A 280,928-nucleotide genomic window follows, 5' to 3' on the forward strand; every position below is an offset into this window, starting at 1 on the left:
TCCTCTGATGCTGCTTGGCCTGCTGTGTTCATCCAGCTCTACGCCTTGTAGCACAGAAACATGCCCTTTGGCCCACGATGTCTCAAATACCATGAAGCCTCTCAAAACTAATCCCATCTGCCTGCACATGGTCCATATCCTTGCCTTGTTTATGTGTTTGTCCGGATGCCTCTTAAACTATGCTGTAGCCGAGTCTTCTCTCCCTCACACGTTAGTCTGGACAGCACTTCTGGAAGCAAAAGGAAGTTTTGAAAGCGGTGTGGTCAGGGTGGAGATGTCCAAAGATGCGCTGTTTAGGTGGACGGCCATGCTATTTTGGCCCATAGTGACCAGGGATGTACAGGCGAGGTGGGTTAGCCATGAGAAATGCAGGGCTATGGAGACAGACTGGGGTTGGGTGTGGGTGGGATGCTCTTCGGAGAGTCGATGCAGACCGGATGGGCCGAATGGCCTCTTTCCGCACTGTCCGGTTTCTATGAGGCTGCCGAAAGGGTATCCCGGGCGACGGACCGAATTTTCCGAAACCGTTGCGCCATCCGAGCACGGAGCCGGTACAGTATCGGGAGACGGAAAGGGCCGAAAGTGACGTCGTGGCCCCGGCGACGGAATGTGCCGAAGGTGGCCCCGCGGCCTGGGTGACGGAAAGTACCGAGGCTTTTCGGGTTCCTTCGTTTCCTTGCTGCAGAGCAGTGACATCATCGCCGCGGACGGTAAAAAAAGGCCGGTGCGAGCCCGGAGCGAGAGAGTCTGCAGCGATCATCGAGTCGTCGACAACCTTCGGTATGTTTCATACTTATCTGGAAATGTAACGTTTTTTTTGAGGTAGAAATGAGCAGTCGGTCGTCCGTTGAAGGCCACTTCTTTCATTCAAACGGGCACACTTCTTTGCCGCGTTTCTAATTTTGTCTTTTCTCGGAAATATAAAAATGTTTAAAACGAGGAAGCTGTGAGCTAAAATATTTAAAGCATACATTTTCCTTGATGGGTAAGTTGTAAGGGTTTCAGTTAAAGTCGATTTTGTTTTCGGGCGTTGACGCCCGTCTGAGGAGAGCGAAGGAATGTTTGCTAATATATTTTTTTGATCGATAATTATACAGTATATTTCATTTTCAATGTTTTCCTTTTTCGAAGAAAACTTGGCAAATGGAAAATGTAGATTTGTTTTCCTCGTTGCGCATTTTTGTCTCGGTACGTGCATTCACAGACACCACCACAGCATGTTTAAATTCTGTTAGATATGGATTTTTCTCAGGTTTATTATTGTCTTTTCAACCACAATGGACCTTAAAATGGCTGCGGGGGAGGGTGTCCTGCGGCTGTGACCGCAACAAGGTCAGAGAAAATCATATAGATATATAAAACACAATTTGGTGGGTAATCCGTTCTGAGGTTGCTTTGGGTTAAAAAAACATTATTGGCCTTCCACGCTGCATTAGGCTTCATCCCCGGGCATGGGGGAAAATTGTTTTTTAATCTGAAATTAATCCTCCCCAGAAATGGGGACAAGGTTGGGTGAATGGGGAGTGCAGAACCTGTCAGCCATACAGTAAATAGACTTACGGAGTAGGGGCTACAGTTGGTGGCTGAAGAAAAAGTTGTACAGAAATGGCCACCGTTTGGTGAAAATATTGGCATTTTGTGGGCTATATTATGATGAAATATTTATTAATGAGAAAGTTGATGCCTGATATAATTATTGGGATGTTGTAGGTGATATCCAAAACGATTTATTGAAAGAATGCCAACTGCAGAAAGTCAAGATTCATTACGTGTAATTTATTATTGTGGTAATTGATGTTTGGAAGAGACTATTATTCTATAGTAACAGATGTAAAGGCATTTTTTTAGCAACTGTTGCAGACAGGAACATATCAAAAAGGAAAATGCTTCACCAACATAGACCCTTAAAAATTTGAGAGCAGAAAGCTGGGTGGGGCTGAGGATAATGAATTACTGTACAAATGTTCAAGAATTGTGGTAGATGAGTGCTATTTTTGGCTGTTTTTTACATACATGTTCCTTGCATTAATTACAGCTGATTTCTTCACACACCCCCCCCCCCCCGCACCGGTCTGCAAGGTATAAAGTATTATTCTGCCTCTTTTGTGGTTTCATGCTAGGTAAAATTGTTTCTGTTAAGGTTTCCTTTGTAGTAACTGATACATTTGTTTTGACTTCTTAAATTATGTAAATATTTACTTTGTTCTCCTGGCTTCTTAATTAAGCAAATTGTCATCAGTGTCCGTGTCCAACTTTGTACTTGCAGCTTAATATTCAGTAGAGAGGTCAGGCCTGAGTATTATAAATCTAGCTGTCATGATGTAATCATAAGAGACCATGAATTTCTGATGTGTGACATGATATGAAACATTGGCTCATTCTTCATGGATCATTTCATGGATGGATGGATCAATCAGCATTAGGTTTGAATGAGTTTAGCAAATGTGAATGGAATAGAAGCTAGGGAGTTCAAACTATTTTTGTGCGGTTCAGTCATCACCCAAGAAACCTTCAAAAATGTACATAAAACAAGAAATGGCAGATCTCGCAACATATGTGGGGTGGAAAATTTTCAGCTAAATGCTTCAAGCCCAGTGTCCCTATTATAAAAAGAAATCTGCATGTTCACTCATTAACCTCCATGTTCTTACTTCATAAAATGTAAATTGCTGTCTGGAGTTATGCATAATTTAAATACTATCTCAAATATGTAGGGAGGAGACTATTTTATGGTCAAGAAAACAGTTAAAAGTGTAAAATGGTGAAAAGTCCAAAGACCATTGTTAAGAATGTCATTTGGTAATTACAAAATTCAAGTTTAAGCTATGTATGCTATGTCTCAATACACGATTTAATGTTAAAATCCAAATAATTTATATATTATAATATGTGCTGTTTCAGATCTGGTACCTTTCTTAACTCAGAAGTATATTGCAGTTAGGAATCATCACCGTTCTGAACTGTTATATTTGTTTCGCTTCGCAGCTGCTACCTGATCTGCTGAGTATTTTAAGCTCTTTGTCTTCTATACTGCAGGATTTCAGCATCTGCATATGGGACAAAGTTTTTTTGGTTTTTTAAAAAAAGCTTTTTTATTTTGGATGAGGTTTTTTTAATCTATTCATTTTGTGAGATGTGGGTGTCACTGGCTGGCCAGCATTTCTTGCCCATCCCTAGATGTAATTTATTGTGAGTCCCTTTTTCTTTTGCTTCAAAGTTAGAATATCTTCCTATACTGACTGTGTGTGTGTGTGTGTATTGTTTTTGATGAATTATTTTGGAAAAAAACAATAGGGGATTAATTATCTGGAAGTTAGAAGGAAATTTTGCAGTGCAAGTGTTTAGTGTACTGCGTCACCAAAAAATTGTGCAGTGCACAAGTGTGTTCAGGGTGGGGTTTTTTTTTGTATATAGCTCTGGTGATAGGAAATATTTTGAATATCATCTTTCAGTTTATTAAAAATACACGCTATTTTGAATAAATCAATAAATCTTTTTCTTTTTGAAAAAAAAGTACTTTTACTGTAAACATTGTAATGGATAATTTCATGGGAGAAATCAGGATGGAGTTAATCTGTATTCCTAATTGAATGTGGGGTGTGGAATGAGATGTCTGTTTGAACTTCAGTTACAATATTCCAAAACGTGAGTCTGGCAGCTGTTGCATTTTAATGATGCAGCTGGTACAGACGAACTCTACAAAATTTGGCAACACAAAATTAAGACTAAACCTTACTACTGTATCTGATTTTTTTTTCTATAGCGTTTGCTGTATGTGAATTGCTTCTCAGTTGTATAATATATTTATCAAACACCACCATCCAACATGTCGTCCTTCCGCAAAATCAAACTGCAGGTATTGTGTTTATGTGAAACGTGTGCTCTGTAGCTGCCTGCATTTACTTATCAATGTGTGCCATATATTGTAACCGGACTATGACTCGGAGTGCAGTGTCCTGGGTGGTGCATGGTGGTATGCTTTATAATCTCCAATTTCTAGAGATCTAACTGAACTTTAATTTGGAAACACACTTTGATCCCTTTTGTTCTTAAACTTTCCTTTTGACTGCCTTCTTTCTTTTAACTAGTTAATGTTTGTAACTGATAAATTGTCCATTTAGAATACAGTCAGCATGAATATTAACAGCAATTTGTATATCTTTAAAAGATTGTTTTCCGTATATCAAAGTTCAAGTTTGCCCAAGATCTTAGTCATGTTTAAAACATTTGTCTATTAATGTTTTGTCTTGTCTCCAGTATTGTAGGCAGTATTATCTAAGTTTCAACTTAGAATGAAATGAGATAAGTAATGTGAAATAGAAGCACATTCATTAAATTCTGTGTATTAAAGTTGATTTGCAGTTGCATTCATTTTCCACTTTTTTAAAAAAAATTTAGCTGGCATGGGCTGAAACATTCAACAAGTAAATAATTACTCTTGCTATTTTAGTGTGCTTTAAGCTTAATCTTTTTATTCTGAAGTTTTTTTAAAAAAAAACCTTGGACAGAATGCTCTACGTATGTGAGCAATTTAGCTGAAATGTCAGTGTTGGAATATCTAGTCCACTGGGGCAGTTCCACACCCATTTGACCTTTTGCAAAGTTGCTTAATTTTAATCTCTCTTAGGTCAATTTTTGTTTTCAGTCTTCAGGATTGTATGTTTTTAAAAATTCACTCTTAATTTTTTTTTGCCTTTTTCATGAAAGACGGGTACGTTAGTTCTGTCCAAATTCTTCCTGAAGCTTTGATTTTTGGCAATACATGAAGCATGAATTTTGGTTGTCTTTCTGATTTTTGGTTTTTGATTTTTGATTTTGTCGTCTCCCCACATGAAAATTATTGCAGCCTGTGTACAGCTAACCCCGTTTATAGTTTTTTTTCCTTTTAAAAAATGCAGCACCCTCTCAATTTCCACTTGTATCTCTCATCTAGTTGAATTTTCTCCTCCAATATTTTTAAGTACGGTTAATTATGCTTGGGTATTTTAAAAAAGTTCATAACGTGGAACACATCTTTATGAAAAATCCTGTGCCTTGGTGTCTTTAAATTAAATTTTATTGAAGTGGCTCTGATCCAATGTGTTTATCAATTGAAAATGGTAGAAATTTGGAAATAACAGGATTGTTAGTGGTTTAAGAGAATAGTGCTTGCTTCAAGGGCAAAAGTGATATGTGTTTTGCAGTAGCTTCAAGTTACAACTTGATGATCTTTGGATGCAAGTGGATTTTTTTTACATCAACAAGATCCTTTTATATAACTGTAAAATAATGTGATATAAAGGGTGGCACGGTGGCTCAGTGGTTAGCACTGCTGTGTCACAGTGCCAGGGACCCAGGTTCAATTCCAGCCTCTGGCGACTGTCTGTGTGGAATTTGCACATTCTCCCCGTGTCTGCGTGGGTTTCTGCCAGGTGCTCCAGTTTCCTCCCACAGTCCAAAGATGTGCAAGCTAGGTGGATTGGCCATGCTAAATTGCCCATAGTGTTCAGGGGTGTGTGGGTTATAGGAGAATGGGTCTGAGTGGGATGCTTCAAGAGGCACTGTGGACTTGCTGGGCCAAAGGGCCTGTTTCCACACTCTGGGGAATCTAATCTATCGTAATGTGTCAACACAACTTAATTTACTTGAATTTCTAAAAGAAAATTAAACTTGGTTTTTCTATACATGTGGTGCAAGCCTATAATTATCACTCTTCTAGGGAATTCTAGTGGCATGTTGAATCTTATTGTGTCATACCTATCATTTGAATGGTGATTTAAAATATGAATGCATGGTTTTTTTTCGGCTTATTGTTTTGCCTTGTTAAATAGAGTAGTAATTTTTTAATGGAATTGAAAAGATTTGATTGGAACAAGATATTAAGATATTGGACGAACCAAATGGCATTATTATAACTAGTAAGCAAAGCCTTAAAAATAGTGCCAAACCTTTCAAGAGTGAAATTAGAAAATACTTCTATGCACAAGTGTAGAATTCTCTTCAGATGGAAATTAATGCCATGTCAAATGTTTGAGGTTGACAGATTTTTATTAATCAAGAGGATATGGAGCATAGTAGGAGATACTGCCTGATCTGTGACTTCTTATTTGGAAGATGAGACATGCTCAAGGGAGCTAATGGCCTACTTCTATTTCTATATTCCAGCATTAATTACTGTACTGCACTAATGTCATATAGACTGGTTATCTATTCATTCCATTATAAATGTGCTTGACTTTCTTGTAATAGGAAGCAGTAGTTATATTTTATGGAAATAGTTGGTATCCTCTTCTAGACTGAAATACTTTCATGCTGTAATAATGCAGGGTGGAACTTTCTGGCAAGTAGCTGGTTTTTGTTATCAGGCTGGACCAGAATGCAATGGGAATGGCTGATTGCAATTCACCCTTAGTACATGGTACGCTGCAGCTGCGAACCAGTTGGTTAGAGTACAACTGATCTGCCTCAGCAAGTGGCCTGTTTTGATGTTGAAAGCAGAAGACTGTGTGTTTTGAAATATAGCTGTATTAACCAGGACTTGAAGGATTTTTTTTGTTCTAACAGAACCCATACAATAGTTCCTTGTGTATTGTAAAATGCTTCTTTTGATACATATGAGGAAAAAAATCATTTAAACTGTTAGATGGCATGTTTTCAGTGTGTCTAGTACTAGGTATTGGGTAAAAGAAGAAAAGAAAAAGCTATGCCATAGCACTTACAGTGAATATGTTTTGTCACCTTTTTAAACTGTCCCCTTTGCTAGGTTTCAGGTATACTTTGTTTCACCTAAGATCGCAACATAATTTTGAGAATGGAATATTTGGAACAATTTATGAGCACAGAATTGATGTGCTTCGCCCATTTTAATGATCAGATTTTTTGGCTAAATCTGCCTTTTTGTGGTATGCTGATAGACATCTTTTTTGTTCAAATTATTTGTTTGGTTGAATGCAATAAAAAATACTGCTTGCATCAACTGATTAGCAGAAATGCTGACTGTGAATGTTGAAATGGAGCTGTTCAAAAAAGAAAAATGTCCCATAGATGTGTTCCAGTTTTTACTGATTGTGAAAAGAAATTTGAGTTTTATAATGCTGAATGCAGTAACTTTTTAAAAGAACACTTTCAGAGCAACTAGCAATCTTATGCTGACAAGCAAATCCTTTTGAGATGGTGGAACTTATTGTTGGGTGTATATTGTTCTGGAGAAGCAGCCATCTACAATTTTCCACCCACTGCCTAAGTTATGTGGATTTTGTTTTTTACTTAGAGGTGGAAATCGCCACAGGATCTTTGTAATTTTTGGCATATTATTACTAATGTGCTCTTGGGAGATTTTTTTAAAAAGGATAATTTTTAAAATGTGTCACATTGGATTTAAACACTTCTGTACATGTTTTCAACAAGGATTTACTGTACTGAATGAATTCAGATAAAAGATAATTATAGGCTAACTGTTTATAATGGACAAGAATTAAAACTCTTGCGGAATATGCGATCCAAAATGATATTCCATTCCTGAATTTTGCAGTGCTAACTTCCATTTCCAAAGCTGGGATAATGTGTAATACAATGGACCACTAATGTGATACTTTTAAAGCAAAAATAAATCCATAGTCCTTTGCATGCGTGTGTGTGTTGATGTTGCTTGGAAATGTACCTTGGCATCCACAAAATTACAAAATTTTCATTGTACAAGAAGTGAAATCACATTATAGCTAAAATTTTAGAGAAGTCTGGAGCTTTTTACAAAATACCTTTTTTGAAGACTCAGTTCCTCATTTGGGAATTTGCTGCAATCATAGTGCTACTGCCCCCAACCCTTTTTATAGCAAAATATTTCATTGTTGGAGATAACCAAATAAAGACAACACCCACACAAACACTCCGTATTCCTTCACCACCACCACCATGTTCTGGTATGTCTGCAAGGACCTCACTAGAAGTTGGCAAGCTTCAAAGTGCCTCGCCCTCATTTCATGTTCCAACATCAGCTTTGTTGCAGATGTGCACAAAACCTGATGGGAAAACAGCACGTAGTCCAGTGTTGAGAATTGCCAGTTATAGCTCATTCCTTGTCAATCTTTCACTTTGTTAGTTTGAATGAGAATTATTTTCTAGGCACTTGTATTGCCATCGTAGAATCCCTATAGTGTGGGAACAGTCCCTCTGGCCCAACAAGTCTACACTGACCCACTGAAGAGCATCCTATCCAGACCCATCTCCCTACCCCTTTTCCCAGTCAATTTTAAGTGGATTACACATCCTGAACACTGGACAATTTAGTATGGCTGATGCACTTAACCTCCATCTTTGGACTGTGGGTGGAAACTGGACCACTGGGCGGAAACCCATGCAGGCACAGGGAGAACGTGTGAAAACTCCATGCACAGTCGCCCGAAGTGGGAATCAAACCTAGATCCCTGCCATTGTGAGACAGCAGTGCTAACCACTGAGCCACCATGCCGCCCTCTTGGAGGAGGAAGTAGTTGAAAAATAGTGAGACAAAGTTTAAATCCATGAAAGCAGTTGAGTTGTGCTTTTCTTCAAGAATGAGATGCACAAATGAAAAAGTCTCACTTGGGAATTGAGACCCAAGTACAATAAGCAAATTTGTTACAGTGGAGTTTAGCTTATATTAACCCTAGGATCAACCTTGCAATGAGTGGCCTCTGATGTAATGCCCCATCCCAATATTGGGAGTCTCAAACTTCAACTATAAATTCCTCCACCATGGTATTGTTTTTTTTTCAGTTAGTCAGTGTGCAATGTAATTTAAAACAATAGTCTCCCTTTTGTGACCTGATTCTTCACAAAAATAATTTTCCTAATTTCCCAGTTACTAATCTGTTGTCACAATGTGCAAAACGTTTTGCTCAGGTTTCTGAATTCTGTGTGGTGGAATGCATTGCTGGGGAGGGTAGTGGAGTCAGCCTCCATTAGGGACATTTAAGCAGCTATTAGGCTCATGGATGATAGTATAAGGTAGCAGTGGAGGTTAGATAGACCTTTTAAGTTTATGCTAAAAGGGCCTGTACTGTGCTGTACCGTTCTGTGTTCCATGTTCTATTTTTAAATGGCCATGCAGTTTTGAGGTCCGGAAGAAGTTCAAGGTGAATACTCCCCAGTAACAATTGTTGTGCTTTCTGAGTCCACCCATGTTCAGATTTTGTTTTTGTGTGTGAAACTATGGAACATTTTTAATGTTCAGTTACAAATAGACATTTGATTGTGCTTACTGATTTTGCAGCGGAGTTGTTGGTAAGCTGTCTGCATTTGAGTATGTTTATTGGGACAAGTGTATACGAAATCTGGAGCCTGTCTTTCTTGTCTTGTGAAAGCTGACCCAAGATTTTTGAATTATAAAAGGCTTTTGTTTCAATGAATGCTCTTTTTCCTTCTTTCTACATGATTGACTGTTACTGGGATATAGTCAGTGTATTGGCAGTCCTCCAGTGATTTGCTCAAATGGCCATTCTCTGTATGTTGGCCTCAACGACAAGTGACAGCAGGCTGCTTAACTGAACAAGGAGTATAGAATTTGTGAAGTAGCCCTTTGCACTGAGTATTTAGTTTAATTTTGCAATCTGCCACAGTTCTGGAGAAACCCTTAGCATGCTGATGGTGCTTTCTGTTGAAAGGATATTACAAATTATTGGAAAACGTAGCACTTTTTTTGTTTTTGACCTTCTTTCTTTTAATGACTTGCTCATCTGCCTCAGTGTGGGAAGGAAGAAGACACTCTGCAATAAACTAAAATTAAAGCCATTCTATGTTGCTAATATTATAGTTGAGATTTTCAACCTGAGGGAGCAGAGTCGATGAGTCCATTAAACACTTGTTAGAATTCCATCACCCTGGACATGCTACTGTTTTCAACGTGAACAAAGGACAGAGTAGCTGAGATCTTGCTCTCGTCCAATTAACTGCCAGTTCAGCTCCTTCGGAACTTGCTAATGAGCTGGGAAGGTTGGATGTAAGTTTGGATGTCTGATTTGCAAATTTGAAGTCTAGTGTACCTTGATGACAACTGCTGTTCCTCTCAATCCAGAGGACCATCACGTTATGGTAATAAAGCTTTGTTTCGAAGCAAATGTTATCATCTTCGTTGTTCGTTTGGCCACTTCTCTGCGTTACAAGGCTATTTACCTTCTGATTTCCCACCTGCCCCTAATTTACAATTTTCTGCCCTTTTTTGAGGGTTATAATCAGCAGTCTGTTGCCATCTCCTGGTGGATCTTGCTAAATGAGCACTGAGCTCTTCTCCAACCCAATTAGGTGATCTATATTAGAGGATGGCAGCACGTCAGCAACAAAGACTGGACGCAGGGTTGGAAACTGGAAATAACTTGTGTGTCTGGCACAATGTCTTTGTCTGAAAATCATCTCCAGTATTTTTAAGGGGATTGCTCACAAACCAGAGTTTGTTTTTTTTTTGGACTGTAAACTGAGCTGCTGTAACTGAACCCTCTAGTCTCTGTCCTTTTGCCTTTTGTTTGGATTTGAAGTTTCTGTTTTAAACATTTGCAATGACAGTTAAAATAAGACAAAAGGACAGGGCAATACATGTAAACTAAAATTATATATTTCAATTAATTAGTTATTTTCAGCATGAAAGTTCTTAAAGCAGAGTACGATTCCCATTTTGAGACCAAACTAAACATTATCTGGGACTAAGAGGGCTAACTAGCCTGCAGTTCTAAAACAGATATTTTAAATTAACAGATAGCTTCACATATCCTTCTCTTTCCAAATTACTGTGTTAGAAGCTTTTGTTTTGAAATCTGAATACCCCTCCCATATTCTGAAGAATAGAGCATGCATTCACAGGGTGAACTTGTGACCAATTTTCCCGTCACCAAGATTGTAAGTGATGCACAGTGCAGAACCTGAGGAAAAAATTGAAATAGGAGCAGTATTTCATCTGAAGGTAATGTAGAGCTGTGCTTAAGCTAAAATAACCAATTAATCTCAAGATGTAAGATCCCCTTTGTATCAGTCTTACTTTCATAGTAAGACGAAACCTATTCTTTATCAATGCAAGGATGTTATATGGCTTCAGGTATCACACCTTAAGCCTGTTATATAATAATGGGCATTTCAATCAAAGTAAATTTGTCTAACAGTGAATACACTTCTTTGGGAATTTATACTCTGTTCTGACAATGAGTCACTGGACTCTGTTTAACTTTCTCTTCTCTCTAGATGATGCTACGTTTCTCTAGCCCACTGTTCATGTTTTAAGAATCATTTGATTGTTATATTGCTTTGGAAAATACTGAGATTATGAAAAATGTTCTGTGCACAACTTTATTTGTTCTGTTTTAACACTAGTAATTCACAACTAATATTAAATTCTTGGGCATTGTCTTCACTTCTGACGAGTTTTCAGCTTTACTGATTTTGCTGTCTTATTTCTGTGCTGAGATTCGGACTGTTTGCTCAGAGACTGACTTTTGATGCTTCAAGCATTGGTGTTGTAAAGTTGTAACGAAAAAGTCTTAGATGTTTTAGTAATATTCACTATTACAGAACATGTCTGCTGTGCATTAGCAACATTAAGGTCTTAAACGTTGCCGGTTAATCCTTTAATGGCATCATCTTGAATTTCAATACATTCCACTATTCAATAACTTTAATGTCATTTTAAAGACCACGTGCACTTGGCTCTCTGTGATTTAATGTCCACAGTGTTTACTGATAGCTTTAGTTATGGAGCATTAGAATTAAACTTTAGTTAATATAGATGTACCTTGTTTCTCAATTTTTTTTTTTTAAAAACAAAAAGCAAGTGGTTTACTCCCTTTAAAAAGCATCTGTTTTTTGCTTTAATGCCAACAGAAAATGGATTCCACTGGAGTGAAAGTTCTAGATTCAGCAGAAGATATCCAGGAGAGACGTCAGCAGGTGCTAGACAGGTATAAATTTGTTCTGACTTTCAGGTGGTTGCGTAGAGTTAATGACTTAAATATTATATACGAACCTATTGCCAATACAAAATAAATTGGTGTAAATTCTTTTTGACTTCTCGCTCATGTGCTTGTGCTCTTGCTCTCTTGGTCTGTGCTCCTCCATATTAAAAGATCAATTTTTGGTTTATTTCCTTTGGGTCTAGGCCCAAGACGTCAGCTTTTGTGCTCCTGGGATGCTGCTTGGCCTGCTGTGTTCATCCAGCTTCACACTTTATCTGGGATTCTCCAGCATCTGCAGTTCCCATTATCACTGATGCAATTTTTGGTTATTTCCTTTTTTCCAACAATGGCGTGAAATAAATTTGGAGGTGTGGAGAGATGGAATAAGAATGGAGTGGGGATGAAAAACTGGGTTCTAACACAAATTGAAGTAAAATGCTTATCAAGTAACATGGATTACTAAGCTAGGAAATTCTTTTTTTGTCTATACACACTAGGTACCGGCGGTTTAAGGAACTTTCTCTTCAGAGACGGCAGAAGCTAGATGATTCTTTCAGCTTTCAGTGTTTTCGTCGTGATGCGGATGAATTGGAGAAATGGATTCAAGAGAAACTGCAAATTGCATCTGATGAGAGTTACAAGGATCCCAGCAACCTGCAAGTGTGTGACATTCTAAACCTCCAGTCAATTGTCTGTTTGTTAAGGATTGCAAATTTTTAATAATGTTGGCTTTGTGCCACGTTTTCCTTTGCTTATCGTTTAATACATCTTACTTCCATTTTAGATTCGAGCAAAGTCACCTCTTTCTGAGCAAGTAGTATTTGTTGTTTTTAGTTGTAAATATCTAATTATTTACATAAAAGATAACTAATTTGCATTGCATTTTTGGTTTACACCTTTCATTCCTGCTTTTTTCCCAATTCTGTTACTTAATGTATTAGCTCTCGCTCACTACAAGCCCTAACAATGTGTCATCCTGTCCTCACCCTAATATTTACACTTAGCCCTTTCCAGGGGAGTGACTGAGGGGTGGGGAATCCTTCTAATTTCACACTCCTAATGCATGTACCAATACACACTTTGAACCTCAAATCAGTGCATGTTCTAGACCGCGTGGAGCATAGAATAATGCAGTACAAGAACAGACCCTTTGCCTCATTGTATCTCTGCTTACTATGATACTGTTCTTAATCAATCCCGTTTGCCTTCACATGGTCTATACCACTCTGTTCCCTGCCTGTTCATGTCTAAAATGCTTTTTCAATGTTGCTATCGTGTTTTTGCTTTTAACACGTCCAGGCACCTACCGCCTTATGTTGGATTTTATGTTCGTCACACCTTTTTTTTTAAACTTTCTCCTCTCACCTCAAAGCTATGTGCTTCTATCAGGTAGCCCCTTGGCCCCCGCTCTAGAAACACAATCCATGTTTGTACAACCTGCCTTTTTGTAGCTAATACATTCCAAGGATGGTGCAGGAAAACGAGGTTGAGATAGAAGATCACCTATTATCAGTTTAAATGTTGGACCAGGTGTGAAAGAAGAAAAAATGGTATTCTAGTGCATTCATATTTTTTTTAGTGGAAACTACTATATAATTTCCAATATGAAAATCAGTGTCAATAATCTTCATGGTCGATCATTTTTTCGCACATGAAGGAATGATCTCTTAGTTGACGATGTTGTTGAAGCTCATAGAATAATGCCAACAAGTGTATCTTCAAAAAAAGGCCAAAATGTTGTAAAGACTCAAACTCGATGTTTTGTTTTTATGTAGGGTAAGCTGCAGAAACACCAGGCGTTTGAAGCTGAAGTGCAAGCCAATGCTGGTGCTATAATAAAACTTGATGAATTTGGCAACAAAATGATAACAAATGGGCACTTCTCATCAGAAACTATTCGAGTAAGTAGGCTCAGTCGTTAAATGGTTTTATGTTCCAATGTCATGTCAATCAAAAATATAACCTCCATTGTTGGTTTTTAGTCCTTCACGCCATACCGGACTACACAACGACCTATTGTAACCACACTACAGATTGGTACTCACATGGAAGTAGGTTTATAATTGCTGTGCAGTGCAGTGTTTGCTTGAATTTCTCTTTTTGGAATAAGTTGAATGTGTGTTTTGCTGTTCTTTATTGACTGTTTTTCCTTTTAAACTGTTTCATAACTGAAGTTAGCATCATTCTGTGATCAGCTGGTAGGGGGCCTGATGTACAGTTGCACTGGTTTGTGTAGCTCCATTACTCAAACAAAATCCTAAAATAGTTTTGTGTGCTATATCGTTACATTATTCTCATTCATCATTTGATTTGGGTACATTCCTGCAGTTTTGAGGTTAGGGGATTATTTTCTGATCTTCTAATGAAAACCAGAGGAGTCAGTTTTAATTTGGGCTTAAATATTCTGTACATGTAGGTAGGTTTTTTGATAAGCAATGGTTTTTTTTTAAGGTCATATGATGGTGATAGCAGGAAACTTAAAGGACACTGAATATTATTGCTTGCTTTAAAGCATAGTCAATTCTGCTGGCAGAAATCATTGCGTAAATTTACACTATAACATTTGGTGTGTAGTAGTTTTATACTACAACTCTAGAGTTGTAGTATAAAAGTAACCCAAGATCCACTTCTTTCCAGTGTCCACTTAGACCCCATCCAGATTTATGCTGCAAATTACATTGCTACAAAGTATAAACCATTTCACTCTTGACTTGAAACTTGTGTTTAATAAGGAGTGAGATGGAATTCCTTCCCATTTCCTAGATGGGTGCCGTTCTGACATTATTCAAAGCTTGGCAACGTCTGAGTCAAAGCAGCTTGTTTGGTTGTCACTCCATTCTGCCATTTTAAGCGTTTACTCCTACCACTAAATGTCAGTGAGGTGGGGCGGGGAGGAGATATGATGGAGTCTGGGGCTGACCTCACATCTACACTGACCTGCAGATAGCGAATTAGTGGATAATGAGTCAGTATACCTATAAACGGTCAACTACGTTAATCTTGGTACTTGAAGCTGGTACTATAACACTAGAACACAATGGATAGATACTGCAGTGGAACAGCTGGCTCCCCTCGGGAACAGGCCTTTGTATTGTGATGTGCAGACCTTATCCCCTTGTCACTTAGCCCATTCAGCTTCTGCATTATACTAAAGTAGCTGTTTTCTCAAGGGCAGTTGGAACTAGCAGATAAATGCTGGCCTAGCTAGCGATGCCATCTCCCATGAACAAACTAATGAGAATGAAGTAATTGAAAACTAGTGGGTAGCTACGACTTCTACTTCTCTTTCTCTACAACCGTTCCCCTCCTGGCTGCTGGTGCCTCCCTCCCATACTCCCCATGTCAGTACAGTACAAATTGGAACCAGATTTGATTCCATGTGCTGCTGGACAGTGCAATTTTAAGGTGAATGTAACTCAATCTTGGGTTTTTACAGAAATGTGCACATTGTTTTCAAATTATTGAATCCCATTGTGCTAGGGATATCAAATTTCCATTGAAACATAGGCTGTCTAACCACAGTTTGGCCCCTCTGCCAGGTGATAATGACCTTGGGCAGCCAGGTTCAGTGTTACATTTTGTCAAGACATTGCCAGTACTGATGTTTTCTTTTACTGGAAACCCATTGTGGATAGAAGTGAAATCAGTAATGGATTATATAAAGTAATCAGCAGTGCTTGTCATTTCCAGCATAAATGGAAATAAATTGTATCTATAACCATGCACCCAGCATTGATCGGTTGCTTCCCATTAAATTTCTATTTCCAAGTATGAACTGTGAACTTAATGTCTTTTACTCTACCTACCAAGTGTCCATTCAATCACTCATGATTACAGATTGACTGACTAATTAGATTTCTGTCATTAACAGTACTGTAAACAGAAGATGACTTTTTGCTGACCAACAGTATAGAATACTTCTAATCCTTAAAAATAACATAATGACTGTGGGTTTTGGCTGAGTATCCGCTTCTTTAGCATTGCTAAAATAAAGAACGTATAATAGAATTTTTGTTTATTTTGCTTTTTTGCCTGTTGAATCAGATGCTTTAAAGTTCAATGTTGCAGCTTTGAGCTCATAATCTTGACTGACAGTCAGTTCACGTAGTGCCTTGGTACTGAACTATCGGGAATGATTTAGGCCATGAGGATCAGTGGTGTGTCCACCGCTTTTTGTCACTTATAAATGATTTGGAGAAGTGGTGAGTAAGTTTGCAGATGACTCTTTAAAATTGGTATAGTGGACAGCAAAGAAGGTTACCTCAGTACAATGGGATCTTGAACAGATTGGCCAATGGGCCGAGGAGTAGCAGGTGCAGTTTTAGTTAGATAAATGTGAGGCGCTGCTGTTTTTTTTGTTTTGCAAAGGCAAATCAGGGCAGGACTTGTACGGAATGGTAAGGTCCTGGGGAGTGTCGCTGAACAGGGACCCTGAAATGCAGGCTCGTAGTTCCTTGAAAGTGGAGTCGCAGGTAGATAGGATAGTGAAGAAGGTGGTTGGTACATTTTTTGCCTTTATTGATCAGTGCATTGAGTATGGGAGCTGGGAGGTCATGTAGTGGCTATACAGGACGTAAGTTTGGCCTCTTTTGGAGTGCAATCCAGGCTTCCCTGCAATACCAAGGGTGTTGTGAGGCTAGAAAGGGTTCAGAAAGATATACAAGGTTTTTGCCAGGGTCGGAGGGTTTGAGCTATAGGGAGAGGCTGAATAGGCTGGGGCTACTTTCCATGGAGTGTCAGCAGCTGAGGAGTGACCTTGTTGAAGTTTATGAAATCATGAAGGCATGGAAAGGGTGAATAGACGTGGTCCCTTCCCCACAGTGCGGGAGTCCAAAACAAGAGGGCGTAGCTTTGAGTTGAGAGGGGAGAGAATTTAGAGGGACCTAAGGGGCAACACTGTCACATAGAATAAGCTGCCAGAGGAAGTGGTGGAGGCTGGTACAATTACAACACTTAAAAGGCATGTGGATGAGTATATGAATAGGAAGGATTTAGAGGGATATGGGACTAGATTTAGATAGGATATCTGGTCAGCATGGTTGAGTTGAACCGAAGGGCCGGTTTCCTATTTCTGACCCTTAGCAAGTTGCAGCAAAAGACAGCACTATGTCTAAGTTGGCTGCTACATCAACTATTTACAAATGGTTAGATATTAGATGTGTTTCATTGGCTGTGGAAAGCTTTGAAATGTCCTGAAGTAGTGAAAGGCAATATTGATAGATAATCGTCCTTTTAATGCTGTGTTCAGTTAGTAGTTCTATAATAACCCTCATCAACTTGCTTGAATTTTATACAATTGGCCGCCTGCTAGGAGAATTTAATAATTGTTTTGCATGATCCAATCCACTATCTGCAAGTTAATTTTCTTAATATAAATGATGTGTTTGCTCAAATAGCAACTAAAATGGGAATGGAAACCACTGCAAACTATGGACTTCGTGTTTGACCGTCTTGAATATCTTTGACTTGAATACATTTTAGTACATAATTCAGAAAACAACTTCTGGTTTAAATTCCAGGAAGTTTTTATTTATATAAAGGCAATTTATCAGCACTACCAGTGATCCAAAGTTGTTTCCTTGGATTGTTCAGAACTGCCTCCTTCCTTTTCGGAAGGCTGTTTTGGTTTGTGTGTGTGTGTGTGTGTGTGAATATCTTGCTACCTCACGAAGTAATTGAGGTGAATAGTGGAGAGGAAACGGCATGGATGCAGGAGGGAAGAATGGATTGAGGATTACTTTGATTCTGGCTCAGTGAGGAAAGATGTTTGATTATTTGAGTGTAGGCTAGCAGCTGGCAAGTCTGATTTGACCCTGTAGAGTAGTTTGTGTTGTATTTTATAATTTGATCTTTGTAGAATTTCTTTACTTGAGGAAATCCTTCATAACCCATTAATGGTGAGCTAGGTGCAGAATATCTGATGATCTGGCAGTGTTGTAGAAAAATTCTGTACTAAATTACAGGATTATAATATTGCACTTTGACAACGAATTTCAAATGTTATGCTTTTTCAAATTTAAAAAAATTTTTTGTTCTTTTAAAAATTTCTTTTATTCAAGACCCGACTAGAGGAACTCCACCAACTATGGGCTCGTTTACTAGAGAAAATGAAGGAGAAGGGGATCCGACTTTTGCAGACTCAGAAACTTGTGCAATATCAACGAGAGTGTGATGATGTCATGGACTGGATCAATGATAAGGTCAGTTCTCTGTCTATGATCTAAAAATTAAGATTGTTAATATGTAGCAACGGGGCAGGTGGTAAAACTCTGCATGGAAGAAATGCAACAAAAGTTTGAAAATGACAAAGCCACAGAGCTAACAGGCCCCCTGAACACATTTTGTTTGGTTTTAGCTTATTAGGCATATAAACCTGTACATTTTTAATGTGGTGGATGTATGTCACTCTCTCTTTTTTTTTCTCTTCAGACAATTCAACTACCGTTTTATTAAACCTTCTTGTAATGAGTATTGCTGATAAGAACGGCACTCCATGTCTATCTGAATTGCCCACCAGAAAGTGGTGATGCACTGCTGCTTTGAACTAGTACATTCATTCTCCATAGTAAGATATATGTCACTATCTATCCTTCTCTTCTCAGGAGCATTAGACAGGGGAGCCACCCTATTCCAAAAACTTTTTAGTACTGCTCCAAACTTGAAAGTAAAAACTAAAACCCAAAAGTCGCCTTGACTAATGAGTGTTTTTCGTAAATGTTTGAAACTGCATTGTTTTGTGACCCAGCAATGTAAATAATCTTAACCTGTTAGAGGTGTGCCTAAATCCATTCACTCTAAATTCAGGCCTCCAAGGAGCAATACCTGCAAGTTAAATATTAACGTGAGTGTGAGTTTACACCAGTCTTCTATTTCAATGAACACTTTCGTGAATCTCTGTAGGCCCATGACAAAATATATGAACTTTTAAATTTTTTTTAAACAATCTTTGGACATACTAACACGTGTAAATGCATAGTGTAGGCAAAAATAGATGTTTGGAAACTGCTACATTGCAGAAAATATGCAAGGTGTGGTGTTTTCTGTTTTGGGTTTTGTCACAAATTGAAGGTTAGAAGAGGGACTGTGGTGTACACGTATTAGTTAGATGATCTCGTGCAATTTTTTTGAGATGCTGGATTTGTTATCTTTTTGCGAGACAAGGTAGTGCCAAGTGTCTGTGGATTGAAAGGCTGTGTGTCTGACAACAGTGTTTAGATTTTGTTGTAAGTTGCATTTTCTCATAGCCTTGAAGGCAGTTACATTCAGACCTCCAAACAACCTGCAAGTAAAGACGTCAGATAACTTAGGTTCAGGGGGAGGAAAAGAAATACTTATAACTTCAGCAAAGATCTAGGTCTGACAGAATATCCTTAATTTAGCAGTCAGTCATTTATAGAACATAGAACAATACAGCACAAAACAGGCCCTTCGGCCCTCGAATGTTGCGCCAACCTGTGAACTAATCTAAGCCTATCCCCACATGCTATCCCATCATCCATATGCTTATCCAAGGACTGTTTAAATGGATCGACAAGGTGTCATCACCAAAATCTAGAAGAACTGAGTCACCCTATTCATTTGATCTACAGAATTTGTTCCTCCTTTGCATATGTTTTCCACGTGTGATTTCTGTATGGTTGTCATCTGCCCTATTTGTGAATTAAGATGTGCATGTTAGCTTTAAAGCGGAATAGTTTAAGTTTGTGTACTAGTGTTTAGCAGTCTGTTTTGCCATATGTTAAAAGGTAAATTTGTTTTATTAATTAATAATTAAACCTGGTATGAGGTTTTTGTCCTGGATAGAAGTTGGTCAGGTCAGGTAAATTTTTAACCACCTTTTGTGATTCATTTAGCTATTTTACACTTTTTTGTGACAATTCAGGGAGAAGTGGGACCTGATTACCACTGTGTGCCATTTCCATCTGGGTTGTGACACCCACCTCTTGGTTGGAAGGACTAGGTTATGTTAACACACAGGCGCAAAACCCTTCAATGTTTTATAAATCAAATTGGTTCACCTCCTTATGAAGAGGCATTAAATATCAGAGTAGTACTAATTTAGCTGAAATTGCATTGCTTTGGAAACCTACTTAATAGTTTTTATGGTTAATATTTCTATTCGCTTTAAATTAATTTTGCACAGTTCATGCAGGCTATTAGTTCACTGAAGAGCAGGAAACTATTAATCAATATAACATTAATTTATGTTTAGTATTTATAGTCATATAGCATGGAAACAGGCCCTTTTTGGTCCAACTGGCCTGTGCTGAACATAATCCCAAACTAAACTAGTTCCACCTGCCTGCTCCTGGCCCATATCCCTCCCAAACGTCCCTATTCATATAACTATCTGAATGTCTTTAAAATGTTATAATTGTACCCGCATCCACCATTTCCTCAGGTAGGTCATTCCGTACGTGAACCGTTTTAAAAAAAAACACTGCATCTTATCTTTTTAAAATCTCTCTACTCTCCCCTTATTAATGTTGCCCCTAGTCTTAAAATTCCCCACCTTTAAAGAAAAGACTACTACCATCAATTCTGAATACACCTCTCATTATTTTATAAACTTCTATCAAGTCACCTCTCGACCTCCTAATCTCCAGTTGGCGGGGGGCGAGGTGGGGGTTGGGGGGGGTGGCGGTGGTGGTGGAGTGGAAGGAGGAGAAGGAGAAGAATAAGAAATCCCAGCCTATCCAGCCTCTGTTTATAACTCAAACCTTCCAAACCCAGCAATATCCTGTTAAATCTCTTCGGCTTCATAATATCCTTCCTGTAACAGCGTGACCAGAACTGGACACAGTATTCCAGAAGAGATCTCACCAATGTCTTGTGCAACCTCAACATGACTTTCTAACTCCTATGCTGGAAGGACTGAGCAATGAAGTCAAGAGTGCTAAATGCCTTTCAACCAGCCTGTCCATATGGGACACATACTTCAAAGAATTATGTGCCTGCACTCCTTGGTCCCTCTTCTGCAACACTGCCCAAGGCCCTACCATTAATCATATAAACCCTACCCTTGTTTGTTGTACCAAAACACACCTACCTCTCATTTATCTGATTTGAACTCCATCTGTCTTTTCTCAATCCATTGACTGATCATTGACCTGTGTAATCTTAGAAAATCTTCTTCACTGTCTACAATGCCACCAGTTTTGGTGTAATCTGCAAACTTACTAACCATGCCTTCTATATTCTCATCCAAATCGTTTATATAAATGACAAACAAAAGAGGATCCAGAACTGATCCCTGTGGAACACTGCTGGTCTCAGGCCTTCAGTCCGAAAAGCATTCCTCCACCGTTACTGTGTCTCCTGCCATTAAACCAATTATGACTCTGGTTGGCAAGCTCACCCTGAATTCCATGTGACCTAATTTTACTAAATGGTGTACCATGCTGAGCCTTGTCAAAGGCTTTACTGAAATCCACTTCGTGAAATGACTGTTAATTTTTAGCATTCTGTGCTTTAATAACACTGCCATTGCTAAACTCTAGTTTCACAAGTATGTGGTTTCATGAGAAAATTCAAATATTTATCTTGGCACCTGAGACCTTTTTCCTTTTGGTTAGCCACACCAAATGCTCTTCTAGCTGGTATGGATGTATAAAACGTACCTTTTGGCTGTATCTACTTTAGAATTGTAAATTATACTTAAACCTCAATTGGAAAGAGAGCCAGGCAAACAGCCTAGCTTGTAATTTCAAAGCTAGGATTAGTTTTATTATTAGTAGATTTGGGGTTATTTTAGTGTTCTTCTGTGTGTTGTGTATAATAATTTTATTGATGGACTCTGGGGTGGGGAATAATCTCTCACTTTTCATTTTTCATCTTTTTGGAAGCATTTTGGGTAATTTGATCCCAACCTAAAATCAAATTTTCCAATCTCTCACTATATTTAGGAAGCTATTGTGACATCAGAAGAAGTTGGCCAGGACTTGGAGCATGTGGAAGTTTTGCAGAAGAAGTTTGAAGAATTCCAAACTGACCTTGCAGCTCATGAGGAGCGTGTTAATGAAGTTAATCAACTGGCTGGAAAACTTGAACAGGTATAGGAACTTCTTAATGTTAAGAGAGCATTCATGGTACATGTATAGTGTAACTGTAGAGCTGGTGGACTGTTTTTATTAATTAAAATCCCACCTGATTCTAAAGCATGACAATTAGGGATTCTCCTTTGCTATTATGCAAATATCAAACAACATGCAATACATATTTATATTTATGTGATGTCTTTCACATGAAATGTCCCAAGCTAGTATTACCAAATAAATTGACCCACTTCAATATAGGGTCATTTCACCAAAGGCATTGATATTTGAGCTGCAAAATTTATCAGTCTTATTAGTTCAAATCTCAAATATGTTTTGAGTTTATATTTCAATCATGACGTCTTTTTAAAGGGGTAGAAATCTGTGAAGATTCATGTTTTACATTGTGCTATGTGAATTGGAGAGGTTTTTTCTTGTTTGTCTGCATGCTGATGAGGTGGAAGGAGACCGTTACGATAAGATTGACACTACGCATCTTTTGTATAGGACAATCACCCCGAGTTGACAGTTATCACCCAGCGTCAGGATGAGGTGAATGCTGCTTGGCAGCGGCTCAAGGGCCTGGTGCTGCAGCGACAAGGCAAGCTTTTTGGAGCAGCAGAAGTACAGCGTTTTAATAGGTGGGTCAGTTTACTGATGCAATCTGGCATGAAAACTTTTTTTACAGCTGAAAGTAAAAGTAGACATAAATGCATACGCATAGAAAAAGAAGTTGGTTCCTTTCCTGGGCGGGGGAGGTGGGCAGAAATAAAAGGCTTCATGCAAGATATGCACACAAAAGTAGATTTACTTTTTAAATGTAAAATAAACATGAAACCTTCAACATGGTTATGTGAATGTGATAAACGTTTCTCAGTGTCTCACAATGTTAATTCATTGTTTCAAATTAGCTATTCAGATTGTGCATAATATGAAATATGCACAAACTCTGGGTGTCTTTTTTTTGCCAGAATGTTATACAAATAATTTGTACTATATTGCCTTTAATAACGCTTTACTCGTAAAATAACTGTCTGAGTGTTCAATGGAAATGCAAAGGAAAGGTAGGTACTTCTACGTTTGGGGGAGTTGACAATGTACTGGGGCAGAGTATTAAAAACAGATGAACGTAGAACATTACAGCACAGTACAGGCCCTTTGGTCCTTGATGTTGTGCCGACCCGTCATACCAATCTCAAGCCCATGTAACCTACACTGTTCCATGTACGTCCATATGCTCATCCAATGATGCCTTAAATGTACCCAAAGTTGGCGAATCTACTATTGCAGGCAAAGCGTTCCATTCCCTTACTACTCTCTGAGTAAAGAAACTACCTCTGACGTCTGTCCTATATCTTTCACCCCTCAATTTAAAGCTATGACCCCTCGTGCTCGCCGTCACCATCCTAGGAAAAAGGCTCTCCCTATTTAACCCTCTGATTATTTTATGTTTCAATTAAGTCACCTCTCAACCTTCTACTCTCTAATGAAAACAGCCTCAAGTCCCTCAGCCTTTCCTCGTAAGACCTTCCCTCCATACCAGGCAACATCCTTGTAAATCTCCTCTGCACCCTTTCCAAAGCTTCCACATCCTCCTTATAATGAGGTGACCAGAACTGTACAAGGAGCACCTACAGTGAACAGACTCTGGTTTTAAATAGACCTGTCAAGTATTCTTCTATCAACGTTCACTGTTCTTGACAGGGATGTGGATGAAACAATCAGTTGGATTAAAGAGAAAGAGCAGCTAATGGCATCAGATGATTTTGGACGCGACCTGGCTAGCGTACAGACACTTCTTCGCAAACACGAAGGTTTGGAACGAGATCTTGCAGCTCTGGAGGACAAGGTAACGCTTTTTTTTAAACAAAAGTAGGATAATGAATTCTGATCTCCTTTCAAACATTTGCACTTTAAAAATGCCTTTTTGGTTTTTGCAAAATGGCCAACCTCTCCAGTTTTGTACCTATTTGGACGAAGTGACAAGATCATTGTCATCATCTTTCAAAAATATTGGTACAAAGATTTAGAAATTGTGGAGGGCTGCACCTTCTTTTTCTCAGAAATAATTATTTCTGAAGTTGTTGAGGACTATAGTAAATGAAATTGGACATGTTACAGCATTGGTAAATGTATAACTAGCTCATTTTGTGTTCCCTGGATAAGATATTGTTTGTGTGAAAGCTCTATAAAAGATTGTGTTTAATTAATATGTAAAACAGTAATTAATTTTGCAAATTGATGGTAAAGCATAACCATTCATTCCGGTCAGTTGCTACTTGCCAGTACATGCCATTTATTCATTCTTGAATTCAAGCTGTATTTGAATTCCTAGCTGGACCGTATTTTGTCCATTTTCTTGTGCAGGTGAAAGCACTGACTTCTGAGGCAGACCGCCTACAGCAGTCTCACCCACAGAATGCATCCCAGATTCAGGTGAAACAAGAAGAGCTCATTCAAAATTGGGAGCGAATTCGTACCTTGGCAGCACAGAGACATACACGCCTTGATGATTCTTACAGGTGAAAACGAACAACACTGAAAAAGACAACCGTTTGCAATGAAGGCTTTGCAAAGCTGTGAAATGAGAGTTTGCATCAAGAAAATAATTTGCTAATTAACACTTGGGCACTCATTACAAACCTTTTCTTGTGAGATGGTGAGAAGTAGGTATCTATTACTGACATTGGGTTTTAAAATCATGAACTCATGGAAAGGAATTTGAAGCTGTAAACTGGTGAATCATGCTTATGTTGTCTTGAGAACTTTGATCAGGTAGTAATTATAAAATAAATCAGAGAAGGTGTAGAAGTTTTCATGGACAGGATGATTTGGCACTGCTACACCTTCTGCAGTCAACAATCATCTGCATTTTTTTTTTGTTATCTTTTAGACTATGACTCCAATGTTTTCCTGGACAGCCTCCTACCTTTCATATTCTGTAAAAGTGAAAGTAGCAAAATGACACTATTGTTTTTATACGGTTATGCACCTTTTGTATTGTTCATCAGTTACACGTCAGTTCATTAACTGTGCATTGTTTCCTGGTTGATTTAGAATTCACATTCTTGTATTTTTTTTTAAAAGAATTCTATACCTTTTGACAATCTGGCGCCCCCATCTTATGCGCCCACACTTCTTTCTCCCACCCATTTAAAGACCTGTGCTTTCAGCTGTCTCAACTGTAAGTCCTGAAGTGTCCTCCTCCCTAAATCTGATTACCTTGCCCTTCTTTTTCTATACTGTGTTTAAAATCTACTCATTTGACTTGGCTTTTATCTGTCTTAATATCTCCCCCTTCATTTGATTTGGGACCTGATCTTTTGAATTGCATTTAAAAATAGCCTTGAGTCTGTTTTTGTTTGAAAAAATAAACTGGCATCCCAGATGAGATAATGCTGGGGGCCTTATTTTCTACTACATGTTCTTTAATGCTGAAAAGTGCGGCTGTGTAATGCTGCTGAGTATTAACATTGAGAACAATATCTTGTTTTCTTTTATTTTAATCTCCCTAGACTGCAGCGTTTCCTAGCAGACTTCCGTGACCTGACCAGCTGGGTCACTGAAATGAAAGCTCTCATCAGTGCCGATGAATTGGCAAATGACGTGGCTGGAGCAGAGGCATTGCTTGACAGACATCAGGAACACAAGGTGATTGTTAATCCTCTGATTTTCATTCTTCAGGGTGTAGATACACTTGTGGAGAGATTTGAACATGGAATTTGACATTTCTAAAGTAACAAAACGTTTGACTGGAAGTCTTCATGAAGAAAATAGCATGGTGCAGAATGCAGTTTGTAATTGAATTTTGGATAGGTCTTTGATTTGCACGTTTTGAGCACTTACTTGGCAGTCTGCTCATTTGGTATGTCTAGATCAGTTTTAATTTGATAGGGCTAGGGAAGAAAGTTTCTGCTGAATTACAGAAACTCTCAGACTATGAGATCCCTTCTAAAATACATTATTTAATTACTTGGCAATGTCTTCAGTTGCCTTTAAATAACCTAAGCAGTGACACATTTAAGAACTACCTTTTCACACTTGCATATCTGAATGTGATGATTTTCAGGGCGAAATCGATGCCCATGAAGACAGTTTCAAGGCGACTGATGAAGCAGGACAAGCGTTGCTCAGTGGTGGCCATTATGCATCTGATGAAGTCCGTGAAAAGGTACAGCAATTGCACTCAATGTTTCTTGTGACAAGTTTGTTTTTGTAAAATGATGGCAGGAACAATTTTTTTTTAAAAATTAACTTGGGAATTTAATGCTTGTATTTTTGGATTGGAGTTTTTCTTTTAGAAAAGACTGAATACTGTGGTCTTAATGAGCATAATTTATTCTGCTACTGAGTGAAATAGTTTGTCATCTGTAACCATAGTTTTGTTTTTTTTTAAGGGAGTAAGACAAGCTGGTCCTGTGTTTTTTTTTAATATAGGGCACTTATTACCCTGCTTGTGCTAAAGGATGTGCAGTTTCCTTATTTGTAGGTACTCTACTCCCTCCAGGACATCTAACTTTTATTATTAAGTGCATGCTTCCTCCACAGGCCACTGCTATTTTTGCTGCCTCCAAATATATTTTCACGTATTTGGCTTTGTTCATTGCCCTATAGGGAGGTGTTTAGCTTCTCTGCCTCTCTGTGAACATTTTTGTGGTTGTAGTCATAAATGAAAGGTTCAAACAAAGGAGTTTTCAAAAATCAGACTGATTCCATAAGGCTTGAGAAGCGGAATGACGTGTGATTTGTAGATGAGAACTTCTTAGGAGCTGGGATTTTCAGATGCTGAGCTACCTGGAAAATTTCGTGGATCCTCAATTTTGTCTTAAAAACTGTTCTGGATTTGCTAATGACCAGTTAATTAAAAAGCACAATTGATCCTTTTTTATATATTGCAATGTGTTGAGCAGAGCTAACTAAATCTGAATGTTTGTTAGCAAAATATAATAGTAAAATCAGAGAATAGAACATAAAACAGTACAGCACTGTGTACAGGCCCTTCGGCCCACGATGTTGTGCTGACCTATTATCCTACTAAGATTAATCTACCCTGCATACCCTATATCTTACAATCCTCCGTGTGTCTATCCAAGAGTTGTTTAAGTCTCTGAAGTATCTGACTCCACTACCACTGTTGGCAGCGCATTACACACACTGACCCCTCTGTGTGAAGACCTACCTCTGACATCTCCCCTATATCTTCCTCCAGTGACCTCTAAAATTTATGCACCCATGTAATACTCATTTCCGCCCTGGGGAAAAAGCCTCTCTCAGTCCACTCTCTATCTATGCTACTCATCTTGTAAACCTCTGTCAAGTCACCTCTCATCCTTCTTTGCTCTAAGAATCTTTGTGGCCATTGCTCACCAAATGCTACTGAACATTTGAAATTTCTGAACATGGTTAAAAATGTTCACGTTTTTGTGGTACTTTTCAATTTTTTTTTAATACGTTGATCTTTCCTTTTTCTATTTTTATTTTTGAAGCTTGGAATCCTTGCTGAGGAGAAAGTTTCTTTGCTGGATTTATGGGAGCTGCGTAGACACCAATATGAGCAGTGCATGGATCTACAACTCTTTTACCGTGACACTGAGCAGGTGGACAACTGGATGAGCAAACAGGAGGTGAGCGTCCTTTTGGACAGCTGTGGGTACATCATTCATTAATAGTAAATAGTATGTGATGGAGCATTAGAATATAACATTGATGGAATTCTGAACATAAGTGTAGTGTAGACTACCTCAATGTTCAGCAAAAAAGAGGAATTAAAAGCTTCTATCTAAACTTTTTTTTTTAAAAGTATCTGTCTGTGCATATGTGTGTGAAAAAGAATATAGGTCGTACCTTAAGGTAGTTTGGATGACAGCGTCATGATCTGAATGTTGACTGAATAGTTGAAGTGTATAGGTGCAGTAGGATTATAGCTGACTGATTTTAGACTGTGGGGTAATGAAGATAGAACTCCAAAAGTTTCATCCATTAAACATTGGTCTTGGAGAAACCTTACAATTTGCATAAGCAGCAATACTGGGCTTATTTATTTTTCTAATAAATGCATCCATTGTTTCCACCCATCTGTCATCTAAAACCATCACAAATCAAATTATTCATTGTGTTGTAGTCAAGCCAAATCCATGTTTCTTCTCTTAAAATGTCAGACATTGGATGTCCAAATGATGACAAACGTTACTAGTCCAGAGCAGTGAATGTGAGTCATTAGGGATGTAATGTCTTCTGAATATGTAAAATCATCTCCAGGGAACATTGTTCTCAAAGTAACAGCATGCAAAAGTGTACGAAATTTTTACCATTCTCAGCTGATAACAGCATTTTGTTTGAATCTTGTTGCTTAGGCTTTCTTGTTGAATGAAGACTTGGGAGATTCACTGGACAGTGTAGAAGCCCTACTGAAAAAGCATGAAGATTTTGAAAAGTCCCTTGGTGCTCAAGAAGAGAAAATTACGGTATGTCTGCCAAGGTTTTTCCAGTCCTTCATAATCACCGCTACCTTGTTTTGGTGTTTTTGTTTTTTTTTTGTTTTAACAGCTGTTTGTTTTTTCTATCAGGCTTTGGAAGAATTTGCCACCAAGCTGATTCAGAGTGACCACTATGCAAAGGAAGATGTTGCAGCACGCCGTGATGCGGTAAATTTGCAGTGCATTATATTGTCAGCTGAACAAATGCTTCTGCTGACTTTTAACAACCATATTTTTATCCGCTTCACGTTTTAACTGGTGATACAAAACGGGTGACTGTTGTGCTGAATTTTAGTTTTCAGTTTTATACTGCAACTTCTAATATTGTTTAACTTCTTCAAATGCATATGGTAGAATTGATTTTTTTTTTGGTTTTCATTTGGGTCAGAAGGCAATCTGCATCATTCTGCTTATAACTGCTGTTTGAAAGAGTTATACAATTGATTCTAATCCTTTTTTCCCAATTTTTTTTTTTGTTTTGTTTTAATCAAGACTCTCTTAGAAATTACTACTGCATCTACATTTTCCACCACCCTTACAGTCATTCCATTTCCAGGTCATTGTTGCTCTATATATTTCAAAAAAAAATTTGTCTTGTCCCTTTTTGTCTTGTAGCTGCTGAGCCGTCGGAATGCTCTCCATGAACGTGCCATGTATCGGCGAGTTGCACTAGAGAACTCTTTCAGTCTACAGCAATTTTTCCGTGATTCTGATGAGCTGAAGAGTTGGATAAATGAGAAGATGAAAACTGCCACTGATGAAGCTCACAAGGTGAGACTGTAACCATTTGACCTGGCGTGTAATTTATTGCATATCTATATACTTAAATTTTTTTGGGAATTGAGAAATTTTAGGATTCATAGATCCATTCTCTATTAATGAACTTCTGAAGTTAATGTGTAATCCTTCACTGAAACCCTTGACCTGGCCTGACTTGAAAAGCCATACAACAGTGTATTATCCTGTTTGGTAACTACCTTTTTTAAATATAATCTAAAGATAATTTGCAAAGATTAATTTTTTTGGATGTTGAAGGGTAGTTTTCTCTTACAATAATTTGAATTTGCATGGTATAACCAGTAAGTTTATGGAATCAAGCGAGCACTAGTCCAAATAACCAACTACTTGAGTTCACCCTTCAAACATGATTTACCTGTATTGGGTTAGTTTGAAATGTAAACATATTACAAATGTCTTTATAATTTCTTGACTTGGCTCAGGATCCATCAAACTTGCAAGGAAAGGTTCAAAAACACCAGGCCTTTGAAGCAGAGCTTTCGGCCAATCAGAGTCGCATTGACACACTACAGAAAGCTGGACAAGAACTGATTAATGCCAAGCACTATGCCTCCGATGAAGTAAATGCTCGAATGGATGATGTCATCACTCTATGGAAGAGGCTGCTTGAGGCCACAGAACTGAAAGGTCACAAAATAGCAGATGTTTTGTACGAATTAAATGGTTTCTTTTCAAGACCAACTCTGTAATTAACATTTTCAGTAAACTTTCTGGGAGCAGGGCCACAGGGAAAATGATTTGATGTTTTTCTTCCACTGCTCTGTTTTGAAGGCACCCACTCCCACAGAATTCTGGGAGTAGGGAGCCCTTCCTTCTACTTCCAATTTGTTGCTATTTGTGAGAGACTAGACAGTTTTTGCATTCTTTCATAAGTTAAGGCCAGTATTTGTTGTTCATCCTATTTATTTGTTTTTGAATTACTATGATCTATTTGGTTTAGGTAAGCCACAGTGCTATTGTAAAAGGAGTTACCAGGATTTTGGAGAGAGACAGATGGTACATTCTGTCTGTGTACCCACAGTGAGGAAGGGGAGGGATGATTTATGGTGGAAGAATTTTTGTTAAAAAAAACTTTTCATTTGAATCTTTTCTTTGTATTCAGGTATTAAACTACGTGAAGCCAACCAACAACAACAATTTAACCGTAATGTAGAAGACATTGAACTCTGGTTGTATGAGGTTGAAGGTCACCTTGCTTCAGATGATTATGGAAAGGATCTGACTAGTGTACAAAACCTGCAGAAGAAACATGCACTGTTGGAGGCTGATATTGCAGCACATCAGGTATGAAAATGGATTCTAGAATCATAAGAGTAGAAGTAAGCCTTTCTATCTGTTATTTGCTTGTATTCCCCCATAATCCTTAATTTTATCGGCAACCAAAAATCAGTCTAACTCGGGCTTGAATATATTTAGTGACCCAAATCCGCTACTCCCTGTGGAAGAGAATCCCAAACACCAGTAACCTTCTGAGAGAAGAGATTCCTCAGTTCAATTACAAATGATGCCCCCTTTGTTCTGTTCGTTCTAGAATTTGCACAACAGGAAATCTCCTCTTGCCACCTATCCTGTCAAATATCCTCAGTCTTCTGGAAGTACAGATTATGTAATTTAGTTTCTGCCCAGTTTTTGTTAGTCTTGAAGCTTTTGGTTTTTTTTTATAGTTATGTGGATACTGGATATTCTAGAGTTCCACAGAGGGACAGTTGCCATTGATGTGTGTCATTTGAAAACAATTTTTAGCAGCTGTTCAATGACAACGATAAATTTAAATCCTAACCACATTTGTGGTCTCTTTTCAACTTCATCCAAGTGACAGGCAAGTTAAAACACTTGTGTCCTTTTTTATGTTAATGCCTACACAGAGGAATTGCTAGTTAACTGTTAAGATTAACTTCTGTCTGATTTTTTTTTTTCATTCTCAGACCAAGATCTCATTCAGCATTTCTCTTGTTCTGGTTAAGATTCATTAATCTAACATAACCCAAACATCAAAGTGGAACTTTTTAAAAATTTTTGTTCATCTGAATGATTCCCTACTTGCATGATAACTTCACCAAACTGTTTGAGAACTTTTAGTTTGCTCTTAAATGAAGTCATTGTATGGACTCTTTGACATTGTAGTACAGTTGTTCAATTTTTTGTTTTTCTGCTTGCTTAAAATCCATTAGAACTCTTTTTTTCTGAGTGATAAACATAATGTTCTTTTGAACAATATTAGTTCACTGTTTTTGAATTGACATGTATTATATAGTTTTTCTCCTATTATATCTTTTGCAAATGGTGCTAACAGTTGTCTCAATATTTTTGCAATGGCTAATGTTACCCTTGAGTTGCTTGGAGTTCCAGTCAGTTGGGCTTCTGGAGCCATTATGTTGTATTCTTCTTGCAGAGGACTTTGGTTAAGGATATGTCATTTCTAATTCCTAGGATTCAGTACTGAGATTAATTCTGTAAAGCAGGAGAATAAATGACTCTTTGCATTTTCTTTTATGGGGAATTGTTTTATTTCCTTTTATCAGTAATACCGCACCCACAAAAGGTTTTTTTTTTGTTTTGCTTCTTGAGACTGAATAGCATCTGTGCTATAATTTGGAATGTTCTGTGGGAATAATTAACTTGGTCTAATTAAACTTTACCACTAAAGATTAACAGGTTTTAATCTGGGATCAGAATAGATAACTGCAACTTGTCTTCCTCTAACTCCTGGGCATCACTTCAGGAACATAAGAATTAGTTGAAGGATTAGATGCCTTCAAGGCAGAGATCGACAAATTCTTGATCTCACAAGGAATCAAGGGCTACGGGGAGAGTGCAGGGGAGTGGAGTTGAAATGCCCATCAGCCATGATTTAAATGGCGGAGTGGATTTGATGGTCTGAATCGCCTTACTTCCACCCCGTGTCTTATGGTTATTGCATCAAGTAGTTAGCTAATAATTATCTGACTCTCTCACTATAAATTTATAGTAGTGTAAAGATGAATACCAGAAGTGTGCAGAAAAGATCAGATTGAATCAGTCAAGTTAAAGAGCTAATGTCAAATGGTTTATGGTGTCTGTTACTTTCGCTGTGCTGTAATAGCCTATGAATATCTAGAACTTGATGCTATCATTTTATGAAACAAGTCAGATGTTGCAAGCATACAGTTGTTGGAAGATATGTTAGTCTTAGGTCACAAACTAAGCAGCATCATATTTTAGACTCTGGTAGTTATTTTGTTTTAGTTGATCGTGCATGGAGTGACATTAGTAACTGAAAGAGCCCGTTTTGTTCACCCTTAAACCCCTGTTAGTGTTTTCTGCTTGTTTTTTTTTTAACAGAAATGCTTCAGGTGCATCAGTTTGTAGGAGGTGCTTAACTTTTTTAAAAATAAAATCTGTCCTATTCTCGTAGGACCGTATTGATGGAATTAACATTCAAGCCCGGCAGTTCCAGGAAGCCGGACACTTTGATGCTGACAATATCAAGAAGAAGCAAGAAACTCTGGTTGGTCGTTATGAGGCCCTGAAAGACCCAATGGTAATTCGTAAACAGAAACTTGCTGACTCCCTGCGCCTTCAGCAGCTCTTCCGTGATATTGAGGATGAAGAAACGTGGATTCGGGAAAAGGAGCCAATTGCAGCTTCTACCAACAGAGGTCAGGGTGATTTCCAGATGTTATTGATGGTTTGTCACTTCTTTCCCCAGTAGGTTTTTTTATTTCTTTGCAGGCCCCAACCCCCACATCTTGACCTTTTGCTATTCCATTGTCTTTACATTATAAGAAGAATAGGGGGGAAGCAGGGTATCGTTTGGCCTCTGAAACCTTTTTTCTGCCTTTCAGTATGATCTTGGCTGTCTGCTCTGGGCCCTTACGCTCATCCTTTTGTTTTGACACCGTATCCTTATTTTAGTGATAGGGCTTTCCATCCATTCGTTGCCTGAAATAGGCATTTCCTGAAATGCTCAACTCTGATTTTAATCTTGTTTCTTGTCTTGGAGTCCTGCCCCCACCCCTGCTGAAACACACATGTGCACCTGCCCCATCGATGGAAAAATGTCCTTCTTTTATTTTTGTTTTGAAGTATTTTCAAAATCCAAAGCTGGCTCAAATCAATTAAATTTGCATGTTCCTGTCAAAGCCCTAGTTTACTTCATCCTTCAAAATTTTGATTTGTTTTTGTTTTGCTGGTTTTTTTTTTCCTCTCTTGTCCTTTTGTAAGATTCTGATGTATCTGTATCCTTCCCGACCTGCCAGAGCTCTTGCTCAGAAAGTCACCACTTGTGTGGGGTAGCAGAAGGTGCCTCCCAACAATGGGTCATTCTTCGGGAAGGAATCCATAGCTTGGACTATACAAGACTAAGAAACATGATATGCATGTTGGCGTGTTGTTTTGAACAAGTAAAACCTTTTTAAATTTCAGGAAAGGATTTGATTGGTGTACAGAACTTACTTAAAAAACATCAGGCACTCCAAGCAGAGATTTCTGGTCACGAACCACGTATCAAAGCTGTGGCCCAAAAAGGACAAGCAATGGTTGAAGATGGTAAGTGTGAATTAATAGATAACAATAATTGTTTTTGAATTGCTGTTATTTTCTGATTATTCAGGCTACAATGATGACTATGGTAGGTGGCAATTAATTGTGTAATATATTTACAAAACCTGAAGGGATTCCAGTTTTGACTTTGGATGAAACCAGAGCAAGGACAAGTTGGCTGTTACTTTTTTCTTGTTCTCAACCATTGTCCTAGTCAAACATTTTGTAGGGGGCAACTTGTTGGCTACCTGCTCCTCTTATGGTTTTGTTTTTAAAAACAAAGACAACCTTCCATTCTGTAGGAAGGGGAGCAAATTTTAAAAACTATTTGAGAAAATTTAAGGAAAAATGTGTTTAAAACAGAAGTGTAGGAGAGGGAACTGAATACATCAAAACAATGAAAGAGGAGAGTGAAAGAAGTGTGAAGGGTGTTTTGTTGTTTTTAAGAAAACTTGACCATTTACTCGCCTGAATTAGCTTCAGGTAAAATTTCATTGGTCCCTTCCTGAACAAACAGACCTCTCTGATGAAGGGTCTAGGCCCGAAACATCAGCTTTTGTGCTCCTGAGATGCTGCTTGGCCTGCTGTGTTCATCCAGCTTCACACTTTATTATCTTGGATTCTCCAGCATCTGCAGTTCCCATTATCTCTGATACAAAACGTGTTCTATTCAGTTTTATTTGATATTCTGTGTCAACAGTCAGAATTTCACCTACAGCCTGTGGCTTCTTGAGGCCACTGTTTCTAATCTCCTCAATCTGGTATACTTCTATCCAGTGCCCCCTCAACTATTTTAGCTGCTCTAAGGAAAATAACTCTAGCCAACTAATTGCTCAGATCCATCAGCCCAGGCACCATCTTGGTAAATCTCCTGTGCACCCTCTCTGTGCAATCACATCTTTCCTATGATGTGACCAGAACTGCGCGCACTTCTCTAGTTGTGGCTGAACCAGCATTTTATAGTTCCAACAGTTTCCCTGCTGTTTGTATTCTATGCCTTGGCCAATAAAGTCGGGTATCCCAGATGCTGCCTTATTCAACCTATCCACTCGTTGCAACCATCAGGGATCTGTGGATATGAGCATCAAGGCTCTTTCAACCTCAGTACTTTTTCCACGGTCCCGTCATTCAGTGCAGTCCCTTGCCTAAGTAGCTCTTTCAAGTACATTACCTTTCATTTTGGTCTTCTGGTTTAATTTTATTTGCCACTGTTAGATCCATCTGACTGATCAATTGATTTTCTTCTGCAGTTCACAGCTATCCTTGTCGCTGCTTATCGCCCTGTCAATTTTCATTTAAGTACAAATCCATTGTAATGTGTACCATAAACAGCATGGGCTGTGAACTCTGCAGAGCTCTACCTTTTAGCAGGCGTCCAGTAACAGAAACATGTCCCTCTCTGCTTTCCGCATCTGAACCAGTTTTGCATCTATCGTGCCATCTTATTCTTAATTCTATCAAGTGAAGAAATTTAGTTTTGAAATTTTAAAATATTAATTATCTATATAAAGTTTTTAAGCTGTACTTGTAGTCGTAATTCCGTATCCGGTCATGAGAAATACTAGATTGTTACGCTTATTCTCCAGTGGTGCCACACCTCAAGGTTTTTTCTGTGAAGCATCACCACTATTGGCGTGGCTGGTTCTGGATCCTCTGTTCTTGAGCTCCTTTTAGCTGCTTTGTTACTGCTCTTGAGCCCCTCTAAGGTCTCCTGTAGATCTGTCATCTTTCTGCGAGGGCCTTAACCTTGGCTGCACTTCTTTATTTTGTTGACAGTTCTCTTAGTGTTCTTTGTTCTTTCTCAGGCCACTTTGCCAGTGAGGAAGTGAAAGGCAAACTGAATGACCTGAATCAGAAATGGGATTCCTTGAAAGCAAAGGCTGCACAGAGACGCCAGGATTTGGAAGATTCACTGCAAGCTCAACAGTATTTTGCTGATGCTAATGAAGCAGAGTCCTGGATGAGGGAGAAGGAACCTGTTGTTGGCAGCACTGATTATGGGAAAGATGAAGACTCTGCTGAGGTGTGCATCCTTTTGTATTTCTTTAAAGTTACCTTTTGTGAAATTGCAGTTCACTTCGTTGGAATGAGATGTGCCAAAAGAATCTTGCCTGTATGAAAGCTATGTATAATGACATTATCTCAATCCGTCACTCTCTCGCTTCTCTATAATCAGCAAATTCGTTTTGGGCCTGTGGTTGTTGATCATTGCTCACTGATAACGAACCAATAAACAGATTGATCTCATTTCTAGCATCCTACTCTCTGACAGCACTTGGAACAATATTAAAGTACATCTATTGAATTTTGAGATAACGAGGTGTGGAGCTGGATGAACACAGCAGGCCAGGCAGGAAAGCTGACGTTTCGGGCCTCGACCCTTCATTGGAAATAGGCCCAAAACGTCAGCTTTTGTGCTCCTTGATGCTGCTTGGCCTGCTGTGTTCATCCAGCTCCACACCTTGTAATCTCGGATTCTCCAGCATCTGCAGTTCCTATTATCTCTATTGAATTTTGTCTTTTTATTAAAATTCTGATATATTTGCTTGTTTAAAACTTGCCTCCAAACCCTGAAGCCGCTTCCACGACTCATTTTATTAATTGTGCAGGAGTTGGGATGAAGGGATCACATCTAAAGAATTCCACATGTCACCATTTTTTGTAAATGAGGTTTTTTTTTCCTAAACCTGTCAGTTATTAACCTTTGCTCCCATCTTTTTCCTTTTCCCTTATGTTACTGGAGAAGCCTTATATAAAATTAAAGTAACTGGAAATGAAAATCACATTAAGATATAATGGATGCTGACCTAACATTACCCATCAGAATGATCCCATTATGTCCTGAGGTAGCAAAACACATTACACAAGACCCAAGTCTTATTTTGTTTCCCAAAATTAATGTATAATACTTATTTTAGACATTCTGGCTTCCAGAATCGTCACAGATAAATCTAAATTGGTCCTCACCAAATGCTGCACATGTCCCTTTGGAAGGAAGTTAGTGAATAAAATGGCCAAGTTTCTACTACTTCATCTAACTGCCCGAATCAGCAATGCCCCTACAGTTCTCCCAGAGAAGAAAAACTAACAGAATTGAATTAGACCTGAAAATCAATCCCTATTTTGTTTTAAACGAATTGCTGGACCAAATTAAAGCCATCAACGGAAGATCTTTCTCCATTACCTAACCCATTTCTGTGGATTCAAGCAATCATGATAAACATGAGGTTTGTTTTTTGTTTTAACTAGGCCCTGTTGAAGAAACATGAAGCTTTAATGTCTGATCTAATAGCATATGGAAGCAGCATTCAAGCATTAAGGGAACAAGCTCAAGCCTGCCGTGTAAGGAATTATGAACTGTTTTGTAATGTTGCCATAATGTAAAATTAAAACAAATACATTTGTTGAAATATTCTTGCAGATTTATTTTCTATGGTGTACACACTGCTGTGTATTACAACCTAATGTAGAATTTTTAATGTAGCTCAGCCAACAGATTTTATTCTGTGCTAAATGATCTCTGGGCTTGGTACTTGGAAAATGTGTCCCGTTACTGATTGGAAAACCACCTCTTCACTTGTCTGTCTTCAGCAACAAGTGGCTCCCACAGATGATGAAACTGGAAAAGAACTTGTTTTGGCATTGTATGATTATCAGGAGAAGAGCCCTCGTGAAGTTACTATGAAAAAGGGGGATATCCTTACTCTGCTAAACAGCACCAACAAGGTAAGGCATTGCAAGGGTTTGATGAGGACAGTGGAAAAATTTAGCAGTAAGATGCAGGGAGATGTTTACTTGGATTAACTTGAAAGAAGTAATATGGCTAAGTTCTTCTTGTACAATGTTGTCTTTTAAATATTAGTTTATTATAGAGTATTCCAGTGACAGCGCACATTTTTGTTTAAAACCAGGGCCAATGTACTTTTCTTGTGTGCAACTGTTGATGTCTTTACTTGACCTTGTTTGAAAGGATTGGTGGAAAGTGGAAGTAAATGATCGCCAAGGCTTTGTTCCTGCTGCCTATGTTAAGAAATTGGACCCAGCACAGTCTGCATCACGTGAGAATCTGCTGGAAGATTCGAGCAGCATTGCAATGCGCCAGGAACAGATTGACCACCAGTAAGTAACTTAATCCAAGTTCTTTATACCAGCTTTATATTTTTGCAGTGGAAAATTTCATGCCAAGCACTGGATGAAAACCAACACCTTCCACTTTTTGGCTCAGTTGGATAGGATACTTCTGATGTAGTTTTGAGAGGTTACCCAGCACAAGTGCTGGCTAATAGCATTATTTGGTAGTGATATATATATTTTTGTTTTCTTTTATAGGAAGATATTTTTGACCTTCAGTTGGTGCCATCTTATACTAGTTGAAATTGGTACTTTTTCTTGCATACCACAGCAAGGTTGGCGAGCTTATAGAATCAACAAGGAAAAGCATTCAAGGTCATGGGGGAAATCCCATGGGAGTGGGATCAGTTGGATAGCTCTTACAAAGATCTGGCACAACCAAGGCAATATGTGAAAAGCTGGTCATTTACAATACACTATATCCATATAAGCTCAGGTCTGTGCTAGAGTTGAGGGAGGGCATAAGAGACTGACTGACTGACAAAAGATTCCATGATGCAACAGTGTAGGTGTGGTTATGGTACAGTCAGAAAAATATTTGGTTGGCTAACTTGCTTTCAAAGAATAAGCAGAAGCACAGCGTGACAAAAGGCTGCTTTTTGTTTTGCTTTTGATTCTGTTACTGTTTAGTCCAAAGTCACCCGACACCAAGTTATAGTCCCAACAGGTGATTTGTAATCACATGCCTTCAGAGGGCTGCTGTTTTGTCAGGTGAAATGAAGTGAAGAGACTTGAAGCACACAGGCACAAGTAAGACGGTGCTGGAGACAAACCAAATAGCTGGAATAACATTTGGTTTGTCTTCAGCACCATATTATTTTTAACTTTCTGTGGTTATCTCTGTGTCTCAATCAAATCATTAGCACATCCCTTCACTTGCAGTGCAGCTTTTGATACTTTACTCACACCATCTGACACTTTTTTGATCACCTGCAGAGACCTGTTATTCAGCCTGTGGATGCTTCACTTGCACCGTTTTGTATGATCTTTTGATTTCTCTGCTTATAAGTTCTGTGCCTGTGTGCTTCACTTCACTTCAGCTGACAAAAGAGCAGTGCTCTGAAAGCTTTTGATTTCAAATAAACATGTGACTTCTGACCTTGTCTGCCCCAGTCTACCATCACCACCTCTGCGTCAAGTTTTAGTCCATCATACTTCTGATGTGCTTCAAATTCAAGTGACTGTGGAAAGAATAGGAAGGTCAGATAAAAGCCTTTAGGAAGGGTAGAGTGGGTGAAGAGGACATACAAAAGATTTGTAGATTATGTTAAAGATAAATAATAATAAAAGATTCTCTAAAGACTTAGAACAGTTTCATCAAAGTTTTTGTGGATTGGATAGAAATGAAAAGAGAAATTTCATGAGATGAACGATTGAGACTATCAAATGGTTACAGCACAGAAGGAGGCTGTTCAACCCCTTGGGTCGTTTGGCTTTCTGCAACTATGTCAGTATGTGAGAATGTAAGAAATGGGTGTGGGCCATTCAGCTCCTTGAATCTGTTTCACCTTCAAGATCATCACTAATCCGTCCCAGGCCCTAGCTGCTCTTCCATGCCTGTAAGGAACAGCCATCACATTGAAGGTTTTCAAAAATTTTTTTTTTAAAAATACTTTCAGAGATCTAGCCTGCACAGCTGTGGTGGAGAATTCCCAATGTTCACCACCTTCAAGGAGAATAACTTCCTTCACATTTTTTAATTTTAAATGAGTATCCCCTTATTCTGTAACTCTGTTCTTTTCTTTTTTAAAATTTGAGATTTTCCCCAGTAGCAGAAACACTTTCTCAACATCCATCTTGTCCAGTCCTCTCAGAATCTCATATGTTTCAAGAAGATCACCCTTCATTCTTCTAAATTCTAATGAATAAAGGTCTAACTTGTCCAGCCTTTATCCCAGGAATTAGCGTAGTCAATCTCGGGGGAACAGCCTCCAAAGCCATTGTATCCTTTTTTTTTTGCCCCCCACAGATACAGGGACCAAAACTTTATGCAGTACTCGGTGTAATCTTGTCATCACCCTTTTACAATTGTAACAAGACTTCCCTACTTTTAAACTCCAACCCCCCACAAGCAATAAATAGTCAAGTGTTGGGGAAATATTGCTAGACTATACCTAGATCTCTGGGTCAATGTTCCAGGGATCCGGATTCAGATCCCACTGTGGCAGATAATGAAGTTTGAATTCAATTAAAAATTTAGAATTAAGATTCTAATGATGACTGAAAGCAATATTGATAGCCAGAAAAAGCCATTCTGATTTGGTAAATGGCCTTTTTAGAGATGGCAATCTGCCATCCTTACCTGGTCTAATCCACATGCGATTCCAAACTCTCAGCAATGCGTTTGACTCTTAACTGCCCTCGGGGCAATTAGGCATGGGCAATAAATTCTAACCTATGAGTGATTTTTTTTTTTTAAAAAAAGTTCTATTAGCTCTCTTAATTACATGCAGCACCTGATTGCTAGTTTCTGTTTTTGCTTTCCATGTGCAAAAACACCCAGATCCCTCTGCACTGCACAACTTTTTTTCAATCTCTCTCCATTTTTAAATAATAGGTTGCCGTTTGTTTCTTAGTACTAAAGTGCATGATGTCCCACTTTCTTACATTTAAACTCCATCTACCACGCTCTCTGTTCTATTTATTTTTGTATCATCTAGTCTTACTTCCCCTGCACTTTCTCCAAAGCCCTGCAAGTTTTTTCTGTGCTGATATGAGAATTACTAATTGATTGATTTTCATAGAAAAACTGTTTAAAAGACCTTTTAAAAGGTAAGGAGCTCTTGGGGAGGATAAGGAATATAATTTAAAGAAAGTAGCACTGAAAGTGTTGGTGGACTAGGCACTGACTCCCTGATAGCAGCATGTATTTGCTAGGGCTGAAAGAAGTCAAGGAACAAAGTCATTGGCTAAGCTCTGTTTTTGAGCAGATGTGACTTTAGAAGTTTTCTTTTGTTAAGGAGCATAAAAGAGTTCATTGCTGTGACAACTTTTCCTCAATAAAGATTAACATTCATAGTAGGTAATTGGTAGCGTGGATTCCAGAATCCAGTCATACTGGCTTCACAGGGCATGGGTTAATTGGAAACAGTGCAGATCCATAGTAAGTAATTTAGCGCAGGAAGTCCCCAATTTATAAAAGTCAGACTGTAAAATGCTCACACTTATGAATGTGATCCCACACTTGTGTAATCTCAAAGACCTGACATGCAAATATTTCCTAATACTTATGATAGGCTGCTTTACATTGTCCTGCATTATGTTCTGACTTTGTACAAATCGATTTGCAAACAGTCCTGGGCTCCCCTCTGGAGACTAAGTTGTGCCGTTTATATTGAAGAATAAGTTTCCTTCTGTGTTGATCTATATGAATGTTCGGATGTGCATATTGGGCATGACAATAGGGAAGTAGTTAACTATGAAGTCACTTCAGGAAGATGCAAACAAGTTAGTAGCTGGCAGAGATCAATTTCCAATGAAGTTTAGCGTACACAATAGGTAAAAGATGTAAGCACTCAATGGTACAGCATTTTCTGAGTTGAGAAGTAGAGAAACTCAGGTATGCATGCAATTCAAAGAGGAAAGGATGAGTTTAATAAAGTTTATTTGATAAAAGAAAGATGCTGCGTTCTAGGCTACAGAAACCAATGGAACATCACCCCTGCTTTTACATTTTAAGTCTGTTGAAATCATTTCTTAAGCTATAATTAGAACTCTCCAGTTTGAGTAAGTATATTGACGCTGAAATTTAATACAGAAGAGAATAACTGAGGCGAAAGGTGGGATAAATGATTTTGCTGCGAATGAGAAATTGAGCTTTTAATTATATGGAAAAGCTTTCATCTGAACATTCTCTGTGATATACCAGGAAATGCTGTAGCATTTGCCATTGGATTGATAACAAGAGGACATTAAAAACACCTAAAGATAAAGTAATAAAATGTGAGGCTGGATGAACACAGCAGGCCAAGCCGCATCTCGGGAGCACAAAAGCTGACGTTTCAGGCCTAGACCCTTCATCAGAGAGGGGGATGGGGAGAGGGAACTGGAATAAATAGGGAGAGAGGGGGAGGCAGACCGAAGATGGAGAGTAAAGAAGATAGGTGGAGAGAGTGTAGGTGGGGAGGTAGGGAGGGGATAGGTCAGTCCAGGGAAGACGGACAGGTCAAGGAGGTGGGATGAGGTTAGTAGGTAGCTGGGGGTGCGGCTTGGGGTGGGAGGAAGGGATGGGTGAGAGGAAGAACCGGTTAGGGAGGCAGAGACAGGTTGGACTGGTTTTGGAGAATCCAAGATAACAACAAAGTGTGTAGCTGGATGAACACAGCAGGCCAAGCAGCATCTCAGGAGCACAGGAGTTGATGTTTCGGGCCTAGACCCTCCTTCAGAGAGGGGGATGGGGAGAGGGTCCTGAAATAAATAGGGAGAGAGGGGGGAGGCGGACTGAAGATGGAAAGGAGAGTATAGGTAGGGAGGGGATAGGTCCGTCCAGGGAGGACGGACAGGTCAAGGAGGCGGGATGAGGTTAGTAGGTAGGAAATGGAGATGCGGCTTGAGGTGGGAGGAGGGGGATAGGTGAGAAGAAGAACGGGTTAGGGAGGCGGGGACAAGCTGGGCTGGTTTTGGGATGCAGTGAGGGAAAGGGAGATTTTTGAAGCTTGTGAAGTCCACATTGAAACCATTGGGTTGCAGGGTTCCCAAGCAGAACATGAGTTGCTGTTCTTGCAACCTTTGGGTGGCATCATTTGTGGCACTGCAGGAGGCCCATGATGGACATGTTGTCTAAGGAATGGGAGGGGGAGTTAAAATGGTTCGCGACTGGAAGGTGCAGTTGTTTATTGCAAACCAAGCAAAGGTGTTCTGCAAAGTGGTCCCCAAGCCTCCACTTGGTTTCCCCAATGTAGAGAAAGCCACACTGGGTACAGTGGATACAGTATACCACATTGGCAGATGTGCAGGTGAACATCAGCTTAATATGGAAAGTCATCTTGGGGCCTGGGATGGGAGTGAGGGAGGTGGTGTGGGGGCAAGTGTAGCATTTCCTGTGGTTGCAGGGGAAGGTGCCGGGTGTGGTGTGGTTGGAGGGGAGTGGGGAGCGGACAAGGGAGTCGCGGAGAGAGTGGTCTCTCCGGAAAGCAGACAGGGGTGGGGATGGAAAAAATGTCTTGGGTGGTGGGGTCGGATTGTAGATGGCGGAAGTGTCGGAGGATGATGCGTTGTATCTGGAGGTTGGTGGGGTGGTGTGTGAGGATGAGGGCGATCCTCTTAGGGCGGTTGCTGCGGGGGCGGGGTGTGAGGGATGTGTTGTGGGAGATGCGGGAGACGCGGTCAAGGGCGTTCTCGACCACTGTGGGGGTGGAAGTTGTGGTCCTTGAAGAACATGGACATGTGGGATGTGCGGGAGTGGAATGCCTCATCCTGGGAGCAGATGTGGCAGAGGCGAAGGAATTGGGAATAGGGGTTGGAATTTTTGCAGGAGGGTGGGTGGGAGGAGGTGTATTCTAGGTAGGTAGCAGGTGCATTGGGCTGTTTTGCACTTGAACTTTTAAAATTCTGAGACTTGTACTGCCGACAATAGATTTCCACCAAGTTTAGAAGAGCAAGATATATCTTAATTGAAACATACAAGATCCTGAGAGGCCATTTAAAAGGGTGCACATGGAAGGGATGTTTCCAGTTGTGTAAGAATCTAGAGCTAGTAGGATCTCCACAATGCAGAAGATGCCTCTTCAGTTTTGCCAGATCCACTGCAGGTTGTATGTCACTATATATTCTAAGCCAGTTGAGAAATATTGAATTTGAACAACATGCTATAATGTTCAATGTAGTTGTTTAGAAGCAATCATTTTAACTGCTTGACTTCTAGCACTAGTTTGGCATGTAAGAGAGCGGGAGAGCGGGAGAAAATGAACCTTATTATATCTGAAAAATGCATGAAACTGGAAGTTGCATTTATTGGTTAAGAAATTCATTTTTATTTTAGTGGGTACCTCCAGTTGCTTGTTGCTAATCAAGCTGCACTTTTTTTTCAGCAGATGTTTGCTTGCTTTTACCTTTTCTGCTCCTGGAACTTTACTTGCTGATTCTAGCCATGTACTAATTTTCCTTTCTTTAACAGCTGCTTTAAGCCTTTTATCTACTAACGGCGCATGCTATGCTTTGCTCCCTCTGTCTGTCCAGGACTTTGCTAGCTAAGGAGGTTGGCAGCGTTGTGCTCCGCATGAAGCAGGTGGAGGAATTGTGAGTAGGTTTGGCTCTTTCTCAATGTGATGTGATCTCTGATTCCATTAATTTTCACAATGCATTTTCTCTAAAGCTTGTGGGCACTGGCTCTATTTAAATAGATTTAAATCTGATGGAGATGAAGTTTTTCCTCTACCTGACAGAAATGGTGTGAAAACTGGCATTGCTTTATTATTTTAGGTACATTTTTGCTTTTTTTTTTAAACTCTTCAGTTTCTGCCTTCTCCCATTGATGTGGGTAGCATACAAAAAACATGCAAGTGAAGTTTACATTTAAACATCGCTTATAAAGTGACTGAAAGGCAGAGCTTTTCGTGTGGCGCTCATCCAGACTAATCCTCAAGAAACCAAACTTTGAAAGGGAATATCAATTTATACAGCATAAGAGGGCACTGATTTAGTTGGCAATGAGAAACTGCAGACTGTCAATCTTAGCTGATCAAGCTTGGACCAGAAAGGCCTTGAAGACTCTAATCCAGGTGTCCCTTGTGAGATACTTTGGAGACTGCCCATCTTTGTTGCATTCTGCAGGGCAGCCAGTTGGAGTTCACCTGCCAAATCAGTGTTTTTAATCCATTTAACTAAGCTGGACAGTCAGTAGTTCTTGCTGCTATCAGTGGTTGGCATGAACATTTCTTTCCTCATTAAATTGAATTTCCCTTATCAACCTCAATTGCAAGACCAAACATTTCAGCCTCGTGTCTTGTTTTGATCGTACTCAAGTTTTGTATAAACAAGTAAATAAAACTTAAATTTCTGAAACCTTAAAAAGTCATTTTCAAAACTGTAGGGTGCAGTTGGCTTTGAGATGTGGTGAAAGTGTTGTATGTCGAGGTGAGTCATATTTTGTAAGCTTTCAACATCTTCAAATACAAACATACAAATTAGGAGCAGGCATAGGCCGCTCAGCCCTTTTTGAGCCTGCATCGCCATTCACTAAGATAATGATTGATCTTTTTACTCCACATTCCCACATACTCCTGATTTTAACCTTTTCACTCCCTTGCTTATCAAGAACTTATTTTCCATTTACCTTAAAAATTCAAGGACTCAATTCCTCAAAAGCTGGTGGAATCACCGTTCCAAGATTCATGTCCCTGATTTCTCCTCACCCCTGTCTTAAATGAGGAGCCCCTGTTTATTTTTAAACAAAACACCCCACCACCACTACCGCCCAATTCTTCTGGATTTTTTTTTCCCCACAAGAGGAAACCTCCTTTTCCACATGTGTGCTTTTTCGAAACCGCCCCCCGCAAATACAGGATTTTAAATGTTTCAGTCAAGTTGCCCCTTGCTGTTCTAAACTGCATAAGACCATCTTTCCATTACAGCAATTAGTCTCGCAAGCCATTTCGGAACTGATTCCAAAGCATTTACGTCCATCCTTTACATAAGGAGACCAGTACTGCACACAAGAATCTATCCCTGACAAGTGCCCACTGTATATAATTGAGCATGTTGTATATGATGGGAATTTTGAGCAGCAGAATTTTGAATTGTTATTTACTAAAATTTTGAATTTTCCTCTTGGTACATGTGTTATACTCGTTTCTAAGTTGGTTGATTTTAGAGTTAAGTGTATATTGTTTGTCTGCAGTCATACAAAATTAAAACATTGACTTGAATGTCCTAACAATCATGAACTGCTGAAATAAATCTTTGTTGATCACATCCAGTGACCATACTAGTCTGATCATCTTTTTAAGGTAAAACCTTTTAAGTTTTATGTGATTTAGCTGCAAAATATAAAAGCTAGAATGTAATAATTAAGAACTGTGATATAAAAATATCTGTGCAATATATTAGAATTGGATATGTGATGTATTTCAACTTTTTTTTTAAAGTGGGAATGGATGTACTAAATTCTTAAACTGATGTTCACACAAGCTAAACATGTTGGTGGAATATTACTGATCTATGTTAAAGTATTTCTTCATGGCTTAAAAGAGCATGCAATTTACTGATTTTATAGATTTGCCATTGTGTATACAGTTGAAATCCACGCAATGTATACTTGGAATATCTGATGTCACTTTCTGTTTTGAATCAACTTCACTTTGTTGTCTGAGCATTATTAAAGAAAGCTTTCATACTTTTAAGCTATTTTGCAATACAAAGCTTAGAAAGCACAGTAGATTTGATTCATAAGGTTGAAGGGTATAAGATTCACAAGCTAAGGAGGTAGAGTGAAGTGATGTTATCAGAATTTGTATTGTGGCTTGTAATTTATGGAAGCTAAGTGTTGGTTTTGTAAGAATATGCCCCATCCCTTGTTACATAAGCCTAGTGTTGCTTCAATGCTGATTTGAGTCTCTTCTTCCAAACCATTGAGTAGTAATTGTCAGTTTTTTTTGTTCTTTGGTATATTTTCATTGTTAGATATACTACTCTCCATTGATTTTGCTGTTCATCTTCATAAGCATTTTGGCATTTAAACTATTTGTTTAATTGCTTGTAATTAGTAGTTGGTGTAGAATGACTTTGTTGGGTGTGTTTCTTTTTTTTTAGATACCAGTCAATTCTGGAACTGGGCAAAAAACGTAAGGATATGCTGGAAAAGAGTTGCAAGAAGTTCATGCTTTTCCGAGAGGCAAATGAGTTGCAGCAGTGGATCCATGAGAAGGAGATGGCATTGACGAGTGAAGAAGTGGGGACTGACCTGGAACAAGTGGAAGGACTGCAGAAAAAGTTTGATGACTTCCAGAAAGTAAGTAGTATTTTTAACTTGGAATTGTTTTGAAAGAAGAGAAATGGAAACCTCAGTTATGTAAACTAGATCTGAATACTAGCAGTTTCATCTTCGGTGACCTGATGTATTGACTTAGGGTTGCAGTTTTCTTCCAGTTCACTCATCATGAAAGCTACAGTTGTTAGCTGATTCTGGATGAGGTAGATAAGTGTAACATGCAAATTTAGAAACTTGTTTTGTGTTTTAAATCGTAGAATCATACAGTACAGAAGAGGCCCTTTGGCCCATTTGAGTCTGTGCTGCCATAAAATACACTACTATCCCATACTGGCCCCACTTTCCCGCACTAGGCCCGTAGCCTTGAATGTTATGACACTTTAAGAACTCACCCAGTTGTTTTTTTTTTGAGAAGTTGAGGTTACCAGCCTCAAACACCCTTCCAGACCCCCGCTACACTCTGTGAAAAGTCTTTTCCTCATTTCCCCTCTAAACCTCCTACCTCTCTTTTTAAAAGCATGTTGCCTTGTTCTTGATCTTTCGACTAAGAGGAGCAGCTGCTTTCTATCTACCCTGTCAATGTCGCTCATAATCTTATATCCTGTTATCGGGTCCCCACTCAACCTACACTGCTCCAAGAAAACAGTCCAAGCTTCTCCAGCCCCCCTCAATAGCAAAAAAAGTGCTTCACCCCAGACAACATCTTGGTGAATCCCCTCTGCCCTCTGACTCAGTGCAGCCAACTCCTTCCTGTAATGTGTTGAGCAGAACTGTTCACAGTATTCAGCTGTGGCCTAACAAAGCTCTGTAGCAGCATCATTATCTCCCTTCTCTTTATACTTCACTCAGAAAGGTAAATGTTCCGTATGCTTTCTTAACAACTCTGTTAACTTGTCCAGGCACACCTTTTTATTTTAAGGGATTTATGGACAAGCGCCTCAAGATCCCTCTGGTTCTGTGAACTTGCTTGTGTCCTAGTGGAGCTAAATAGATTGATACCACCTCCGCAAAGTTGTGTATTTATCCAGTTTTGAATTTTCTGTGTGCCAGATTGCCCTACCCTCTACAAATTGCGTCCAGGCATGGTCATATAGTCATCCTCCACAAGCCTGGCCAACTACTAATTCTTTCCCTGCCACTGTGTCTGAGTAGGCAACAGCTGGCTGAGGAGGTATCACGGCCAAACTTTTAAGACTGCAGTTGCCAGCATTTGAGATTTTTTTTCTTTTTCCAGATCACTAGCTGTTGATTAGGAGCAGGGTGCCCTGAATGACTGGCCGACTACCTCGTAATACCCTACTCTGCTACCTTGCCACAGATTAGAGGTTTACTTGGGATCTACATAGTCTCTGGGCCTTGACTATCTTTTGAATTAGTCAGATGATTATTGGGGATGACCTAAGAAAATGGATTGAAAAGAAGATTAGTATCCAAAGTTCTCGAAATTCAGGAATTTCAGTGTTTTTCTGAAATGATAGTTTACTATTTTGAGTCATTTCTAGCTCATTGTTGTGGTGGGATTACTTGAAATATCTGGTTGCTATATTTCTGCAACTAGTTTTAGCTTTAGCAAGCTTCGCCCACTGTCTGACATACTAATGGACTTGCCATGTAGAGGTGATGGTCCTATAAAAGTGAGTATGGTGATGTTCAACAAAATAACTCATTAGTTTCATCTTCAGAAAAGTTACGGAGAATTTTATATTTGTTCAGAAATTTATTTTTGTGCAGTTCTTGTATCTTAGTTACCATAATGTATGTGCTGTTTCTTTACTAAACCTAATACTGTCATTTCTCCTTTGTAAGCTTGAACCTTCCTCTGCTTCAGTTATTTTCCTTGCAAGTTGCAGTTATTTCTACCTCAGCTGCTCCCTTTGATTAAAATTGTACTCGGGATACACAAAAACGTTCTTCAAGTTAAGACTTCCAATTCAACATTTTTCAGGACTTGAAAGCCAATGAGTCTCGCTTGCGAGATATTAACAAGGTGGCAAACGATCTCGAGTCAGAGGGGCTGATGGCTGAAGAGGTTCAAGTAGCTCAGGTACAGTATCACTGCATTTAATTTTCAACCCAACTCTATATTTCCAAAATGAGTTTACTGTTCATTTATGAATCAAGCACATTTCAAAAAAATAAATTCTATAAAGGAATAACAGAGTAAAAGGATTAGTATGTTAAATGCAGCTGAAGTTTTGTCACCATCTTAATGCAAAATAAAAGCTAAACTTTTAAAACTTTTTGCTGTTTGAATTGAAAATTGTGCAGGCAGCACAGCAATTGTGGAAAATCTCCAATTTAGTGTTCTCAAAGCAGACCTCTTTGTGATTCTCTGTGGGGAGAATTGATTCTTCCCACCCAATACTGACATGAGTGTTAGAATGTGGAGGATTTCAAGAAGTTGCCCTTCCAAATCGCACAATTCTGAACATTTGTGATACTCTTTAAGTTGCAACACTGATAATTCACATGCAAGGTTCTGGCTTCCAGCTGCATTCAAGATTTGAGCATGTAATCTGGCTGGACTGTTGAGAGCAGTACTAATGTAAAGACTTACTGTCTGCCTGTTATTAAAAGTTGCATAGCACTTCTTGAGGAACAATATAGGAGCTGTTTGGGGAGTTCTGGTTTTTCCAGTAAATATCATCCGTAAGCTAAAAGCACAAGAAAATGATTTAAGCTAGACATTGATCTTGTTTGCAATTAGTGGCATATTCTGCTAACTTGGCACTGCATGTCCTTTATTTTGAAAATAACTGGCTGCAAAATTACTTTGAGCCATTCCTGGGGGAAAATGTGTCAGGTGCATGTAAGTTGCCTTCACTCTGCACTATTGACTTCAGTCGTGATGGTTCATATAGTATTGTTGTTTAGAAACTTGGGATCTAACTTAAGAGAATGACTTATAGTTTAAGTTTGATTTGTAATTCCGTATTGTGTATTTAGTTTGAAGACATCAATTCCTAAATTTCAATTTAGATTCCTCTTTTTTTTTTTGAGTGGTGATAGGTTATCTGGAGTCTTTTTTTAAACCTGCATTTAAATAAGTTCTTTAAGCTCCTTGAGGCGAATTGTTTCGTGCATTGGGGGAGGGGGGGACAAAGTGTAGACAAGAGGGGCAAAACTAAACTGCTGATGCCTAATGACGGGAATCCAGTAGCACAAAGCTCCATGATTTGCTACAAAAGGTGTCTTAGGTTTATATTTCCTAACTTTATTATACTCTCAATCTAGCCACCTTGTACTTGCCCATATTAAATTTAATATGTGCCATCATCAGCTAACTTCCAACCTGCCCAGGTCTTTCTGCATGTGATAAGCTAAGTCTGCAGATGTGCAGGCAGTTCAATGCGTTAGCCATGGTAAATGTAGAGTTAAGCGATGAGGTCAGGGGTGGGCCTGGGAAGGATACTCTGAGGGCTGGGGTGGACTTGAAGGGATGCATAGCCTCCTTCACTGTAGAGATTCTATGATTTTTGCTGTGTAGTCTCAATTATTTGGTAAGATGTTTATATGATCTTCACAGTTTTTGTTATTTATAAAATAGTTCTGACACTAATCTGAAGTCTGTACCAGTTACCTTCCTTTCTGGTCTGTGTATGGTTGTTATCACTAACTGTAAAGCAGTTAGTTAGAGACATTTCAGCTTTGTTTTGCTGAACAATTTTTAATGTTATCATTCCTTTTTTCATTTTAGGAGCAACCAGTCTTGGGATCTGCTCCAGGAACTGCCAAGGTATGAGAATTTTGAATAAATAATGAATATGAAATTGAAATGTGAGCAACATTATGAGCAGACCTTCAATCTACGTAGCACCAAATGTTGAATACCAGAGGTTAACTGCTACCGCGTGTGTGTGTGTGTGTGCTCGCTTATTGCCACCACCACCACCCCGCCCTGCTGCCCACACTATTCCTTTATTAACAGACTCATTACCTGTTCTCTAGTTTCATTTTACATATTTGGGTCCAGCTTATTTTCTGCCCTGCTCTGGTGATGAGCATTGTTTTTTAAAATGACCCCTGCATGTATACATTAAAAACGATGAGGGCAATTTGGAAGGAATAGGTAAAGCACTTGAAAGACAGACCAATTTAAGGCTTAGTAGGAATTGCCAATGCTGGAGAATTTGAGATAACATGATGTGAAGCAGAACACAGCAGGCCAGGCAGCATCGGAGGAGCAGGAAAGTTTGACGTTTTGGGTTGAGACCCTTCTTCAGAAATGGGGGAGGGGAAGGGGTCACTGAAATAAATAGGGAGACAGGGGAGGCAGATAGAAGATGGATTTTATGTGTTATCTCCAATTTAAGGCATGTTGGACCTAATACGGACTATATGCAATGTGAACGAATGCTATGAATTAACTGGTCAGCACCAAGTTTCTCAAATTTTTAGTTTATTTTTGTATGTTTTTTCTGTAGGATGAATCTGACTCTAAAACCACATCACCATGGAAGGTATGTGTTTTCTTTTCGTGAGCCCCATGCTATTGATTTTTGAAGCCAACTGATTTGAGCATTCCTATTTACTACAGTTGTCATAGTTGTTCTCATCTACGCATTGATGTTTGATACAGAAATTATCACCAAGACAGCGGAGCAAATCCCTTTTTTTTAACAAACAAAAGTACCTAAATAACATGCAGTGTAACATATCCCTTTTTAAAAAACAGTACAAGTATTTAGCATTGTTTCAGTCTTGATCACAAGCTGCTACTCAATATATTTTTTTATAAGATTGCTCCAAAAAGTTGGTTCATTCCATCCACAGTGCTGTTGTAACAACCCAGATCAGGAAGTAGCAATTCATTGTTATGTGCATTCTTCATTCCTTAACACCACATCGTTCAACTCTGGATGTAAATATGTGAGCTGCACTACAATTTTGGAAATCCTATTTTAAAAGCAACAGGTCGTGCAGTTGTGATAACTAACTTGGATGCTTCAAGGAAAGCCAGACAAAAATTTGGAAGAGAAAGATATGCTGATGGAGGAGATTGTGGAGCTTTGACCACTTTGTCCAGGAAGCCTGCTTTTGTTCTTCCCATTCATGTGTGATTAAATGAACTCTTTTCTCAGCCATCAGGCAAAGCTTCTTTTGCTAATGTGTTTCTTCAAACTATGAAGTGTGCAGCTAAAATAACTAATTGAAATTGGCTTGAGAATGCTCCTCTTTTCAAATTGGATCACCTTAAAGATGAGTAAACTAGTTTTTCTTCTCTGGGTCAGGAATAGACGGGGTGGTGGGAGAAATTTAGACTGATTCCTTTCCAGATTACCATATAGGTTTCTTTGGTAAATCTATATCTCAATGTCTAGTGAAGCTGGATTAATTTTCCTCAGTGGTTACTGCTATGGCTACTTGAATTTGTGTTTGTGGAGTTACTTGCCAGTGTAAGTGAGTGCATATGGAGAGAACATAGAACATTACAGCACAGTACAGGCCCTTCAGCCCTCGATGTTGTTGTTGTGCCAACCTGTCATACCGATCTGAAGCCCATCTAACCTACACTATTCCGTGTACGTCCATATGCTCATCCAATGACGACTTAAATGGACGTAAAGTTGGCGAATCTACTACTGTTGCAGGCAAAGTGTTCCATTCCCTTACTACTCTCTGAGTAAAGAAACTACCTCTGACAACTGTCCTATATCTTTCACCCCTCAATTTAAAGCTATCCCCCCTCGTGCTCAACGTCACCATCCGAGGAAAAAGGCTCTCCCTATCCACCCTATTTAACCCTCTGATTATTTTATATGTTTCAATTAAGTCACCTCTCAACCTTCTACTCTCTAATGAAAACAGCCTCAAGTCCCTCAGCCTTTCCTCGTAAGACCTTCCCTCCATACCAGGCAACATCCTAGTAAATCTCCTCTGCACCCTTTCCAAAGCTTCCACATCCTTCTTATAATGCGGTGACCAGAACTGTACGCAATACTCCCAAGTGTGGCCGCACCAGAGTTTTGTACAGCTGCAGCATAACCTCTTGGTTCCAGAACTCGATCCCTCTATTAATAAAAGCTAAAACACTGTATGCCTTCTTAACAGCCCTGTCAACCTGGGTGGCAACTTTCAATGATCTGTGTACATGGACACTGAGATCTCTCTGCTCATCTACACTACTAAGAATCTTACCATTAGCCATGTACTTTGCCTTCTGGTTACTCCTACCAAACTGCATCACCTCACACTTGTCTGCATTAAGCTCCATTTGCCACCTCTCTGCCCAGCTCTGCAGCTTATCTGTCTCTCTGCAACCTACAGCATCCTTTGTCACTATCCACAACTCCACTGACCTTAGTGTCGTCTGCAAATTTACTAACCCATCCTTCTACGCCCTCATCCAGGTCATTTTATAAAAATGACAAACAGCAGTGGACCCAACACCGACCCTTGCGGTACACCACTAATAATTGGTCTCCAGGATGAACATTTCCCATCAACTACCACCCTCTGTCGTCTTTTAGCAAGCCAATTTCTGATCCAAACTGCTATACCTCCCACAATTCCATTCCTCTGCATTTTGTACAGTAGCATACTGTGGGTACCCTTTATCGAACGCCTTGCTGAAATCCATATATACCATATCAACCGGTTTACTCTAATCTACCTGTTTGGTCACCTTCTCAAAGAACTCAATAAGGTTTGTGAGGCACGACTTTCCCTTCACAAAACCATGCTGACTATCCCTAGTCAATTTATTCTTTTCTAGATGATTATAAATCCTATCCCTCATAACCTTTTCCAACACTTTTTTTACCAACAACTGAGGTAAGGCTCACTGGTCTATAATTACCAAGGTTGTCTCTACTCCCCTCCTTGACCAGGGGAACCACATTTGCTATCCTCCAGTCATCTGACACTATTCCTGTAGACCATGACGAGTTAAAGATCAATGCCAAAGGCTCGGCAATCTCCTCCCTGGCTTCCCAGAGGATCCTAGGATACATCTCATCCGGCCCAGGGGACTTATCTATCTTCACCCTCTGTAGGATTTCTAATACCTCTTGTGAACGTCAATCCCACCTAATCTAGTAGCCTGTATCTCAGTATTCTCCTCGACAACATTGTCGTTTTTAGAGTGAAGACTGTTGAAAAATATTCCTTTAGTGCTTCCCCTATCTCATCTGACTCCACACACAACTTCCCACTACTATCCTTGATTGGGCCTAATCTTACTTTCGTCATTCTTTTATTCCTTAAATACCTATAGAAAGCCTTAGGGTTTACCCTGATCCTATCCACCAACAACTTCTCATGTCTCCTCCTGGCTCTTCTGAGCTCTCTCTTTAGGTCTTTCCTGGCTACCTTGTAGCCCTCAAGTGCCCTAACTGAGCCTTCACATCTCATCCTAACATAAGCCGCCTTCTTCCTCTTGACCAGAGATTCCACCTCCTTCATAAACCACAGCTCCCGCGCTCTACAGCTTCCTCCCTGCCTGACAGGTACATACTTCTCTAGGACACACAGGAGCTTTTCCTTGAATAAGCTCCACATTTCTAATGTGCCCATCCCCTGCAGTTTCCTTCCCCATCCTATGCACCCTAAATCTTGCCTAATCTCATCGTAATTGCCTTTGCCTTTGCCTTTCCCCCAGCTATAACTCTTGCCCAGTGGCATACACCTATCCCTTTCCTTCACTAAAGTAAACATAACAGAATTGTGATCTCTAGCACCAAAGTGCTCACCTACTTCCAAATCTAACACCTGGCTGGGCTCATTACCCAGTACCAAATCTACTGTGGCTTTGCCCCTTGTTGGCCTATCTACATACTGTCAGGAAGCCCTGCTGCACACACTTGTCAAAAACTGACCCATCTATAGTACTCTAACTATAGTGTTCCCAGTCAATATTTGGAAAGTAGGGAAGAAGCTGAGGAGTTCTTGCTGTGAGCAAGCACTGCACAACTTGGGTGGCATTTTAAATGTTCAATACTTGATTTGTGATTTTTTTTAATCTCCAAATCAAATCTGAGCAGTGCAGATATCAGTCTGTAACTTGTTGATGTTATCTGAGCACAAAGGTTAAAGTGCTTTTTGTAGAGGAGCTCACATGCTTCATTCTCTCTGTTTCTCAAATTATTAAAATGACCTATGTATTCTGTTTAACCTGGCAGTCTTTGATTTCCCCTTCATTCTGTCTGTCGTCTCTGAAGGCTTTCTTAACTGTCAGTAATGTATTAATGGTAAAGGGTGTGGCCTGTCTTTCTCATTCTACACTTAATCTGGCTATCAAAAGGGAATTATAAATTTAGTTAACAATTTTCTGTTGATGGTGAACTCTCGCATGCCATGTTCTGTTAGTTCTGAGTGGGCATATTCCTAATTTTCATGTTTCTCTTCACTAACTGATGGATCGTGACTGGTTTGGTTTCCCACTGCTGTGATTCATGGTTGCGGTTTAGACTGTGCGGCAGGCAACATATGCAGTGGCTAGCTTTAATGCCATCAAGGTAAGAACGACTGGATCTGCTCCTGGCACAGCCTTTCTTGCTCCTGTCTCAAATACGTGATGAGCTTCTCATTGTTTTGCGCTACCTTCACTCACTTAGGACAAGGGGCAGAGCACTGTAACACTATTATGGTTAGTTTCGCCAGTGACCCAGCTAGAGTACAGTCCTTCCTTCCTTGCACTTCGTGCTTCTGTTGCAAAGTAAACATGTTGTGTTCATAAATGCTGCTTGCTATATGCCATTGGCAACTGAGCTAACTGAATACTTATTGTAAAATCACATCTTGGCAACGTAAGTTAACCCTTAAAAACAAAAAGCATATTTAATCAGTATTTGAAATATGTGAAATTTATGAAGAAAACCCAAAATAATTTTGTAATCTAGATAATATGAAGCATATGAGAAAATATCAAGCGTTTTGCTCGCAGAAGAGCTAAGTACAATTCGAATCATTGAAAGTATGTGACAGTTGGACTCCATGATGGTCCATAATCTTGTTGATTTGGGGCAGTTTTAAAAATGGCAATGATGGTGAGGTAGAGGAAAAGGAACAAGTGACACAAAAGATAAGGATGGGTTAATTGAAAATTCTGTGAATGCTGATGATATGGGGACAATATGGAACAAAAATAATGTAACTTGGAATATGGCAACAAAGTAGCAAGTGGGAAGAGGATTATGTAGAAGAAGGACAATATAGTGGAGGGGAGGGGAAGAGGAAGATGAAAACAAATGTAATGGAGGTAGTAATTTACTCAAAGAGAAAAGGTAACACCAAGAGCAGTATAGATTTAAATGAGAAACAAAAAATAGGCACAAGTGGACCATTCAACCTTTGAGCCTGCTTTGCTGTTCACTATAATCATGGCTAATTATCCAACTCAATAGTCAGTTCCTGCTTTTTTTTTCCATATCCTTTCGTCCCATTTATCCCCATTTTGCTATATCCAGTGCTGCCTTGAAATCATGAGTTTTTGGCTTCAACTACTTCTTGTGATGGGGATTTCCACAGGCTTGTCACTCCTCCTCTCTCTGGATGAAGAAACTTCTCTGCCCTAAATGGTTTATCCCATATCCTTTAGAATGTGACCCATGGTTTTGGACTCTGCCGTCATTGGGAGCATCCTTCCTACATTTACCTCACCTAATGCTGTTAGAATCTTTGTAGGCCTTGAAGATCTTTACGAGGATGTTACTGAGACTGGCAGATTTCCCCTCAGCATCCTGTGCCCCAGGCAAAGCTTTCGTAGAGGCTTATAAAATCATGAGGGACAGAGAGTGAAGATCTTTTCCCCAGAGTAGGGGAGTCCAAAACTAGAGAGCATAGGTTTAAGGTCAGAGGGGCCATATCTCTTCTGTTACTTAGATGCATATCATTTTGTAACTGAGAAATTTTTAACTAGAATTTTGGATAATCCTGGATCCTGTTACCTACTTGCTGATATGTTGATAGCATGCAGCTATGATGGATTTTTAAAACTTCATCATTTATTTCACAAAAATATACATGTTACAGGTAATACATTAATGGAAAACAGATGGTTTTTTGAATGTGAAATTACATTACAGACACCAAACTGAATGTTTCCAGGCTAGCTATGCCTGAAGTATCTGGTTAAAACCCAATAGTTTTTTGAGTAAAAATATTTAAAACTGCAGTATTATCGGAGTTGAAATGGGTTAATGCTTTCATTTCCCCCCCCCCCACATTTCTCAGGAACTGAATGAGCGCTGGAAATCACTGCAACAACTGGCTGAGGAACGCAGCCAGGTCTTGGGAAGTGCACATGAAGTGCAGAGATTCCACAGGTGAGTAGCTGTGAAAGATTGGAATAACAAAGATCTATCTGTTGATGCACAGAGCCAGAAGTAGGGATGTGTGAAGCTGAGAAAGGAGATTACTTGGTGCTGTCTTTTGTTAGATGCTTAATTGCGAATGTGGATATTTAGAAAATAATTTATTAGGATTGATTTGTTTGGAATTTTGTATAGGAAACTATTTTAATAATATATAGATATCTTTAAGGTTGCTGTTTGATTTTGTGTAGAGATGCTGATGAAACGAAAGAATGGATTGAAGAGAAAAATCAGGCTCTCAACACTGATAATTATGGACATGACCTTGCAAGTGTCCAGGCTCTGCAACGCAAGCATGAGGGATTTGAACGGGATCTTGCTGCTCTGGGAGATAAAGTGAGCTATATTTGTAAACACAGAATTGCAAACTTCTTCTGTAACAAGTGTGCCATAATAAAAGCATTTTGGCCCGTCATGTCTGTACTGGCTGTCCAAAATAAGCAAAGTGACTTTCTGCCGTTTCTCCTGCCTTCCCCCAATCTCTTTTTTTTTTAAAAATCATCAATATTACTTAAATAATGGCATTTTGAATGCTTTGGTTGAACCTGTCTCTGCCATACTTTTAGATGATGCAGTCCAGGCCCAAGCCACTCGCTAAGTGAACAAAGCTTTTGTTTCTAGCATCTCATTCACTGCTTTTGCGAATTATTTTACTTTAAACCTCTGTCTATTCATATTTTACCCATTATCGAGCAAGAACACTTTTTTTCCCTCATTGACCCCCTCCACACACCTCCCAAGATTTGATTGAAATTTCCAAAATCATCTCTTGGTCTTCTCTCCAACTGAAGCAACTTCTTCAATTTGTCTTCATAATTGACATTTCTCATCCCTGGAGCCATTCCTGTAACCTGCTCTGCACACACTTTCCAATGCATTCACACCCTTCCTAACACATGCTGCTCAGAACTGCACACTACTCCAACTGAGCACTAACCAGTGTCCTAAGCAAATTCAGTATAATTTCCCTGTGTGTGCAGTCTACCAAAATGTATTAATTCGCACTTCCACACATTGAACCTCATCTACTGCCTGTAGTAAACTGTTTTTTTAACTTTTTGACTTAGAAATCAAAACTATTCCTCACCCACCCTCCCAACCAAGTTCCCCAGAATGTTCCTGCGGCTACCTCAGACTCCTGAGACCATGTTGGGTATCCATTTTAAAGCAAAAGTGCGATTTGTTATTTTACAATATTTGTTGCAATGTAAATGTAAGTCAGACAATAAGAGTGGCAGTTCCTCAAGACACTGTGCTGAGGGCACAGGAGAAAACCTGTTTCAAATAGGCCGCAATCAGATGGAGAACCCTATGTGTAACAGCAGTGGGGTGAAAATAAATGGTAAATGCAGATAACGCCACAGGTTGTAGATTAAGAAGCATAGAATAGAAATAGAGTACGTTATCCTAACTATTCTTTTATGAATGATTTTATTTATTGTCACTTGCATTTTGCAGTGAATAATGCAGTAAAATACAGCAAAATGCTTCAACACTCTCCAGTGCCGTTTTGAATAGATTTAAGGATTAAAAAGGATAAAAAATGTGAGAGTCCTGAGCCCTAAGCTGGCTCACCAATGTCGCCTGCATTGCCACCACCTCCTCTGCTGCCTGCACTGTACCCACCAACAAGGAGTTACCACTCCTTGGGTGCCATCTCTTCATTGCTGGGCCCCAGGCTGAACCATCACTCTACCCACCACCTTGATGATGATTGGGGTCCTGACTCCAGGTATACCATGCTGCTACTGTTGCAGTTGTTATCTTGCCAAACCCAGGAGTCCCTGGCTCAGCTGCCAGACCAAGCCACTGCTATAGTCTCGCCAACCATCCTGCTGCAGCCACTGTTCACGATGCTGCCACTGGCCTCGAGCATTGGCAAGTCAGTGCTGCCACTACTGCTTCCACTTGCCATGAGGAGCAGTATTCGCTGGGCTTGGGCCTGCACGCAGCCTTGCTACTCTGCCACTATCTTGAATGGGAGTGCTTGAATATGAACCCCAGAATTAAATTTTATTGTGGTTTTTTAAAAAATATAGACATTAGTCCAAAAGGATTGCTTCATTCATTAGACATAGAGGAATTTAGTCTGAGCTAATGCATGCAGGAGCAGAAAATATATTCTGATGTATTGCAAGCCAGTCCTAAATCTGCCGATGTATTTATTGCTATGGCATGTATTACATGATCTGAGTTTTAATTATTGAATGCAGGTGAACTCTCTGGGTGAGACTGCAAATCGACTGATTCAGTCTCATCCTGAATCAGTTGAGGATGTCCAAGAAAAATGCACAGAATTGAATCAGGCTTGGGATAGTCTGGGGAAGCGTGCTGACCAGCGTAAAGGAAAACTGAATGACTCTCATGACCTACAGCGTTTCCTAAGTGACTTCAGGTAAATTTTAAGCACTGCTCCTTCCTCGGTAATGAGGATAAAGTAAAACAAAAGACTATGGATGCTGGAAATCTGAAACAAAACCGGAAATTGCTGGAGCAACTCGGGCCTGGCAGCATCTTGGGAGAGAGAGCATAGTTAACTTTTCATGTCCATTTGAGCCTCCTTCAGATCTGTTTTAATAGATTATATTGCTTTACATCTTTAGTAAGCAAACATCTGAGTAAACTGGTGCAAATGCAGTAGCCAAATTGCAGAAATCTGAAACAAAAACAGAAATTGCTGGTAAAGCTAAGCAGTTTTGGCAGCATCTGTGGAGAGATATTAGTTAATGTTTCGCATCTAGTGACCTCAGAACTCCGAACAGTCCTCAGAGCTTCCTCAGAAAAGAGTTCTAGGAAGGGTCACTGGATGTGAAACATTAACTCAGATTTCTCTCCACGGATGCTGCCAGACCTGCTGAGCTTTATCAGCAATTTCTGTTTTTTTTTCTGATTTCCAACATCCGCAGGTCTTTTGGCTTTTATGCAGAAATCTAGAGGCTAGTCAATTTGAGATTACTTGCCAAACCAGTCCAAAACTCCATAACTCTTGTCATAAACAACAGTATCAGAATAGGATTTGGTTAATTCCATTCTTCATCTGTGTTAGAATAATGGGGAAATCCAAATGCTGAATGAATCTCTGAAACCACAAAATTTCACACTTCTCTTTTATATATAGAAGTGGATTGGGAGATCAGAAAAGTCTGTTCTCCTTGCCTTCAATCTTTTCCCATTTTAATCACCATAGATCAAAGGTCCCGTAATAATACTTGAGTATGCCCCATGTTGAAAGTTATCATTGTTGATTTTCTTTTGTGGGGAAATAAATTTCCCTCCTGGTTTTAAGATATTTTTGTACTATCAGAACTTTGCAAGACAGCGGTTTTTGTTGGTGTTCTGGTGCAATTCCATTCTTGGGTTTTTTTCCTGTATATCTGTGGAGGGGCATGTATCCATACACCTGATTTCATACTGCTGATAAGCAAAGTTCTGTCTCATCACTGCTGAGTTTGAGAACCTATCCTTGCCAGATCTACTACTTAGAATTTCTTAAAATAACAATGTGTTTGATGGCACCCTGACCCTCTAGGTGGGCAAGAAATAGAGGGGTTGTGGAAAACTGAAATTAAAATTTGTGTGAATGCAAAGCGTAAGTGTTAGGAATCAGCACCTAACTATTAGCTGACCTTTTTTGAAATGGTGTATCTTCTGGCGTTTTCCATCTTTTATTGAAAGAGCAGTGGAGGCTGCAATTAATATTACCCACAGTTATAGTGATATAATTAAAATCTTCCGGTCACTGTCCAACAGGTAATCATTGTTCCATAGACAGAACGTTCTGTTAGTTTATTACCTTCTATTTTATGCCATGCAAAGTGAATCATCTGAAACACCATATGTTGGTCTATTACAATCAAAAAAGGATTAAAGTAATTGGATGTCTTTTCATCGTTCAGTCAGATGTCGTAACATGTCTCCTGGCAAAGCTGAAAAGCTAATCATTAGGGTGTATTTTGTGTAGCTATTATGGAGTGGAAATTCTTTCCTAGTCTGTAGAGATACATAGCTCAACTTCTCCAAGCCCAGAAATCACCTGTACAATCAGTCGTCAAGTCTGGCTCATGCTATTTAGGTTGCCATAGCCGATTGCTGTTTAAAGTTCCTGCTGTTTATAAGTAGCTCACTCTCAAAGTTTCACATGTTTGTGTGAGAAAAGTTATTGAAAGCAAGTAACCCAGCTGATCTGCCCTCGTTATTTTCACAGGGATCTCATGTCCTGGATAAATGGAATCCGAGGATTGGTGTCTTCAGATGAACTGGCCAAGGATGTGACTGGAGCAGAGGCGTTGTTAGAAAGACACCAGGTAATAAACAATTGAAATAATCCTGCCCAAAGTTGAGGTTGAAGATTATTAAGTGTTTTTTTTTCTTTTAAAGGAGAAACTTCTGTTTAAGTGGTGGTTAATGCATTGTAGGTTTTTAATCAAGCTTTTGGATATGACCATTCGCTCTGATCCATTGATATGGATTAAAATCCATTCTAGCTGTAGAGCTGACCATGGTCTTGTTTATTTATATCATGTCCGAGTTCTTTTTAAAATAAGCATGCTAGAATGAACTGAGCTGTTACTGTTTTGACAAGGTGTTACGTTTGTGGCCTGCCATGCCAGCTTTATTTGACAACATAAGAAACTTACCTCCAACCTTCAGGGCTCACTTTTAATGATGGCAGAAGGGAATTTTACCCTTATCGTCCATGTGTCTGTTACTGAACATTGTGTCTGTGACTTCTGCAGTCCATTCCATTCTTACAGCATTCAGTAATTTTAAAATTTCCAGTTTATGTTTTTATTTCTTTTTAGCATCTAAGGGGTGATGCTTCACTTTACTGTTCGTGTTGGATGCTGGGAGCACATGTGCCTGTTTTTTTTTTTGGTGCATTTTAATAGTTGTGAAATCAGTGGCTACAATTTTGTGGTTCCATAATTCATGCCTTCGATATGCTGTAGGAATTCTGAATTGGAAAAGCTCTGCCTTTAACATTATACAAATTTATAAAATTAATTTTTTGTTTAACCTTTTGCTTGTTTCCTTTTTTGTGATGTTGAATTTGCTGTTTTTTTTTGCAGGAGCATCGTACTGAAATTGATGCCAGGGCTGGCACTTTCCAAGCATTTGAACAGTTTGGGCACCAGCTGCTTTCTCGTGGGCACTATGCTTGCCCAGAAATCAGGGAGAAGTTGGACATCTTGGAGCATGAACGTGCAGATCTGGAGAAAGCCTGGATTCAACGCAGAATGATGTTAGATCAATGTCTGGAGCTGCAGGTAATGAGACCGCGCATTGTTCTGTGCAAAATGTCAACTAAAAACAAAAATTACTGGAAATCTTCAGAATGTATGAAGAAAGAGGCAATATGTTTGATCGCATTCATGAAACATTTAACGGTCTTTCTGCACTGATTTTGTTTCTAGCATTTTTAGTATTTTATAGCAGCTCATCTTATTGTGTAGTAAGTCTAGCTGATGCCCCAGTTGGAACTTATTCGAGTTCTATTAGGTCCTGCTGGAGAAGTGAACAGTTTCCTGCCCTAGTTTAATTCTGCAGATCACTGGATTTCAAACATTTCTTGAAAGAAACGTCCTGAAAATACGGATAGTTCTAGGGAACACTTCTCCTAAGTATTAAAAGATGGTTTCAAACACTCAAATGATAATCTTGTTAGAGGGAACATTTGGGTAGAAATGCATTTGTGGACAGTAATGCTAAAGGGTTTTAACATAGGCCAAAAAGACAAAAGCCAGCCTTTTGCATCAGAAGTGACAAATATTTGAGTATTTCACAGCAGTTGGAATAGATACTGCAATGTTAGTGAGTTGCAACATGTTAATCTTTATCAGCAACCTTCTTTGAAAACGTTATTGGCTTGTTTTAAGAAGTAATGCAGCAAGGCAGTTGTTAATCATCAAAATGAAAACTTATCTAGGGCTTAGATGTTTAACTGAGGAACTGGGCAGGTTTTGGAGACTGGTTAACCAGTCTGTGTGGAAACCTGCTGACCCTTACCATCTCTCTTTATATAGCATTATTCCTGTTTGCCTTAACTCCCCTTCCCCGAATTTCCCCATTTGAGAGACTGCTGTGTTGATTGGGCTTCTGTTCTGCTCTATGCTCAGTCCTTCTGATTTCTCATTATCAAATAACTTATCTAATTTTTTTATTTGAATGAAGCTTCTTCCACCTACCTTTCTCAGTTTTTGAAGTTTAGTTCACCGTAAATTTGTCTACTTGTTACTGTACTTTGTGCTGTACGCCTTTAAGTTAGACCTTCAGAGTTTCTGATTACACAGCTAAACTTTGCCACCAATGTACAGCTATCTATTATCACTGTCACTAAATTACACCAGTTTCCAAATGCTGTCAGAGTATATTCATTAAAAAATAGATAGTATATTATAGGAAATAGGTCCATAGTGTACTTGGAAGGTGCTTCTAACTTGCATCTTTGCAGCAATCAGTTTTTGTCTGTTGTATTATGTGATCTAAGATGATTAAGACTTTCTATTCTGGTAAGAACTTGAGAGAAGTCATTGTGATTTATATCTCATGTCACATCTTGAAAATTTTATTCCTTGGGTAAATTTAGCAGTCTTGCATTCTAATTTAAAAATGGAGCGTTGTTCAAGCAATTGGTGCCGATATGTTGTCGTTGTATGTAATGAGTCCTCGCTTTCCAGTGAAATGGGAATTTAGGAATGGATGCATTTGTACTTTTGCAGATCAATTCTGGCATAACATTTTGATTCTTTTGTTTTTGTAGCTGTTTAACCGCGACTGCGAACAGGCTGAGAACTGGATGGCAGCACGTGAAGCATTTCTGGCCAGTGATGATAAAGGTGATTCCCTGGACAGTGTGGAGGCCCTCATCAAGAAACATGAAGATTTTGATAAAGCCATCACTGTTCAGGTATCATGGGCAAAGAGAAACCTATTGTAGAAATGGTAATGTATCTAATTAGCCTGCTCAAGTGTAATTCTTTAGGCTCTATTACCTTTCAAATAAATCACAGGTAATTTAAGCAGAAACATGATGGCTGGGTGTAGTAACTTTTCAGAATGGAAAAGTAAGGAAAAACAGCATTTTTGGTATTCGGTCATAATCTAATCTATTTGAGTACATATATAATTTGCACACTTGTGGATTCTTATTTACTTAATGATTTGAGGAAAATGACTAATCACTGAACTTCGTGTGATCTGGAAGTAGTAAACATCCCAAACTATTACTGTAATAGAGCAGTGTGCATTCATAAGCATGAAATTTTTTCTCTGACATTGGAAAAAATAGAGGTGGGTGATGCAGCCAGATTTAACAGGAATTTGGCAGCAGCTTTAGTCTTCGCAGATCTTAGATTTTTACAGATTTTGCATTGTGAAATGTAGAAGTTGACTGCAGGGTACCGCTGGTGTCTGCCAGAGCTAATCCCACTGCCCCACGTTTATTCTGGTGGCTGACAAATATACCGCTACACTGACATCGTCTTGATGGTGGGAATGCTCAGCCAGAGAGGAAGAAATTGTAGAGAGTGAGAGAAAAATAGAGTTAATGCTTGAGGTTTTTACCTTTTGCAGACAATATGCCAGTAGAAAGGCTCAATTCTTTAATATGTGGGATGTCTTTAGATGTTTCACTGAGGGGAATACCTATTGCAAATGAATTAAGATAGGAGACAAACAGTGTTTGTTTGAAACTGAAGGGACCTGAAGCGAGGAAGATATTTGACAATCCGTGTGTAGTAGCATGATTAAGGAAGATGAGTAATTGTATAAATAGGTTAGAACCTATTGTGACCTTGCAGTACATTTATCTGTAATGACCAGTTTCGACCACTTGAAGTGCAGAAGCATGCCTTCAGCATAGCAGTGCCACTCAGTGCTTGAAGATAGATATTACAATTCTTTAAGCTACTGTCTTTGGGACTGTTTTAGGCATATGCAGTGGAGTTCAGTGAGCTGTATGTAAAATCTCAAGTCAAATTTATTATTAATTTAGTTACTTCAAGCTGAAAATACCAATCGATCTAGCTATTAGTGATGCACGATTTATCTAATGGTAACACACTTTTCACGTCTTCAAACCTTCAGTACTCAAATACAATATGTCATTAAATTAGAAGTGTAAGTATAAATTTAGTCATGATGCCTGAACCAGGTTTTCAGAGCTGCACTGGCTTCAGGTTGGCAAAGAATTAAAAAAAAAATTCTATTGATTTACCAGAAAATATAAATTACAACCCAAATTCTATTTGAAAAATGTTAATGCTGCGAGTGACTTGCACGGAATTCAAGGAAAGAAACCGTTGCATGGTAACCCTATGTATCCCAGTCCATCACAAATGGTCACAAAGTGTTTGTTATGTAATTTTATGTCAATGAAGAGAATCTTTGAGTGAAAAGCTTCATCAGAAATTTATTTTGTTTTATTTTGATTTTTATTATAACAGGAAGAGAAGATTGCAGCATTGCAAGCCTTTGCTGATCAGCTGATTAGCTCTGACCATTATGCAAAGGATGATATTTCAAATCGTCGCAATGAGGTGTTGGACAGGTCAGTGGCTCGAAGTTTAAGTGATTTGTTGAAAGCAAATGGACTGTTTTGATCAAGTCATTGGGCTTTTATTGTACAACTGAATTTTAAGGTTTAAACAAAAAAACTGAATACTGTCAGCAAAGATATGATCTGCAACCAAAAAATATTTGTAGCAGGAGAAATAGAATTAATATTTTTAAGTCCAGTCTGACTGACTATTTTTATTTGAATCTGGAGGCCTATTGGTCTGAACTTTTTAGGAGATCCAAAGAACTGTTATAATGGACTTGAAGCATTTAACACCTGTTTCTGTCTCCACTGATGCTACTAGACTTGCTGAGTTTCTCCAACAATTTGTTTTTATTTGAAGCATATAATATTGTATTATTGATCTTTAGTCATCCTTTTTCCTCGTCCAGCACTGTCAATCTTGTATGTCTACCCCTGTGACGTTGCAGCTTGGCTGTGCTACAATGGCCTATAATTCTTTTCCCATTTCTCTCCCAAGCTTCTCAGTTAATAAATGTACTTGGAATTTCTATCATTTGACATTCTCTTTACTGTTCATCTTTGTATAGTTGTCAATTTCCACTGCTCTGAAGTTACTCTTGACTTCAAGAAAATAGGAGCGTGAGTAGACTATTGGAGCCTTTAGGATTACACTAACAGTCATAATAATCATGGCTAATCGTCCAACTTGGTATCCTGCCCCGACTGTTTCCCTATACCCTTTGATCCCTTCTATCTCTGAGAACTATGTCTGTCTCCTCCTTCGAAGGCATTCAACATTTTGGCCTCCACAGTTTTGTGTGGCAGAGGATTCCACATACTTATTGTTCCCAGGGTGAAGAAATTTCTCTTCATCTCTGTCCTAAATGGCATCTGCGTTCTTAACTCTGACTTCTGGTTCCGGACTGTCTGGCCATTCAGAATATACACCTGCATTTGAATGCAAATTTCTGAGGCATTCCAGTTGAGAAGCAAGGTTCTACTGGGCTCGACATTAACTTGTTCCTCTTTCTCCACTTGTGCTGCCAGGCCTGTTGAGCTGCTGCAGCATACTTTGTTTTTTCCTGTGTTTATCCTGTCTAATCTTGTTAGAATTTTATAGGCTCCCATGAGATCCCCTCTCATTTTTCTAAAATCCAATGAATATAGAGTCCTACCTGATTCAGTCTCACTTTATACAGAAGACCTACCATCCCAGAAATCAATTTGATTGATCTTTGCACTCCCTCTTTGGCCAGAACATCTGTCGTCTCATTGGGATACCAAAACGACGCAAAATCTGAGTGTGGTTTCACCAAGACCCTGTACTCGAATCCTCTGCCTGCTTCATAGCTGTACCTGTGTGCTTTCTCTCAGGGACAATCAAGTCACCCTGATTTTTGGCTGTTGTACCTTTTTTCCCATTCCCAAAATATCAACATTCCGCTGTCTGCCTTCCTGTTTTGCTACCAAAGTGGATAACCTCACAATTATTGATATGCTATACATTTTGCCCACCCACTCAATTTGTGCTCGACTCCTGTAACTGATCAGCCAGTGCCAAGCCTGAATAAGCAGGACATTCCTTCAAGTTAAATTTGACAAGCCTGAAACTTCCCTCTCCAACCACTTACGTAATCTATGCACCTTACCCTCACCTTCATACCCCATAAAGCACACCTTCAGCATTTTGTCTGAAGATTGCAAATTCTAAGTACGACTGCAAAGTAATTTTCATTTCCTCCCTCCATTCCTATTTCTGCCTCAGGTCTACTAAGTCCTTTTGTACACTGTGCTTGCCAACCTTAGCTTGTTCCCAAATCCCAATTCATTGAATTTAAATTATTGACCTCAAATACACGTCGTACCATGACCTCACTCCCCCCCCCCCCCCCCACTCTAAATTTGCATAACTTTTTAAGATCCTGCCTGTGTGTTTGTTCTCTGGTTCTGCCCCCTTTCCCCTCCAACATTCAGCAACAGAGCTGTCAACATTCCTACTCTTTTTATATATTGGAAAATCTTCCTAAAATCTATTCCCCCATGTTATCCCATTCCTTTCCTCCAAAAATTTCCCCTGTGCCTACCATTTTGATTATTCCTTAATTTGTTATTCTTAGCTCACTTCCCGAAATGGTTTTCTTATTACCAGAACGGTCTCGTGGAAATGCTGTGTGCGCATCCAACTGAACCTTTTTAAGAAGTTTGAATCTCACTCTTAAAATGCTTTGGTAGGTGGCGCCGCTTGAAAACTCAGATGATCGAGAAGAGATCTAAACTTGGAGAATCACAAACCCTGCAACAGTTTAGCCGGGATGTAGATGAAATTGAGGCCTGGATCAGTGAAAAGCTTCAGACTGCTACTGATGAATCTTATAAAGATCCGACAAATATTCAGGTACTTATGCATAGTGTACGTTTCTTTCCGTAAACTTGAGTCTTGCAGTTCGTTTGCCTGTGCTTAAAATGGGCTACCTACTCTAAGGCTTTTAAAAGCTGTGCAAGAACTCCTTGCAGTGTCTTTCACTTTTTTGCCCCATGTTTTGCTTTTCGGGGGGGGGGGAAAAAAGTCACCTGCTACGCTGTGGGAATATGTCTGGCCTCTGCCTGATGCATTCTCTTGTCACTGCAGTTAAGTCTGGAACTGTGTGCTCTGAACATGGATTGCTTATTCCCCCTGAGGTAAATTTCTTAAACAGAAACCATATTTAAGGCTCATGTGTAGTATGAAAAGAAATTTAAATCAAGCCTAATACTTTGGCAATTTAAATATTGATGTACTTAATCTTTTCTCTTGATCTATTTTTAGCTATCCAAACTGCTGGTAAGTTTTTAGTGATTTTTTATGTAACCTGAGTCATCTTTGTAGAAAGTTACATTTTATGGGATTGGTTAAACATTGTTTTATAAATATAACCTTTTTTGTCTTCAGTTCTTATGACTGTCTTGAGTTTTAAAGTTAACAACTTAGTGCTGCTTTTAGTACTGATATACTTTTATGTTTGTGGTATATCGGGTGATTCTCCTGATCTTTTAAACCACATTGTCTTTTGTGTTAATTTTAAAACGAATGCATTCATTCAGTTGACCCTGTCCTTGTCTCTGGGTGCTTTTGTTGTCTGATCACTACTGGTGTGTGGTGTTGTCAATATTAACCTCTAATACTATCGTAACTGATTTATTTTTCTTCTGAGGCCCTGTGACTGTTTCAGTGTAAAGTCAAGCAGGTATTCCAGGTAGAATTCATGCTCTGGACCTGGCAACGGCATCCTCAGCAATTGATCTAACATGATTGAAATTATTTGACTGTGACAAATTGTAATATAACTCTGAATTACTTTTACATATGATCTGCGTTGTAATTACAAAATGGGAGGACTGCACAGTTGCAAAAAAAATTTTAGTTCTGATACTCATTGCGATCAAATGGCACCAGTTTAAAAATTACTCTGAAGCTGTATGGTCTGGCACACTTAATTACTGACATGTCATAGGCCTTGGAGAGACTCTTCTGAATGTTGACTTTTCTTCTGTATGCTGACTGTTATTTTACTCTTCTGCAGAGCAAACATCAGAAGCATCAGGCATTCGAAGCAGAGCTACATGCCAATGCTGACCGAATCCGTGGGGTGATTGACATGGGGAAATCACTGATTGATCGAGGGGCATGTGCTGGTAGTGAAGATGCTGTCCAGGTGACCAAACAAATTTATCTAGATGAAAGTGGATAAACCAATTTGAAAATCTGTGATTTAAAGGCAATTTTTTTTTTGTACCTTTGCAATGTTTATGCTGTTCCATAATAATAGTTAACTACTACACAGTAATTTAACTGCTCCATTTGTCTGGAGATTGAGGGGATAGATAGGAGATCACCATAATGGACCATATTAAGAATACAAATGGTATTATGCAATGGAGTGTTTGGCAGCCCACCTATGATTCACCATAATTTATATGGCACAAGATAGAACAGCAAAGAGTCTATATTAATAGTCTGGGATTATTTCACGCCCTCCCGCTTTTCCCAAGTCTGCATAGTAGAAAACAGACTTTTAAATTTAGATGGAGTAATCCTGATTTTTTTTTTTTTTTCCGATTTGGTGACCAGTTTGTCTTAGCTGTGAAACCCTAAACCAACCTTCAAGGGCGACAACACCCCTCCCCCTCTGCAGTGGTCAAGACTGCCCTCGACTGTGTCTCCCGCATTTTCCACAACTCATCCCTCACAGCCCGCCTGCAATAACCACCAAAAGAGAATCCCCCTCGTTATCACGTACCACCCCACCAACCTCCAGTTCCGACCCCGCCACCAAAGCCATTTTTCCCTCCCCACCCTTGTCTGCTTTCCGGAGGGGCCACTTTCTCTCCGGGACTCCCTTGACCGCTCCACGCTCTCCTCCAGCCCCACCACACACGGCACTTTCCCCTGCAACCACAGGAAGTGCTACACCTGCCCCCACACCACCTCCTTAACCCCCATCCCAGGCCCCAAGAACTTTCCACATCAAGCAGATGTTCACCTGCACATCTGCCGATGTGGTATACTGCATCTGCTGTACCCGTCGTGGCCTCCTGTACATTGGGGAAACCAAGCGGAGGCTTGGGGGCCGCTTTTGCAGAACACCTACGCTCGGTTAGCAATAAACAGCTGCACCTCCCAGTCACGAACCATTTCAACTCCCCAGCTTTCTCCCCCCCCCCCCCCCCCCCCCCCCCCCCACCAATGCCTCAGACGACATGTTCATCCTGGGCCTCCTGCAGTGCCACAACGATGCCACCCGAAGGTTGCACGAACAGCAACTTCTGTTCCGCTTGGGAATCCTGCAGCCCGATGGTATCAATGTGGATTTCATAAGCTTCAAAATCTCCCCTCCCTCTATTGCATCCCAAAACCAGACCAGCTTGTCCCCGCCTCCCTAACCTGTTCTTCTTCTCACCTATCCCATCCTCCCACCTCAAGCCACACCCCCATTTCCTTCCCACTAACCTCATCCCACCTCCTTAACCTGTCCGTCCTCCCTGGACTGACCTATTCCCTCCCTACCTCCCCACCTACAATCACCCCTACAGGCTCCATCCCCGTATCTTTAACCTGTCTGTCTCCTCTCCACCTATCTTCTCCTCTATCCATCTTCGATCCGCCTCCTCCTTTCTCCCTATTTATTTCAGAACCCTCTCCCTCTCCCCCTTTTTCTGATGAAGGGTCTAGCCCCAAAACATCAGCTTTTGTGCTTCTAAGATGCTGCTGTGTTCATCCAGCTGTACACCTTGTTATCTTGTAAGGTAGTGAGCTTTTTAAAATTCATTCTTGGGTGTATAGGAAATAAATATAGCTTTGCTAATCCCTCGTTACCCTGAGAAAATGGTGATAGATTGAGTCAGTTGTTAGGTCACTTCAGAAGGCACTTGTGAGTCAGTCACATTGGTTTCAGACTGGAGTTACAAATAGCCCTTTGTAAAACAGGTCGGGTCTTAAAACAGTTTGTTTTATTCACTTTTTTTAAGATAATGAATTCAAATTCTCAGGCTGTCATGTTTAAAATTTGAAGTCCAATTCTCTGGATTATTAATCCAAGCTGAAGTTCTAGTTAAGATCTTCACATGCTCACTTAGACAACAATCATGAAGGTACTGTGCAGCCCACTGTCTCATATATAATGTGTGCTTGGCACTACGATTTTAAAAAGCAAAACGCACACTGTATTGATAGAGGTTGTGCAAATCAAAAAATATTAAAGGCAGCATTCTTTCAGCTTACTAGTTCATATTACAATTCATGTTACTAATTCAGCAACATAACTATGTTACTGCATTCCTCCAGTAAGGGAAAATTTCTTTGTTTTCCATTTCTGGTCACATCAAATAATCTGCTTGATGAGATATTCTGTTTAAACAAAGCATTTTACTGCATAGCAGCCAGATTATAAGGGCTAATTTTCACTTTTGGTGGGGCTTAAAACACTTCCATTTTCATTCTCATTTGTAAAATGGAAAATGCGACAATTACATACAAGAAATAACGTCCGGGTCTGCCAGTTACCTGTGCATGCCCACAGCGAAGTCACCCCTGACTTTGGTAATTTTTGCAGCAGATTGGAGAAATATTTATCTTTGTACCTTTTTTTCAGCTATTTATCGTAGTCTTGGTGAGCTAACAGAGCATGTAGACAACTCACAGCTTTCTCCTTGTGGCTTTAATGCACACTTCTTCAATTTTCATTTAACTAGCTTGATTTCCTTCTTACTAACTTAGTGGATTTACTGTCATTGATAGACTCGCTTAGGAACACTAGCTGACCAGTGGGAATATTTAGTGAAGAAATCAGCAGAAAAGAGTCAAAAGCTGAAAGAGGCGAATAAACAGCAAAATTTCAACACTGGTATCAAAGATTTTGACTTCTGGTTGTCGGAGGTAGGTAACTTTTACCATATTATTCTTTTTTTTAAAAGGAGCTGGATATTTCCTCATGGAACCTTTTTCCTTTGGGAATTGCCATCTTGTTATTATAATTGTCAATAGCTGAATTATGCTTGCAAAGTATATTTGTATATGAATAAGATTGCAGATCTTCCCAGGAATGGGCAAGTCAAGGCAAAAAATAACTTGCAGTAATATTCAGTTGATCAATTTTACTAATTGTCCCAGTATTTGAAGAGGTCAGTAATTCACAACTTCAACACATCTTGCTTTAAACCTGTGATGCCAGAGCATCTGCCTACTGCCCACAGTAACACATCATGAGTAAAACATGAGTCACTTTAACAACTTAAGATACATGTGTCCATTTAAAAGAGAGAGAATGGAGTATTATAGGCTTCAGCTGTAATTTCTCCTTTGCCTTAAGTGTATTTCAAAAAATACATAACTGCATTCATAATACATAATTATTAAAAGTCTTCTCGCCAGGCTAATAATTTTGCCACATATACGCTGTACTGTGGAAAGTTTCTAAATTTTGTATGGCAAGGTTATGTAAAGTTCTTTTTTTTTGTTAGCTAGTCTTGGGAGCAGTAGAATGCAGAAGAAGAAAAAACCTGCACCTGAGTTTGAGAGTTGTGGTTACATTTAAAATTGCCTGCAATTCTTGTTTGGCATTGAGTTGGAATCTGCTTTGAAAGTGTAACCTCACTGAACGTGTCATTCCATTTTTCCTATTTCAAGGGACTGCTTTGTGAACATAGAATTAGGATAATTTTAATTCTGTTTACATGTTCTTAGTTGTTTGACTTGGCAATGTTTTTGAAAGCATCACTTCTTCTGGAACTTGTTTCAGTAAAGGCATTGTACCAGACATTTTGAGATTTTGTTTTGGTTTTTGATCACTCTTAGCACTAAATCAAATTGATTTATTTGCAAGGTGGAAGCTCTCCTGGCCTCTGAGGACTACGGGAAGGACCTTGCATCCGTGAATAATTTGCTGAAGAAGCACCAGCTCCTTGAAGCAGATATTAATGCTCATGAGGTAATGGGAAAGAGTTTGTTGTGAATGTGTAATCATAGGTGAGAGAAACTGGTGGTTGCTTCGTGGGCTGGCCTTGAGAGCGGGGGCACAGTGATTAAACCTCTTTAGTTGAGCACCACTTCTTTTTGGCCCTCTGTTATTATGGCAGCATACCATTTTTGTGCCCTGGTGGTGCATCATACCTTGTGATGGATGGAAAAGCTGTCATCATTGTCATTAAATTATCATCCATAAAGTTGAAGCAAAGTTTAAAAAATAATCCAGTCATTGGTTAAGCCATTCAGCACGTTTTTGTGTTTGTTTGTGCTAGCTCTTTAAAAGAGCTATTCATTCAACCCTATTCTGTTGGTTTTAACTATAGCCCTGTAATCTCAGAAGATGTGCCTTTCAGACTTATTCAGTGGGTTATATTGCTTATTACTATTCTCCCAACACAAGGTGGAAAGAATGGATAAAAGCTTCAAACCTTTGAAATTTTATGAGCTCTGTTAGACTTCTCAGTAAGCTTGTAAGATACTGGGAAAATCTCCTCACTTGCATTCACAGAATGCTTCTCAGCTTGATGCTTGGTCATGTGCTATTCCTAAAAGATATGTGTGAAAACCTATGTTTAACAGAATGGAGAGGATTATTTAAATGATATCAAAAGGTGTAAAAGCAGAAATAGGTCATTGAGCCATCATTTCCTCCGCAGATTCTTGGCTCATCTTGTAATCTTTAACTCCCTTTTTTTTATAGTGAGTTTTGAGAAGGTTTTTTTTTAAAATTTCCTGTCTCTTCCCCCGTAACTCTTGATTCCCTTCCTGATTTTAATCTGTCCAGTTCTACCTTTAAATATTCTTAATGGTGTAGCTTTTAATCTTTTAGCCTTAATCTTGTAAATTGAATCTTAATTTTATCTGTAATCTTTTAATCACAAATACTGCAGTTGAACCATCCCTATACTGTGTACAGAAGACCTTCTGTACCCAAATCTGTTCAAGCCTAGCCTGTAGAACCTGACCTTGTACCTTAACAATTTTAACTTCTAACATTATGGTGAATCTGTATCCCCTCTGAGGCCAATACAACATTCCCAATAGGTTATAACTAGAAAGCCCTTTTGTGATAGTAGTGTCCCTATCCCTGGACTGGAATACCAGTCGCTTGCTTCAGAGCTGTTTAATAACATCGCTGAACAAGTTGATTAGGAAAAATAGGTTATAATTAGAGCTTTCTATCTACCATCCTGTGTTCCAGCACCCACTGTGGAATACAGCATTGGTCATTAGTATAGTTCATGCACTTGCATTTTCTACTTTAAGTTTTTAAGTTCACGAGAGTGTGCTTTATAGATGTTTGTGTTGGCCAAGATAACCCACACATACACAAAGTTCTGAAAGAGGATCACTGGATTTGAAATGTTAATTCTGCTTTCTCTCGAAGTACTGCCAGATCAGCCGAGTTTCTCCAGCAATTTCTGCATTGTTTAAAGACTTAGTTGAGTCAAGAAGTGTAGCCCTCGTTCTGATCTGCTTTCTGTATTGGAGAAATGCTTCATTGTGGTTTTTCTAAATTGGTTCACTAATTGACTATTCCAGGACCGTCTGAAAGACTTGAATGGCCAGGCTGATAGTCTGATGTCCAGTGACGCCTTTGATACCACCCAGGTGAAGGATAAACGTAATGCAGTGAACAGCCGATTTCAGAAAATTAAAGACATGGCGACTACTCGCCGTGCTAAGCTGAATGATTCACATAGGCTTCACCAGTTCTTCCGTGATTTGGATGATGAGGAATCCTGGATAAAGTGAGTTGGGATAACATACAATTGTTTAGAAAAGTCTGTCTGTAAAATTTGTGAAATTGTGCAAAGCTGACATTAATGGAACAGATAAAAATCTGGGACCCTAAGCTGCGATCCAGTGATGTCCAATTTTGTCTGAAACTGATGTAGGAACAACGTATTTTCTATTTGAATAGAGAGAAAAAATTGCTCGTGAGTTCTGAAGATTATGGTCGGGATTTGACTGGAGTACAGAACTTGAGGAAGAAGCACAAGCGCCTGGAAGCAGAGCTGGCTGCACATGACCCAGCTATCCAGGTTTGAGATCCCTGATATTCTTGCATGTATTTTTAAAACTCTTGATCCTGGTTTCATGATGTGGTAGAAAATAGTATAAGTACTAGGCCACAGATTGGGGAATGGATTCAGATCACAAATGACCATCTATCCAGTTCCTCACTTAGTCTGAGTAAACAATAGGGTATGCTTACGTTTCTTAACATAACATAAGGAGTAATTTTGGCCATTATCATTCAGACCACTGGCTGCCTGCCAGGAATAGAATGTGGGAATCTAGGACCACTCCGCTGTCTGATTTTGATTTCAGCAAAGCTTATGAGTGGTGATGAACCTCTTGATATGGCAAATTTTAAAAAGTTTGATTCTCCTTTGAAATGGTAAAACTGAGAATAGAAGTTAAAGTAGTTTCTTAAAAGATGCAAGCAGATGTGTCACGTTTATGTGGCAAACAGGCAAAGTGCACAGTCTCAGGATATATGTGGTGCATTTGGATTTTCAGAAGGCTTTTGATAAAGTCCCCCGTAAGAGCTTAGTGGGCAAAATTTAAAGTACATTGGAAAGGGAGTAAATATATTGGCATGGATGAGAAATTGATTGGCAGAAAAGAAAGTGGGAGAATAAATGGGTACTGACTTGTAGAGCAGTGCAAGGATCAGTGCTTGGGCCCTAGCCATTCATGGTTATATGTAAATTACCAGGATGAAGAAACCAATGCAACATTTCCGAGTTTGCTGCTGATATAAAGCTGGATGAGATTGAGAGTTATGAGGAAGATGCAAGGAGGCTTCAAGGTGATTAGACAAGTTGAGGGAATGAGCAGACAATCTGCAGATGCAGTGCAATGTGGCTAAATATGAAGTTATAATTGGTAATATTAATATGACAGTGTGGACGTACAAAGGAATCTAGGTGACCTTGTATAACAGTCGATAAATGTCAACTACAGATACAACAAGCAATTGTGAAAGCAAATGGTATATTAGCCTTCATTGTGTGAGAATGAAAGTTCAGAAGCAGGATGTGTTACTGCAGTTATACAAGCCTTGGTGAGATCACATCTGGAATATTGTGTACAGTTTTTGTCTCCCCACTTAAAGGTTATACTTGCCATTTGAGAGTACAATGGTTGTCCAGTAGACTGACACTGGGGAAAGTGAGATTTGGTCTGACTGGAGCTGTATTCACTTGTGTTTAAAACAATGAGAAAGGACTGATTTGAAATAATAAAATCTGAAAATGGCTGAATAGATTAAATGCAAGGAGAATGTTTTCCCTGGTTGGGCAATCCAGGACCAGAGAACACAGTCTCGGGCTATGGAGTAGACCATTTTAGGACTGACATGAGAAAAACAGTCTTCATTTTAAAGGCTAGTGAGCTTGTAGAATTCTCTAGTAGAAGCCAGTGGAAGCTAAATTACTGATTATATTCAAGAAGGATAAATTTTAGATTTAAAGACTTCAAGGAGTAGGAGGAGAAAGTGGAAATAAGGCACTGCAAAAGAAGATCAACCATGATCATGTTGAATTAAGGAGCAATCTCAAAGGGTTGAATGGCCTAGTCCTGTTCCTAGTTGGCATGTTTCTATATCAAAGCAGGCAACATGGCAAAGAAAACGTTTAAAGAATATTCTTTAAAAATATTTAATATTTTGTAATGTTGAACTTGTATCATGTTTTTGTCTAACATTTCCTTGACAGAACATTCCTTCAACCCACATAACTTGATGCTGTAGTCCATACCTAGTCTTTAAGATTAGCAACAGTTTTTGTTTTGTTTGTTTGTTCCTTTTTGAGCAAGTCATTGCAGGGGGAATCCATTTTAATTAATATTTTGTTCTTTGGGTGTAACTGTGAGTGAGTTGTGTCTCAAGTAGCCAATTAAAATTTGAATGCCCAGGCAGTCTAAACATTACAATTTATCTCCTAGTTCGAGTTAATTTCTCGCTAGTTTAAAGGAGATGCTCATGATTTGATGATTCTTTTATGACAGTCTGTATTGGAGACCGGAAAGAAGCTGTCCGATGATAATACCATCGGCAAAGAAGAAATTCAGCTGCGATTGTCTCAGTTTGTGGCACATTGGAAGGAACTGAAGGAACTTGCTGCTTCTCGGTAAATCCAGTTTATCTAGTAGTTTTAACAAATTCTAATGTTGGGTAAGAAAAATAATTTCTGCAAGCACAGGTCAGTCAGCAACTGTGGGTGGAGCTGATGGTTCATTGTTTCAGGCAAAGCCCTTCATCAGAAAAAGAAGGAAGTTTCATTTATAGAGATAACAAGGTGGAGATGGATTAACACAACAGGCCAAGCAGCATCAGAGGACCAGGAAAGCTGGATGTTTTGGGCCTAGACCCAGACATTTTTCTGAAGGGTTTAGGCCTGAAACATCAGCTTGCCTGCTGAGTTCATCCAACTCTACACCTTGTTATCTCAGATTCTCTAGCATCTGCAGTTCCTACTATCTCAATTACACTTAGAGTCCCTTTTAACAACCTCAAATGCCCCAAAGTGCTTTGCAGCCAACTGGCTAATGCAATCATTTGTTACAAAATAGGAAATTGGAACGAAGAATGAGCACACACTTTACTAGGATTAGTAGAAAAAATAGCCAGTTAGATAGTCCATACTCGGGTAAATTGAATTACTTCTAACTTTTTTTAGAAAAAAGTGGGAAATTATTAGATGTATAAGATTACTGGGGCCATAAGAAGAAACATAGAAGCAAAACAAGCCTCTACAAAACTAGAGGTAATGGGAACTGCAGATGCTGGAGCATCCGAGATAACGAAGTGTGGAGTTGGATGAACACAGCAGGCCAAGGAGCATCTTAGGACCACAAAAGCTGATGAAGGGTCTAGGCCGAAATGTCAGCTTTTGTGCTCCTAAGATGCTGCTTGGCCTGCTGTGTTCATCCAGCTCCACTCTTTGTTATCTCTACAAAATTAGCTTCTCTTGACGGCTGATTTAGGACTGATGTGCACTGTGCACGTTTCATATGTTTCCTTTGACAAACATAGGACCTTTTTGTGTACGTAGTTAAGCAGCCTCCACCACAGGCAGCCATAAAGTCACTGCAAAGTGTTTGGGGTTGACCAGGCAAATAGTTGTAAAAGGGCCACACTCGTTCACCCACATCATGCACCTCAACCCCTGATTTTTAACTGGGGTAGTTAGATCCACCTCAAGGTCTGCAGTAATTGTTCAATCACAATAACCTCATGCACAGCTTTCTTCTGAAAGATTGATGGGACTTGGATTTCTATAGCACCCTTTGCAAACTTGGGGCATCCCAAGTGGTTTACAAACAGTGAAGTTGCAAAGCTGGAAACATAGTGCTTTGCACGCCACAAACTCCCTTTTAAAGCAAAAAGATTATGACTCGATCAATTGTTTGATGTTGGTTCAGAGCATTGAGTGTTCATGGTTGGTTAGCATGTGGGTGCCCTTGGCAAGGATAGCATATGTTGCCCATCCCTAATTGCCCTGAACTGTTTGGCTATCTAGGCCGATTCAGAGGGCAGTTAAGAGCTAACTACAACGCAGTGGGCCTGAAATCGGCCAGGTCGGGTAGGAATGGTAGATTTCATTTCCCAAATGATGTTCATGAACCAGGTTGTTTTTAGTTACATAGTTGCTGTTAGACCAGCTGACTATTGTTCTGCCTCCTAATAGCAATCACTAGATATGTTAATTTGTCCTACATTGCAGAGGACAACGTTTGGAAGAATCCTTGGAATATCAGCAGTTTGTGGCAAATGTTGAAGAAGAGGAAGCCTGGATCAATGAAAAACTGAATTTGGTGGCAAGTGAGGATTATGGAGACACGCTTGCTGCAGTGCAGGTCAGTGTCATTAGGTTTGTAAATTACACTGATGGGAAATATGGCAAACAGCATATCAACTTCCTCAGCCACTGAGCATGTAATTTAAATGTAAAGCTTTTGTTTCAGGGAGGCAGTCTTGATGCTGAATCTAGCAAATTTACTTGCTGCTGGCTACACGAAACCTGTTCTGGCAGCACTGGAGTAGTCCAATGTCATAGTCATCAGTTAACTAGTTAATGTAACTAATATGATGGTGATGCATGTACATCTTGGGGATTCCCAGGAAGGTACTATTACACTTTTTAGGTCACTTCACTTTGTTAAGGACTAGCAGATGATGCATTCTAAAACCTGTATGTCCTTGGCTTCCTTTTTACAGTTTTTCATCTGCAATATTATAAATTTTTTTTAAAAAGTGCCTATCTGTCTCTCCTCTCCTCTTCTGTCTCATTGTCTCTTTGCCTGCATTCTCTGACTGTCTGTCTATTAAATGGGAATAGGTAGAATTTAATCATGTTGTGTCTCCAGGTTTAATTTGACTCTGAGATGGTGTGAATAATTGGTGTTATTGGATCGGTAGCCCATCGTACACATTTTATTTTACATTGAAATCAAAACTACCCACCTCTGTTTATCCGGTTGAATAAGTTTTAGACTGTGGCTTATGATTTAGTCTTTTAAGAAGATAATTAACAATGTATACGAAAGTATGTGAAGTAAAGCCTGTGTTTGTCGTAAGAGTCACACAGCTGTACAGCGTGGAAACGTGCCCTTTGCTCCAACTCATCCATGCTGACCAGATATCCTAAATAAATCTAGTCCTATTTGCCAGCACTTGGCCCATATCCCTCTAAACCCTTCTTATTCATACACCCATCTAGATGACTTTTTAAATGTAAGCATATCAGCCTCCACTACTTCCTCTGCCAACTCATTCTATGTACGCACTACCCTCTGTTTGGGGAAAAAGTTGTCCCTTAAGTCCCTGTTGCCCCTCTTGCCTTTTAAAAGTATGCTCTCTTTTTTTTTGGACTCCTTTTCTCCACTGCCACCCCCCCACCAAACAAAATACACATGCGTGCACGCACACACGTGTTCGCTCACTCAGACGCATCCTGGCCCACCTCTGCATGATTTTACAAATCTTTATAAGTTCACCCCTCAACTTCCAACGTTCTGGTGGGGGGGGAGGGTAGGTCCCAGCTGATTCAGCCTCTCCCTATGGCATAACCCCTCTTCTATCCTGGCAACATCCTCGTAAATCTTTTCTGAACCCCTTCGAGTTTCACATCATCCTTCCTTTAGCAGGGAGACCAGAATTTCACACAGTGGTTAAGCCAGTTTTGGAATAATGTCCTGTACAACTGCAACATGACCTCCGAACTCTATACTTAATGCGTTGACCAATAAAGGCAGGTCTGTCTTTGAAATGTGCTGAAGTAGGTCTCATTTTACTTTCTGCAGGGATTGTTGAAAAAGCATGAAGCATTCGAAACTGATTTCACAGTTCACCGCGATCGCGTGCATGATGTTTGTGCTAATGGAGAGGAATTGATAAAGAAGGTGAGGATCATTTAACATATTTGTTTCTATGTTCATGACATTATTTTTAGTGGTCTCCCAACGTGCTATAATGCAACAATTAATGTTTTTGAGTTTCTAACTATTTCTCCCTGAGGATTTTCCTCCTTTTTTTAACCTGGTTAAAGGTTAGCTGAAACCTAATTTTCTGCATTGAAAGCAAGTTGAGCCCACAACCTTCTTAATTACATAAAACACTTTTTTTTTCTACTTGTTCAAGATGATAATATTGCAGCTGAGTCTTGAGCTGACTAGACTGTTGAATATGATTTGACTAAATTGCATTACCACTAGTGTCCTGGCCTTATACTTAAACACAATGTGAAATGTATAACCTAGCAACGACAGCACACTCTCTTCTGTTATAAATGTTCAAAACATCCTAATAATACTGAGAATGTAATGGTGGGCACTAGACTCTGTCATTACTGTGTAGAACTTGTTTTTCACTACTAATAAAATTCCAGTTTACAAACTTTAATCTTATAGTGTGTTTCCCCAGTTATTTACTGAGCTTTCCAATAAAGAACTGAACAACAAGATCAAGAATGTCTTGGGTTTGATTTCAGCCTCTGCAGAATTTCTGATTTTTAGGCAGAGTAGCAGTAACAAACTTGCCTATACAGCAGTTGTTGAAGCCATAATAACAGCAGTAATTCAAAAAGAAAACCTTCTGCCATTTTCAGGAAATAACTCTGGTCTCGCTGGTACCATCCACAGGTCATTATGACATTTTAAAAGCACATTTTCTTTCCTCCCTCCCCCACTGTGACTCAACATCAAGACTCCTCAGCGAAACTATAGGGCAACAGCAACCGACTTGATGTTGGGAGATGGGGAGCCAGAAATGTGTGTGGACACTGGTCTAAGATCAGGTCAGCTGTGCAGCCCTCCATCCTTAAATAGATATTGTGACCCTCCTGTTTTCTAGTTCTAACACATGATTTCTTCAGTGGGCTAGCAGAAAGCAAGTGTTATGTGTGGAATTGTGTACCAACAAGCTGTTGGTAGCAGAGAGAGGGGAGGAGCCTGGCAGGAAGAAAATGTTGTTATAAACTTTTAAGTGGGTGCCAGTCACACTCTGCTAAAATTCCACTACAATACCCGAGTTTTATAAGCCTTAACTGGGTGTATTGGCAGGTGACAGTAATAAAGACAGTGGAGCCAAATTGTCTTTGCACAGCATGAGGTCAAGGTGTACTGGAGTGGAATAGCAGTTAGGAGTGGGAATCCTGTACACCTTGACCCCATGATACTTCAAATGCATGAGAATAATTGTAGTCAGAATGAACCTGGGATTAACTGAACTACTTAATAATTACTTCCAGTGCAAGCATTCTTTGTCATTTTCTAATTCTGTCTTCTCCTCCTCCCTCCCCAATGTTGCTTTACATACCTGTCAATCCAGGACTGATTTGGATTCTCTGCAAACTGTGATCATGGTTCCAAATGCTTCCCTTCTCTCTTTCAATAAATGTTAACAAGCCATTAATTAGTGAATTTTTGCCAATAAGTTAGAATTGTCACCACTTCACTTCTGAAATTGCTTACAGTTGTTGACCAGGTTTTACAAGCTATAATATTATGTACTAAAAAAACAGTGAACTGTTTGATTATCACTTGCAGGATAATCACTACGTGGAAAGTATTGTAGCAAAGATGAAGGGATTGCAAGCGAAAGTGACAGAATTGGAGAAGGCGGCTGCACAGAGGAAGGCAAAGTTGGATGAGAACTCTGCATTCTTGCAGTTTAATTGGAAGGCCGATGTAGTTGAGTCATGGATTGGTATGTTTCTGTGTGTTAATGAGCAGACAGTCAGAGTCAGCTATTATGGTTGAGATATTTTGATAAAATCACCCAAAAGACGTATGAAAAATAAGTATAACTTTAATTCTGTCAGTAAATTGCTGGGAACTGCACTGACTCAGACAATGCTTAACTATTCGTGCTGTATAGTTTTGTTTTTGGATTGTTTTAAACTGTGCTAAAGACGTTTATGTAAATGCAAGTCTTGTTATTCGTACCATGAAATTACAAGTAAAGCCTCTAAATATTCTCTCATCCTCTATAAATGTAGTTAATTTCAAGAGGATTAACTTGCATCTGTATAATTTATTTGACATTCTCAGTCATCCCAAATTTTTTTTCTTTTGTTTTTATTCATTCATGGGATGAGGATATTACTGACCAGACAGCATTGATTGCCCATCCCTAACTGCCCAGAGGGCAGTTTAGAGTCAGCCGCATTGCTGTGGGTCTGGAATCACATGTAGGCCAGACCAAGTAAGATGACCATTTCCTTCCCTAAGGGAGATTAGTGAACCAGATGGGTTTATGCGACAATCGACAATGGATTCACAGTCATCATTAGATTCTCAATTCCAGATATTTTATTGAATTCAAATTTCACCATCAGTCTTGATGGGTGCCGGATATATTATCTGGGTCTCTGGATTCACAGTCCAGCGATAATGCCATTGCCTCCCTATGCCTTGTCGTTGTTATACAGGCAAATGTGATAGCCAGTGCTTTATGAAAGACTGCATAAGTGATCAGATAATCTACTATTTTTGTAGCTGAATGAGAGAGATGTTTTATCCAGCTCCTTAGCAATTTTCAACAGTAAGAGAACAATTTTTTTACGTCAAATTAATGCTTGTAGTTTGTGGTTAGGCAAAGATGCCACTTTATAGAACCAAGATGGATAAATAGGTAGAAGCCATGATCTTATTGACTGTTGGGAAAGGGCCAACTGCCTGATGTGGGCCTTCAACCCACAATTTTGACTCACAAGTGATTGTTCCACAAACTGGACCACATTGACACAAAAACGTAAAATCCTTGTTGTTAAACTTGAAGGCACAGAAAAGATTGACAAGGATGAGAGAGTGCTTGTGCAGCAAAGAATGTTGCTGGGACTGGAGTGTTAAGCTATATGGAGAAGCAGAATAGGCTAGGCATTTTTCCATGGGGCATCAGAAGTTTATAAAATCATGAGGGGCATGGATAGGGTGAGTAGCAGCCAAGTAGTAGGATGAAGGAGTCCAAAACTAGAGGGCATAGGTTTAAGGTTCCTTTTTAAATGTTCCCTTCTCACCCAAGGGGTAAGATTTTCATGCCAAGGGTGGTGCGTGTGTGGAATGAGCTGTGAGAGGAAGTGGTAAAAGCTGGTACAATTGCAACATTTAAAAGGCATCTAATGGGTATGTCAATAGGAAGAGGAATATGTGGCAAATGAGACTTAGATAGGATTTGGGCTGTCCAGTTAACATGGACAAGTTGGACTGAACAGTCTCTCTCCATGCTGTGTGACTCTTTGAATTTCTCCATTTACTCTTCTGAGAAAGCATCTAACCACTGGGTAGGCTCTCCACCCAGCAGCTTACATCAGAAACTTGAGTGCGATGAATTAGGTATGCTCTCCTACTATTTTCCCTGCAATTAAAATAAACACTTTATCATTGACATTTGTGATGCTGATCTCTTATTTACAACAGTTGATAAAATAGTGATTAGTATTTGTAATTTTAATGATTTTAATTGAAAACTTTATGGTATCTACTCAGACAAACTGGTTTTTGTGCTACCTCAGTGGGCAAATTTTCCCAATGCAACCTGAAGCCAGTGATCAAAGGTCTACTATGATCACTGTAATTTGTGTAGAATCCGAAGCTTTAATTTGGGGGTGCAAAACACCATTTGGAATCAGGTTAAAATTGCAGCAAAGATTATATGAACATGAACCCATAAACATGACAGGGATTCTATGACTACAACAAAACTGTCTCTTTTAACAAATTATAGTTCCAAAGAGCAGAATGAGGCTATTTGGCCCTTTTCTGAGCCTGCACCGACCCTCTGAAGAGCAACCCACCCGGATCCATGCCCTATAACCTGCAATTGTCATGACTACTCCACCTAGCCTGCACATCCTTCAATATGATAGGGCAATATAACATAGTCTACCTAACGTACACATCTTTGGGCTGTGGATGGAAACCTGAGCACCCAGAGAAAACTCATGCCGACATGTATTCCTCTTGGGGTTTGTTTATTTAACTATTTATCTATTGCTGGTGTTTGGCCTCTTTTTTTTGCTAGAATATGTTTTCTTTTAATAGTCATTTCCAAAATACTCAAGTTGTCACTTCTCATATTGAAGACTGGAAAGACCGTAAAAGTTGTGGGAGCGTTTTGCTCTGTCCTATTTTTGCCCTACATTCAGAATTCCAACAGGATGGTGGTGATGAGGGAGTTGCATCCCTTAAATATTTTTCCTTCCCCATGCTGTGACAGGTGGTTCTCCTTCATCCTCTAAGAAATGAACCTGTGACTTGGTTAACAGTGTGGCTCACTGGGCAGGTGAGTTTTAAGAATAAAGATTAGGAGTCTTGGGGAGAGAATTCCAGAATTTTGGGCTAAAACAGCCAAAGTCATAGCCACTAGTGTTGGGGTAACAAAAAGTTGGAATACTGAGAGTATTCTGGATGATTGGAAATGAATTACAGGTCTTCAGTCTTGAATGTGTTTCTCTGTCCTTTCAGGTGAGAAAGAGAACAGTTTGAAGACAGATGATTATGGACGTGATCTCTCCTCTGTACAAACATTGCTGACAAAACAGGTAATCAGTTCTTGTGCTGAAGTTATTTTCATTAAGATTGAACAGACAACTTGATCAAACCAAAGTTCTCCTTATCTCTGTCTTAAAATTGAGAGTTTGATTCTTTAAAACTCTCCCCTCTCCCGGCTGTAGTGATTCCCACCAGAGGGGGGCATCCTTTCAGCACCCAACCTATCAAGTCCCTTCAGGATCTTGTATGTTTCAGTAAGATCGTCTTAACGTATGCAAATTGGCATAGGTTGTATTAAATTGGAGAAATGAATGCATGGCCTGAAAACCTAGTGTGGTAGAACTGGGTTCCAGTTTCTGGACCTCTGGCAGCATCACTGGGGAAAATGGGATTTGTACTATTGAGAGAGTCTCCTGTTGAACCAGGCTCAAGCTGGTTTTCTTGTAAACTGAATTAGGCAGGGTTTTGAACTAAATGGGGACAAACGATCAAATTTGGGAATGTGTGAAAAATCAGTAGATATGAGGCAAAAGTGATGGATGAAATGAGAAACAGACCATGACAGAAGTAGATAAATTCAGTAGGTGGATCTTGTCAGAACAGCACAGCAATAATTATGGAAGATTTTAATCCACATAGCGACTGGAGAAATCAGATTGGCAAACGGTTTAGAAAAGGAGTATGTCAAAATTTTTTTTTGGAACAACAAGTCTGGAAACCAGAAAACAGGCTACACTAGACCTGGATAATAAAATGTGAGGCTGGATGAACACAGCAGGCCAAGCAGCATCTCGGGAGCACAAAAGCTGACGTTTCGGGCCTAGACCCTGCATCAGAGCTCTCTGATGCAGGGTCTAGGCCCGAAACGTCAGCTTTTGTGCTCCTGAGATGCTGCTTGGCCTGCTGTGTTCATCCAGCCTCACATTTTATTATCTTGGAATTCTCCAGCATCTGCAGTTCCCATTATCTCTCTTACACTAGACCTGGTACTGCTCAACATGATAGGATCAATTTGTTCCCTCATGGTTAAGGTGTATATAAATTGTAGCATGAGGGAGAGTGGAGTGGGTCAGAGACTTTAAATAAGGGCATGAAAGCAGAGTTACCTAGCTTGTATTGGAAATTAGCTTCAAGGAAAGGTCAATAAGATGCAGTGGCAGACAGTCCAGGATTTATTTTCAGAATGCACATAATAGATTCAGTTCTGGAAAGCCCAGAGCAGGACTGTGGCAATGGAAAGGACAGTTGGACTCTCTCTAGTGGTTTTTTTTTTCTTATCTTTATTCTAAGTCGGTGCAAATGGCATCATGTATGACAGAGAATGTACACACTTTTCACTCTTTTTACACTGAACTCATGTGACAATAAGTGATTCAGTTCCGAGCAAGAAATCACCAAACAATTAATAGAAGGATCAATTACTGTATCAGAAGATAGTCATAAATGTAAAAGCACATTGTGAATTTCTGTAAATATTTTATGAATGAACATTTAACAAAGTGAGTGTTGACCTATAGAAAGTAGGCCAAGAGGATTATAAATGAGAAATACAGGTCGCAGATCAATTGAACAGGTATTTTGTATCAGTTTTCACGACCGAAGGTACAAGAAGCTTCCCAGAAGTGGTAATTTAATCAGGAAATGAAAACTTGGGAAGAAAGAGTGGTGTCAAAACTGTTCCTCAGGCTGGCAGCTGGTGACAAGTGGTGTTCCACAAGCATCAGTATCAGGACCGCAACTCGTCACTCTATCCATTTAATGATCTAGATCAAGGAACTGTGGGCGTTCTGGCTAAGTTTTCAGACGATACAAAGATAGGTGGAGGGACAGGTAGTATTGAGGAGGTGGGGAGGCTGCAGAAGGACTTGGACGGGCGAGCGGGCAAATGTGGGAAAGTGTGAGGTCTTGCACTTCGTTAAGAAGCACAAACTATTTTCTAAATGGGGAGAAAATTCGGAAGTCTGAAGTGCAAAGAGACTTGGGAGTTCTAGTCCAGGATTCTCTCAAGGTAAACATACAGGTTGAGTCAGTAGTTAGGAATGCAAATGCAACTTTGGCATTTATTTTGAGAGGACTTGAATATAAAAGCAGGGATGTACTTCTGAGGCTCTATAAGGCTCTGGTCAGGCCACATTTGGAATAGTCTGTGCAATTTTGGGCCCCATACCTCAGGAACCCCTGGAGTGGGATCAGAGGATGCTCATGAGAATGGTACCAGGAATGAAAAGCTTAACGTATGAGGAACGTTTGAGCACTCTGGGCTTATACTCGATGGAGTTTAGGAAGGATGAGGGAGGGTCTAATTGAAATTTACAATACTGAATGACCTGAGAGAGTGGGTGTTGGGAAGATGTTTGCATTGGCAGGAAAGACTAAGACCTGAGGGCACAGCCTTAGAGTAAAGGGAAGACCTTTTAGAACAGAGATAAGGAGAAACTTTACAGGGTGGTGAATCTATGAAATTCACTGCCCCAGAAGCCTGTAAAGGCCAGGTCATTGAGTATATTTAAGACTGAGATAGGTTCTTGATTGTTATGGGGATGAAGGGTTACAGGGAGAATGGGGTTGAGAAACTAAACAGTTGTGATTTGGGTCCGCTCTGCCATTCAGTGGGCTGAATGGCCTAATCTCTGCTCCTGTGTCTTATGGCCTTAACTTGGAAAATCACAACCATTAGCGTATTAGTACTCAGTAAATTCTTTCAGCGGTAAACTGGCAGATGGCTAGGAATTGATCGATTTTAGTCTAGGGTGTTAAAAGAAGTGGTATGTAATATATTGATGCATTGGATTTTTTTTCCCTTCAAAATCCCTAGATTTAGGGAAGCTTCCATTTGGACAGGAGGATAGCAAATAAATTAGCTTTGTCACAGACCAAATGAGTACAGTGAAAAGTTTATACTGCACTTTTGTTTCTAGAAGGCATTTTATAAAGTGCTACATCAGACGTTATTGTAGAAACGGATAGCTTATGGTATTGGAGGTAGCATTTTTTGCATACGTAGAAAATTGGCTGGCAAACAGGAAGCAAAGTGGACATAAATGGCCTCTCTCATGCTGGCAAGTGATCGGAGTGGTGTGCCGAGACTGCAACTGTTCAGATTGTGTAAATGACTTTGACTTAGGTGAAGGGGCAGAAGGTATGGCTGCCAAATTTGCTGATGACACAAAGATGGGTAGGTATTAAGTTCTGAAAAGGATATGAGACTATGAAAGATATAAATGGAAAAAATCTGGCTTGTTGGATAGGAATATGAAATTTTCTATTTTGGCAAGAAGTTGAAAAATAAAGCTTATCTAAAAGGTGACAAAGTGTGCAGGTCTGAGATGGAGGGGGACCCATTTGCTGCCCTTGTCCTTCTCGATGGAAGTGGTCCTAGGTTTGGAAGGTGCTGTTTCAGGATCTCTAGTGAAATTGAGTGCATCTTGTAGATGGTAAAGCAGCGTGTACTGACCGTCAGTGGTGGAGGGAATGGATGTTTGTGGATGTGGTGCCAGTCGAGTGGCCTGCTTTGTCCTGGATGGTGACAAATGTCATGTGGTGTTGGGGCTGCTTTCATCCAGGCAAGTGGGGAGTATTCCATCACACTCGTGACTTGTGCCGTGTAGATGGTGGACAGGCTTTGAGGAGTCAGGAGCTGAGTTACTGCAGTATTCCCAGCTTCTGACCTGCTCTTGTAGCCGCTCTTAATGTTGAATTTCTGATCAGTGATATCTCCCAGTGAGCGATTCAGTGATGGTAACCCAGAAGCTTATCAAGCAGAGGTGGCTAGCTTGTCTCTTTATTGGAGATTATTATTGCCTGGCACTTGTCTGGTGCAAATTTCACTTGCCATTTGTCAGCCCAAGCCTGGATATTGTCCAGATCTTGTTGCATTTGGGCACAGACTGCTTCAGTGTCTGAACAGTTGCAAATGGTGCTGAACACTGTGTGCAATCGTTGGGGAACATCCCCACTTTTGACCATTTTTATAATGGAGGGAAGGTCATTGATGAAGCTGCTGAAGACGGTTGGGCCTAGGACACTACCCTGGGGAACTCCTGCAGAGATGTCCGAGAGCTGAGATGACTGACCTCCAACAAACCTGACACATAGGAAGATGGTCATGGATGACTCTAACCACTGGAGCATTTGCCCTCTGATACCCATTTATTCCAGATTTGCTAGGGCCCTTGATGCCACACTCTGGTCAAGTGCAGCCTTATGTCAGGGGCCATCATTCTTGCCTCACCGCTGGCATTCCGCTCTTTTGTCCATGTTTGAACCAAGGCTGTAATGAGGTCAGCTGTTGAGTGGCCCTGGCAGAACCCAAACTGGGCATCACTGAGCAGGTTAGTGCTTGATAGCACTGTTACTGACCCTTCCATTCGATTGCTGATAACCGACAGTAGACTGATGGGATGGTAAGTGCCTGGGTTGGATTTGTTCTACTTTTTACATACAGGATAGACCAGAGCAATTTTCCACATTGTCAGGTAGATGCAAATGTTGTAACTGTACTGGAAACAGCATGGCTAGGAGAGCAGTAAGTTCTGGAGCACAAGTCTTCTGTACCATTGCTGGAATGTTGTCGGGGCCAAAAGGCTTTGCAGTTAGCAAGTTTTGAGAAGATTTGTAGCTCGGGTTGAGGTTCTGGATGTGAGTTTGCTCGCTGAGCTGGAAGGTTAGTTTTCAGACATTATATTTTTCAAATTAAAAAAAAAGTGACACTTTATTCATAAGATGTACAAAAAATAAAACACTTATACACCTACCCAGTCATGCAAGCCGCTCCGGGTTACCCAGGGGGTACGTACACCAACTAAAAGGGGAAAAAAAAACAAAGAAGAAAAAAAAACAAAGCAAAGAAAATACCCCAGCAGTCGTCACCCCACACAGTCCCAGTTGGCCCCCTGACCAGTTGGGGAAGGCGCCAGCTGGGTCCAGTTACCAGATAGGGCCCTTTTTTCTATTCTGGATGACGGGTTTCATACCGTGGTCTTTCCCCACCATGCCTTGGCGGTGGCTGCCCCAAGCTTTAGCACGTTCCTCAGCACGTGATCCTGGACCTTGGAGTGCGTCAGTCTGCAACACTCGGTCGGGGTCAGTTCTTTCAGCTGGCAGACCAAAGAGCGTCTTTCACCGCATTGATAGTCCTCCAGGCACAGCTGATGTTGGTCTCGGTGAGCGTCCCGGGAAACAGCCTGTAGAGCACAGAGTCCTGCGTCACGGAGCTGCTCGGGACGAACCTCGACAAATACCACTGCATCCCCCTCCAGACCTCCAGCGCATAGGCAGACTCCAGAAGGAGGTGATCGAGGGCAACGTGCGGTGGCACAGAGATTCCGGGCATGCATAAAGGATCTCACTGGCAGAGCCCCTCTCCCCGCCATCCAAGCAGCAATGTCTTTGTCCTTGTTTGAAAGCTCTGGCGGTGAGGCATTCTGCCAAACAACTTTGGCAGTCTGCTTGGGGAACCACACAAAGGGATCTACGCTCCCCTTTTCCCAAAGGGTCTCGAGGATACTGCGTGCTGATCACTGCCTGACGGCCTTGTGATCAAAGGTGTTTCCCTTCAAAAATTTCTCCACGAAGGACAGGGTGGTACGGGACGGTCCAACGTTTCGGAGCGTTCCGCGGCAACGAGGCCAGTCCCATCCTTCGCAACACCGGATACAGGTAGAACCTCAGTAAGTAGTGACACTTGGTGTTTGCGTACTGAGGATCTAAGCACAGCTTGATGCAGCCGCACACAAAGGTAGCCGTCAGGGCGAGCGTGGCGTTCGGTACGCCCTTTCCCCCATTTTCCAGGTCTTTGTACATGGTCTCCTTGCGGACCCGGTCCATCCTCAACCCCCAAGTGAAGTGGAAGATGGCCCGGGTGACCGCAGCGGCGCAGGTCCAGGGAATAGGCCAGGCCTGCGCCACATACAACAGTACCGGAAGCCCCTCGCACCTGACAACCAGGTTCTTACCCGCGATGGAGAGGGACCAGAGTGTCCACCTGCCCAGCTTCTGCTTCAGTTTGGTGATACACTCCTCCCAAGTCTTAGTGCACGCCCCAGCTCCACCGAACCAAACACCCAGCACCTTCAGGTAGTCTGTCCTGATGGTGAAGGGGATGAAGGAGCGGTCGTCCCAGTTCCCAAAGAACACGACCTCGCTCTTACCCCTATTGACTTTGGCACCCAAGGCCAGTTCAAACTGGCCGCAGATGTCCAACAGCCTACTCACCGATCGACGATCGGTGCAGAAGACGGCGACGTCGTCCATGTACAGGGAGGTCTTGACCTGAAGGCCTCCGCTGCCTGGGATAGTCACTCCCTTCCGGCTCACGTCCTTCCTGATGGATGCGGCGAAGGGCTCCACACAGCACACGACCAAGGCAGGAGAGAGCGGGCAGCCCTGCCTGACTCCAGATCTGACGGGAAAACTGCCCGATTCCCACCCGTTGATTGAGACTGTGCTAACGATGTTTGTGTAGAGCAGCCGGATCCATTTGCGGATGCCCTCCCCAAACCCCAATTTGGAGAGGACGTCCCTCATGTAAGCATGAGACCCTGTTGAAGGCCTTCTCCTGGTCCAGGCTGACGAGGCAGGTGTCCACCTGCCTGTCCTGCACGTAGGCGATCGTATCCCTGACGAGCACGAGGCTCTCAGCGATCTTCCTGCCTGGCGCAGCACAGGTTTGGTCAGGGTGAATCACCGACTCCAGGACAGACCTGACCCAGTTGGCTATGACCTTGGCCAGGATTTTGTAGTCCACGTTCAATAGTGAAATTGGACGCCAATTCTTAATTTCTTCCCTCTCCCCCTTCCTCATGGACTTGCACAATTCCCCTGCCTGAAGCGCACTATTGTACACCTCCAGCAGGTCCTGGCCGACCAGGTCCCACAGAGCGACCGGTAAGTCGTCGCTCCCGGGAGTCTTATTCCTCTCAAAGGACTTGAGGGCTCTGGTCAGCTCGTCCAGGAATATTGGCCGGTCCAGCCACTCCCTCGTGCCGTCGTCTAAGACCTCCGTGATAGACGACAGGAACGACTCGGAGGCCGTGCTGTCTGTGGGCTTTGTGTCGTACAGTCCGGCATAGAAGGATCTGCTGATCCTCGATGTCGGGCCGAGACGATGTCACCAAGCCGTCGTCCTCCTTCAGCCGGCTAAGCACCGAGCTCTCTTTGTGCACCTTCTGAAAGAAGAAACGCGAGCACGTCTCGTCCCGCTCCACAGAGCGGACCCTGGACCGGAAGATTATCCTGGAAGCCTCCGTAGCGAAGAGCGAAGCTTGCTAGCCCCTCACCTCGCAGAGGTCCTCAGTGACATCGACCCCCATCAACTGCAGAAGGAGCAGGTTCTGCACCCTTTTCTGGAGTGGCAACAGCTTTCCCCACCTCTCTCTCTTGCCTTCCGAACACCTTTTGACGACAAAGAACCTCTTGATGTTCTCCTTCACCGTCTCCCACCAGTCGCCCGGAGACTCAGAGGGGTTTCACGGTTCTCCAACCGGCGTACTCCCTCTTAAGCTCCTCTATGTTCTCTGGGGTCAACAGTCGTGTTGAGCTTCCACGTCCCCTTGCCAGCCGGTCGTCCTGTAAGTGACAGTCGGCCAGCAGGAGGCAGTGGTCAGAGAAGAACACCAGCTCGACGCCGGTGGACCTGACCAAGAACGCCCGTGACACAAACAGGAAGTCTATCCTTGAGCGAATAGACCCGTCTGGCCGTGACCAGGTGTACCTCCGCTGCGCTCCGTCTGCAGGGATGCTGAGACGTCGAGCAGCTTGGCGTCCTTCACCGTGCCCATCAGGAATCTGGATGTGACGTCCAGTTGACTCGCTCTCTTCACCCCCCTCTCGCAACCACCACCACCACCACCACCCCCCCCCCCCCAGACTGAAGGCCCACCGGTCCAGGCACCGGACCATTTCCCATACCTGCTGAGGTGCAGTATCCCGCACTCCTGTGGAAACAGGAGGTCTGCCCTGACTGTGGTCAGGTAGGCCAACATGGACACACATCTTGTGGTGGACTTGACACTGTGCACATTAATGCTCTCAACTCATACCCCCATTGTGGGCAGTGACCACAGTCCCCTCCAAGTCCAAGGTCCAGCCCCTCCATGCCCATTGCCCGGGCTAACTGCTGGATGCTCTCCGGGCTCAGGAAACAGGCTTCCATCAACAAACACATTGATTTGGAGCCCATCTACCACCCTCTGACAAATAGAACAGGAAATGACATCACCAACCCAAGGAAACCTAACCAGATAAATAGAAAGCGGGACATAACACCAGCGCTTCATCGGAGGCTCACTGATGATGTTACCCAGAATGGTGACGAAACGTCTGAAAACTAACCTTCCAGCTCGGTGAGCAAACTCGCATCCATAAGATTGTATTTATTCATATTTGTGTCCTTTTGATTTTTGCCTAGTTAAAAAATCTCTTTTGTGGATTTTTTTTAAGTAAATACCAGGGTTTTTGTATATTACAAAACTCAGAACTTTACTGGACTCCGCTGAGATGATGACAAGATGTTAAACTTTTAACAGTAATGGATGGGCTGACATGCTTCTCCCAAAAATTTTCACTTTATTTCCACAGGTCCTGCCTTAAATTTATTCATACGGTAGAAAACAAACCTTTTTATTTTGTCTTAACAGGAAACATTTGATGCTGGACTGCAGGCTTTCCAGCAGGAAGGAATCACTAATATTACAGCACTAAAGGACCAGTTACTGGCAGCAAAACACATTCAGTCCAAAGCTATTGAAGCTCGTCATGCTTCACTAATGAAAAGGTGGAATCAGCTTTTGGCCAATTCTGGTGAAAGGAAGAAGAAATTGCTTGAAGCGCAGGAACATTTCAGAAAAGTAAGTAAAGAGGCAGATTGTGTGTGTGTGTGTGTGTGTGTATACCTGTGTGCCGCCTCTGCACAATGCACGGGAGCAACAGGTCAACGTTTCTTTGGCACGTCCTCCCCAAAGCCATGACCATGAGCAGCAGGCAAACTCAGCCACCTGAAAGCTCTCCTCCAAGGCACATGTTATCCTGACTTGGATGTATACTACCATTTATTTATGGCCACTGGGTCAAAATTCTGGCACCTCTTCTCTAATAATGCTATGTGCCTTCACTCATGTACTGCAACAATTCTCAAAAGTGGCTCAGCACCACCTCTTCAAAGTCAATAAATGCTGACCTTGCCTATGTGCCCATGTCTCATGGTTTATTTACTGCTATTATTGAACTGGTGTGTCCTTTCCTACAGCTTGAAGATCTCTTCTTGACCTTTGCAAAGAAAGCTTCAGCGTTTAACAGCTGGTTCGAGAATGCAGAGGAAGACCTTACAGATCCTGTGCGTTGCAACTCTCTGGAGGAGATCAGGGCTCTGCGCGAGGCTCATGAGGCTTTCCGTTCATCCTTGAGCTCAGCTCAGACTGACTTTAACCAGTTGGCTGAGCTTGATCACCAGATCAAGAGCTATCGCATGTTCTCTAACCCCTACACCTGGTTTACTATGGAAGCCCTGGAGGAGACTTGGAGGAACTTGCAGAAAATCATAAAGGTGAGAACTGTGTACTAAAAGTACAAGTAAGTGAGCAGATTATACTGCAAGTCACTGATTTTTCCCTCACTTGCTCTCTCTTGCAAACTCTCCACATTTCTTAGCTAAGATGACAATCTCTGACTTCCTTTTAGCCTTCTGCAGATTCTGTGGCAATCAACTGCTAGAAGGTTAGCAAGTGAGACTTGGCAGTGACTGACTTGACACGTAACTGCATTTGGGATGGTTTCAAGACTGTTTCGCTGCCTCAAAACGGTGGAATGATGGTCGACAAGTGCATGTGTAGGAGATATTTGCAGAGTATCATTCCCCAGATTACTAAGTATTGGACTATCCATTCAAAAATGGGCTTCCAGACATTAAAATTCCCATTACTTTTAGACGTAACTCACTTTTCCAGAATGCCATAAGAAACAGTTCTATAGTAAAATTTACTATGGTAAGGATATTTATAATGCATTTTAGGCTCGACTTGACGGTTCTAATGGTTTAATTGAAATTACTGTGAAGAACCTTTTTTCTTAAACTCAACCAATGGGTATAAGTTCATAGCTCCTTGAAAAGTGGAGTCGCAGGTAGACAGGGTAATGGAAGAAGGTGTTTGGTACTCTCGCCTTTGTTGGTCAGTACATTGAACCTAGGAATTGGGGATAGCATGTTGCAGCTCTACAGGTTGTTAGGTAGGCCACTTTTGGAATACTGTTCAATTCTGGTCTCCCTGTTGTAGGAAAGATGTTGTTAAACTTGAAAGGGTTCAGAAAAGAATTACAAGGTCGTTACCAGGTTTGGGGTATGTGGAGAGGGTGAATAAATTGGGGCTATCCTCCCTTGAGCATTGGAGGCTGAGGGATGAACTTTTTTGTAGAGGTATATAAAATCCACGAGGGATGTGGATAGAATGAATAGCCGAGGTCTTTTCCCCAGGGTAGGGGAGCCCAAAACTAGAGGGCATAGCTTTAAGGTGAGCGGGGAAGGATTTAAAAGGGACCTGAGGAATAACCTTTTAACTCAGAAGGTGGCAAATGGGACTAGATTAATATATCTGTTCAGCATGGATGAGTTGGACTGAAGGGTTCGCTTCCATGCTGTACAAGTCTGACTCTATCCTCTTCTTAGATTACTTCCTGTAATTCAGATTAAATGTCAACTGTTTCTTCTTAATCTTTTCACACTTTTTAATTAGCCTTCAAATTAAAACAGTCCTGATTTGGATTCACCAGTCTGTACCATGGCAGTTTATTCAATTTCAGGTTCACCCTTTCTTTGGTGTGTGAACAGTCTTAGAGCTGATTTATCGCTGAGCTAGGGGATGATGTGGCGTGACCTCACAGCTTTGTATTAGTTAGAATTTTTGGTAAACCCGAGAATCATGGACACAGCTTAGTTACTCTCTGCTGTAGCACTAAAATGCTTAATCGGTTATTTGACAGGAACGAGAACTGGAATTGCAGAAGGAACAGAGACGCCAGGAAGAGAATGATAAATTACGTCAGGAATTTGCACAACATGCAAATGCCTTCCATCAGTGGCTACAAGAAACCAGGTGAAGCATCCCTAAAGTATAGTGCACAGAGTTCTGAGCAGTGATTGCATTGTGAAGATTTAGGCTTGTAGTATTTCACATGTCAAAGAAACTATTTTCTCTGGCGGGAGCAAGGGGCTATCAGATCATTACAATTAGAGTTTACCCATTCAGGAGCAATGTCGAGAAATATCAATAAAAAGGGTGGTGGAAATCTGAAGCTCTCCCTCTTTTTTTTACCCCAAAAATGCTGCTGAGACTGGGTATCTTTTACAAATTTCACAACTGGCTGATACGATGTTCTTGAGTAAACATTATACATGTTGTGAAACCAAGGTGGATAGATGAACTTGATACAGAGTAGCCATTAATTAATTGAATGACAGTAACAGATTATTTGGATGAATGGCTACTTCCTGTTCCTACGTATAGAATCAGCAGTCATTGTGTAAGTTTACAAATGAAGAAAAGTCAGTAACTGCTGATAAGCTTCTTGACAGCATGGTACAAGCATGGGGTCTGATCCAGCCCTTGACTGCTGGCAGCACTGCACTTTTAAAGCAGGTAGTATTGGCTGGAATTCCCTCAATCTTTTCCCTTGACCCAGCCAATTGTAGGAACTCATCGTTACCTTGGATGAGTCCTTTTGGGTCATCCTCAGGGATAAAACAGTAGTTCTTTTTACCCCAGCACTTTATAAACATTTTGTTCTTAAACATTTCTGTTTAAAAATAATTGTAGGATTTATTTTGATCCTGGTGAACCAGAAATTTCATTTAGAAAGAGGCACCATGGCGCCATGTCCCTGTGAAGTGCCAGTGTCTGTTAATTCCACATGGAACAGTGTACTCTTGCCTTATTTCCCTGCTCTTTACCCTCAGCATTTCTTTCATACCTGCTTTACTGTTGTGGTTGACTCTGCTTCACCAGCAGTAATAATGCATTCTATATTCAAATAGACTTTCTGGCATGGAAAAAGTCCTTTCTAGCTTCTAAAATGCTAGTAACTTTATTTTATTAAATGTCTTTGTTCAGTCATGTAACTGACGTCTTTGAAGTGATGGTTACTGATGTTTGTTGCATTTTGATGAAATTACTTTGATGCTGATTAATGAATTTTGTTGTTCTCTCCTCTCTTTGTGCCATTTGGAATTTCTTCTCTCCTGCTGCCTGATGCTTGGATGCTCTCAACAGGACATACCTACTGGATGGGTTAATATTGCCTTTTGTTTTGTACTTTGCTGTGATCACATCTGCCTCTTTCTTGCTGCAGTCTTTTATTTGTTTACTCTCACTTGAATTTCGGTTTGATGGGTGATAGGTTTATGATTCCAGCAGAAGTGTGCTGGAAATCAAACTCCCTTACTCCATAAGCTGTACCAAAGTTTAAATGTCACTTTCAATGAGCATGTTCAATGTTCTTTCAAACAAAAAGGACTTTTTTAACCAGGCTTATTAAAAACCATGTGGTGAGTTTCAAATAAATTTATTTTTAAGTGATAGTTTGGGAAACAAAGATGCTAATTTCCTCTTGAGAATCTTTAAATTTAATGATTGTTAATGACCACATACTCACTAGGAGAATGAATATTGATACAAAATCTGCATACTGTGTACACTGGAAATGTGGAATAAATGTTTTTTTTTAAATGCTAGAAACACTAACAGGCAGTGTCAGTGGAGGAGAAACAGTTAATATTTCTTGTTGATGGCCTTTCATCAGGACTGATTATCAATCCTGAAATGTTCCTTTTTTTTTGTTTTTTTAGCCCTCTATGGTTACTGCCTGACCAGAGTTATTTCCAGCATCTTCTTTGTCAGGGAGAACGAACATGGGAACTGAGTGGGCTAAAAGTTGCAAGATGTTAGTTATGTCCCGTTTTCTGAACTGCTGGGTTAAAATGGGAGATCATAGAAATTTTAGTGCTGAATGGTTGAGACTATACGTTGATTTATGTTTCCTTAATACTTCCACAATCCTGGCAATCCTTGGAAACTTGACTCGTTTATGGCTTTTCCCTGAAAATTCCCAATGCTTATTGTAAATTTATGTACAATGTGCAAGAGCTTGAACTAGGAGTTTGGGAATCCAGGGAGTTGGGAGTATTGCCCAATAAATACAGGGTGATGAGTGAATGGTACTTAAACCGGGACAGATTGAAGATGAACATTTAAAGCATTATGATTGTGTGTAGACTCTGCAAACTTTTATGGTGTGATTTTTTTTTGAGTCAAAGACTCATGTTTTTACAGCAATAGCAAGCAAAAGTTGTGTTTTAACATTGTCTTTGGTTCAGAGATTATTTTTATATTTTACTTTTCAACCTCATCTTCTTTTTCCTGTTAGTATAGCATATCGTCGTGTCATTCATGTCTATCAGTATGAAGTTGGGGATGATCTGGCTGGAAGGTTCTTCTTTCTTTCCTACTGGTTTTTCTGTCTTCTTTGTAATGTACATTCAATTGGAATGAGCTTGACTACAGTACTAACATCACTGCCATTGGCTCACAGCTTCCATAGTAAATCATTCAAGGGCCAGGCTTGTTGTATGAAAGAAATAGTACGCTTTGCTAGGTATAATTGCATGTGGTAACAATGGGTCATAGTTGTCTTGCTGGAGTGAGAAATGAGGGATGATTGAACTTGGGTTGTGTCTCATGGAGGCTTGATGTGGGTGTTCAAGTCTTTTTTTCTCTCCCCACCCCCCCTTCTCTCCTGAAGGCATTGACTCCTTCCTGGAGATCCCTCCACCTTGCAAGTGGTTAATATGATTATCTGCGTGTTCCTTAGCTACTGATTTGCATTGTATTTCAAGAACTAATTTGTGCTGCCAAGAATACATGAACATGCAGTTCAATCAGCAGTAGTTCTGTCGCTAAGAATTGGGAACAAAATTGATGTTGAGGCCAGTTTGGAAAGCACCTAATACCACTTGGCTGAAGTTGAGTCAATCAGAGATTGAATCTGGTATCCTGCTCATGCAGTTCACTATACCCAGATTCAAGGGTGATAATAGTTATGTTTCTTGTTAATGGCTTATAGCTTCCAGAACCCAGGTGGCACTTGAACAGCTATCTTCCCTGAAATGTGCCCCATGAGACTTAATTTGTTTCAAGGTTTGTTCATCCCATATTGTTTGTTTTCACACTGCTAGAGACTGAGGGCAGATTTGTACATGTCTCGCTGGAGATTCAAAACTAAATCAGCATTCTGCACTCTTGATTTCCTTCTGTGCCTCTTTGATGCAAAGCTTCATTTGTACCATTGTGTTCTAAACCTGGAATGGTGATACTTCTCTTTGCACTTTGAGCTTCAAGATGTTTAGTACAGATGATAGCTCTGTTACTTTAAAGATTTGAATTAACTTCAATAAACCTTTTTATAAAGATAATACTCAATGTTAAAACATTCACAGTCTAAACTAGAATCCCTGTGTAAGCAGACTTGTGCTTTGATGGATCAAAAGCCCTGTAAATCCAATGTAATCGGGCAGATTCTTGGATCTATGAGTGATTCCTTTGCCGTAACTGAATTCTTGGAAAGACAGGGCCTTTTGGATAGCCAGAAAGCCACTAGACCAAACAATTAAAGTTGTTGCTTCTGAATGATGACTGGTTTATAGTTTAGGTTTTGTTTAGTGAAGAGATGTGATGGTTGTGTTGCCATATCGGTTGTTTATGAATCTGGTAATTGCTGTAAAGTTGTATTTCAACACAGTGTCCATGATCACTGAGGAGCTACTTGTTAAACTAGTTCCCAAAGCAGTCAGTAACCTAGCTTCAACTTCACAGGAAGTGTTCGTGTTCTAACTTTAGTTAATAATGTATTAAAGAATTTTTACTGAACTGTCACAACCTCCTTTTTAAAGACAAATAACTTTTGGAAAACAAAATGTGTCATCATTAAGACATTGACTTTAACAAAATATTAAAATCACTGACTAAATCTGTCTGTCGTAGGAAACAGCTACTTTAACCATGGAATTAAATGTCATCCCTATTTTTAACACATTTGACAAATGCAGCTCATGTATATGTTGCAGTCCTAAAACATAAACCTCATCATTATAAATGAACTTTAAAAGTAATTGTCTAGAATGCGGAGGGATTCTGTTAAAATAACACAGCTGAATTTACACGAGTTGGGATATACACCATTTGAAACATTTTAAAATCAATCTATGTTCTGTTTCCTTTTTTAATTGGAGACTGCTTTTGAGTTGTAAAGCAGTGTGTTTATTTTTACAGAACTGTTGATGCTGAATAGGTTTGTGTGAGTCTTGTTGCCAGAATGTAATATTTTATCTAGCTTGCATTTAAATTTAACACAGAAGCAACTGTTGCAACTGGTAGCCCAACAAAGCGAAATTTGTAGACTTGAGATTAACTCCAGACGTCAGACAAGTAAGAATTCTTAAATGTTCACATACTTTTTTTAAGAAAAAAAATCAGCATTTTTTTTCTGCCTCTCCCACATGATTTTTTTTCTTCATCTTCTATGCTTTGGACACCAAGTAATTTGCAGTTGCTTTACACGGTGTCCTAGTAATTGACTACCATTCGCTTATTGTTATAACATGGCTGAGGTTAGAAACTGGATAAAATGGAGGAATTTTGTTTCCATTCAAGTGTTTTAAAGGAATCAACATGTTCTGTCACATGTGACACAACTTTATGCAGAAGACCATTCGTCCCAAGTTGGTAGCATTAATTCTGCATCTGATCATTGAATGAATATAAGATTAACTCTTAATATTACATCCTCCCTCTACTTGCCTGCAGCCATATTCCTAAGAATACTAATTTAACAGCTGTCAAATATGTTTACAATTGTTGGTTCCTGAATTGTTCCGTTAAGCTGTTGTCTATTGCTGAAGATCTTTTGATGTGCACAGAAACATTTAAAACAATACGGTTCTCATAACTGAAGAACAAGAAAGGAGGAACAGAGACAGAAGTTGCTGGAAAAGCTCAGCAATTCAGGCAGCGTCTGTGGGGGGGAGGAAAAAAAAATCAGTTAACATTTTGGGTCTAGTGACCTTTCCTCAACTGATGGTAGCTAGGAAAATGTCAGTTTATATGAAGAAGATAGCGTGGGAGGAGCAAAGACCTGAGTGTCCCCACCCACCACCACCCCGCTGTTTGGCTGAGCATGTTCTTGCCCTCAACAGCTTCTCTTTTTTAATTCCTCTCATTTTCTTCAGGTCAGAACAGTAGCACTGGGTACCCGCGTGGGCCCCAGTTATACCTGTCTCTTTCATGGGGGATGCGAAACATTCCTTGTTCCAGTCCTAATCCCACAACTCTTTCTCTGACTGCATCAATTGATACCATTGGTGCTGCTTCCCCCTCTTGTCTGGAATTGGAAAAGTTCATTGATTTTTTTGCCTCCAGTTTCCACGCTGCCTTCACTTTTGCCAGATCTATTTCTCTGTTTCTGATTCTGGGCACAAAAAGCCTGCTGACTCCCACAGCTACGTGGACTATACATTGTTGCACCCTGCTTCCAGTAAAGACCTCATTCCATTCTCCTGTTCCTCCATCTCTGCATTTGTTTCAATTGAGGCCAAATTTGACAAGGCAGCCTCTGAAATGTTTACTTTCTTCCTCAACCAAGGATTCCCCAGCACCATTGAGAACTGGGTCCCAACCATCTCCTGCACTTCTCTTCCCTCCTGCAACAGCAGTATGGTTCTCCTTGTCCTCCCCTACCATCACACCTCCCCTCCCTTGCCTGCCTTCTGCAGGGACCATTCCCTGTGGGACACCCTGATCTGCTCTTTCTTCAGTCCCATGGCACCTACCCCGCAACCACTGACGGTGTAACACCCTACCCATTTACCACCTCCTTGGTATCCAAGGGCCCAAACATACTTGCCAGGTGAAGCAACATTTCACCTGCGCTTCCACAATCTAGTCTATTGTATCCGCTGCTCACGATATGGTCTCCTCTGCACGTGGGAAGCAAAACATAGACTGGGTAACTGCTTCATAGAACATTTATGGTCTACCCACAAAAAAGACCCTGACTTCCAGTTGCCTTCCCCTTTAACACAGCATCCTGTTCCCTGGTCAACATCTGTCTCAGGCTTGCTGTAGTGTTCCAGTGAAGTTCAGCACAAGATGGAAGAACAACACCTTTTTCCGGTTGGGGACTCTGCAGCCCTCTGGGCTCAGTATAGAGTTCAATAATTATAGGGCCTAAATTTGCATGCCTACCCCATACACCAGGCTATTACACACTAAAGGTCCCCATTTAACAGCTATTCACCCTCCCCAGTCAGATTGTTATCCACTCCTTCATCTGTCCAACTGCTCTGCTGTCTCTCGGGCTCTATCCCCACTATCATGTACTCCTGTTGCCCCCACCCCAAACCCTATCTTCTACATATAAACCAGCATTTTCGTAGCTACTGTCAGTTCTGAAGAAGGGTCACTGGACCTGAAATATTAACTCTGATCTCCCCTCCGCCCACCACCATAGGTGCCACCAGACCTACTGAGCTTTTCCAGCAACTTCTGTTTTTGTTCCTGATTTATAGCCTCTGCAGTTCTTTCAGAATTTTAACAAGAAAGAAAGGCTTGAAAGCAGAAGCAAAGTGGTACCTCAGTCCATGTACAGTACGCTCTGCATCAAGATGTGACAAGGGGCTCAAGAGATTTTTGTCTTTTTTTTCAGAGCTCCCTCTTTTATTAGAGAAGATAATTTATGCCCCAGATTGCAACATTGTGGAGGATGTTAAACTTAACTGTTGCTTTCTGGGTCCAAATTGATTTAATAATTCTCAGCTATAATGACTGACAGTCCTGAATGCTAAACTGAGGATCATGTTGACATTGAGCTGATTAGTCACTGTCACTTCAGATAACCTGCATCTAATTTTAACCTGCATAGGTTGAAAGCCTATTAAATATCTATTTCACAGGGGTGCAAGGAACTTGTACCTGTTGCTACAGTTTGTTTAATTCTGTTAATAATCAGACATTTCTGATTTTTAACTGAGTAACCAAACTGTAATCTGCCCTTGGGTTCTGTTAGCAGTTCACACTTCTGTGAGCATGAAATCTTCACCAGGACCTTTTTTTTAAATAAAACTCTACCCAAAAGATCTAACTACAGCAAATTGTTCCTTGTGATTATTTTTTAATTGTATTCAATCTGATTCAGGTCTTGCATGGTGGAGGAGTCTGGAACACTTGAATCACAGCTTGAGGCAACCAAGGTAATTCACCATTCTTGCTTATTCATATAAAGCATTGAAAGGTAAGATTCCCATTACTAGCGAGGAGGGAATGCCTGAATTTAAATTTGGAAAGACTACATTCTAACTGAAGTTCTTTTAAATGAGAAGTTTTTGAGTACAAATAGTGAAAGGTTACTTGGTGAATTACTGACATGACAAAAATTGCAGAGCATTACTAGAGGAAAGACAGAAAAAGCACAGAGGGTTGTTTTAAAATATTTTAATTTCATAAGTACTTAATGATGATTATACGGAATGTAGGGATTGGGAAAAGAAAATGGGATTAAAGTAGATAATGCCACTCGCAGGAAATATGTTCCTCCTATACTTAGTTTCATTACATCGTACAAGTTTATTTTGCTGCTAAAATGATCACTGACTACTCAAAATTTGAGTATAATGTGTTTCAATTTAAACCATATTCAATTAAAATCCAACACACGGAAACCATGTGATACATTCACTTCAATATCAAGCAGCTGAAACACGTTTTAGAGAAACTGAACACCAGTTTGATTCTTGTGTTAGAATTATTGATTCAGGAAAGAAAGTGGAGAAAATGTTTGATATTGTATTGTAATGATTTTTGCTAACTTTTTAAAAGATTTGACTGCAATATCTATTTGATCACAGAGAAAGCATCAGGAGATTCGGGCAATGAGAAGTCAGCTGAAAAAGATTGAAGATCTTGGGGCCGCTATGGAGGAAGCCTTGATCTTAGACAACAAATACACAGAGCACAGCACTGTAGGACTGGCACAGCAATGGGACCAACTGGATCAACTTGGAATGAGAATGCAACATAACTTGGAGCAGCAGATACAGGCCAGGTATCACCAGTAGTTGAAACTGCACTACTGGAATATACATCATTTGGGCTTGAGTGATTTAAAATCAGATATCTTAGTGGCTCAGCCCATTAATGTTCTGCGTCCTCTGGTCATCTTTGTTCCTTTTTTTGTTTTTGGTTTGCAATTTCTATAGGGTAGAATCATAGGCTTCCTTCTATTCTATGACCAGTCTAAAATCTTGTTTTTATTGGCTCTTATCAACCTGCCCTTCAACCTTCAAAACTTATACCCTTGCCCTCCTAACCCTGCAGCCCCTATAGAATTTATTGTTTTGGTAGAGGATCAGTAAGGCATCCATTTGAACTCCAACTACCCTAATTTTCCACTCGCATCAGCTGTATATTTGGGAAATCTATCTGTTTGTGAAATCCTGTTGATGCATTTGTTTACTTTATAGGAACACAACTGGTGTAACTGAAGAAGCCCTGAAAGAATTTAGTATGATGTTCAAGTAAGTGAGTTCATATTTGATGAACGTTTTTGTGTAAGAGGTTGCCAATGTAGAATAACATTGTGTTTTCCTTTCCCCAAGACACTTTGACAAAGACAAGTCTGGACGTCTGAACCATCAGGAATTCAAATCATGCTTGCGCTCATTGGGTTATGACTTACCGATGGTAGAGGAAGGAGAACCAGACCCTGAATTTGAGGCTATTCTGGATGCTGTTGACCCCAACCGGTGAGACGAACATGCCCTAAAATAAATCCTAGTATAAAGAGATGTCCACAACAGTGTGTGATGGCTCAGATAAAGACATTATCAGCTTGAATCTGCCCAAGTTTTCTGGTTCTGGTCACTGTAACAGTAAGAATGTCAGTCTGTATTTTGGGAGGGAAAGTTGGCTAAGGTTTTCTGTACTCCTGATCTGCTTATCTGCAATGTATCTAATTCGATGATGCATCTCACTGTGGAATAGCTTGTTAACACACTGCCTTGGCTCTCCTGTAATTAATGGGTTTGGGAAAGAGGTTTACTTTTGAAGCTTGTATACAAGCCGCACATCTTGATATGCTCTGGGATGACTATATGAAGCATTTAATTATTGAACTTAAATCTCTGAACAATGTTTAACTATTTTGGGTATCAAGAGTGATGAATGTTCCTCCTCAGTTTAACTTGCTGAAAATATAGTAGCTAAGTCAAATGGTTTTTGATTTTATAAAACAGAATGTTACCTCACTTTTTCTGTTTGCTTCATTTGGATTGCAGAGATGGATATGTGTCACTACAGGAATACATGGCTTTCATGATCAGCAGAGAAACAGAAAATGTTAAGTCTAGTGAGGAGATTGAGAGTGCTTTCCGTGCCCTCAGCTCAGAAGGAAAACCGTTTGTCACACGTGAAGAACTCTATCAGGTAATCAGATATCAGATTTTCTGGTTGAGCAGCAGCACGAGTGGGAGCTTGGAGCAGGACCCTGTCGGCAAGCCGGTGAGTCGCTGTTTTTGAATCTTTAAAAAGCTTACCTCGTGAATAGGCGGAGGTACGCTGAGCAGGAGCGGATACCAGACTGGTGAGTGAGTGAGGTAATTTATTTGTGGTTGCGTTACCCGAAACACTACCTGGGCAGTGTCTCCCACCCATCCTCCTCCTCTAACCAAAACAAAAGGTTCTGTGTGCCTGATTGGTAAGGTAACAAGTTTATTTTTTATTCTTTTATTTTTTAAGTCTTGGGAATGTAGAATAATGGGAATGGAGGTCAGGGCAGTTGAATGTTCCTCCTGCAGAATGTGGGAGGTAAGGGTCACCACTAGTGTCCCTGCTGACTACATCTGTGGGAAATGCACCCAACTCCAGCTCCTTGAAAACCGCGTTAGGGAACTGGAACTGGAGCTGGAGCTGGATGAACTTCGGATCATTCAGGAGGCAGAGGGGGTTATTGAGAGGAGTTACAGGGAGGTATTCACTCCTCGGGTACAGGAAAAAGGCAGAGGGGTTACAGTCAGGGGACAGAAAGGGAACCGGCGGCAGTGCAGGGATCCCCTGTGGCCATTCCCCTCAACAATAAGTATACTGTTGGGGAGGGGGTGGACTTAGCAGGGGAAAGCAGTGGGGCACAGGTCTCTGGCACAGAGTCTGTCCCTGCTGCTCAGAAGGGAAGGGGGAAGAGGAGCAGAGCATTAGTCATTGGGGACTCCATAGTTAGGGGGACAGATGGGAGGTTCTGTGGGGACGAGAGAGACTCACGGTTGGTGTGTTGCCTCCCGGGTGCCAGGGTGCATGATGTCTCTGATCGTGTTTTTGGGATCCTTAGGGGGAGGGGGAGCAGCCCCAAGTCGTGGTCCACATTGGCACCAATGACATAGGTAGGAAGAGATGGGGATTTAAGGCAGAAATTCAGGGAGCTAGGATGGAAGCTGAGAGCTAGGACGAACGGAGTTATTGTCTCTGGTTTGTTGTCTGTGCCACGTGCTAGTGAGGCGAGGAATAGGGAGAGAGAGGAGTTGAACACGTGGCTACAGGGATGGTGCAGGAGGGAGGGTTTTGGATTATTGGATAATTGGGGCTCTTTCTGGGGTATGTGGGACCTCTACAAGCAAGATGGTCTTCACCTGAACCAGAGGGGTGCCAATATCCTGGGGGAAAATTTGCTAAGGTTATTCGGGTGGGTTAAACTAATTCAGCAGGGGGTTGGGTTGAATTATAGTTCGAGTACAGAAAAGGTTGAGAGTAGGGTGGTCCGAAATAAAGTTTCAGGGATGCAAGATGGCACCGGCAAGCAAGAAGTTGGTTTGAAGTGTGTCTACTTCAATGCCAGGAGCGTCCGGAATAAGGTGGGTGAACTTGCAGCATGGGTTAGTACCTGGGACTTCGATGTTGTGGCCATTTCGGAGACATGGATAGAGCAGGGACAGGAATGGTTGTTCCGGGATTTAGATGTTTCAGTAAGAACAGAGAAGATGGTAAAAGAGGGGGAGGTGTGGCATTGTTGGTCAAGGACAGTATTACAGTTGCAGAAAGGATGTTTGGGGACTTGTAAATTGAGGTAGTATGGGCTGAGGTTAGAAACAGGAAAGGAGAGGTCACCCTGTTGGGAGTTTTCTATAGGCCTCCGAATAGTTCCAGAGATGTAGAGGAAAGGATAGCAAAGATGATTCTCGATAGGAGTGAGAGAGACAGGGTAGTTGTCATGGGGGACTCCAACTTTCCAAATATTGACTGGGAACACTGTAGTTCGAGTACGATACATGGGTCAGTTTTTGTCCAGTGTGTGCAGGAGGGCTTCCTGACACAGTATGTAGATAGGCCAACAAGGGGCGAAGCCACATTAGACTTGGTACTGGGTAATGAGCCTGGCCAGGTGTTAGATTTGGAAGTAGGTGAGCACTTTGGTGATCGCGATCACAATTCTGTTATGTTTACTTTAGTGATGGAAAGGGATAGGTGTATACCACTGGGCAAGAGTTATAGCTGGGGGAAAGGCAATTACGATGAGATTAGGCAAGATTTAGGGAGCATAGGATGGGGAAGGAAACTGCAGGGGATGGGCACATTAGAAATGTGGAGCTTATTCAAGGAAAAGCTACTGTGTTCTAGATAGGCATGTACCTGTCAGGCAGGGAGGAAGCTGTAGAGCGCAGGAGCTGTGGTTTACAAAGGAGATGGAATCTCTGGTCAAGAGGAAGAAGGCGGGCTTATGTTAGGATGAGATGTGAAGGCTTGGGGTGCTTGAGGGCTACCAGGTAGCCAGGAAAGACCTAAAGAGACAGCTCAGAAGAGCCAGGAGGAGACATGAGAAGTTGTTGGCGGATAGGATCAGGGTAAACCCTAAGGCTTTCTATAGGTATTTAAGGAATAAAAGAATGACGAAAGTAAGATTAGGCCCAATCAAGGATAGTAGTGGTAAGTTGTGTGTGGAGTCAGATGAGATAGGGGAAGCACTAAAGGAATATTTTTCAACAGTATTCACTCTAGAAAATGACAACGTTGTCAAGGAGAATACTGAGATACAGGCTACTAGATTAGGTGGGATTGACGTTCACAAGAGGTATTAGAAATCCTACAGAGGGTGAAGATAGATAAGTCCCCTGGGCCGGATGAGATTTATCCTAGGATCCTCTGGGAAGCCAGGGAGGAGATTGCCGAGCCTTTGGCATTGATCTTTAACTCGTCATTGTCTACAGGAATAGTGCCAGATGACTGGAGGATAGCAAATGTGGTTCCCCTGTTCAAGAAGGGGAGTAGAGACAACCCTGGTAATTATAGACCAGTGAGCCTTACCCCAGTTGTTGGTAGAGTGTTGTAAAAGGTTATAAGGGATAGGATTTATAATCATCTAGAAAAGAATAAATTGACTAGGGATAGTCAGCAGGGAAGGGAAGGTCGTGCCTCACAAACTTTATTGAGTTCTTTGAGAAGGTGACCAAACAGGTAGATGAGAGTAAACCGGATGATGTGGTGTATATGGATTTCAGCAAGGTGTTCGATAAGGCTCCCCACATTAGGCTATTGTACAAAATGCGGAGGAACGGAATTGTGGGTGATATAGCAATTTGGATCGGAAATTGGCTTGCTGAAAGAAGACAGAGGGTGGTAGTTGATGAGAAATGTTCATCCTGGAGACCAGTTACTAGTGGTGTACCGCAAAAGTCGGTGTTAGGTCCACTGCTGTTGTTCATTTTTATAAATGACCTGGATGAGGGTGTAGAAGGTTGGGTTAGTAAATTTGCAGACGACACTAAGGTCTGTGGAGTTGTGGATAGTGACGAAGGATGGGGTAGGTTGCTGAGAGATGGCGAATGGAGTTTAATGCAGACAAGTGTGAGATGATGCACTTTTAGTAGGAGTAACCGGAAGGCAGAGTACAGGGCTAATGGTAAGATTCTTAGTAGTGTAGATGAGCAGAGAGATCTAGGTGTCCATGTACACAGATCCTTGAAAGTTGCCACCCAGGTTGACAGGGCTATTAGGAAGGCGTACAGTGTTTTAGCTTTTATTAATAGAGGGATCAAGTTCTGGAACCAAGAGGTTATGTTGAAGCTGTACAAAACTCTGGTGCGGCTGCACTTGGAGTATTGCGTACAGTTCTGGTCACTGCATTATAAGAAGGATGTGGAAGCTTTGGAACGGGTGCAGAGGAGATTTACAAGGATGTTGCCTGGTATGGAGGGAAGTTCTTACAAGGAAAGCTGAGGGACTTGAGGCTGTTTTCATTAGAGAAGAAGGTTGAGAGGTGACTTAATTGAGACACATTAAAATAATCAGAGGGTTAAATAGGTTGGATAGGGAGAGCCTTTTTCCTAGGATGGTGACGGCGAGCACGAGGGGGCATAGCTTTAAATTGAGGGGTGAAAGATATAGGACAGATGTCAGAGGTAGTTTCTTTACTCAGTAGTAAGGGAATGGAACGCTTTGCCTGCAACGGTAGTAGATTTGCCAACTTTAGGTACACTTAAGTCGTCATTGGACACGCATGTGGATGTACATGGAATAGTGTAGGTTAGATGGGCTTGAGATTGGGGTGACCGGTCGGCACAACGTCGAGGGCCGAAGGGCCTGTGCTGTAATGTTCTATGCTCTATGTAATGCAGCAACTGTTTAAAGGTTATTTTTATGGTCATTGGTTGTAGTAAGGAAATGAGTGGAGGGTTACTGAGGAATAAAATGTTGCATCTTGCAATTCACAGGCTATATAGTGATGACTTTAGTCCAACAACTGATGTCACATTTACATGACGTGGAAGCTCATGGCCTTATGGTATTATTGCTGTGCTGTTAATCCAGAAACCCCAGATAATGTTCAGGGGACCTGGGTTTGAGTCCCACCATGGCAGATGGTGGAATTTGAATTCAATAAATATCTGGAATTAAGAGTCTAATGATGACCATGAATTGGAAAAACCCAACTAGTTCACTAATCCCCTTTTTAAGGAAGGAAACTGCTGTCCTGAATTCATCTGGCCTTCGTGACTCCAGACCTACAGCAATGTGGTTGACTCTGAACTGCCCTCTGGGTAATTACGGATGGGTAATAAACAGTGCCTGGCTAGCAATACCCTCATCTCATGAATGAATAAAGAAAAATCACAGCCAGTGTGTTTTGTAAATTAGCAGTAACACCACTTGGTGTACATAACCAATGTATTCCAATTGTTTTGTTTCTAGAACCTGTCAAGGGAGCAAGCTGATTACTGCCTCTCGCACATGAAGCCATACACAGATGGCAAAGGCAGAGAGATTCCTTCAGCCTTCGACTATGTGGAATTCACACGATCATTGTTTGTGAACTAGAAGCTACCAAATCAGCCTATTATCTGCTAATGTTAGCTCTGCATGTCTATCTTTGTGCAACTATAAATAGTCAGACATCAGTAAAATGGCTTGCTTTTGTGCTTTGCTTGGAAAATTTTTATTCCTCTAATTGTTGATGCAGTGTGCTCAATAAACACTAATTCAAACTGGCCTATGATTTACAGTTGTTCATAGTGATTTGATTCTGCTGTCATTCTCTATTTATCTATCCCCTGCTCACCAAAATAGGAACTAAATTACTTTAACTAATTATCCAGATTTTTTTAAAGCTGAAATTTTTCAGGAATGAAGTCTTGCTCCTGTACTTCTAATTGGAATTCACTTTAACAGAAATGCTGTTGGCTCTTTGAATTCCATATGCTGCATGTGCAAAGCAGCATTCATTGGACATGTGCTCAAGGTCAGCAGCTGGCTACTGCAAAAGCAGTCACAGCAGTAATGCTGATCTGGGAAGTGAAAGGCTATTCCAGACTAAAACTATGGTGCTGCAGTGCAAATACGTGTATGTTTATAAAGTGAGAAATGAATCCCTGCCCATGCAGCTACTCCCAAGGTACACAGTGTTCCTTCGAAGATCACTAGTTAGCTACACCACAAATGTAATGTTGCACATGTTTGTGGTTAATCTCAGTTTGTTATTAGTTGCTATTGAGGCTTGCTTAGCTTATTTGATCAATTTGCTTTTACTGCACCTGAAAAGGAAAGTGAGCATGTATCTGCAATCCTGCCAGATATTTCATGGACCAGGGAAGGTTTTTTTTAGTTCAATTTACAAGTCATGCATTAAACAAACGTATTTCTCATTCCTTCTGGTGTTAAACTTTTTATTTCGCAATCTTTTAAAGCATTTTTTTGTATACCCTGAATCAACCTATATTTATAAAAACTAAACACCAAGAAGATTAAGCAGAAAATTCCTCTAGCTCCTCCTTTAGAAATTCTCCAGCCAAACCATTTTCTGTCAATCTACTGCTTCGTTGGCAAACTGTTCAAGTAGAGAAATTTCCCTTGATCCTTCCTTGGTCAGTTCAGCACTCAACTGCCAGATTTTCACACTTCCTTCTGCATTACCAGCTGCAAGTAGCTCAGGTCGCTTGGGGTTAAATGCCAAACAGTACACTGGTTTCCTTTCTGTATTCTGCTCAATAGAGACTGTTGGACGGAGAGAGCTGTGCCCAAGGTCAAAAATCAACACAGTTCCTAGGGGGGTGGGGGGGGGGGGAGGGGAGAAGGAGGAGAGGAGAAAGTTGTCACTCGAAGTTTAAAAAACCCTCCTCCCAACAATTTTCCCACTATCCATTTCAGATAATAGATCAGTGCTTCACACTTATTGAAGTCATTAAAGACTAAACATATTTCAAAGCAGAATCTCTGTTTCCACTGACACTGGCCCAGATTTATGACAATTGTTCCATGAATGTTTATTTCAGCTTGTTTATATTTATGCAAGCCATGGCATAAAGTATGTATTAAAACCGCACCAGTGAGTCAAAGCTAATTTAACATGAAGCAGCTCCCAGGATAAATCATTATAAGCTGCTCCATAAGTGACATTTTAATGATTGGAATTCTACCTCCCTCTCACTAGATAGAGTTTAGAGTCAAGGCAGCTGAAGACACACCTAAGAATGATGCAGTGGTGAACATCACAAATGTAGAAAAGGGCAGAAATGAAAGACACCAGAGATCCTAGGTGGTATTAGAACTGCAGAAGGTCAACAGGAACAAGGGCATAGTAGAGTTTGAAAACAAAGCTGAGAATTTAATAAAGCACAGCGAGCTCAGTACGGGAGGCAAATGGTGAACTGACTTTGGTGTAAAAAAAAAATGCACTGGTCTGGTCCATTGAGAGATACTGGCATTAATCCAGAGATTGCTAAACTGCAAATTCTTAATCTGGAGCTCTGCCCCTTAAAATACGATCAAAACAAAACCCAGTACTTCATGTTCGATCCAGCTTACCTTCTCCCGTGGCCGCAGCAAAGACGAGAGGTCGAACAAAGGACCAGTTAACACTGAAGAGGTAACTCTGACATAACTGAAGAGATAAAATTGGTTCAGCCTGCAGCATGGAATAAAGATGTACGTGCCCATCAGTGCCAGCAGTGAGGAAGAGGTTCCTGTGAAGAGATGAGTTACATTGTCAACTTAGAGTGTAAAATATCAAAACTTACTGGACTGTCCAAATACTCGCATTGCTATTGTGCCTTTCACAATCTCATGTCCCACAGTGCTTTACAGCTAATTAAGTATTTTAATACCGATTAAAGGGGAAAGCAATGGTCTAGTGGTATTATTGCTAGACTAGTCACAGACACGTTCTGGGGAGCCAGGTTCAAACCTGCAGCATGACGGTTATACTGAATTTCAAAAAAAACCCGCAAATAATGATCTAAGGTCCAATGAAATTATTGTAATTGGAAAAAACCCACGTTGGCCTGCATACAACTCCAGACCACCAATGTGGTAGACTCAACTGCCCAATTAGGAATAGGCAATAAATGCCCACGACACTGAATTTTTTTAATCCAGTCAGGCAAAAGGGAGCCAGTGGTATCACAGTGATGTTATTCGTGAGCCAGAGGCTCAGCCTAATGTTCTAGAGACATGCTGACAAATCCCATCATGGCAGCTCAGGGAATTAAAATGGGTTTGAAAGTTACTCAATAATAACATTAACATCATCGTCAGATTGCCTTAGACCCATCAGGTTCACTAATGCCCTTTAGGGATGAACTCTGTGACCTGGCCTGTGCAGCTCCAGACCTACAGCAATATGGTTTACTTGCAATTGCCTTTTGAAATAGCTGGGCAAGCTATTTAGTTGAAGGGCAATTCAGCACAGGCAACAAACACTGGCCTGGCTACACCCATATTTTTTTGTTCATTAAAAAGTTAAGTAGCAAAAGTTAGTTTGTACACATCAAGGTTCTACCTCTACAAACTGAATTACTTAATTGCAATGTAGATTGAAGAATAGGATACTAGGAAGAAGTCCCCACCTCTTCAAAATAATATTATTCAATCTTTGAATCTAACAGAGAGGGCAACAGTTTAATCCAAATGTCAGCACATAAAACAGAATGGCACTGCGTCAGCACTGCAGTGGAGTTTTCCCATCCTGATAAAAAGGGCTGCAGAATTTCTACAAAACAAAACTCTGGAGAGCAAATGCAAAAAGTGCAAGTAGACCACCATTTTAATAGGAAGTTAAGAAGGGCCAGGGTCACAACCGAGTTATACAAAACTAGATAAAAGTTAGAATGCAATGGCGGTTGTTTCTCTGTTTTGCCATTCTAAGAAAGTAGTGGACCTCTAGAACAGGTCATCAGCTTATACACTGGATAAAAAAGTTGAGTACTGTGAAGAATTCCATTTCATCATGTGAGGGGCACCTCTGATGAATTTCGCATTCCTTCTACCCTAGTTTTTTAACCTGTCATTATTCATATACTGACCTATGAAATGGTGAGCAATCAACAGCATGGACTGGACCACAGTGTGGAGAAAAGGTGAACTGAGCTGGGGCCTTCAATGGAACAGAGCCAGAGCTCAATGCTGCATGAGTCAGAACTTCTGTTGAGCACTTCAACACATAGCCGCCTTCCACACCAGCAATGAACACAGTTTTATCCAGACGAGAGAAAGAGAGAGACGTCACACCAAACAAACTGTCTTCACTAACCTGTGGATGATTTAACATTAAAAAATGACAAAGAAAGCATGAAAGAAAACTATATCTTGTGCATTTGACAAGTTCTAGTCATACAAGATGTAGCGGGAACAGGAGTCTATTCAAGCACTCTGAATCTGCTAAGCCACCATTCAATGATATCACACCAATTCACAATCTAATTCTATTTGCCTGCTTTAACACCAACGGGATCTTTCAGCATCTACACTATCAAGATTCTTCAGAATCTTTTATATCTTAATGTGATCACTTACCATCCTTCTCAGTTCCAGAAAATAAAAGTCCAGTTTACTCAGTCTCGCATCATATGATAAACCACTCATCCTAAGAACTAAATTAGTCAACCTTCACTATACTGCCTCAACTGTAAGTATACCCTTTTGTGAGTGATATAACTCAGCAGGTCTGGCAGCATCCACGGAGAAAGAAACAAGAATTCATGTTGAGTTCAATGTATTTCTTAGGAAAAGATTCTGAAGAAAGCAAACACAGCTCTCCAAAATCTGCAGTACTTTGCTTTTATCATAGTCTGCATATGCAGTTTCACCAAAATCCTGTACAATTTTAGCAAGATTTTTCTTTATCATTTTACTCTTCAATCCCTATTGCAACGAAGGCAAGCATCCTAGTTGTCTTGTTAATAGCTTGCTGGCCCATGTGTCTGAGGCAAGGAGAAGAGAGAGGATTACTGATATCCAGTAAACTATGACCTTTGACTCAGTTTGAGACATTTGCTCCCAAAAAAAACTCTTCGGTTAGCTACAGGCTAAGCTGGCACATTGTAGGCAATGATGAATTTTATCATCTGTGTCTTTCTTCACTAAGAGGAAGCTTTCAGCTGTGGAAAATGATCCACATTTTCCGGGATCTCACCACTGATCTTAAATCAATGTGGGAGATTGTGGGAATAAGAAGAAAGGAGGAAATGTGCTGACAGTGCTGGTTGGAACACCTTAGGTTTCTGGGTGTTAAGTGAGAGGCCTGTTTTCTTTTATGCTTTGGACGAGAAGTTGATAATGACCTCAAGGTTCAATTTCTGAATGAGTACACGTAATCTGCATACCAAACCGAGGTTAGAATGACCGGTTTTGGATTGGAAGTGATGCAGTTTCCCCATTTGCTCTGTAAATATTCTTCACTGCCACAATCCTGCTTACAGTGCAACTGAAATCAAGCCAGCTATTCCACAAATCTTCACAAGAGCGAAATATGACCAATCTAATCTCTAGCACAAGAATGCCTAACAATGATCAATGTTCTCTCTAGGATCGGAAAAAATATAAATTATTAATATGCAAACTTAAAATTCAACCTTTTCATGTGCAATATACATATACATTCATTCGCACATCAAACATATTGACAGATGAGACAAAAAATTTTTTTGGATAATCACTGGTGAAAAACTAACAGGCAAAAATGGCAGTTTGTGGATAAAATTTCAATCCAGAAGGGGAATAGCAGACATTTTTGTTTTCTTAAAATTTGACTTTTGACGATGAAATGCTGTTGTCCATTAAGCAATCCTCAGTTCTGTAGCCAGTCAGAAGGACATAGGTCTTGGTTTGAATTGTTTCTTTTTTCAAGAAGTGTTTTAGTTTAGTTTAGTTTAGACGAGTGACAGTGATTTCCCTTGCTGATTCGCTTGAAGGTCTGAGTCCCAAGTGGTCTCTTTCCTGTTAGAATCAATCCAAATCCTGTTGCAAATAATTACTTTCCTTTTTTAAAAAAGGCAAATGGTGCGAATCCTAAAGTATCAAAACACAGCTTCCAGTAAAGTCAAAGTGTGGAGCTGCAGGAACACAGCAGGCCAGGCAGCATCACAGGAACAGGAAAGCTGATATTTTGGGTCCACATTTTGTTATCTCTGACTCTAACATCTGCAGTTCTTGTTATTCTGGTAAAGTCATATACTTGTGTTAACCATTAAGCAACCTCTTAGTTCCTTTTTTCCTTCAAGTTGTTAAAAAAACCTAAATCAAATATCTACCTTCCACTTTATCATTCCAAATAAAATGCTTAGTCCTCACATCACATCTATGGGTAGCCTGCTGGAGATACAAGGAAGATGGAAAAAGAGGGCTGATACAATCACACAGCCTCATCTGACTTCACTTGGATTCCAATAGCTCTGGTTTCAAAGCAGCAAAAGTTGAAGACGACAGTTTGAATTCAACCAGCAAAAGCCATGCAGCCTCACAAGAACTCACCACCAGTGCTGGCTTTTATGGTTATGTGTAACTAAACGGGTGACATCTGTCTGTGACAAATTGGCATTTCTTTGGCTCGCTAATGAGCCGAGATGACTGGTTCATCATCAATCGCATATCCTTGATTACTGCATACTGACTTAGATCAGATCACCCGGTTTATCGGAGAGGATGACTTCTTGCTTGACAAACATCATCATAGGAATGCTACAATCTCTCTTGAACTCCCTCTCTCTCCCCTAGGAAAGCAACCATGCAACTGATAAGCATGATTTTGAATGTGCTCAATAACTAACAAATACTAACAGTTTGTCTTGAACAGCATAAATATGCAAGAACATTGTATTGATTAGATAACAGAGTTATTTCATACCCCACTGTGGTAGATATAATGGAATCAGTTTTCTTGGATATGCAAAAACATTCTCTCTAATTGACGACTCGTAGGAGTTATAAAGTCTTAGTCATACAGCACGATTTACTTGCATTAAACTTTGTCTGCCACTCCTCGGCCCAGTTGATCAAGATCCCGTCGTACCCTTAGATAACCTTCTTCACTGTCCACTATATCACCAATTTTGGCAAACGGCAAACTTACCAACAATGTATGCTATATTTTCATCCAAATCATTTACATAAACGATGAAGAACAGTGGACCCAACACCAATTCTCGCAGGACTCACTGGCCACAGGCCTCCAGTCCAAACAACAACCCTCTATCATCACCCTCCGTCTCCCATCGTTTGGCCACTTTTGTATCCAATTAGCTACCTTGCTGGATCCCATGTGATCTAACCTTACTAACCAGCATACCAGAGAGAACCCTGGCAAAATTTTTGCTGAAGTCCACATAGACAAAGTCTACCTTTCTTCATTATTTATTTTAGTCATCTCTTCAAAAAAACTGAATTTGAGAGACGTGATTTCGACACACATTATGCTGTCTCAACTCTCATTAGTTATATACAAAATATTTATCGTGCTTTATGTCAGAATCAGCTTTCACTTACTGAGGCTATAGACCTTCTACCTTCATTATGGAGGGTGCTTAAGTTTATGCAGCTGCAGTATTTCCGACATCTCATCAACGTGATTTCGTTAAACTGCTTTACCAGACAAAGTCTGATTCTACATTAGACAAGCCCGATTCACTTTACAAAGCCTGTTCACCTTGTGGAGTTTGACATTGCGTGGCATCTGCTGAACAATCAGGGCAAAACCATCCTGCAGTACCAGCCGGCCTCTCCCATCCATTTGCCAGATCAGAATCTTCCCATCAGTGCTCGCACTCAGAACATTAATTCTGTTACTGCGGCTTAAACTTTGGATCCAGTGCACCTGTTTTGGAAAAAGAAACACTGTTTTGCTTTAAAATTCAAATATTTGAAGAAAACAAATAAATCTAACTCATTCCTTTTTTTCCCTCCTGACTGTTCTTCTGTCCCAACTTTCATCCCCTTCCTCAAAATCTAAACACTGCGTAGTGAGTGTTGATCCCTTCCCCGACTTGTGTTGGCCTTAAAATACTGCATCCCAGGATCAATCACCCATAAAAACTAATTGAAGATGCCTAACATGTTGTAAATTCATCGACTTAGTCTTCCCCCCATTTCTTAGACATCAAAAACGACACCTTCTTCAAGGTAACACACAGATTATCCCCATATGAGAAGGTGCACTTTAGGTGATCATTTAAATAAAGGAAAAGAAAAGAGAGGAACTGAGGATAAATTGTTCGAGCACATCAGGATAGACAGGGTTAGGAGGAGTTGCGGAGATAGAAAGGGTGAGCGAATGGGGAAAAGAAAGAGGGTGAGGAAGAAGAGGCAATGCATTCATGTTACTGGCTGTGCTGGGTGGAGGACAGAATACTCACAATGTATTAAAAATAAAAACTGAAAATTGTTGGAACAGAGAAACTTTTGATGAAAAGGTCATAAACCTGTATTGTCAACTGCACAGATGTCTCTCCACAGACGTTACCTGGTCTGCCAGGATTATTTTTCAACAAGAGTTTTTATTCCACATTTCCAGCACCTATAGCATTTAGCTTTTCTTTTCAAATGGTCACTGATTACCTTCATGGTCAGGCCATCCCCAAGCATCCCATCAAGTAGCCTCTCAAACTTGAACGCACAATCCACAGCTCAACTCATAAGTCCTGTTTAACTATCACCCCCATGCCCACTGACCTACACTGGATCATGAAACAATAATACTTCAATTTGAAAATCCTGATCTCATTTTCAAATCCATCCAGTCTCAACATTCACCATTGCAACAACTTTCTCAGACCCGTAACTCTCTCAGGTCCCTGCAGTTCTCAGGCTCTGGATTCTTCAGCATCCCCCACTCTTTTGTAGCTCCTTAAACGGTGCCCATGCTTTAGTTGCCTAATGTGATGCCCTCTGTAAACTTCAATCTCTCTTTCTCCTCCTTACTGGGAAAGCTAAGCTGTCCCAATATCTCTCAACAATATTTTGTTATTAAGGAAGTGCATTTGTGTGTGTCTATGTGGAAGAGGGGAAGGAGAAAAGGAATAATCAGCAAAAGGTGTGCCCACAATGTCGGAATGCATGATTGATGAGGGGAAGGATTAATAAAAGCTTAATTCCAAGATCACCACTTTAGTGAAGTGGCAATAGTGTGCCCACAAAAGCCCTCTGGTTTGGACCACAGGCTGAGATTCCCAGACTTCAAAGTTGTCTCCTATTAAAATGAATGACCTCAGAACTTAACAAAAGCAAAATACTGCAGATGTTGGAAATCTTGAAGACAGAAAATTCTGGAAAACACTCAGCAGTTCAGGCTGTACCTGTGGGTGACAACTGGTTAATGCTTCAAGTTAATAAGCTATTTCCAGATCTGGAAGCAGTGAGACATCCAACAAGGCTCAAAAAACAGAGCCAGGGAAAAGGAGGGAGGGTATGGGAAAGATCAGAGGCAAAAACCCGTGATATAGGATAAGAATGTTGCCAGGGTTGGAGGGTATGAGCTATAGGAAGAGGCTGAATAGGCCGGGGCTATTTTCCCTGGAGAGGCAGAAGCTGAGGGGTGACATAACAGAGGTTTATAAAAATCATGGGGGGCATGGAGAGGGTAAACAGACAAGATTTTTTCTTCGGAGTGGGATTAGATTAGATGATTAGGTTCCCTACAGTTTGGAAACGGGCTCTTCAGCCCAACAAGTCCACATCCCTCCCTTGAAGCATCCCACCCAGACCCATCCCCCTATAACCCACACACCCCTGAACACTACGGGCCATTTTCCCACGGCCAATCCACCTAGCCTGTACATCTTTGGACTGTGGGAGGAAACCGGAGCACCCGGAGGAAACCCACGCAGACACGGGGAGAATGTGCAAACTCCACACAGACAGTCACCCAAGCTGCAATCAAACCCGGGTCCCTGGCGCTGTGAGGCTTCAGTGCTAACCAATGAGCTGCCATGCCACCTTAAGTCCAAAACTACAGGTTTAAGGTAACAGGGGAAAGATATAACAGGGACCTAAGGAGCAACTTTTTCAATGCAGTGGGTGGGATGTCTATGGAATCACCTGCCGGAGGAAATGGTGGAGGCTGGAACAATTACAACATTTAAAAGGCATCTGGATGGGTATATGAATAGGAAGGGTTGGGGGGGATATGGGCCAAATGCTGGCAAATAGGACTAGATTAATTTAGGATTATCTGGTCATAATGGACAAGTTGGACCAAAGGGTCTGTTTCCATGCTGTACATCTCTATGACTCTAATGAGATGAAAGGTGTCTCCAGAGAAACCAACAATGATTCTGCTCTGCTGTTATCATCGCCAGCAACCGCTGTTCAAAAACATGGGGCATAGCTGAGAATCTGAAATTGTTTAACCCTTTATACTGATCTCAGAAAATACAAAAATACTCATCAAAACTCAAGGTGCTGTTCCTTGAACTTCCATTGGACTTCATTTAAGGTGGTCGACGATGTTAATTGTCAGAGTGACAGCGGCATGTAGAATTAAATAGACAAGTCAGAAATTCCCAATTAATGTGTTCAAAGCAGGGAGCAATTCTAGCACCCAGTGCAATTCTCAAATACCAGGAAAGACACTGGCTACAATAATGGAACGAGAAGTGCAGAATATTTTCTATGAAATAGGTTAAATAAAAATCTGAAAATCCCATTCAACTCTTTCAACTCAGATCAACATATCATCTCAAAAGTAGGATGATCGGAAAAGGAGATCATTCTGCCACTCAATTGGATCAGTAGCCAATCTTCATCTTAATTCCATCCAACTGCAAATTCTGTCTGAACAAGTCTCCCACAAACCTGCAGTCTTGGGTCAGGCCGTATCTGCTGTTGACATCTGTCCAGTTCACAATTAGACAATCTGAGTAGCGTGTAAATTTTAAAAAGCTACTTTCATATGGTTTTAGTTATTAAAACAGTGTGCAGTCATGTTTTTCCTCACTGACGCAGTTACTGCTGGATGTAAATTAGATCCAACATTCCAGCTAGCCATTGTTATGCTGGAAACTTGCTATAAAAATTTTCCTCTGTTCACACTTGCTACACATTAATGATACAGAATCTTAAGACAAGTGAATGGCATCCCTATGCAACACAGTGAATAGCAACACATTAAGACCCTTCGGAACAGCCTTCCAATGGCAGCACACAAATTATGACAACACAAATGGTAATTTGAAGGGGATTGGGGTCGAAGAACAACAGATACATAGATGTTTCATCAGCGATCATTTTATGGATTTCAAAAGGTGAAAATTATTTTAAACCAGACAAGGAAAGAACAGAAAGATCAGAATAATCTAAACTAAGGCTTTACCTGATAAACAGGCTCACGGTGGGTGTCCTCAGACATTCCTGATCTAGCAATTAAAGGGTCATCCGTCTTACTGTTGTTCCACACTAAAACTTCTCCACTGTAAAGACCACCTACAGAGCACAGCACATGGTAGAAATCCAATCTTTATACAGCCATTCGGAAGTAATGATTTGAAGAGAGACATGCTGCCATGTCATTCACTCCTCAGGAGAGATGCACGAAAGCCAGATTTTAAAAGGCACAATCATTTATGCTGCACATTAAATGGGTAATGAATGGTTGACAGTCATTTTCACTGGAAGTGCCTTATCTACCTTAACTTAACCTGGATTTTTTTTATTCATTCAAAAGGAATTTATTGCCCAATCCTACCATTGCCCATTCCAGACGGCAGTTAAGAGTCAACTTGCTGTGGGTCAGGAGACATATGTAGACCAAACCAGGCAAGGATGGCGATGCTCTTCCCTGAAAGGAAAATTACAAACCTTTGGGTTTTTGCTGACAATTGGTAATGATTTTGTGGTGAAGTAACTCCACAGAGGCAAACATCCTGTCACTAAGTCACCCTTTAACTTACACGTGGAAGTCCTTGACACTGGTGTGACTCCCTTAGAGACAACTCAGTGTCAGAATTTCTGACACTCCTCTTTTCATCTGTCAGTTTGGACCAGATTAACAAACCCAACAAGGAGCTCATATTCTATGGAGGTCCACCTGGCTGACCCTCTTACACTACGTCTCTCTCTGACTCAGAGTCTGACAGCGCCTCCTGGGGCATTTTTACACTGGGTCAATTTCCTCTGGCACTGCATCAGATACGGGCAACATGTAACTCAAGAAGCGAACTGCTTCGCACCTGGAGGATCTCAGGAGAAATTCACTCTCTTCTTCTGGCAGCAAAAGGCATCAATGTGGCAAGATCTGCCATGCATATCTCAGATTGATACGTCTCCTCAACACCTGGAGAGGGAGAAGCCATGGGTTCCAACAGCCTTTCCACCTGTTCAGAGGAGCAGGATATACTTTGCTCAAAACCCGTTTGCGACTTTCACACGGCCCATGTGTTTGTTTAGGTCCATCACTCACTCCTACCTGAATTTTATAGGTCACTGGTCCTGATCTTGATCTTGCATCAGCTATGCCTCTTACCCTTGCAGGGGCACTTCTCTGGTTTCTACAGCAAACTTTGTCCCCTGTAGAAAAACATTGCTCTCACTTAGCCGAGTCTGGAGTCCAGTATTGCTGTTTCTGATGCCATTTCAACCTCCTCCCAGGTGCGGGAATATCAGATTTAACCGGGTGCAGAGTCATCTCATTAGCAACTCCTTTGGTGCTGCCCCTGCAATTGCATGAGGGGTGGTCCTATAATCAAACAGGAACTGGGACAGTTTGGAATCTAGCGACACTGCAGACTGTTTCTTCAAGCCCATCTTCAAAGTTTGGGCTACTCTTTCTTCCAGGCCATTGCACAATGGATGGTATGGAGCTGTCCTTGTATGTCAAATCCCATTCAACTGCAGGGCATACTGAAAGTCCCTGCTGGTAAATGATGGCCTGTAATCTATGACCAACACTTCCTGGAGTCCATGTATTGCAAAAGATGAGCACAGTTTTTCTGTTGTTGTTCCCGCATTTGACAAATGAGCTCTATGTACATCCAACCACTTTGAATGGACATCTACAATGACTAAGAACATTGAGCTCATAAAAAGGATCTGCCAGGTTGATGTACAACCAAATCCAGGGCAGACCTGGCTATTCCCACTGATGTGGGAGAGCTATTGGTGGTAATTTCTGTCCTTGTTGGCTCTCTAGGCACTGCCCCACCAAGGTGGTTATGTCAGTGTCCACAACTGGCCCCTAGACATAACATCTTCATTTTGAAGACCTCTGGATGACTCTGGTAGAATTCAGCCAGTATCTGGCAGCAGACGTTGCTCAGAGCAATCAACTTTGCACCCCCTAATAACATGCCATCCTCTATTGTCATCTGGTCTCTCCGGGTCTAAAGCTGGTTATGACAGCCGTTTGGTTCCGCCCATCACCACCAGCTGTTTCAGTTCTGCCAGGGCTGATCTTTATACAAGTATAAGACTTCAGATGTACAGTTAACAGTATGTCCAGAAAGTTTTGAACCATTACGGACTTATCCAGTGTCAGTACTGCCAGCAGCGTGTCAGATAGTGGAAGTCAACTCAGTGCATCCAAATTTGCTACTTGGCCTTCCAGATGGTGTTCAAACTTGGAATTGTACACAGTTTGGGTATATACCCATTGTTGAATTCGGCCTGAAGCTTTAGGCAGCACTGCCTTGTCCTCCTTAAGTCGCTAGTCAGGACTTGTGGTCCGTTATTATTACAAATGTATGCCTATAAAAGGTATCGATGGAATTTACTGGCACCAAAATGGACCGCCAAATCTTCCTTCTTTGTCTGAGCATATTTACATGTTAGGACGGATGCAGAATGTGTGTGAATTTTCTGTAATAATTCACCAGCACTGCATGGGTAAGAGACAAGGTTTCGCGGCATCCCATTAAGGGTTAAACCAAAGTCATATCCCTCTGCCAACTGTCTTAACCTAGCCAAAAATCCCAAAATGGATTCCTCCGGTTCTCAAATTGCCGACTATAAACAATAGCATCTCAGATTTACAGGAGGCCTGGGGTTGTAATATTCCTAAACTAAATCCACGAACACTTGAAAGGTTTTAGCATCTGGTTCCTCATGAAAAGTTAGGCTCCTAATAACCAAAAAAGCTACAGGTACACAAGCTGTCATGAGAATTATTTATTATTTATTATTTTTCATCTGCACCAATGCCTTTTGCCCAGAAAAATAATGCATTCAGTCTTTGGCAGCAGGGTCAAATGAGTCAAGCTTCCCAAATAACAGCATGATGCCAAAAATGCTTACCCCAACTTAAAGGCCACTGTTGTGAGCAAGTTTCTTCAGAAATATATCTCACTCTTGTCACCATTGAAATAACTCCATTGAGGTTGGCATCCCATCACCAAGATACCATCCATTTACACATGGAAAAATCCTTGACACTGTTCCAGCTCCCTCAGAAACAGCTCTGTGTCAGAACATCTGATACTGCTCTTTTTGTTCCCCCAAATTACTGCTCCATAGCAGTACTGCTGTGTGCACGCACGTGCCATGTATAATTGCAGGTACTCAGGGAAGACATCATTGTGCAAATTGTATTCAATACATCCACCGCCAGGAAAAAAAAACACATGGCAAAGGAACCAGTAACAAACAAAGCTTTTCCCTGACTAGTATGGCCATGGACAACAATCGGTATCAGCCATTAGACTACTGGTCCTAATTTTTACTGAATTCAAATTTCATCATCAGCCCTGATTTGAACCCATATCCTCAGAACGTTAGAATGGGGACACTCGTCTTTTTTAGCTGAAAGCCAGAAGTCCCTGATTGGGGTTGTTAATCTGGTCTAATCAGGGAACTCATTCTGACGTCCATTTGGCTGATGTCACTACAATCACCATACATGGTTATCATTAAACTCTTAAATTCCAGGTTATTATTGAATTCAAATTTAACCATCTGCCACAACAGGATTCAAACTCATGTCCCCAGAACATTACCTGGGTCTCTTGATTAACAGTCCAGTGATAATACCACTAGGCCATTGTATACCCATATTATTGTCCTTGAACAACAGGTGATTAACCTGGAGGAGTTAGACACATGAAAAATGTGAACAATGGGTAAAGTTAGCAGTTTTAAATTGTTATTATGCAAAATGGATGCTGCCATTAAGCCAGAAATGTCTAGCATATCATATCATAGGGAGATGGTGGCAGAATGATAACTAGACTAATAACTCAGAACCCCAGGCTGCTGTCCTGGAAACATGGGTTAAAATCCCACCAAAAATCAGAATTTAACAAATCAAAGACTGGAATTAAATGCTGGCTCAATGATGACCATCTAATCACTGCTGATTGATGTAAAAACCCATCTGGTTCACTAACGTCCTTTAGGGAAGGAAATCTGCCATCCTTACATAGTCTAGCCTATACGTGGCTTCTGGACACAAAACAATACGGTTGACTCTTAGCTGCCTGCTGAGATGACCTAGCAAGCTACTCAGCTCAAGGGAAAATTAGGAATGGGTAACCAATGCTGGCTCAGCCAGCAATGCCTACATCCCATGAATTACCCAAAAGACAAAAGACATGGTATATGAATGTCAGTGCTGGTGTGATGCCAGGTATGTTGGCCACAGATTTAAGGGCATAAGAGGCAATTTTTTTTTACAGAGTGCTTTGTGCGTGGAATGAACTTCCAGAGGGAATGTTAGATGCAGACACAGTGTTTAAAAGACATTTGGGTAAGTACACACATAAGAAATGTTTGGAGGGATATGGGCCAAGCACAGGCAAGTGGGACCGGTTTGGTTTGGGAACATGGTCAGCATGGACTGGTTGGACTGAAAGGTCTGTTTCTGTGCTGTATGACTCTATTCCTTTCTATAACCTAACAACTGGTGAATTGTATCAAAGGATTGTGTACAGTAATTACACTATCAGCTTGTATTTGCAAAACACTCAACATGACAGCTAATGTTAGCTGTGATTCTGCAATTGTTGAAAATTACATTAAGAACCAATTTGATATTGTAAGTCAGGTTTGCAATATAGCTAGACATTACATATTCTGATACACAGCAAGTAGGGAAACATGTCCAAGCATTGTGCTCTTCCTGAATTTAGCAGAATTTTGTACGAGGATCCTTCATTCCTTGATGCACTCTCCATGGCAATGCCTCCGAGTCTGCTTGCCAACCAACCAGCACCCTTTTCTCAAGCAGCATAAATTATTATTCCCTTTGAAATTTGGCCCTCTTGCATCTGTCCTGATGAAAACAAGATGTAGAGCTTCAACACACATACCTATTTACAGCATTATTACAGGTTCTAAAATGAATGAATGAAGGGATTATGGCTATGATTTTCCAAAATTCCCTAGATTCTGAAATATTCCACAGATTCAAAATTCATAAACATGACATTATTAAATAAACAGTGACACAGAAAATGGGAGAAGTAAGCCATTCAACCCTTTGAACTTGCTCTACCATTCAATATGATTATGGGTGATAGTCCAACTCAGTATCATCTTCCTCCTTTCTTACCATCCCTTTGACCCTTTCAGCACCAACAATTATATCTAACTCCTTCATGAAAACATTCAATGTTTTAGCCTCAAACACTTTCTGTGACAAAGAATTCCATAGATTCACAACTCTCTAGGTGAAGATATTTCTCCCCATCCAGTCCTAAATGGCCTACCCCGCATCCTCGGACTGCGAACCCTGGTGCTAGACTCTCCAGTCATCGGGAACTACCTTTCTGCATTCACCCAGTCTAGTCCTGTCAGAATTTTAGACGTTTCTATGAAACCCCCTCCTCATTTTTCTAAACTCCAGAGACTATTGTCCTAGTCAATCCAGTCTCCCTCCACACATTGATTCTTGAGGTGGCAGGTCTAGTCTCGCAAATCTTCATGTGATACAAAAAAAACAGAAAACAGGGAATGATAGGCCAGTTAGCCTAACGTTAGTCATTGGAAAACTACTAGTGTCAATTAATGAAGTTTCAAAAAATTTTTGAAAAACACATTATGACCAGCTAAAATCAGCATGGTTTAATGAAAGTGTTTTTTGAGGATCTAACTAATGAGGCAGATAAAAGGAAATCAATATTTCCAAAAGACATTCAATATACAGCAAGCAAAAATAATTTAAAAGGTTAAAGAAGCAAAATAGGTAAGGACTCATGAAGCTGCGAGCAGTATACTATGATTAGAAGATTGGTTAAGGAAGGAAAAGGAAAGGGCTTCTCTGGAAGTGTTCAGTTTCACAGATGCTAGTCATCAAGCAACCTATCAATTTCACATGATGTCATGAAACAGTTACATCAAAAACAATGCAAAGGCTGTGAATCCGAATAACATTTCATCCACAATACCGAAGACACATGGTCCAGAATTAGCTGAGCCCCTAATCAAGCTATTCCAGTACAGTTGTAACATAGGCATCTACACAGCACCTTGAAAAATGCCCAGGTATGTCCTATCCTCAAATAGCGGGGCAAAACCAAATCAGACTCCTTATCAGAGACAATAGAAACTGCAGATGCTGGAGAATCCGAGATTATTGCCCCATTTGTTAACTCTCGATCATCAGTAAAGGAACTGAAGGCATCATCAAAAGTGCTGTCAAGTGGCGCTTGTTCAGCAATAACCAGCTCACTGATGCTCAGTTTGGGTTCCACCAGGACCACTCAGCTCCTGGCTTTATTCCAGCCCTGGTCCAAACATGGATAAAACTGCAGAACTCCAGTGATGAGGCAAGAATAACTTCCCTTGACAACAAGATGGTATTTGTCTGGCTACGTAACTAATGAGCCCTAGCAAAACCAAATTCAATGGGATCAGGGAGAAAATTCTCCACTGGACTTAGGCCTCACACAAAAGAAAACAGTCGTAGTTGTTGGAGGTCAATCATCTCATTCCCAGACATAACTGCAGAATTTCTTCAGGATAGAGATCTAGGCCCAAACATCTTTATATAACTTTTCCTCCATTACAGAGTCTAAAGTGGGGATGGTTCCTGTTGTTTGTACAATGTTCAGCAGCATTCACAACTCCTCAGATATTGAAGCAGGCTGCATCTATATCCAGTAAGAGATGAACGACCACCAGGCTTGTGCCAAGTGGCACATATGATGCACTCTAGTTCTAGGCAGTAATCATCTCCAACAAGAAAAAAAACTAACCACCTGACATTCAATGGTTTTACCATAGCTGAATCCCTTACTATTAACATCCTGGGCACTACGGTTGATCAGCCATATGAGGACTGTGTCTAGAAGTGCAGGTCAGATGTGGAAAGTTCTGTGGTAACTACTTCACCTCCTGGCTCCTCAGGACCTGTGCGCCATCTACAATGCACACATCAGAAGTATGTTGGAATGCTCTCTACTTGCTTGGCACTCCATCCACCACCTTTAACATTCATGCTGTCCACCAATAACAGACAGTGGAAACTGTGTGCATCATTGACAATGGCAGCATTTTACCATGCCTCCACTAATAGCATGTTCCACCACGTAGAAGGAGAAGGACATTAATTGCATGTTAGCACCACCATTTGCAAGACATTCAGCTCACCAACATTTAACTATAATCACTGGGCCAAAGTCCTGGAATGCCCTCCCTCATAACACTACAGGTACATGGAGGAGCAAGAGTGACAGGCCATATGGTCTACTCTTGCTCTTAGTTCGGATTCTTGTATAATCCTGATTTACGAAGGACCTGCAAACTTTTTATCAACTCTATTGTGGGAGGGGAATTAAGGAATGATTTCCAGCAGAGTCTCTTTCATCGAAAGACTGATAACTCAGCAAACTGGACAAATCTGGAGAACTTTTTTTTTTAAAATCACACTCTATGTGGGCATGGTGGTAAAATTGAAAAAGCAGACATAAGTTGCTTTCTTGAACTGCTTCAATACAGTAGTCAAGGTAAGCCCACAGAAGTTTTGATGGTAGCATAACAGTTGTGTTCCTGGGCTAATCAGAAAGACCTGGACAAAAGTGCCTTACTTTTGATCACATCACCTATTAACCATCTAAATTTCAGGCAGTGCTACTTCTGACGTGTTGAATCTCTGTTTGTAATTTAACTTACTGAGCTCAGGTATCATTCTGATAGATCATTCTTAGGTCTATATAACCTTCCTAAAGTATGGTCTCAGCAGGATGTTGAGTCATTGCAGTGTGACTTCCATTTCCTCATATTCTAGTCCTCCAGTATAAAAGTCAGCATTCCTTCAGCTTTTTCAATTATTTTTGACAGCTATCCATGGATCTGACTACCTGTCATCAGCAAACTTGAACATGTAGCATTTTATCCCACCATCTGTGTTGTAATTAAATAGTGAACTGAAGCCCCAATATAGATCCTCATAGGACACAACTAGTTACATCTTTCCAACTGGAGTACATACTCATTACCCCTATTCCATGACCTGCTCTCTGCCTATTTCCTATCCTTTCAATTCTGAGAGTTTTAACTTTAGTTAACAGTCTGTTATGACGGAATTTGTCAAATGCCTTTGAAGACAATTTAAATAACATCCACAGACATGAACCTGTTCATTACTTCAGTGACAACCTCAAAATGTTTTTTAATTCATTTCTGTGGAAGGTGGGCGTCTCTGGCTGGCCAGCATTCATTGACTGTCCCTAGTTGCTCTTGAAGGTGGTGGAGAGCTGCATCCTTGAACTGCTACAGTCCACTTGCACTGGGTTTATGTACAATGCCATTAGGGAGGGAATTCCAGGATTTTGACCCAGCAACAGTGAAGAAATGGTGATATACTTCCAAGTCAGGATGGTGAGTAGCTTGGAAGGGAACTTATAGGGGGTGGTGTTCCTATGTATGTGCTACCCTTGTCCTTCTAGATGGAAGTGGTCACGCGTTTGGAAGGTGCTGTCTGAGGATTTTTGGTGAATTTCTGCAGTGCATCTTGTAGATAGTACACACTGCCACTACTGAGCTTTGGTGGTAGAGAGAGTGGATGCTTGTGGATACAGTGCCAATCAAGTAAGCTGCTTTGTCCTGAATGGTGTCAAGCTTCTTGAATGTTGTTGAGGTTGCACCCATCCAGGCAAAGTGGGGAGTATTTCAACACACTCCTAACGTTCAGTCAGGTTCAATCATGATCTACCCTTTAAAAATCTGTGCTTATTTTCTCAGAATAGCTGCAAGTTATCAGTAACTCTGCCCTTATAAGTTCTATTAATGCCCTGATAACCAATACTAGGCCAACTGGTCAGACAAATCAGCTGCCGTACTTTCTACTAATCACTAGATTTGTGACTCCTTGAGGTAATGAAAGATCCTATAAATGCATGTTTGTTTACTGCTCCACCCACAAATAGTGCATTAATCTTTGAGGTACACAGTAAAGATTCAATATTTTCACCCATTCCTTCAGACTGCATCCACTCAAAGTATTTCATTTTCCAATGATGCATGATAAAGTATCATTACCGACATAGATTGTTAGAACTCCAAGTCCTCTCCATCCCTTAAAAAATGGCACAAACTGCTAGGATAACTGGATAAAACCTTTTTCATTGTTAACATGGAATCAGAGGTTGCAGACGAGAAGAGAAGGCTTTAAGAGATTTATATAGAGACCAAGTGAATTCTGTGACTGCTGTAAATAAATCTGTGACAAAACAGGAACACATTGGAAATGCACGGGCTCAAAAGGGTAGAGTGACATCCTACTAATTCCTAATGTTCAAATTTTCTTTCTTCATTACCACGGTGGCACTTTTTCATCTGGTTGTTCCCCCTAAACTTCAAAGCAGAAAGCAACTTGCTTTTTTTAAAAAAACCCTTTCATCCTTAATGTATTAAAGGAAGACTGCATTGATTTCAATTCTCATACGTATTCTAAAGTAAAAAAGGAACTCTTCAGTTTCTTCTAGTCTTTCTTTTTTTTTAAATTAGGAGATTAATTTATTGGTTATTTTTTAGCTGTAATAACATCTTGCCCAGGATTTTATTTGGAAATTCCAAATGTATTAATCAGTTGACACAAAACACTTTGATCTTTTATCTCACAAATCATGAAATTTTTTAACACTAGTATCCTCTAGTGGTAACAATGATGTATCGCAAGGACTTTTTAGAGCTTGAAAGCCTTGCCTGGAGGTGTGGTAAAGGCAGACTGAATTGTTGCATTCAAGGGGACATTATTTTTAATTTAATGATCTAGTGTGCAGGGATACAGGAAAAAGGAAGGAGATTTGCACAAATTCAAAATGCTCAGAAAGCTAGTGTTGACATGATGGACCATACAACCTCCTTCTTCCACCTTACTGATTCTGTGATTTTGTGTAATTTTGCGAACTCAAGTCACATACCGTGAACAAGTATAAAGAAACCTTCACCATGGGTCTTTACCACTTCCAAATCAAAATATATCATACAGATACCTGATCAGTTTCTTCAATTTGCTACTATTTGAGTAAGTGGAGACTTCAATGGTTTTTTTCCACTGACAGAATGGCAAGGCAGCATTTATTTCCCAGGGGGCAGTTAAGAGTCAAGCACATTGCTGTGGTTCTGCAGTCACATGTAAGCCAGACCAGGATGGCAGTTTCCTTCCCTAAAAGGAAGGTGAGCCAGATGGGTTTTTCCAACAATTCACAATGGATTCACAGTCATCATTAGACTCTTAATTCCAGTTATTTATTGAATTCAAATTCCACCATCTGCCGAGGTGGAATTCAATTCAGGTCCCAGAACGTATCTGGGTATCTAGATTAACAGTCCAATGATAATAATGCCAGGCCATCACTTCCCTCTGGGGAGGGAGGCAAGCAATGGCCTAGCAGTATTACACAGTGACAACATTAAAATGGATACTTCATGGCTGAGGTTCTGAAAGGAAGTATATTTATCTTCTAATTTAGTGAGGAGCTAATGGAATTGAAAATCAATTTAACTTTCATTAATTTACTATCCTAACATATCTTTAAATACTCCCCTGATTAAATGTGGTCTAATAGCACATCTTTGTTTTAGAATCAGAACCCCTACAGTGTGGAAACAGGCCCTTTGGCCTCAAGTCCACACGACCCTTGGTGCATCCCACCCAGGCCCATCCCCTTCAAGCCACCTAATCTACAGACCCCCTGAACACTACGGGTAATTTAGCTTAGCCATTCCACCTAACCTGCACATCTTTGGACTGTGGGAGGAAACCAGAGTTCCCAGAGGATACCCATGCAGACGGGGAGAAATGTGCAAACTCCACACAGACAGTCGCCTGAGGGTGGAATTGAACCCAGATCCCTGGCGCTGTGAGGCAGCAGTGCTAACCACTGAGCCATAGCACAGTTAATAAATTCGGGAATATACACAAATAGTGCTACCCCCATTTTTGTTTTACCTCAGTTACTGCAGTTGCACCAAGGTTGACACTGTAACTCAGCATGCTTGATTGTTCTTTCAAATCAATTTTGTATCCTAAATGGTTCCCTTCACTCTGCACCTCGCTCCCTTCCTCTCTTGTATGAGTAAGGACTCAGGAGAGGGGCAGAGGGCAGTGACAGTGTGAGAGACAGTTGGGAGGAGGCAAGAGGCCAGCAACATCTAAGTTACCATGCAACTAAAATTAAACAACTATGCACACCAGAGGAAAAAATAAAAAGACAGACTTGCTTTGAAATATGACTTACGCTGCATGGTCGAGTCAACAAGGCTTCATCAAGGGGACATCACATTTGAAAAATCTGTTGGAATTCTTTGGGGAGGCAATGAGCAAGACAGACAAACAAGAACATGATCTATTAGGATTCCTAGTAAGCTTTTGACGAAGTGCCACAAAGGAAGATATTAAATAAGAGTCCACGTGTTAGGGGGCAAGGTCCTGGATTAGATAAACCATAATGAACACCAACTGGCTACAAAAATACATGACCAATACTCACTCATCTCAATCCACATGGACAAGGAGAACCACGACTTCGACTGGGGCAACACCAAGATCCTGGGGCAGGCTAGGCATACACAAGCACGAGAATTCCTAGGCATAGACAAGCACGAGAATTCCTAGAAGCATGGCATTCCACAAAGCATGCTTTTATTAAACACATTGAACTTGACCTCATTTACACTCCACTATGAAGGAAAACCGGAAGTGAGGCAATCCATCTCAACGGACCCCAGAGTTTAAAAACCAAGCAGAAAAACACACTGACGCTTCACAGGAGGCAGCACTGAGGATGTTACCAAGGACGGTAATGAAACATCAGCAAAACAACAAACCAGCTCAGCGAGCCAATCAACCTCATCACTGCAGCTTATTTCAACACAACACAATGATGGGGAGACAATGGCCCGGTGGTATTATCGCTGAACTGTTAATCCAGAGACCCAGATAACATTCTGGGGACCCGGGTTTGAATCCCACCATGGCAAATGGTGGAATTTGAAATCGACAAAATATCTGGATTTAAGAATCTAATGATGACCATGAATCCATTGTAAATTGTTGGAAAAACCCATCTTGTTCACTAATGTCCTTTAGGGAAGGAAACTGCCATCTTACCTGGTCTGGCCTACATGTGACTCCAGACCCACAGAAATGTGGTTGGTTCTGAACTGTCCTCTGGGTAATTAGGGATCGGCAACAAATGCTGCCTCGTCAGCAACGCCATTATCCCGTTAATGAATAAAGAATGAAGAGAATAAACACAGACATTTTACTTAACAATTCTAAATTGGTGAATAAAAATCCATTTAAATAAAAGTTCCCTCAATGTTAACATCCCTGTACAGACAATCATTACAGCACTTTACTGAATCATTTACTGCTGGTAATATGTGCTGTCTATGACCTGCATCTCTTCTGTCTTTTGGATAAAATGTTAAACTAAGACACCACTTGCAGATAAAGATTCCAGGGCAGTCTCCCAGTTTCCTGGCCAATATTTATACTTCAATCAACATTACCAAAATGGATTAACTGACTAGTATATCACTGCTGTGTATGGGAACTTACAGCAGGAAAAATAGCTGCTATAATTACCATGTTATAGAAGTGATTACACTTCAAAAGTACTTCATTGGCTGCAAACAACTTGACTGTCACGCAATTGTGAAGTGCACTATAAATGCGAGTCGGATTTTCATCCACTGCTTCAGGACACCCAAGATGTTGGAAAAGAGCTCAATGATTTCAGTAGTTCAACTCATTTCTCCATTGCCCTAAAATGTGATGAGCAGATCCAGGTTTTAAAAATGAAAGCCTCAATTCATACCAGCAATCAAAGAAGGCTCTACTGGGTGGAATGCCAGACACATAACAGCACTAGAAACATCAATCACTGTATTTGGTCGCTCTGGGTTCAACCCTCTCCGATCTAGATTCCAGGAGCACACATAGGACTTCTCTGTACTCCAATCACCATCCTCCAACCTGAAAACAATGTGATAGGAATTATTACTAATCATCATGGACGCAATCATACAAACTTTCACATTGAAAAGTAAAGCACAAAGCTGTTAACAGTCAACTGTTACTCAGAATAATTTATAGGATGATTTAATGGCAAACAGTGACTCAGAGAAAGATTGCGATTTAAATAAGAAAAAATGATCATTTAAATTGTGCATATTATATGAAGGAAACATTTTTGTCCACTATCACCTCTTGTTACTTTGCTTCATGTTAGTAGTCTGTTGGTCAAAGGCAATCTGGAAACACGCAGGTATGCACTTGCAGAGGGTGTTTTTAACATTACAAATTTTTAAACTATAACACTGTGAACATGATGGAGCCAGAAATCACTGCTGTCAGTCAAATTATCAACACCAGGAGAAAATCCACCAGTATATGCATCCACTTCAGTCCAGCTGTTCCAAAGCTGAAAGCAAGGTGACAAAAGATGCATGGTCCACAAACAGTGGATATTATTATTATCACTGACTGACTATATAATGACGCTTAAATGTCATAGAATCCCTACAGTGTGGAAGCAGGCCATTCAGCCCATCGAGTCCACAATGACTCTCTGAAGAGAACCACACTCAGACCCACCCTCTTACCCTATCTCTGTAACCCTCCATATCCCATGGCTAATCCACCTAGTAGATTAAATAATATGACTAATGATGACTAGCACTATTAATGGTGTAACGTATGCTATGCTTTCATTTCTTGTTGTTTAGAACTGATACAATCTTTCTTTTAAAACCTAAAAATACATAGAAAAAAGTACCTTACCCTCTTAAGCATTTTTGATCCCCTGTCAATTTGCAATGAGCACTGAATGAAACAAACACTCAACCATATAGAAACTTTTAAAAATATCTTCAGAATTCCAGAAGTGTGCCACTGTCAACAAATTATTCCAAGTGTAGTCTCTATTATAATGGAAACAAAAGGAGCAGCGAATTTTCACCCAAAAGCAAATGTCCAGCTAAACTTTTGATGATGTTGGTTGAAGTGTATGCATCAGCCAGAGCACCTGGAATACTCCACTTCTCTTCTCCATATATTGCTACAAGATCTTTTACACCAAACTGAACAGCAGACAGTTTAATGTTTCTTCTAAGAAAGTTTCTCTGACAGTGCTGCATTCTCTCAGGTCTGCACACGTGTGTCATCTTGGATTACATTCTCAGACTCTGTGGGGTATCTTAAAGCTGCAATCAAAGGTTCAAAGTTGATCACAGGAACTGATCAGATCATAGAGCGAGAAAGCAGTGTGCACTGCAGTTCTATCCTCAATGATGCTCAGTAACAAGTAGCAAATCCTGGATAACAATTGTTACAAGTAAGATGGAAGGAGTGCACAATCTTTCTTTAATCTCATTATACTATCGTTGACAATAAAAATTCATTATTTTTACACAGCTCCTGATATAGCAAGTCTTTTTTTCCCCCTATATCAGACTTAGAATAAAAAGATCCATCAACCAAGTATCTTCAATAAAGACAAAATCATTTTTGATTACAAAACAAAAAAAAAACTTATTCCATAAAGATTCACACTTTTGGCTAGTAATGCGAGTCTGATTTTCATCAAAGGAATGAGGTATAATGTTCAGTCGGCTGTTGATCTGACACACAATGACAGGGCACCAGACAAGGCAATTGTCTCTGGGATGTTGACACATGCAGCTTGCTCAAGAGACTTTATCAAGAAAGCTTCCAGTAACTTTTCAAGTGAACAATCAAGTTCCATACTGGAGTCATTTCAAAAACAGGATAACTGAGCTGAGAAGTCTGTACTTTAGCAGACTTCCTTGAACCAAAACAAACTCCAACTGCCTGCAAAAAGCCGTTCAAACAATACATAAAATCCAGTCAGACGATGACCAACAAACAAATCCAACAATTAGCCGGCATCATGCAGCTTCCAAGAAATGCCTTGTTTTAAAAAAGTTCCACTATGTCTTTTCATTGGTCTCTCTTTTTAAAAACAAAATCCAGGTATCCACACAGAACATGAAATAAATCTTATTTTTAAACACAATCCATGAAAACTCACCTTTGAGAAGTATTAAGTAAATATGAAACTGGCATAATATTTTACACTGCAAGGAACAAAATGAGCTGGAAAAAGAATCCTTCCGATACAACTTCAAGAGTAAGGTGTTACTCCAATATCAATTTCTCAATCAAAACCGAAAGAAATAAAAAAACTGGGTTTTCATATCATAATTATTTGTAGATACAAATTGGTTGTTGTGTTTCCTCACAAAAATGTAACTACATTTCAAAGGCAATCCGCTAGAATCATCGAATTTTACAATATAGAAGGAGGCCATTCAACATGCATGTGTCCTGGCTTCCTGGTGCAATAGAAATGTACAAAGGCCAAAATAAAGGTACAATAGAAGTGTAAACCTACCTTTCACCAATGAATATACATAAAACTGGATCTATTGTGTTTTTAGGTTATAGTTTCAGAACAAGAAATAAACTGAAAATTCTTCAAATTATTTGTTAAAGTTTAAAGTTAACTAATGTACATATGACGACGAAATGGCTTTATCACAATCGCATGCAACGACTTCTTTTGGTAAGGAAGTGGCTCAAACAGTATACATTGCTTTGAAAGTACTCAGAAGGTATTAAGTGGCCATCTATATTAGGTAAAGTATTTCATTTGTTATAAAGTACTGTGGGGTTTCCTGAGATCATGAAAGGCTCTATATAAAAAAAAAGTCTTGCCTAATTATTAAACTTTGTTTAAAATCCAAAAAGACCTTCAACTAAGTTGCTGATAGCTGAAGAGATGTTTACAACAACACATTTCAGGTAATACAAATCTCTGATAAAAGTCAAACTTATTAAATAATTTTCAAATAAATGTCATGATCGTGACAAAAGGGGTCAATAATCCTGTGAAGATTTAAGAGGCCCTGGCAGTGAACTGCAGTGTATCTGAAATATACAAACAGCCAGCTCATTTAAATGACTTTCAGTATCCAAAGTGCATGACATGCTTAGTGAATACAGAGGTCATGCTATCTCAAACCCAAAAGGCTACAAACTTCAAAGCAGAACAGGGTATGAATTTAAAAGTGACAGTAGCATGTACAGAAACCAAATATCATTGCGCCAAGGTGCAACTTGGAAGTTCAAAGAGGAGGAGGTACTACAGAAAAGGGGTGGATCTATTTTGAATGGGTTATAAAGAAGGATTCCCGCTACAAACTATCAAAGGATATGATGCTCTTCACACTAAAATAAATAGCATAGTACTAGACAGGCGAATGGAGGCGAAAACTCATCAACCATCTAAGAGACAAATAGATGATGCAAGTGTAGCCTTCCTTGTTCAGTAATTCTCCTGTGATAATCTGTCACAATGCCGTGTATAAATTGGCTATAACAAGTGACTATCTTTTAAAATAATTATTAAAATCACAAAAGTGCTGCTAAGGTAAATGTATTTATTTAGAATAATTTTAATGCATCCTATATTCTAATTATTCTGTGAGTTCAAATCATTTTTGTAGGTTTAGATCATACAGATTTTTTTTTCAATTCATTGCTGGCTGACCAGCATTTCTTGCCCATCCCCAATTGCCCTTGAGAAGGTGGTGAGCTGCCTTCTTGAACCACTGCATTCTTCCTTCTGTGGGTTGTCCCACAATGCTTTTACGGACGGAATTCCAGGATTTTGACCCAGTAACAGTGAAGGAACGCCAATATATTTCCAAGTCAGGATGATGAGTGACTTGGAGGGGAACTTGCAGGGAGTGGCGTTCCCATATATCTGCTGCCCTTACCCTTCTAGATGGAGGTGGTCATGGGTTTGGAAGGTGCTGTCTGAGGGTCTCTAGTAAATTTCTGCAGTGCATCTTGTAGATAGTAGACACTGCTGCTGAGCGTCGGTGGTAGAGGGAGTGAATGCTTGTGGATGTAGCGCAAATCAAGCAGACTGCTTTGTCCTGGATGGTGTTAAGCTTCTTAAGTGTTATTGATGATGACAGAAATAAAAGCCATTCCAACTGAATAACTCAGAGGCATTTGGGTCAGTACATCACCGATTAAAAGAGAGGTCTTGGTAGTACTTTGGTAGCATCCCTACTACTGGGCCAGAACGTCTCGGTTCAAGCCTCACCTGCCCTGAGTCAGAGTATGAGTGAAATAGCTATAACTAATTCAAACAAATTGATCCTCCTAAATCACCATTCTTTTTCATAACATGGACAGGACTTCCCCATGGGTTTTCAGATTCTAACCTCAAATGGGGGTCAGAAGCTGACACTGCATGACAAATAATCAGTAAGTTGCAATTCTTCAACTTTTCCCCTGGAGTGTCAGAAGCTGAGGGGCGACCTTACAGAGGTTTATAAAATTATGAGGGGCATGGATAGGGTGAATAGTCAAGGTCTTTTTTTCCTAGTGTAGGGGAGTCCAAAACTACAGAGCATAGGTTTAAGGTGGGAGGGGAAATATTTAAAAGGGACCTGAAGGGCAACATTTTCATGCAAAGGACATGCGTATAGGGAACAAGCTGCCAGAGGACGTAGTGGAGGAGGATACAATTACATTTAAAAGGCATCTGGATGGGTGCATTAATCGGAAGGGTTTAAGGCGGCTAGGGGCCAAATGTTGGCAAATGAGACTAGATCAGTTTAGGATGTCTGGTCAGTGTGAAGAAGTCGGACCAAAGGATCTTTTTCAGTGCTGTATAACTCGATGACTCTATGGCCCGAAGCTAGTCTCACTATTCAATTAAATATGATGAGCAGGTGCTCAAAGCTGGAAAGCCAACAGAAGGAAACAAGTTGTTTTCTGAAATTGTTAAGTTGAGGGTCTTCTCTCCAAAGTTCTTAAACTTTAAAATAAAGGGTGCCATTAATAAGTATGGGGAAATGCCTCCACAGGACTGTTTCTGCTGCAGCTGCAGACTATCAGTTGGATAGCTTCCCCTTCAGAGAAGTGTCAATACAGTTTTACGGTTAGAAGCAGGAGATTCAGAGGGAATTTGAGGAGTTCTTCCCCCTCGCCTCCAAGACGGTGGCGGGTATCTGAAACTCAATGCTTAAAAGAGTGATAAAGGCAGGAACCTTCAAAAATTAAGGAGTATTTAGAATAACATTTGAAACTTAGCACACAAAGCTACATGTCAAGCATTAGAAATGCACTTAGTGTAGATATATATACTTGATAACTGGTGCAGACACAATGGGCTAAAAGGACTTTTTCCTGTGATGTAAATATAACTCTATATATACACAGCAATAGATTTCAAATAAGTAAAATCTGTTATCTTTAGCTGGTTTGGCATACAATTGACTGCAGATCCACATTTAATGTATTTGACTCTTAACTGACCTCTAAAATGGCCTAGAAAGCAAATTAGTTCAAAAGGCGATTAGGAATAGGCAACAAATGTTTGCCTTACCACACACATCCACATCCCACAAAAGAAAAAATGTTGTCAAAGCCATTGTTATGAGTTTATTCTTCATTAGTAATTGTCTAAACCCAACATGAATGGATCTGTGATCCATCCCCAAAGCAGTATTATTGGAATTGGAAGTGTAGCCACAATGGAATTAAAATTTAAAACCAGTGATCAGCAGAAGAACTTGAGTCTTCTTCCCTTTTCTGAAAGACTCAAACGCAACATCACGAAAGACAAGTATCCATTTTAATTGAGCATGTGACTACCAATAATGAATACAGACCCAATGTTGGTTATTTGTAGCTATCATACCTGCCATATGCACAAGCAATGACAGAGCCTGTCACATTCCAAGACACACCAGTAACGTGCAGTTTTCGCTTCTGTGCTTCTGGATAATGCAGAGTATGTAAACATGAAACCTACAGCAGGATTTAAACAAAGAAACTCATTAAGCAATTACAAAAGGAGCCAGTTACATTATTAAAATTAATTTACTGACTGAAATAAGAATCAAAGTTTGTAGAATCATGTGGTTTGCAATTATAGGTTGCGAAATAATGGATTTCAACCACAGGAGATTATATTTAATCACTAATCACTAAATTTAATTGGCACAAAGACAAAAAATGCACAGCACACCTCAACGTAGAACATTCTTGTCTGTCAATCAACTCTACTGTTTTGTTTTTTGTTATCCCATCCAATTGCTTTTCCACGAAGTCTCTTGCGATACGTCATATTCAATATCTTCGGAAAATCCGTACAAGCTACATCTATATATATTTTTCAAGAACCACTAAAATCAATCAAGCTTTGTCTGTAAATAAAATGTTAGTAAAAGCCAAAAGTAATGTAGTTAATATAATGGCCACACCTGCAGCAATGCAGATATATTAAATCACTTGCCATATGCCATTTACAATAGAAGCATATTGTGGTAGGATTCTGGATTTTAATTTGCCTCAAAGAACAGGGGGAAATTATGGATTTATACTTTACTTCTAGTTAACTAAGGACCATGCTTCTCATTAAGTTTTTTTTCTGATATGCCCTCAGAATTTCTAAGTCAGAATAGTGTTTCACTGTGTCAAAGGTACGAAGGAAATTTTTGAAGAGTTCCCTTGAATTGGTGATTTATCTGCCAAATCCAGGTAATATTTATATAGCACCAGAAATAGTCCTTTTAAAAAACCTCAATTTCAAACACCTCTATCAAATGTCCTTTTAAACCTTCTCTGCTTTAAGTAAAATAATTCCAGCCCCTCTGGTTTCCTCACACCACTGAACTGGCTTATCTGTAGTGCTAATTTTGGTAAAATCTCCTCTACACCATCCTCAAGCCTCAACGTCCTTTCTGTGTAGTGAATAAAACTGGATACAACACTCCCTCAGAGGCCTAACCAAATGGCTTATAAAGCTTAAATTCCTAATGGAAACAATTTGTACCTTCTACTCTTTAAACACGCACTTCCCTTTGCATAGAAAGGGCAAACTACCTCAATTTTAACTCGCATATACTGAACATTGCTGACCAAAGAATCCCATACCCTCCCTAAGACACACTGTCATGAACATGGATTTTATTTGTGGTCTAAATTAAATCCTAGGATCTAGCGTACAGGGGGAACAAAACTTGCATAAATATTGGAGAAGTCAACTTACCATTGCATTCTCCTCAATGTCCAAATAAGCATTATCAATAAGCATTGAAAAACCTGGATGATCTAGTAATTACAATATTGCTGGTTTTGGGATTTTGCTGTGTAAACACTAACTGCCGACTTCCTGCAAAGAAACAATGACTACAATTCAAAACTAACTCACTGGTCACAGAACGCTTCGAGACATCCCAAAGTTGGTAAAAGGCACTATTTAAATATAAATATTTTAAAAATCAACTCAATAGAAACATCAACAGGAACACAAACAATCAGAATTTGTTTTGTTATAAACAAACCAAGCCAGAATAAACATAATGGTGCTTCAGGGACAAATGAATAAAGCACTGAAACGTTATGATCAAAATCATGGAAATCTTGACTTCATTAAATCCGAAGTCAATTTAAATGGCAAGCATAACAAAACGAAATTTGCACAATTTTACACAAACTACTATAGGTCAAGACTACAAGATGATAGAGTGATGCCTCTGTCAAATAGTTGGCAGGTGTTCTTTGGAACTGCTCTGGTCTTTCTTTACGACTGCCAAAAATCAAAACAGCTCATGGAAATAAACTACAAAACTAAATGTATGGTATTTCTGAAGAAGGGTCCCAACCCGAAACATCAAGTTTTCCTGCTCGGTCTGCTGTGTTCATCCAGCTCCACACCTTGTTATCTCAGATTCTCCAGCATCGGCAGTTCCTACAATACCCACATGGGCATATCTGTTTTGATAGATTTGGCAGAGGCCACTGCATGTGCACTTGATACCTTGGAAACATACCAATATGGAAGAATACGCAAATATTGGTCTCGTTAGGTTGCTATTTAATATATCCAAGGAACACAATTATTCACAAATTGTTTTTATAAAATTAATTATGGGAAGAGTAGAAGCTATATTATAGTCCAATATTATCTCTGCATAGCTGCACCATCAGGCAAGAATTAAAAGTATTTTACTTTAGTATAAGCAGACCTTGTGTGGAATTGCTCACTGTTAATCATAGTGTACAGTGAAGTATGCAAGAGGAAAGTGACTCGAATCAAGATAGTATACAATTACATCCAGAAGTTTTCAGAATTAAATAACCTTTTTATAAATGCAAGTAAATTAAACAATCAATCTTCAAACAGTTAGACTCTACAAGCAACAACAGAGAAAAATTTCCAGCTGTAGGGCAAACAGCCAAGTACGACATTGGGTATAGAGGGTATAAAGATTTGGCAATAATACAAAGGAGGAACTGGAACATGTCAGAGTTGGGGTAAGAATGTGTGATTTGGTTCACAACTAGATTTGTAGTGTCTGCCAGTAATAGTAACAAGGAAACAGGTCTGATTACATTTAGTGTGAAAAATATAAGGCCTGGAAGTATTCATTTACCAGTTTCCAAGCCATTTTTAAGCAACATATTGAGATATTTCTCCTTTTGCTTCCGTGAAACACAAAGGAATTCTTCCCATGCAAAGATGTTCCATAAATGCAAATACAAAGCTATCATTGCAAGAGATATTTTAAAAATTATTATAGAATTACAGAATCCCTACAGTGTGGAAACAGACTCTTCCGCCCAATAAGTCCACGCCAACCCTAAGAACACTCACTCAAATCCATCCCCCTAATCCACACATCCCTGAACACTATGAGCAATTTAGCATTGCCAAACCACCTAGCCTGCACATCTTTGGACTGTGGGAGGAAACCCACGCAGACACGGGAAGAACATGCAAACTCCACACACAATCTCCCGAGGATGGAATTGCACCTGGATCCCTGGTGCTATGAGGCAGCAGTGCTAGCCACTGTGCCACCCCAACTGCAAACTATTTCCTGCAAAACTAGTGACTCAGTGGATAGCACTGTTGCCTTACAGCACCAGGGACTCAAGTTCAATTCCACCCTCAGGCGACTGTGTGGTGTTTTCACATTCTTGCCCCATCTGCATTTGTTTCCTCCAGGTACTCCAGTTTCCTCTCTCAGTCCAAAGATGTGCAGGTTTGGTGGATTAGCAATGCTAAAATTGCCTATATACTGTACAAGCATGTGAAGGTTAGGTGAATTAGCCATGGGGAATACAGGGGCACAGGGATAGGGTAAGAGGTGGGTCTGGGTGGCATGCATCTCAGAGGGTTGATGTGGATTTTTTGGGCAAAATAGCATGCTTCCCCACTTTAGGGATTCTATGATTTCAATGCTTTCCCCGTGGGATTCGTACTCAAAACTGCCAAATGGATGATCCATCTTGGCCTCCTCCTAAAATTCCCAGTTATTTCAGCTAAATCAGTCCACTCTGCGGGATATCATGATATGCCCGAACACATCACTGGCCTTTCACATAGCCCCTGACATCTCTGCCACAATAGTACTGAAGACTTGTGCTCCAAAACCTAACCAAGTAGTTCCAGGAGAATTACATGACTGGCATCAACCTCACAATTTGGCAAATTAGCCAGATATGTCCATAAAAAGCAGGGCCAGGGCCTCAGAAGAGATTTACCAGGATGTTGCCACATATGGAAGGTTTGAGTTATAAGGAAAGGCTGGATAGGCTGGGACTTTTTCCACTGGAGCATAGGAGGTTGAGAGATGATCATACAGAGTTTTAAAAATTCATGAGAGATATAGATAGGGTTAATAGTAAGTGTCTTTTCCCTAGGATGGGGGATTTTAAGACAAGAGGACATATTTTTAGGGTCAGAAGAGAGAGATTTTTAAAAAAAAAGAGGGAATTTTTTGTTTTTACACGCAGAATACGGTTTTATGCAAAATGAACTTCCTGAGGAAGTGATGGATGCAATGTTTAGGACACTTACACAAGTACATGAATAGGAAAGATTAGAGGGATATTGGCCAGGAGCAGACAGGTGAGACTAGTTTCATTTGAGAATATGTTAGGCATGGACAGGTTGGACTGTCTGTTGAAGGATCTGTTTCCATGCTGTATGGCTATGGCCGTAACCAATCCAATCCCTCAAATACTGCTCCACCAGACTACTCTCAATCGGCGGCCAGTGTAACAGCATTGTTAAGTAGCAGTTATTCAATAATACTCTGCATATTGATGCTCAATCTGGATTCTACGAGGGCTGAACTACTGACCTCATAACTCCCTTATTCTAAACATGGGGAGAAGAGCCAAACTCAACAGGAACTGCCCTTGACACTATAGTAACATTTCACAGAGCACGGCACAAGAAAAAGAGCTCCAGCAAAACTGCCCTTGATTAGAATCAGTGGGAAAATCCTCCACTGGTTTGAGGCATGCCAACACAAGGAAAATGGGCATAGTTGTTGGAGACCAATCATTTCAATCCCAGGACATCACCAAAGGTATTCTTTAGGGTACATACATTTTAATTAACCAATCAGATAATGCTATGACAAGATGGACTTGAAAGCAGGTCTCTTGATCTTCAGGAAGGGACACATTACAACAGCACTACAAAAGCCCTCTCTTCCTTAGGGTAGATATTTGCTAATCAACCTGTTCAGGGATGTTATTATACACCTCTGGGGCAGGCAGTACTTGAACACAGAGCTCGTGGCTCAGAGGTAAGGGCACTACAACAGCCATGTCCTACGCCCAATCATCTATAGCTGCTTCATCAATGACTTTCCCTCATCATAAAGTCACATATGGAGACATGTGCTGATGACTGCACCATATTCAATGTTCAGCGCCATTTGCAAATCCTCAGATACTGAAGCAAGATGTCTAACATAGCCTAGACAACATTCAGGCTTGGCTGAAGAACAGCAAAATGACATCCATGCATCGCAAGTGCCAGATAAAAGACCATCTTCAGCAAAAGAAAATTTAAGAAACTCCCTCTAATATTTAAATGGCATACACTCTCTAAATTCTGCACTGTGAACATCCTAACCAGAAACTGAACTGGACCAGCCATGTAAATATTGTGGATACAACAGCAGGTCACAGCTGGGAATTCTGTGGCTATCAATTTATCTCCTGACTTGCCAAAGTCAGGTTATCATCAACAAGGCACAAGTCAAGAGTGTGACTTGCCTCTTTCCTAAATGAGTGCAGCTTACCAACACTAAACAGGCTTGACAATGTCCAGGACAAAACAGCCTGCATGATTAGTTCTTATGCCATTGGTGGCATGACAAAGTTGGGAGTGCACAAGAGACAGGACATCTCAAAGTTGTGGGTTGAAGGGGATTTCACAAAGCAAAAAGGGATTTGAAAATAAGCATGGGAGTTTTAAAATCAAGATGCTGCCTGACCAGAAGGCCACAAATCACAGGAATGAACAGGAATAGATTTGCAAAGTTATAGAGGGCAGAATGTGAGAGAACCGCCAGGAATATCGAAATAGGCTAAGGATAACTGGGTGAGAGTTTCAGCAGCTGCAGACATTCTGAAAATGGGGCAAATTCAAGCAGTGTAATGGAAGTGGGAATGGTCTTGGTGAATGCAGAAATAAGATCTAAAGTTCATCTTAGAGTTGAACGCGACACCAAAGTATACAGAGAAGCTACTGCAAGTGATTCTGCGATCAGATAGATAAGAACGGAATAAGATGAGTAGTCCTATTCAGCCAGATGACAGTGCAGAGGTGTTGGAGAAGGATGGTGTGATCAACTATATCGACAATAGGTTGAGAAGGAAGAACAGAGGAAGTTTACCTTTGTCATGGTCACAGAGAATACCAGTTGTGATTTTCACAGAGGGAGGTGATGGTCTAATGGTATTATCTCTGGACTGTTAATCCAGATTCGCAGGAAATGGGAGACAGATAGTGGAATTGTATTCAATTTTTTAAAAAATGGAATTAAGAGTCTAATGATCATAAAACCAGCATCGATGTCAGAAAAACCCATCTAGTTCACTAATGTCCTTTAGGGAAGGAAAGTGCCATTCTAACCTGGTCTGGCCTACATGTGACTCCGGACCCACAGAAACATGATTGGCTCTGAACTGCCTTCTGGCTATTTAGTGATGGACAATAAATGCAACATATTCATCCCATTAATGAATAAAGAAAGAAAAAAAGTGCTTCAGTACGACAGCAAGGGTATAAACCCAATTAGAAAGGGTTCCAATTCACATTAGGAATTCAGGAAAGACGGAACCAGATTTGGGAGGTTACAACATCTCAAAGACAAGGGAAATGGAAGCTGGAGATGGGATGGTAGTTTGCAAGGACAGAAAAGCAAAGATTGTCTTTAAAGAAATGGGGATATGGCAATAAATTTGATGGAAAAGGAGACAAAACCTAAAGATAACCATTTTGTTATCATTTAACATGGGGGCTAGAAATGGACTGTCTCTATTTTCAGCATTTCAGCTGAATTGGACAGAGGAAAAGGGAGGTGCGATAGGGTTAGGGTTAGGGTTCTCATGGACTGAAGAGCTCAGAGAGGACAATGATAGGAGATGAAAAAAAATCTAGAGAATGAGGAGAATTCAGGACAAGGGCAGGGAAGCACATCAAAGGAACCTTAGCCAGGTGAGCTGGTGAAGGGAGCAAAACAGCAGAAACTGTTGATCAGATTATTTCAATTTATGTAACAAAGAGGTCTGTGAACTGCTCATACTTTCTGACGATGAGGGAGGAGGGAAGTGTGCAAGAACTGAAGATGACTGTTTCCAGTTAAGAAAAGAAGTTCATTCCAAGATGATCCTAATGTAGTGACGAGCTATAAATGTAAGCCTTTTTCAGATTATAAATTCAATGGCAAAAGAACAAGAACCTTGTAATATTTATCTACATTATAAATGTAGTAATAATTATTGCCATTTAACATGTTAAGATCACATTTTTAAAAATCACACCTTCCAGAATTTTCCATTCAATAGAAAATGTTTGCAGTTACACAATCTACTCCTATTGCATAATCTTATATACCTAACAAGACTAATTTAATCATGAAGAATGGATTAATTAAAATTAATGAACAAATTACCATCATATTTGAACCACGATTATTGAAGAACATCTTGTAGTCTCAGAACACTTTACATGATCACAAAATGTTTTAAAAGCTTTACAACCACTGAAGTGCTTTTGAAGTGGAGTACAGCCCTCCACTGTACTCCCTGTACACCCATGACTGTGTTGTCAAATTCCGAACAAATGCCATCTACAAGTTTGCTGATGACTCCATGGTAGGATGGATATCAAACGACAAGTCAGAATACAGAAAGAAGACAGAGGGCTTGGTGACCTGGTGCAATAAGAACAACGTCTCGCTCAACCATCAAACTTCCCACCTAAATGGCTAGCACGAGGGGTCATAGTTTTAAGCTGGTTGGTGGAAAGTATAGAGGGGATGTCAGAGGCAGGTTCTTTACGCAGAGAGTTGTGAGAGCATGGAATGCGTTGCCAGCAGCAGTTGTGGAAGCAAGGTCATTGGGGTCATTTAAGAGACTGCTGGACATGTATATGGTCACAGAAATTTGAGGGTGCATACATGAGGATCAATGGTCGGCACAACATTGTGGGCTGAAGGGCCTGTTCTGTGCTGTACTGTTCTATGTTCTATGTTCTATAGATGCAACAGTCAAGATGACACATCAATGCCTCTTCTTCTTCAGACAGCTCAGAAAATTTGGCGTGTCCACAAGGTTCCTCATCAACTTTTAGAAATGCACCACTGAAAGCATACTGTCCAGATGCATAAGGGCCTGGTAATGGCAACTGCTCTGCCCAGAACCGTAAGAAACTACAGAAGGTCTGGACTGTGCACAAAACCATCATGGAAGACAACCCTCCATCAATGGACTCCTTCCACCTGGCCCATAGCCATGGAAAGGCTGCTAACATCAAAGACTCCACTACACCCGAACAATGCTCTCCTACAACATCTTCCCTCAGGCAGAAGATACAGAAGTTTGAACACACACATCAGCAGGCTCAAGAACAGCTTCTTGCTGTTGTTAGACTGATGCATGGATTCTCTAACTTCAAGTAATGCTGATCTCGCTAACGAAACCTCTGTGCAGCCTAACCTGCATGCCTCTGGCTAGTTTTTTTTCCCCCCACCCTATGATCTGTATGTCCTTACTTACTATGATCTGGCTGCACTGCTTATAAACAAAGCTTTTCACTGTGCTTACATACAGGTGGCCTTAAATCAAGTTTTAAAAACTCAGCACCTATTTGCACATAGCAAGTTCCCAAGACAGCAATGTAACAGATGACCCAGACGTTTTTTTAGTGATTTTGTTTAAGGGACAAATATCAGTTTGGGGCACCAGCACTCCTGCCTTTCTTCAAAATCATGCCATGGGATCTTTTCTACTCACATTACAAAACAGATCCTTAGATTAACATTTCATCCAAAATATGGATATTAATTTTGCCTATCAACCAACTGAGAAACCGGAGTAGTGGTGAACCATGTATTACACACAAAAAAAAATTGCCAAATGTAGGGACAACATGAGAACGCATCTGACTACTTTCAAGAGGAATAGAATACAAGAGTTATACAGAGAGGCTGAACAGGCTGGAGATATTTTCCCTTCAGCAAAGGATGACGGGTGACCTTATTGAAGTTTATAAAATCATGAGGGGCATAGATACGGTGAATAGTCAAGATCTTTTCCTCAGGTTAGCAGAGTCCAAAACTACGTGCATATGTTCGGGTGAGAGGGGAAAGACCTAAAGGAACAACATTTTCATGCAAAGGACAGTACCTGTATGGAATGAGCTGCCAGAGGGAGTGGTGGAAGCTGGTACAATCACAAAATTTAAAAGGCACCTAGACAGGTATATGAATAAGAAGAGTCTAGAGGGATACTGGCAAATGGGACTACATTAATTTATGATGTCCGGTTGGAATAGATGAGTCGGCATGAAGGATCTGTGTCCACGCTGTACAGCTCTATGACTCCATGAAGAGCAGAAATATACTGAAGGTGTAGAAGGCTCTGGTCAGACCACAGTGGAATATCAACGGCAGTTTTAGGCTTCATATCTAAGGAAAGATGCACTGGTGTTGGGGGATGAAGGGCTTGTCATATGAGGAGCAGTTGAGGACTCTGGGTCTGTACTCAATGGGGTTTACAAGAATGAGAGGGGAATCTGTTTGAAACCTACAGAACACCGAGAGGCCTAGATAGCATGGATGTGGAAAATATATTTCCACTTGGAGACACTAGGACCCAGAGAGCATAACTTCAGAGCAAAGGAACTGAGATAAGGAGTAATTTCTTCAGCCAGAGCGTAGTTATTCTATGAAATTCATTGCCTCAGAGGGTTGATTAGTAAGGGAATCAAGAGTTATGGGAAGAAGGCATGAGAATGGAGCCGAGAAAAATATCAGTCATGATCACATGGCAGAGCAACTGGATGAGCCAAATGGCTTAATTCAGCTCTTATCTCTAATGGTTTTATGGACCACGCAAACTATATGAACCAGAAGCAGGCAATTATTCTCAGCATTTTATTTTCTGTAGCACTTTCTAAAAGAACATGGTAAGGAATCAATTTCAATTCTGTAAAGACATACATTAGAAACCTCTTGTGGCTAAAAGCTAGTGTCCATACCCCAAGCAGGTAGTGTACTCCCAGCTTCAAAACAGAAGCAAGCCCACGTGGACACAGGAAGTGCTTCAGTGATACCCTAAAGGCCTTACTGGCAAAGTGCAACACTCCAACATACACCTGGAATCTCTGGCCCAAGACCATCCAAAATGGAAGAATAGCATCTGAGAAGGCATTGAGCACCTCAAGACATGCCACCAGGAAAAACTGGAAGCCCAACAAAAACAGCAAAGGGAGCACATTGCCACAATGCCACACCAGTGCACCACCCACCCCTTCCCACTACCTGCCCCAAGTGTAACAGAGCCTGTGGTAGCCATATCGGTTTGTACAGCCATCTACGAACTCACCCGGAGAGTCGAAGACAGCCACGTTCGTCTGCGAGGGACCACCAATGATGCGACCTGGGCCAAAAGGCCCAGGTTCAAATTCCCTGCCCCAGGCATGTACTATAATGAACAGGTTGACTAAAAGTATCTGGAATTAGAGGAATGTGCATATTCATGATGTCCTGAGATCACAAAAAATGCAATATTACATGAGTTTCTTAATCTGTCTACAAGTTATCCACATTGACTAAATATTGAAAACAGACACTCCTATACTAAGTTTAAAAAGTGATATTAAAGTTAGTATAAATTAAACTAAATATTAAAACACTGGCATGCAGCAAATTTAAGCATGGACGCATTTCAAGTAAAATATATATCTATAACATTGCCGAGCCAACTCTCATTGTTTGCAATATAAACAGAAAACAACGCTGAGCGGGTGAGTGCAGCACCTCGCCACGGAAAAACAAAATTAATATGTCTCAGCCACAATCCCTATTCTGAGCAAGTCAATTTATTGTCGAGTGGTGGTGGCTCGGCACACAGCAAACCCAGTACTTAAACCATCTTTTTCAACAAGTGCTGCCCAACACAACACTTCCACAATCTTTTGACTTTAACCATTATTTGATGTACTTGACTATGCAAAATGTAGTCGCTTCCTATTGTTTGATGGTTGCTTTTCTATCTACCACATCATAATTATACGACAGCATAGTCGATAATGTAACTATCGCCTGCTTCTCTCTTGGGCCATGCATAAGGTCTGCAAAAGGGTTACTGGACTCGAAACATTAACTCTGCTATTCCTCCACGGAAGCTGCCACAGCTGCCGACTTTCATCAGCAATTCCGTTTTTGTTGCATTAAAAAGAGTGTTTAGCCAACAACGACAATGCTGAACCACGATGACAATAATCGAGATTATATTGTCTAAATTACCAGAAAAGTTCGTTTCGCAAACTGCCGTGTGGAATTCCAACTTCAATGAGGAACGCACTTTTGCAAAAAACACGACAAAAATCGCACACGATTTGAAACGCACTCGAACGTCCAACTTTTGTCACTGGCAAACTCACAGTGTTGGGGTGGTCTATCCAGTTGACTTCAAACCCATCGAAGGCGTGGCTCTTGATGTTCTTCATTAACTCCTTGCTCACCATGGGCTCCACCTGCCGGAGAAAGCGGGCCAGGCGCGGGGAATCGATCGACGGCTCCACACTCCCATCGAAGGCCGGCAGGTCTCGGCACTCGACCGGATCGGTCTGCGTGCCGCTTCTCGCGTTGCGTCGAATTTGCACCGAAGCTTCGGTGCGCCGAACTACCGCCGTTTGACAAACTGCGTCACGCAGCTCGGGAACCTTCCTCCAGCGCGAATCAATCGACACGGCCTCCCGGACCTCGTCCGTGAACATAGTGCGGATTCGCTAAGGCGTTGCTGGAGGAACCCCAGCACCAAAATGTCTTCCTCCTCCTCACGAAGCTAAGAGTAGCTTATTTATATATTAAAGAATACGTTGGAGTGTCTAGAACTCATTCACCTCCCACACGCAGTAAAAACTTTCTCTTTCTCCCCTCACACTCCAACACACAGCATAAGTTCAAGAGTGGACGCGGACCCAATGGGGACGACCTGGTCGCCATGACGACCCGCGCCGCCTGACGTCACGGCCGGCTTCGCGCCGCGCGGCCGCGGCCAATGGGAGACAACGCCGGGGCGGGTGTCCGGCGCGAGGGCGGCGCGTCGCGCATGCGTACTTGGGGAAGTTGTTGATGTGGGGGTGGGCCGCTCGCGCGCGTGCGTGCTGGAGAGGCCGAGCGCGAGCGTTTTTTTTTCCATTCCCCTCCTGTGGTAGAGGCGCGAGACCCGCTGAGCCATCGAGGGGGAAGGAGAGAGAGAGAGAGAGTGAGAGTGTGTGTGAGGGGAGTGCAGGAGGAAAAAGTAAAATATACACAGAGAGAGGAAGATTCGTGAAAGAAAGCGCGGATCAGGGCTTTTTTCCAATCATTTTTTTCTCCTTTTTTTTATTTCCCCCTTTTTTTTCCTTCTTCCAAGATGTCGGTCCCAGCGACAAAGATGAGTAAAAAGGAGGTGAACTCGAACCATGATGGAGCAGATGAGACCTCAGGTAATTTCTTTTCTTTTTGTGCACGGTTGGTTTTATTTTCGCCTGGTGGACAAATATGTTTTCGTGCTTGCGTTCGTGAAGGCCTCTCTGTTGAGTGTGTTCTGTATGTCTGTGTATGTATATTGTGTATGTGTTGTGTATGTGCGCGGAATGGCGGCCCCACGCTCCCCCTCTCGGTCGGGCTGGAGAGGAGCTGAAAGGCAGCGCGGGAGGGTAACTCCATTCACTCCGGCGCCATGTTTATGAAGCCACATAGCGAGAGTGTGTGTGAGTGAGAGCGGGGATAAAAAGAGAAAGAACAGAATCTCAGTACCACCTCCTCCTCCCTCATTGTGTAAGGCGGCCGCCATGATACCAGGAAAGAGGAATGGAGCCGCCGTGGCCTGCTCGTCGGCCCGAGGTGAGATGCCCTATTTCTTCTAACCTCCACCCCCACCCCCAGGCGTGTGTATACACAGACATTCTCTCTTTTCTGTCTCTCTTCCCCACCCCACCCCCAATCCTAGAACGGGTGAGGATAATATGCAAGGAGACAGGTCTGAACATGGGCTTCACGCGAGCAGCAACATCACTCGGTGGGTTAGAGTCGTCCGACTTGGGGAGAAGAGGCCTAACCACGCGGCCTGGAGTTAAAGGGGTTATAGACAGCTTTCTACTTTCCTCTTTAAATCCTCGGGCCAGGCAATACTAGCTAAAAACCCGTTCTGTGCACGCGATTTTTACGTGAGCCCATGTTTGGTTTTGAGCCTTTTTGATTAAATGCCTTCCCTTTTGAGAATCAGAATGACGTGACCGAGACTTTTTAAATAAACTGCTAAATCTGGAGCGGAAAAGTTAAATGCGCTTTCAGAGTTTAATTGGTGTGAAGGGAGAGGGAAAACTGAATGGAAAATAATTGCATGAGCTAAAATTGTGAAATCATCTTAAAATGAAAGATGTGCAACCAGCTTTCATTAATGCTGAATTTTGAAAAAGTTTGTTTTCGGTGCAATTCATTTCCAAGTGAAATGTCGGCATTGAAAGTAACGACTTCCTTCGTGGAGGAACCACGCGGCTCATAATTTAGCAGGGGTTCATTCAACACAAAGGGAAGCAGTACTGAAACGTGGGTTGCTAGCGAATTATTGACATCTCCTACCATTAGATTCGCAATGTGATACGACGACACTTACAATTCTGAATAAATCTGGACGTGTTTGCAGATGATATTGTCTGTCTCCATTTTCATAGTGCAACTAATAGGTGAGCGGAAGGTGTTTTTTTTCTCCCCCTTGGATGGTTTAATGACAGATTTCGTTACATCTACTTTTGAGATGTGATTGTAGATTTTCCGCAGAATATTACTGAACAGTATGGTTAACTTGCAGAATGTAATTAGGAGCTCTTCCAAGCTTACCCGTTGCCTTTTTGAATATTTAATGAAATGTTTCGTCCTAAGGCCATCAAATCAATGCTAAAATCAAGAGTTCACAACTTTCTGTGTGCATCTTTTATATTTTGCCGGTTTGAGAGTAAGTAGGCATAGTTGCCTGTAAATTTCAGAAAACCCAAATTGGATCTGTCAGTTAATAATTTCAAATTAGAGTATTTGCTTGAGGGAGATGTATTTGAGTTGAAGGTCATGCTGCAGTTGTCATTCTTTAAAAGTGTTAGAAATAGTGTACATGCTGAGCACATCGTAAATTGTGATTTTTTTTGGTCAATTTTTTTACAGAAAAAGAGCAACAGGAAGCCATTGAACACATTGATGAAGTACAGAATGAAATAGACAGGTAATGTGAAGGAAACAATGACTTTTGCATTTTAACCCCTGGGTGGTTGAGTTTTTCTACAAAACTCGTTTTATCTGAAACATTTTAAAATGAAGTTCAGCAATAATTTTGTTGCATTAGGCGGAAGTGGCCTTTAGTTTGAACGTTTCCACTGTTTCACATGTTATGAGCCATAGTCTAATGTCCTGAAACTTGGCATACTGTACTTGATACTCAAAAGAAATTGAAGGTAAATTATGGTTTCGCAGAACAGAACGTTTATTAAGTGGGTTTTTTTGATAGTGCTGACATCCACAGATTAAAGCACTGCTTTACAATTGGTTGAGAATGTATATACATGTTAGTATTCAGAGATAGTAGGAACTGCCGATGCTGGAGAATCTGAGATAACAAGGTGTAGTGCTGGATGAAGACTGCATGCCAAGCAGCATTAGAGGATCAGGAAAGCTGATGTTTCAGGTCTGGATCCTTCTTTTCTACCAAAATCTTTTTTGGCAAGCTTTATCTCTTCGTAGATTCTACCTGGCTGTCTTCTCGGTGTTTAAATTTTAAGATCGAAGATAAAGTTTGGAGGATCACCCAAGTTATTTGAACTTACACGATGACTCGAAAAGCCAAAATTGTGCTGTCTTTTCTGCCAGGGAGGTATTTATAGTGCTCAAGTGGAGTTCAACAGGTGATGCATCACTGCTGCCCTTGGCTGCTATCTGTCCTGCACGTTCTCTTCTCTGACTGTTAATTTAGGTATATTCTTGTGATTTGTCGTTTGGATCGCTAGTGATATTTGAGTGTGTCTTGCTACGTTCCTACCAAGTCCAATAGGAGATGTGCCCGCAATAATACTCTGATGTGGTCTAACCAGGATTTTGCATAGTTGTAGCAGAGTTTCCTCCCCTTTTATTTATTTCTAGAAAAAAACTTCTCAATGTTTCTCACATATCTTTGGTTGAAGGATCGAAAGCAACCTAACTTCCTGCTGATATTAAGCCTTCACTTGAAATGGAATTATTTGATTTCCAAAAATCTCAATTGTATTGCATTTGAAAACTGGTTTGTTCTGACATTGGCATTCTAGGAAGGAAAAAAATCACTGGTCCCAGCCCGCTGGTCAAGTGCTGTCCTTTGTGGCCAGAGTCTTAAAGTACAGTTGTAACCTCAAGTATATCTACTGGGGTTTGCAGAAATATTTTGAACCAATTAAGTTCTAATGGATAAAATGCTCTGCCTTTTCTATTTCTATCTTCCCTGCCCCTTGTATGCAGGAATGCTGTTGTCTTATTTAATCTTTTGTTTTATAGTGCAAAATTGAACTTTTTGTGTCAAACTTCTAACTTTTTTTGTTAAACCCTGTTTTACAAGGCTGCGAATATTTTTTGTGATTTAATATTTTTAATGCATTTCCATTTAGACTGAATGAACAGGCAAGTGAGGAAATTTTGAAAGTAGAGCAAAAATACAACAAGCTACGCCAGCCATACTTCCAGAAGCGGTCAGAACTCATTGCCAAAATCCCCAACTTTTGGGTGACTACGTTTGTCAACCACCCACAAGGTAAGCAGCAAAATGCAATAGTTGTTCGATTGGAAGTATACTTTGTTGATAGTGACTCAGTGGATATTCAGTTAAATAAAATGGGAGAACAAGTTTAGGATTAAGTGAAATTTTCACGTGGAGCTGTCAGTTGAGAAAACATTACAGATGTGTGATTGTGTAAGAATTTTATGGAAAGGGATCTTGATCTTTGCTTTCAAGAGAATCTAGCGATGTGGACCGTGATCAGCTTCCAAGAAATTGAAGTGATTGTGTCTTAAATTTTAGATTATCTTTGGCATGGCTTTATTGCCACAATATACTAGTTAAGTTTTGTGAACTTTCCTGAAATTGTAATGAGTACTAGTTGCATCTCCATTGATAATGCCCCCTAGAGGCACGTGATGTTCACTGCAGTGCTGCTCAAAAGACATTACAACAAGTCGCAGCCTTGACAGTTTTGAAAGAATCAGTGTGTTTTTGTTTTTGAAATGTGTGCGGTGTTGGTCTCCCTGGATTCTTCTCTTTGTGGCCACAATTGTTAGTTTTCGCTGTAAATGGTTTTTGTGCTCCTAGAACCACCGCTGTTTTTTTTCCTTTGAAATGGCTGTAACCCTTTTGGCTTATATACAGTAGGAATTACAAATATGGTCATTTGTGTTCTGCTGTAAATACTTGATTATATCCTGTTTTTACACATCAGATGGAATTTTAAATTCCTGTCTGTTAATAGCATAAGTTTCAACAAATGCTTTTACCCCCAAACTTTGTCATATGGGAAATGACTGAACAGAAATCCTGTAGAGAAACCCACCTTGCTTGCAAACGTATACATTATTTCCTTTTTTGATTCGCACTTGCTAGGTTCTTTCATCGGGTTATATTCCGGAGACTCCAAATGTGTTTTTTTTGGGGGGGGTTGGGAGTGGTGTGGGATTTGCTGCTGCATTTAATCCTTCTATGCAACATTAACCTGGCATTCCAGAGCGGGACTGATTTTTTTTCCATTGGCCTTGATGTGTAGACCCTAGTTGTTATCCACCATACCTTGATTTTGAAATTGTAAACAGTAGGTTGCACTCTTGCCTAGAAAGAGTGGAGAATGTTTTTGTTTTTGTTTTTGTTTTTGTTTGCTGTGTTCTAAATGGGCTTTTGCAACTTAACTCTGTAAGTAGTGTAAGACAGTTTTATAGTAATTAAATGATGTAGTTTGAATGTTAATGAGTAGCATTTGCAAAAGTGTGAATGAAATAAGTAACTTGTGGCACCTTTTCAGTGAAGTGTGATTTAGCTCTATTGTAACGTTGGGAGATGCCAGCCAATTAGCATGTAGCATGGTTCAACAAACAGCAGTGAAATAACCGAAAACATTGGTCCACCTAGTAAGACTTGTAATTATAACATGCAGCAGTGGTCATTGTATGTGTTTACATATTATTTTAGCAAATATTTCCAATGATGATCTCGTCAGCCTATTCACATGTTATTACACACCCCTGGAGCAGGTTGGAGTTGAACCCAGTTCGCTTGGCTCAGAGTAGGGATGCGAACCATCAACCTTCATTTCCATTATATCTTTAATTTTTTCAGCATGCCATTTGAATTTGGAGTCTCAGAAGTATATCACCTGATGAAAGAACTTAGCAAGTGGCTTCTTGTGTCTTTGTCTTTTAATGTTGTTCCTTTCCTTTCACATCCAACAATTATGGACAGCCCTAACATTTATTTGTGTACATTGCCTTACATGTCGTCCCTTCTTGATCAATACTGTCTGTGGACCTAATGCTGCAAAAGGGAGTTCATGCAGTACAACAGTTAGTCAAAAAATATGATGCATCTACATTTGTATGTTCCAGTATCTGCGCTTCTGGGAGAGGAAGATGAAGAGGCACTGCATTATCTGACGAGAGTGGAGGTGACAGAATTTGAAGATATCAAATCAGGCTATAGAATAGATTTTGTAAGTATGATGATCTTGGGCAGACGAGTTGAAACAGGTATTTAAAACCAAATTTGTTCAACAGTGCTGAAGTACTGATAAAAGACGAACAACTTATTTCATACCATCAAGCCTCTAATGTCTTAATTCACTGGAGTGATTTCCTCTTTTTTAGGCATAGTGTTTTAAGAAGGCTTTCAAGATTGTTTTCAGAAGTAACGTGCGGGTAGTTTAAAAACTGCCAACCTGTCTGAAGTTTAATAAACTGTATACTGATATGCAAAGTACAAAGCAAAGACACAGGTTGTTTTTACAAGTTTGGTATCTGTCAATTTCCTAAATTCTCATGCAAAACTAATACACAAAGGCATTTAAAGTGGCATTTCTAATTTCCCACAATTTTTTTTTCCATCAGTAACTGATAGGGGGGATTGTTTTGCAGGCTTGTGGCCTTGTTTTAATTAGCCTCAAACAGCTACTGTAGAGCAACATTACTCCCGTTTATACTCAGTTGGATTAAACCCATGGTTTTTTGGTGGGAGGGGAACACTGACTGTTGAATCACTGAGTGACATGTTTTCTCTTCATGCAACATGTGAATAAAATTCTAAGAAACTTCTTTAAAAGTTCCTCCATTCACCACGGTGATATTTAAGAACTATCAAAATTCAATATTGGCCTATTTCATGTTGACCCAGAGTATCCAATTGTTCGCCCAAAGGAAATTTTTAAAATGTAGTGACTGCTCAAAAGTTGGAAAATATGCGAACCAACTTCCATTTGAGTTCAAGAATCCCCATTCCTCGGCAACATCCTGAAACCGGCAAATGGATATGCAAACAGCTGCCCCACAGGTAGCAGAGAAAAATAACTGGTTTGGTGTGTTTTGATTCTTGTAAAAGGATAACTGTTGAACAAGCTATTGGAAGAACTTCTTTGCTATTTACAGGCTGACGGGCCCCATTGTTAACTGATTTATTCACGGAATGGTACCTGAAAGTGTAACACACTCCAAGTCAGCCTGCATTAGGTGCCAAACTCTAGTGTTGCATTACTCGTGAATAATGTATCTGGTCTGTTTGTTGTTTTTTCTTCAGTTCTCCAGTGTTTAGCAAATAATAGTCATGGAGCAATTTTGTTTCTGTCAGCATGTATAAATCAATATTGTTCAAGTAAAATGAAATAGGTGCCATTTGGTGAATGCTCCACTTTTTTTACTACACCATCCTCCTGTTACAACTCTAATATTAAATGCTATGCAACCACTTCTAACTAATTGGAGTATCATGAATGGGTGTGGACAGACATGATTTTGTCAAATGCTTTGATTTCGCGGTAATTAAATATATCAAACGGCATTTCTTTTTCAGAAACATTTCATTGTCTTGATCATTAGCGTAAACAAAAACTAATGTGTGATTTTTGTTTTCAGTATTTTGATGAGAACCCATACTTTGATAATAAAGTTCTGTCCAAAGAATTTCACCTGAATGAAAATGGAGACCCATCTTCAAAATCAACAGAGATCAAATGGAAGCCAGGAAAGGTAGGATCAATAGCTGAAAATGAACTACCAGACTCTTTATAATCTCAAGGATGATTCTCTAAATTATTTTAAAGATACGTGATCTTGTAGATACGCTGAAAGAGAACTAGTTCTACATGGGTTAGAGCTGATGTCAAGCAACAGTTTCCACTAGGGGCAAGGGAAAACTGGAATTTTATTGTAAAAATGGGTCTGCAAATTATTTGAACATGTAACTCAGATTTTTGATGGAGAAGGATAATTTTTAAGGAACCAGGCTGTCAGTCATTAATTGATGGAACAGGCTTCAAGGACTAAATGACATGCACTCAATTGGACTTGTGATTTGGTATTTCATTATTTCCTAACCTAGGTCAGAGAAGTGTGGCTGCATCCTGTGTTTGTTACAGTTCTTTTTAGAGCCTTGCTGTAAGGAGATGAGAGCAGTACAGTGTGACTTTGAGCAGTTATTCCAAAACTTTTAAAATTGAACTAGATCTTACTTGGTAGGTGTATTTTAAGTGTTGACCAGCCTTGACTGCTTCTGTGTGGAATTTGAATTTGTCCAAATTTGAAGGCTTTTTTTTAAAATTTACCCGTTGGTCAATTCATGAATGAATTTGGAGTCTCAACTGGCAAATTTTCTGATCAAGTGTCCAGACCCGAAAACGTTAACTTTCCTGCTCCTAAGATGTTGCTTAGCCTGCTGTGTTCATCCAGCTCTACACTTTATCTCGTTGCTCAGTTAACACGTTGGTGTGTGGGAAAGATTTGAATTTATATCTTACTGATGTTCATTACAGTGTTGGTTTTTTGCCCTAATGTTTATTGCACTGTGCACTATTTTAGTTGCCAAATAATTTTGTGTTCCTTAGATTTAAACAGAAATCTTCCACTTCTTTGAATCTGCCAGGTACTGAACAATGCATCTCAGATATTTCGGTCCCTTATCTGTTGAGTTCAGTTGGCTTTGCTGAGGCAATAATGGGGGGGGTCTACATTCAGTCCTGGGCTATAGAAGGGAATTACCTTTTAAAGTACTCCCCATGGTGAAGATTGTTTTTGGCTTAGCTACAGTCCTCGTTTTTGTTTTTTTTCTTTCTTTCAATTTTACTGTTTTTGGGGAAAGCCTAATATAAGGATATCTTGCCAAATTTTTCTTTGCAAAAATTGATTGAGCATATAGGTCGAATTAGTTAGTTTGATTTAACGTTAGAATTCTTCAAACTTTTCTCAACACTTGAATTCTGTGATGTAATGTTTGGTTGCATCTTTGTCTCCTTTGAAGGGAATTTTAATTTTCAAAATTGAACTTGATGCTGTAATGTAGATGCTTATGTACCTAAACATTTTGTTGAGCGCTTACAATTACTTGGCATTTGTATTATTTCAAGGACCTGACAAAGCGCTCCAGCCAGTCGCAGACTAAAGCAGGCAGGAAGCGACAGCATGAAGAACCAGAAAGTTTCTTCACCTGGTTTACTGATCACTCGGATGCAGGTGCTGATGAGCTGGGAGAGGTTATCAAAGATGACATCTGGCCGAACCCACTGCAATACTATTTGGTGAGTGTTCTTGAGTCCTTCTATGCAAACATACGACTTTACATCTGATTTGGCAAAAGGGGGTATGGGCATTCAGCTTCACCAGTGATCTCTTTTTGTGGGAAACACAATATTTCTTTGCACACAAAGGAGTGGATATGTGGGTATTATAAATGGCTCCAAGCTGTTGAGCAGACAGGCTGAAATCCCAGAAGTGGGTGAATTAATTATTTTCCCTTTTTTTTGGGGAGGTTTTATCGCATTATAATTATGGTGGCTGGAGTGATACATTAATTTTAAGACCAAATTTCTTGATGTACTGTAATGATTTTATATACATCAGATTTGCTGGATCTTCACTAGTTTGGCATTCTGCAGCGGTTTTGGAGGATTCTTAATCTCCCGTGTGCAGCAGCCTGTTGCTTTATACTCTAATAATTCCTTGTCATTTTAAATAATTCATGTTGTCCCTGGTGTTTGAAAAACCATGTGACTGTTACACACAAGTTCAAGCATAACGTTGAATTTTAACGTAAATGCACTCCTCAACTAAAAGCGTTGTTATTGTGTTGCCTTGTCAGGTTCCTGATATGGAAGATGAAGAAGGTGATGGCGAGGAGGAGGATGAAGATGAGGAGGAAGAAGAAGGATTGGAGGATATTGATGAAGAAGGAGATGAGGATGAAGAGGGAGAAGAGGAGGATGAGGAAGAGGAGGAGGAAGGTGAAGAAGCTGAGGCAAGTGCTTTCATTTTTAAACTCCCAATCTAGACATTTATACAGAAACATTAAAATGCTTTGGCCACACTTTGTCTTTATTCCCCAAATGGGGAATTCCTGATCTCTGTGCGTAAATAAGAGTAATTACTGTGATCCCATTGAATGGTGGAGCAGATTTGATGGGCTGACATCCTTCTGTGTCTTGTTGACAGTTGCCTCAAATGTTGAATCTGTTCAAATATCTTGTTGTTATTCTTTGCTTTGCAAGTCTGACTTTTCCAAAACGAGATTTGGCCACCAGAGTAACTTTTTGTAGGATAGAGGAGCTGTCTTGCATAGCCATGAAAGGGGAAGATCATCATTTTGCTTAAATGTAAAATAGGAAGGTGCTTTAAGATTCTCTCAATATGCTTTGTTTTCATTAAATTTCAAAATGTGCAGAAGAAACCAGAAATTTAACTCTTCAAAGCAAAAGCTTTTGCACCCGTATTACACATAGCTGTTAATAGTTACAGAGGAGAGTCTAATAATTCTGATTTCTATTATTTTATTTACATGTAGCTATCTTGTACTAACCTTTGTTTTCCTGTATTGTTTGTAGGAGGAGGAAGGCGAAGATGACTGATCTGGTTGCTGTTGATATTCGCCTCTAATTTTTTTTTCTTTAGTCCCTGGGAGCAAGTTGCTGTCTTTTTGTGCTCAGTTTCCTTGCTCTCCTGAGGTCCTTAAACCATTATACACAATTGGGATGAGTTACATGCGCAAACAACAGTGGCAATCTCTCTCTGCCATTTCCGTGAACTGATATGAATTCTCCTAGCACCAGCTGATCAGCACATCATCTTCTGTAGTAATGTGATTGTATTTTTTTTACTTTTTATTTTAAGCCCCACCCCACCCTCCCACTTCCACCCACCCCTCTGCTGGAAGCCCAGAACTACTTTCTGCCTTTGTGGTGTGACTATAGATCATTTTGAATAGGCTTTTTTCTTACCTGTTCTGGCCCAGAGATTACACTGTGTTTCCATGTGATGTGGACAATTAGCAGTTACCATCAAGTCCTTGTTTTCTTCTCTCTTGTAACAAATGGGTGTCACTGAGGCACCTAGGGTAGTTGCAGACGGTTGGGTTCTAATGGGTGGGTTTGTTGGGTATTTTGAGGCCTGGCTGTACTTAGCATGTCGATGCATTGTATATTGATACAACATCCGTGCAACCAAACTTTTAAATATTAATCGATTTGAACCCCACAGCAGATGGAGGAGTAACAACCTGTAGAATCTTATTGGAATCTACACTCTCTAATGTAATTTTTTGTTTCACTGGAAAGGAAATTTGCTCCGTTTTAAACGTTAGAGTGTACAAGTTGCTTTGTTACAATAAAACTAAATGTGTACACAAAAAGTGTGTGGTGAGTTTGCTTTTAATCTGGGATGTTTTGCCGACTTAATTGCAATCAATCTAGAATGGTTATTTTTGGTAAATGCTTGGTGGGGAGGGTGGAAATTGTACAGACCTGAGGTAAATGCTTCAGTGTCAAAATTGATTTCAAACTGCTTGCTCCAAATTAAATCCCTGTTATTATCTTCTTAAAAGACCAAATTGTAACAACTTTAATATGTACACAAATGAATCTGCTACAAGTATCAAGGAACAAATCGTTGGAGTTGTCTGCGATGTTCTAGAAACTTCTGAGTTTGTAATAATTAGAGATCCATTCTGTATTTATTGGAAATGAGATTGTAATTAGAAAGGGCAGATTGCAACCCTGAGAACTTGGTGTTCTCCTTCAATAATTTGGGTCTGGGTCCATTGTCGCATTGTAAGTGCTTGTTTAAATTTGAATACCACAAATTTTGTGGACTGTTTGTAGGCTTGCTTTTAACTACCAAAATTGCACTTGATTTATTTTGCCTCTTAGTTCCTAAATTCTATAAGTTGGTATATAATGTATATATTGTCCTGGCAGTAGTTGCAAAACATCCTTTGAACTGATGACTTTTTCTTTGCAACTGGAGTCTGCCGTAATTGCTACACATTTAGCACCAAAAATGTAGTGATGTGTGTATATAATCAACTTTTTAAAAGCCTGCCACAAAGTTTGCAGAAAGTTAGACTCTTGTGTAATTATTACATTTTATAATTATTGGTGTGCAATGGATTTGGCACAATTCTTGCAAATTCATCATATTTCTGGTAGTTCAAAAGAATTTGTTGTGCTGTTTTATTCTATTCTGGCTCCACTTGATTAGGAATGAGGTTGTGGCATAACTAGCTTATCACTACTAGTTTTTGAGAATATGGGATCTTTTGTCTCTCTTTTTTTGACAGGTTGTGTGTGGGTATCCCATTCAATGCTGCCTGTAGTATTTAATGTACACTTTTGTTCCTGTTTCATGTTTAATTAGTCAATTTTTCTGATCTTTCCAGAATTTGTACTGATTATACTAAACTGTGACCTGGTTTGAATTGCTATTGTATAATGAAAGAAGTTGACCTGATTACAACTGTGTTTCTTGATTTATGAGCTTCTCCTGTTTTCATTAACTCTTACTTGATAACTGTTTAAGAATTTGAGTTGGATTTCTTTTTGTAATATTTTGCTTTTTAATCCTTTCCAACTTGAAACATTTTCAATAACTTTTAGGGGTTTTGCAGTTGCTGTAGGAGGGTAATGGTGCCATCTTATTACAGTGATGAGTAGGCATTGTGATATTGCTCAACATGTTACCTCTCGATCCTGAGCCTTGCCAGAATGGTGTATAAATTGATTTAATATACTTGTCCTAGTTAATGCTGGTAGTTGATTGCTGCCAACTTCAGAGATTTTCATATCTAAATCTTCTCCAGTATTTCTTTAGATTTCAGTATAACCTGAGCAGCTCATGAATACAGTTGTTTCACAAATGCAGTTCTTCAGTTTCTCCTGGTGTTTGAAGATTGTGTCTTCGTGAGAGGGAATTGTACATTTGCATGTTTTTCACTTTGGAGAAATACATTCTCCTGAACAAGTCCTTTGTTTGTTGATGCATTCTTGCCACTCCAGTAGAGACCAAGAAACTTAGTTGAGTAGTGGGTGGGAAACCCTCTTTGGGATGCAAAAGATAGCTGACTGGTACCAACCATGCCATTTTTTTTCTTTTGGCAGACTGATGGATTGACTAATAATTCTACCACCAGCAATGCAAGCATAAGGCAAGGCATGTGATTCCTTAAACTAGTAATAATGGACCTGAACACTTCCGTCTAAAAAGAATGATGGTATACAAGAAGCCTAATGAGTATAACCAGAGCTGTAGTTAGTTTTTTTTTTATTTTGCTTACGTAATTGTCCTGATAATAGGATCTAGCTAAGCCATTGCTTTGCTTAGCAATGTTCTGGAGAGCATGATGTCTATAAACCACATTTGAGAATGTTCCACTGGATTTATAGACACTTGATCTTTAAATGTATTGGGTTTTGTTTGACATGGCAGCCTAAAGGTGTCCTGACTTCATCTTGAACTTTGTTTTTTTTAAATTAAATTGGTTCTCATCAATCTGTCTTTACTGTTATCTACAATAAAGTTTGTATACATGTTTTGCCATAGTGCTGTGTATTGTCTTTAATCTCATGCAACAAAAATGAAGCAATTAGCACAAATAGGCCTTTGGATATTTCTACAAATATAGCACAACACTATTATGGGATGTGATAATGTGCCACAGAAATTTGAGGGTGCATACATGAGGATCAATGGTCAGCACAACATCGTGGGCTGAAGGGCCTGTTCTATTATAAATTGCCATTAGCACAGGAATGCTTAGTGGTGCTCTATGGTATTGACCATCTGTAGTTGTCATTTGACTACTTGATTGATCTCTCAATTTGAGATGAGTTAACTACTCAGACCAGTGAAAAAAGAGCTTTTAAGAAATTGGGCCATTTTGGAACAGCTGTTCCTCTGGCAAAATGTGATGTGTGAGCAGCTCAACATTTACACACAATTCCTGGTACGCTGACAGTTGCTCTAACCCCTTTGTTCCTGGGCACAAATTTTCAGATGAGGGATTTTTTTTTTTTAATTTAAATTTAGTTTTGAATGAGATTTTAAACTGAAACATTCTGAAGGGTCCAGACCAGAAACGTCAGCCTTCCTACTCGTCTGATGCTCCTTGGCCTGCTGTGTTCATCCAGCTCTACACCTTGTAATCTTAGTTTAATTAATAGTTGTTCTCTGAACCACTCATGGTGGTAGACAAAGTTTTTCCATTCACAGTTTGATACCCTTGCTAATCTGTGCTTCTTTCAAGTAGTGACCATGGAAAAGTATTGATTCAGCAGCTGAGAAGGTAGTAAGTGATATTTAGCAAAATGATTCCCATGTTTGAAGTGACAGCATGAAATCAGGAGTTAGAATTGATTTGAGTCCACTCCCTCTGAACTGTGCATCACAACCCCTGTGGGGAAAGCAAGAGGAAGAGTCTGGGATGTTAGCTGGAGGATAAGCTCCTGTGAATATAAACAGGTGCTATCTTTATCAGCACTCCTAGTTTTGGCATACATACCCACATGTTCATGAAGGCTGGTAGAAGACAACCACCATGGTGTAGATCTGGGTTCATGTGTAGACCAAACAAATATATAGTTTCCTTACCCAAATGTTAGCATATCTGGTTTATGGCAGTCTAATGGTTCATTGTCATGAGTACAGCACCATTTGATTTAGTTAAATGCATCTAACTCATTGCTATGATAGGACCTGAACATATTTCTTGATTATTTCACACTTGTATTACCATGGTAGGGAGAGTAAAATGCATATAAATTGAGTAAATTTCATCAAGGCATAAAATATAAGTATTAGTTATAAATATTTATTTCTCTACAAAAAAATAAAAAGTTTGATTTCAACTCCGGTAGGACTTGGGTACCATGAGAAGTGTTGCAGCAAAATTCTCCTGGAGGAGTCTGTCTACAATCAGTGCAACAAATGTCTCCTCTGATTCCTCAAACTCTTCATCTGTAAGATGCTGAGGCCAGATGCTGGGCTGAAATGACCAACCTGTTGGAAAAAGTTCACAAACTTAACACTAGATAACTAAGCTAGCAACATCACATGTAACCTATTATGAAACATTTGTGCCAAGTTGCTTTATAGGTGTGTAATCAATAAAAGTGAGCTAAAAGGAAGAACTATTAAAGTTTGCCAACAGCCCAATCAAATAGTTTTGAGCAGTATTAAAGTGTTTAGGAAATGAAGTTCCTGAGCTTAGGCTTAGAACACTGAGTCAGAAATCACATGATACCAGGTTACAATCCAACAGGTTTATTTGAAAACGCAAGCTTTCAAAGCCTTGCTCCTCCTCCAGGTGTTAGTGAAGTGGTATCAGACAGAATTTAAGTAAAAGATCCAAGGGTCACATCACTGATGCAAATGTATTAAACAAACCTGAAGATTTGTATGTAAATCTCAAAATTCTTTTCAAGTCGCTGCCCTGAGAGAACTAAATGTTTTATCAATGTAAAGATAAGGTGACATTTTAGGTCAGACAATGCTTGTTAGATTCTAAACAAAGCCTCATACCTATGTTTGGTCTGGAGTCAGGCTGCTTTTATTGCTAAATTAGGAATTTATAAAAAAAACACATGGACTGACCGACTGTCTATAAATTGTGTGCTTTTTGAACAAAATAGAATCTTTCTGCAAATACAAATTCACCCCATAGATTTTCATGTGTGCTTGCACAGGGGCGGGAGAGGGCACATGCATATGAAAGTGCAGGTATGAGAGAACGAACAAACGTGCCTGCATGCATGAGGGCAAGAGAGTGTAAGTACTGTATAGTGTGGTGGGGTCACCTGTAGTGCAACATGAACCCAAGATCCCAGTTGAGGCAATTCTCATGGGAACCAAACTTGGCTAATAGCCTCTGCTCGGCAACTCTGCGTTGTTGTGTATCCTCAAGTCCACCTTAGAGGACATTTACCCAAGATCCAAGGCTGTATATCCTTGACCACTGAAGCATTCCCCCAGGGGGTGGGGGGAAAACATCCCTGACTGGCAATTGTTACGCAATGTCATTCGTCTGCCGTATTCATAGCATCTGCATGGTTTCACCAATATATAATGCCTTGAGATAGACAATGTTGGCCAAGTCACATGAGTATCAGCCATGCACATGGTGGGTGTTGTTCCCACATGCGATGGTACAGTTCATGTTGAAGATCTGATGTGTCTTGCAGAGGGTGCCATTACAGGGTTGTATAGTGTTGTGGTTAATGTTGTCTTGAAGACTGGGTGGTTTGCTGTGAACAGTGGCCTCTTTAAGGTTTGGTGGTTGTTTGAGAGTGAGAAGTGGAGGCATACAGAAGATCTTGGGGAGGTGCTCATCGTCACTGATAATGTGTCAAAGTCTGCAAAGAACATAGCATAGATTCTCCGCTCCCAGGAAATACTGGACAAGCACTGAAGTTGCAGCTGCCAAAAGTGGGAGGGAATACTTAGATCTGAAAGTTGAAGCAGGTTACAGAAATAGGCTGGAGGTATTTGAACAGGAGAATGCAAATTTTAAGAAAGGAGACACTGATAGCCTGAAAACCAAGGCCATAAGTCCAATAAGGTATATAGGAGAACATTGTGGACAAGTGTGATGTGGTGTCAGGTGTAGGCAATAGAATTTTGGATGAGCTCAAGTTCAGATCATCAAAGTTTGAGGTCTGCCAGCAGAGTATTGGAATAATAAAAATCTAGAAGAAAAAGTTATGCATTTGGCAGACAGAAGTAGACATTTGACGTAGAAGTCGACAGTCTTGCCAACGGAAAGGATACAGGATCAGTACTCAGCTCAAAATCAAATGAAGCAAAGAGATTGCCTCACAGGATACTGGTCCGGAAAGGGATAGAATAGGAAACGGCTTGTGATGGGAACTTGACGCAGGAACTCTGTAGTATATTCTAAAAGTTCAACGCTGAGATACAGCTCACCTCCCTGATTTCCTGTTAACCAAAAATCTGTTTTGGACTTTTCACATAGATGCGATGGTCGAGACGGCACAACAATGCTTCCTCTTCCTCAGGCAACTTAGAAAATTTGGCATGTCCATAAGGACTCTCACCAACTTCTACAAAGGCACCCGAGAAAGCATACCATCCAGGTGCACAATAGCCTGGTACGGCAACTGCTCTGCCCGGGATTGTTAGGAACTACAGAAGGTTGTGTGTACAGCCCAGACCCGCGGGAAGCCAACCTTCTGTCCATGGACTTCATTTACACCTTTTGTTGCACAGCAAGTCTGCCAACATTAAAGACCCCTCCCACTTCAGTAAACCTCTCCTACAACCTTTTCTGCCAGACAGAAGTTGCAGAAGCTTGAACACATGCACTAGCAGGTTCAAGAACAGCTTCTTCTTTGCCATTACTAGACTGATGAATGGACTCTAACTTAAAATAACGTTTACCTTGTTACTGTTGATCTTGCTTCACGCACCTCCCGTGCAGAGTAATCTGTATAGCTCACTCTGTCTAAGCACCCTATGATCTGTCTGTACTGCTCATATACAAAGCTTTTCACTATACATAGAAACATGTGACTACAATAAATCAATTTCTTTCTTTAAAATCAAAAAAAACTTTAAAATGCAGCTTTGAAATTTTCAAAAACAACATTGTTATAAGATAGTACTCTAGATTTCATAAGATTACACTAATTTTAAAAGGTGTGCCTTCTCATTCTTGGCTGTTCCCCACCCACCAGAGTTATTTCACCAGCCACCCTTTTAGAACTTCTAATCATCTTTTAAATAACCAGAAGCTTAGCTGGACCAGCCACAAATACTTCAGTTACAAAGAGGGAATTCTGTATGAAGTGACTCACCCAACCTTTTCATCACCTGAAAAGCACAAATAAGAAATCTGTTGTAATGTCATAAAATATAGGAGCAAAATCAGACCATTCAGCCCATCGAGACTACACCACTATTTTATCATAGCTGATATTTTCCTCAACCCCATCCTCCTGCCTTCTCCCTATAACCCTTGATCCCCTTACTAATCAAGAATCCATCTATCTGCTTTAAATACACACAATGACTTGGCCTCCACAGCTTTCTGCAGCAGTGATTTTCACAGATTGACCACCCTCTGAACAAATCCCTCCTCCTCTCACTTCTAAAGAGTCATCCTTTCACCCTGAAGCTGTGTCCCCAGGTCTTCGACTCTACTTCTAGAAGGAACATCTTCTCCACGTCCACCCTATCCAGGTCTCATTTTCTGTAAGTTTCGATCAGGTCCCCCCTTCATCCTTTTAAACTCCAACCAGTACAGTCAGAGTTGTCAACTATTAACAAAGACATAGAAACAAAGAAACCTACAGCACAGGAACAGGCCCTTCGGCCCTCTAAGCCTGCGCCGATCAAGATCCTCTGTCTAACCTGTCATCTATTTTCTAACAGTCTGTGTCCATTTGCTTCCTGCGCATCCATGTACCTGTCCAAATATATCTTAAAAGACGCTAACGTGTCTGCGTCTACCACCTCCGCTGGCAACGCGTTCCGGGCACCCACCACCCTCTGTGTAAAGAACTTTCCATGCATATCTCCCTTAAACTTTCCTCTTCTCACTTTGAACTCATGACCCCTAGGAATTGAGTCCCCCACTCTGGGAAAAAGCTTCTTGCTATCCACCCTATCTATACTCCTCATGATTTTGTAGACCTCAATCAGGTTCTCCCCTCAATCTCCATCTTTCTAATGAAAATAATCCTAATCTATTCGACCTCTCTTCATAGCTAGCACCCTCCATACCAGGCAACATCCTGGTGAAACCTCCTCTGCACCCTCTCCAAAGCATCCACATCCTTTTGGTAATGTGGCGACCAGAACTGTACACAGTACTCCAAATGTGGCCGAACCAAAGTCCTATACAACTGCAACATGGCCTGCCAACTCTTGTACTCAATACTCCACCCAATGAAGGAAAGCATGCCATATGCCTTCTTGACCACCCTATTGACCTGCGTTGTCACCTTCAGGGAACAATGGACCTGAACACCCAGATCTCTCTGTTCATCAATTTTCCCTAGGACTTTTTCATTTACTGTATAGTTCGCCCTTGAATTTGATCTTCCAAAATGCATCACCTCACATTTGCCCGAATTGAACTCCATCTGCCATTTATCTGCCCAACTCTCCAGTCTATCCATATTCTGCTGTAATTTCTGACAGTCCCCTTCACTATCAGCTACTCCACCAATTTTAGTGTCATCAGCAAACTTGCTGATCAGACCACCTACACCTTCCTCCAGATCATTTACATATATCACAAACAACAGTGGTCCCAGCACAGATCCCTGTAGAACACCACTGGTGACAGGTCTCCAATTTGAGAAACTCCCTTCTACTACTACCCTCTGTCTCCTGTTGCCCAGCCAGTTTTTTATCCACCTAGCTAGCATACCCTGGACCCCATGTGACTTCACTTTCTCCATCAGCCTGCCATGGGAAACCTTATCAAACACCTTACTGAAGTCCATGTATATGACATCTACAGCCTTTCCCTCATCAATCAACTTTGTCACGTCCTCAAAGAATTCTATGAAGTTGGTAAGACATGACCTTCCCTGTACAAAACCATGTTGCCTATCACTGATAAGCCCATTTTCTGCCAAATGGGAATAGATCCTATCCCTCAGTATCTTCTCCAGTAGCTTCCCTACCACTGACGTCAGGCTCACTGGTCGATAATTACCTGGATTATCCTTGCTGCCCTTCTTAAACAAGGGGACAACATTAGCAAGTCTCCAGTCCTCTGGGACCTTACCCGTGTCTAAGGACACTGCAAAGATATCTGTTAGGGCCCCGGCTGTTTCCTCTCTCGCTTCCCTCAGTAACCCGGGATAGATCCCATCCGAACCTGGGGACTTGTCCACCTTAATATCTTTTAGGATACCTAACACTTCCTCCTTCCTTATGTCAACTTGACCTAGATTAAGCAAACATCTATCCCTAACCTCAACATCCGTCATGTCCCTCTCCTTGGTGAATACCGATGCAAAGTACTCGTTAAGAATGTCACCCATTTTCTCTGACTCAGCGCATAACTTTCCTTCTTTGTCCTTAAGCGGGCCAATCCTTTCTCTGGTTACCCTCTTGCTCTTTATATATGAATAAAAGGCTTTGGGATTTTCCTTAACCATGTTTGCCAGCAATATCTCTCATGATGAGCTCTTAAATCAGTTTTTTTTGTGAACCTCCTCTGGAACCCTTCTAATTCCTTCCAAAGTTCAGTCTAAAGCTGCACACAGTATTCCAAATGTGGCATGACCAGAGCCTTATAGAGCCTCAGCAGTACGTCTGTAGGCGTCTTGAAATGAGTGCTAACATTACACTTACCTTCCTAACTGCCAACTGAACCTGGAGGTTAACCTGAAAGGTATCCCAAATTAGGGCTCCTAAGTTCCTTAGTGCTTCAAATTTCCAAACCCTCTCCCTATTTAGAAAATAGTCTACACTTCTTTTTCTACCAAAGTGTATAACTTCACTTTCTGACATTGTATTCCATCTGCCACTTCTTTGCCCACGCTCCTAGCCTGTCCAACTACTTCTGCAGCCACCCTGCTTCTTCAACATTACCTGTCCCTCTACCTAACTTTGTCATCTGTAAACTTAGCTTACCCTCATTGATAACAAAGGAGCTGGATGAACACAGCAGGCCAAGCAGCATCTTAGGAGCACAAAAGCTGACGGTTCGGGCCTAGACCCTTCATCAGAAAAGGGGGATGGGGAGAGGATTCTGAAATAAATAAGGGGGGAGGCGGATCGAAGATGGATAGAGAAGAAGATAGGTGGAGAGGGGACAGACAAGTTAAAGGGGCAGGGATGGAGCCTGTAGAGATGAGTATAGGTGGAGAGGTAGGGAGGGGATAAGTCAGTCAGGGGAGGACGGACAGGTCAAGGGGCCTGGGTGAGGTTAGTAGGCAGGAAATGGAGGCCCGAAACGTCAGCTTTTGATGCTGCTTGGCCTGCTGTGTTCGTCCAGCTCCACACCTTGTTATCTCGGATTCTCCAGCATCTGCAGTTCCCATTATTTCTTAGTTTACCCTCAATTCTTTTGTCCAGATCATTAATGTATCATGTAAATAGCTGTGGTCCCAACACTGATCTCTGCAAAACTCTGCTAATTACAGACTGCCATCCTGAAAAAGACCCCTTTATGCCCACTCACTGCCTTCTACCAGTCAATCCTCTATCCTAACCTTGTCTCTAACACCATGGGCTCTTATTTTATTTAGCTATCTCCTTCAGAATTCTGGAGTTACTCCATCTGGTCTGGGTGATTTATCCACTTTCAAAACTTCCAGCATCCCCATCACCATCTCCTTAGTGATGGCCACTACACTCACCTGACACTCGAAGTTCCGGTATGCTGCTGACGTCTTCCAGTGTGAAGAGTGACGCAAACTACCTATTCAGTTCCTCCATCATTTCTTAGTTCCCCATTACTACCTCGTCAGCCTCAATTTCCAATAATGCAATGCCCACTCTTGCATCTTTATAAATGTTCTTGAGAATAATGGAAGCATGGTTAGTAATTTTGCGGATGACACCAAAATTGGTGGTATAGTGGACATGAGGAAGGTTATCTAAGAGTACAACAAGATCTTGATCAACTGGGCCAACAGGCCAAGAAGAGGCAGACTGAGTTCAGATAAATGTGAGGTAGCACATTTTGGTAAGACAGACATGGGCAGAACTTGCAGACTTGGGAAGCATTGTTGAATAGAGAGACCTACAGGTTCGGGTACATACTTTTTTGAAAGTGGCATTACAGGTAGACAGGGTAGCAAGAAAGAAATGTGGCATGCTTGCCTTCAATGGTTAGAGCATTGAGTATATGAGCTGGGATGTTGTGTTGCAGTTGTACAGAGTATTGGTGAGGCCACTTTGGGAGTACTGTGTACTGGTCACCTGCAATAGGAAGTATATTATTGAAATGAAAGAGTGCAGAAAAGACTTACAAGGATGTTATGGGGTCTAGAGATTTCAGTTATAAAGAGAGGCTGGGACTTCTTTCTTTGGAGCATAGGAGTTTGAGGGTTGACTAAGTTGAGGCGTACAAAATGAGGGGCACAGATAAAGTAAATTACAAAGGTGTTTTTCCCTAGTTCAAAACTCGAGGTCACAATTTTCAGGTGAGAGGAGAACAGGACCAGAGAGGCAACTTTTTTCACACACAAGGTGGTTCATATGTGGAATGAACTGCCAGAAGAAGTGACAGATGCAAGTACAGTTACAACATTTGAAAGACATTTGGACAGGTACACGAATAGGAAAAGTTTAGAGGGATGGGGGCCAAATGCAAGCAGGTGCGACTAATTTAGTTTAGGAAATCTGGTCAGCACGGACAAGTTGGACCAAAGGATCTGTTTCTGTGCTGTATGATTCAATAAATGTTTTCTTACCTTTTACAGATTAAAAAAACTTGCAATCTTCTTTTATATTACTAGCTAGTTTAACCTCAGACTTCATCTCCCACTATTGCTTTTCCAGTTTCGTCTGCCAGCTTTTTTAATCTTCTGGCTTCCCATTAGCCTTTACAACTTTTTCTTTTGTGCTATCCCTGATTTCCCCAAGCTTGTACCCTCCACTTGTACAAACCGAACGAAGAGCCCCATTCACTCCCTCCACCACTGATGTACAGTGGCAATGTACACCATTTGCAAGATGCACTGCAGCTCTTCCCAAACTCCTGATCCTCACAACATGGAAGGAATGGCAGTGGACATATAGGAACACCACACCCCCTGCAAGTTCCCTTCAAAGATTCGGAACAATATTGTCCTTCGTTAACCATTACTGAAGGAACATTCTCCAACTCCCTGCTTAACTGTGGAGGTTTGCACATGGTAGAAGAGGCTGTCAAGGACAATTATGCCAGTCTCGCCAGATACATGCACACCTTAATAAATTAAGAATAATTACCGTATAGGCAAAGCACACTGTGGAGGCAATTCGGCCCTTCGTGTCAGCACTAGCCCTCTAAAAAGCAATTCTTCCCCTCTCACTCCCCTAGTTCTTCCTCACAATCTTTAAACTTGCAAATCAAAATAGATCAGAACTTAGTTTTATCCAAACGATGCTCACAACTGATCGATTATTTGGAGGTTCGAAAGGATCACCAAAAAGCGGTAAGATGTCGCTAATGAAACGAACATTGACAAACCTAAGTGGTTGTGGCACCTGGGACACGTTGCCACTGTCCAAGAGTGTCCAGGGAACCAGGAAAACTGCTCCTCCGGCGGCCAGTGCCTGTGGACAGCGGCTTTCTTGAAAGTGAGTACCTGGAAGCGAAGTCCCTGGGGGTTCTGGAAAAGTTGCACCGGGACCCTGCGCTCGCCGATCACCGTGTCGTTACGCTGGGCTAAAGCCAGGGCGCTGGCCACGAACTTGAGGTCCCGACTGGCGGCCACCTCGAAGCCGCACGACCTGCACAGCAAGAGCTCATCTCGGGAACTTGCCTCCTCCTGGCCGGCATTGTAGCCGCTCACGGCAGGCAGCCACACCAAGAGCAGAGTCCCCAGTATCCGCCACATTCTCCAGGCCGCTTCTCTCAACGCCTTAAAATAAAACTTCTCCTTTACAATTTTCTTTTGCTCCCCCAGCTCCCCAAACAGTGATTTAAAAATAATTGCGTAAAACCATTCGGCTACTGAGAGTTTGGCCTGAAGATTCCCCAACGTTATTGCACAGAACTTTGTATCAAAAATGTATCTGTTTTGTTCCTCCCCATTTAACTGTAGCCTTCCCACGGCTGATATTTAAATGAACTGCACACGGGAGAGGAAAGATGGATCTCGCTGTATGTAAACATTCTTCAGACTATTTTCACCCCCCTGCTGGCTGGAGGATTCCAATTCACTTCATGGGGCTGGGGGAGGACGGATGAAAAGGCGCAAGGAGGCTGTTCGACCAGTCCTTCCTCTGCTGGTTCATTTGACAGAGCCATCCATTCAGCCTCACTCAACAACCCCCAGCACCACTTGCCCCCACACCTCCTCCTTCACCCTCATCCCAGGCTCCAAGATGACTTTCCACATCATGTAGATGTTCACCTGCACATCTGCCAATGTGGTATACTGCATCCGCTGTATGCGTTGTGGCTTCCTCTACATTGGGGAAACCAAGCGGAGGCTTGGGGACGGCTTTGCAGAACACCTCCGCTCAGTTCACAAATAACGACTGCACTTCTCTGTGGCAAACCATTTCAACTCCCCCTCCCATTCCTTAGACAACATGTCCATCCTGGGGCTCCTGCAGTGCCATAATGATGCCACCCACGGGTTGCAGGAACAGCAACTCATATTCCACTTGGGAACCCTGCAGCCCAATGGTATCAATGTGGATTTCACCAGCTTCAAAATCTCCCCCTCCCCCACTGCATCCCAAAAGCAGCCCAGCTTGTCCCCACCTCCGTACCTGTTCTTCCCACCTCCTCCCACCTCAAGCTGCACCTCCATTTCCTACCTACTAACCTCATCCCGCCCCCTTGACCTGTCCATCCTCCCCGGACTGACCTGTCCCCTCCGTACCTCCCCACCTATACTCTCCTCTCCACCTATCTTCTCCTCTATCCATCTTCGATCCACCTCCCCCCACTCTCCCTATTTACTTCAGAATCCTCTCCCCATCCCCCTTTTCTGATGAAGGGTCTAGGCCCAAAACGTCAGCTTTTGTGCTCCTCAGATGCTGCTTGGCCTGCTGTGTTCATCCAGCTCCACGCTTTTGTTATCTCGGATTCTCCAGCATCTGCAGTTCCCATTACCTCCTCCAAAGCTCTCCCTTGTTTCCTAGGATCAAGGACAAATCTCTTTGGGGAGCAGAAAAGCAATAGCTTATGCTTCTAAGGCATCTTTCCCTGAGGGTTGATGAAATAACTGCACAGAGGCCAGTATCCCATCACCAAGTCACCCTTTATTTACTTGTGCACAGTACACTGGCTGTGACCAGCCAGCTCACAGTCAGTTCCCTGAACTAGCAGGGGTTTGTGATCTGTTACTACGACAAATTCCCATCCATAAACATACTGGTGGAACCTTCTCACACCAAAGATGACCAGCAAACCTTCCTTCTCTATATGTGCATATTTGGGTTTGGCATTAGACAAAGACTGGGAAGCATATACTATCGGGCATTCCTCTCCATTAGGCCACGGGTGAGCCAACGCTATTCCAGCTCCGTTCGTGGAGGCATTGCAAGTCAACACTACTCTCGCTTCGGATCATAATGGGCCAACACGTTAGATGCTGATAGCTGCTTTTCACTTCACTAAACACTACTTCTTGGCTACATGGCCAATCCCATGGCTGACCATTTTTTAATAGCAGGTGTAAGGCTGTCAAGACGGGGGCCAGCTTACATATAAATTTTCTGTCATAATTCACCAACCTGAGGAAAGACCTAAGTTCCAGTAGAAATGCGGGAGCTGGGGCCTCTTTGATCACCCTCACTTTATCCTCCAATCAGTGTAACCTGGTTTTGTGGAGTCTGTAACCCAAATAGGTCATCTGGGGTGCCTGAAACACATTTTTCCCTTCTAAGGTGCATACCTGCCTGGGAGAAATGCTTAAACACTACATCAAATTACCCTCCTCCCTCCGGACCAACCTCAGGGAATCTCTCTCCAACTGCAACTCTCTTGTAATACCTATCTTGTTTTCTCTCCATCTTCGGACCGCCTCCCCCACTCTCCCTATTTATTCCGGTTCCCTCTCCCAATCCCCCTCTCTGATGAAGGGTCTAGGCCCGAAAAGTCAGCTTTTGTGCTTCTGAGATGCTGCTTGGCCTGCTGTGTTCATCCAGCTCCACACTTTGTTATCTTGGATTCTCCAGCATCTGCAGTTCCCATTATCACTGATGCAATTTTAACCCCACTGCGAAGCCTCTTCCAGGGATGCCTAACCTGAAGAAGTTACCCTCCTCCCTCCGGACCAACCTCAGGGAATCTCTCTCCCACTGCAACTCTCTTGTAATACCTATCTTGTTCTCGCTCCATCTTCAGTCTGCCTCCCCTTTTCTCCCTATTTATTCCGGTTCCCTCTCCCCATCCCCATCTCTGATGAAGGGTCTAGGCCCGAAACGTCAGCTTTTGTGCTTCTGAGATGCTGCTTGGCCTGCTGTGTTCATCCAGCTCCACACTTTGTTATCTATCAAATTCTCCAAGTGCTGTTTATTGGTCTTTTCTGTTATGCATACATCATCCAGATAAATGGCAACCTGGGTAGTTATTGTAAAATGTTCTCCACAGTCCTTTGGAAAAGGGCACAGCCTGATCGAATCCCAAATGACATTCTTGTATATTGACATAAACTGATATGGGTGTTAATTATAGCGTATCTCTGGTACTCCTCAGACAGTCACAATTGCATGTAGGCCTGACTCATGTCCAGCTTCGTAAAGAACAGTACACCCCCCGACCCCCACCTATTTTATGTACAAGTCCTCTATGCCAGGAATTGGGTACTTATGTAGCTGTGAGAATGGTTTACTGTGTGCTTAAAATCCCCACAAAGGTGAAATGAACAACTGGTACTGCCCATTCTGCAAACTGCATTGGTTTGATGATTCCTTCACTGTCCAGCCTCCTGATTCCTACCTCTACTTTTGCCCGCAAGACAAATGGCACTGAGCAGAGCTTGCAAAATCTCAGAATTGCTTCCTAGTCAACATGTAAAGTAGCTTTGGCCTCTTTGATAGTCACCAGACCTTCCTGAAAAACCCCTTGGGCAACTGTTTGTGTGGCGTTTACACATTCTCCTCGTGTCTGCATGGGTTTCCTCTGGGTGCTCCAGTTTCTTCCCACTGTCCAAAGATGTCCAGGATACATGGTGTGGCCATGCTAAATTGCCCATAGTGCCCAGGGATGTTTAGGTTAGGTGGGTTAGACGTGGGAGATTAGGGGAATGAGTCTGGGTGAGATGGTCTTCAGAGGGGTGGTGTGGACTTGTTGGGCGGAATGGCCTGTTTCCACATGTAGGGATTCTATGGTTTTATGATTCTAGAATTTCACTAGGACTTCACTGAGACAGCCATTCTCTAATCAAAAAATGTTCAACCATTCTAAGTGAATCTTTCTCAACCAGTTCCACCCCAATAGGTTTGGGCCTGAGCCTTTTACACATCAGTGGTAATTGCATCAACTGTTTTTCAGAGGACACCAGAACCCAAGTCATACCCTTAATCTGCACCAGCTCCCCAGTGTATGTTCTCAGTTTGGCTGAGCACTTGCACAAACTTAAAGGTTGGAGTCCTGAGTGAAACTTGGTTCTGCAAATACAGATACAGCTGCACTGCTATTGACCTCCATGGGAACTGGGTGACCATTTAACCAAACATTAATTTTAATCAACAACATTTACCAACACCTTCCACCCCAACCTCAAATTCACCTGGGCCATCTCCAACATATCCCTCACCTTCCTGGACCTCTCAGTCTCCATCTCAGGTAACCAGCTAGAAACTGATGTCCATTTCAAGCCCACTGACTCCCACAGCTACCTAGAATACACCTCCTCCCACCCACCGCCCTGCAAAAATTCCATCCCCTATTCCCAATTCCTCCACTTCCACCACATCTGCTCCCAGGATGAGGCATTCCACTCCCGCACATCTCAGATGTCCATGTTCTTCCAGGACCGCAACTTTCCCCCCGCAGTGGTCGAGAACGCCCTTGAACACGTCTCCCGCAACACATCCCTCACACCCCGCCCCCGCCACAACCACCCCAGAGGATACCCCTCGTCCTCACATACCACCCCACCAACCTCCAGATACAACGTACCATCCTCCGACACTTCTGCCACCTACAATCCAACACCACCACCCAAGCCAGTTTTCCATCCCCACCCTTGTCTGCCTTCCAGAGAGACCACTCTCTCCGCGACTCCCTTGTCCGCTCCACACTCACCACCACACCCGGCACCTTCCCCTGTGACCGCAGGAAGTGCTACACTTGCCCCCACACCTCCTCTGTCACCCCCATCCCAGGCCCCAGGACGACCCTCCACATCAAACAGATGTTCACCTGTACATCTGCCAATGTGGTATACTGTATCCATTGTACCCGGTGTGGCTTCCTCTACATTGGGGAAACCAAGTGGAGGCTTGGGGACCGCTTTGCAGAACACCTCCGCTTGGTTCGCAACAAACAACTGCACCTCCCAATCGTGAACCATTTCAACTCCCCCTCCCATTCCTCAGATGACATGCAGTGCCACAATGATGCCACCCGAAGGTTGCAGGAACAGCAACTCATATTCCGCTTGGGAACCCTGCAGCCCAATGGTATCAATGTGGACTTCACAAGCTTCAAAATCTTCCCTTCCACTGCATCCCAAAACCAGCCCAGTTCTTCCCCTCCGCCCACTGCATCACAAAACCAGCCCAGCTCGTACCCTCCCCCTACTGCATCACAAAACCAGCCCAACCTGTCTCTGCCTCCCTAACCTGTTCTTCCTCTCACCCATCCCTTCCTCCCACTTCAAGCCGCACCTCCATTTCCTACCTACCACCTCATCCCGCCTCCTTGACCTGTCCATCTTCCCTGGACTGACCTATCCCCTCCCTACCTCCCCACCTATACTCTCCTCTCTACCTATCTTGTTCTCTCTCCATCTTTGGTCTGCTTCCTCCTCTCCCTATTTATTCCAGTTCCCTCTCCCCATCCCCCTCTCCGATGAAGGGTCTAGGCCCAAAACGTCAGCTTTTGTGCTCCTGAGATGCTGCTTGGCCTGCTGTGTTCATCCAGCTCCACACTTTGTTATCTTGGATTCTCCAGCATCTGCAGTTCCCATTATCACTGATTAATTCTAATCAGTTCTTATTTGGACGTCGCTAAGCAATTTAATTGTTCCCACCCACATGTAGGGGGAATTTCCAGGATGTGTACTCTCCAGAATATCAGCCTATGAGTTTTCCCAATGAAGTCAGTCCTTGTAGGAAGCCTTTGTTTTCTCGAGTCCACATACTTGGCCTTTTAGTCTAGATCCTGAAGAACTTTTTAGTGACTTGTTGTGAGATTCTGCTGTAGGCTGGCCTATGGTGCCTGTGCTCAGGATATGCCCTACCTGAAGCTCTGCAATTGCCTACACTCAAGTGGTGTTCCCCAAGCTCCGTCAGAGAGATCAGGTGGTCCACTTGTATCAGGATGCTCTGTAGATCACGTGCTCCACTTGCCACATATTTTAATGACAAAGCCAATTGTATTGCCTGTTTGAAGTCCAGTTGGGCTTCAGCTAGTAGATGGTTCTGCACGGTTATGTCATTAATCCCACATACCAAACAGTCTCTCAGCATCTCATTCAGGGTTAACTCAAAACCACATGCCTTTTCTAGTGTCTGAACCTTGCCAAACATCCTGATATGATTCCACTAGTTCTCTAACAGCCAAATAAAACCAGTTGGATCTCAGAATTAGAGGATGTTTGCAATAATAACATTCCTTAACCAACTCTGTTAACTCTTGAAAGGTTTTGGTGTCTGGTACCTCTAGGAATGTTAAGCCCCTTATAACCAAAAATGCTGTAGGCCCACGAGTAGTCAGAAAGATTACTCATTGCTTTTCATCTGCCCCAATGTCATTTGCCTTGAAAAGAAAATGCATTCTTTCCACATACCAGGTCTAGTCTTTGACAGCAGGATCAGGTTTCCCAAATAAAGGCATGGTGCCAGAAATACCTACCCCAACTCCGAGATAACTGTTGCAAGCGAATGTTCTTCAGGCATGTACCATTTTCTCCCGTTGCCACTGAAATAACTGCACAGAGGCTGGTATCTTGTCACCAAGTCACTCTTTAGTTACTTGTGAACTGTACGCTGGCTGTGGACTGCCAACTCAGAGTTAGTCCCCTGAACAGAGGAGATTCTAAATCTCCTGTTAATATTGGGCAGCCAGGGCTTTCCTGATCAGCCCAGGTTAGTAACCCCAATCAAGCACCTCATAGTCAATGAGGTCCACCTGGTTCCAGTTATTACAGTTATCATCACTGTTTGGACATAGTCCTAGAGATTACACTGCATGAGCACCTGCCATCACCCCACACCCACACTCATTTTCTTGATATGTCCATCTGCACTGGGCTTGTTTTACACTTAGTTTGAAAAAAGCTTGAAGGGTTTTAATTGAAATTTACAACACCCTGAATGGTCTTGACAAGGTGGAAAAGATTAATCTTGTGAGGAAAATCCAGGGAAAAGGGTACATGGTTTTAAAATTAGGATTACTCTTTTAGGACAGAAATTAGGAAGCGTTTTCTCAGAGGGATGGGCAGCATTGGAACTCTTCCCAAAAGCTGGGAGTTGTTCAATATCTTCAAGGCACTTTGATTCTTACCAAAAACTGAAAGAACTGCAGATGTTGGAAATCAGAAACAAAAACTGAAATTGCTGGGAAAAGTTAGCAGATCTGGCAGCATCTGCAGGGAGAAATCAGAGTTAACATTTCTCTGCTTTAATGAAATGTTAACTCTGAGTACTGTTCTGAGGAAGGCTCATTGGACCCGAAACAGTACTCTGATTTCTCTCCCCAGATGTCCTGGACCTGCTGAGCTTTTCCATGATCTAATTGAATGGTGGGACAGGCTTGAAAGTTGAATGGCCTATTTCTGAGATAACAAGGTGTAGAGCTGGATGAACACAGCAGGCCAACCAGCATCAGATGAGCAGGAAAGCTAACGTTTCGGGCCTAGACTCTTCTTCATTTCCGAAAAGTCAGCCTTCCTGCTCCTCTGACACTGCTCGGCCTGCTGTGCTCATCCAGCTCTACACCTTGTTATGTCAGATTCTCCAGCATCTGCAGTTCCTACTATCTCTGGCCTATTTCTGTGCCTAATTCATACATTTGCAGCACTCTTGCAAAAATATGAACAAGATTCTTAATTGTTTGTTTTGTACACTATTTTCTCATCTTCAATATTTTTAGAACTAGTAAACAAATTAAATTAACAGCTTTAAAACAAATAAACAGCTTTATTATTTTTTGGGTATCTTATAATTTTTTGGAGATAGATCATTAATTTGCATTTAATTTGCTCAGTCTTTGAATATGTTCAATGTAAAGATTGATAGATTTCTGATTACTGGTAACAGATGGGAATGAATGGAAACGGCATTGAAATCACCAATCAGCATGGTTGTATTGAATAGTGAGGCATGTTCAACAGGTTGAGGACCTCCTCCTGTTCTCATGTTGCTATATTCCTCTGTACTCTGTATATCCCTCTGTATTCTATCAATCCTTTCCTGATATTTAGGCACACATGTTTCTAGCAATATCCTTATAAATCCTCTCTACACCTTCTTTGGTGCTTCTTTTCTTCATAATATATATATTGCAACATATCTCTCTGCACCTTGAAAAACCTCTGTGAAATCTGAATCTATAGCTTCACTGCAGGTAGGGATTGACAGTTACACTGTGGTAATAGCACTGGAAAAGTAATCCTTTGCTCTGAGGATGTGTTCAATCTCACAATGGCACCTGTCGTAATCTATCATTCAATTAATACATTTGATTTAATAGCCAGCCTCAGTAATGGTGACCATAAAAATACCGTCGAATCTGGTTCATTAATGTCTTTGAGGAAAGGAAATTCGCCCTCTTTACCTTCTCTGGCCTAATATGACACTGCAGAGTAGTTGAATCGTACAGTCATAGACCTGTACAGTGTGGAAACAGACCCTTTGGTCCAACTCATCCATGCTGACCAGATATCCTAAATTAATGTAATCCCAGTTGCCACCATTTGGCCCATATCCCTCTAAACCTTTCCTATTCATGTACCCACCCAAATGCCTTTTAAATGTTATAATTGTACCAGACTCCATCACTTCTCCGGGCAGTTTATTCCATACACACACCACCCGCTGTGTGAAAATGTCCCCCCTCAGATCCCTTTTAAATCTTCCCCCTTTCACCTTAAGCTTATGCTTTCTAGTTTTGGACTCCATTATCCGTGGGAAAATACCTTGGCTGTTCACCTTATCTATGCCCCTCATGATTTTATAATCCTCTATAAGGTCACTCTCAGCCTCTGACACTCCAGGGACTACAGCCCCAGGCTATTCAGCCTCTCCTTATAGCTCAAACCTTCCAATCCTGGCACCATCCTTGTAAATTTTTTTTGAACCTTTTCAAGTTTCACAACATCCTTCTTATAGCAGGGAGGCCAGAATTAAATGCAGTATTCCAAAAGCTGCTTAACCAATGTCCTATATAGCCACAACATGACTTCCCAACTTCTTCACTCAATGCACTAACCAATAAAGGCAAGCATTCCAAATGCCTTTCCCATTATCCTATCAACCTATGACTCTACTTTCAAGGAACCATGAACCTACACTACAAGGACTCAGGTCAGCAATGCTCACCAGTGCCTTACCATTAAGTGTACAAGTCCTGCCCTGATTTGCCTTTCCAAAATGCATTTATCTAAGTTAAACTCCATCTGCAACTCCTCAGCCCACCTGCCCATCTGATCAAGGTCCCGCTGTACCATGAGGTAACCTTCATGGCTCGCCACTACAACACTAATTTTGGTGTCATCTGCAAATTTACTAAGCTTAATACCTCTCTGGAATGATATAATAAGCCATTCACTTCAAGGGCAATTAATGATTGTTAACAAATACAGGGATTGTCAGTGACCTCTATACTCCATGAAAGGATATAGAAAACAGTACTTCCATTTTTGACAAACCTCTAGTTGTGAAATACCCACCAATACCTCTCAAGACTACAGAGGTTTCAAAATTGTTCAGTGGGTCCATATTTTGAATGCTTGTTCTGAAGAAAGAAGGACAGTGTGTCCCAGCTTAAGATTTCTGAGACCATTGCGCAGTTCAGGAATTGAGGATATGTCGAATGCTGCTCACAATTTTATTACTTAATCTTCAATTTCAGTTGATTTTCAATGTAGCTCTTAATTAACTGTCCCTCACTAAAGAGGGGGTATTTTTGTCAGGCATTTTGATTCATGATAGTGGAACACTCAGTTTGTGTTTAAGAGATAACAAGATGTAGAGCTGGATGAACACAGCAGGCCAAGCAGCATCAAAGGACCAGGAAGGCTGACGTTTCAGGCCTAGACCCTTCTTCAGAAAGTTTGTGATAACACGGTGTGAAGCTGGATGAACACAGAGGCCAAGCAGCATCAGAGGAGCAGGAAAGCTTGATGTTTCGGGTCGGGGCTGTTCTTCAGAAATTAATTCAGAAAGTTTGTGTTTATTTTGGAGAAGTCATTTTGGACTCAGTGTTAAGTCTGATTCTCTCTTCACATATACTGCCAAACCTGCTGAGTTTCTCCAACAATTTCTGTTCTTATTGCCTAAAGAAAAATACTATTAGAACATAGAACAACACAGCGCAGAACAGGCCCTTCGGCCCTCGATGTTGTGCTGACCTGTGAACTAATCTAAGCCCATCCCCCTACACTATCCCATCATCATCATCCATATGCTTATCCAAGAACTGTTTAAATGCCCCTAATGTATTGATCAAGGAAATCTGAGATAAAGACAATACGTTCTAGAAAAACAGAGAATTACAGAAAATCTAATATGACCAGAACTTCAATTGTGCAAATTGTTCTTATTAACGCAAGACAAAAAGCCTAAACAAATGTATCATGTTTCACAAATATTCAACATGATTATTTATTTTTACTCTTATTAGCACAGCATCTCTCATGCTTTCCGTAAGAAAGGATACTTTTGCTGCTGGAGTGGGTAGCCAGGTGACGCCAAATATAAGGCAGTGATAATGGGAACTGCAGATGTTGGAGAATCCAAGATAACAAAGTGTGAAGCTGGATGAACACAGCAGGCCAAGCAGCATCTCAGGAGCACAAAAGCTGACGTTTCGGGCCTAGACCCTTCATCAGAGATGGGGTTGCGGAGAGGGAACTGGAATAAATAGGGCGAGAGGGGGAGGCGGACCGAAGATGGAGAGAAAACAAGATAGGTGGAGAGGAGAGTATAAGTGGGGAGGGGATAGGTCAGTCCAGGGAAGATGGACAGGTCAAGGAGGTGGGATGAGGTTAGTAGGTAGGAGATGGAGGTGCGGCTTGGTGTGGGAGGAAGGGATGGGTGAGAGGAAGAACAGGTTAGGGAGGCAGAGACAGGTTGGACTGGTTTTGTGATGCAGTGGGGGGGAGGGGAAGAACTGGGCTGGGTTGGGGAGCCACCTGAAGGTTGCAGGAACAGCAACTCATATTCCGCTTGGGAACCCTGCAGCCAATGGTATCAAGATAACAAAGTGTGGAGCTGGATGAACACAGCAGGCCAAGCAGCATCTCAGGAGCACAAAAGCTGACGTTTCGGGCCTAGACCCTTCATCAGAGAGGCCTTCATCAGAGAAACAACCTCAGCCAATGGTATCAATGTGGATTTCACAAGCTTCAAAATCTCGCCTTCCCCACTGCATCCCATCTGCGGTCCGCCTCCCCCCCTATTTATTCCAGTTCCCTCTCCCCATCCCCAACTTTGATGAGGGGTCTAGGCCCGAAACGTCAGCTTTTGTGCTCCTGAGATGCTGCTTGGCCTGCTGTGTTCATCCAGCCTCATAACTTTGTTATCTCAAATATAAAGCAGGTTTGCAACGACATCACGTACGCGAAGGTCCGCCCACAACCTTCTATTAGTTGGAAATGAGTGATTGACAGGTCGCATGTGGCAGCAGTTGTCCAATTAGCGAGTGGGGCGTGCTGCACCGAGGCGGGAGCGCGCGGGGTTTAAAAACATTTCAAGCGGCGTGTCCGTTAACGGCTCAACTGACTGAGGGGAAATAAATGGAGTAGGAATGACCAGACAGCATCATCCTTTCCGTGGAAAAAAATAAAGTTGCTGAGGCACGATGGCGGGGACTTGCAAACAGGTCAGGAAAAGTTACAAAACAAAATTGCTAGTGAAGCTCAACGAGTCAAAAAAAATCGCGAATCCGGTCCCGATGTTCCCTCACTCCATAAGAGGGAATCTCCCGGACAGAGTCCTATTCAAGGGCAGTATTTTTTTAAAAATACGCAGCATTCAAATTTCAGTATCAGTCGGTCGTGAGTTTGAGTCTTCATTCGAGACACATGGTACAACTTTCTAAAACGACGGCCTCTGGCGGAGGGTCAGCGCCGAGGGTGTGGGCACTGTCGAAGCGTGAGGGCTGAGGGATCGCTGCTCTGTTGGAGGGCCAGCGTTTCTAATACTTCACACCAAAGGTCTGACTGTGGTCATGTGTAAAAGAAATAGCTGTTTGTGCAGAGCAGAATTTTGGTTTGGTAGAATAGTGACTATGTTATTGAACTATGTTGGTGAGTCATCTTGAGGCCTGAGTTAATGATATACAGACAAGTGTTCAGAGTGCACTGTAATAATTTGTGTCTTGGCTAGTGGAAAAAAAATACTGGTAATGTTGACTATGAAGTTACTGGTTGGTATAGAAGATTGATTGTTGATATTGTGTTGGGAAGGATTCTTGCCATTGCCACTCATCTGTTGTGTATGTGACTCCAGACGCAGGACACAGTAAATATCCTCTTAAACTAGCCAAGCAAGCTGCTTAGTTGTTTGGGACTGACAAGAAGTGCTGACCTTTAGGTTATGTGTATGACCAGTAAACGCTTTTACTTAACGAATTGTGTGTTTCCTTGTGTGCAGCTAAATATCTATCCCTAAACCAATCTTTTCTTTCCAGAAAAATTATTTTGGCATTACCCACATCTCTGCAACTGTTGATAGGATCTTTCAGTTTTCATGCCAGTTTTCTTTGTTATAACAGTGACTGCAATTCAAACGCAATCTACTGGTTGTTGAATGCTTTCTATCATAAGATAGTGGAAATGGTGATAGAAATACAAGTACCAAACTATTTGAAATACCACTATAGAATTGGCAGCACCTGTGAAGAGAGGAACAGAATTAATGTTTCGGATCCATTGACCTTTCTTTAGAAGGAATGCATATATTTATTTTACTCACCTGATGCCTTACTAGGCCTGAGGAAATTAAAACTTTCCAAAATGTTTAATAGACCATGGTTGAGATGTTGTGACTGTTTAGGCTAAATGTTCAGGGAAGCAAGTGGCTTAAGCCACTTGTTTGTTCCTGTTTTTTTTCTCTGGGGAAAATAGCTCAGATTTTTGTTCTAATTTGAAAGTTAGTCAGAATAATCAAATGGGGCAATGCAGAAAGCCAGCAAAAACTGAGCAGTTCCTGAAAGAGATGACTCAAATTATACAGCACTTAATGCAGGCTAATTTTTGGGAACAGTTTGTTTTTAATAAAACTTTTGAAGGGAATGTGGTAAGTGTAACCATACCACAACTGAATGATGTAATGAATTGGAATTATCACTAGTAACTTTAGTGACATAAAACACAGGAAATGGGAATAGGAACATTTTAATATCTTGGCTTGTTCTAACTGAAATAATTTGACCAAGATAACAACTTAAAATCAATTCAGTTTAGCTATTAAAAGTTAGCTATCAAGCTTGGAGTCTTTTTAAGGCATTTGATCTACAGTAGATTATTGATCCATTTGTTGCCAACTTTGGCTCACTAGCAAAAACAAGAATTGCTGGACAAACTTCTGTATGGCTCTGAAGAAGGGTCACAGGATGTAAAACATTGACTCTGTATTCTCTCCATAGATGCTGCCAGGCTTGCTGAGTTTATCTAGCAATTTCTGTTTTAATTCATTTCATATCTCCTGCATTTGTAGTTCTTTGTTTTCCTTGATAATACCCAGTCTATGTTGAAAGGACTTAGTGAAAGAACAAACCAGGATATGACCATGTAATCTAGCTAGTCTTTGAAGCAGGGCTAATGTTGTTTAGTTGCATTTTCAGAAGCTTTGTCTTTCTGACCAGATGCCATATTAAACCAAGCCTTTTTAGTCAAAAGCTAATAGAATATTTCAAAGTTCAACTGCTATTGTTGTTGTTACAAGTGCTGCAGTAAATCACTAAATGTTGCAATTTTATCTGCTGTCATAATGAAAATAAGTAACCATTCATCTAATTTATCTAGAGCAATTCCTACCAGCTGTTGATCAACCAGAGGCTGGACCTGGAAGAGGGAGCTGATCTCTTGGATCCAGATATGCAACAAAAACTTGATGAAGTAAAAGATCTGATTCGCCGCGAAATACAAAAGGAGCTAAAAATCAAAGAGGGAACGGAGAACTTGCGCAAAGTGACAACGGATAAGAAAAATCTGGCACATGTGGAAAGCATTTTGAAAACCTCAAATCGCAAATTGAAACGTCTGCATTGGGAACTTCAGGAGCTGAATGCACGAATTATGATCACAGACAGGGACAGTCAGGGAGGTGAGTGCAACTTGCAGCTGAATGTTGGATAAGAAGACCTAAGCCTTTATGTGGAGCTAAAACATTAGGTATATGACTCTACAAAAACTGATTTTTTTAAAAAAATTAGAATGTAGCTTAGTATTGAAATGTTCATTTTTCAAGCTCCTTTCCACAGTCTTAGTGATAATTTCTTGATTCACCTGTTGATCTTTCTGGGGCTAGGGAAATAAATTTTACTCTTTCACTAGTTCACAGGCTAGATTCATCACCCAGTTTGCTACATATATGTGGTAAGTACTTTGAGCTTGGCCAATGAAGATGCCACAGTAAGTGTCTCAGATCCTGAACCAGAAGCAAAATAAAATTATCAAGAATTCCTGCTCCTGATCACTTTTTGAACCTCTTGCTGAAAAGTGCACACGCAAGCAGGTTTAACTATTTAAGTCCCAAGTTTGTTTCTCCATGTTAAAAACTGCTGACTTTAGGATCTCACAGCTCACTTGAATAATTGACGGAAGTACCTACAGTATATGAAAATTATACGCAGCAATGTTGCGAGAGGAAATTTTAAAAAGGACACGGTAAATGAACCAACCGTATCTAATTGTGAAGAAGAACCCAATGACCAGATAGACTTATTGGAGATTAGGTAACTGTGATGGTAGAAGAATTGCTTTTGTTGAATTGAGAAATGTTTGCAAACACTTATCTTGTATATGGTTCTTTAAGGTGATTTCATGAAATTGTAGAATCCCTACAGTGTGGAAAGAGGCCATTCAGCCCATTGAGTTTGTACCAAACCTCCAAAAAGCATCCCACCTGGCTTTAGTACCTGAGGAGATGCTATGGCGCTGAATGTTTTGCGATCATCAGTAAACATCCTCACTTCTGATGGAAGGTGGTTGTGCCTACAACACTGCCCTGAAGAACTCCTGCTGAGAAGTCCTGAGATGACTGAGCTCCAACAGCTATAACTATATATTTTCCTATGTGGCATGTATGATTCCAACCAGAAGAGAGTCTGCCCACCAATACCCATTAGTTCAAGTATTGCTAGGGCTCTTGATGCCTCATTCGGTCAAATGTGGCTTTGATATCAAGGGTTGTTGCACTCACTGTTACCTCTGGAATTCAGCTTTTTTGTCCTTGTTTGAACCCAGGCTGTAATGTGGTCAGGAGCTGAGTGGCCCTGGGGGAACACAAACTGAGTACTAACGAGCAGGCGCTGCTTGACAGTAATGTGTTTGATCACTTTTTACAGATGATTGATAGACTGAGAGAACGGTAATTGGCTGGGTTTAATATGTCCTGTACAGAAAAAAACAGGACAAACCTGGGCAATTTTCCACATTGTCGGGTAGGTACAATGTTGTAACTGTACTGGAACAGCTTGGCTGGAGGAGCAACAAGTTCTGGAGCTCAAACTTTCAGTACTACTGCTGAAATATTGTTAGGGACCATAAACTGTGCAGAATTAAATGCCTCTAACAGTTTCTTGACTTTATTTATTTCTTTTCAAAATTCATCTGACGAATGAAGGTGTCACTGGCTGAGCCAGCATTTACAGTCCATCCCTAATTGCCCAGAGGGAAGTTAAGAGTAAACCGCAGTGTGGTCTGGACTCACAGGTAGGCCAGATCAGTTAAGGCTGGGAGTTTCCTTCTCTGAAAGATATTAGTGAGCCAGATGGATTTTTCCTGGACAAAAGATTCTTGGTCATCATTAGACTCTTGATTCCAGACATTTATTGAATTCTAATTTCACTATCTACTGTGGGAGGGGGGATTTGAACACAGGTCCCCAAGATGTTACCATTATCTGGATCTATCTCGATTAACAGTCCAGCAATAATATCACTAGGCCATCATCTTCCCCTATCACAAGGACTGAATCAAATTGCCTGAAGTCTGGCATTTGTCTTTTGGAGGAGGATCATCCACTTGGCAATCTTCAGCCAGAAGTGCCATGAATGTTTGAGCTTTATCTGTTGCACTGATGTGTTGAGCTCTTCTTTCTTCAAGGACAGTGATACTTGTGGAGCCACCTTCTCCAATGAGTTGTTTAATTGTCCAACACCATTCATGACTGGATATGGCAGGGCTGCAGAGCTTAGATCTGATCCATTGGTTTTGGGATCACTTGCTGTTTGGCATGCAAGTAGCTCTGTTTGGTAGCTTCACCAGGTTGACACCTCATTTTTTAGGTATACATAATGCTATTCCTGGCATGTTCTCCTGCATTGCCCATCGGACAAGGGTCGATCCCCTGGTGTGGTGGTTTTGGTTGAGTGGGGGATATGTCAAGCCATTAGTGTGAAGATTATGCTGCAGAAAAATTCTGCTGCTGTAATGGCCCACAGTGTTTCATGGATGCCCAGTCTTGAGTTGCTAGATCTGTTTGATGTTTATCCCATTTTGGCACAGTGATAATGCCATGCAGCATTTTTGGAGGCTATTCACAATGTGAGGGCTTCATCTCCACAAAAGCACTGTATGGTGGTCACTCTCACTGTCATGATCTGATGCATTGGCAGCGATGAAGTCAAATATGTTTTTCCCTCCCTTGTTGATTCTCTCACCACCTGCTGCAGACCAAACCTAGCAGCTTTGCCATTTAGGACCTGACCTGCTTGTTCAGTAGTGCTGGTACCAAGTCACTCTTGGTGGTGGACATTGAAATCCCCCACCCAGAGTGCACTTGTGCCCTTTCCATCCTCAGTGCTTCCTCCAAGTGTTTAACATGGAGGGATTCTGATTCATCAGCCAAGGGAGGATGGAACATGGTAATCAGAAGGTTTCCTTGCCCACGTTTAACCTAAAACCTTGAGACTTCATTCAGTCTGGAGCTACCTCTGCTAGGTCTGTCTTGCCGGGAAGACAGAACTGATCCAGTGATGGTGGTATCTGAGATTTTTCTGTATGATTCCATGAATATGACTATGTCAGGCTGTTGCTTGACAGCTTCCCCAGTTCTGCCACCATCATCCAGATGTTAGTAAGGAGGATTTTGCAGAGTCAACAGGGCTGTTTCTGCTGTTGTCTTTCTCAGTGTCTTGATTGATGCCGGGCAACTGTCCAGTTGCATTCTTTGTTGAGATTTTGTAACAAAGACTTATGCTGGAAGATATGAAGAACATTAGTGAGCCAGATGGTTTTTTTCTAACAGTTGACATTGGTTTCATGGTCACTGATAGATTCTTGATTTTCAGAATTTTAAAAACGGAATTAAGATTCCACCATCTGGCGTGGCAGGACTTGAACCTGGGCCCCCAGAGCATTAGCTGAGTTTCTGGATTAATAATCTAGGGATAATACCACTTTACTATTGCCTTTCGTTAGCATTGTTTGAGGATTGGTTAACTCACAGAAGACAAGAGTTGGGAAGACAACTAGTGGACCTAGCACCTCAACAGTTTATTATTCATGCTGATGATTTAAGGATGGGGTAGGAGCGTAATATATTTAAATTTGCTGACAATACAAAAATCATCTTGAGGGCATGTTGCAATAATAGCATAAGAAGCAAAATAAGAGAATATAGGTCGAGAGAGCGTTAAAAACTCAGCAGATGGAGTTTAATGGAGCAAGGTGAGAGATCATGCACTTTTCCAATTGTAAAGAAGAATCAAAAGGCAGACAACTATTTTAAGTAGAAATTTGAGATGCAGTGAAGGGAATCTAGGTGTTCTTGTACACAAAACACACTGAATTGGCATACAGGTGTACCAAGTGATTCAGGCAAATGAAATTTTGCCATTTCTATAGAACATTACAGCACAGTACTGGCCCTTCGGCCCTTGATGTTGTGCCGACCTGTCATACCTGTTGCCAGGTCTTTGAGTTTTAAAAATAGGGAAGTGTTGTTACAGCTGTATAGGGCAGAAGTGAGGCCACACCTGGAGTTCAGTCTGCAGTTTTGGGACCTGTATTTAATTTAGGATGCCCTGGCAATGTAGACAGCTCCAAAGAGTATTGCCAGACTGATTACTGTGGATCAGGATAGATGTGGAGATACTGGTGTTGGACTGGGGTGGACACCATCTGAAGTTACACGAGACTAGGTTATAGCCCAGCAGGTTTACTTGAAATCTCCAGCTTTTGGATTGTAGTGCCTTTTGTCAGGTGAAATGAGGGAGAGCACATAGACACAGAATTTTATAGGCAGAGAGGTCAAAACGCCATACAAATGATGTGAGTAGAGTGTCGCATTGTAAGTCTCGGCAGGTGATCAAAATTGTCAGATGGTGTAACAGCTGAATAACAAGTGAAGGAATGAGCTAAATCCAATTTAAATGAGGCAGATTTTTTTAACAAAATAAAAATAAGGTGGTGTTGGAGACAAACCGAATGACTAGAATAACATGATAGGTAGAAGAGTCATATGCTGAGGGTCTAACTATAAGAATGGGATACAATGCTCAACTCGTCGATCACCAGTTCCAACATTCAACAGTGGCAAAACTGCAGTGACCTCCTCGGAGGATAGACACAGGATACGACCAACAGAGTACCCTTCGTCCAGTACTTCCCCAGAGTAGAGAAGCTACACCATGCTCTTCGCAGCCTTCAGCATGTCATTGATGAAAAGCATCTTGTGAAGATCTTCCCCACACTTTCACTTCTTGCCTTCAAACAAGCACTAAACCTTAAACAGACCATCTTTTGCAGCACACTACCCAAACTTCAGGACAACATCAACCATGCAACCCTGCCTTGGCAGCCTCTGCAAGACATGTCAGATCATTTTGTTATGGATACTACCATCACACATGGGAACACCACCCACCATGTGCACAGCAGATGTTTATGTGACTTGGTCAAAGTTGTCTATCTCAAATGCTGCCAGCAAGGATACCCTGAGGCATGGTATATTAGGAAAACTATGGCAATGGATGAATGGACCCTGCGTAACATGAATGTTCCCTTCCAGTCAGGGAACATTTCAGCCATCAAAGATGTTCAGCCTCTAATCTTCAGGTAAGCGTCTTCCAAGGCGGTCTTCAAGATGCACAACAATGCAGAATCACCAAGCAGAAACTGATAGCTAAGTTCCGTACCCATGAAGACATCCTCAGCTACGAACTTGGGTTCCTGTTGAGCTTTATGTAACCTCGTCGTGCTGCTCTGTATTTGTAAAATCTTCCTTGCTGTCCTGATATGACTCCCCCACCTTGATTAAATTATGATCTCTCTATCTTAAGTAATTCAAGACTGTACAAACTAATTATTACTTTGGTTAGACCCTCAGCATGTGACTGTTGTACCTATCATCATGTTATTCCAGCCACTGGTTTGTCTCCAGTACCACCTTATTCTTAATTTTTGTAATTATCTCCCGACCTCATTTAATCAGATTATACGTCATTCCTTCACTTGTTATTCAGCTGTTGACACTACTCATACTGTCTGATGGTCTTGATCACCTGCAGAGATTTATTTGACAGTCCAGCCACACCATTTGTGTGATCTTTTGATCTCTCTGCCTATAAATTCTGTGCCTGCCTGCTTCTCTCTCTCTACACCAAAGAGCTATGCTTCAAAAGCTTGTGATTTCAAATAAACCTGGTGTTGTGTGACTTCTGACATTGTCCTGACTTAAGAAATGCTAAACAGATTAGGCTTTCATTCATTTAGAGTTTAGAAGAATGCGGGTCATTGGGTCAAAATCCTAGAATTCCTTGAGCTGTAATGTGGGCCTACCCACATCATATGGGTGACAGGTGTTTGAGGAGGCAGGTAACCATCACCTTTTTCAAGGGCAACCTGGAGCAGGCAATAAATGGTCAGCCAGTGTCATCCACGTCACAGGAGTGAATATTTTGTTATTATGATATAAAATGTTATTAAAATACACAAATTTCTGAGAGGGGCTTGATTGGAAAAATGCTTCCACTAGTGAAGGGATTTCAACCTGGGAGCCATAGTGAAGGAATAAAGGGACATTCTCATTTAAGACCAAAAGTGAAAGAATTTCTTGTCTCAGAGGGTATTGAATGTCTTGAAGGGACCCCAGGCACTAGTAGAGGCTAGAACACTGAAAGCATTTGAAGAGGAAGTAGGTAGTTTGTGTTTTTAATTTTAGGGAGTCAAAGGCTTCAATGAGGAGTTGAAGCTTGGGGGAGATCAGCCATGATCTTGTTGAATAGTTTGCTCCTTTTTTTTTTTAAATGTTCTTTAACCCCTGTTACTCTTTATACAATCTATGCAGCAGTTCTTCTGTGTGTTTTTTTAAAAAACACACTAGATACACACTTTACTCAATAAAATTTGTAACGGTATTGATAATATTTTTCAGACCTTGGTCCAAAAAGGCAAAACAAAATCACCCAATTTTACTACTGCTACCAGTGATATGAGTGATGATTACCAATAGTGATTTGTGAGTAACAATGAGGGTACTGCATGCCATTCTAAAGCTTATTCACTATTTCATTTTGTTTTATGCTATGACAGTTTGTGATCTATCTGCGGTAAGCTCAATATGACTGCAATAAGAGTAATGAGTAAGAGTTTACTTGGTTCCTAAAATGCTGCAAAAATGTGTTTTGGAAACGTTAATCAAAACAATTATTGGTCCATTGTTCTGCTTAGCTTAGGTTTATAAATGTTACATGGTCCTCCTGTCGAATTGAGTTGTGCTATTATGCTGAAACATTCTGCCAATCATAAAAGAATGATGGTTGGTGAAGCATAAGGGGACGTTCTACATGAAAAATCTACTGTTGGGTTATCTCAAATGAGCAGTAATGAAAGGATGACTAATACAGTGGGGAACTAAGAACTATCTAAACTCTTTTATGTGGAAAATGTATGCACTTTTTCATTTGAAAGCAAACTTGCTTTGCACCCTCAACTTCTCTAAACATTTCCCATACAATGTTTTACTCTGATGTACGATGAAGTGGAATAAATAGGGAAAAACAGACTAATTTATCGGTTTTGTCATGTAGGTTGAACACAATACCGGGCAAGCTCCCACAAGAATTCCTTGCTCTTTTTTTTAAATGAGATCCTATCCATCTGAATGCCTATAATGAACATACATTGTAGTTTAGTCAATGACTGTAACAATGCAACACCTGCTAAAACATAATTTTGAAAGTTGGATACCGTGCAATTGAATTTATAGAAATATGAATTAAACAAGGTGACTGGCTCAGTGGAGGCCAGTAAGTTCTTTGACCTCCTTTTATTTTCGAATCGAGATTAATAGTCAACAAGTTTAGAGAACCCAGAGTTTCTGTTCTTTAATATCCCCAGATTTTGGAATGTCTCCAGACCCCCGTTGCTGGGAGCAGTGTCTAACTCCGCTCAGCAGTCGAATCACTGCTCTGAAGAGACAGCTAAATATTGAAATGAAGGTTAAGCAGGGGGCTGAAAACATGATCCAGATGTATTCAAATAGACCATCCAAGGTAAGATCTCGATGTTCCACCTTTGCCAGACATGAGGATTTTAGGGCAGATATATACTGTGTTAGAAAGAGCATTGCAGAAATTGCATACACTTCGATCTAAGGTTTTAGAGTAGGTTTGTAGCTCGATACTCTTTGTTCTTACGCACGTCCACTGAGGTTCCTACTTAGCTTTGTCTCTTTTAGTAGCTCTAAAGTTTGGGATTTGATGGAAAGATTTTGTTGAATAGTGCAGGATTTGACTTAAGCACAAAAATGGATTTAGTTAGACAACTTACAATAAAACAGCAATAATCTGGAAGCAGTCTGATGTCTAAGGCTTAGAAGGAAGGAAGCTACTGGAAGCAAAAGTCAAATCTGAAATTAGTTCAATATAATTGTGGTCATCTAATTTCTGATTTTATTCGCTTGGAGTGTGAAAAGATTTGTTTCAAAGTGATCACGTTTAATTTTGTATGAACTTTTGAAAAATTAGCATCAAAATAATTAAAGTTGCATAGCTACTAAATCATATATAATAGAGTAATTGACAATAAAAAAAGATGTGATATAATGCACTTAAAGATTAAAGGTCTTTTGTAGTCACTCTCAATGTCTTAGATCGGCCAAATGTTAATGTTTACCTTCTATGAGGACGCACCTGGCCTTTGTACTGTTTTCTGACAGTGATTCAGCACTATGGAAAAAAGTTCAGTGTGCCAAGCTACCAGATATCAGCACTGTAACACTTCTTTTGTGACTATACTTGTTGCTCTTTCCTCATGCCAGAGTCTGATCTACTAAAGTGATGTTATGACATGGGGACAGTCGAGCCGTATCAGCCTTTCTACTGATATATTCGCAACACAGTAAGCTATTTAAGATGCCCAGTAATTATTTCGATGATTCCTAATCAGACATTTTAATAACCAATCCCAGACTTCTTGAATAATTCATAGTTACATTAAGAAACATTAATGGATAATTTGTATCTGAACAAAAACCTTAATGATTTACTAAATATATGACTTTTCCAGGAAAAATTAAACAAGATCACTTAATTAACGTGTTTACTTTTAAACCCAATTCTTCTCAATCAGGCAGACAAAGAAAACGGTAAATTTAAGTGGTAAATAAAAGAAATAACAAAACTGGCCGGATTGCTTAAATGGTTTTCACGATGTCTTGTCTCACAGGTATAGATGTGGACTGAGAGATAGTAGGAACTGCAGATGCTGGAGGATCTGAGATAACAAGATGTGGGAAATTAGGCAGAAGCTTTCACATCTTCATGCTGTGTCGGCATCAGTCAGAAGCTGCTTTACAGAAAACATTGGTTTTTAACCAATGGAAAAACATTGGAACTATGTCAACTCTGGTCCTGCCTGAATCTGAATGTCTTTTCCCAAGGTCTCCATTACCATTCAATATCTGCCATCTGAATATAGGGTCTCTTCCAGACTTGGTGGGATCATTTCTCAGGTATTGACCTCGTAAATGGCCAGCCTCTGCTATCTGGTTAAACACAATGTTTCTCCAAAAGTTGCTGTATCTGTAAGAACTCTTAATCAAGAACCGGCCTGCAATTAATCTCCAGGCCTGGCTTCAGCTGTCTTAAAGCCCACAAGTCATTTTCAGTTCATAATTCCTAGTTCACAGCTCTAAATCACAATTGATAAATGAATAAACGTAAGGAAAAAATCAGCATTGGTTCTAATAGTGAGCAGATTTAGTGATTGAGAGCAGTAATGATTTTAACCACATTAATGCATCTGCCCATTTCACCATGTGGTCTTGGGATTAAACTTAAACTGCTTTCCCTATTTCTAAATGTGAAAATGCCTGCAACAATGATCAGGAGCTTCATTGTTTAGGGCCATTGAGCAAAGGCTTTTCACTTCTCTCTTGGGCATTGGACGTCGTGTAGAGAAGTTCACTCGGCCCATACCGGGTATGGACGGATTTGTCTTACGAGGAGAGGTTCAGTAGGTTGGGCCTTTCCTAATCTGAATTTAGAAGATTGATAGGCAATAGTGTTGAAACATGAGATTCTTGAGGAACTTAACAGGATAGATGTGGAAGGGTTCTTTTCCAGAGTGGGAGAGTCAAGGATGAGAGGGCACAATCTTCAGAAGAAGTCACATGTTTATGATAAATGAGGAAGACTTTCTCCTCGGTGAGTAATGAATCTGTGAAGTTCTTAGTAAAGGGCTGTCAAGCTGGGTCCTGAAGTATGTTCCAGGTTGAGAAGGACTGTGGTTTTTAGTCAAAAGTTAGAGGAGAAGACAGGAATGTGGAGTTGAGGATGATCAGTTCAGCCGCGATCTCGTTGAATAGTGGAACTGACTTGATGGGCTAAATTTTGCTCCTACATCTTATTCTAGTTTAACTCCACTATAAACAGATGTCCAGTCACAGAAATAGCCCTGTATCATCACCATCGTCTTCTTGCCTCTCCGTCAGGTTTTGATCCAACATGCCATTTTGTTTTAGGTCTCTCAGGTTCTTAAGATTCCTCATGGCAGATCACTTATCAAAATCCTTTGTTCTGGTAGACCACATCAAATGTTTTGCACTCATCAACATTCCTGATTGTCTCCTCAAATTTATCAAATGACCTTCCCTGTTCCAGATTCATCCTGACTATTCCTGATTGATCTGTTGTCTGGCAGATATATTCTATCCCTCAGAAGTCTTTCTAATAACTTCACTATAGTGGTTAAATTGACTAGAATTCCCTTGTCTACTCCCGCCCCTTATTTAAATAACAAGGTTAGCAGTCCTTTTTACTAACCCCACTACATTTTTCCAATCTAGCTACATGTTTCTTCTGTTTTCCAGACTTGTATATGCACATTTTAACTTCAAATTCCATCTGCTTCTTTTCTCTCTGTACTTGCCAGGATCCTACTCCCCTACTAATCCTAGCTTAAATTCATCCCAACAGCATAAGCAGACCAAGAGGATATTGATCACATCCCTGTTCAGACATAAACTGATCGACTTGTACTGTCCCCACTTCCCCCTTCCCCTGCCTTCAGAATCTAAAGCCCTCTCTCCTACATCATTTCTGCAGCCATCTCTCCAGCTATAATATTCTATTCCTATACTCATTACTGTGTGGTAGAGGAGAAATCTGGAGATTACTAGCTTATGAAGTCCTGTTTTTCAGTTTCCTTAACTCCTTCAGTCTGTTTGCAGGACCTAACTTCGCTAGTCTCTGTCATCCAAACATGGGCCACAATCTCTGGCCGTTGATCCCCTCCCTACGGAAAGCCCCACAGCTGCTCTGTTACATCCTTGACTCGGGCAGCCATACTTGAGTCATGTCTAGGACCACAGGATCATCTATTCACTCACTAACACATTCCCTACCATTATTGGCCCTGTACAATCACTCACTCACTTCCTCCTTCACAGCTGGGCCACCCAAAATGCCATGCCCTTGCTTCTGACTAATGTCCAAAGGAATCATCACACTGGCCACTTTTCAAGGTTGACAAATAACCTGCAAATGAGGTGCTGTCTAGGGGTTCCCTTACTACCTGCCTGGTCCCATTCTTCCTCAGCCTGCACACTTTAATCGGCAGGGCGACCACATCCTGAAATCTCTCAAGCTCCAGAATGCACTGGGACAGCTCCTACTCGAGCTCCAGTTGCTCCAGCCAGTGGCACCTCCTGCATATACGGTCACCCAGATTACCAGGAACATCTAGGATTTCCCACATTGTGCAGGATGTGCCTGAGCTCCCAACCACATCTCAACTAAATAGAACATGAACCTTTGTCTTATCCTATTCCCACTTTAGTATAGACTAGTAAAATCTTATTCTTGTTTAGTCCCACTCAGATCTGCCTTTGATCTTTCTGCTCTTCTGTGAGGTTCCTCACCTGACTTGCTCCTCTGCTGACTATTGTCCTCTTGAACATTCTTTCCTGTTTCTGCTAAAGAAAATGATCCAAGAAAAATGACTTATTTTATGTCAAATTGAAATGGTTTTCCTTAGTGGAAATTGCTTCCCCTTCTTTGAATAAATTGCCTAAAAATAAACTGGACTGATTGCTTCCAGGATCGTAAAATGCTAGCAGCGGCACAACAGATGTTACAAGCCAGCAAAATAAAGATTGATATAATCCGAATGCAGATCCTAAAAATGAATCGCACCATCGGAGCATTTGAGGATAGCAAAGACAGCATAGGTGGGTGCCAGAAACAGGAAACGTGCTGAAAATGTACCTATTTCACGGTTACTCTTTACCTTTTACTTGCGAATGATTCTTGAGAGAGTGCAGTCAGAGTACTCTGTTCTTGGCTGTTAAATCACCTCAATGAATGGCTCCTTGCCAAGGAAATTTTTGCTCGTGCTGCTCTGAACCAATAGTTAAAGTACTGTGCTGTAGCAGCCCAGAACATCCTTCTGTAAGCCTGTAACTGATTATGTAGTGTCTTCTCATAGCATGAAGGAGGCTGTTGGCTCTGAGGCACAAGAGATAAAACTGCTTTTTCTCTGCATCAGGGCTACAGCTGCACTGCACCAGCGAGCAAGCACTGATCAAATGGCACTTTGACCATTACCAACAGAGAGAATTGAAAAGTAACTTTCTTGCAGTGTCTGAATATCATTAGCCTTTAATAATAGATATTTTTCCATCCAATTTTTCTTGTACCCTGTGGGGATGTGTCTGACGTGCAAACTCACGCATATGCGTACACATGCAAACCATTTGGTTAAGATTGTAGAATCCCTATAGAGTGGAAACATGCCTTTTTGGTCCAACAAGTCACACTCGCCCTCAGACCGTCCCACCCAGACCTATTGCCCTATACCCCACCTAATGTACACCTCCCTGAACACCATGGGCAATTTAGCATGTCTAATCCACCTAGCCTGCACATCTTTGGACTGTGGAAGGAAACCAGAGCACCCGGAGGAAACCCACGCTGACATGGAGAGAATGTGCAGGCTCCACACAGACTGTTGATTGAGGGCGGAATTGAACCCAGCTCCCCGGCATTGTGATGCAGCAGTGCTAACCACGGTTAACTTGTGTTTATGTTGTATTAGCTATGCAGTGTAACTTTTGGCTCTCATCCAAAGCCAATATCTTTTGATAAGTGGATTATTTAAAAAATATGTTTTGGCCGCCCCAAGAAATCATATTTTGCCACTAAGAATTTTGATCTCAATTTCTACTTGTATGGGCTGCAACAAAGGAATAATTACTCCTGAGGAGGTGCGAGTTGAAGAACTGAGACATCATCTCTGGGTTGAGTCTGCAGTAGCAGAAGGTGCAAAAAATGCAGTGAAAGTGCTGGAAGGAAGGAGAGTCCAAGACAAGAAAGTTCTTGTCGAGGTATGATGAAGTTATTATGGGATACTTGTACAATTCAAGCTAAATGAGTTTGACAGAGGGAACCTACCAAAAATGATTTCTAGATAGCAAAGTGTGGAGCTGGATGACCACAGCAGGCCAAACAGCATCTTAGGAGCACAAAAGCTGACGTTTCGGGTCTAGACCCTTGTTCACCCTTTTCTGAATCAGAAAAGGGTGAAGAAGGGTCTAGGCCCGAAACGTCAGCTTTTGTGCTCCTAAGATGCTGTTTGGCCTGCTGTGGTCATCCAGCTCCACACTTTGCAGATGCTGGAGAATCCAAGATAACAATTCCTGTTATCTCTGATACAAAAATGATTTCTAATTGTTATGGAAAAACTGATGTGATAGATTTACATTTGGTAAAATACTACAGATGCTGGTAAGACTGAAAAAGCTTTTTAAAAATCAGAATCACGAAAGATTTTTCAGCAAAGTCAGGCAGTATCTTTGGAGAAAGAGAAAGGAATAAAATAACTGTTAATCTTTCAGCTTGACCTTTTTCTTCAGAGCTGGACAAGTTTAAAGACAAAAGCTTTTAAGCACATGTAGACTCTGAGGAAAAAGGGTTGGGAGGGGAAGTAAAAGCAAAGAAGGAAGATGTTTAATGGGACAGAAAGCAGGATTCAGTAAATGACAGAGGTTGATCGTGTAAAACCGAAAGATGGTAATGTGACATGTAAAGGTAAAGAAAGTTGACTCTAGACAAGATGAATAACAGACCAAGTTCAGGGTGAGAAAATGGAGATAGTGCTTCGGACCTGAAGTTGTTCAATTGAATGTTGAATTTTGAAGGATTTAAAGTACTTCATTGAAAGACTCAATGCAACTTCTCAAATTTCCAATGAATTTCAGTGAAATAGTGTAGAAGACTGGAGACCAGAGTGGGAATGGGATGGCAATTTAGGAGAGAGGGAGCCTTGTGGTAATGGCAATAAACTAAAATTCAGAGCAAGTTCTGGGGACACAGGTTTGGATCTTACCACAGCAGATGGTGAAATTTGAATTCCATATATTTCAATATATTCAAAGGCCTGAGCAATGAAGGAGCATGCCAAATGCCTCCACAGGAATCAGTTCAGGATCCTCTTTTGTTTATCATTTTATACAAATGATTTGGATGAGAATATTGAAGGCATGGTTAATAAGTTTGCAGACAACACCAAAGTTGGGGACATAGTAGACAGTGAAGAAGGTTTTCTGAGAGTACAGAGGGCTCTCAATCCAAATGGGTCAATGGGCTGAGAAATGGCAGATTGGGAGTTCAATTTGGACAAGTGTGAAGTATTATATTTTAGTATGATAGACAAGGGTAGGGTTTATATAATTAATGGTAGGGCCTTGTTTGCTATGCTTCAGTATGCAGAATGAATGATTCTTGGGCAACGCACCAGAGAACTATTGGGTTTATGGAATTTTCTCAGCGTGAATTTGTGCCTTCAGGAAGAAAAATGTTTATCCACATGCCTCAACTTAATGTTTCAAAAATAACCTGTTCTTACTTTGTACAAGAATATTTTTTCAGAAGTAAAATTTGGTTTGCATTTGATACTAGGCACAGTCGCAGCTGCAGGAGTCAGTCCAGAAAATAGATCTGCTTCGTATGTCACTAGAGAACCGTATGAGTGAGCTCCCTCATGGTCACCCAAAACATGAAGTTATCAAAGAAGATCTGAAAATGGTGACTTCTCCCTCAGCAGCGCTAACTCATGTCGGTGCATCATACCTCTCTGCGGCCTTTATCAAATCAGCAGCACTAACAGGTAGAAGTTTCAGTTTCTTTTTAAAATTTAATTTAGGCAAAGATGTTAAATGATACATTAATATAGTAGCATTACAAACCTCTACCCGTGAGGCAAACCTGATTGGGTTGTTTTTTTCGTTTGAGGAGGTAACCAAGAAGATTGAAGGAAGAGCAGTAGACCTTGTTTACTTGGACTTTACTAAAGCCTTTGGTCTGCACGGTAGACTATCTAGTAAGATTAGATCCTATGGGATTCAGGGTGAGCTTGCCAATTAGATACAAAATTGGCTTATCAGCAGGAGACAGTGATTAGAACATAGAACAGTACAGCACAGAACAGGCCCTTCAGCCCACGATGTTATGCCGACCATTGATCCTCATGTATGCACCCTCAAATTTCTGTGACCATATGCATGCCCAGCAGTCTCTTAAATGACCCCAATGGCCTTGCTTCCACAACTGCTGCTGGCAATGCATTCCATGCTCTCTCATCTCTCTGTGTAAAGAACCCGCCTCTGACATCCCCTCTATACTTTCCTCCAACCAGCTTAAAACTATGACCCCTCGTGTTAGCCATTTCTGCCCTGGGAAATAGTCTCTGGCTATCAATTCTATCTATGCCTCTCATTATCTTGTATACCTCAATTAGGTCCCCTCTCCTCCTCCTCTTCTCCAATGCTCCAAGCTCAGTCAACCTCTCTTCGTAAGATGAACCCTCCAGTCCAGGCAGCATCCTGGTAAACCTCCCCTGAACCCTCTCCAAAGCATCCACATCTTTCCTATAATAGGGCGACCAGAACTGGACGCAGTATTCCAAGTGCGGTCTAACCAAAGTTTTATAGAGCTGCAACAAGATCTCACGACTCTAAAACTCAATCCCCCTGCTAATGAAAGCCAAAACACCATATGCTTTCTTAACAACCCTGTCCACTTGGGTGGCCATTTTGAGGGATCTACGTGTCTGCACACCAAGATCCCTCTGTTCCTCCACACTGCCAAGAATCCTATCCTTAATCCTGTACTCAGCTTTCAAATTCGACCTTTCAAAATGCATCACCTCGCATTTATCCAGGTTGAACTCCATCTGCCACCCCTCAGCCCATCTCTGCATCCTGTCAATGTCCTGCTGCAGCCTACAACAGCCCTCTATACTGTCAACGACACCTCCAACCTTTGTGTCATCTGCAAACTTGCTGATTGTGGAGGGTTGTTTTATAGACTGGGAGCCTTTGACCAGCAGCATTCCACGGGGATCAATGCTGGATCCTTTTTTTGTTTGTCACTTATATAAATGATTTAGATAAGAATATAGAGTGCACGGTTAGTAAGTTTGCAGATGATGCCAAGATTGATGGTATAGTGGACAGTGAAGAAGGTTATGAGGTCTTGATCACTTGGGCTGAATGGGGCAGATGAAGTTTAATTTGAATAAATGGGAGTTAATGCATTTTGGTAAAACCAGCACTTTTATAAGCACTTAAAAGTAGGGCCTTGGGGAGTGTTGTAGAACAGGGAGACCTAGGGGTTCAGGTACATAATTCTTTGAAAGTTGCATCACAGGGTGGTTAAGAAGGCATTTAGTATACCTGCCTTCATTGCTGAGATCTGAGTGTAATAGTTGGAACATTTATGTTGAGATTGTACTGTACATTGATGAGGCCTCTTTTGTTTGCTCTGTTATAGGAAGGGTATTTATTAAGCTGGAGAGCTGGGTGCAGAAGTGATTTACCAGGATGTTGCCAGGGTTAGAGGGTTTCAGTTATAAGGAGAGGCTGGGACTTTTTTTTCTCCACTGGAGCCTGGAAGGTTGAGAGGCCTTATAAGCCTTATAGCGGTTTATAAAATTGAGGGTTATTGAGAAGGTGAATGGAGTGATAACAAATGGAATGTTCGGCAGGAATCAATAAGGATCGGTTTGAACTCATTAGTCATTTTTGTTTTGAATTCTTAAACTCCAGGTTCTGTCTATTTACTGCATTTTTCTTTTTATCTGCTTGTGGAACATGCGTATTGTTGGCTGAACCAGCATTTATTGCCTGTTCCTAGTTGCCCTTGAGAGAGTGCGGGTGAACTGCCTCCTTGAAACGCTGCAGGTAGTGCTGTAGGCAGACCTACAATATAGATGGGGAGGGAATTTGAGGATTTTGACCCAGCAACAATGTGCCCAAGCAAGGATGTCTCCCTTTCTGTCCCCCTCCTGGGAGAAAAAGGCTGGGATGGCCAGTGACTTTTTGAAGGTAACTTGCTGTGGATCTTTAAGATCTTGTGGAACTGTGGGTGGCGAACAGCCTCCCCACTCCTGTTTGACGGTGTCTGGAGTGGACAGTTCTCTGTGTAGCCAGACCATACCTGACGGAGTAGGGCTGAGCTAAGTAGAGCTTGTACCAGGTGTCTGCAGTGATGACGGTGGCCCTCCCAACCTGTTTTGATTAGTTCAGCAATGGTTATGGTTTTGCAGTCAGAGACAGATTGCACAGCTATATTCTGAAGGATCTTCTTGGCTTTTTGACCTCTGTGGACAAAGACATTGGTATCCAGCCCAGTATGTGTAATGTCTGTGCTTCAGCTTTATGCAAATCTTCCCTTGTTTCTTAATTTGGCAGGTACATTGGAAGTAAAGTTAATAGGATGCCAGAACCTTCTTGAAAATGTCCCAGGTCGCTCATGGATAACGATTACTTCTCCCAGTCCAGGAACCCCTTTATCATCTGTTAAACCACGAGCAGGGATGAATATACATCGGCGAAATACAGCATGCCGTTACTTAAAATCAGAGGAATTAAGTAGTGAGTATTGAATTATTGTCACATGTTGGGAGGCTAAGATCTTTTTGCGGTTGGGGTGAAATTTATATTTCTATCTTGGGCCTGTGTCTTTTAGCCAAATCCAGGTAGGTGTCCTGTTCCCATACATCTGCCAGCCCTTCCTTTGCCTGGCTGATGTGGGAGCTGCTAAGTCTTTTATTTCAATAACCTTTTCTAGATTTGTAACAATAGGAAATGGCATCATTTTCAGGTTGTGAAAGATAGCTGGTGCTTGAGGTGACTGTTAATTTTGCTTTTGCAGCTGAAGCAAGTGCTGTTTTGAAACTTGACAATCGAGTTGTGGGACAAACGCATTGGCGTTCAGTGAAGAATCAAACGTGGGATCAGACCTTCAGCATTGAACTTGACAGGGTATACTAATGACACAAACCATGACCTGCCTTATTGGTCAGAATGGTTTAAATTCTGAATTTATAGTTCTTGATTTTGTAAATGAATAGAATCCAAAAATAGATGTAATAGTAAAACTGATACAAATCATTTTAATTATGCTGCACTTTGACAATGTAGGCTGTTTTGGGCACTATATTTAGGAAAGAGGTCAAGGTCAAAAAGAATATTCAGAAAAGATTCACTCAGGTGACATCAATAATAAGAACCTTTAGTAATGTGATCTGACTAAAGGATCTGAAGCTTATTTAACTAGAGCAGAGAAAGTTGACGTGAAATCTGATTGGAGTGATTTGGAGGTGCCAGTGTTAGTCTGGGGTGGACAAAGGCAACAATTGCACAACACTAGGTTATAGTCCAACAGGTTTATTTGAAATGGTAAGCTTTCAGAGTGCTGCATCCTTGTCAGGTGGGGAACAATGGGAACTGTTCAGTGGAAAGAATTTGAAGTAAGAAAGGATAAACTACGACTGATGTCAAGAGTCAACAACTAGAGTGCAGAAATATAACATCGTTACTAAAATGATAAGGAGAGTTTTGTTTTAAGCTGTTTGTTGGATGTGAAGTGCTCTAACCTAGTGCTGAACGCAGGATCCGAGTAGCTTTTCTTTTAAATAGGAAAATGTTAAATGAAAAATGAAAACCAGCAAGTCTGACTAAATGGATACTCATTTCAGATAACCAAAACTCTCATGATAGGAACAATAATGCATTAACATTAAAAACTAAAAGAAGCACGGTGGAATGTACATGTGCAATTTTGACATCATTGCTTCCAACAGCAAATCTGATCCATCAAATCTTGCTATTGACATCAAAAGGTTACTGGTTCTTTCATTGAACTTATAATGCCTTTATAGAATATCATACAGAGGTTACACTGTGACATAAATAATCTAGCCATTGATACATAAAAGGGTGCTTGAATTCTGTTTTAAAGTTGTAAAATCACTATAAGATAACTTGTTTATATTACATGGCTCTCAGATATCCTGATTATTTCAGATTGAATATGTGCACTGACAGTTGAATGTGGCAACCACTTTGCTTGCAGGCAAGTCCCACAAATGGCAGAGAGATGAAAGGTCATCTTGATTAAGGGAAGAGTGTGAACAATGAAATATCCATAACATCTTTGAATAGAGTTATTAGACCTTTTGTAGCATTCATTTGTACAGTCGTGCACTGAAGTGTCAACCTGGGTTTGGTGCTAAATTCCTGAAGTGGAGCTTGAGGTAACACTGTATTCTGATTTTGAAGGAAGAAATGCTCCAACCTCAGCCACCCTGACTTAAATCATAAGTAATAAACCTCTCCTTGAAGTTCAACATTACTTTGTTTAAATTACACTTGGTCACCAACCCATGATTTGAAAAATAGTGTAACTTCACTACCATCTGTCATGGTCTTGATGAGTAATCATGTTATTTACTGTGTTATGCATTTTAAAAATAATTTGCCGGTGGCTACTGGGTTAAAATTACCAGCATCTGCAACACTGATAAAGTTTAGGCATGAAGACAAATGTGTGGTGTAAACTCACAATCAATCCATGCAGGCAATTTAAAAAATTTCAGTTTAGAAAGGAGATATTGACTTGCAATAGAAATGAAGTTGGAACATACAATCATGTTCCTTGGTATCTACATGTAATTTTCTGTTTCTTTTTGTTTTCTCCCATTGCTACTTTATAAAAAAAAAAGTGGATCCAAAACTCTGTCGGCCTGCATCCACTAGGTCACTTCAAGCCTTTCAGCATGTAGATTGTACATGTTTGTTGCAGTTCCTGTGATCAAACATTTGTTTTGTCTTCACTATCCATACCAATTAAATCCATTTGAAGAAACGGTGAAAGAGACCAGTAAACCTTATCCCGATGTTTTGAGTTTCCAACATATGTAACATCACCATGGCAATCTGTAGATAATGTACATGTTAGGACACACCCTTTACACTACATGGCATTTTGTTTAATTAGGTACACTTTGAGAAATTGCCACTTTCCATTATTTCAGATACTGCAACCAAAAGCTAACCAACTTACTGACTATTAATTAGACACGCATTCAAATAGTTGGTGTAAAAATGAGGCTATCTCATTGAAATTACAAAATACTTTGAGTAGATGCCGGGAGGGTGTTTATGTTCTGGAATTTGGAGCCATTGTCTTGGTGTGATGGGTTGCCCATTTGGGAATGAGATGAGAAAGTTCTTCATTCAAAAACGTTGTGAATCTCTGAAATTCTCTACTTCAGACAGCTGTGGATGTTCAGTTCTTGAGTATTCAAAGCTATGATCAATAGTTTTTTGTACATATCCATGGTAGTAATTCTTTGAGCATAATTGTTTAACTGGAATTTTTATTGACTTGGCTTGGCTTGCTTAGAGGTGTGCACATGCTAATTAGTAGTCACAGTTCACTCTGCTGTAACACAGAGACTTATTCTGCAGGTTTTGGTTTTCCTTCTGTAGTCTCGTGAGTTGGAAATTGCTGTTTACTGGCGGGACTGGCGGGAGCTATGTGCAGTAAAATTTCTGAGACTTGAAGATTTCCTGGACAACCAGTGCCATGTGATGACCCTATGCTTGGAGCCTCAGGGGATAATTTCTGCAGAGGTTTGTCCATTGTTTCTCCTCTTCATGATTGTGCAGCATGTCTTGCGATCAGCCTTCCCTATGGAGAAAGCAGCTGACCCATTCAAGCCAAATAATTTCTACTGTATAGCCTTTCTCTGGGGGATGTTTGTGTGGGCAGTTTGGGATAACCAATTAACTTTCTCCCCTTCTATCTGATAAATTATCTTGTGCTCCACTTGAATTCGACATATGGCTAAATATAGGAATTATGGAGTTCAGTGCTGTGATTGAAACTGCCCTACTAATGGAGGAGTATTTTTTAGAAGTACAATTATTTTTTTGTATGCAACAGTTTGTCACATTATTGACGATGTTGTTTTAATCATATTCTTCTGACTCTATGCTGTGAAAATGAAAAGTTTCTGAAGCTTCAACAATAATGTGAATTGCTACAGGTGATCTTCTATAATCCTGCTATTGACCAATGCCCAAAACTGCGACGACAGAATCGAATTTTCCCGAAAGAGAAAGGTGAGTTTTATCAAATCGACTGCACAGCAAAATATAACAAAACTATCAAGGATAGCAGAGATTTGTTCTAATATAAGTAATTGTGATTGCTTTTTGTTTAAAATCCAATAGTGCAGCTTTCTTTTTTTTAAATGATTCAAACCTAAAGTAATTAATGGATCTTTTTTACATCAAAGGTTTAAAAGAAGTTGATTGAGAGTTTGGGAGGATGGAGATGTATTAGTCATGTGAAGACGGGGGGGAAATAATGGCATTGTTTCTGGCCTAGTAATCCAGAGACACACGTAATGTTCTGGGGACCCAAGTTCAAATCCCGCCACAGCAGATAGTAGAATTTGAATTCAGTGAACCTAAAACAAAAACTGGAACTGAAAGTCTAATGACGAAAATATTGTCAAATATCATTAAAAAATCTTATTCACCCAAAAAAAATTTTAGGAAAGGAAGCTGCGATCCTTGCAATGTGGCGGTGTGGTTGATCCTTAACTGCTGCTGATGACCCACAGCACCTCCATGAATAGCTAGTGTTGACTTGCTATCACTGTCACTTGGGACTTCAGTGTCCACCACTGAGTGGTCAGCAGCACCATTACAGAACAAACTGGCTGAATCCTAAATGACGTAGCTGCTAGACTGGGCCTGCAGCAGACACATTAGTGAAGATGAGGTCAAGTATGCTTTTTCCCTTTCCATTCCCTCACTGCCTGCCACAGTGCCAATCTACCGATCTTTCCCAAGTAAGACCTGATGCCAGATTTGATGTGCTCCAATATGATTTTCAATTTCATAGCCTGGCATAACCACCACTGTACACTTACCATCCAACCAGGGGAGCAGCCATAGTTCAGTGAAAACTGCAAACGGACATGCCAGGACCAGCACCAGGTATAATCAAAATAAGATGTTGACCTGTTGACATTGAGGACCACTTGCTTGCTAAAAAGCATAAGCAGCAAGTGATACTCAAGGTTAAACAATCCCATGGCTAACCTGATCAGACCTAAGCGTCGCAGTGCTACCACATCTAGTCATGAATGGTGGTGGACAATTATACAACGCACTAGAGGAGGCCCAATAATGGGGGAACCTGGCATATCATTGCGAAAGATAAGGTTGAAGGCTTCACAGTAATCTGCAGCCAGTAGTGTGAGTGGATGATTGAAATCAGCCTCCTGCAGCAGACTCCACCATCACAGATGCTGGCCTTCAACCAATTTTCTTCACTGCATGTGATGCTAAGAAATGGTTGGAGGCACTTGATGCAGATATGTCGTGGGTTCTGACAATATTCTGATAATAAGACTGAAGACCTGCACTCCAGAATGTGTTGTGTCTCTAGCAAAGCAGTTCAGTACAGCTACAACACTGACATCTACACAAAAAATGGAAAATTTTAGAGTTATGACCCCTAAATATATAACAAGATAAGTCCAACCCAGGCAGTCTACTCTTGATCATCGGCAAAGTGATGGAAGGTGTCATCAATAGTGTTTCCTTTCTGCTCACTGGCGCTCTGTTTGGGTTCCAGCAGGGCCAATCAGCTCCTGACCTCATAACTGTCTTGCTGAAAATGTTGACAAATGAGCTGAATTCCAGAAACTCGTCAAGAGTGACTGCTTTTAACATCCGTGTCGCATCAAGGAACTCTAACAAAACTAGAGGCAGTAGGAACCAGAAGGAAAGCTTTGCTGCTTGGAGATACCTGGTACAAAGGAAAATGGTCGTGGTTAGCCATCTCAAATCCAGGGCAGTCCTGCATGAGCTACTCAGGGTAGAGTCCTTGACCCAACCACCTCCAAAACTTGCTTTGCCAGTGATCGTCCCTTAGAAGTGAAGGTGCTCAGGCAATGACGCTCTCCAGCAGAGAATCTAAAAGTCACCCCTTGATGTTAAATAGCAATACTACCACTGAATTTGCACTACCAATATCTTGGGGATTACCAATGACCAGAAATTGACTGTACTGGTCATCTACATTCTGTGGCTACATCTGCAGGTGGGAAGCTTGGAATCCTGCTGAAGGTAGCTCACCAACTGAGTCCCCACAGCCTGTCCACCATCTAAAAGGAACAAGTCAGAATAGAATGCATACTCCCCACTTACCTGGATGAGTGCAGCTCCAACTATACTCCAGCTTGACACCATTCAGGACAATGCAGCCCATTTGATTTGACACCATGTCCAGAAGCCCATCACTGATGCTCACTAACAGCAGTTGTACTTATCTACAAGATGCACTACTGAAATTCACCAAGGCTCCTGAGACAGCAGTTTCCAAATACACAACCACTACCATCTAGAAAGATAAAGGCAGCAGATAAATGGAAATATCACTACCTACAAATTCCCTTCCAAGCCCCCCTCCATCCAGACTTTGGAAAAATGTTGCTGGTCCCTTAGTGTTGCTGGGTCAAAATCTTGGAACTCCCTTTCTATTGGCACTGTGGGTTTGTCTACACCAAGTGGACTGCAGCAGTGCAAGAAGGCAACTCGCCACCATCTTTTCATGGACAATTAAGGATGTGGAATAAATGTTGGCCCAGCCAGTGACATCCCATGAGTGAATAAATAAACCAAAAAAAACCTTGTGTAATTAGCCTGCACATGAGCATGAGAGTTGGTCACTGCAAGTTTTGTACTGAACAACTTTATTTCCCAGGGAGAAACTTTTTGAGAGCATCACAGATGAATATTAATATTGCCACCTGGGGACGTCTAATGATGAGCCTGCTACCTCCTTGTAGCAACATGACCACAATGAGTCCACCATTACCTCCAGCTGAGTCCAGTTTCACATCTTCTGGAGCACCATGCACTTTCAGCACCTTATCCCCAGAATCCAGGTAAATCGTGACTTAAAATTTTGCTGTTCCTGTGCTTTTTAAAAATTGAAGACTTTTGTGTGAGCTGTTTAGTTCAAATGGGCTGCTTGGATTCCTGACCAGGCAGCAATAAGTTTAACATTTAGATTTGTAAGCCTACTTACTTGACTTTCGCGAGACTAAACATTTTTTGGGTGACTGTAGAGAGTGAGAGGTCAGCAGAGTTAATAATCTGAAAAGTATTACATCAGATTGACTGGCTGAGCTAAGTTTTTTTTTCAGTCCTTCTGATGTTTAATGAATTAGGTAGTTCTGTACTACTGATTTTGCTCTAAATGCTTTCAGGCCTGGGGAATTATTTGTCAGGTGACAGTAAAGACTACATGCTGAGTTACTTCTCTGAGATGCAGTGCATTAGTTCCTCCTGATCTTTGTCTAGTGGAGTGATTATGAAGTGAGAGTGGCTAGTTAGTTGTCTGTGTACTTGTGCTTCTGACCTGCTTGATCTTTACACACACAGCTGCTAATGTATTGAAAAACAAAATAAAACAATGCTGGCTCATTCATGAAATAACAAAGCTGCAAAATACTTTGAACAAGCTTTCAAAACTATACAAGCCTTTTTTGTTTTGCTCCAAATCAATAAATTCTAAACCCTTTGCAGAACAGCAATATCAAACATGAAGATTACAGTTCAGTACACTCAGAATCGCAGAATAGTTAGATTGCAGAAAGAGTCCGTTTGGCCCATTGTGTCTGCGCTGACTGTAGTATTTTTTTAATCTCATGTCAATTTCCTGCCTTCCTTTTCCCCATAACCCTGCACATTGTTTCAATCTAAACAATCTAGTACCTTCTTGAAAGCCTCAATTGAGCCTTCCTCTGCCACACTTCCAGGCTGTGCGTTTCATAGACTAAATATCAGCTGTATGACAATGTTTGTTTGTTTTTCTCCATTCTTGCATTTGCTACTTTTGTACCATTTTTAATACTGCCCTCCTTAATCCATTTGAGTGTAAACAGTTTCTCCCTATCCAGACACCTCATGATTTTGGAAACTTGTATCAGATCTCTTTTCAGCCACACAACAAGGAAAACTGTCCAACCTCTGCAGTATTGCCACATTCGGTACCGCATCCACATCATTGAACAGGTTATGAACAGCTGGGACTAAAGAAAATTCTTGTTACCCCACTGCTCACAGTCCGGCAATCTGAGAATGGCCCATTTATTCCCACACTCTGTATATATGACTGAACCAAATTTTTAGTGGTACTTCTCTCTACTTCTGTAGACTGAGAAGTGCATTAGTAGCATAAAGGAGAGGGGGAGACATTTTCTAAGGTGTATTTAGAAGCTGTTTCTTATTGGCTCGTTTCCTGAAATAATAATGGGTCTGCTTTGTGGAATGAAGTGGATAAAAGGTTAGTAGGGGATAACTCGGGGAGCAGTGATTTCGTTTTAATTCATGAGATGAGGGTGTCACTGGCTAGGCCAGCATTTATGGTTCATCTCTAAATGCCCAGAGTGCAGTTAAGAGTCAACCCTACGTAGGTGTTTAAGAAGGCATTTAGCATGTTTGCCTTTATTGCTCAGACCTTTTGAATATAGGAGTTGGGACATTATGCTGAGGTTGTACAAGACATTGGTGAGGCCCTTTCTGGAGTACTGAGTCCAGTTCTGGTCTCACTGTTATGGGAAGGATATTATTAAGCTGGAGAGGGTTCAGAAGAGATTTACTAGGATGTTGCCAGGAATAGAGGGTTTGAATTCTCAGCAGAGGCTGGATAGGCTGGGACTTTTTTCACTGGCGCCTCGGAGGTTGAGAGGTGACTTTAGAGGTTTATAAAATAATGAGGGAGTATAGAAAAGGTACCTAGGCAGATGTCTCCTCTCTAGTGTGGAGGATTTCAAGACTAGGGGCAATAAATCTAAGGTGCGCAGAGAAAGATTAAAATAAAAGACTTGAGGGGCAGTTTTTTGACAATGGTTCATGTGTGGAATGAACCTTCTCAGGAAATGGGGAATGTGGCTATGATTACAACATTTAAAAGACAGATGATTACATGAATAGGAAATATTTGGAGGGATACAGGCCAAGGACAGGCAGGTGGATCAATTTTAGTTTGGGGTTTTTTAGCAGGAGCAGTGAGAGCGAGGACTAGGGGGGCTGACTGGAGGTAAGTGCTTCATTTCAGCAGCGGAGCTGAATGGGAGTGGTCCAATTGCGCTCTGGGAAAGAGTGAATTGATATATTTGGGCTGTGGCTCCTCTAGAGTCTAGGCCTGAAACATCAGCTTTCCTGCTCCTTTGCTGCTTGGCCTCCTGTATTCATTCAGCCCTGGACCTCTGAGGTCTTAATCTCAGGATCGCTTCCAGTGCCACATGCTAGTCAGAGTAGAAATGAAAGAATTGGCAGGATAAATGAGTGGCTTGAGATGGTACAGGATGGAGGCGTTCAGATTTTTGGGACATTGGGACCGGTTCTGGGGGAGGTGTGTCTAGTATGACTCAGACAGTCTACACCTGGGCAGGACTGGAACCAATTTCCTAGGGGGTGCTTTTTCTAATGCTTTTGAGGAGGGTTTAGCTAATGTGGCAAGGGGACGGGAACTGAATGAGGTGGTTAGTGGACAGTAAGGAGGTGGTAACTAAAGCTTGTAAGAAACTAGATAATGAAGCCAGTGTGACTAAGGGGAAGGGCAGGCAGAGAGCAGATGATGAACACAAAGGGACAGGTGGTCTGAGGCACATTTGTTTAAATGTGAGAAGTGTAATAGGTAAGGCAGATGAACTTGGGGCTTAGATTAGTATCTGGGAGTATGATGTTATTGCTATTACTGAGATTTGGTTGAAGGAAGGGCAAGATTGGCAACTAAATATCCCAGGATAAAAATGCTTCAGGCGGGATAGAGAGGGAGGTAAGCGGGATGGAGGAGTTGCATTACTGGCCAAAGAGGATATCCCAGCTGTGTTGAAGGAGGGCACTGTGGAGGACTTGAGCAGTGAGGCAATATGGGCAGAGCCCAAAAATAGGAAGGGTGCGGTAACGATGATGGGGCTGTACTACAGGCCTCCCAACAGCGAGCATGAGATAGAGCTACAAATATGTAGACAGATTATGGAAATATGGTAGGACCAACAGGGTGGTAGTGATGGGATTTTCACAACATTGACTGGGATTCACTTAGTGTTAGGGGTTTAGATAGCAGAATTTGTAAGGAGCATCCAGGAGGGTTTTCTAGAGCTATATGTAAATAGTCCAACCAGGGAAGGGCCCATACTGGACCTGGTGGTGGGGAATGAGCCTGGCAGGATGGTTGAAGTTTCAGTAGGGGATTACTTTGGGAACAGTGATCACAATTCTGTAAGGTTTAGAATACTCATGGACAAAGATGAGTGGTTCTAAAGGAAGTGTGCTGAATTGGGGGAAAAGGCCAATTATAGCAAAATTCAGCAGGAACTGGGGAATGTGGATTGGGAGCTGCTGTTTGACAGTAAATCCACACTTTGATATGTGGGAGACTTTTAAAAACAGGTTGATTAGAGTGCAGAACAGACATGTCCCTGTGAAAATGAGGGATAGAAAGGGCAAGATTAGGGAACCATGGGTAACAGGTAAAATTATGAGACTAACAAGGAGGTAAAAGGAAGCATACATAAGGTCTAGGCGACTGAAAACAGATGAAGCGTTGGAAGAATATGGGGAAGGTAGAACCAATCTGAAACGAGAAATTAAGAGTGCTAAAAGGGGAACGTGAGATATCTGTAACAAACAAGGTTAAGGAAAATCCCAAAGCCTTTTATTTGTACATTAAGGAGCAAGAGGCTAACTAGAGAAAGAGTTGGTTCACTCAAAGACAATGGAGGGAAGTTATGCATGGAGTGAGAAAATGAGTGAGATTCTAAATGGGTACTTTGTGTTGGTATGCACTTGGGAGAGGGACAGGACGGATTTTGAGGTTACGGATAGATGTTTGATTACTGTAGGTCAAGTTGTCATAAGGAGGGGAGAAGTGTTTGGGTATTCTAAAAGGCATTACGGTGGACAAGTCCCCAGGTCCAGATGGGATCTATCCCAGGTTACTGAGGGACGCAAGAGAGGAAATAGCTGGGGCCTTACCAGATATCTTTGCAGCATCCTAGACCACGAGTGAGGTCCCGGAGGACTGGAGAATTGCTAATGTTGTCCCCTTGTTTAAGAAGAGTAGCAAGGATAATCCAGGTAATTATAGACCAGTAAGCCTGACGTCAGTGGTGGGGAAGCTGCTGGAGAAGATACTGAAGGATAGGATCTATTTACATTTGGAAGAAAATGGGCTTATTAGTGATAGACAACATGGTTTTGTGCAGGGAAGGTCATGACCTATCAAGTTGATAGAATTCTTTTGAGGTGGTGACAAGACTGATAGATGAGGGAAGGGCTGTGGATGTCAGTAAGGCGTTTGATCAAGTGCCCCATGGTAGGCTGATGGAGAAAGTGAAGTCTCATGGGGTCTAGGGTGCACTAGCTAGATGAGTAGAACTGGCTGGGCAACAGGACACAGTTGTAGTGGAAGAGTTTCTCAAAATGGAGAACTGTGACCAGTGGTGTACCACAGGGATCCATGTCGGGACCACTGTTTGTGATATACATAAATGCCCTGGAGGGAGGTATAAATGGTCTGATTAATAAGTTTGCTGATGACACTAAGATTGGTGGAGTTGCAGATAGTGGTGGGGACTGTCTGAGAATCCAGCAAATATAGATAGATTGGAGAGTTGGGCGGAGAAATGACAGTGTTCAATCCAGGCAAATGTGAGGTGAAGCATTTTAGAAGATCCAATTCGAGAGCGAACTGTACAGTAAATGGAAGTGCCCTACAGAAAATTGATGCACAGAGATCTGGGTGTTCAGGTCCATTGTACCCTGAAGGTGGCAACGTAGGCGTATAGAGTGGTCAAGAAGGGATACCGCATGCTTTCATTCGTCGGACAGAGCATTGAGTACAAGAGTTGGCAGGTCATGTTACACTCGTATAGGACTTTGGTTCGGCTGCATTTGGAATACTGTGTACAATTCTTGTGGTCACATTACCAAAAGGATGTGGATGCTTTGGAGAAGGTGCAGAGGAGTTTCACCCAGGATGTTGCCTGGTGTGGATGGTGCTAGCTATGAAGAGAGGTTGAGTAGATTAGGATTATTTATATTAGAATGACGGAGGTTGAGGGGGGACTTGATTGAGGTCTACAAAATCGTGAGAGGTATAGATAGGGTGGATAGCAAGAAGCTTTTTCCCAGAGTGGGTTATTCAATTACTAGGGGTCATGAGTTCAAGGTGAGAGGGGAAAAGCTTTAGGGAGATATGCGTGAAAAGTTCTTCATGCAGAGGGTAGTGGGTACCTGGAATGTGTTGCCAGTGGAGGTGGTAGAGTTGGGTACGATAGTGTCATTTAAGATCTATCTAGACAGATGAATGGGAGGGACCAGAGGCATACAGATCCTTGGAAAATAGGTGACCGGTTTAGATAGAGGATCAGGATTGGTGCAGGCTTGGAGGGCCAAAGGGCTTGTTCCTATGCTATAATTTTCTTTGTTCTTTGTTATGATTGGCAGGGACTGATATTAGTCTGAGTCGTCTCCTTCTTCAGAGCTGTATAATTCTGACTAAGTGATCAGTAGTCTTCTGCCTTAAATGAAATACTGTGTGTGTTTGTCATTGACACTGAATATGAACTGAAGGATCTGTTCAATTTAAGGAAAGTTGAAACCACCGAAGATTGACCCAATTCTACATCCCTCACTCCTAACTTGTCCCTTGTATACATGGATGGGGTTTGGGACAATTGCCTGCCTGAGAATACCCAGCCTCTGACCTGTTTCAGCTACAGTATTTATATGGCTGTTCCAGTTGAATTTCTGGTCAAAAGGTAACCCACCCATTGCTCTCTGATGAAGGGTCTAGGCCCGAAACGTCAGCTTTTGTGCTCCTGAGATGCTGCTTGGCCTGCTGTGTTCATCCAGCCTCACATTTTATTACCACCCATTGCTGCATTATAATTAGAAACTTCGGAGTGCTTAGGTGCTGAGGGATCTGGGTGTTGTCATGCATGAATTGGAGAAAACTGGTATGTAGGTACAGCAAGAAATAGAGGCCAAATGGAAATTTGACATTTATTGCTAAAGGAATAGCATATACATGTAGGGAAGAGTTCCTGCAACTGTGCGAAGGTGTAAGTAAGACTGCGTCCACCGAATTGGAGGCAGGTCAGAGGACATTCACTTAAGTTGATTCCAGATGTAAGGGGTTAGTTTTATGAAGAGAATTTAAGCAGTTTCGTAGAATGAGAGAAGATAGAATTGAGGTTTACAAGATATTAAAGAGGATTGACAAAATAGATATAGAGCAGAAGATTCCTCTTGTGGGGCAATCTAGAATGATAGGGCATGCTTTAAGGATAAGGAGTAGCATATCTAATAAAAATGAGGCGGCTTTATTTCTGTGTTGTGAATCTGTGGAATTGGCTACCCCAGAGTGCAGTGGGATGCCGGGACACTTTGTAAATTTGAGAAGGAGATTAGATGGACAACTTTTTAATTAGTGATGAGTTGAACTCCCAGCAAAATTGGAGTTCTGGCTGAGATGAGATTAGTCATGACCATGTTGAATAGCAGAGAAGGCTCAAGGAGCTTAATTGCCTACTCCTGTCCCTAGTTCTAATTTTATTATGAAATGCAGATGCCTGGCCTAGTGATCTAGAGACATGAGTCCAAATCACACCGCAGCAGTTGGAGAATATAAATTTGAAAAACTGAATAAATCTGGAGTAAAAAGCTAATAACAGTAATGATAAATAATAATCCTGAAATTTTAAAATTTAAAACACCATCTGGTTCACAAATGTTTCCTTGAGTAGGAAATTTCCATTCTTATCTGTTTAGTTTATATGATTCCAAATCTGCAGCAATGTGGTTGACCCTTCTTTGCCTTCTGAATTGCCTTAACGAGCCACTAGGCTTTACTCAAGAAGTGCACAATTTTCTGGATGGGAAATAAATACTAAAGTATTGCTGGTTAAGATGAAAAGTGCTAAAACAAAATAACGGAGTAGTAGAGATAATGGGAACTGCAATTGCTGGAGAATCCAAGATAACAAAGTGTGAAGCTGGATGAACACAGCAGGCCAAGCAGCATCTTAGGAGCACAGAAGCTGACGTTTGGGCCTAGACCCTTCATCAGAGAGGGGGATGGGGACAGGGTTCTGAATAAATAGGGAGAGGGGGAGGCAGACCGAAGTTGGATAGAGGAGAAGATAGGTGGAAAGGAGAGTATAGGGTCTTACCTTTGTCTCCCTCCACCCACATCAACGAATACCAGTCACGTTTTGGACTTAGCAGTTTTTCCGCCACCTTTGCCTCCACACTTACTACTTTTAACCAGGAGCCTAACCCTCCCTCCACTGACCCCTTCACCCGCCTCCAACACAAGGCCTCCTCCTGGACAGCCCCCACAGGCCTCCGACCCTCCCTTGACCTCTTCATCTCCAACTGCCATCGAGACATTAACCGCATCAACCTCTCCACCCCACTCCAACCTCTTCCCCCGCAGAATGGGCAGCCCTCCACTCCCTCTGCTCCAACTCAACCTCCCCATCAAACCCACAGACCAGGGAGGTGCAGTGGTAGTATGGCACACCGAGGCCAAAAGCCAACTCTCCGACATGTCCTCCTACTGCTCCCTTGATCATGACCCCACCCCTGAGCACCAAACCATCATATCCAATACCATCTATGACCTCATCACCTCAGGTGACTTCCCACCCACAGCCTCCAACCTCATTGTTCCCCAACCCCGCCGCCCGCTTCTATCTCCTTCCCAAAATCCACTAACCCGCCTGCCCTGGCTGACCTATTGTCTCTGCCTGCTCCTGCCCCACCAAACTCATCCTGACCTATCTGGACTTCATTTTCTCTCCCTTAGCCCAGGAACTCCCCACCTACGTCCATGACACCACCCACGACCTCCAGCTCTTCCAGAACTTCCAATTGCCTGGCCCCCAACACCTCATTTTCACCATGGAAGTCCAGTCCCTATACACCTGCATTCCTCATGCAGATGGCCTTGAGGCCCTCTGCTTCTTTCTGTGCTGCAGGCCCGACCAGTCCCTGTTCACTGACCCCCTCATCCGCCTAGCCGAACTCGTCCTCACCCTCAACAACTTCTCTTTTGATTCCTCCCACTTCCTACTGACAAAGGGGATGGCCACAGGTACCCGCATGGGCCCAAGCTATGCCTGCCTCTTTGTAGGCTACATGGAACAGTCCCTCTTCCGCACCTACACCGGCCCTAAACCCCACCTCTTCCTCCGTTACATTGATGACAGTATTGGTGCTGCCTCTTGCTCCCAAAAGGAGCTTGAGCAGTTCATCCACTTCAACAATACCTTCCACCCCAACCTGAAGTTCACCTGGGCCATCTCCAACACATCCCTCGCCTTCCTGGACACCTCAGTCTCCACCTCCAGGTAACCAGCTAGAAACTGATGTCCATTTCAAGTCCATCGACTCCCACAGCTACCTAGAATACACCTCCTCCCTCCCACCCAACCCCCTGCAAAAATTCCATCCCCCTATTCCCAATTCCTTTGCCTCCGCCACATCTGCTCCCAGGATGAGGCATTCCACTCCTGCACATCCCAGATGGCCGCGTTCTTCCAGGACCGCAACATTCCCCTGCAGTGGTCAAGAACTCCCTTGACCGTGTCGCCTGCATTTCCTGCAACACATGCCTCACACCCCGCCCCTGCAATAATCGCCCTAAGAGGATCTGCCTCGCTCTCTCTCATCACCACAACAACCTCCAGATACAACGCATCATCCTCCAACACTTCCGCCATCTACAATCCGACCCCACCACCCAAGACATTTTTCCATCCCCACCCTTGTCTGCCTTCCAGAGAGACCACTCTCTCTGTGACTCCCTTGTCCACTCCACATTCCCCTCAGACCCCACCACACCCGGCACCTTCCCCTGCAACCACAAGAAGTGCTACACTTGCCCCCTCACCCCCATCCCAGGCCCCAAGATGACTTTCCATATTAAGCAGATGGTCACCTGCCATTTTGCCATTGTAGTATGCTGTATCCACTGTGGCTTCCTCTACATTGGGGAAACCAAGCGGAGGCTTGGGGACCACTTTGCAGAACACCTCTGCTCGGTTCGCAATAAACAACTGCACCTTCCAGTCACGAACCATTTCAACTCCCCCTCCCATTCCTTAGACGACATGTCCAACATGGGCCTCCTGCAGTGCCACAATGATGCCACCTGAAGGTTGCAGGAACAGCAACTTATATATTCCGCTTGGGAACCCTGCAGCCCAATGGTATCAATGTGGACTCACTAGCTTCAAAATCTCCCCTTCCCCCCACTGCATCCCAAAACCAGCCCAGCTCGTCCCTGCCTCCCTAACCTGTTCTTCCTCTCACCTATCCCCTCCTCCCACCTCGAGCCGCACCTCAATTTCCCACCTACTGACTTCATCCCACCTCCTTGACCTGTCCGTCCTCCCCGGACTGACCTATCCCCTCCCCACCTATACTCTCCTCTCCGCCTATCTTCTCTTCTATCCAGCTTTGGTCCACCTCCCCCTCTCTCCCTATTTATTTCAGAACCCTCTCCTCATCCCCCTCTCTAATGAAGGGTCTAGGCCCGAAACGTCAGCTTCTGTGCTCCTGAGATGCTGCTTGGCCTGCTGTGTTCATCCAGCTTCACACTTTGTTAACTAGGGGTAGTAATTTATATTTACATTTACATAAAAATGCACCTTTTTAAACTCAAATCTGCTAAGAAATTGTAAATGTGCAGTCTTCTACTTAGGATCTTGTTTGTCTTTTTTTTGTTAGTCTTCATGATTTAATTGTGTTTGTCTCTGCGTGTGTGCATATGTATAGGGCCTTTACACCTATCAACTTAAACTTCAGCCCAGAGCCGCCTCCCAAGCCACCTCGGCTTTTTATAAATTCCGCCTCCGAGGAAAGGATACTTCCGCTTGCTGGCAGCCAGGTAAATTATGGTAGTTATTAAAATGAAATACTGTGGATGGCACTTGTTTAATTGATGCCAAACTAAAAATTTGGCTTTTAGCTTCTCTTGTAAAAGTAGGGGAGAAAGTGCCTGCTCATGATGGAATTGCTGTGATATGCATTGAAATAATTTAAAGTGGAAGATGTCAGTTGTGTCCACGCACTAACTTGCTACAATCTAGATGTATGTTGACTAGGATATCAGGAAAACTTCCTGCCCAGTATTGCTTAGGCAACTGATCACTCTTAAAAGTAACCAGTCAATTTCATCTTGTTAGCCATAAATCCACTATTGTGATGGTCTTCCTAAGTGACTCAACTTCCAAGTATTTTGTTATTTGTAAGTACTTTTTTGGATGTTTACTTGAGTAAGACCATATCTTGTTAACTTCCTTCTCTACAACAATTTTTGTTCTTCAGATTTAATTATTTTGTGTTGGTTTTATTCTAATAGAGTGTAATTGGAAGCAGTGCAGAGGTAAATCCACAGGCTAACCAAGCCCCAAAGATCCTAAACTTAACTGAGGTTACACCCAGGTAAGGACTGACTATTAGCAATGTTTGCTTGACTGAGCAAGTAGACCACTTTAAGTAGGCCAATTTACAAGATGATGAAGTTTATTTTAGCACTGTTTCTGAGATTTCATTCGTTTGGATTTTGTTCCTATTTCCTCCTACGATGAATCTTCAATTTTAAATGCTGAGTTTTTCTTGGGTAGATGCAGAATTGCTCCCCCATACTTTACTACCTCTGGGGCTCTAAATTCAAATTCCAGCCTCTCTCTGCCAATATTTGATTTTTGTTTGGCTTTAGTTTTCATGACAGCTCTTACATGTATTGAGGTATGATTCCACAACTGTCTACTCTGCTTTGCTACATTTGTCCAAGTGATCGTTCTTAGTATCGTGGCCAAACCATTAGTACTTTCAGGCTGTTTCACTTTACTGGTGGAGGAAACATAGGTGATGTTATCAATAAAATTCTTCATGAGAAGTAAATGCAATATTAACCTCCTGCTTTTCTGCTCATGTTAATTGGCTTCTTGAGTGTTTCTTAGCAATTTGTTAACATTAGTTGGCTATTGTTGCAATAATTATTAGAATTAATATCCCATTATCTCCATGCAGAAAGCAGACTCTGCATCTCGAAGACTTCAATTGTGTTGCTTTGCTGGGACGAGGTCACTTTGGAAAGGTATGTTAGGTGATTGGGAGCTTTCATGGTGTTTCATTTCTCAGTTTTTTTGTCTTCCTACTTGGCATCTGCTGTATAAACTTTATTACAGTATAGTTGCTTCTGTAAGTAGCAGATAGTGTATGCTAGTATTCAAAACAACTTTTCAAATAATAATAATGCGAATGGGATTAACATATTTGTACTTGTGCTCGAGGCAGCTATAGCTTTACTCTATGGTATAAAAATTGCTTTAATTTGATGTCTGTTAATTGTAGGATCCTAAGTACTATTGTGATACCATTCCTTGTAAATGGCTGGACAAGTTTTTCAGGCTTTGAGATTTAATGCGTTTTCCTTTGCTAGCAAATATTTTTAGTATTTGACATTTGTAATTTATCTCTTTTGAAAGTATCTGACAAAACTGAGATGGGCAATTTTTTTTTTGATTCTGGACTAATTAAGAATGTTATCTGGCTATATTTCTGAGATGGCCAACAGGAATCTGTATTTGTCCTATTGTCTGTTTTATAGGTTTGTCCAGTGTTAATACTACTTTGCATTCATGGACTGAGCATCTTACTTTAATGGGAGATAATCCAGTGCCCTGTATTTACTTGTGTGGTAGCAAAGCCCATAAAATATGCACTGCGTCTTTATCATTTTGTCCATGTGGTTCCCAAATTAAACCACCTTTTGGAAATATTTAACACTAACTGTGTAGCTTATTCTAAATTAACTAGTTTCATTCCTCAGCACATTGAACACTGGTTTATTATGCATCTTAAACGTACTATGTTGAATATTCTGTTAGAGATGAGTTGTATGTGATTTTTCTGGCAAGGGTTGCCTTGCTTGACTTGGACAAACTCTCTTCTGTACTTTTCCTTGGCTGATAACAACAAGAATTATTGTCTGTTTACTCTCCCAAACGTCTGTCCTTTTAACCATCTTCTTATTGCAGTTATTTTCTTGACAATTTTTGTCTTGTATTCCATTTTAAAAGCCCCTCTTTAACAAATAACATGCCCTTGTTCTGCTCTCCTGCTTCGCATACCACACTGCACTATGGTAAGAATGACTTACTGAAAGCCGGGCAAGATAGCTAATTTCTTAATGTTCAGACTCTGGGATTAACAGTTCATATTTGGTATTTTCTAACCACTTTTCCAAACTCATTAGAATCCATAGCCGAGATAATGGGAACTGCAGATGCTGGAGAATCTGAGATAACAGATCTTGGTTTCAAGTTTATCTGTTTAAGCATCTGAACCAGATGGTCCCGGTTTCTTGCTTGGCTTGTGCTGTGTCTGAATCAGGGTGGATTCTGGTCACTTAGAAACGGTATAGCTGAGCGCTTGTCCATAGATTCAAGAGAAGCATATTCATAGCTCCCATGCATCTTAATTAAAAATGTCTATATGTGTAAAACTGTGATTTAAGACAAGTTGGCACTCTAATATCCACTTGTATATCTCAGATATTTGGAACTCCCTTTCAATTCCTGTACTTTTAACTGACTTTCTCTATCCTAGGTGTTGCTTGCTCAACATAAATTGGCAAAGAAAATGTTTGCTATTAAAGCCTTGAAGAAAGGAAATGTAGTGTCTCGTGATGAAATAGACAGGTGGGTGTCTGATACCTGTAAAACAGACGTTTTTTTTCCTCTCCTCTTGATTTCCTCTATCGTCACCCTAGGCAGTGATTTTGTGGAAGGGGACGGTGCCAGCAGCATTAGTTGCCCAATTAACCTGAGTAAATTCATGAGTATTGGCTACCATTCTTACAGCTTGACTCGTGTGTGATTTGCTGCTGAACTGTCAACATTAACAAGTGTTGGATTCAGACTTGATTTTGAAAGCATTTGACTCCCACAGCATCAAAAAGTTGACATTATTACATGTAGGTTTCAGCTTTGTGTTTAAATAAATAAATAAATAAATAAATAAATAACTAGAAACACCCTGCTTGAAAAAAGCGTCTAGGATTTTAAAGCCCATGCAGTTGAATAGCTGGCCAAAATCAAGCCCAACTCCCACTAATGTGGGCAATTTTGGCTGTTGATTATTAGTTTTTAATACTCTGAACCTGAGATCAATTAAGCCAACAAGAATGGGAATGGAATCTGGATCTTCTGTTATGTGCCTGATAAATCAGTGATCTACTGGTAGAGTGAGTAGGTAATACAGAAAATTAGTTACATTGTGACTATAAACTGTGCCAATATGGGACAAGTTAATCGTTCCTGGATCTTGATGTTTATCCCCTTCTCCCTCGTGGCATATCTTTTGGGAAGTTCAAACTAAAAATAATTCCTACAATTGTTTTGGTGTAGGACAGTCATAATTGGTCATGTATCCAAACTGTAACCCTAAGACAACCCTTGAAACTGTTTAATTCATAGCTGATACTGATTCACGTGTTCTAAACTTTGCAATGATTGCTCACTTGAGAGTTCTCTGCCGTACCATTGTAGGAAAGCTATGGAGTAGTGTAAAATTATCCCCATGGGAAGGGAGGTGTGAATAAAAAGGGAATATCTGAGCACATTGATCACCTCTGTGTCTAGCTGTAATTAATTTTTGAAGCTCAATTAAAAATTTGTTTTCTCTGGCCTTTGGATTCTAGAGCTGCTTAACTTGACACAATATCATAATGAGTGAGGCCAGGCAGATGGACTGCCTAATTTTCATGCTTCAGCTAACGTGTTCAATATTGAGCCGTTCATGATGAATTGATTTCTCCTATTGAGGATAGGGTTGGTGCTTCTGGCTTGTAGTGGTCTCATTTGCTGTAGCTGCAAGAATAGTTATTCATGACATTTAAACATTGTTGGGAAGGCCAGCATTTCTTGCCCATTCGTAATTGGCCTTGAAGGTGGTTGCTCACCTCCACCTTTGAACTTCTATTAATTATAGTGAAAGTATGCCCACAGTACAAATGGGGAAGGTTTTTGAGGATTTTGACCCAGCAAAGGTGAAGGAACTGCATTATATTGTTACAAGTCAGATGGTGTGGGTCCTGCGGGGAAGATTTTTCAGATGGTGGTATTTGCATGCGTCTATTGCCCTTGGTGGTAAAGGTCATTAGTTTAGAAGGTGAGGTTGAAGGAGCCTTGTTACAATGCACCTTGTGGATAGTACACACTGGTTGCCACTATTTGACTGTGTTTTGGAGGCTGCTCAATTTTTGGGTTACTTTTTGATCTGGATTGAGCTCCTTGTGTTGGTGGAGCTGCACTCATGCAATTGGAAAACATTCCATTACATTTCTTGAATCATGCCTTTTTTAAAATAGTAAAAAGACTTTAAGAAGTTGAGAGATGAATTACTTGCTGCATAATTCCCAGCCTTTGTCATGATCTTGTTGCTTCAGTTTTTGTATGGTTAGTCCAGATAATTTTTCTGGTCAATAATAATCTCTCTGGGTGTAGGTGTTGACTTAGTAGTGGTACTGTTACTGAATATCATTTGAAACAGTTACATTTTCTTGTTGGCGATAGTCATTGGCTGTTACTTAAATGGCAAATAATAGTCACACCATATATTTGCCCAAGCTTGCAGGGTTCTTGTGCTAAAGGGTGTTGCTCCCACCTTTAGACTGATAGGCACAGTCATGTTTAGAACATCTTTAAACAGGTTGATTTAGAAAATATCTATCAGCCCAATCCTGAATATTGTCCAGGTTTTTGGTGAATGCAGACACGTGGCTGCTTAAGAATCTGAAGAATTGAAAATGGTACTGAACAATTCAACATCAATCAGCAGTGAACCTCTGACCTAGGTTGGACCTGGAAACTACCTTCAAAAGCTCCTGCAGTGATGTCCTGGGTCAGAGATAACTGATGTCTGCTAACCACAACTACTTCCTTTTGTGATGGGTATGACTCCAACAGTGGAGATTTACCTCCCAAATCCCATTGACTAAAATTTGTACTGCTTGAAGCATACTTACTCATGCTGCTTTGATGTTGAGGGTAGTGTCACCCCGGTAAGGTTTGTCTGCATTTGGACCAAAGCCTTTATCATCTGGACCTGAGCTACTCTGGCATAATATAGCAACAAACAAATCACTTTGGGTTAAGTGTTACTTCATAGCACTTCCAACAAGATCTTCCATTACTCTGCAAATTGAATTTATTGGGTTGGTTTTATCCTGCTTTTTTGTGGACAGGATACATGTGGACAATTCCCACACTAACAGGTAGATGTCAGTGTTGTAGCTGTACTCTCATAACTACAAAGAGGGTGATAAAAACTCTTATGAAAAATAATCACAAACTAGACATGAAAGGTGTGAGAAATGCTTTAACAATTTTAAAGGTGAATGTTTCACAGTATATTTTGTGTATGGAAATAAATTCACTCAAGTTCAGTGAACTCTTAATCTAATCATCAAATGATAATTATATCAAATTAAATTGCTATTTGATTTTCTAAAATGTGTACATAAGTGAAGATTACTGAACTGAAAAATTCAACCTTGGTAAAAATGCTTTCTATTTTATAGCCTAATGTGTGAGAAGCGCATCTTTGAAACAGTTAGCTCTGTGCAGCATCCTTTCCTTGTGAACCTCTTTGCCTGCTTTCAAACTACAAATCACGTTTGTTTTGTGATGGAGTATGCACCTGGAGGAGACCTAATGATGCATATTCGTTCCAATGTCTTCTCTGAACCCCAAGCTAGGTAAGTGCTCCATGAGAATGAAATTCAATCCCATGTAATGCACTTGTGATATGGACTATCCATCATTCAGGTAAAAGGGGATACTGTAGGGTTGCAGTTGCAGTTACATTACTGGACTCTGTAAATCAGAGCTTGCTGCAGTGTTCCAGGGAAGTTCAATGCAAGCTGGAAGAACACCACCTCATTTTCCACTTGGGGACCCTGCAGCCCTCCAGACTCCATATCGAGTTCAATAATTTTAGGGTTTAAACTCTCCCATGCCCCAGCCCCCTACCCCACACACCAGGCCTTGTTACCACATAGCCTGCCATTACACACCACCTGCTGTTAGTCTGTAATAGTGCCCACCAACAACTATTCACCCTCCCAGCCTGATTTGTTATCAACTCTGTCTGTCCAACTGCTCTTCTCTCTCTTTAGGCTCTATCCTATCGTTTACACCCTATCCCCCTCCCTTTTTTCTGCATATAAACTGACGTTTTCCCAGCCACCACCAGTTCTGAGGGAGGGTCATTGGACCTAAAACGTTAACTCTGTTTTTTCCCTTAGAGACTTGGACTAATAATCTTAAAAACTTACCAATAAAATTGAAGCTTTCAGATTGTGATTAAGACCCAACTGATTCTCAAATGTTTTTGCTTCGAAGAAAAGAAAATCTGCCTGTACTTGTCTATCTGATGTGATTTTTTTTGAGTACTTACTTTTGAGTTACTTACTCAAAAAAACGTCAAAAATCTAGAGAATTAAACAAGAGAGACTTACAAAAAATGAAACCAGATGGATCCAACACACCACGCTTCTATGGACTACCAAAAATTCACAAACCAGGAGCCCCCCTCAGACCCATAGTCTTGCTACCTGGAATACCAACATACAGATTAGCCAAGGAACTACACCAAAAGACTAAAACACCTAGTAGAAGACTCGCGCCACTCCATTCACTCCACCCAAGAATTCCTGAACACCAAAGACACCAAGATAGAAGATGAAATAATGGTCTCCTTTGACGTAACAGCCCTGTTCACATCCATCAACATCAACCTGGCCAAAGAAACACTGACTACACTATTAAAAGAACAGAAGACACATACACCAGACACCATCAACCTCATCAGCAAGGACAACATCAAGCTAGTGGACCTATGCCTTACCACCCATTTCACTTTCAATAACAAAACCTACGGACAAACCAACGGAACACCCATGGGATCTCTGATATCACGGTTCTTAGCAGAGGCAGTAATGAAGAGACTCGAACAAACAGCTCTGCCAATCATCCAACCCAAACTTTGGGTTGGAAATGTGGAATGACACCTTTGTCATCACTAAACAAAACAAATTAGAGGAAACCTTCAAGACCATCAATAATACCCTTACTGGCATAACATTCACAAAAGAGGAGGAAACCAACAACAAACTGCCATTCCTAGATGTCACAGTAGAGCGAACAGTCAATGGGGAACTTCAAACCAGCGTCTACAGGAAAACAACACATACGGACCAAATACTGAACTACAGGAGCAACCATCCCAACACCCACAAACGAAACTGCATTAGAACATTATTCCAACGAGCCACCACACACTGCAGCACAGAGGAACTGCGAAGAGCAGAAGAAAATCACCTATACAGCGTATTCAAAAAGAACGGGTACCCAATGAACACAGTCTGCCGTTTTTTTTTTTTTCCTCCCTCTCAGCAGCAAACAAACAGACAAAACGGGCTCAGAAACCACAACCACTCTCCCCTACATCAAAGACATTTCAGAAATGACTGCCAGACTACTCGGACCTAACCCACCAACACACTAAAACAGCAGCTAATGAACGTAAAAGACCCTATACAGACAACAAGCAAAATGAACGTCATCTACAAAATACCCTGCAAGAACTTGTGACAAACACTACATTGGACAAACGGGCAGAAAACTAGCCACCAGGATACATGAACATCAACTAGCCACAAAAAGACATGACCCACTATCACTGGTATCCTTACATACAGATGAGGAAGGACACCACTTTGATAGGGACAACATATCCATCCTAGGACAAGCCAAACAGACACGCATGAGAATTCCTAGAGGCAAGGCATTCCAACCGGAATTCCATCATCAAACACATTGATATGGAACCCATCTACCGCCCTCTGAGAAAAGAACAGGAAATGACATCACCAACCCAAGGAAACCTAAACAGATAAATAGAAAGCGGGACATAACACCAGCGCTTCGTCGGAGGCTCACTGATGATGTTACCTAGAATGGTGACGAAATGTGTGAAAACTAACCTTCCAGCTCAGCAAGCAAACTCACATCCAGAAACTCAACCTGAGCTACAAATCCTCTCAAAACTCACTGCTGTAGTTATCTTTTAGGTGCACTTTGGGCATTTGAGGTTGGGCGATTAAATGATGGCCTAACCAACAATGCTTATATCTCTAACAAATTTTAAAACACAAATCAGAATTAAAATGATGCATTGAAAGCATATTAAATGGCAGAATGGAATTTTTAGACTGAATTTGACTTTCTTGTGAATAATTTCCAGAACAATGCTGCCTTAATTGCAGATAGGTTTGATAAGAATTTGTCAACTGTGTCCATTTACCAATGTAGTCAAATTCACTTTAATTAGTTAGGTGATATTTTGTGTCTTTGCAGATTTTATGCCGCTTGTGTTATCCTTGGATTGCAATTTCTACACCAGAAAGATATAGTTTACAGGTAACTGCTTTAAGTTCACCATTGGTCTTGTTTAACTCTTCAATCATTTTAAGAAAAATTTGTGTATATAAAGTTGAACTTTTAAAAATGCTTCATTAAAAACACCTGGACTCTCTACAGGATTGGAAGTTCACATACTAATCAGGGCTGCTATTTGCAGTTTTTGAGAAACTTGGCAATTTCCATCCTAGCCACTAGATGGAGGTCTCTGCTGGGCTGGAAGTTTGGCTTGACAGCAAGGGCAGTGGGGGGAACAGTTACACTCCTGCAGTTTCACAAAGATATATGGATCTTAAGTGTGGGAATAATTCTGTGGCAATTAATTCTTTTTGCTGAAGTTGAGCTTGAGGGAAATTTCTGATAAAAAGAGAAGGCTGATGGATTGCAAGTGTGAATCTGCATCCTACGTCCACTGACCATTGTAGTATGCTGTGCCGACACTTTATCAGATCGTCAGTGTTTTAGTTTTTAAAAATTCATTAGTGTTGGCATTTTAGACAACTTCAAAATTCTGTATTGCTGGAAGTGTCTTCTGAGGAAATGACTGATGACTTGTCAGAATGTATGTAATTTATGTAACTTTCATTTTAACTGCAATAAACATAACTAGATCTGAAACTGCCTAGGTATTCACCTCTTGTCTTTCACAGGGATCTGAAATTGGACAATTTATTGATGGATGCCGAAGGTTATATTAAAATTGGTGACTTTGGGCTCTGTAAAGAAGGTAAAATGCTTTGTTTCCTATTAAGTAAGCAAACTGTTTCATCATGCATTGTTTATCATGAAGCTCTTATCAAAGGTATGAAGCCCAAAAAGTGTTCTTTCCTCACATACTGATCAGCTATGAATTCCTCTTTTTGTTTTCTTTCTTTCTTTTTAATTCTGAATAATGGTCCATTAGTTTCCCTCATTGTGGAGCGGATAGAGGACTTCCCAGTATAAGTATTACATCATGCTAACTGAAAATGTTCTATTAATTGATACCCACTTCCAGCATTTGAAAGGGTTGAGTAGAAAGCAGTCAATGGCCCATTTCTGGTCAGTGAGTCCTGCTGGGTAGGCATTGGTATACTGATTGTTGAATGAAAGAACGTTGTGCCTCCATAGTTGAATAGCCAGGCGTTACTCACCTGTCTATGCTCTATAAAACAACGAATATGTACGAGTAAGTTATCAGTCTATTGCAGAATCACACCCCCCGGTCAGAGTCAAATCTATAAAGAGTAAAAGGGAATCCTCTGAGAAGGAAAAGTGTCTCTTTCTTACAAGAAGGTATTGGATCAAGAAAGTCGACTGCAAAAAGAGATTAGGTTGATGTGGACTTAAGCCAAAGGCTGACTTTTTGAATTTTTACTGTTATGAGTTAAACCAAAAATGACTTCTTTACCTAAGGAGGGCTGTTAGAGAACAGCGCAGATGATACGTGGAAGCTTTTGTAAGATACTCAGCAGGTTGCAACTGTGGTTCATATTGTCCTATTCACTGACTGATAGGACCGAATCAAAGAGTGGCTCTAACAAAAATTGTCTTAGCATAGAAACTTAGAAAATTGGAGCACACACAGGCCCTTCAAGCCTGACTCTATGATCCTTCCACTGATTTCTATGTGCTCTGCTATTAAATCGTTTATTATGGATTCTAGCAACTTTCCCCACTAACAACATCGCATTGACTGACGGGTCTCTAAGTCCCTGTTTCCTCTCTACCTTGTTTTTTTTAAATGGAGGGGTTATGTTAGCCACCCTCTATTCTATAGGAACTGTTCCAGAGCCTTGGAAAATGACCACTAGTGCATTCATTCTAGGGCCACTTCTGTGAGTATTGTGGGATGCAGATTATCAGGCTTTGGGGATTCATCAACATTCAGTCCTGTTTAATTTCCCCAACGCAGTTTCTCTACAAATGCCAATTTCCTTCAATTCCTGTCTGTTGCTAAAACAGCATTTGTAGTTTTTTTTTTGTGTTCTCCTTTGTAATCAGTGACAAGTATATATTTAGTTGGTCAGCTTTTTCTTTGTTCCCCATTATAAATACCCTGGTCCCTGACTGTGACGGACTTAACATTTGACATTACCAACCTTTTTCTCTTTGCATACCTATAGGAACTTATACAATCAGTTTTATTTTGTTTCCCATTTTGCTTTTGCACCAGACAGGAATGAACAATTGTTGCAGTTCACCCTTGCGCTCTGAATGGTTGCCATTACTTTTCCACTGTCATCCATTAAGCAAAATTTCCCAAACTATCATATCCAATTTGCACCTCCTACTTTGAGTCTGAACCATAGTCTCGGAATCAACAACAACTGTCTCTCCCAACTTGAAGAATTCTTCTTATCGTCACTCACCCCAAAGGGTGTAACAACTAGATTGCCTGTTCTTTGGTTAGCTTCTCCAAAGCACTGGTCCAGAAAACCAGCCCGTGAACACTCCTAGAACTTCTCCTTGGTAATTTGATTTGTCCAATATACATGCAGATTAAAGTCACCCATAATCACTGATGTACCTTTTTATTGTAAACTTCTCTAATTTCCTGTTTAATGTCATTTCCAACACCAGCCCCACAGTTTGGTCTATATACAACCCCATTAATTTCTTTTTTTGCCCCATGGTGTTTCTCAGCTCTACCCACATAGATTCCACATCAAAATGATCGTAGTTCTTCACTATAATTTCTTCTCTAACCAGTAATATAACTCTACCATCTCTTTTTTTACCTTTTTTTGTTGTCTGTCCTTCCTAAACACTGAATACCACCTGGATGTTCAGTTCCCATCCCTGGTCACCCTGCTTGTGTCTATTATCCTGACTGTATATCTGTTTTCATCTATTTGTACTTTGAATTCATCTAATTTATTGCAAACGTTCCACAAAGCTGTAAGGCTTGTCTTTGTAACATTATTTGACCTGTTCACTTTTTTTTCCACCATGTCCCTTTTTTTAATACTAACTCTTGATTTCTTCTGTATTATTTTTCTTCATCCCCTGTCTGTCTTTTGCTCTTATTCTTGATCCACCTTCCTCTGACACCTTGCATAGGTTCCCATCTCCCTGCCATTTGGTTTAAAGCCTCCTCAACCACCTGAGCAAATACTAACTCTAGGATGTTCGTCCAGGCCCTGCCAGGTATCAGAAGACACCAGGTTTTAGTCTAACAAGTTTATTTGAAATCACAAGTTTTCGGAGTGTTGCTCCCTTCTTCGGGTGAAATGAGAGAGAAGCACTCGGGCGAAGAGATCAAAAAATCGTATAAAGTGGAATGTTGACAGGCTGAATAAAAGGTCAATGCAGATGATCAAGAGTGTCAAATGGTGTGAGTAAAGTGTCGACAGCTGAATAACGAGTGAAGGGATGACCTATAATCTGATTAAATGAGGTAGAGAGATGATTACAAAAAATTAAAAATAAAATGTGGAGCTGGAGACAAACTAAATGACTGGAATAATATGACACATATACGAGTCTCATTCCAAGGGTCTAACCAAAGTAATGAGTAATCCAAAACAGTACAAACTAATTGAGGTAGATCATAAGTATCTATCAAGTGATGGTGTCAAAACAAAACAGTAAGGAAGATTTTACAGATAACAGAACAGTGCAGTGGGACATGTAGCTCAGCAGGAACCCAAGATCACGGTTGAGGCCATGTTCATGCTTACGGACCTTGGCCGTCAGTTTCTGCTTGGCAACTCTGCATTGTTGTGTATCTCTGAGGATGCTTACCCAAAAATCGGAGGCTGAATATCCTTGACTGCTGAAGTGTTCCCCAATTGGGAGGGCACATTCTGTCTGGCGATTTGCATGGTGTTCATTTGTCTATTGTGATAGAGTCTGCCTATTCTTGCCAATGTACCATGTCTTGCTTGCAGCGTATGAGGTAGGTGACATTTGGCCAAGTTACCCCAGTCCACACCAGCACCTCCACATCATGGCTACCCAGGTGTAATCTGTCTAATTTGTACTGGTCCCACGTTCTCCAGAACTGGTTCCAATGCCCCAGAAATCTGAAATACAGCCCCAACCTTTTGATCACTGATACTACTGAAGGTGAAAGAACTAAATGTTTTCAAGGACACACTCCTAGGCTGTTGTTTTCTATATGTGTGACTTAGTTTCTTTCTAATACACTTAATTGAAGTGCATCTGTTTGCAGGAATGGGTTCTGGCGATTGCACAAACACATTTTGTGGAACTCCTGAGTTCTTGGCTCCAGAGGTGCTGACTGAGACCTCATACACGCGAGCCGTTGACTGGTGGGGTCTGGGCGTCCTTATTTATGAAATGCTGGTGGGAGAGGTAAGATCTTTGTTTCTCAAAGCAGTGTGTTGCACAGGTTAATACCTGCAATGGACCACTAGATGGGAAAGTGCATTTCAATGACGTAAGAAATTTACAAATGTATATGGGTAGGTTAGGTGAATGGGCCAAAATTTGGTAGATGAAGTTTAATTGGGGATAAGTGCAGGGTTATCTGTTTTGGTTGGAGGAATATAAAGGCAACCCAGTATCTTAAATGGAGAGAGACTTCAGAGAGCTCTGGTGCAGAGGGTATCCTTATGCATGAATCACAAAATTATTATGCATGTAGCTAATAAAGAAGGCAAATGGAATATTGCCATTTATTTTGAAGAAATAAAGGAGAAAAGCAGGAAAGTGTTGCTGCAACTGTACAAGACAAAAGTGAGACCGTATGTGGAGTATTGCTTACAATCTGATCCCCTTACTCAAGGAGAGGTGTAGTAGTCTTGTAGGAGGTTCAGTGGACTGATTCCAGAGATAAGGAGTTTGTCTTATGAAGAGAGATTAAGTAGTTTAGGCCTATACTCTCCAGTGTCCAGAGGAATGAGGGGGGATCTAATTTGATGTATATAAGATGCTAAAGGAAATTGACGAGGTTGTCATAAAGAGGATGCTCCTCATATGGGGCAATCTAGAATGAGAGATTATAATTTTAGGATTAGGGATAGCAGAAAAATAAATGAGAAATTATTTCGCTCGAAGGTTGTAAATCTGTGGAATTTACTACCCCACAGTACTCCTGGATACTGGGGCATTGAGGAGAGACTTTTAATGAGAAATGGGCTGAAGGTTATGGAGAATAGGCAGGGAAGTAGAGTTGAGGCAGAGATGAGATCTGCCATAATAGTATCAAATGGGGGAGCAGGCTCAAAGGGCTGATTTGCCTATTCCTGCTAATTCTTATACTCTTATTTTCCTATGATATATGGTTTTGAATTTCAGCTATGGCAAGGAGCTGACACTATAGGGAAAATGGTGAGGGGTGTGTGTGTGTGTCTTGTCCTTGCAGGTTGTTTGCCAAGTGAACAGTTGGGAGAATGTTAATCAAAATTTGGTCAATATTGCATACAATCACAGAATGTTTATATCACTGGACTAATAATCTAGAGATGATAGTTCCATTATAACAGCTGGGGAATGTAAATTCAGTGAAATAAAAATACATTTCAATTTAAAAGTTAGTACCAGAACTTACTGGACTATTGTAAAAGTCAGAGATAATGGGAACTGCAGATGCTGGAGAATCCAAGATAATAAAGTGTGAAGCTGGATGAACACAGCAGGCCAAGCAGCATCCCAGGAGCACAAAAGCTGATGTTTCGGGTCTAGAAGGGTCTAGGCCCGAAACGTCAGCTTTTGCGCTCCTGGGATGCTGCTTGGCCTGCTGTGTTCATCCAGCTTCACACTTTATTATATTGTAAAGGTCAATTTGGTTCAGCAGTTGGGGAATGAAACCTGCTGCCTTTGTGTAATCTATCTGATATGTAACTCCAGACTTTCAGCATTGCTAGTCATTCTCTGAACTTGATAGCTGTTTCTGATTGAACTACTTCAGCAAGCTATGTTAGATTGCAGTGGCTCAAGGAGATGCTCGCCATCAGCTTGAGGGAAATTGGGGATGAGCAGAAAATGCTGACCTTGTGTGTCCCTACATCACATGATTTTCTATTTAAAAGACTTTAACAATATTTAAGAAGGCAGGTAGATCTACTGTAGCTTTCTAATGTGATTCTTGAGCCCTTTTATTATGTGATTAACTTGAATTTTAAAATAAATTTTTATTCTTTGGTATAACTTTATGAATTAAACTCATCAGCAGTTAAACTTGTAGTAATAAAAGTGGAAGCATTATTACGTTTACACATTTATTTCATTAATTAGCTCCTACCATTGCGTTTTGTCTATCCACCCTGTTCGCTAGATTACAGAAAGTGATTGTGTGCTGTTGGTTACTTACAGTGTCCTTTTCCAGGAGATGATGATGATGAGATTTTTGACAGCATTGTCAATGATGAAGTCTGCTACCCACAATTCCTTTCTACAGAGGCTATTTCAATGATGAGAAAGGTCAGTCTGACAGAGCTGCAACACTGTCTGTGTAGAGGTTATCAGAAGAGGTTAGTTTATGTGAAAAGTAAGTTTTTAAGGAGTTCCATGTCACTTTTATCCCCCTCATTGTTCAGCTTCTGAGAAAGAATCCAGAATGTCGCTTGGGGGCTGGTGATCAGGATGCGGAAGATGTGAAAAAGGAGCTGTTTTTCAAGGTTAGTGAAAAATACACATTTGATGTACATTTGAGTATAATTTGGTGCTCTTGCTTGCTGTCCTGCATAGTTTTCATTTGTCGATTATTTTTTTTAAACTCTTTGCCTGTACATACTAATTCATTTATAACTTTGTTCCGCAGGAAATGGATTGGGAAGCCCTGTTAGCTCGAAGAGCAATACCGCCATTTATTCCAAAAATAAGGAGCCCATTTGATGTCCAGAACTTTGATGATGAGTTCACATCCCAGAGACCAATCCTTTCTCCATTTTCTGATTTCCAGCCACTAACTTCACAGGAACAGGCACTGTTTGAAGGGTTTGACTCTGTAGTTGATCCTTAACAAGGAGACTGACCTGTACGATTTGAATGCACTATCATGACATAGCTTAAGAATGCTGACTATTTACTGTAAGTTGAATTGAAGCTCTTGTGGCTACAAAGTTTTTGAGAAATTTGGTGCTTCACTGATGGTAGCCTGAACACTTTATTCAAAATGTAATTTCCAAGGTGACCAGAACACTGGACTTGAGTTTCATTTTGTGAATGCATTTTATTTTCTTATGCTATAATCAACGTGTGAACTTTAATCATTACACCAAAATAATAAGGTTGTTCAGCATTTTGGCAATTAATAATGCACAATAGTGTTGGGAAGGTATGTCTCCTGAGGTAACTGAGGCACTTGTATTGTGATAAATGAGCCAAATCAATGTTAAATTCATATGTTTGCTAGATCAAAGTTTTTTTTTAAACTTAAACATTCAAAATTGTTGATGTCTGAAAAAAGTAATCCCAACACTGGCCTCCTGTTTTAAAGAAATTCCATTGTAAGTGGAGATTTCTGCTACAGGCACTTTTCCACAGTTTTGAATCTATCTGGGAAATATTTGTAGTAATAAGTTGTATGTACCTTTTTGTCCCCACCGCCTCAACATTCCTGCCTCATTCAACCATTGATCTTCAACATCTGCCATTGTCTTTGTTCTGCAATCCGAAATACAGGGCTTAACTTACTGCAGCAAGACCTGGCTACATTCATTTTTCCCTTGCTATTAATAGTGCTTTACAATGAGGACTGGGCCTTACCAATTATTTTGGGCAAATTTGGATGTGAATTGAAAGAATTTGAACTTTTTATAATGTTGTTGTCACACTAAAACTTCACCAGATCAGTTATAAAATATGCTATTTGTCCAGGTGGACATTAAATATTTATAAGAGCTTTGTTCACATCCTCCCTCCACTTCCCACTTATAGACTTGGAAGTATATTTTTCTGCTTTTTCTTAAAAAAAACTTTTTTTTCCACTCTGGGACCTCTCTGAATATATTCAAGTGGTCTTCTTTTTGCTTACATTTTGGGATGACAATTTTGGTTTACTTGTCTTTTCTTCCTGAGCAGATAATACAGGTTGGAGACGATTGCACCGATTTCTATGGATGATATAAAGAGAGTCTGGTGGGTGCCCAGGTTTGCTCTGACTTTCTTTTTCCTGACCTGGGGGAAGAGGTTAACTCCATATCTGGAGAAATGCAGTTGATTCTAGGAATTGCTTATTTATTTGTTTAAGCTTCAGTTTGTTACCTTTTGTATGCCTTACTCTTGCGGAGTATGTTCATATACCTTGGATTTATGGGGGATACAGCTCCTTTTTAAAATACTGCACTTAACTTTAAACGTCCATTTCTAATATCTTCCTCTAAGTTATTTCACTTCGGTTCATAACTTCTGAGCATTCAATTAAACACATTTATAAAATTAGTAGGGGTATTGATATTAAATGACCCTGAATGAAAGAAAGATGTGATCTAAAGCTTACCCCATATTGGCTTTTCTGATCTTGATCTCCTGCCTGTGGAAAGCTAGATATTACAAAGGAAGTGAAGAAAAATGTCTGGAGCAAATTCGTTTTGGGTCAGTGCTAAATATTCTGAGCAATGCTTTGGAAGCAGACAGGTAGCCTCACTTCTATTCCAAGGAATGAGCTAGGAGGAACTATTTAATTCTTCAGATCGCAAAAAAAATTCCAAAAATCAGAAGTATTGCTTTATGAAGAAAAACTCAAATATTTGCATAAATATCTATTTAATCTAAAGTACATTATTTAAGACTAGTTTTATATGGAAAGACTATGGAATTTTTAAGCACAATGCCGTTCATATTTATTGTAACTTATGTCTTGTATTATATGAATGATTCACTGCAGTAAAATAAAGGGAATTAACCGTCCATTCCTGAGTATCAATTAATCCATAGATTTCAAGCAACTCCTCTATTGTTTCTTTATAGAAACACCAATGGCAACAGAGGGAAAAATATGTTGAACAATGTATCTTTGGTTTTGGTTTCAATTTTTTTTGAGAAAGTCAAATAGAACTCTATAAAGATTATTCTGTACCATGTGATCTTTACACAATTTCAAGAACTTGTCCAATTCCCTCTTGAAGTTAGCATCCACCATGTGGGCTAGCTACAAATTTGAGACTTGTTGCTTTCCTCAAGAAAACAGCAACCCAAAATATAGATTGAACTTGTGACTCCCATCTCCATTCTGTTAATATGAAATAATTTTAATCAGCCCCACTTGTGGTTACTATCAATTCCCAGCAACAGGAGATGCAATCAGAGTGCAAACATCATACTTCATATTTTAAGTTATCATCCTCAACAACTCTGACCTCCCACCATTTTCCATATGTTCCTCTACAGTTCATTATGGGTATTGGACACTCCTAGTTCCACAAGCTTTGGTTTGCTGCCAACAACTTCTCACATGCATCTTCAGTGTGTATCAATGGTTCATCCTTGACTTCTTCCTGTTTGTACCACATGGTATCTCTTCCAGCTGTCCAAACTCTGCTCCTACATAAATTGGCTCAAAATGCATTTATGTTAAAATTATATTTCCTCAAACTTCTTGTTAATATTGAGAGCTGTGCTAGCTACAATAAGTTGTATTTATAAATTAAAAATGATAAGAAAATAAATCAAACTACTACAATGAAAAATTGATTTTTAATCAATACTTTTCCAGAATATTAGTTGACAGCACAAAGCTACAATAAAGATTCCAGTCCAAAAATAAATGTGCAATATTTCAATAAGAATACAACTAATTAGTTCAGGAAATTTAATCATACTTTAAGACTATTATAAAAATATCATTCTGAAAATATCCACTGCTCTGTACTGCTACAAGGTTTTATTTACATTTCTATAAAGTTCCCTCTTTCCTGTTCTATCTTTAAATTCAATAGGCTAATTTAGCTTTCAATTCTGATTTACTGTATTTTTTTGCCATACCTTAATAGAAGGATTGATTGCCGTACATCTCCTCTACCAAAGTTGTCCCTTTTGTGGACTGAATTTTATTGTTAATTACATAATTATGTTGTGTGTTTTGTCATTATTCTATTTTCCTTTGTTTTGGAAGAGGTCTTTAGAGATGACTGATATCTTGGAATTTTTAAAAATTTGTTTAAAATATAGGGGGGCATTTTAAAAGACTTCACATTTTGGGCCATACTGTTCAACCTGGAATAAAATGTTTGCATGTTTCCAAATCGCCTAAAATTTCAAGTGTATACATTACTCCAGAGGCAGAGATGAAATGGTTGAAATGAACTACCTTTCAGCCACTAATCAAAAGCCACATTCATCTGTACCCTAGACTGTCTTCTCTAAGTCAGATCTGCTGGTTTAAAGTGAATCACATTTGCCATTTTTAATTTTAAGTAAAACTGTTTGCATGGGAAAGCAGTAACTATCACCCTCGGGTTTGAATCAATAATAAATCTGAACAATTTGGTGGGTGACTTTTCACGGTGTATATTGTAGACACAACTGTTACTTTGAGGTTTGGATGTGGAGGTATTTTTTTTTTAAAAGGCTCATTCATGCTTCAATTTCTCATTGGACAGGTTCATGCTTGAATTTCAACAAAGACTTACCAGTAAAGCATTGCTTAACTAATAGGATTGAAATTAAGGGGTGATCTCAGTGCTTTCGCATTAATGGGTGAAATGCACTGAATAATTTTCTCTAATCTTACGCCTTTCAGATTTAAAAGAACATGGGAGCCACTCTACTTGATTGCAATGCACTATTCTGAATTTCAATGCAGACATTCTCAACTATGTCAAACCATTAATTTGCATAGCAGATTGAATGCAGCATTTCTCTACAAATATATTAATTTTAAGCAGTTCATGACTCAAGAACAAACACTTCTGAAAGGCAAAATTAGGGACAACACAAAAGGATCTTTGGTGTTTTGTGTGGTACAATAACATGCATTCATACAATGCTTTAAAGATTTAAAAACTCCCCAAGGTAGTGGTTGGAGCATAATCAGACACAATTTGACTGGACCACGGAGATATTAATACAGGTTTGAATTAGGTCTTTAAAATGCTCCATTTTGAAAGGAAATGAGGTTACAGACAGAGGTTCAGGGAGTCTGAGCTTTAGGTTATTGTCATCCTGAGCATTACGTACCTCCTATGTAGAAGAATTTTCACTGGGAGTCCTTCTCTTTCTTTCTTTGCCTCATGTGCTCTTGCTCTCGTGCTCTCTCTCGTTTCCCCCTCTCTCTCTCTCTCGCGCGCTTCTCTCTCTCTCTCTCTCTCTCTCGCTCCCCCCCTCGCTCTGTTGGGAATCATATTTTCTCAGATAACCGCTTCTGGTACATTGTACGTTTTACCTGTTAGTAGTGCTAGGCAAGGGCTGTGTGAATGATTCACTGCCTGCTATCCTCTTGTCCCCAAGAAAGATAAGCTTGTGCTTAGTGGTAGAGGATACACCCCCATAAAGAACCTTCAGAAGAGGCACTAATCTAAGATTGCAATAAACAATAAGTACAACTACATTTGGTTAGATATAATTACTAGGACTTTTTTGGGAGGTATCTGCTCCCTCCAAAAGATACAGTGGAACTTCATTTCAACCCACAAACTAAAGTGCAATTAGAATGGGTGGAGCTAATGTAACATGAACACTGACTGCAACACTCCCCAAACCCCCAGAATCATTCTTTTACAACAGCAACAGTAAGATTTTAAAACTAACTTACATTAAAGTAGCGCCTATGGCAATCTCCAAATGTTTATTGAACACTTTGGAACAAAGACCTACCTTTGAAATGCAGTTACTGTTGTAATATAGGTAATGTGGCAACCAGTTTGGGTGCAGTACAGCTCCACAATCAGTCCCATTATATTGACCAGATAATCTGTATGATCTCAGTTAAGGAATAAATAGTGGCTGAGAACACCAGCATGAGCTCACCAACTGTTTGAAACAGTGCCATGGTATCAATCTTTTACACCCACCTGAGAGAGCTGATATCCTCTCTGAAAGATAGGTCCACTCGGAGCATCATTCTCTCAGCCTAGATTTATTACATTACTGGAGTAATATTGAAACCTGCAACTTTCTGGCTCAGGACAGTACTCCCTAGAACTACAGCTGACGTCCCGGTTTCTGACTTCTGCAGCAGTTCAAATATAATTTCTAGCCTTTACAACTGAACATAAACATTCACCTGTGTGAAGTGATCTGATAGATCTTGATACAACTAGATTAAAAATAGAATGGAATTGTACAGAAAATGTAAACTTTAAGACCTGGTTAATAGAAATGGAAATAATTTTAAAGTTTGGTGATCAATGGTGTTCATTAAATTTTAAGTACTTTAAGGTAACAACAGTGTTCTTGAAGGAAAATTTGATTCAAAACAGCTTAAGTCAACATTTCTGGCAATTGAACAACATGATTCATTAACTTGTTACCAACCAGTGTTAAATGTTTCAGAACATAGGATTTTTCATTTCTATTTTTATTAAGGTATCAAAAATGACTGCCTTTTTTTTTAAGATAAAGAAGCAATCAGTGCATTTTTAATCTTTGGAGAGGCTGCCAGTATATAAGTAAAGGGTGATTTCACAATCTCAATGCTTTCTCTCAGAACCCCTTAAGGATCACACTCCTTCTTCTCCTCTTCCCTTGGAAGCCAGTGGCAGTAATTCTGGTCTTTATTTTTGTGTGCCCCCCCCCCATCCCAACTTCCTCTGGGAACTAAGTTGGTCTCAAAGCTGTTGGACTATCAACAGAAAAACAGGGTGTGAAAAAGTTAGTGGAGGAAGAGGAGGGGAACAACCTATGTTCCCCTTCAGAGATAGCAAGAACCGCAGATGGAAGTCTGCAATCAGAGACAACACAGTGTGGATCTGGAGGTGCACAACAGGCCAGGCAGCATCAAAGGATCAGTAAAGTTGATGTTTCGGGTCAGGAGAAGGGTTGAAACTTCCCTGCTCCTCTGATGCTGCCTTGGCTGCTGTGCTCACTGTGTTGTGTACGATTCCACTTTCCCTTTTGATGTTGTGTAATACTCACATTCTACAGAAAAAGTATTCACCTAGCTCTGAGCCCTTGCCTTCAATTATCTCACGCCATCTCTGAGCCTGACATATTGGAGAAAACGTCAATGTTATGACATTGCCCACAATAAATAATACAGTCCCAGTAAGTCAGAAACACAAAATAGAAATTACAGAAAAGTCTATTTAAGTGTGCCACTCATTACACCAGCTCATCTTCATCCTGAAAATAAATTCTTTCCCAGACGACTGTTCTGCACACGCAGAAAACTGTCCACAAATTCCCGAGGATGCCCTGGTCGAATGGGTTCTCCTCTGAGCCACAATGTTTCAGGTAGGAGATGCGATGGCGAGACATGAACTCCCACGTTGTGGTGTTGTTAGATATCAAGTACAAATGTGACACCAGTAGCAGCATCACCACCACAGTGAAAATGATAATGACTATGAATGCCAACAGGAGAAGCAGATTGACTTGGAGCCAGTCTTTCCATGCAGTCTCAGTATGGAATCCTGACCTAAAAATACAACAACATTGAATAATTGTACAGGTGTAAACCATGTCTGTGATTACCACCCTTTCCTCCAAGTTAAGTAGTTGTGAGTTCAAGCCCTACTCAGAACTCTGCAATCTCTCACCATATAGATATCATGCTGCTGCTGCTTTATTCTTCATGTCAAAACAATCAATTTCCCAAAAATACTCCATTTGCTGCATCTTTCCCACTCAATGTATCGATATCTTTCTGTAATGTCCTTTGTATTCTCTTCACAATTTATGTTCCTACCTGTCTTTGCATCATCAGCAAATTTTTCCCTTCAAGTCATTTTTATCGAGTTGAGGCCCCAGTACAGAGCCCCTGTGATACAAGCTGTTAGATACCGCCAACTTGAAAAGATTCATTTACACCTACTTTCCGCTCCCGGATAGCCAGCCAATTGTCTATCATGCCAATGTTATCCCTACACTGAGCTTTTATTTTCTGCAATAATCTTTGTAGCACTTTATCAAATGCTTCTAAAGATCTCAGTTCCTCTTAAACCACAGCACATTACCCCCAAAAGATCGGTCAAAATGATTTCCTTGTCAAAGCCATGTTGATTCTGCTTGATTTCATTGAACCAGGTGTAACAGTGCCCTGTTGTATGTTTAAAAATAGCTTCTAGCATTGACAGATGTTAAGCTAAATGCTTGTGATTACCTGCTTTCTATCTCCCTCTCTTTTGGATAAAGGCATTAATGTTATCTTCCAATTTAATCTTCCAATCCTAAAATCTAGGGAATTTTAGAAAATTAAAACCAATGCATCAACTATTTCTCTATCACTTTTAAAACCATTAGGTACTTGCCAGCCTGTAGCTCCAATAATTTACTCAGTACTCTGGTGAAGGTGATTTTTCCCAAGTTCCTCCCTCCTTTCCATTTCCTTATTTACTATTTTTTTGGAATATTATTTGCATTCTCTGTACTGAAGATAGATGTAAAATACCATTTCCATATTTTTCATTCTGAATTCTTCAGTCTCACATTATATTGGACCAACATTTCTTTCTCCTTTTTTGGCCATGTTTAATATTTTATACAGTCTTTTGACCTGCCAATTTTCTTTACACGATTATGTTGGTTTCTTCAAGTTTAATACTAACTTTAACATTTCTTGCTAACCACATTGTGGTTATCAAGGTTTCAGTGGGGGATCATTAATTTTGTCAGTTGTTGTATACTTATCGATAAGGACAAGACTGGACCACAGATTATGGTATTAAACGGGGGTGGGGGGGGGGGGGGGGGGGGGAGGCCAACTATAATTGAATTAGGCAAGAATTGGAGAATCTGGATTGGGAGTGACTGAGGGTAAATCCACATTTGATGTGGAAGTCTTTTAAAGATCAGTTGATTACAGTGCAGCACAGGCAAGTTCCTGTGAAAATGAAAGACAAGAATGGCAGGATTCAGGAACTTTGGAATGACGGGGGAAATTATCAGTTTAGTCAAACAAAAAAGGAAGCATACCTAAGATCTAGGCAACTAAAAGCAGACAAATTTCTTGAAGAATATAGAGAAAGTAGGAAGGAGCTCAAATGGGGAGTTTGGAGGACTAAAAGGAGCTATGAAATTGTCATTGGCCAGCAGAGTTAAGGAGAATCCCAAGGCATTTTATACATATATTAAGAGCAAGGGGGTAGCTAGGGATAGGTAGACCCAAAGATGAAACAGGGAGGTCATGTGTGGAGCCAGAGGAAATGGGCGAGATTCTTAATGAATACTTTACATTCATATTCAGTAAAGAGAGGGACATGAAGCATGTTGAGGTTAGGGAAAGTTGTGTGAATACTCTTGGTTAGGTCAATATAATAAAGGAGGAAGTGTTGGGTGACTTGAAATGCATTAGGTAGACAAGTCTCCAGGCCAGATGGATATCTATTGCAGAATACTGTGAGAGACAAGGGAGGAAATAGCTGGGATCTTAATAGATACCTTTGCATCCTATTTAGCCTCAGGTGAGGTTCCAGAGGACAGGTGAATGGCCAACATTATTCTTTGTTTAAGAAGGGAAACAGAGATAAATCAGGTAATTATAGGCAGGTGAGCTTGATGTCAGTGGTGGGGAAGCTGTTGGAGAAGACACTGACAGGATTTATTCATATTTGGAAGCGAATGGACTTGTGATTGGCAGTGTGAGTTTGTTCAGAGAGGGTCAAGTCTTATCAACTTGATTGAGTTTTTTTGAGGTGACGAGTAATTGATGAGGAAAAGGCAGTGGATGTTGTCTACATAGACTTTAGTAAGACTTTTGATAAGGTAACTTCATGGCTGGGTGCTACAAAAGAGAGTCTTATGCTGGCTAGATGGATATAGTCATAGTTTGGTCATAGAAGACAGACAGTAGTTGCAGAAGGGTGTTTTTTTTTGGAATGGAGATCAGTACTTTAGAATCATAGAATCCCTACAGTGTAGAAGCAGGCCATTCAGCTCAGCAAGTCCACACTGATCTTCCAAAGAGTATAAACACCCAAATTTATCTCCACTGATATTATCACTGTAACCCTGCATTTCCAATAACTTGTCCATCTAGTCTGCACATCCCTGGACACTTATGGGCTATTTAGCATGGTCAATCCAACTAACCTGCACATCTTTGGACTGTTGGAGAAAGTTGGAGCACCAGAGGAAACCCAGGCAGACATGGGGAGAATGCGCAAACTCTTCACAGGCAGTCATCCAACACTGGAATCAAACCCAGAATCCTTGATGATGTGATGTAGCAGTGCTAACTACTGAGCCACTGTGCAGTAACTAGCAGTAGTCCACTGGAATCAGTGCTGGGGACCTTTGTTTATTGTAATACATATAATTGATCTTGAGGAAAATTGTAGATGGTCTGATTAGCAAGTCTGTGGATGACACCAAATTGGGGGAGTTGCAGATTGTGATGATTCTCAAACTACACAGTGGGGTATAGATATGGCAGGTTGAGTTTAATCTGGACAAATGCGAGGTGATACATTTTGGAAGATCAAATTCAGGTGCGAATTATACAATCATTAGCAGAACCCTTGGGAGCATTGACGTAGAGGTATCTGGATATACAGGTTATAGCTGTATAAAACTTTAGTGAGGCCACATTTGAAATATTATGTGCAGTTCTGGTCATCACATGACTAGAAAGATGTGGATGCTTTGGAGAAGTTGCAGAGAAGGCTTACCAGGATGTTGGAGCCATAACTGTGTGTAGTTGGAGGAACACAGCATGCCAGGCAGCATCAGAGGAGCAGGAGAGTCAACGTTTCGGGCCTGGATCCTTCATCAGGACGAAGGGTCCAGGCCCGAAATGTCAACTGTCCTCCAGCTCTACACTGTGTTGATTCTGACTCCAGCATCTGCAGTGCCTGCAATCTCTCATTTACCAGGATGTTGCCTAGTCTGGAAGTTTTAGGTATGAGGAGAGGGGGGGATAAACTTGGATTGTTTTCATTGGAAAGAAGAAGGCTGAAAGATGACCTGAAAGAGGTCTACAAAATTATGAGAGGCATAGAAAGGGTGTATAATCAGGCTTTTTCCCAGAGTGGAAAGATCAACTAGAAGAGGACACAGGTTCAAGGTGAGAGGAGGAAAATTTAGGAGACAAGAGCCGGAAACAGTTTTTAGACAGAGGGTAGTGGGTGCCTGAAACACACTGCAAGTGCAGGTGGTCGAAGCAGTAATGTTATCAATGTTTAATGTTTGTGTCTATCAAGATACACTCAAACAGGAGGTGAACAGAAGGATAGAAACAGTGTATGGGCAGTAAGTAGCAGGTCCAAACAGAATTAGGAATCAGCACAGCCTTGGTGGGCTGAAGAGCCTCTTCCTGTGCTGTATTATTGTTTGTTTGTTCTTTGTATATGGTCACTTCTACGTATAAATACTTTCAGAACAAGATCATTCATTAATCCTATCTCATTGCACAATACAAGATCTCATAGAGCCTGCACTATGGTTACTGTTGTAAGAAACTATCCCAAAAACATTCTCTGAATTTTCATAAAGGGCACCTTTGCCTATCTACGATTTTGTCAATATGTAGATTAAAATCTCCCACCATTATCACTGTGCCTTTCCGACAAGCTGTCCTTATTTCTTCCTTTTATGCCCATCTTAGCATGTGCTTACTGCTGGGCTGCCTGTACACCATTCCCATAAATGACTGCTTGCTTTTCTCATTCTCTCTTCTACTCAAACTCCTCATCTTGATTTCCTGAATGTGGATCATCCCTCTCTATTATGTGTGTTTCGATCATTAATGAACAGGACCAACCCCTCTACCTTTTCCTACTTTCATGTCAATCCTAAGTGTCTTTACCTTTCAAGGTTCAGGTCCCAATCTATATCATTCTGCACTCTCATTCATCTGTTTTATTTTGAATGCTTTGTGTATTAAGAAACAGAGCCTTTAGTTTATTCCTTTTACCATCTTTATAAATTCTAGTCTTATCTATTGGTTGCCTTTTAGATTCATATCTCTGCCCCTACTTGTCATGGGCTGTTTCTCATTTCTCACATTAATACTTTTCTCTTTAGTGTTGACTCTACTCTTGTGAGTTACTACATCTTCCCAAAAATCAATTCTTTGCCCTAACTACTCAGTTTAAAATTCTCTCCATTTCCCTACTTGTGTCTGGCAAGAACACTGGCCCCCAGGACGGTTCAAGTAGAAACCATCTCATCGATACAGTCCTGGTATTGGTACCTCACAAACTAGAACCCACTTCTCCCAAACCAGTCTTTGAATCTCACATTCATCACTCTAATCTGATTTGCCTCATGCCAATTTGCATGTGGGTCAGGTAATAGTGCAGAGATTATGACCTTTTGAGTTCTGCTTTTTAATTTGGCACTTAGCTCCTCACACTGACGATGCAGAATTATTAAAGTTGAGTGGGTCAAATGGGAAGATTGCCAGTGATATCTCAGCTTCTCTCTCACCCATTTTACTGAGCCCACATTGTATAAGCTTGCAAAGACTCACCACGCAATGTGGAAGGCCCACAGCAGAACAGCAAGTTGCAGCATTAGGTACAGCACAAAGAAGCGATGGTTCCTTTCCCCCACGCAGTTTTCAATCCAAGGACAGTGATGGTCATATCGACGCACACAGTGCTGGCATGACTGGCAGTGTTTGGAACGCATGGGCTGCTGCTGGAACAAAGGAAGCTTGTGACACACTGTTTTGTAATACTTCAATTTTTTTTTGTCCCCAAGTAACTGCACACTTTGCCACCGCCTTCTTCCCCATACCGTCCAAAATCTCTGTTACCATCCCTAAAACCAACTGAGATCATTGATCTCCTCCAATTCTGACCTCTTCAACATTCCACAATTATGGTGATTTCACCACTGGTGACCAGGCTTTCAGCTTCGACGATTTCATGCCGTGGAATTCCTTCCTTAACCCTCTTTGACTCTCTCTGTCACATTTTTGTCTGATTTATGTTCCGTGAATCACCTTCAGATGTTTTATTACAGGAAAGGTACTACAGGCAGTCCCTGGGTTGCAAACAGGTTCCATTCTGGAGTCAGTTACAGGTGAATTTGTACGCAAATTGAAATACAATGTAGGACAATATAAAGCAACTGTTTATAAGTCAGATCTTCAAAAATATACCCCTGTATGACATCATGTCCATAAGTACTAGAACTTGTAAGTCGGACTCCTGTAATTTGGAGACACCCTATACATAAATGTGAATTGTTGCAACTGACTACTCTGCAGCAAATGACAAAGCTTGCCTAATGTGTTCCAATGATTCACATTTTTCTACCTGATTCTGGTAAACCCAAGGTGAAGGATCAAATCTCACCATGCCACCTTAAACTTTTATTATATATTCCTCTTTGGTTGTAAATTTTGAGTGGGTATTCTTTGTTATCTTGTGAAGCCGTGATTATTTCCCCAAGGTCATAACGACAAGCTGATGTTTTGCAATTGCCCCCTTACAGTGCTGTCTGTTTTCCAATGCCCTTTCACAAGGTTATCTGTTTATACCCTTCATTATGTGCGATTTGGTCCTTGGTGTTTAAAACATTCATCCTTCAATTCCCCCTCCCTGCTGTTGGGAGCCCCTCTGTACTACCCACAGCCATTTGCCTAAATGAACTCAAGAAAATTCCTTAACGTTTATTTGTTAATTATTTGCAGTTATAATTTCAGTATATCTCCATGTATAACATGTAATGGGAATTACTTTAAAAGCCTTTGATTATGGTTGGATCAGACTTTCCCATCTACACGATACTCAATAACACGTTTTCTCTTTCCTGCTAAGCTTTCTACGAGGCACTTCTTCATCTTAGCTGGTTGCCGTAAGTATAAAGGCCAGGATTCTGACTGTGGAAACTGCTGCCTCAACTAACAATTCTATTCATCCAAGGCCAACACCAACAGAGATTCTCAGCAAGTTAGGTTTCCTGTGAAGAAACTGCAGGTTATTGACTGTTCAGTGATAAATTAAGACTTACTTATTCATATTAATCAGAACACAATTTCCTTTGTCATGGCTGAACGTTGCAGTTTTGGATAGCTAACGCTAAGAAAAACAGAACAGTACATTTCACCCCTAAGCGCTGCTATTATTATCAATTAAAAACTAATCCTGTTAATACTGCTCTCTGAACCAGAATGTCTGATTTCAAGTCTCCCGCTAATGCTGGATGGCCAAGAAAGGTGCGTTCATAATGTAACCAAGCAGTTTAACTTATGAGTCCTTCCAGCACACACCAGTGGCACGTGGTCAGACCAGGTCAGTCATGTGGTGAAAGAATATGGGAGTCTCACAACCTCTATCCATATCTCCAACACTACAACTTGCATTCTTTAGGTGACACCATATACATCCATGGTCTCCACTCCCAAGAAGGGCAAAGGCTGTAGATATGTGAGAACGTTATAAAAGACCACTTTTTTTTTGGTCTTTGGACTAAAAATGTGAAAAGGAACTGCTTTAAAGCAAGCAAACTGTAAGAAGGAGTTTGCTGTTTAACGAAGTTACTGGAACACATTTAGAGCTGTGTAAATAATGCATATTTTACTGCATCTGTACAAGGTACTGGTGGAACCATATCTGGAGTACTGTCAGCAGTTTTCAGTCCCCTTATTTAAGAAAAGATATTATTTCAATAGCAGCAGTTCAAAGAAGATTAACTAGGATAGTTTCTGGTGACAGAGATTGTCTTATGAGCAAAGGTTAAATAGGTTAGGACTCTATTCATTGGATTTTAGAAGAATGAAAGGCGATTTTATTAAAACACATACAATTCTTAAGTGGCTTGTCAGGGTAAATGCTGAGAGATGTTTCCCCTCATGGAAGAGTCTGGGACCAAACCGCACAGTCTCAGAATTAGGGGGGCTGATTTAAATGGGGATTTTCTTCTCCAGGTTGTTAAGTCTTTGGAACTCCTCGTCACAGATAGCTGTGGAGGCAGAGTCCTTGTGTACGGTTAAGGCTGAAATAAATTCCTGATCAGTAAGGTATGATGAGTGTCAGATCAGCCACCATCCTACGGAATAGCAGAGCAGGCTTGACAGATCAAACAACAGTGTTGCTCAGGCACTGGTGTTTCAATCAGGACCAACAGTCAGGAGAGATCAGCATGGTAATAATTCCTAAATCCTAAAATGATTCCTGAACAGGTTACTACAGTCTTGTGTTGGAGAATGCAAGCTAGGGAGAGAATAGGACCCCTTTTAAGATCAGCAAGACTGCCTCCCTGTGGAACCGCAGGAGATGGAGGGGATTCTATTTTGCATCAGTGTTTGCTGCGGAGAAAGATATGGAAGATATAGGAGGTGGTGAAATAAACAGCAACATCTCGAGAAATGCCCAGATCACGAGGTGGTGGTGCTGGATGTCTTAAAATGCATAAAGGTGGATAAATCCCCGGGACTGGATCAAATGTACCCTAGAACTCTGTGGGAAGTGAGGGAAGAGATTGCTAGGTCCCTTGCTGAGATATTTGTATCACCAATAGCCAAAGGTGAGGTGCCGGAAGACTGGAGGTTGGCTCATGTGGTGCTGCTATTTAAGAAAGTTGGTAAGGAAAAGCCAGGGAACTATAGACTGGTGAGCCTGACGTCAGTGGTTGGCAAGATGTTGGATGGGATCCTGCGGGATAGGATTTACATGTTTTTGCAAAGGCAAGGACTGATTAAGGACAGTCAACATGGCTCTGTGCACAGGAAATTGTGTCTCACTAACTTGACTGAATTTTTTTTGTAAGAGTAATGAAGAGGGTTGGTGAGTGCAGAGCGGTGGACATGATCTATATGGACTTCAGTAAGGTGTTCAACAAGTTTCCTTGCAGTAGACTGGTTAGCATGGCTAGACCACACAGAATGGAGAGAGGACTAGCCATTTGGATACAAAACTGGCTCAAAGGTAGAAGACAGAGGGGGTGATGGTGGGTTGCTTTTCAGACTGGAGGCCTGTGACCAGTGGTGTGCCACAAGGATCAACGCTGGGTCCGAGATAACAAAGTGTGGAGCTGGATGAACATAGCAGGCCAAGCAGCATCTCAGGAGCACAAAAGCTGACGTTTCGGGCCTGGACCCTTCATCAGAGAGGGGGGTGGGGAGAGGGAACTGGAATAAATAGGGAGAGAGGGGGAGGCAGACCGAAGATGGATAGAGGAGAGGATAGGTGGAGAGGAGTGTTTTGTCATTTATATAAATGATCTGGATGGTGAACATAGGAGGTATGGTTGGTAAGTCTGCAGATGACACTAAAATTGGTGGAGCAGTGGACAGCAATGAAGGTTAAAGAGTACAATGGGATCTTGAACAGAAGGGCCAATGGACCAAGGAGTGGCAGATAGAGTTTAAATTAGATAAACGTGAGGTGCTGCATTTTGGAAAGGCAACTCAGAGCAGGACTTATACACTTAATAGTAAAGTCCTGGAGAGGGTTGCTGAACAAAGAGACCTTGAAATGCAAGATCAGAGTTCCTTGAAAGTGGAGCTGCAGGTAGACAGGATAGTGAAGAAGGTGTTTAGTATGCTTGCCTTTATTAGGCAGTGCACTGAGTGTAGGAATTGGGAGGTCATGTAGTGGCAATCCAGACATTGGTTTGGCCGTTTTTGGAGTATTCCATGCAATTCTGGTCTTCCTCCTGTAGGAAGGATGTTGTGAAACTAGAAATGGTTCTGAAAAGATGCTGGATGTTGCCAGGGTTGGAGGGTTTGAGCTATTAGGAGAGACTGAACAGACTGGGGCTATTTTCCCTGGAGCATCGGAGGCTGAGGGGTGACCTTATAGAGGTTTATAAAATTATGAAGGGCATTGATAGGATAAATAGGCAAGGTCTTTTCCCTGAGGTGGGAAGTCCAAAACTAGAGGGCATAGGTTTACGATGAGAGGGGAAAGATATAAAAGGGACCTAACGAGCAATATTTTCTATACAGAGGGTGATGCATGTATGGAATGAGCTACCAGAGGTGGAGACTGGTACGATGATAACATTTAAAAGACATCAGGATGAGTATATGAATACGAAGAGTTAAGAGGGATATGAGCTAAATGCTGACAAATGGGACTAGATTAATACTGGATACCTGGTCAGCATGGATGAGTTGGACCAAAGGGTCTGTTTCCATGCTGTACATCTCTGATTTGATGATTGTCAAGACAAAGCACCTAAATCTCTCTTTCACTCCTAACAGGAAATTTCCTAGTAGCTGTCCTCACTCACCATTTCCCTGTAAATTGGTCTTTCTGCAAATTCCCTTGATAAAAGGATAAAGGTAATAAAACTTCTGCAGAGGCACTGTGAGGGCAAATTCTCAACCAGTGAGCGGAAGACTGAGAATTGGTGCATCCACAGCCTGGAGTCAAAAGAAAACTGAAAATCCAGACTGGTGCCAGAACTTTGCTTCACTGTCTTCTTTCACCCTATTCCAAAGACATCCTTTTTCTTCTCTTTGTGTGTCTGATTGTATATGCACATACATTATGACAGGAATATTGTTTGAGTTATAAGCTAGCAATTCCTGTTTTTTTTGTCATTGCTTTAAGAACATTTTTGATTATGATGTATTTTCCCATTAATGGAAAACATGGTTTGCATATTTTGTTATAACCTATCTGTATAATTCATGTTTCTTGGGATTGAAATTTTCACATTTGTAGTAACTTCAGAAATACTGGGGCTTGACTTCCACTGCAGCACCCCATCAAGTCATGACAACAGCAAGTGCCCCTCCAAGCCTCATGCTACCCTGACTTGCAGTGATATCACTTGCTGACCCTGGACCAAAATTCTGGAAGTCCCTCTCTAAAGGCATGGTGAGTGTACCCACACCCCAGAAATTCAAGGCGGCAACTCACCACCATCTGCTCGAGAGGTATTTGGGGATGGTTGCTAGCCAGCAATGCCTATATCCCTTGAGTGAATTTTTAAAAATAAAAGTGCACATTGCCGATGTTGTTCCGTAACTCGTCACCAGTCTCACATTATTGTGGGCAGAATTTGCAGCACACACGTTCGTTATTTCCTTCCCTGTACAGGGAGTGCCCAGGTTGAAAACAGGTTCTGTTCTGGAGTCTATTTGCAAGTTGATTTGTATGTGAGTCTAAACACAATGCAGGACAATATTAAAGCAACCAGTTATAACTACAGCAAATGGTTTGTATGTCAGGTCTTTAAGATTATAGAATCACGTTAGTTGGGAAGAGCGTTTGTAAGTCAGAAACCCCTCCCCGTATTACCATAATGACTCCAATTCTCTAGCCTTCTGGCATTTTGGAACACCCTAAGGTTTTATTTTCTCCCCCTAGATAACGAGTTCTCATTTGCTCAAGCAGAATGTTGTTATATAAGTAAAGGTGTTCCCAAAAAACAAACTGACCTGGACCATGCAGAATCCACACCGCCTCAGTCTGTGTGCTTTCTGTACCACAGGAATCATCTGCTCTTTCTCATCCCCAGCACCCCGATTTGATTGAGAAATCCGGCCCTGGGAGTAGCCAGCAAGAAAATCAAGAAATGGAAAAGTCAAACTCTTCAAAACAGAACGTTCAGTCCACTTTGCACCAATTTTTAAAAATAGAATTATCACATTGAACACATAAGGAACATTAGCAAACTTTCTTCCACAGTGAGTGATTGAGACCTAAGTGATAGATGCATCTAAGGGAAAGCTAGGTAAGTACATGAGGAAGAAGAGAAGACAAGGAGGTGCTGGGATGAAATGGAGTGGAGGGCAGAAGACTTCTATGCTGACCAGTTTGTTCACAAGACATGTTTCTAAGCTATAACTTCTTGCGTAAATCTTTTTCCAGAGAAAACAACTCTCTTTAGCTGCTCTGAGGAGTAATACAGCCTTGCTCACTCCTCGCAGTTCATGTTGGACAGTGATTGATTTACCTTTAGTTCATCATCAAATGTGACATATCCTGGGTCCATGAGGGAGGTGATGAAGTACAGTAACATTGAGCAGAAAACCAGTAGCACAAAGGAAACTGGCTGGAGGAACTCACCACGCTTCTCACTCCGTCTCAGATCTGCAACCATCAAAAAGAGAGATATATAAAACTTTATGCAGCGAGTTTCAAGATCTCAGGAGACAAAGTGGTTAACGTATTAACAGGACGGTGAAGCAATCACGGCTGACACAGGAAATCATGGACTGCAAAAAAGCGAAAGCATACAATGTGATGAAGATTTAAGGGGAACAAAGAAACTGCAGAGGAACTGAATAGGTAATTTGCATCAATTTTCACAGTGAAAGACACAAGAACCATACCAAAACTCCAAATGAGTCAGGGGGCAGAGGTGAGTGTAGAGGCTATCACTAAGGAGAAGGTGCTGGGGAAGCTGGAATATCTGAAACTGAATAAATCATCCAGACCAGATGGTCTACACCCCAGGGTTCTGAAGGAAATGGGTGAAAAGATTGTGCAGGCATTGTGGTGATCTTTCAGGAATTACTGGAGTCAGGGAGGGTCCCAGGATGTAACAGCCCTGTTTAATAAGTGAGGGAGACTAAAGGCTGGTTAGCCTGGCCTCAGTCACTGGTAACATTTTAGAGACCACTATGAAGGATAAGACTGCAGAGTATTTGAAAGTGCATGGTAAAATATGACTGAATCAGCATGGTTTGATCAAGTGGAGGTCATACTTGACAAAGCTGTTAGAATTCTTTGAGGTAATGACCAAATTAGACAAAGGAGAGCTATTTGGATTCCCAGAAAGGCCTTTGACAAGGTGCTACCCAGTAGGCTACCAAAAAAGATAACAGCTCATGGTGTTAATGCTTAGAATTGTTTGAGGAAGTAACACACAATTTAGAGAAGGGAGAGCCAGTGGACGTGATCTGTTTAGATATGGATTTCCAGAAGACCTTTGACAAGATGCCATGAAGGAGCCTGATAAATAAGAGCCCATGGCATTAGAGGCAAGTTACTGGAATGGACAGAGCGCTGGCTGACTTTCAGAAGGCAGAGAATGGAGATAAAGAAGCCTTTTTCAGGACAGCAGCCGGTAACAATTGGAGTTCTATAAGGATCCATGTTGGAACCACAACTATTCACATTATTCACTGATGATCTGGAAGAAGGAAACGAGGGCATTGTTGCTAAGTTTGCAGAAGACACAAAGATAGATGGAGGGGCAGGTAGTGTTGGCGAACTGGGGAGGCTGCAGATAGAGTTGGATAGGCCGGTAAAGTGGGCAAAGAAGTGACAGATGAAATATAATGTGAGGTTATGGTTGAAAGAACAGGAGGGTACACACTACTTTCTAAACGAGGAAAGGCTTTGGAAATCTGAAGCACAAGGGAGTCCTAGTTCAAGATTCTCTTATGGTTAACATGGACGTTCAGTTGACAGTTAGGAATACAAATGCAATGTTAGCAATCATTTCTAGAGGGCTAGTGTACAACAGCAAGCATGTATAAGGCTCTGCTCTGACAATTGGAATAATGTAAGCAGTTATGGGCCCGTATCTGAGGAAGAATATGCTGGCCTTGGAGTGAATCCAGAGCAAGTTTACAAGAATACCCTGGGGATGAAGGGCTTGTCATATGTGGGGTGGTTGACAACCATGGGTCTGTACTCAGATTTTAGATAGGTAAGGTTTGGATCTGATTGAAACTTCATATATACTGACAGGTCTGGATAGAATCTATGTTTCCACTAGTGGGAGATGCTATGACCCAAGTGCACAAACTCTCAGTGACGGGAGGACACTTGTGAACTGAGATGAGGAGGAATTTCTTCAGCCAAAGAGTGGTGACTCTGTGGAACTCAATGCCACAGAGGGCTGTGGAGGCCAAGTCATTGACTGTCTTTAAGAGAGATGGATAGGTCCTTGATTGGGAAGGAACTCAAAGGTTATAGGGAGAAGATAGGAGGATGGAGTTGAGAAACATATCAGCCATGATCGAATAGCAGAGCAGATTCAATGATCTGAATGGCCTAATGCTGCTCCTATTTTTATGGCGTTTAGAACAAATGAAGTACTTTTAATGCAGTCACCATGGACGTACATACACCATATGGCCTACAGCAGTTCAAGGTGGCATCTTACTATTATCTACAAAAGACTAATTAGGAACAGGTACACATCCTATGAGAAAAGGTTTTAAAAGTGCTATATATAACTTGAGCACACAAAACTACTACAAACACTAAATGCCACAACAATCAAACCTTTTCTTCAGTCCCGTTGGCTGAGTGTTCTAAACTGTCCTAAAAACTCGGAAGACAACTTCCTTGCTAGTTATTTAAAATTGTGTGATTAAATCTTTTACATTTATCGGACGTTAGGAAAGCCACAAAAGAAAGTCTTTTAGTTAGAAAAACATGACAGGAACTTTAAATTATGAGTTTGTTTTTAAATCAGAAATTTCATACTACAACTATTCTGCATCTTTTGCTTTTCTGTGAATTGAGATAAATGAATAGAAATGTTTCTGGCTTAGACGCATTCCAAACCTGGGAGCCAGAAATACAAGAGAGCCACTAATTAATCCAACAATGATTGCAGGAGAATTTTTTTTAAAACTAGAGTGGTAAGAATGTGGAACTCTTTTAAAAATTCATTTCTGGGATGTGGGCATTAGTGGTTTGCCCATCGTTTATTCCCAATCCCAAATTTCCGTATAGAAGGTGCTAGGAAGCTACCTTCTTGAACCACTGCAATCCACCGAGGATAAGTACACCCACTGCATTGTTGAGGATGCTTTTCCAGGGTTTTCACTCAATTGCGGTGAAGGAACAACGACATAAACTCCAAATCAGGATGCTGAGTAGCACAGAAGACATCTTGGCTGATTGATTGATTTACTGTCACGTACCAAAATACAGTGAAAAGTTTTGTTTACAAGTGGTACAGGCAGATCATAAAAAGCAAAGGATGTACAGATCAAAAAAGGCTTGGAGGCATACAGGTTTATTGCACAGGGTGTGCACTAGATGAGATCAACATTAGCAAGATCAGAGTTATTTCAGAGTAGACAGTACATCTTGCAGGTGTTATTATTTAATATGGTCTGAAAGAATGTCTGAGACATAACGGAATGAGGGAACAGACAATGGATATATTTGCTGAGAGTTAAAAGGGTTAGATTTAATTGTATAAATGTGGGAAGCTAGTAATCAGTGGGGTGTGAGTTTTACAATGTGGGGTTAACTGAAATAAAGCTCTCACTGAAAATGTAGACTTGGAATTGTTAAGTACAGTTAATATATCACATTGGTAGCCGAGAATGGTTGAGTCAAGATGTCAAGTTTTGGGGTGGCCAAACCTGCTTTCTGAGAGTGAAATTTATGACCAGTGGATGAATAAATTATCATGTGGTCCCGAGTTATTTCTTTACCAAAGAGGACATAAGGTGGTACGGTCTTGTGCACTTTTGTTGCCATATGGGAACAGTTAAGAAAAAGGTTTTTTATGGGCACTGGAACCTTGTGATTTGAGCACAGATATGGGTAGGATTGGATAGATTGTTAACTTTCATCAATCAAAAGATGTTTTAAAGAGCTATGGATGCTGGAAATCTGAAGCAAAAACAGAAATTACAGGTTTGGGAGCAACTCTGGAGAGAGAAGCAAGAGTTAGTCACTGGACTTGATATTATAAACTCGTTTCTCTTTCCACAGATGCTGCCAGACAAGATTTATTGACTGAGACAGTAGGAACTGCAGATGCTGGAGAATCTGAGATAACAAGGTGTGGAGCTGGATGAACACAGCAGGACAAGCAGCATCAGAGGAGCAGGAAAGGCTGATGTTTCAGGTCGGGACGTATAGGGCTTTTTGTGAGGCACAGTCACATTTTAGTGGGATTGAGGAGGGCACCACGGAAATTAGGAGAGGTTACACACAACTGCAGAAACTTCATTTAGAAATGCTCCAATCTGTCCTGGCACAAACAGGCCGTTCGGCCCAACAGCTCCGTGCTGGTAAACAGACTCCACAACAACAACCGCTTCGCATCTCGCTTCATCTCCCCTTTCATCAGCGTTTTTTTTTTAATTTCAGTTTTCCCTAATGGCTTACGGTTTTCGAGTAATTGCTGCCGGGCATTTAGTGCGTTTATTAGGCGAGCTTTCAATGAAATAAGTTGTTTTGTTGTTGTTGTACGTCATAGGATCTACCATTCTTTTTAAAAAGGGAGAGCATAAAATCATATAGAAAAAATAGAAGTAACCCTTCAAAGGCTAACCACAGGCGATGCTAAAAATAGCCTAAATATTGAACTCTAGGCAGCAATCGTGTTCAATAACTATGACTACTTTAATTAAATACTCCATTCTATGCTCTGCCCTCCACCACCACCCCGTGGAGGAGATGGTACAGTCCGAGTGTCCCCTCACCCGTCTCGAACAGGAAGAGCACCAACGTCACCGCCCACGTCAGCGCAGCGTGCAGGGCCCGGATCAAGGAGCCGGTCGAGAGAAGGTTCTTGAACATTCCGGGGTCTTCCCAGGACCGAGAGCCGGTCTCTGAGACTGAGGGAAACGGCAACGGGAGCGGTACCCGCGAGGCTCACCGCCACCAGCGGCGCCCGCCCCCATCTCCTGGGGCGTGACAGTAACCCGCGCCTTGATTGGTCAGGAGCTCGGGGGCCGGTCGGAGGTAAAACCTGGAGCGGATCGTATGGCTCCCGGGATCCGGAGCTGGAGGCAATCATCTCCCCTCACTTCACATGGAGAGCGTGGAGTAGGCCATTCAGCCCCTCCAGTGTGCTCCAAATGATCACAGCTTCACCTTCACTCTCTCAGCTTCTGATGAAGCAGGGTCACTGAACTCTTCAAGTGTTTCTTGCGCGCTGTGCAATGTAAACTGTATGCCTCGAAGTGTTTGGGATCTGTACTTTCTTTGCTTACTAAGCGTAAACAGTTTTTCACTGTACATTGATGCACATCAAAATAAATCAATCTCTTTCCACAGATGTTGCCAGACCTGCTGAGTTTCTCCAGTAATCTCTGTTTTTGCCTCCACGCCCGCCTTCCTGCCCCTCCTCCAAAACCCTTCAACTCATTTTTCATTTAAATCTGTCCATCTCCTTTTTCAACATTTACTCAGTGTCTGCCACACTCTAGGGCGGTGAATCCCACAGATTCGTGACCTTTATTGGGAGTAAGAAGAATGGGGAATCTGTGTTCTGTAGAGTGTTATTAGCAGGGAAAGGGGTCTTCTCAGCCCACCATGTCCCTGCCTGTCCATCTATTCAAATCACATTGTTCACATTTCGCCTTGTATGCATTGGATAGAAAATGCTCATCTAAGTACTACTCAAAGGTTATGAAGGCTTCTGACTCTACCAGCCTTTTCAGGTAGAGTAAGTTCCAGACTCCCACCAGATCAGCCATGATACTATTGAATGGTGGAGCAGGTTGAAGGGGCTGGAGAGCTTATTCCTGTCCCAACTTCAGATAGTCACTCTTTGATTTTGAAAAAGCTCCTCTCATCCCATTGCTTAAAACTGATACCCACTCCCTCTAGGTGCACCTCCTGGCCTATGGGGTAAGGTTTCTCCCTACATACAGCCCTCACAGCTTTGTACCTCTCATTCGGGGTTCCCCTCAGCCTTCCCTGCTCTCTGTATCTAATCTGTCTTTATTGCTGAATTGCTCCATCCTCAGCAAAATCCTGAGGGGTCTTTACTGCTGAGGCTGCATATGGTTCTGATCATACCACATTTTGAATATTGTGAGCAATTTTTGACTCTGTATCCAAAGAAGGATGTGCTAGCATTGGAGGGGGTCTAGAGGAGGTTTATAGAATGGTCCCAAGGATGAACAGTGTGTGATGTGAGGAGTGTTTGAGAACTCTGGGTCTGTACTCAATAGAGTTTACAAGGATGAGGGGGTATCTAATTGAAACTTACAGAACACTGGGAGTCATGGATGGAGTGGACATGGAGAAGATGTTTCCACTAGTAGGCAACAGTAGGATGTAGGGGCACAGCCTCAAAGTGAAGGAATGATTCTTTAGAACTGAGATGACGAAGAATTCCTTCTGCCAGGCGGTGATGACTCTATGGAACTCTGTCAAAGAGGGCTGTGGAGGCCAAGTCATTGAGTGTGCTTAAGACAGAGATAGACAGGTTTTTTGAAACAAAAACAGAAATTGTTGGAAAAGCTCAGCAGGTCTGGCAACATCTGTGAAGAAAACATCAGAGTTAACATTTTGGGTCTGTGACAGGTTTTTTTAATTGGTAAGGGATCGAGAAGGCAGGAGAATGGAGTTGAGAAACATGCTCAAACAATAGAGCAGACTTAATGGACCAAATGGCCTAATTCTGCTCCTGTATCTGACTGTCTTATAGTGCAGTGACCAGAACTTCACACAATACGCTACTTGTGGTTTAACTAGGCAATGGCCTAGTGGCATTATCACTAGTCTATTAATTCAGAAACTCAGCTAATGTTCTGGGGAAATAACAAGGTGTAGAGCTGGATGAACACAGCAGGCCAAGCTGCATCTTAGGAGCAGGAAGGCTGACATTTCGGGCCTAGACCCTTCATCAGAAAGATCTGGGGACCAGGTTTCAAATCCCGCCATGGCAGATGGTAGAATTTGAATCAATAAAAAATATCTACCGATGACCATGAAATTGTTGATGATTGTCGGAAAACCCATCCTGGTTCACTAATGCCCCACAGGCAAGAAAATTGTTGTTCTTATCTGGTGTGGCCTAAATGAGACTCCACACCCATAGCAATGTGGTTGACCCCCCCCCCCCCCCCCCCCCCCCCCCACCCAGCAAGACATTCAGTTGCTCCAATTGCTACAAAGTCTCAAAGAAATTAAACCAGACAGATAACCGGCATCAACCAAGGCACTGGAAAAGACAATGGCAGAGTGTTCCTGAGATGCTGCTGGGCCTGATTCTCCAGCATCTGCCGTTCCCATTATCTCTGGCAGAAACAGCCCTGTTGGCTGTGCAAAGTCCTCTAGGGGCTAGTGCCAAAGTTACAAGAGCTGTCTGTCTGACTTGTCAAGCAGCAGCCTGACATAGCCATACAAGATACATTGCAGAATCTCACCAAAGATCCTCAGACCGCACCTTCCAAACCCACGACCCCTTCCATCTAGAAGGACAAGGGAAGCAGACATAAAGGAACGCCACCACATCTTCTCCAAGCCGCTCACTATCCTGACTTGGTAATAGATCATTGTTCCTTCACTGTTGCTGGGTCAAAATACTAGACTTCCCTCCCTGACGGCATTGTGGGCTGACCCATAACAGGTGGGCTGCAGCAGTTTAAGAAGACAGCTCACCACCACCTTCTCAAGGGCAACTAGAGATGAGCAATAAATGCTGGCCAGCTTGCATAGCCCACATCTCACAAATGAATAAATTTTTTAAAAATATGGAGCACCGTCATAATGTCATTGCTCTCGTACTCAGTGTCTTGACTAATACAAGTAGCAGTCCTTTATGCTGCCTCAATCATGTTATCTACCTGTCCTGCAGCCATCGAGGATCTACAAACACAATGCACCAAGGTCTTTTTGATCCTATGTATTGCGTAGGTTCCAACCCTTGAATATGTACTCCTCCCCGAAAGCTTCACCTCTCACTTGTCAGGATTAATTCCATTTTCCACTGTTCAGCCCATCTGACCAGCCTGTTTCCATTCATTAATGGGAAGTTTGCTAAATGGATCAATGAATTCTTCAACCAAGTAAGTCATTACTTAGAAAGTAAATTTTATTACAGGGGTTTAAAAATAAATCTTATTGCACAGGATAGTTTGCCATCATATTGAAATTTGAGTATACCTGAAAAACAGTACATTTTGCTAAAGCTTTTAGTCTTGCCATCATCAGGACAATTTGCAAGGACCTCATTGTTTGTTATCTGCCGACTTGCTATCTGCAGATCCACACACTCATGAGATTGACCCCTTGTTTTTTCCTTCCCACGTTGTCTCATAGAATCCCTCCAGTACAGATAGAGGCCATTCACTCCATCAACACTGTACCAACCCTCTGAAGAGCAGCCACCCTATCCCTTTGTCCAGTTTGTCTTGGTAAATCAATCGTGGTCCTTCATAGTACATAGGAGTGGTGTATACATTTTTTGTTATCTGCAGGAAGTTTGTGCCCCTGTCCCTTGCAGACAATGAGGACTTAGTACACGGGGAAAATCTTACTGAATCTTCAAATGCTGGGATGTTCTACACCTGACTCAGGAATGGGCTATGAGCCCTTCCAGCTTGCTCCACTACTCGGTAACATGATGTCTGATCTAATGACCTCACATTGCTGCCTACTCCCAATAATCTGTCACCTCACTGAAAGTTAGATTCTCATAGGATGTTTCCCCTCAGGGGGAATGTCCTAGGGGGACACTGCTTTTTAAAACAAGGGATCTCACATTTAAGACAGGATTGTTTGAGTCTTGGGGATTGTCTTCCCTTAATACGCCATCCACACACACAGAACCCACAGCAGTAGAGGCTAAGTAATAGTATACATTGGCATTGAGCGTGGCATGTTTTTGATTAAGTGTTACGGGGGCTGACAGGAAAGTACAAACAGACACATTAGGAGGACACTATTCAATCCCTTGAACTAATTTATTCCATTTAGTAAAGTTATGTAGCATCAACTCCACTTTCCTGTCTACGTCCTTAAGCTTTCACTCTTTGCCATAGAAACAAGAGATTCTCTCAACAAAGAAGCAGACCTGGAACATTAACTCTGTTTCCCTTCATGATGCTGCCTGACACACTGAGTATTTCTAGCAGTTTTCTCTTTCTATCTGAGAATTCCATAATCCATTGTACTTCGCTTCAATGTTATATTTTTAAAATTAAGGCCAGTATTTGTTACTCATCCTTAATTGCTTGACCTTTCTGTAGTGGTCTTGTACAACTGATTGTCTTGCTAGGCCACTTCAGAGGGCTGTTGAGTGTCAACTACATTGTCACATGTATTCCAGACCAGGTAAGGATGGCAGATTTCCTTTTCTTTCAAAGGATTTTGAGTACCAGATAGATGTATATGACAGTCCATGATCGTTTCATGGTTGACATCACTGAAACTAGTTTTCAATTTAATCAAACTGATAATTGGTATAATATTGTTACCTAGAATTTAACTTCTAACATTAGCTGCAAACTCATGTTTCCAGAGTAATAGCTTGGGCCTCTGAATTACTAGGTCTTGTGACATTACCAAAATGTCACCATCTCTGCCATTTTGGCTGTCGTAGACACTTTTGCCTTGTAGTAACTGGAGACCACTCAGCTCATCAAATCTGTTCCGATGACTAATTGGATCATGGCTAACCTTCACTTTAATTACACAAAAACAAATGCAGTGGATACTGTAAATCAAAACAGAAAGAAACAGGAAAAACTCGGCAGATCTGGCAGCATCCGTAGAGAGAGAGAGTGTGTGTGGGGAGGAGGAGGAAGTTCAGAGAAAGTTCTTTCAACTGATACCTGAGATGAATGTATCTTAATGAAGGGTTGTACAGGCTCAGTCTATATATATCAGAGTTTAGAAGTATAAGAGATTATCTTATTGACTCTTTGAAAGGATGTTTCACTTGTGAGAGACACCAGAACTAGAATTTAAATAAGAGGTCTTCCATTGAAGACAGAAATTAGGAGAAATATTTTCACTGTCTTTAAAACGCTCTTTTCCATAGAGTGATGAAAACAAAGTTGTTTGAATATTCTAAGGCTGAGGTGGACAGCTCCCTGTCCTGTCAAAGTTAGGAAAGGGAAATCGAAGGTTATTTAGAGTATCAGATCAGCCAGGATCATACTGAATGGTGGAGCAGGCTCAAGGGGACAAATGGTCTAATCTAGCTCTCAATTCCTTTGTTTGTGAAGTGCCCCAATCACGCAGTAATAAATAGTGATGGAACAACAGGTAACGAAAGGAGGCTCCTTGAATCTCCCATCCCGAGCCATAGTGGGCATGTGCGAGGATGAAGTATTTGAAAATATCTTGAGAACGTGGATATTGTTTGGATGAAGAAAGACCAAGCACTGTAGGCTTTGTCTTCTACCGGGCTGTAGTTATAAAATATTAATGGAGTTGTTGACTCATTACTGTAATCAATCTCTTTAATGAGTCTGCAACAGATCCAAACATGACAAGAGGAAAACCCCCAATAGGCTTTGGGAATCTTGAGTCCACGGTTATCTGTTCCTCCTAAACTGGCTTCTCTCACTACACGTTTCAAATTACTCGAGACATGTTCTAAAGTATTGTTTTCTGAAAGAAATGCATAATATTAAACTAAGGGGATCCTGTTGGAGAGGAATTTTAAAGAGGAGCCTGACTCCCGTGCTCAGTAGCACAAATCAATCTTTCTTCGGAGCTCCTTTACCACACGTGTGAGAGACCAGAGATCTGAATCTGGTTTTCACGTGGAGCCAAGTTGCCCTCTCAATGTCAGCTCAGATCGGAGGTCAGTGACATTTTCCCTTCACCAATAAATTACAGGATACTTGTACATACCATGTTACCATGGTTACATGCAACATGGACATCGGTGCTTGCCAATTCCGCTCTGACTTACACATCCAATCCTTTGAAAAGATGGTCAATGATGGACAAACTTCATGGTCTTTCTTAGGTCCTCCGATCATCTCATGATGTTTGCCAGATCCCCTATCACCTGTCCTTGGGCTCCGAGGATTATTGACTGCATTCCAACACCAATTATGTCCCTTCCTAGACATTTGCCTGTCACATCACATATTCGCTTATTACTGATGACTTTTGAAATTCAGTTATGCAATTCATATCCCTTGTTGATCTTAGTACAGAAGATTAAAAAGACATTTTTTTTACCAATTGTTACAATATTTCTAATATCAGCACTATTGTAAAGGTACTTAAAGTTATATATAGTTAAACCTAATACTATGATTCTATGACAAAGCTAACAATTTCGGGAACAGCTTTCCTCCTTTCTGACTTGTGAAGTGGCAGTTGTTTGCTCTCTTGTGGCCATAGCGACCCTATTTCAAAATTGTTTCTGCCTCCCCTTGCTATGTTATTTGTCTCTTGGTATTCTTATGAGATTATTCTGTTTATACCTTTTTTCTTTTTTCTAACCTTGCTGACTGAAAAAAAAGTTTCTGCAAGTGTGTTTATTGAAAGGTGTGTTTGCATCAAAGGTTGACTGCCTTCAAGAATTTAATTCCCCAGTATCTAATAAATTTAAACTTCTTGTACAAATGTATCTACTCTAATATGTAATTATAATTACTTACAAAGGCTCATCTTAGGTAGGGCAAGCTTTCCCTTTCTACTTCATATAAAAATCAGAAATCTCTAGTTAGAAAACTCTAGATAGTTTTTATCTGAACGGCCTTATCAGAGTTTTTACCTTTTGCATTCTCGTCCCATTTTTCCATGACTGTGACATTTTGTTGTCTGGCTGTGAATATCATGATTTGAGCTAAGATTTCCTTTGATTGTCTATGTCAATTTAAAAAGAAAACCTCTAATAGCCATTTTGTCATTTTCAGCCATGGGCAACTACTACAGATTCCAATATGGACCTATTTCAGTCTAGCGTGGTATTATGCTCCCAATCTGCTAGTGATTATCTGTCAATGAGATAATGGAAACTGCAGATGCTGGAGAATCCGAGATAACAAAGTGTGGAGCTGGATGAACACAGCAGGCCCAGCAGCATCTTAGGAGTTGTGCATAACTGAATTTCAAAAGTCATCATTAGGAGTTGTGCTCCTAAGATGCTGCTTGGCCTGCTGTGTTCATCCAGCTCCACACTTTGTTATCTCGGATTCTCCAGCATCTGCAGTTCCCATTATCTCTGATCACAATTTTAACCTCACTGCAAAGCCTCTACCAGGGATGCTTAACCCGAAGAAGTTAACCTCCTCCCTCCGGAAAAACCTCAGGGGACCTCTCTCCCACTGCAACTCTCTTGTCCACCCCGGACTGACCTATCCCCTCCCTAGCTCCCCACCTATACTCACCTCTACAGGCTCCATCCCTGCCTCTTTAATGTGTCTGTCTCCTCTCCACCTATCTTCTCCTCCATCCACCTTTGATCCATCTCCCCCTCTCTCCCTATTTATTCCAGTTCCCTCTCCCCATCCCCCTCTCTGATGAAGGGTCTAGGCCCGCAACGTCAGCTTTTGTGCTCCTAAGATGCTGCTTGGCCTGCTGTGTTCATCCAGCTCCACACTTTGTTATCTCGGATTCTCCAGCATCTGCAGTTCCCATTATCTCTGATCACAATTTTAACCTCACTGCAAAGCCTCTACCAGGGATGCTTAACCCGAAGAAGTTAACCTCCTCCCTCCGGAAAAACCTCAGGGGACCTCTCTCCCACTGCAACTCTCTTGTCCACCCCGGACTGACCTATCCCCTCCCTAGCTCCCCACCTATACTCACCTCTACAGGCTCCATCCCTGCCTCTTTAATGTGTCTGTCTCCTCTCCACCTATCTTCTCCTCCATCCACCTTTGATCCATCTCCCCCTCTCTCCCTATTTATTCCAGTTCCCTCTCCCCATCCCCCTCTCTGATGAAGGGTCTAGGCCCGCAACGTCAGCTTTTGTGCTCCTAAGATGCTGCTTGGCCTGCTGTGTTCATCCAGCTCCACACTTTGTTATCTCGGATTCTCCAGCATCTGCAGTTCCCATTATCTCTGATCACAATTTTAACCTCACTGCAAAGCCTCTACCAGGGATGCTTAACCCGAAGAAGTTAACCTCCTCCCTCCGGAAAAACCTCAGGGGACCTCTCTCCCACTGCAACTCTCTTGTCCACCCCGGACTGACCTATCCCCTCCCTAGCTCCCCACCTATACTCACCTCTACAGGCTCCATCCCTGCCTCTTTAATGTGTCTGTCTCCTCTCCATCTATCTTCTCCTCCATCCACCTTTGATCCATCTCCCCCTCTCTCCCTATTTATTCCAGTTCCCTCTCCCCATCCCCCTCTCTGATGAAGGGTCTAGGCCCGCAACGTCAGCTTTTGTGCTCCTAAGATGCTGCTTGGCCTGCTGTGTTCATCCAGCTCCACACTTTGTTATCTGTCACTGATCCTCCTTGTGCCATTAACTTCTGAGGTCTTATCACACATCAATGTACCCATAATAATGATTGGAAAAGAATGTGAGCAAGTGTCTATAAACATAGTCCATCTGATTTCCTGGCCGACCAAAGTTAAATGTAATAAGGTTGAAATGTGTTACTTTGCTGTTGAACAACTAGCCCTCCCCTTTTAAGCTGACAATGCATGACGGTTGTCAGTAATAATATTCAGAGGTAATTTTAGGTGTTAATTGCTCATAGCCAGATGGCTCACAGTCTAAGTGCTTCGGCACAACATCAAGGGCCGAAGGGCCTGTACTGTGCTGTAATGTTCTATGCTCTATTAAACCCTGAGTTGAGCTTCCAATCCTTCTTATTCACACCATGACCAAACACTTCCAGCAGAGCGTGGCCCATTCTCCAGCCCTTCAAATTCATTCTGTAACTCTGGTGAGACTTTCCAGAGAGCTCAGATAGATATTTGAAGGAACCTGTACACATATTTATTCGTTGCATTTTTAAAAGATCAACAATATTGATGTGGTAAAAAACTTTTTATTTTAGCGATCACCCATTGTCCATCACCCATATCCTACCTTTAATTAGAACATAGAACATAGAACATAGAACAGTACAGCACAGAACAGGCCCTTCAGCCCACAATGTTGTGCCGACCATTGATCCTCATGGATGCACCCTCAAATTTCTGTGACCATATGCATGTCCAGCAGTCTCTTAAATGACCCCAATGACCTTGCTTCCACAACTGCTGCTGGCAACGCATTCCATGCTCTCACAACTCTCTGCGTAAAGAACCTGCCTCTGACATCCCCTCTATACTTTCCACCAACCAGCTTAAAACTATGACCCCTCGTGCTAGCCATTTCTGCCCTGGGAAATAGTCTCTGGCTATCGACTCTATCTATGCCTCTCATTATCTTGTATACCTCAATTAGGTCCCCTCTCCTCCTCCTTTTCTCCAATGAAAAGAGACCGAGCTCAGTCAACCTCTCTTCATAAGATAAGCCCTCCAGTCCAGGCAGCATCCTGGTAAACCTCCTCTGAACCCTCTCCAAAGCATCCACATCTTTCCTATAATAGGGCGCCCAGAACTGGACGCAGTATTCCAAGTGCGGTCTAACCAAAGTTTTATAGAGCTGCAACAAGATGTCACGACTCTTAAACTCAATCCCCCTGTTAATGAAAGCCAAAACACCATATGCTTTCTTAACAACCCTGTCCACTTGGGTGGCCATTTTAAGGGATCTATGTATCTGCACACCAAGATCCCTCTGTTCCTCCACGCTGCCAAGAATCCTATCCTTAATCCTGTACTCAGCTTTCAAATTCGACCTTCCAAAATGCATCACCTCGCATTTATCCAGGTTGAACTCCATCTGCCACCTCTCAGCCCATCTCTGCATCCTGTCAATGTCCCGCTGCAGCCTACAACAGCCCTCTACACTGTCAACGACACCTCCGACCTTTGTGTCGTCTGCAAACTTGCTGACCCATCCTTCAATTCCCTCGTCCAAGTCATTAATAAAAATTACAAACAGTAGAGGCCCAAGGACAGAGCCCTGTGGAACCCCACTCACCACTGACTTCCAGGCAGAATATTTTCCTTCTACTACCACTCGCTGTCTTCTGTTGGCCAGCCAATTCTGTATCCAAGCAGCTAAGTTCCCCTGTATCCCATTCCTCCTGACCTTCTGAATGAGCCTTCCATGGGGAACCTTATCAAATGCCTTACTGAAGTCCATATACACCACATCCACAGCTTGACCCTCATCAACCTTACTAGTCACATCCTCAAAAAACTCGATAAGGTTTGTAAGGCATGACCTACCCCTCACAAAGCCGTGTTGACTGTATTTGATCAAGCCATGCTCTTCCAGATGGTCATAAATCTTATCCCTCAGAATCCTTTCTAACACCTTGCAGACGACAGACGTGAGACTTACCGGTCTATAATTGCCGGGGATTTCCCTATTTCCTTTCTTGAAGAGAGGAATTACATTTGCCTCTCTCCAGTCCTCAGGTACGACTCCAGTGGAGAGCGAGGATGCAAAGATCTTCGCAAGTGGCGAAGCAATTGCATTTCTCGCTTCCCAAAGCAGCCGAGGACAATTGAAAACCATTTACACACATTGTCCCATTCCTACCTGGTAGACATATTCAAGGTACAAAAGTTTGTGTTAGAGAAAATGGTATTGGTCCCAATATTGTTTTGGTCAAAAATGCCTATTTTCCTGCCACATAACGTTTGTCTATTGAACATCAAAATACACAGCAAATTAAACGGGATTTCTTCCACTAAAGTCAAAAACTTTCACTTCAGGTCAAGTAACAGTTGATCAACCTGCAGCAGTTGTTGTAACAGCTCAACAAGTGGAAAATGTTAATGTGCCCCTTAGACTGCTGGACAACGACAGTTTTATGTTCAACACAGATAGAGGCTCTCAGTCCATTTAGTTTTTGCCTGAATTTTTGAGTTATTCATGTAATTCTACACTTGCCCCTTGCTTGGAAATCTTTTCACAGTATTTCTTTTGTTCAATTAATTATCCAATTCTCTTTAGAAAATGACCACTGAATCTACTTGTATCGTTCGTTCAGAGTGTGTTCCAGATCATAACAAATCACATGCAAATTAAATTCTTGTCTCCTCCCTGGTTCTTTTGCCAAATATTTTCCATCTGTGTATGGCTACAGACATTCCCATCAATGGAAACAGTAACATAATCCAGGTATGAAATTGTTATTAGGTTGATTAAAACAAAAATATACATTCATATATGAACAGAAATTAGGAACAGAAATGGGCCATTTAGCGTATTGAGCCTGCACCATCAATTAATAAGATCTTGACTGATCTGCTTGTGTTTTTAATTGGAATTCTCTTTCCCAGCAAACAATGAAAGTTAGTCATTGAATATTTTCAAAGTTGAGTTAGATAGATTTTTAATCAACAAGGGAGTTGAGGGAATGGCACAGTAGGTCTGAGGGGTTGAATGGCCTAGTCTTGCTCCTATTTCTTATGATCAGGACACTGAACAGAAACACCTCTGTTATTCAGAAATAGTAGTCATTAAATCTTTATCTCCACGAGAGGGCACGTGTGTCTCTGTTTAATGTATCTTCTGAGTACAACTCCATAACTCTGGCAAGCATCATAATTGATACATTCAGCCAACATCAACAAATTATTAAAGGTGAAAGCTATAGTGGAGCCACTATCGCACTTCTGGTCTGCACACACTGTATGCAGACTATAAGAGAGGATATTGGAACCATGGGATCTGGTGAAATTGGAGACCTTTGTATTTAGAAAAATGACCCGGGCAGCTGAGGATGTTGGAATGCATGAGTAGGAATGTCATTAAACACCTTGAATCCTCTCCACATATCCAGATCCAGGGGGCTTGTTACCAGGCACATGACATCTCAGATGCAGCATCACTATTTCGGCGGGTTCTCACTGGAGACCATCCCACCTCTGACCGAGCGTCATCCATGATTGTAGACTTTGGCCAGTGGCTGTATCGCTTGCTGGAATGTTTATTAGCCCAAACCCTGGGCTTTGTATTCATCTGAAATATAACAGTTTATATTAAAAACTAAATGTACTGTTCTTGTGATAGCTTTTAAAGCAGAGTTGTCTCTGCAGCCTGCGAAAGCATACAAGATGATAACATGCATTGTGTATGTTACATAAAACACAAAACATCAGGTATATACATAATACATTGTGCGTACGTGAACAAACATGACCTATATTGAAATTATATGTATAGAGTGGAATAGAATAAACAGAATACAGGAGGTGTGGTCAGTAAGTTTGTGAATGACACCAAAATTGGTGGTATATCGGACAGTGAAGAAGGTAATCTAAGAGTACACTCAGATCTTGATCAACTGGGCCAGTGGTGATAAGGGATGGCAGACTGACTTAATTTAGATAAATGTCAGCTGTTGAATTTTGGTAAGACGAGCGGGACAGGACTTGCACAGTTATAGCAGGGCCCCAGGAAGAGTTAATGAGCAGTGGGACCAAGGACTGCACGGACATAGTTCCTTGAAAGTAGTGTCACAGAATGACAGGTGGTGAAGAAGGCATTTGGCGTGTTTGCCTTCATGGGTCAGAGCATTGAGTACAGGATTTAGGACACCATGCTACAGATGTACAAGACAATAAGACTACATTTGGAGTACTGCATACAATTCTGGTTGCCCTGCTGTAGGAAGGATGTTATTAAACTGGAAAAGATTCATAAGGATGTTACCAAGACTGGAGGATTTAAGTTATAAGGAGAGGTTGAATGGACTGGGACTTTCCTCCCTGAGGCATTGGAGGCTGAGGGGTGATCCTATAGAGGTTTATAAAATTATGAGGGGTATAGATAAGGTGAATAGACAAGATCTTTTCCTCAGGGTAGGGGAGTCAAAAACTAGAGGTTTAAGGTAGGAGGGGGAACATTTAAAAGGGACCTGATGGTCGTTTTCACACAGAGCATGGTGCATATATGGAAGAAGCTGCCAAAGGAAGTGGGAGAGATGAGTACAATTACAACATTTAAAAGACATTTGGACAGGTACATGGATAGGAAAGTTTTGAAGGGATACAGGCCAAATGCAGACAGATGGGACTAGTTCACCTGGTTGGCTTGGGCAAAGGGTCTGTTTCTGTGCTGTATGACTCTATATCATGCACTTTGACAATCAAAATTCAACATGCTGAATATTCTGATTGGTGGAACTTCAGCACAAGTGCAAACATCTTGCATTTAAGATACTTTCTAATCAACTTGTTCAGAGATATTATTAAACACTTCTGGAACAGGTGGGATTGGAATCTTGGTCTCCGAGACTAGCATTTTAATAATACCTTTCATAGCCAGATGTATCAAAGCACTGTACAGCCATTTGAATATTCTTAAGTATAGTGACTTGTTTTTGAGTAAAGCTGGCCGATATAAAGTGATGAGTGAGAAATCTATCTTTTGATGTTGTACAGCTACAAAAGATTACATCTACAAGCAAGTCTCAGTCTCACTTGCCTGCACAAATACAGCTGTGTTCATCTGAAGTGTCTCCATTCGCTCGTTCATTCTTGCCAGCCAGTCCCCATGATCCATTATTGCCAACTTCAGGTCATCATTGGCATCCTGGATAAAATCGAACCCAATCTCACTGCTGGGCGACAGGGCCTGGATCCCAGAGAGACAGTGCAGAGTTTTCAAACATGCTGAAACAACAGAGAACTAAAGACTAGAAGCTTAACCTGCCTGTCATAGTGCAGCACTCCCTCAGTACTGCACAAGAAGTGACAGCTGAGAAATGCTCAGTCTCTACAGGGACTTGATCCTGCAATCTTCTGACTCAGAGGCTGAAATGCCATCCTGTTGCTAAACTGTAATCTTTTCCCCAAGTCCACGGCAAACGGGCAAAATGTTCATCTTAGTTAACCTGACACCCTTTTCAAAGCATTGGTGGTACCTCCCTTGGAAATACATCCCTAAACACAGTATTGAAGAGACAGCAAGTTAAGCAATAAACAGAAATAAAAGTGCATTGCCTCTGCAACAGAAAGTCGCAAATGTTCCAGCTTGTCAATTTGAGCCCTCAGGCGATCCTCCAGATCTTTCATCAGAGCCAAAGTATCATCAGTCTTCGGGCTTTCTCTTACTGACATTGCAACAGCCCAAAAGCCTCTCAATGCGGATTCAGCTGGTGACAAAATAAAGGAGCTGAGTTTTAGATATTTTTCTAATCAACCTGTTCAGAGATGTTATGATGTAGACGTGCTGGGGTTAGAGCAGGACGGACAAAGTCCGAAGTCATACAAAACCAGGTTATAGTCCAGCAGGTTTATTTGATATCACAAGCTGCTCCTTCATCAAGTGATATTATGAGCAGGTGGGACTTGAACCCAGGCCTAGTAGTCCAAGTGTGGGAGCACTATCATTGCACCATAAAAGCCTCAAGGCAGACAATGATCAGTTCTGTTCACCCCATAGGACCTGCAAACGTACAGCATAAGCCATTCAGTCCAACATGTTTACACTTGCTTTATGAGAGCTATCTGATCTGTCCTAGTACCCCCTTGCTTTTCCTCCATTGCTCTTTCCTTAAAAATATTTTCAAGTACTTCCTTTTCGAAAGTTACTGTCAAATCTATTCCAACTAACGCATTTTAGGCCTTCTAAGTAATGATCAGATTTTTTTTAAAAATACCGGTGTTACTTTCCAGTCCGAGATAACAAGATGTGGAGCTGGGTGAACACAGCAGGCCAAGCAGCATCTTGGGAGCAGGAAGGCTGGCATTTCAGACCTAGACCTACTGGCTATGTAGGGTTTTAGGCTGGGTGGGCAGTAATTGCTTGGGTTGTGGCTTCGACAGCTAAGCTAGAGTTATTTTTCTGGAGATTTGAGCGTAACATTCTTCAGCACTTCACATTAAACTTTGACACAACTTTGCCACATCTGTGTCTCATGCAGAAAATTTCACCATCTTTCACTCTGAGCACACTCACCTGGTGAGGGTTTATTTGATAGAGAGGGATTTCTAGTGGTGGGTTAAGATGTTCTTTTGTTTCAATCTAAGTTCTCTGGTGTTCAGTACAAGTTGGTTCTTCTTGGGGAATGTGAAGAATTTATCCACTATTTGGTGTCAAAGAAAAGCAGGGCTGGAGTCAGCTGAAACGGATTGCAATGTTTCCTCTGCTATTTGGATGGATTGGCACACTTAATTCAGAATCCATGCTGAAAGATGGATTTATTTGTGTTAGTAGACACTCACAAAGGGAGTACCGGGATTGGAGGGTTTGAGCTATAAGCAGAGGCTGGGCCTTTATTCCTCTGGAGAATTGGAGGCTGAGGGTGACCTTTGTGGCATGGACAGGATGAATAGTCAAGGTCTTTTCCCCAGGGTAGGCCAGTCCAAAACTAGAGGGGCATAGGTTGAAGGCGAGAGGGGAAAGACTTAAAAGCAACCTGAGGGGCAACTTTCTCTTGGTACAAGCTCCCAGAGGAAGTGGTGGAGGCTGAGACGATTACAACATTTAAAAGGCATCTGAATGCATACTCAAATGGGAAGGGTTTCGAAGGATATGGGGCAAATGCTGGCAAATGAAACGATTAATTTAGGATATCTGGTCAGTATGGATGAGTTGGACTGAAGGGTCTGTTTCCATGCTGTATAACTATTATTCTAAAGACCCATAGATAGGGATAGTAAGTAAGATGGGTATAGATGACTAGTTGGAGTGGTTGAGGCAAGTAGGAAGGATGCATTTATGGGTTATGATATGAGCACACGAGAGAAAAACAAAGTTACGTTAATAGGATTAGAAAATTAGAGTGGGAGGAAATTCAAATGGACCATTGCAGCACATATCAGTTAGACCAAAGTGCCTGTTTCTATGCTATAAATTCCAGCTAATGTGAAAATGCAGTTTATTGTTTGCATTCTTTCAGAAGCGTTACTGCTTGCCATTACAGTTTTCTCCTTTTTTCTCTTTTGTTTTGCTACAATTCAATCTGCAAATCCAGACAGAACAGCATTTTAATGTATCATAGGAAAATGAAGAGGTCATTGTGCCCTTCTAGTCTCTCTCACCAGAACACTAAAATATAGTTGTCCTGTCTATCTGCCTATGCCTCGCATCCATTAATTCCCTTCCATAGGGTTTACAGTACGCAGAGAAACAGGCCCCTTGGCCCAACCAATCCGTGCTATTTATGCTGTACATGAGACTTTTCCCATCCCTTGCCATCTCACCCTCTCAGAATAACACAACTTACTTTCTCTCAAACTTAAATGTAAACCCTTACTTAACCCTTTAGTTGTATTTATGTTTCACCAACTATTTCCTTTGGGACAGAGTTCCATTTCCTTGACCGCTTTGTAAATTTCTTCTGCATTTCTCATTAGATTCATTAGGAATTTTCTTAAATTATGGCCCATAGTTTTGAACCTTCCCACAAATGGAAAGATGATCTCCGGCCCAGCCATAAAGAAAGCTGTCTTCCTTGGAACTGAGAAGTCTGATAGGTTATCTGATTGAAGTATACAAGGTTCTGAGGAGCGTAGAGAAGGCAATTTTGAAGAAACTTTATACCTTGGAAGGGCCAATAACCAGAGCACAGTTTTAAGGATAGGAGCAGAGGTTTAGAGGAGATTTGAGGATTTTTCTTTCAAATGGAGGGTTGTGGGTATTTGGAATTCATTTGCAACCCTAAAAGGGTTGCAGAGGCAGGAGCCTTCAAGATTTTTAAGGAATAGTTAACAAATTCTTGAAATATGATAACATACAAGGCCACGGGCCAAGTGCTGGAAAAATAAATTAGAAAGTATGGATGTTTTACTTCCACAACCATAATGGGCTGAAGGGCCTTTTTCCATCATGCTGTTTAAAGCCAGACCCTAAGTCTATCCCACCAAAGCTCTCAAGGACCTTTACCAGGTCACCCTTTAGTGTTCTCTCTGCCAGCGAATACAGCCCCAACCTTGTCAAACATTCCTTAGAGTTGGAGCCTTTTGGTGTTCATATTATTCTTGCAACTTTTTTTTGCATCTTCCTTCCCACTGTCTACACACTTTTTTGTGTACAGACACTGAAACCATGCACAGTATTCACCGTGGTCTAATTGTTATCTAAATAAATTTAACATAACCTTTCTGCATTGGATATTCATCCCTCTTGGGGAAATAAACATTGCAGCTGGTAATTAAGAATTGGCTGCGCCAGCTCCTCACTGCAGTGTGTGAATGTTGTACCTTTCACAGATTTCAGCACCAGATATTCTCTGCTTGTTATCAGGCCAGCAACAAGTCACCGCTTCAAGTATCTTCTACAGCATTAAGAATGTAAACTCTGATTTTAGGTGTTGCTGGAGGTTTGCTCACGTGATGCTCAATCACGTGGTACTAGGTCACCTGACACCCACACTCTTCAATCAGAACTACCAGAAGCAGTTCTTAAAGTCTTATGGTGATCATTTACAGAGTTATGTTGGCAGAGGATTTGGAATTAGTTTCTGGTTGGGACACGTAGAGAGTATGGGGATTCTCTCGACTTTATGATTATGTAAAACAGGTAACACACCAGCTTCTTAGTAATATATTTCCAGATTTTCACTTTCAGTGAGTTCCATTCTACAATATCACCCAAAGTTAAAACGTTCCCCAAACAGATTTAAAAATTTATAAGCTGGAGCCTTAGAGATGAGGATGGAATTAAATATATTTTAAAAGTACAACACTGATAACAATAATTCTCTTTTACTGTAGAACTGATTGTCAGAGTTCACTTCTGTTAATGCTGTTGCTAGTAGACTGATGCAAACCTGTAAAGTTATCTGGCAGTGATAAAAGGGAAAATAACTTGGTATTTTTACACCATATTTCAAATTCTACATTATTTCCAGAGCACTTTACAGCCAATTAAATACCTTAAGAAATGTAATCACTGTGATAATGTAGGAAACAATTCAAAGTCTCAGAAACTGCAGTTGAGATTGACCAAATCATCTGTCTCAGTAATATAGTGACTGAAGGGCAAATGTTGACTAGCCCTTTGACTGGGGTTCGAAACTCCCGCTCCCCGCCCCCCATGAAAATCTTTAATAAAAATAAATAGTTGTATACGACCTGAAGAGTGAACTCCCGATTCTTTCAAATTGTGCCGTGGGATCTTGTACAGGCATCAGAGAGGGGTGATGGAGTCTGAGTTTAAGGTTTCATCCGAGAGGCAGGACCTACGGAAATTCACTGACAGAACAGTCTAAGCAGCTTAAATAACCAAGTTGTTGTCGAGGCAGAGTCTGACGAGCAGCTCCTGATCGTACAGCAACAAAAGACTTTCACTACCTTGAGGAAAGTATTTTGCAGCCACGTTCTCTCTCTCATGCTGAGAAAGCCGGTGGTACACAGCAAGATCCCACAGTAACCAAGGGTCCATTGCGCTCAGTCAATACAGTATGGAGCTGGAGGTACATAGCATCAGAGGAGCGGGAGAGTCGAAGTTCGGGGTTCACACGCTATTGTTGCTGGTGATAGTTGAGGGATATATCCTGGCCAGGCTTCTTCTTCAAAATAGTGCTATTGGTGCAGACGGGGCCTCTGTTTAGTGCCTCACCTGAAAGGCAGCATCTCTTTACAGTGCAGGACTTATTCAGTAAAGCACTAAGAATGTCAGCCTTGATTATGCATTCAAATCTCTAGAGTGGGGTGTTCAACCTACGACTTTTCGTCTCGCGAGTTGAGAAGATTTTATCCAGAGTTCCCATTCAATGTCTATATTCTGTCGAACACAGGAAAATCAACAACATGAACACCATCCTGGTGGAATGAACTTCCCGCAGAAGTGATGGATGTGGATACAGTTACAACGTTTAAAATACATTTGGATAAGTACAAGAATAAGAAAGATTTGGAGGGATGTGGGCCAGGTGCAGGCAGGTGTGACTAGTTTAATTTGAGATTATATTCGGCGTGGACTGGTTGCTCCAAAGGGTCTCGTCCTGTGATTTATGACTAATAATATAAAGCTACAGAACAGATAACGAGAAAGTCTAGTTCTGCTTTGTCTCACATTTTCTTAAAATTATGTATCTGCCATTTGTGCATTTGATCAGATATGTGTGTGCAAAGGTACTTTGACATGGGGTAACGTTCACTGTCAGTTGAGCTCAGATTGTACTTAAAAAAATGAACACAATCAACTGAAACAAAAAAGACAAATTAAGAGGACGAGGTAAGAATGATTAAAAACAGCCAGTAACCTAAGGGCAGCTGAAGGAAAATGATAAAGGGAATAGTTGCTACTCTAATAGTAAACAATGCATCGACCAACGCCCCTCTTCTGAAACTGGGAACACAATCAGTATCTATGAATATTGTAAAGAGGCTGGATGGTGCTGGCCTACAGATTCCAGCACCAAACAGTGTTTTTTTTTAATCACAATTCACAGGATTTTATTATTTCAAATTTTCAGCAATTGGTAGTTATGTTAACTTTTGTTTTGAAACCATCACGATGTTAGGTTTTGTTGGTAGAGGGATTGAGTTTCAGAACCATGAGGTCATGCTGCAGTTGTACAAAACTCTGGTGCGGCCGCACTTGGAGTATTGCGTACAGTTCTGGTTGTCGTATTATAGGAAGGATGTGGAAGCATTGGAAAAGGTGCAGAGGAGATTTACTGGGATGTTGCCTGGTCTGGTGGTAAGGTCTTATGAGGAAAGGCTGAGGGACTTGAGAGGCTGTTTTCATTAGACAGAAGAAGGTTAAGCGGTGACCTAATAGAGACATACAAGATGATCAGAGGATTAGATAAGGTGGACAGTGAGAGCCTTTTTCCTTGGATGGTGATGGCTAGCACGAGGGGACATAGCTTTAAATTGAGGGGCAATAGATATATGACGGATGTCAGAGGTAGGTTCTTTACTCAGAGTAGTAAGGGCGTGGAATGCCCTGCCTGCAACAACTTTAAGGGCATTTAAATGGTCATTGGATAAACATATGGATAATAATGGAATAGTGTAGGTTAGATGGGCTTCAGATTGGTTTCACAGATCGGTGCAACATCGAGGACCGAAGGGCCTGTACAGCGCTATAACGTTCTATGTTAAAGTCTTCCTTTCCATCCCAAAAGCCACAGGTTTAGTCGTTTGTTGTCCTCACCTGGCCACTGCAACTCTCACTCATTATGTGACTTGTTCCTCTCTCAGCATTCCAAGATTGATTCAAGGTACTGTAATACTGGGCCTAATGGTCGCTGTTTCCCTGCTATACCACTAGATGTCTATAGTAGGTTTTATTTGGAGAGTGGTCTATGCACAACAAATCAATCCAGAAAATACACTTCTGAAGGAGAGTC

General features: G+C 41.0%; 6 protein-coding genes across 20 annotated transcripts; 3 read left to right on the forward strand and 3 right to left on the reverse strand.

Annotated features, from left to right (window-relative positions):
• The first annotated feature begins 680 nt into the window (after nt 1–680).
• Nucleotides 681–110,684, forward strand: sptan1 (spectrin alpha, non-erythrocytic 1). Of its 10 annotated transcripts, XM_048559275.2 has the most exons (60): nt 755–780; nt 3,764–3,856; nt 11,821–11,897; nt 12,389–12,551; nt 13,667–13,792; nt 17,951–18,091; nt 21,797–21,943; nt 22,433–22,566; nt 23,630–23,774; nt 24,293–24,447; nt 25,441–25,576; nt 25,995–26,096; nt 27,412–27,549; nt 28,279–28,389; nt 28,492–28,569; nt 29,017–29,172; nt 29,622–29,826; nt 30,302–30,483; nt 32,594–32,837; nt 33,604–33,726; nt 35,526–35,743; nt 36,970–37,062; nt 37,312–37,446; nt 37,691–37,839; nt 44,029–44,088; nt 46,600–46,798; nt 48,723–48,821; nt 50,475–50,513; nt 51,202–51,237; nt 55,186–55,233; nt 56,951–57,042; nt 57,282–57,426; nt 59,304–59,485; nt 61,295–61,394; nt 62,160–62,357; nt 63,851–63,997; nt 65,535–65,638; nt 67,844–68,006; nt 68,418–68,432; nt 69,172–69,303; nt 71,886–72,023; nt 72,970–73,074; nt 74,655–74,863; nt 75,037–75,157; nt 77,130–77,251; nt 78,848–78,980; nt 80,427–80,525; nt 82,170–82,329; nt 85,089–85,165; nt 93,752–93,961; nt 94,360–94,656; nt 96,087–96,199; nt 97,373–97,390; nt 98,526–98,588; nt 103,347–103,401; nt 104,056–104,252; nt 104,671–104,724; nt 104,806–104,952; nt 105,484–105,631; nt 110,381–110,684. In XM_048559275.2, exons 2-60 carry the CDS (start codon nt 3,827–3,829, stop codon nt 110,504–110,506), a joined length of 7,539 nt encoding a protein of 2,512 aa, XP_048415232.1. In that variant the 5' UTR covers nt 755–780; nt 3,764–3,826; the 3' UTR covers nt 110,507–110,684. The 10 variants fall into 10 exon arrangements, with proteins under 10 accessions (XP_059494331.1, XP_059494332.1, XP_048415232.1 ...); XM_059638348.1 differs by lacking the exon at nt 3,764–3,856 and having other exon boundaries at nt 681–780; XM_059638349.1 differs by lacking the exon at nt 55,186–55,233 and having other exon boundaries at nt 754–780.
• Nucleotides 109,797–151,967, reverse strand: dync2i2 (dynein 2 intermediate chain 2). 2 transcript variants are annotated; one of them, XM_048559277.2, is made up of 8 exons: nt 151,354–151,961; nt 140,071–140,180; nt 134,146–134,303; nt 121,263–121,372; nt 117,603–117,770; nt 113,986–114,212; nt 112,490–112,647; nt 109,802–111,727 (listed from the first exon to the last, which is right to left on the reverse strand). In XM_048559277.2, exons 1-8 carry the CDS (start codon nt 151,687–151,689, stop codon nt 111,489–111,491), a joined length of 1,506 nt encoding a protein of 501 aa, XP_048415234.1. In that variant the 5' UTR covers nt 151,690–151,961; the 3' UTR covers nt 109,802–111,488. The 2 variants fall into 2 exon arrangements, with proteins under 2 accessions (XP_048415235.1, XP_048415234.1); XM_048559278.2 differs by lacking the exon at nt 121,263–121,372 and having other exon boundaries at nt 109,797–111,727; nt 117,603–117,790; nt 151,354–151,967.
• Nucleotides 151,968–152,070: 103 nt separating this feature from the next.
• LOC125465586 (protein SET) lies at nt 152,071–165,021 on the forward strand. Of its 3 annotated transcripts, none has more exons than XM_059638351.1 (8): nt 152,071–152,403; nt 154,118–154,175; nt 155,584–155,726; nt 157,562–157,665; nt 159,077–159,190; nt 160,564–160,734; nt 161,295–161,450; nt 164,581–165,021. In XM_059638351.1, the coding sequence occupies exons 1-8, from the start codon at nt 152,331–152,333 to the stop codon at nt 164,638–164,640; spliced, it is 879 nt and encodes a 292-aa protein (XP_059494334.1). In that variant the 5' UTR covers nt 152,071–152,330; the 3' UTR covers nt 164,641–165,021. The 3 variants fall into 3 exon arrangements, with proteins under 3 accessions (XP_059494334.1, XP_048415236.1, XP_059494335.1); XM_048559279.2 differs by having other exon boundaries at nt 152,074–152,403; nt 162,034–165,021; XM_059638352.1 differs by lacking the exon at nt 152,071–152,403 and adding an exon at nt 152,642–152,803.
• Nucleotides 165,022–166,273: 1,252 nt separating this feature from the next.
• Nucleotides 166,274–175,256, reverse strand: si:ch211-51h9.7 (uncharacterized protein LOC558400 homolog). 2 transcript variants are annotated; one of them, XM_048559099.2, is made up of 2 exons: nt 174,636–175,256; nt 166,274–166,477 (listed from the first exon to the last, which is right to left on the reverse strand). In XM_048559099.2, the coding sequence occupies exons 1-2, from the start codon at nt 175,003–175,005 to the stop codon at nt 166,323–166,325; spliced, it is 525 nt and encodes a 174-aa protein (XP_048415056.1). In that variant the 5' UTR covers nt 175,006–175,256; the 3' UTR covers nt 166,274–166,322. The 2 variants fall into 2 exon arrangements, with proteins under 2 accessions (XP_048415056.1, XP_048415058.1); XM_048559101.2 differs by having other exon boundaries at nt 166,370–166,477; nt 174,754–175,256.
• A 10,972-nt stretch (nt 175,257–186,228) lies between these two features.
• On the forward strand, nt 186,229–239,910 carry LOC125465438 (serine/threonine-protein kinase N2-like). The gene is made up of 22 exons (XM_048558965.2): nt 186,229–186,338; nt 188,485–188,785; nt 196,027–196,181; nt 200,230–200,359; nt 201,375–201,514; nt 203,088–203,295; nt 205,880–206,062; nt 206,343–206,452; nt 208,964–209,107; nt 209,524–209,599; nt 212,259–212,442; nt 222,356–222,467; nt 222,942–223,024; nt 223,616–223,682; nt 225,197–225,288; nt 228,171–228,347; nt 231,010–231,072; nt 231,723–231,799; nt 235,229–235,371; nt 237,334–237,441; nt 237,558–237,638; nt 237,782–239,910. Exons 1-22 carry the CDS (start codon nt 186,318–186,320, stop codon nt 237,980–237,982), a joined length of 2,856 nt encoding a protein of 951 aa, XP_048414922.2. The 5' UTR covers nt 186,229–186,317; the 3' UTR covers nt 237,983–239,910.
• Nucleotides 239,911–240,638: 728 nt separating this feature from the next.
• On the reverse strand, nt 240,639–260,596 carry zdhhc12a (zinc finger DHHC-type palmitoyltransferase 12a). Of its 2 annotated transcripts, none has more exons than XM_048559102.2 (5): nt 260,372–260,596; nt 255,919–256,055; nt 255,401–255,508; nt 249,530–249,699; nt 240,639–244,537 (listed from the first exon to the last, which is right to left on the reverse strand). In XM_048559102.2, exons 1-5 carry the CDS (start codon nt 260,466–260,468, stop codon nt 244,222–244,224), a joined length of 828 nt encoding a protein of 275 aa, XP_048415059.2. In that variant the 5' UTR covers nt 260,469–260,596; the 3' UTR covers nt 240,639–244,221. The 2 variants fall into 2 exon arrangements, with proteins under 2 accessions (XP_048415059.2, XP_048415060.2); XM_048559103.2 differs by having other exon boundaries at nt 249,530–249,696; nt 260,372–260,595.
• Nucleotides 260,597–280,928: the final 20,332 nt, after the last annotated feature.

This window comes from Stegostoma tigrinum, chromosome 29 (genome assembly GCF_030684315.1).
Source record: "Stegostoma tigrinum isolate sSteTig4 chromosome 29, sSteTig4.hap1, whole genome shotgun sequence".
In the NCBI taxonomy this organism is placed as follows: Eukaryota; Metazoa; Chordata; class Chondrichthyes; order Orectolobiformes; family Stegostomatidae; genus Stegostoma; species Stegostoma tigrinum.

What these genes read in the sequence shown, in the direction of transcription:
- sptan1 (XM_048559275.2), top strand. Translation starts at nt 3,827, where the DNA reads ATGTCGTCCTTCCGCAAAATCAAACTGCAG. An exon ending in CAGATATTAATGCTCATGAG is followed by an intron (nt 73,075 to 74,654) that starts GTAATGGGAAAG and finishes TGACTATTCCAG; the next exon opens with GACCGTCTGAAAGACTTGAA. An exon ending in CACAGCTTGAGGCAACCAAG is followed by an intron (nt 103,402 to 104,055) that starts GTAATTCACCAT and finishes ATTTGATCACAG; the next exon opens with AGAAAGCATCAGGAGATTCG.
- dync2i2 (XM_048559277.2), bottom strand. Translation starts at nt 151,689, where the DNA reads ATGTTCACGGACGAGGTCCGGGAGGCCGTGTCGATTGATTCGCGCTGG. An exon ending in ACCGTGAGCCTGTTTATCAG is followed by an intron (nt 117,771 to 121,262) that starts GTAAAGCCTTAG and finishes TTTCCAAAACAG; the next exon opens with GTGCACTGGATCCAAAGTTT. An exon ending in TGCTGCGGCCACGGGAGAAG is followed by an intron (nt 111,728 to 112,489) that starts GTAAGCTGGATC and finishes CCACCCCCCTAG; the next exon opens with GAACTGTGTTGATTTTTGAC.
- LOC125465586 (XM_059638351.1), top strand. Translation starts at nt 152,331, where the DNA reads ATGTCGGTCCCAGCGACAAAGATGAGTAAAAAGGAGGTGAACTCGAAC. An exon ending in TGGAGCAGATGAGACCTCAG is followed by an intron (nt 152,404 to 154,117) that starts GTAATTTCTTTT and finishes ATTTTTTTACAG; the next exon opens with AAAAAGAGCAACAGGAAGCC. An exon ending in GTACAGAATGAAATAGACAG is followed by an intron (nt 154,176 to 155,583) that starts GTAATGTGAAGG and finishes ATTTCCATTTAG; the next exon opens with ACTGAATGAACAGGCAAGTG.
- si:ch211-51h9.7 (XM_048559099.2), bottom strand. Translation starts at nt 175,005, where the DNA reads ATGTGGCGGATACTGGGGACTCTGCTCTTGGTGTGGCTGCCTGCCGTG. An exon ending in CAGGTGCCACAACCACTTAG is followed by an intron (nt 166,478 to 174,635) that starts GTTTGTCAATGT and finishes TTTTTCCAACAG; the next exon opens with GTTGGTCATTTCAGCCCAGC.
- LOC125465438 (XM_048558965.2), top strand. Translation starts at nt 186,318, where the DNA reads ATGGCGGGGACTTGCAAACAG. An exon ending in TGGCGGGGACTTGCAAACAG is followed by an intron (nt 186,339 to 188,484) that starts GTCAGGAAAAGT and finishes TAATTTATCTAG; the next exon opens with AGCAATTCCTACCAGCTGTT. An exon ending in CAGAAAGATATAGTTTACAG is followed by an intron (nt 231,073 to 231,722) that starts GTAACTGCTTTA and finishes TGTCTTTCACAG; the next exon opens with GGATCTGAAATTGGACAATT.
- zdhhc12a (XM_048559102.2), bottom strand. Translation starts at nt 260,468, where the DNA reads ATGTTCAAGAACCTTCTCTCGACCGGCTCCTTGATCCGGGCCCTGCAC. An exon ending in GTGGATTCTGCATGGTCCAG is followed by an intron (nt 249,700 to 255,400) that starts GTCAGTTTGTTT and finishes CCTTTGTTCCAG; the next exon opens with CAGCAGCCCATGCGTTCCAA. An exon ending in TGGGCCTTCCACATTGCGTG is followed by an intron (nt 244,538 to 249,529) that starts GTGAGTCTTTGC and finishes TTGTATTTTTAG; the next exon opens with GTCAGGATTCCATACTGAGA.